Below are 244,349 nucleotides of genomic sequence, written 5' to 3'. Positions count from 1 at the left end.
CTCTTCTGTTCACCTCTTAAAGCCCAAAAACACACCGCTGACTGATTTACTGATTATCAGTATTTTATTTTTTACTGGTTTACGGTAATAAATACATTTAAAAATGGTGCTACTTTGGCTCTGAACCTTTATCTACCTGTGGTCGCTCTGTCTTCTGGAGTGATTTGATTGGTTATACGTCACAAATAAAACTCCTTTAACATCTGTAAACAAAACAAAAACGTATCAACAAAGTTTTCTGTTAGGGTTTGTGTTCTTGTAAGTTTAACTCCAAGATTTTAAATACTTTCATTTCCTGCAAATGAATATCTACTCCAAATGTCTCACTAATAATCATTATCAGCCTTAAAAACCCACAAAACACCCCTCTATACTCAACCACACTTAGTACAGTCCGGTTCCCCCTTCTATAAATCTGCTTGGAATCTTCCACTTCCTGTTTGTCAAAGTGGACTTCTACCTGGACAGGTTTTGTTGGAGCTCATGCAGCAAACATTTTGGGTAACTGCACTTTAATATGGATGGATGATACTGAATTGGAGTCTGTTTTAATGAGACTGAGTTAAGATGTGTAGCTCTGTCATTAAATAGGAAATTATTTCTCAGAATTCACAGAGAAAAGTCTGAAATGTTTGCTAGGTTTAGCGTCCCACATGTTCTTTGGCTCAGCTAAAGCTAACTCTCTCCAACTTCTGGATCTCTTGAGTTGCTTGTTAAAATATCTTGCTAGAGGTGCTGAAGCTCAGAAAGTCTGAGATGTTTGTTCAGAATAAGCTCATTCTCAAGTCTTATCTGAACTCTTTGTTTGAACTTTCCCTAAACTTAGGAGTTAATGACAGAGCAGCACATCCAGACTCAGTCTCATTTATGAAGCGATTAAACTTCAGTGTCATTCATTGATGTTAAAGTGCAGTTTTTCCAAATGTTTGTTGCACATGCTCCCGACCAAACCAGTCCAGGTGTAAGACGATGTGAAGAGAAAGCTCCAGAGGATGAATATCACACATTTACGTTGGAAATAAATGTCCTTTAATTAGACATTGTCATGCAAAAGTTGGATTTGCCTTTAATGATGTTCAAATCTTTGTTGAGTGTTTTGTTGATGTTGGTTTCTAAATGTTTTCTGACACTCGGCCCCAAAGATTAAAACCTTCTACGGCTCACAAGCTGCAACAATTCACACATGATCAACTATCTTTCTGACTAAACTAAGATAAAAAGTGAAAAACTGCCTGATTCCTGCATCATGAATGTAAATCTTTTTGGTTTTTATGACAGTAAACTGAATATATTTGGGTTTGACGTTTTATAAACCAAAACAAGAAATGAATTAGTGGAGAAAACATTCAACAGATTAATGGACAAAGAAAATGTGTTTTCCAACATATATGGCTGAATTACTCCAACATTACAAGAAAAATACAATTTGAATTCAATTTTATTCATATAATGCCAATTACAGGTCAAATTGTCTCAAGACACTTTATTTTTATAATTTTTTTTGTCATATTTAAAATATGACAAAGTAAGAAATTTAAAGCTCTTGACTGATCCGATTTATTATTTGGTTTTTAAGAGAATAATCAACAATTAAAATAACTTTCTCCACTAAAACTAATAAACATGAGGTCAAACAGAAGGAACAGTTTTAAATACTGCAGTCCCACGACGACAAGAACAAAGTTTGTCAACAAAAACTAAATCTGCTGGTGGATTCCATTAAAGTTCTAATAAATGATAATAAAGTGTGATACTAAAGGTTTGTGGTGCTAAAAATGTCAAAGATATGAAGTTGAACATCTGGATGAAGGTTGATAAAAGTTGACCTCCCTTCATTTCTGTGGAGCGAATCCATGGATTTTATGGATGGTGGTTAAAGACCTGCTCTTCTAGTGGTCTTCCTTCTAGTCGCTGTAAAAAGTCAGTCCATCCTGGCCGACTTCAACACCTCTTCATGACAACTTGTTCTGCCTCCGACCTGGTGGAAACTCCAGAAACTCGGGAAAACCTGTCGAGACTCGAAGAACTCGTGGAGACTCGAAGAACTCGTCGGGCGGGGGAAGGTGTGGTGGGTGGTGGGGGGAGGTGGGGGAGTAGAGGGGGAGGCCACCACCCACCTCCCCACCTACTCTCCGCCCAGACTCCACCCAGACTCCACCCAGGCTCCGCCCATGTGGTCACTTGAGGAACTACGATGTCAAAGGGACGACGAATTTATTTCTTTTTATCTGATCTGTAGCTCAGTGAGTTAAGGATTTGCCTATGGAGCTGCAGGTCGCCGGTTCAAGACCAGACCCTTCTTAAGTTTTCTCAAAATCTTGACAAAGACAAAGAAAGAAAAAGGCCGGTGGCGGGTCTTGAACCTGCGACCTTCCAGTCCGCAGTCTCTCCTCTTATCCCCCTGAGCTACTCGCTCAGATACTAATTCTCCTTTTTTTTGCGCATTTATCATCTATTTTTTGTTGTTTTCGAGTTTTTTTTTAACTCGAGTCTCGACTCGACCGTTTTTCTCAGGAGGTTGGACTTCAGCCTTTGTGCTGGAGGGTGGAACCCTCAGTTCCAAGACTTTCCAAAGCCTCCACACCTCCCGAGTCCTCAGGACCTGAGCTTTCACACAGTCTGAGGGCTGAAATTTTCTAAGTCCCACAGTAGATCTCTGTTAGTTTGAACCTTCAGACAGTCTGAGGGCTGAAATTTTCTAACCTCCTGAGTAGTTCTCCGTTAGTTTGAACCTTCAGACAGTCTGAGGACTGAAATTTTCTAAGCTCCTGAGTAGTTCTCTGTTAGTTTGAACCTTTCGACAGTCTGAGGGCTGAAGTTTTAAAAGTTTCTCAGTACTTCTCTGTTCGTTTGAACCTTTAGACAGTCTGAAGACTGAAATTTTAAAAGTTCTTGAGTAGTTCTCTGTTAGTTTGAACTTTCTGGTTAACAGAAGCCTTAAAACTTGTGACCATGAGTCTTGATTTCACATTTAGACCATCCATCTGAGTTCTTCTCAGACTTTCACCTGTGGGTTTTTTAGAAATCCTCAACAAACTTTGATTCTCTTCACTGAACAGTAAAGTTTGTGGAGATCAGAAGGTAACATTAGTTTGATAAATGCCTTCAACTAATAGTAGACTTTATCTGGAAAGCAGTTTTCTGAAATGAGTTCTTAGTAAATCTGTCCACAATCAAACCAAGAACATAGAAAGAGGAAATGTTTGAAGAAACAACTTGATGTTTTCATTTCAGACTAGAAAACGCTTTAATACCGTTATCTGTTTTTGCTCTTTGATCGTTTTATTGTCTCTTCTGTTTAATCTGATCTGCTAAAGTTTAACTGGTGTCTATTCAAATGTTTTGTCTTTAGTTTGATTCTTCTTAAATGTTTAGTTTTGCTCTTTTCTCACCTTTTATTCTTTTCTAATGTCTGATTTGATTTCAAAATTTTTTGTCATTTTAATGTTTAATTGTTGTTTTTTCAAATGTTTTATTGGCTTGTTTGAAAAATTTCCTTTTCTTTCCCAATGTTTAATTTTTCGATTAAATCTTTAAGGTTTTTCTTTTTAAATGTTTCACCACCTTTTAATGTTTAATTTTCTTTTTAAATGCTTCATTGTATTTTCTGTTTAATTCCTATTTAAAGTTTTATTGTCTTTAAGATTTAGTTTTCTAATTAAAGATTACATTTTTTTAATTAAATGTTTTGTCTTTTTAAAGGTTTAATAATTAAATGTTTCGTATTTTTTAAATGTTTAATATTCTTCTTGTTTAATTGTATTTTTTAAATGTTTAATTATCTAAAATATTTTCTTTAATGTTTAATATTTTGTTGAAAAAAATGTAATTTCATAATTACATTTTGTATCTTCTGTTCAATTATCTCATTAAATATTTTGTCTGTTTAATATAATTTAATTGTATTTAATGTTTAATTTTCTTTTTAAAGTTTTATTGTATTAAATGTTTTTCTCCTTTGATTTAATTGCTTTTTTTAAAATGTAATTTATTTCTTTTATCTTTTCTTCAGTCAAGATTTTAACCCCAACCTTAAAAATGAAACAAACCCTTAAATCACAACGAAAATACTTCTGTTGTCACAATCATGAGTTAGTCAATTATTCAGTTTATCAATTCAACTTTATTTATTTAGCACCTTTCACACAGATGACAAAACTAAACAAGCAAAGAGAAAAAAACTACGACAAAACTAGGATTAAAACTCAATAACATATTAAAAAAAAAAAAAAAAAAAAAGATTTAACATGGTAATAAAATGTGTTGTTTCCAGGGGATGGAGGGAGTTTATTGAAGTCTTCTTGGGCTCACATGGGAAATCATTTAAAAAATAAACTTGATATTCAGTCTAAGGAAACTGCAGAGCGACAGAAGAACCAACAATATCTCCTGTTTTCTCCTTTAATGACTCGACTCTTCTTGTGCTTTCAGACCAAAGAACTACAGACTCTTCACAACCTGCTCAAACTCTTGGCTCTCCAGAACTTCCTAAAAACTCTCAAAGTCTCTTCTGCTGCAGGTTGCTTTGTAGAACTGTTCCAGAAAACCTCACTAAACCACATGGAGGGGCCTCAAGATAGTCGTCTAAATGAAACCATACAAAAACCAAACTAGCACAACCCAAACGCTAAAGTCTCCTGCAGCCTACCAGAGAACCTCTGAGAACAGAGAATCAGGACAGGAACTCTTACCTTCTGGACAACCAACGCTGGTTCACAAACAAGAATACAGAATGTGTCTGACCAAAAACCTCTGAAGACTCACTACAGCCAAGATAAAGACACAACTCAGCTGTACCAAATCCACTAATCAATGCACACATTAGCACCATGTGCTAACTGTGGCTAAAGAACCACATTTACCAAGACAACTATCCAGTACAAAGCCCTAAAACACACCAAGAAACACATTAAAGATGATTTTACTGCTGGAAGCTGCAAGCCAACGCCTAAAGAACAAACTAAATCAATGGAGCCAAACCCGGTTCACTGGTGAAGAGAAACAGAGGAAATGTTTGTCTGCAGCTAAATAAAGCAGGAAGACACTGAGCTGCTCAGGTGTTCCTGATGACACCAAGCAGCCACCTGGACAGCCAATAGGAACACAGCTTCCTGGAAGTCCAGAGGGCTGGTTTAGTGAAGGAAATTTAGTTTAAAGTCGAAGCAGAAAGTTAATAAAGAAAGTTGAAAACCACCTTCTGATACCTGAAATCTCTGAGTTTTCACACAAAGAACACCTGAACATGTCAAACTGGTTCCATAGTAGAACCGTCATTGTAAAAACGTCGTAGTATGGTGTGTTGCTCAAAAAACATTAGGACCCTGGCTGTCTAGGGTCGCAGAGGAGCAACACAAAAACAGGACAAACGCTGGTTTCCAGGGGGTTAGGAGGATATTTATTTGAAAGAGGAAGTTTACAACAACACATGTGAGCAGAAAAATCACAAAGTCTGTCTTTAGTTCAGCTGAAAATATTGGTTTTTGTCTTTTTCACTGACCAAACTTTTCAGGAAGTAGATGAAGAATAATTAAAGCTCTCATGTAGAAGTCCAACTTATTTTGGATCCTTGTGGAGAGTTTAATCTTAGAGTTTGTAAAGCTGTTGAGTTTTTACAGTCACATGGATTGTTTTGACATTTAATAACCGAGTCCTGAAATAAAATTACAGTTGTGGATTTCTGTCATTTAGTCTGGACTAAACGAATAACAGCAGCATAAATCTCAAGAGGAGTCTGGATTGAGGTTTCTCACTTGATAATGATCAAAACATGAAATTTAGGTTGGTTTAAAGGAATATTCCACCTTAAATCTTTGAACGTTGACCTAAAAGGTTGGTTTCAGGAAGTATTCCACCTACAAGGTCCTCACACATCCACCTTAAAGGAACATTCCACCAAAAATCCTTGGACATGCACCTAAAATGTTGCTTTAACTGAGTATTCCATCCAAAATCCTCAGAGACCTGAGGGGCTGGTTAAAATGAATATTCCAACTAAAACCTCAAATATAGACCAAAAAGGGTGGTTTAGAAAAAATCCTTCAATGTAGACCAAAAAAGTTAGTATGGAGGAATATTCCACCTGAAATGTAGACCTGAGAAGTTGGTTTGGAAGAATCTACCATCCTAAACATCCTTAAATGTAGACTAAAAGACGGTTTGGAAGAAAATTCCACCTAAAATCCTCCAATGTAGACCTAAAAGGTGAGTTTAATGGTATATTTCACGTAAAATTCACTACTGTAGACCTTGGAGGTTGTTCTGATGGTATATTCCACCCAACATCCTTGAACATAAACTTAAAAAGTTTGTTCAAAGGAATATTCCACCTAAAATCCTTCAATGTAGACCAAAAAAATCTTGGTGCAAAGGAGTATTCCACCTTAAATGTAGACCTAAAGGATGGTTTGGAGTAATATTCTACTCTAAAATCTTCCAGTGTAGACCTAAAAGGTTGATCTGATGGTATATTCTACCCAACATCCTGGAACATTTACTTAAAAGGTTGGTTTAATAGTATATTCCCAGAACCCTTGAACATCAGGCTTAATGGTATATTCCACCCAAAATACTTGTACATATACCAAGAAGTCAGTGTAAAGGAAATGTAGACCTAAAAGGATTGTTTAAAGGAATATTTAAAGGATTATTTTCATTATGTAATAATCTGTTATCAGTCAGAACCCTGGTAAACTTATTTTCATCAGTTTTTTTTAGTGGAAGTCACAAATAAAGGAGCTCTTGGTTTTTCCCGGCGTTACTGAGTCCAAAGCTGCTGTTTCAACACAGAACGTTCACATGCATCCACAAACCTCTCAGCACTCAAACACCCACAGACAGGAGGCCGGCTGGACCGAGGCTCGGCGGCGTCCTCAGACCCACGAGTCGGGGAGTCACTAAACTTGTTGGTCTGGTTTGAAGGCCTCCGTGTGGTCCAGTAGAAGTCCACGTAGTCGGTGTTGGCTTTGAACCGCAGCGACTGGCCGCCATCAGGTGGACCGGCTCGTCCTCGTAGGACTCCTCCTGTAGCCTTGAGGGGACCACAGGAACATTCAGTAGCTGTTGGAGTTCTTCCTGTCAGGCTCCTGGTAGAACGGCTCTGAAGAATCTTGTACTTGTCTTATCTGGAACAATCTAACAGCCTAAACTGTTAACAGCCGTGTAAAGAAGCAAACACAGGCATAGATTAGGACTCAAACTAGATTTATTTTAGAAAACAAATCAGCTTAGAGGCATTTGTTCACACGTGTGGCTGAATAGGAGGCCGTCCAATCAGATTGGAGGTCTTCACTCTGTAGGTTGTTTGTTGGGTGAGACTCTTGGACCTCCATCAGCTGACGTGGTGTTTGATGGTCTTCCTCTCTAGTGCCAGATGATTCATCCATGAATTCAGCAGCTACAGACTGAAATGAAGCTCATGCTGCCGTTATTGAATTCCTGTTCCAGATCAAATGTTCAGAGCTCACCTTGAATGTAGCCGTCTGCTGTCTGATAGTTTTTCTCATTGTAGTCTTCAATAAAGTCTTTTTCCTCATGTCAGGATGTGGTGAGACTCTTTCTCAGTCTCTGCAGACGTCCCTCATTGTGCATCTCCAGAGAGAGAAACAGAAAAACTGATCACTGCTTCAGCATCACAAACGCTCTCCAGCATTGAGAGTGTTTTAGGAATTCATTCATTGTGTTGTGAACTTTGAAGGAGCAGAAACTTTACAGCTGCCAAAGATATGAGCTCCAATTCTGGATGTTTTAGGAAATGAAGTTCATCAAATGAACACTTGATTTTTGCTGATAACGCTCATTAAATTAGTGAAGAAATCTAACATAAAAACCTGTAAACTCTCAGGCAGCTTTTGTTAAAGTTTGTCTATAATTCTATCATCATGTTCTGGAACCAGGACTCTGCAGAAGTTCCTTCAATCAGATACTTGTGTGTTTCTATTTAAGGCCTCAGGTTTGAACATACAGCAGAGGATTAGAAAGAAGTGATTTTAATATTTAAATCAGTCCAGTAAATGTTTGGAGCAAAAATGATTCAAATTTTGATTTAGATGGATTTGTGTCAAATAATATTGTAGAGTCTCACTTAAATATATCCAAATGAGTTCAGTGTATTTACATTTTATAGAATATTCGATTTCTTAATCTCAATACTGTAGGGTCTCAACCTAAATATTCTAATAATGATGTAAATTTAAATAATAAATAATATTGTAGTGCAGAGTCATAAACTTTAATCAGCTAAACTTACAGAATAAATATCACTGCACAATCTTAACCTGAACATTCATATTATTGAGGTAAATTTACATAAATCATGATATTCTAGAGTCTTGAATATGTCTCTGGAATATGTCTAACATGAATCTTTTTGTATTGTGCTGATGAACAACAATAACCCGACTTTCAGATAATATTTATTGTCTGTGATTGTGAGACTAAATTCCTCCACATTCTGGAACTTTCCACACAGCAGCTGTAGGAATAAATAAAAATAAAATCTGTTCATTTCCACATTATGCACATTTATTTATTCTTAATATCTCAGACTGAATGGTAGCTGGCAGTAAAAACAAACTCATCTGCTGGACTGAATTTCCCAAAATGGAAAGATGGACAGAATTTAACACTCATGTATCCATGGCAACGCTAAAGTTTCTGCTTCTTACCAAAGTTCACAACACAAGTAAAGATTTTAATGTAAAACTTCAGGGATGACTGCTAACCATAAGTATTCTGATCAATACTTCATGATCAATATCAGGACAGATGTTACAATTCCAGCTGTTCCATTAGACTGCAGTTATTCACAGAGAAATTAAAACATCACATTCCTCATAAAAACTAGATGGGACTTTTATTAAATAAAGAGTTGGTGAATAAACAGTGTAAAAAGTGCAAAGCAGCTCCATTAAATCAGGAGATGTGAGACTTCCACAGCATGGATCACCATCTGCTGTGTTGATTCATAGCTGAATGTCAGAATGAACTGAGATAGAAAAGCTGCTTTGAGCTGCAACATTACGGTCTGACAATCCAACACCATCACAGTTTTCATCTGGTTGTTTTGCTCCAACATGCTGTGAAGTTCAGTTTTTACCTGAATCAATACAGAGATTCTATATCCAACCAAGACTGGAATAAAAATTTGAATGTTATGAGGTTATTAATGCATCCAATAAAGTAAATCTCTTCTGCACTGCACACATACTACACTTTTGTATAACTCTGGATGTCAGAGTAAAGGCAGACAGATCCACTGATCAGCCACAACATTCTGACCACTGACAGCTGAAGAGAACAACATCCATCATTTTGTTCTAATGCAACGTTCTGCTAGGAAACCTTGACATTCATGTGGATGTTTGACATGTACCACCACCTAAACACTGCAGGACAAACAACCCCCTAGTCTCCATGGCAACAGCAGTCCTTGATGCCAGCTGCCTCTCTCAGCAGGACAAACTAAAACTACTCAGGAGTGGTCTGAGGAACACGACAGAGCTAAGCTGTTCACCTGGGTTCCACACTCCCCACATCCGATTGTAAATTGGCGAAAGATGATGTCACAGATCTGCGAGTAGAGAAGCCATCTCTGAACGGGGGGGGTGGGGGTCTGCGACATCATCTTTCGCAGATTTACAATCAGGTCCTTTCAAAACTCCCCGAAAGAACTACTCAGCAGAATGACTAATGTGAAGTGGCTCATGCTAACGACCACCATTAGCATACGAGGGCTCGGTGAAACTCACATTTCAACGACCCCCTTTGTCACTCCCTGGCTCCCAACGACCATCGTTGAGGAGCCAGGTGGGCCTTGGCAATGGTCATCGGAATGTGAATAACACTGACCACACCTCACAGGGGTTATAAGCTGAGGCAACATCAACCACCACCAGAACTGAAGAAGCCTCTTGGATGAGAGGTGAAACGTCTTCAAGGAACCTTCTTAAAGTCCAGTTTGATTTAAACAACTTTGGATAACCATGACCTGGATGAATGAGACAGCAGTTTGTTTCAAAGCAGAACACCAGCCGGTTTTCACTAAAGAAGCTTTCAGAGCAACAATTAAATGACAGTTTTGTTCTCATTAAGTTCACAGAGTCAGAGTCAGCCAAAATAATGTCGACACACATCAGGAAAAGAAAAACTTTTATAAATATTTCATTTGTATCAGTACTTCTATACATATAGATTCCTCTAAGTTTGATCAAATCATGATAACTCTGTGTCCTGTTGTACGATGTTTTCCCAACAGATGGCGCTACCCTCATGAATGGAGCATCAACAAGTGACGTCTACAACACAACAGAAATGTCTGGAAGCCAGTGGCCTCCACTTTGAGCACCTCTTGTAATTGTAGAGGCCAAAGATAACTTTTATTAATTCAATTCAATTCAATTTTATTTATATAGCGCCAATTACAGTCAAATTGTCTCGAGACGCTTTACAGAACCCATATGCCTGACCCCCAGAGCAAGCCAAAAGGCGACAGTGGCAAGGAAAACACCCTTTTAACAGGGAAAAAAACCTCGAGCAGAACCCGGCTCTAATGTGGGGGAACCATCTGCTGCTGGCCGGGCGGGTTGAGAGGGACAGAAGAAGTAGAGAGGTAGAGATAGAGGGGTAGAGATAGAGGGATACAGATAGAGGGGTAGAGATAGAGAGGTGGGGGGGTGGGACACAAGGACCATAAAACACAGCCACACATCTGAAGCATCCAGCATCCAGCTCTGGGACCAGGGACACTCGGAGAAAGGACACAGAAAGAAACAAAGTGAATGTAATGCAATAATGGTATATATAGTAAATACATAGGTAGTTAGAGAAGGGCTCAGTGCATCCAGAGAGGTTCCCCAGCAGCCAAGGCCTATAGCAGCATAACTAGGGGCAAACTAAAGGGACGTCAAGAGGGGAAGTCAGTTGTGCAAATGAAAACACCAGCTCACCCCGTCAGGGTCACCCAGTCAGCCCTAACTATAAGCTTTGTCGAAAAGGAAGGTTTTATTATCGTATTAATCTGGTGATGTCTGAATAAATTTGGTATTGAAATATTTATGCTAGTTTTTCTTTTCCTGATGTGTGTAAACATTATTTTGGCTGACTCTGTATAATAAGTTTCTGACAGGTCACCAGGCAACATCTCTTTATAATAATGACAAACATACCTGCATTCTACAGGAGTGATTTTCCTCATGTGCAGGTAAAGATGTGTGAGGAACTTAGAGATGACAGGAGCAGGAGTCATCCTCACTAATTCAACTTCCACCTAGAAACAGAAAGACCACAAACAAACACACTGATAGACTCTCAAACGTTCAACCTCACAGCCTCAAAATATCTGTTTAGGAAGTGTTGTGTTTCTAAATTCTGCTGAAAGCATTGACAGACATTCTCTTCCAAGGTTGTGTAAAAAGCAGCCTGTCCTCTGAGCTACTGAGAAATCTTCCTGAACAAAGTTTCTACGTGTAAATAAAGCCTCAGTCAGAGATAACAGGTATCGCAAATTATAAACTTTCTTTGTAACTCAGACTTTCTGCTTCAATCTCACATAAAAAGGGGAGTTTAACTCGTCAGGTGACTGAAAATGAACGACGTGCAGTTCTAGATCCAAAAGTAGGATGTTTCAACTCATGTTTTACTACAAATACATGCAATAATAAATAAATACAATGGCTGGTTGTTAGTTTATTCACTATTAATGTCACTTTATATACTGGATTGAACTTGAGCAGGGGAAGAGAGAAGGAACTTAATGAAATTATGGAGATTCAGAGAGGTAATGTTGCGCAATGTTAAGTTAAGCACGGTTTAATTCAAACCAGCTGAATGTTAAACTTCAGTGCAGCTGAACGGGTTTCAGTTAACCTTAAAGTAAAATAACTTTTTTAAAAGCTAAAATACACAGCAGAGAAATACAGGTTGAGAATTTCCTTCTAATAATGAGGACAGCTGCAGCAGCAACTAACACAGGTGTTCAGCGGTAAGTTAGCCACCTGTGCTAATTAGCCCGCTAGCTAACTTAGCCGCTTAGCTAGCTAACGCGTCCGGACCAACTGCTCAAACACGACAAAACACAACTCTTCACAAGTCGCTGGCTTAACGTACAACAAAACAACGCTACTGGTTAGAAGTATTTATCTTCTTACCGTGTTTTACTCCAAAAACCAGATCAACAGCAGCCAGAGATGCTACCAGACGTGCCGACCATAGATATAGAGCAGACTAGATCCGCTAGCGCTGTCTTCTATATTATCTATGGTCTGACCAATCACTGCTCTCTGGATCTCAGTCAGTCTGACCAATCACTGCTCTCTGGCTCCGCCCTCTGAGAATCTTCTTGTCGTTTGGCTCCACACTTACTGATGACCACTTCCGGTCTCAGAAAATGAAAAAACTGACCTTTTTTTTCGTTTCTGTCTCTTATTGATTTTACTTTTTGTTATTCGAAATATAAAATGAAAATCAAAGCATTGTTAAAATTTCGTATATCCCTTTTTGATCATGAAAAGGAAAAACGCCTTGTATTTCAATTTTATTTTTTGTATTTTAAAACGAAAATCAAATAGCCACTCGTTTTTTGTTTTTCAATACCCGTTTCAGAACGGAAAATCCAATTGCCAAAATATACAAGGACTGTGCCGACATCTCTACCTTCTCCTCCACTATTTAGGACAGGACACCCAAATTCTCTTTTAACTCCACTCTTTTTTTTTTTTTTTTTGTCCAGATATTTTTAGCAGGTTCTGTTTCTGTGACACCGTGTTACAGAATTCTTTTATATTCAATAAAATTCTGAAACCTTTAAACATTTCAAAAGCTGTATATTTTTTATTTGCTCACATGGCACAATATTCTTTTTTTTTGTCCTTACCTCCCTGAAAAGGACCATTTAGATTATAAATACCTTCATTAATGTAACTGTTTTTGTACTTTTTGATCACTGACACATCTACATTCTCTCCTTTATCATGTTCCTTCAGCCTACTTCCATCTCTACAACCACTTTCCTTGAGCAAACGCCTGCCGGTGAATCTATATATTTCTACAGTGGAGTGTGAGATCGATGTCTGATTCTGTTCCTGCTGCGATATTAAATCTCGTTCCACTTCCATTATTTTAAGCACACTAGATTTTCAATCTCTGAGAACTCTTCCATCACTATTCCACCGTCATCATCACACTCACTAAAATCACCAAACCGTGGCACTTTTCCTCCTCAATGTACAGCGAGTTCATCCATTACGATTAGGAAAGCGAGCATTTTTTATATTTCCTACTTTTTGACAAATTTTACTCTCTCTGCATAAATCAGCTCTGTTCTTATTCCTTCCTTTACAAACTGTAGGAGCCATAAATGAATTGCTATTTTATTTGTAAGGTTAAGGGCATATTAATTGTTGTTTGTGTTTGTTTAGTTATAGTATTATTTTGTGATTTATGTTAAATAGGTTGATTGCGGGTCACCTGCGTAAGAGCGGGGATAATCCAGCAATTTTTCTTTGTTTGAGAGGGGGTGAGCTGGGTCGCCGTATTTTTTGTTGACCGCTACATTCGCTATTATTATCCCTATTTTCGCTATTTTTGTTATTTTTCTTTGACTTTGATTATAACTTTGTGCACGTTATTATGAATTGATTATCTTTTTTCTTTAATAAAAGGTTAAATTTATCATTTGGAAATCCCAGTGGATTCTTTCAATTAGCACATCGGACAAACAGGCCCAGTATCAGTCTCTCAGTGACTCTTGTTGGTTTAAGTCGCTACACAAACATTAAAACTCTCCTCCAATCTATCTCTGCAGATACTATCATAACCTTTAATAACAGGTGAACATATATGACTTATGGTTTCTAAGATTTTTTAATGATTCCTATAAATTCTTGACCGTTTGCTATTAAACTTCTTGCATCCCACTGTAGAATAATTACTTCCTCGTATCCCCTGCTTCTCCCAGCTGTTTTTGCCTCCAGTCCTTCATTGATTTGCTCCAAAGACACATTTTACCCCAAAAGTTCTCCGCTGCCTGACAATCATTTTAATTTTCTTTGTTTCACATTTAACTTGATCCTCACATTTATTTACAAAGACAATGAACTAAATCAGTCATTGTATCGTAATTATTTCCTCTTTTTGACTGATGTCTGATTTGACAGGTGTTTTTGTACCTTCTTCATTACTTCTCTATAGCTTATGTTGACTGCTTTGTTGCCCACCATTTCTACTTTCCTTTGCAAACTGCTCAAATGTGTCCAAATCTCTAAAAGGCATATTGGGCCTAACTGTGAATAACCTCTTCCATTAGATTTTCATCTTTTTTGGGAGTACAAATTCCTGAAACTTGGGAATAACAGTCTGACTATTAATGCGTCTCCATTGTTTGCTTTCAGAAATCTCTTTATTCTCTTTAACTCGCCTCCATTAAGTTTTTCCAAGTTTCCGTCTACTAGAATACCTGTTATCACTCCCTGCACAACTTTACTTTCACCCACAATCCTTCTGTCACTCACTGTTTTCTTTCAAATATTTTCAAAATGCAAAGTTTTATTTTTCTCTTCCGCTTTCTTTCCCAATTTCCGAGAATATGCTGTCAGACTAAGACTGACATGTTCACCTTCGTCTCAGAATTCAAGGTTTATTTTAAATTCTTCTCTCACAATTGCTTTGCTAACAGTTCTGTTGCCTGTTTTCAAATTTCCTACTTCAACTTCTTCCACTAGAAATTGAAGTCCAGTCATCAAAATCTATATTAATATCGTCGTCATTTACCACCTGCACAAACCAGTCACAAACCAGTTTGAGGCAAACCATCAACTACATCAAAAACCAAGAAATCTATTTGAATCTACCACAAACTACTCTGTCTCCACTTTCCAACGTTTGTAGTTTGTCTGTTTTGTTTTGTGATGTTCAGACATTCTGAAAACTCACATTAGCACATTAAATCAAATGGAATCACTCCTGCTGGAAAAGCTATGATTTGACACTTCAGCTTCGACAACTTGATCTTTTTTTGAGACTCTAGAAGAAGATGAATTTGTTCATCTTTGCAGAACAAGGTTGTCACCAACATGATGAATCTAGTCTCCTTGGATAATCCAGAAAGGTGTGAGGAACTTACCAGGGCTGTGATGGGCTCCATCTTCACCGTGGAAGAGACGCTGATGTGCTCTGTCACAGGAAATAAGGGAGATTGTCAGGGAGAAACAACAGAAAATCAAAGTGAACCTGGTGAACGTTAAACATGCCGGGATATTATTCAGGTTGGACAAAATGCTGTTGTTGTTGACACAGAAAAAATGTTGCTCTTTTTTACAGCTTTCATTACGATCACCAGTTCAGATGAGATTATAAATGACTATTCATAAAATTCTGCACTCTTGAATCAGCCGTTGACACCTGCTGGATGCTTTATGAATTATTTTGGCCTCAGAATGTGACTCCAAGTGTGTTTGGTGAGTACTGAAGTAAATTTATTATCATCTCATTTCTTACAGACCATGTCAAAAGTTCACAGAGGCATTGGAGACACTGAGATCAAGGCCTGCAGGGCACAAAAAGTAAAAGACACCAGGAGAAGAGCAGAAAGGGAAACATGGTAAACTATTTATACTGTATATGCCAAGATACTGACAACTGCGTAAGTCACAGATTCCAGCTTTGGATGGTTTCCAGAGGGCCTGCACATGTTTTTATATCTGACAACTATGAACACAAAGACCAGTCATCACTTGAAAATAACAGAGTCAGTCATGAAATCCAAATACAAAAGAGATGATGCTTTACTGAGACAGAATAGAAATGGTGGTTGTGCTTCTCTAATCTTTGATTTTTTCCTTCAGACACACACTCAAATATACAGCAAGTTGGTGTAAATCCTCAAAGAATTGAATTTTTTCCCCCAGAAGACATCTTGTGCCCTGTTCCATCATCTTTAGGGGCATTATGAGCCTTTAAATCAGTTTTGTTTATACATTTTCATTGCATATTTGGAAATCAACACTCAGTTTGTATCACTTGTTTGTTAGAACTTCTTCAGGGGATTTTTTCTCACTATGCACAGTTTGGTTCATATGTTTGCATTGCATCTTTCCAAATAAACGCTTATTTTGTGTAAATTATATTTGTTCTTAACTGTGGGAATCGTGGCATATGATAAATAAATGTCAGGCTGCTCAGGTGAAGCTGTTTACTGGAGTCTATGATTGGCTGATGGACATGATCTCCATTGCTATGTTTGGAAGAAGTCTGCAAATTCCCAAAACTACTTTGAAAACGGTGTGAATTCTGTCTGATCAAATCATGCACCATGCTGGTTGTTCAGCCACAGCATGATGTCTCCCTTTTCCAAACTATCAATGGAAACCAATTTCATGACTTGCACTTGGTGTCAAATGTTGTGTGTTTGAGTTCTGTGGATTCTGAGTTAATGTGTTTCACTTGTAACTCTTTTCGTGGGTTTCACGCATACAGAGCATGAAAATGTTCCTAAATCACATATTTCCTGTTTGAAAACTGTCACTAGTTTTTAACACATTAAATTTCATATGTGCAAAATCCCATGTAGATGTGGTCCCGTGGTTGTTGCACGTGTGTTTCATGTGTTTCTTCTGTATGTAAAGCATGAATCTCCCAGGAGAACCTCCATGTGCAAGTGACTGTTAAAAGTCGAGCTCATGCTGCCTCCATTGATGTCTTAAGCGTATTACTGCCTGATGTGAAGATGTTTTGGACTGTCTTTCTCTATGTGATGACTGTGAAGTTCCAAACAGGCACATTTTGAATGGGAAACACTGTTAATTACCATTTATAACAAGGGTTTGGGCTTGTTGGGAGAGATCACCTGACGTTTTGGCATTTTGGTCTCTTCGGCTCAGAGTATGTCAGTAAAACTGGAATTTGGATTCACAAAAACCCTTCACTGATCCACACCTGAGAACCTGAAGATTCAGGACCCTGCTGCCACTATGAGCATGCAAACATATTTAGGGTTCAGACTCATAAACTATAAGAATCCACCACTTTTCCGTAGCTTTCTTTGGCCTTTAGAATATCGGCAACGTGCATTTTCCAGTGGGGCCATCAGCTTCCTCTTGATTCATCTTCATACTGTAGATAAAACTTAGATCACAGTCGGCCTCATTTTCTTTGCTTTATGAATAACAAATCAAGAAAACTCCATGTAGGAACCTGCACCTTCAACCCTCTTTCACAGTGCTCCAAGGGGATTTGATTTTCATTTCTGTGTTGTTTTTTTTAGGTGTAGCATTGAAGATAAAGACCACAATCCTTTGGGTCCAGGACCATCTGTAACTTTTCTACCGACACACCAAACAAGCAGAGCACAGGGAGAAAATAGTTTGCAAATCGGCATGTCCACACTGTTACGGTCCGTTTGCATTTAGTTCATCATTTCAGAAAAGTACCCAGGCTCGGACAAGTTTCCCTCCAGCCTATGAGTTTCCTTTTCTTCTGCTGGACATAAATGGCTTTTCTTATCCTCTGATTTCACACGATATCACAGTTCCTCATTGCCAGCTTTCTGCGGCAGTAATTTTGCAGCCAGGTTTAAATGGCATAAATAAAAAGTAATTTGCTTCAGCAAATTGACTCAAAAGTAGAAAACAAACTCTCTGACAGGAGTTTTTAGGAGTCTGGGTTAGCTGGACTTGCCGCCGTCTCCTCTCCCACAATTCTTTCCAGCGTTTGCGTCTCCGGCTCCCAGTCCTCCAGGTCGGCATAGTTCAGTTCAGGCAGAGCTTCAGTGAGGCCCAGAGAGCTGACAGACCCGGCTAAAGATCCACGGCCTTCATAGGCGTACGTCTGAAGGGAGTCATACGGTGGACCTCGAGTGTCCGAGTCTGCTTGGACCACCTTCTGCTGGATGATCTGCTGAATGATGTCGTGACCATCGAGCAGAAGCGACGGCGCCGACTGGCTGATCTCTCGAGGAACGCAGTCAATGATGAACCAGGCGGGTTTAGGCTCTGGGCTGTAGTAGCCGTAATCCACCTCCCTGGTTTTTCTCCTCCTTACCACCACGATCCCTTCCTCCTCGTCCTCCTCGATCTCATCCTCCTCCCCGTACGGACTCGGTCCATGGCCGAGATAGAACTTTCTGCGAGGCTCCGAGGCCTTCGGGTTCCGGAGCGCGGCGATGTCAAAGGCCTCGGTGTCCTCCTCGCCGCCGCCCTCGTCGTCGTAGGTCACCACATTCTCCCTGATGTCCTCCTCAGACAGAATCAAAGGGTCTTTGCTCGCTTTCTTGTTTCGCAGCTGAGTGAAAAGCATCACTATGGCTGAAGGGAAAAGAGGAAAGTCAGTGAAAGAGAAGAGAGAAAAGACAAAAGCTGAACAAACCAAGAACATTTACAATACTTTTTAATCTGTGAAGAAAATGATTGGATATTTGCAGATTGGATTCTTCTGATTATATTATCTGAAAACATAAAGAAACTACAAGAGTGTTATGCACGTTTAATAAAACAGACAGCTAATTCATGGCAAGATTTTAGGACATAATTAATTAGCTTCCATGTTTAGTGACTACAAATAAATGCTGTACTTTTATTGAGAATTATGTGAGATAAAAAAACTTTCCTACTTCTAACACAAATACCTCAAATCGAACAACGAGTAAGAAGAAAAGAAGGAAAAATAAATGCCTTCGGGCCCCCAAACAGAAGACAAAACAGGGTAGCAGACTGAAAATGTATCTACACAAGACAGGTGGTACTACTCAGGGTGATTAAAAAAGTAGGGAAACAGACAAAGGAAGTAAAACAACAAGAAACACATCTTTACAAAATAAAACAGGAAATAAACTTAACAAAACCCAGACACATGACTCAGAAATTATTTGCCCAATATTGATTGTGAATCAATGGCATGATAAGAAATAACAGAAAATTACAATTTTTTGTCTTCAATAGTATTTAAAATATTGCCCTTGCAATGTAGCCTCAAATTTAAGTATGCACATAAAAAGACAACAGAAAATTATTTTGGAGAGTATTTGATATATCATGTTAAATATTTGATTTGATTATGATAAAGCAAATCAAGATGAGATGTTTGAGCAGAAGAATCTTGATGATTTGTGAACAACCCCTCAGTGACGTGACGACCAGTGAATCCAGAGGCGGTACTTTAGTTTGTCACCTCCTGTCATTCATCCTCCACTGGAATAAATGATCTACGGTCATATTTAATCAGACAGGGTGTGAAATGCTGCACTTCCACTGCCAGAAGACGTACGTACCTAATAATATGACGATACACAGCAGAATGGCCACGAAGGCGCCGGTGCTGAGGCCTGCTGAGGACAGGAAGGCCTGAGCCTGGCAGAGGTTGTTGCTGCGCCCCCTGGTGTTCCTCTGACAGACGCACACCCTGAGGGACAGGGTGACGGTGCTGCTGAGGGGAGGCTCGCCGCCGTCAGACACCACCACCACCAGGCTGAACACGTCCTGGTCTCTGTCCACGCTGAAGCCGTCACGCCGCCGAGACACGATGCTGGCCGTGTTGTCTGGAGGAGGAGGAAGATAAAGAACAGGGGGTTGGTTAGATGAAGAAGGAAAGGTAAAAGAATGGAAGAAGAGGTGAAACGATTCAGAAAGCACTTTAAGCAAGTCGAGTGTTGATTGAATCATGAGCTCAGTCTAAATAGGTGTTCCTAATGAAGGAACTGAACATGACATGAAATATCATCATACACTACTGTTCAAAAGCTTAATGTCACTTAGAAATGTCCTTATTTTTGAAAGAAAAGCAGTTTTTTTCCAATGAAGATAGCATCAAATGAATGATAAATCCAGTGTAGACATTGTTAATGTGGTAAATGACTATTCTAGCTGGAAACAGCTGATTTTTAATGGAATATCTCCATAGGGGTACAGAGGAACATTTCCAGCAACCATCACTCCTGTGTTCTAATGCTACATTGTGTTAGCTAATGGTGTTGAAAGGTTAATTGATGATTAGAAAACCCTTGTGCAGTTATGTTAGCACATGGAGAAAAATGTGAGATTTCATGGAAAACATGGAATTATCTGGGTGACACCAAACTTTTCAATGGTAGTGTAGATCATGTCATAGCTGTACATATTCATATGTAAATCTGTCCCTCCAGGAATATGTGATGTTGGATCACAACAATTAATGCAAGTTCAACCAATCTCCATCAACTTTGTCCAATCACCGCAACTTTTCCGCAATTTTTTCCCGCCTCCCGTGAGTTCCACCAATAATAGTAGGCAAACGTAATGCACATACATCACCAAATTCACTTCCTTGTTTCTGGTTTGAAGATGCAGACATGTCCCATTCTAATGTCTCTCATTTACCAACAGAAATTACTGCTAAAGATTATGAAAAACAATTCCGATGTTCTTCACCAAAGCTGAGCTAAACTGTTTTATAACCCGTGGAATACAAACGAAAATCATTGACTGACAAACACTTTTCTAGGAGAACGTCTGAAAATAGCAGACCACAGACCAGACAGATAACTGTGATGGAAGCTGCTGCATCCAGATCTGTTGGAGCTCTGAAAGAATGAAGGGAAGTTAGATTCATTAATGGATGTGACGAGCCGTGAGCGTGTGTGTATGAACACATGTGCCAGGATGTGAAATTAACTTTTTAAGCCACCAACAGATATGTCCACATATGATTCATTCAATAGTAAATGATCATTTAGTGCCTTAAATCTACCAACCACTTCCTGTTAAACCAGTATCTGGCTGCTGCTAGTTTCCCACCGTGGTGCGCCAGCTGGTGGAAATGGGTTGGAGCGTGTTAAAGAATTAGTTTAGGAAGAAATATTGTCTATTAAAATGTTGAAACATGTTCTAAAAGCTGAAAAAAGAGAAACTTTTTAGCAACGGTCACTGTCTCCTGCAATTTCATCACAACAAATAAAACATTACAACTTACATCGCAATTTTTTAGAAAAAATCTACCGTGAATTCAGACATTTTAGGACACAACAATCTGGAAAAATGTCCATGAAATCCTGGAGAGACTGATAAATTCATCATCTGTACATGTGAAAGGTGAACATTATCTTCACTGCATCTTTTTTTTGTCTCATCCTGCTTCTCCCACCTATAGCTGCTGCCATGTGAATTTCCCCAAACAATAAAGTTTATTTTATCAATTTTCTAATAATTAAATTAATTTTAGTTATTTAACTTAATTTATAATCAATATGAATAAGCATTATGAATAAGCAAACATAATAAATGAATCTAAATGAATGGTCTAATCTTCTTATCTTATTCTAAATATGGCATTTCAGAGATGAGCTGTGTGTCTCAAAGAATATAACAATTTTAAAGGTTTTTAAAATATATCTACAGTTGTAGCACCTGAAGTAGTTTAAAGCTCATTTTATTGGTGTAATTATGCCATTAAAATTGTATTTGAAGACAATCAGCCACGCTTTAAAAACAAAAAAAAAAACATTCTCTGTAAAATCCATGGGGGAAGAAAAAGTGAAAATCTGATTTTTGATGGAGATGTTATGTAAAGCTTTGTGTTCTTTTTTTTACAGTATACATTGCTTTTATCATCTCTAATTTAACAAAACAGGGAAAATCTGTTAAAAAACTTTAAATTGATCTTTTTGTAACTCTTAATATCCATTTTTTCCTCTCAAAAATGGCACGTGTCAAAAATAACAATGTTTCTGCTGATTTAAATCCAATAAAAATGTAATTTCACCATCCGCACTTCACTGTCACATTCAAGAAATTGATTCTGGTTCTTATGATGATGATAGTTTGCAAAAAAAAATAAAATATGGAGGTTGTGGCTTAAAGCAGGTGAATATATAGTGTACGAGGAGTGTGTTTTTATAAAGCATTTGACCTCCAAAGTGCCCGAGGAGCCCAGAGTCATGATAAAACACATCAGCACAGACGTGGTCTATATGGATTTATGTATGTAGATTCTCTGATGTATTGCAGCTTCGCCTGTGGGACTCTGAACACAAGGACATCTTTATTTACACAGTGGTTCATGTTGACTTGCATACAGCCTCTGGGTATCCACACACACACACAAACACACACACAAACACACAAACACACACACACACACACACACACACACACACACACACACACACACACACACACACACACACACACACACACACACACACACACACACACACACACACACACACACACACACACACACGATCACAGAAACACAAATAAGAAGTCACGACTATCTCCACCTGCAGAGGGAGGTCAATGAATGAAACATAAAACACAACAGCTCACTGTTATTGCAGTTTTTTAAAACCTTGTCACCAAGTTCTTTGATTTCTTCTGCACTTGATTTCATTATTTTTTAATTTAGTCTGAAGTTTTTTTTAACACTCAGGCAGGTTTTTCACTGTCAAGGCTGGAAAAAAAGTCAACTTTGCTATAAATAAGTCTTGTTTAAAAGGAGCGAAATCAGTCTGAAAAGCAGCTTTAAAGTCTTTTTACAGAACAATTCCTTAACATATTGTTGCTGTTTTGCATATTGCTTCATTTTTTTGTCATTTTAGTAAAGTATGTCTTGCTATACAGAGCTAAATAGTATGTGCATATTAAAAAAAAGTTTTTAACGTGCAAAACTCTATTTTAAGTTCTACATTCCTTTCTTCAGCAGCATTACTTGGGTTTTCTTTCACCTACTGTACGCATTTTATTTTACAAATAGTGGTTGATTGTGTTTTGTTTAAGAGAAAATAAAGGAAAAATAACTGCTATTTGGTGTAAATGTTCAACTCTATTAATGTTATGTGCAAAAATGTGAGAACAGTCAAGCTGCCATCTCAAACAAGCCCTATTACTGTCAGAGTATTTCTGTCTCCATTCTCTATTCCTACTGTGATGCTTCACAAAGCCGCCCAGTTCCAGACCGTTCTATCAGCTGCGTGGGAGGCCGAACCAGACTTCCCCATAGAAAAGCTCAGGGAGGTGGTTATCTGCTGGGACAAAGGTGGAGCGTTTAACCAACCAGTTAGTCTTTTACTCCTGTAAAACAGACAGCTACTGTTTGATTGAACCAAACCTCAACCTTCTGTCCTCCTTCTGTCCAAGTTTGGCTCATTTTTGACCCTAACAGGGTTCAGTAGAGGGCTTTTATTTGCCCTCCAGCCTCAGGGGGAGCAGAGTAGTCCGTCAATGCACTAAAATGTGGTGAAGGAGATGCTGTTCTGACAAACTTTGGGAAGTGATGCTGATATTTTTATATTAGCAGAGGTGTTTTCAAGCAGTACTTTAGAGTTTCACAGGAGAAAAAATGAGGACACGGTGAAGTTGATGCTAATTGTGCTACCATCCTACACAGGATCACACACATATGCTCTGAAATGATGTTAAACATAGACACACACTGGGAAAGGAAACTCAAACTCCTGCTTCACACACTGTTTTGTGTCTGACATAGACATGAGAAAATGTGAATAAATTAATGACTACATCCAAAATCTAAATATTAGTAGCTGTGTTAAAGGATTTTCTGGATGGTGGAGGTTGGCAGCACTCTTTCTTAGAGCAAATTCATGATTTTTGCATCCATGCAGTCGTGGCGATGGTTGAAAAAACACTGCAGGCTAACATCATCATAAGGGAACTCAGCTACTTTGGTCATGCTGCCAGACATCACTGCCTGGAAAAAAGCAATCATTGAAGGGATGGTTAATGGAAAGAGAATGAGAGGTAGACCTGTAGCAACATCAAAGAGATCACAGGAAGTGGAACTGGGGAGGCTACTAGAGCTGCTGCTGACCGTAGATGATGGAGCTCCCTCATTGGAACCACACCAGCATTTACTAATGCTACATGACTTTAGAAGAAGAAGCCTAATGTTGTGTTGGTCCTGCTTATGCCGTCAAAAAAGCTTTGAACCATTGGGCCTGGACCAGAGGACCTGTCAGGGTGTCCTATGGGGTCTGGAACCAGTGCTCTGAGTCGTGCAGTGGGACATCTGGGAATCAAACTTGTTCCACTGCATCCTGTTGAAGCCTGATCAGAATGGGGTCTAGGAAGGTTGGAGGTCAAATCAACATCTTGGACGATTGTCTTGTTTCTCAAGATGTTCCTGATTGATGTTTTTGTGATGTGGTGGGGTGTATTTTCCTGCAGTGACATTTAGGATTTCCATTTGCATGAAGGAGTGTGCTTGTTCTGAGATAACGTTGATTTGGGTGGCTAAGTCTCATCACCATGTTTCCATCAGAACACCACATAGAACCAATACGATTAATGCTATAAGCTTCACCTGCCAGTGGTCAAAATGTTGTGACTGATCGGATACAGAGGAGTCATTTGGAGCCTTGGCGACCTCCAAAATATAAGAGGATGACAAACTTTACATTAAATGTTCACTTTTGGATGTGGAAAGCATGAACTAACCTTCAAACAGACACACACATGATCCCTTTAGTTCTTTAATTCTCTCTCTGGATTATGAATTGGTTCAGATGATGTTGTTCATGATCATATTCAAGAAATCGATTGTGGTTATCGCAACGATGTTAGCTTTTACAAAGGAATAGAGACTAAACTGACAGAAACACAGCAGGTGAATAATTACTGCACGAAGAGTGTATTTTTATAAAGCATTCGACCTCGAAAGTGCCCGAGGAGCCCCGACATGATAAAACACATCAGCTAGCAGCATGGGGTATATATGTGCACGATTCCTGAAACATGTGTGGATTTATCTACAGTATGTAGATTCTCTGATGTACTGCAGAAAAGCTCATGGGACTCCGGCAAGGACATCTTTATTTGCATTTTGTGTAAGTACATTGCATCTACAATGTTCTTACACAAAACCGTTGTGTCTTCTAGTTTAAGAACACCTCTGGAGGTTACAGTAGAATGTGATGAACTCTGACAATGAGAAGATAGTAGCTGGTTTACACAGACAACACTAATGGTAGAGCTTACATTCACTTAAATGAGATAAATCCTAGTTGTAAGGCAAAGCGAGGACCTCACGTGTATTTTCCTTTGAAGTCATGTGGATGCACCAATACACCGAAGGCATTTCATTAGTGCATGGGGGAATAAGGATAATTTTACCGTCACTGATCATAACACCTAATGTTTAAGTAGACGATAGTGAAATAAATGATCTTAGGTGCCTCTAGTAGCAGTTGTATTTCTGTTTTGTTTTTTTGCCTAAAGGAGTAATCGGTACTGAGAGCCTCTGAAGACAGCTGTTGTAAAGCTTTATGCACCTCTGCATGTGTTTACTTTGATATGCTAAATATACCCAGCACTGAAACGACACCACAGCAAAAACCGAAAACATCAGGAAAAGTAATGTGATAATATATGACAGAACATGTAAACAGTGAAAACTGTGCTGTAAATATCTAAAATAATTATGAATGATAATATTTTGCCAATTGGAATATGGTGAAGACAGTGTAATTTTATAGTCAAACACTGACCTGATGTAATTGTGTTGTCTATTACAACCTGTCGCTGTTTGAATCATTTGAACTGATCTTTATCTCTGTCAGTGAGATGTTTGCCACATTGGATGTGTCTAAGTTTAACCTTCATGTCGTACTGCGGTTCAAAATTGACCCGTTCTAAAGTTTGAAAATGTGGAAAAAAAAAATTTCACAGTCAAACTTCTGATGTCCACATTTTCAACATCTTTGGGAAATCTTTGAACATTATTTGGTGGAAAAAAAAGAAATGTTAATGTGAATGCTCTTAAAGAAAATATAAGTTTTACTGATATATATGGAATCATTTTAGATATTTTTAGGATTTTTTGGAACACTTTTACTATTTTTTTGAAAATATTTACAAGAATTTTCTTGCCAAATTTGGGGTATTTTTTCAAAATAAAACTTTTAGGGGAAACTTTTAAGGAATTATTGGAATTTTCTTCCTGAAGGTTTTGCAAATTTTCAGAAATTTGGGGATTTTTTTGCTGATTTTTTGGATTTTTTTCAGACAAGGAAACAATATTTTTTGGTGTCCATAAATGAGGACGACAGGAGGGTTAAAACATCTGGTACAGGAGGACCTCGTAGTGGGCTCTACTCTTACAGTCGGCTCTATGGGAATTAATTCCATATTTTACTTGGTGCATTTACTTTATGGGCAACCGGTGGACGGCCTACAAGAGCACTTCATCTGCAGCATTGCCTCACGTCATCATGAAAGCTGCTGCAGTGTGTATGAGAGAAGAATAAGGTGTTGGTTCGCTCACCGTTCCTGCAGAAGGTGGAAGCTTAGTGCTGCACACAAACGCCCTGTCATCGAGGCAAATTGTAAGAAATATGGCTTCAATCAAAACATTCCTCCAGCACAGATACTAATAAAATGGTGTGTAGTACCATTTTTAACAGCTGGGTATTGTGATAGTATCAGTATACTGTGCAACACTACCTCTACCTATTCCAATCTGTCTCTGTTCTGACCAAGCAGAAGGTCCAGGTTATAAGACCGTCTCCTATAACTGATGTTTCTGCAACCTCAGCTGCTAAAATTATTAAGGAGGTCAAGGGGCTGAAGCCAAACTCCAGAGACGAGGCTCCAAGAGAAAGACTGACCCCAGCCCGAAACAAAGAACAGTTCAAATGGTCGGAAAAAAGGAACCAGTAAAAACTTCAAAACGCATACAAGCTGACCTCTATGATGAAGGTACAACAGCGTTTGGTCACACTTCGCTTTCTGGGTCAAAGTGGCTCCGTGGAAGAAGACCCAGGACGACCCCACTTTCAAAGGAGAACGGAAAAAAGCAAAAGTGCTAAAATACATGTGCTTCTGGGAAAACAGACTTTTTGACAGATGAAACAATATTGGAGCTTTTTGGTGAGAATAAAATGAAGCTTAAAAAACACTGATACTGAAGGAGGTTAATTTTTGATGAGTGGAAGCTTTTCTGCATCTAACAGAGATGCAAATCAGTGCAGGTCACAATGAAACCAGAAGATTATAACACATATCGTCACTGTGGTCTGAGAGTTTAGTCTCCATTTACACAGTAGATTATTTTGTCAGTTTAATTTTATATCAGAGAAAACTGTGGTTCTAAACTATAAAAAAAACCCTTCCTTAATCCTTAATATGCATTTTTTTTCAATTCCAAATATCTGCAAATATCTGTAAAACATTTAGAACTGGTAATTTTTTGCTGATTTAAATGCAGGAAAAAATGTGTAATTTTACCATAAAATGTAGTAAAAGAACAAATGACCGTTTACCAGAACATTAGCAGAACAGTACCAGAACATTAGCAGAATGATAACAGAACATTAGCAGAACAGTACCAGTGCTGGTGTTCCAATTTTATATGTTTTTCTAGGTTAATCATCCATTTGTTCATTCCATCTTCGTGTGGTTTTGTTTCTCGGTAACTATTTCCTGTTCCTGCAGTGACTTTAACCAGCTCAGCAGGTTTGCTGGCAGGTTGCATAAGAAAAGGGGTCAAAGGAAAAAGGCTTGAGGTCCAACTAATGAGATACGTTTTCATCTCTGGAGGGATTTTTGTCTCTGGAACGTTGGACTCAGCATTTCATATATGGCACAGAAACTCAGAAAACTATGTATACTGACCATTGAAAAGGAATTCATGAGTTTCTGTTTGTGTCTCTTCTTTGAGAATCTTGACCAACTGTTGTTCTCCATCTTTTACACAACATTAAATTCACCTACCAACCAGCAAAGTGTTTCTTTTTCTATTTAAGGTGAAAAAAGTCAGTATTTCCATCACAAGGATTGGACAGGAAGCAACATTTTATTACCATGTCTCTATTCCCAGTTACAACTCTGGTTGCTGCCACCTTTACATACAGGTATGTGGTCGAAGAAAACAACACTGAGACTCGAGCAGTAACTGAAGTTCAAACTGAAATGAGTATATCCTGACCCACACTGCACATCAAAGGGTAAAAACCATAGCCTGTACAAGAAAAACCTTTCACTTTGTTTGACCCTCAATCCACCCCAACAGTCTCCATTTACTGGCTGTGTTTCTCTATAACAGATGATGACTGAAATCTAACTGTGACTCATAAAAAGCTGCTGTACAAATAAACTATTGGGTTTTTAATCAATGGAGAGTCTCTTACATAATCAACTTACCCGATATGTGGAAATATTTGTATTTATATATAATAAAATTGTCGTGTTAAAACCATAGCCTGTTCAAGAAAATTAGCACATTGTCGACCCTTCCATCCACCCCAACAGTCTCCATTCACTGGCTTTACTTTGCCATAACAGCTGCAAACTAAAACCTCAGTGTGGGTCAAAAAAAGCTGCTCTACATATAAACTGTTTGGTGCTTCCATCACTAGAGACCTCTCACATAGTCTACTTACCCTATATATAGAAATATTTATATTTGTTTATAACAGAATCGCCGTAAAGGCGAACTTTGAAGACAGTGGTGGTAATTGTTAAACGGCAGTGCTACCTGCAGTCTAACCACCCAGTCAGGCTCTGTGTTCTGATGAAGCACAAATAAACAACAACAACAACAACAGAAAGTGCCTGCAGTGTTTGGCTGGCGGGCTGCCGTCCAGCCTCCCTGTCTCAAACTTGTCACCGCGTCTCATTACCGAGATTGATGTCAACTCTCCTCAGTCCTCAATCTGTCTCAGGTCAACCACAGAAAGCAACTGCAGTGACACCAGGAGAGACGGAGGAGACACTCCAAGATGGAAAAGCAAATGGAATTTGACAGAGTAAAAGCGAGACGGAGATAACACGACACGAAAAGACATGAGACCAAAAGCTGGGAGAAACATCACCCCCTCCCCGACACACACCTAAAAAAACAAAAACCTTCCTGCCGCCCATTTATTCAGGACAGATAGAATCAAAAAGCTAAATGAGGAGAGGATACATACAGAAAACTCCAGCTGCTGGGTAACCAAGGCAACAGCTCTACAGGTTTTCTCATGGACATTAAAGCAGATCTCAGAGGGGAGAAGTGGGCAGGCTGGTACCTGGTCCAGACCAGAGTCTAACTGACTGGTAGAAACTGCAGATTTACTGAACGTTTTAATGTCTGGTAGTCAAACTGGATGTATACAAGATAAGATAAAACTTTATGAATCCTGAAGGAAATTCTTGTGCCAGATATTGCTCAGAAAAAAACGAATAATATAAGAAAAGCAGTGCCTACACTGGAAAAAATGCCCCTCTCAAAACAAGAAAAAAAAGACTTATTTGAAGGAACTTTTACCTTGAAATAAGTGAAAAAATCTGCCAATAGAACAAGTGAAAATGTCTTGGTAAGATTTCTTGAAATAAGATATGATATTTAGAATATTGAGATCTTAAAATTAGCTGGGAAAACTTCTTTGAAGCTCTATTTTACCAGGATTGTCAAGTTTAGGTGTCTTAAAATAAGCCAGTTATGCTAAAAAAAAAGAAGAAGCAGTTTTTCACTCAAAAATAGATTTTTGCTTTCATGTAACCTCCTAATTTGAGATGTATTAAACTTAATTTGAGTTTTCTTGTCAAATACAACTCAAAACAAGATAATTTCAAGATTGTTTGATTTAATTCGCTGGATTTTGGTTGATTTTTATGTGAATGTTCTTAAAGAAAATATCAGAAGTTTTACTGATATACATGGAATAATTTTAGATATTTTTAGGATTTTTTTGGGAAGATTTTACTCATTTTTTGAAAATATTTACAAGAATTTTCTTGCCAAATTTGGGGATTTAAAAAAAAAAAACTTTCAAGGGAAACTTTTAAGGAATTGTTGGAATTTTCTTCCTGAAGGTTTTGCAAATTTTCAGAAATTTGGGGAATTTTTTTGCTGAATTTTTGGATTTTTTCAGACAAGAAAACAATATTTTTTGGTGCCTGTAAATGAAGACAACAGGAGGGTTAAATGAATTTATCTTAAATCAAGTGTGATGAGACATTTTGACTAAAAATAAGACAAATAGACTTGGTAAGATTTTGAGTTTTTGCAGTGTAAAAGTAGACAGCAACAAGACACAAGGGCGGACATAGCACAGGATATCTGCTCTTATTTGTTTTGCTAGACACAGCTAATGTTTCTTGGAACCTGCAGCAGAAACTCACTTCTTTAGACTTTTCTCAGACTTCCCACAGCTCCCTCTGGAAACACTAAAGACCGTTTTAGCACAAATATATTTTCTCACCTAAAAACACTCTCATCCAGTGCTGTAAAACAACAGGCAGGTAAACCCTCTCTGACCTCAGATAAAGCACTGTGGCCTCAAGATGACAGGAAGACAGACTTTTTCTACCCAGAAATCAATCTGGAGTTAAAAACAATCTAAGTGGTCTTTATTATGGATCAGTGATTGGAATCTGACTGGTGTGTAATGAACCAGTTTAAACGTCATTTTGTGCCTTTTTATTGTGGTTTTATGTTACTTTGTGGTTCTTTTGTGCTGATTTTTGTACTTTATTTTGTCTTCTTGCACCCATTTGGTCACCTTTTGGTTGTTTTATGTCAATCTGTGGTTATTTGCTCTCTTTAAGTAGTTGTTTTGTGTGTCTGGAGCTATTTTGCATCCTTTTGTGGTGGTTTTGCAGCCCTGTGTGCTGATTGTGCGTCATTTTCTATTTTTTTTGGTCACTTTTTCATTTTTTTATGGCAATTATCTGTCGGAAATTATACAACAACTGAGCAGCCTTGGAGGAGTACTGCGCTCTCTGAGTGCATTTCTTGTTATCAAAAGCAAGTCATAAAATTAGGGCTATTTGTAACAGCGACAGCACACAAGCATGTGAGTTCAGTGAGGTGACCATTAAAGCACCTGTGGAGGTAGAGGGAGCCTCAGTCTGATTCAATGGATGTAGACTGTAGTATAAACTTGTCACTAGTTGTGCATTTTGTGTGACTTTCTCCTCCTCTTCTACTAACTACAGGTTTTCAAAAACCCCCTTAATTATGGACAACAACAACCTCCAGGCAGTGTCGCACACACGCACGCACGCACGCACGCACGCACGCACGCACGCACACACACACAATTTCATATTTGGCGAAGATTTGAATCATGCAATAGAGCAACCCCGCAAGCTGTTTTGTTTCATTGGCCCATTTTAATGGCAGTGCTCACCTTCCTGCATGCAAATATTCCACCAAAACAATTCCCCATCACTGTTTTCAGAGAACACTGCCAGGGCATCATGTTCTTAGCAACACCAAAGATGATTGTGATTGGTTTAATGAAATACAAACACATCACAGCTTATTCTGGCTGTACAGCATGAGGACAAAGAGGTGCAACAAGACCATTCTACACAACACTGTCAGCATTAGAGAATGGTCTGACTATTCGAGACTACTGCAGCCTAATCAAGAATGTTTGACTCATGCCTGGGTCAATATATAATTGTGGGACTTTTTGTATCATAGTTGACATTTTTGCCGTTTTCAGGCCTAAAATCAACATGACCGCCTATAACCAAACACCACATGGCATTTTAAAGAAAGATTCGTCTAAATATTAGATTATAATTATAATATTATAGTAAACCTGTTGACTGCTTTATATTAAATAAGTCAGAAAGCCTTGGAGTCTGGCCAGTCTTTTCTTCAGGAGGAAATGACATCATGTGGAGCAGGTCATGTGATCTAGAATTAACACACTTCCTGGAGAGGTGTTTTTGTAATGGGGAACTTAGTGGAAAGTGATTTAATCTGTTATTTTCCATATAAAATTTGATATATTGCCAAAAAAGAAATATCTGTCATGATTATCTCAACTGAATAAAAAGAACATAATCCAAACTTTTTCTGAATCAGCTCATTTTATTATTGTTTAGCTCATTAGAAGGTGGTTGATATTAAATTCAGACGCCTATTTAGTTGACATTTTAGTGATATCCAGTAATTTTTATCAATAAGTGACTGTTTCCATAATAAATAATTATGGAATCTGTAAAGACATGATCATAATGAACATAAAAAACATTAGTTTTTTTTTTATTTTAATGAAAACGTATGCAGAATATATCCTATGGACTTCAACTATAAATTGACCCGGACAATTTTTGAGTCATTTTGGACCATTTTCTTGTCATTTTCAACAAGTTTTATGTCAGCTTGGATCGTTTCTCGTAATTTTGGATCATTTTTGTGTCTTTGGGAAAATTTTTGAGTCGTTTCATGTCATTCTGGACTCATTTTCCATAATTATGGATCATTTTCATGTCATTCCGGACGGGTCAATATATAATTGCGGGACTTTTTGTATCATAGTTGACATTTTAGTGATATCCAGTCATTTTTTATTAATAAGCGATTGTTTCCATGATAAATAATCATGGAATTTGTAAAGAAATGATCATAATAAACATAAAAACATTATTTTTTTTTTTATTTTTAATAAAAATGTGTGCAGATACATCCCATGGACTTCAAAAGTCCCTCAAATACAGATCGACCCACCTGCACTTTTGCAAAGAGGATCCATATTATGATTGTTAAACGCATCTTTAGACCAACTAAATCCTGAATCTTACTGCATTGAAAGCCAGCGAACGTAGACGACCACAGAGACGGGAGCAGACGGGTCCAACAGGCTGACACTACTGAGTCTACAGACGCTGCCGGCAACCTGTGTTTATGCTGATTTTATCAGACAACGTCCTGACTATAAACCGTGATTGAGTCTGCAGGGCTGTCCGTCTCGCTCCTCAGCAGATGTTGGCTATGACAGCTTTAGTTGTTTGCAGAGTGAAAAGAGGACAAAGAAGAGGAGATTTTCATGTTCAGGTGTTTCACTGCGGATTGAACAATAACAACCTGAAAACTCTTTTCACACGGAAACGGCATCTTACCATCCAGACCATGAACACCACATTCCTAAACCCATGCTTGTCGCCAAACAGCTTCCGTTTAGAGTCGTGTTTGTCTAATATTCACTCTCCTTGTTGTTGTGTTTCACTTTGATCAGCAGCAGGCAGGCCTCTCTCCTGGAAATTACATGTAATGTACTGCTGCACAGACTCTATTTCTACATAATTAAACATAATGAGAAAATTGATTCATTCTTCATTAATTGGTGCATCTGGTAAGTCGGCCATGTGTTTGTTGTTTTCCAGCTTGAGCATCAATTTCACATAAAGCAATTAACGCATTAATACAAGTTTTAATTGTTCTTTAAAGACAACAACATCAGCGGAGAGTGGTTTAATTGTAACTGAAGGCACATTAGGGTAGATCATATACTGTAGCTGTGCAAAATGTCAGTCTCGTGAATGATCACAACCAAATATGTGATTTATAATTTGTTTTTGAGTGACGCTCAGTGTGAGTTTGACATACAATTTCCAACTAACCACCAACATAGGCGTTTAAAAGCGTTACAGCATGAACACTGGTACTTAGGTGGTGACACAGTGCTTGAATTCCTGAATCTCACTGTGAAAATCATAATGAAAGAAGAAAAAAAATCATAAAAACCATTAATGATTAGGTCATTTAGATGCATCAGGACAGAATAAAAGCCAAAATGCAGCTAAATGGCATTTAAACGCCACCGAGACACGTCCAAGTCCTGTGTTCTTCCACCTGAAGCCATCAGGGGACTTCAGCTCAACCAGAAATATTTGTGAATTTTTCAGACTGATATATCAAATACTTTCTGTGATGATGATCTCTGCAGTACTGCACAAGTAGATAAAATAATTTGGATGATGGATGAGTTGGAAGTAAGACAAAACAAAACACAGATACTTGGTCTCAAAAAAGTTATTTTTGTTCAACTTCCATAACTAATTGAGCAGGTTTGACCAGCTGGTAGATACTTTAATCCAAGTAGAACAGAGCCTTTTAGTTTCAAAATGATTTTACAAATATAGCTAAGAAAATATTTTCTTAAAATGGGGCCATATTTTTTATTATTGGAGATATTTTTGTTCAAACTTAGCCTCAAGTTTCAATGCATGAAAAAAATGTGCCAAAAGTGGGTCAAAGGGGAATTTCTAAGAAAAAAAATGAAAATCTCAGGAAGTATTTGATATATCAGGTTAAAATTTCTCAAAATATCTTACATACAGTATACACTCCAATTGAAAGTTTGCAGTCACTTAGAAATATTTTTGAAAGAAAAGCAGTTTTTTTTAAAATGAAGATAGCATCAAATGAATGATAAATCCAGTGTAGTCACTGTTAATGTGGTAAATGACGATTGTAGCTGGAAACAGCTGATTTTTAATGGAATATCTCCATAGAGGTACAGAGGAACATTTCCAGCAACCATCACTCCTGTGTTCTAATGCTACATTGTGTTAGCTAATGGTGTTGAAAGGCTCATTGATGATTAGAAAACCCTTATGCAGTTATGTTAGCACATGAATTAAAGTGGGAGTTTTCATGGAGATCACAGAATTGCCTGTGTGACACCAAACTTTTGAACAGTAGTGCAACTTTCAACATCTCCATCAATCTCACTTTTTTGGCAGCAGCAGGATGTGTTTGCAGCAAAGACTGTAACCTAGTTAGCACCAAATAGCATCTGGACACAGAAGTCAGCAACTAGCTGGTGAACACAGAAGAATATTTAACAGCTGAAGAGTGACCTCAAACTTTTGAAAAGTAGTATAGGTCAACTTTGACTCATTTACAGCAACTTTTGCTAATATAGAGCAATTTTAACAAATTTTTTTTTGCAACTTTTGCTAATATAGAGCAATTTTAACTATTTTTTTTAGCAACTTTCGCGAATATAGAGCAATTTTAACAAATTTTTTTGAGCAACTTTAACTAATATAGAGCAACTTCAGCTAAAATAGAGCAACTTTATTTAATATAGAGCAACTTTAACTCATTTAGTAGTGGTGGGATTTGATTAAATTTTTAAAATCTAATTAATTAATCGTGATTAATCAAATTGTTTTGTAAAATAGCAATACCTGACACAATAAGCAAAGTTTTTCAGTTCAAATACATTTTGGTTGACGACTGAATTGATGAATAGACGTGTTAATAATTTTAAATTTATAAAATTTTGAAATGGGACATAGAGAAAAGTGATTTTGATGAATTTAAACCTGAGTTTAGTTTGGTTTTTCCATTGTATGGCAATGGATGGCAAAGAGGGAACTGAGAAAGGTGCGATTAAATGTTATTTTTTTAAACGTGTTATTTTTCTGTAATTAATTAATTGAAATTAACGCATTAAAGTTCCAGCCCTATCATTTAGAGCAACTTTAACTTATTTTTGAGCAACTTTACCAAAATAGAGGAACTTTAACTTATTTTTGAGCAACTTTAACTAATATGGTGCAACTTTGACTAATGGAGAGCAACTTTAATTCATATATGCAACCGTTCAAAAGTTTGGGGTCACTTAGAATGTGGAGTTCACATTTGTCTTGTTTTTTTTTTTTTTTTTTACCTACCTACCTTTCGGTTAATCTCTATTTGCACTTTAATAATACACTGAACTGCGTCTACTTGCATGGTTGAGTCTGTTTGAAGTCTTACCTCTGTTGTCCTTCACAGTAAAATTAGTTTTAACTTGATGTTCAGGAGGCACGAAGAAGGAGAACTTTCCATTTGCAAAGTTGTCCAGGTCTGCTGCTCGGATGGTCTGAATCACCTGGTGGTCAGAAAGATAAAGACGTGTGTGAGAATAAAGAAAGGTGACTAGAAAACAAAAAAATGCATGTAAGAGAAGAAGAAAGGCAGCAATTACTAGGGAAATAAAAATAAAGTAAGAAGCTGTGAATAAAGCAGTCCGAGATGAAATTAATCCAGAGACCTCGATCCAACTCTTACAATCTATTCCACTAAACACCCTGTTTACACACCACACGGCTTAATGTGCATTATTTTTTATGAAAACACACTCAGTATTCACAGCGTACATATGTTGTGATTTATCTGTAAACTGAGGCTCTGCCCACATGTTTGTGTCGCCTTTCGTTGTGCCCATTCACTGCTGCTCGTCTGATGACTGCAGGCCAAACAAGTGAGTCAGTGCTGTTGCTCAGTGCACCTGACAGAGCCGTGATGTGCACATTATTTAAGGTAAAAGGAGAAACATTTCTCTCATGCCCACGCACAAACACACGTAAACCAAGTAAATCACCCCCACACATCATTCCATGTCATATTTCTTTGCGGTTTTATGTCGAGCTGGTAAACAACTACAGCAGAAATGCGGATTTACACAACAAGCAGATGTCATGAAAGAAAACTAATAATTAGGCGTGCTCTCAAATTAACAACATAATACACTTCCGTCTGCATTGAGTAAATTAATGGTCTTGAATTACTCAAATTTGGAATGCAAATTAACTGATACATATTCACATTTGCCAATCAACACATTTCCATTTCCATTTTCATAATTTTAATTTAATATAATGTGATTTCAGCAAGATCCAACAATAAACATTTCTGCTCTTCAAATCATATGGTCTTGAATAAACGTTTACATTATAAAGATAACGTATATCATAGGGGTTATGAGTTTCCAGTGACTCCTACAACTCTTCATTTTCTATGATGTAATAATTGAAACAAATGCATCTTTGTCTTGGCTGATGATGACATGAACAGAGGAGGAAAATTCTGTGGTCAGATGAAACAAAAACTGAGCTATTTGGATACAATGACCAGAAATATGTTTGGAGAAGAGAAGGTGAGGCCTTCAAGCTTGAGAGTACTAAACCTACTGTCAAGCATGGTGGCGGCAGTATTATGCTCTGGTTCTGATTTGCTGTCAGCAGATTTGGTGCTTTATGTAAAGTGAATGGAATTATATATATACATATATATGTATATATATACACACACACACACACACACACACACTTTTTTCAAAAACTGGCAGATTCATCTATTTCCTGGTAATTTAAATATAGTAAAAAAAAATTCTGTAATTTAATGGTCAAATGTTGTACTTTTTTTTTTTGATTTTGGTATTTTTTCCCACTTAACATTTAACCAGTGGGTGTGAGGCTTCAAAACTGACAAAACAACCTCAAAATCCAGTTACCTGGTTGATCTGGAGCTGCAGAAGCTGTCAGTCCAGTCGGTAATGATTGAAAGTTTCTTTACAGTCGATCCCTCACTGAATAATCGTAAATGAAGAAATAACATTACATTAACAAGTGAAGGCAGCACCCACGCCAACAACACCATCAATACAGACTGCAGTGAGAAGAGTCTGTCTGATGCCTCGTGGGTGACAGCTGAGAAAGAAGACTCCATATGTACACATCTGATTAAAAAACAGAAATTAATGTGGCCTATTGTACCTTCCATCTGCTTAATTAACTCTGTTAGTGGAAAACTTTCTGCTTCCACGGCGACAACCAACAATAACATCATCACAACTATCAGTGAGTTTCCATTAGTCAAAAAAAAATCATCTGATAAACGTCCACATTCATCGCTCAAAATCCAGCTGTTCTTATTAAAAACCATTTGCAATGTTTATTCGGCAATAAGAACAAAAGGCTGCGGCGGCGACAACAAATGGAAAGAGGCTTCTGCAGAAAATTATATTAGCCAGCGAATGATGCACGACGGGAGCTGCAGCCGGAGGCAGATGGTGGGGTTTTATTTAACTTGTAGGACCGCGATGTTTATGGAACGCAGCCCTCCAGAATGTTTTCAGCTTCATGTCCACCATATCTCAACTCATAAACGGTCACATCGTATTGTAAAATGTGACACAGCAGCATTTTGCACCATTATGAGAGCCTGAAAATGACAAGAAAAGCTGGAAAACAGGATTGATGAGACAGAATACTGAGTCAGAGGGGCACTTTGTCGCAATCAGGAGCCACATTTGATCTAATGAAGACAAACAGCGTCAACATTTGGACATAAAGTCACTGTACTCTAAAGCAGGGGTGTCCAATATGAGGCCCGCGGGCCAAAAGCGGTCCTCCAGAGGGTCCAATCCGGCCCTCAAAGTGAAAAAATTACAGAGAAGACATTAACTGCAGATTGTAAATTAGTAAAACTATAAATTTAAAATAATTTCTAGACCATGACAAGTTGCTGAGTGTCTCATTTTTGTAATATTTCGTCTTCTTTTTTGTCTGACTTTTGTCGCTTTGTTTCTTGTTTTTGTCGTTTTATGTTTCCTTTTTACCTCACTTGTGCTTTTTGTCTTACTTTTGTTATTTTGTGTTTTGCTTTATTTGTCGTTTTGTGTTTTTTTGTCTCGCTTGTGTTGTTTGTCTACTTTTTTGTTCTTTTTCTCTTGCTTTGTCAGTTTTTTTCAAATTTTTCTCATTTGTCAACTTTTTTGGTGCTTTCTAAAATTTTTGTTAATTTTTTGTTTTTTTTGTTTTATTTTGTGTTGCTTGTGTCATTTTTTGTCGTTTTGTTTTTTGCTTTTGTCTTTTTGTGTCTATTTTTAAAACATATTTTGTCTTGTTTTTGTTGATTTTTGTCTTTTTTTTTTTTGGTCCGACTTGTTGTTTTGATCCTCCAGTAAATCCTTTCTGGTTCAGCTCCAGGTGACTAAATGTTGTGTTCCTTTGTAGACACTCTGTGATCTAGAAGTTGTAATGTGGAAATGATGAACTGAGGTATAATATTGTTGAAATTGAATTTATTTTTCTTCAGAAATTTCAGGTCGTTCATAATGTTTTGAAAAAGATAATTCCTTAATAAGTCTCATTTAAACACATCCACTGTCTAAGAATTAATGAATTTAACTGGTCTGCCAACAATTAGCTCTGAATTTTTCACTATTAAAGATAAAATATTGGACTTTTCCATAAAAATCTGTCACACTCAAGTGACCAACAAACACAATGCAATCTGTGCCAGATGAGTCTCTTTGTATTGGTACACTGGAGTTTTAAATCCACTTTCTGTGGCAGCATTCCCACTCTGGCACAGTAGTTGAAATGCGCTTTATGTTAACCAGCCAATGTCTGGTTTCCCAGAACTATAAAAGAGGGAAACAGAGTTGAAGACAACAAGGAGGAGTGGAGCCTGGGATGGAAAAATCTTGGAAGAACCCAATAAAAGTTTCTGCTTCTCCAGATAATAAAAGAAATTTTAGAAAAATCTATAAAAATAAGTAATAATCAGGTAGCAAGTATGCAAAAAAAACCCATTTAAAAACAGTGGAACAGCATAACATTGAAAAACTGCAAAAAAAATGTGAAAATGACAGCAAATATCAATAAAATAATGGTATTTTCCGTTGATTTAAATACAGTAAATCATCCATCCATCCATTATCGATACACTGCTTAATCCTCATTAGGGTCCAGTAACCCTTTGGTCTGATGAAAACAAAACTGAACCATTTAGCCACAGATTAGATGTGGTACTTTAAGAGTGTAAATGACCACAGATTGACATAAAATAACCAAAAGTTGACCAAAATGAGTGCAAAAAGATTAAAAATCTACCAAAATTGACACAAAAGAACCACAAAGTAACATAAAACTATAACAAAAAGGCATAAAATCACTAGAAATTGATGTAAAATAACCAAAAAGTGACAAGACATGACTACAAAAAGATACAAAACCACCACAAAAAGATGCAAAATAATCTCAGACCTGCAAAATGACTATATAAAGAGAGCAAATGACCACAGATTGACATAAAAAAACAAAAAGTAACCAAAATGGGTGGGGAGACAAAATCAGCTACCAAAATTGAAACAAAAGAACCACAAAGTAACATAAAACTACAATAAAAAGGCACAAAATGACTACAAATTGATGTAAAATGATCAAAAAGTGACAAAAAACGACTACAAAAACATACAAAACCACCACAAAAGGATGCAAAATGACCTCAGACCTGCAAAACGACTACATAAAGACAGGAAATGACCAAAATGGGTGCAAAACATCCACACAGTAAGACAGAAAAGCCCTCAAAGAGTGCAATACTCCTCCAAGGCTACTCACATGTATGATTTCTGACGGATAAGTGCCGATACGTCCTCAGCAGTGGATTTGTAGTAATAATCAGATTATGGACTTTCCAACGGTTCTTAAACTACACATTTGTGTATGTTACTGTAAGCCCTGAGTACAAAAAAATCTTTCTGATGTTTACTAAAAGTATACCAACAGGTTTGGCAAATTGAAATCTATTCCAGTTTAAATATTACTCTCACCCTCTGCAGGCATCACTGTTGATTTCTGAAGACTAAATAAGTGAAATCTTGATTGTTTCTCTGACTGATTTATTCCCCCTCAGGCTCATATGTGCCTCTGTTCTCTGTTCTCTTAACACAGCAAACAGAAAATGAGTATTCAATGTAACTGTGTGCCCCACAACCTAAACACTCATCATTCTGCAATCAATTATGCAAATGCTGTGCACAGCTGAGTGTAACAGAAGAGAATCGAGACGTGCCGCGCGTGGAAATTTTTTGGCGTGAAAAAACCCCAAAACAACCCATACACCATTAGCGTGTGTTGTCTGTTGTTGAAGCCAAGCTGAATGAATATATTCTCTCTGCTGCACACAACACTTCTGGAGTCTGAATTAGCATAAAGAGCAGAGCGGCTGGTGGAGAGTTAATGAGAGGAAGCAGCACATAGGATGAAGCAGGGGGAGTGTGTGTGTTGTGTCATCTGAGTGTGTGAAGCTGCATATCTGTGCTATTGTGCTTTTCTGGAAAACTAAATAAAAGGTGTTTAATCATCCCTGATTTGGAGCAGAGAGGCTGGCCTGTGTTTGGCTTTAAAATGATCATCTCTGCTGCTATCTGGACCGGCAGCAGAAGCTCCGCGGTCTGAATAATTTATGGATTCGAGAAGCTGCAAAGTCTGCAGCTCAGCTGATAAATCCCCCAGTGACGGTGTCAGACGCACAACAAGAAAAAGGCTACAGATCATGAATGCATGCGTGTTCAAGCATGAGTGTTTGAGTGAATAAAAGGGAGGAAGGTACAGGAAGTGAAAATGAGTCTTTATGCACACGTTTGAACTTGTGGTTGTACGTTCTTGCATTTGAAAGAATGTGAGGTTATATTCACAGGTTCAGTTTGTACTGTGTGATTTATATTACTTGATGCAGGTTTTTCCCCAACATATCTGTCAAAGAATGGCACAACAAAGCAAAGAAAACTTCATCTTTAAATCTAATGAGGTGGTCCTTCTGTCATTTCTGACGTCCCCTGAAAATTTCATCCAAATCCATTTGTTTGTTTTTGAGTAATGCTGCAAACAGACAGAAAAATTCATGTACGCCGATCGTCACATAACTCTGCCGAGTAACAAAAAAAAAAAAAATTGGCTCAGAATAAAAACATATACATAAAAACGTGCATTACGGGTGAAAAGAAAAAAAAAGAGGTAAAAAGAATAGAGAAATATATATAAAATAAAGTTGCCAAAATGTGAAGGTACATGTGGATGGACATGTGCGCATATGGGTGGGTGCGCACCTGAAGATCCACATGTATTTCTATACATGTCTGCAAATATATATAATTAGAAAAGGGTGAAGATGGGTATGTATATGTCGGTACGCCTATGTATGTGTTTGTGTGAGTATATATATGTATATGTGTGTGTGCGTAGAAGGGCGCAGGGGTTGAGATGCATGTGAATATATAAATATGTCAATACATGTAAGAACTGTAACTGTATATTGCTTATATAGATATGTAAATGTACGGCACTTGAGAATATATGTCTGTAGGTGTACGGAAATATACATGGTTAATAAGATGTGTTTAAAAAAAGGGAAGAAGAAAAAAAGAGAAAAGAAAAGGAAATGGCAACATAATGAAAATCAACAATAAATATATATAAACCAAAAAAAACGTGCATTATATTTGCTAACTGTTTAGATTTTAACTGCATGGTAGCGTAGCATCATCATCCTCTCACAAACCAAACAGCCACGATGGTATTTTTTCTTTTTTCAGGTGACCCACCTGTCCATTTTTGGTGCTCTCACACACTGTGACAGTGTTGCCCCCGGAGATGGATGGGATGTTGTCGTTGACATCCAGGACCTGGATTGTGACGGGAACATGACTCACCATACGTGGGTTATCTGGAACGAACACAAACAACAGGTTTTAGTTGCTGCAGCGCATTTTGATTTCCAGAGAAAAGTAACACTGTTTGTCAGCAAGACAAAAACAATCACATTTTCAGATTTCCACTGACAGTAAGAAAGTTATTGTATTGTTTATTTTTAAAATAATTCTGTTGAATCACGGTTCAAAAGCAATGTCTGATTTTCATTGGTTAATTTTCATAGAATTTTTATTCATTATTACTTTTGTCAGATTCCAATTATTTCTGTGACCATTGTGGGTTTTTCTTTCATTAACCGAGGGGTACCAACTATTTTGTCCACGTGTGTATATGTATTAAAAAACGACAAAAAAGTAGACAAACAACACAAGCGAGACAAAAAAAACACAAAACGACAAATAAAGCAAAACAAAATGACAAAAATAAGACAAAAAACACAAGCGAGAGGAAGGAAACACAAAACGACAAAACCAGAAAGAAAATGACAATCACTTTAGATATTTTTAGGATTTTTTGGGAAGATTTTTACTCATTTTTTGAAAATATTTACTAGAATTTTCTTACCAAATTTGGAGGATTTAAAAAAAAAAAGTTTGAAGGGAAACTTTTAAGGAATTTTTGGAATTCTCTTCCTGAAGGTTTTGCAAATTTTCAGAAATTTGTGGAATTTTTTGCTGAATTTTTAGATTTTTTTCAGAAAAGGAAACAATATTTTTTGGTGCTCGTAAATGAGGACAACAGGAGGGTTAATACTGCAGCAACCAGAGGAGTTGGTCACTTGTACAATTTGCAAATATGTGTTGGTAAGCAGAGAGTTTTATGGGGGTTTAGCTAGCAATGGAGCGAAATTTGCTGGATTTTGGTAGATTTTTATGTGAATGTTCTTAAGAAACATTTTTAATATTTCTTTTTTTCCACCAAAAAATGTTCAAAGATTTCCCAAAAATGTTGAAAATGTGGGCATCAGAAGTTTCACTGTGAAAATAAATATTTTTTCCCACATTTTCAAACTTTAAAACGAGTCAATTTTGACCTGCAGGACGACACGAGGGTTAAAGTTATTTTGAGTTTTCTTGTAAAATTCAACTCAAAACAAGATAAATTCCAGATTGTTTGACTTAACAAGATATTTAAGATGCATTGTCTTAAAACAAGTCCCTCCATCTGCTGAAATGTCTCTTGTTAAGTGAATTTATCTTAAATCAAGTAGGATGAGACATTTTGACTAAAAAGACAGACTTGGTAAGATTTGGAGTTTTTGCAGTGTGGAAAGTCTGCCAAACAGCATTAGTTTCTTCTGTAAGTGAAAATCCATGGGAGCTCAGCTGATATGTTGATGCTCAAGGCTGATTTCTGCTGCGTCCCTGGTCAATCAATCGACACTAGACAATAGACAGTGGATTGTGTGATTGTGCGTGTTTGTGTGTGTGTGTGTGTGTATGTGTGTGTGTGTGGGTGGGGGTTACAGGTTTTTAATGTTGTCTGTGCTGTTTTCATTTGTGTTGCTGGTCCTTCAACTACTTTTACTTAAAAGCCCAACCAGGGACGGGAGCTGAAAATTAGCTCAATGCTACACACTCTATATGTAATGCATCAGTTCTATGTGTTCTATGATAATTGCATGGTCCCTGATCAAATAAATGAATAAAATAAATAAATAAACACTGCTCCTATAAGAAGCGTAAATCATTGAGCAGCCATGTGTGCTGAGTAATCCACCAGCGTGGTGCTCAGTAAGACATCGTTCACCACACCGTTGAGCTCCTGTTGCAGTGGATCGGCTCTACATGCTACTACAGATAGATTGTAATGCACATTGTATTGACAGCAATGTTTTTTTTAAAGATCCAGCTTTCACGCGCTCTTGACAAATATGGCCTCGGCGTGCCCTCAGGGGAGCTGAAGTTGTGAAATGATAAAGAAATAACTGTAGTTGTGTCTGTGTTAAAATGACAAAATGCTGAAGTCTTTCCAGCAAATACAGCAGCAGATAATGTATTATAGAACATGTTGCTGCAGCCAGTCAGTCGGAGGGTAGGGGGAGGAAAGGGCAGGGTTGGGTTTGCAGGGGTGTGCAGTTTATGTAGGTGGCTTTACTGTGATGTTGTGTTACTTTATTAACATTTTCTACAAGCAAATGGCTGCACAGGTTCACAGTTTTGTGCTGTGAAATCAGCAAAACAGTTGTGCTCAAGATGAGTTTTTATTTTCATTGTTAGTTTTTTTCTTGGTGAATCAGTAGATTATTACAATTAGCTTGCAGTTTTGATTTGTGGTGTTGGTAAAATGACGAGTTTCTTCTCTGTGGACCATTCAGGCGATCCAGTTTCGTGAGGTTTTTGTTGGGATTTTCTGCAGTAAAATAATTTTGAAAACAGGAACATGGAGAAGAAATGTGCCGCAGAAATGACAAACTTATACCCCCCTACATCCAGCAAGTCAGACTAATAGTGGACTTATATTCGTTAGATGGACGCAAGAGCAAACTTCAAACACAGGGGGTCCTCGGTTTACGACGTCCTCGACCTACGGCGTTTCATCATTACGTGGAACTAGCTGACAAGCAGAGCGGATGAATACGTCGTCATGCATCGCTATCAGACAGCTTTGTTTCCATTCTCTGGTTGTACTCCACCTTGGATTGTGCTACATTCACTAACTTTTTGTCCTTCATTATGGCTCCCAGCGTAAGTCAGACTCTTCTGATGCTTGGAAGAAAAGGAAATTCGTCTCCATGGAAGTGAAATTAGACAGAATAAAATGCTGGGAACAGGAAGAAACACCGACCAACATGGGTCAAGTTGTAAAAACAGGTCAACATATTGTAGTGACCCTCTGTGATGAATGAGTGAGACTTTATCTGGTTCTCTGCTGGTTTATTGAACCTTCACACAGACTACTGTGGACCGTAGCCAACGCCAGAAGAACTAGAAAAACCCCATAACTTAGCTCCAGAATTAGCCACCGTTCCCAGCTCTCTCTACTGCTGACTCTCAGCCAATCAGAGGTGAGCTAACTAAACATGGCACGTTCACTGACATTAGGGAAATCTGGAACTGAACAATAAACATTGAAACCTCATCAACAACAATATCAGTCCATTACAATATTCTGTTATTTTCTGGTAAAATGATTCATACATGCATGGAAGTCATTGGTACTCATGAATTTTGTGAAGATCTGATCGATATCATGATGCACGGAACGGCTTTGGTTACATTTTCGCCAGAGTTCAGACTTATGGTGAAAATCAACTTACATCAATCTGTAGGAACGGAACTCTGACGTAAGTCGAGGACCTCCTGCAAATGCTAATGTTTCTACTGGATGTGTAAATTTGCAATGATTTGCTAATGAATTATGACATAACAACAGTATAAGGCCAAAATGTCTATTCAGTGGCCTAAAAAATACAAAAATAAACATCAAGATAGATGATTGTAGGTTTAATGTCTATAAATCACAAAAACGGTCACTGACTCTAAAGGAATGAATGCAGTTTGTAGACTAATACGCTGTAGAAGCAATGGGAGAACATTCTGTACAATGTTTTTAAAAGAGGGCAGATTTTTTTTCTGGCTGCTTTGTTCCATATCTACTCATCCCATAGTTTCTCCAGTCCATGTACAGTCTAATTGCTGCGTGAAGTCTCAGCTGTTAACTTCTCATCACACATCATAATCTGGATTAACCTGCTTTCGGCTCAGATTAGCCGTAAAGTTCAGCAAAAGTCCACAAACCCAGAACTAATCTGAGAGTAAACTTGCAGTGCACTCGTCTCTGTCTATGTGAGACCTTTATGAGAACATGTGAACATCCAGCAGGTGTCAGGATGAAGGCGGTCAGACAGACAACAGATATCAGGAAGGCAGATGACACATCTAAATATGCTAAAACCTCATGATTAATTAAATTAAAACAATAACTGTCATTTCCCACCACTGCATTGACCTCGGCATGGAGATCCTATCCATTAGCTCTCTGGCTCTCTTGCATATCTAATCATAGCTGGAAGCGAACGGAGGCCGTAACTTCCATTTGTTTGTTTATTCGTCTGTCACATTCAGATGGAGATGACACTCGGCTGAGTAATACGTTTGACCGCAACTCTGCCACGGGCCTTTAATATCAAATGATTCGATACTTGGAAACTCTTTACCTTAGGATAATTGAATTCTGCAAGCACAAATTTAATTCCATTCTAACCTCTGGAGGCTGTAGGCATGCCTGTTGAATTTCTAAATAGAGACGGACTTGGATTGCAGCCTGGCAAGCCCAAAGCCCAATAAAGAACTGATGTAGACATTAGATAATTGATCAGTCTAATTAATTGATAATCCTGTTTTTGGAGCCTCTGGGCAGAAATTTGGTAGTTGTTGCTTCCCGTGTAGTTCTTGGTGAAGACCAGTGATATAACGAAGCCTTGTGTCTGTGGGTTTGCAGGATGCAGAACAGTATGAGGAGGATTTACATTAGCATCTAAGTTACAACACCAGGAAGGACCAAGACAGGATGGAGATCATAGAAATGGTACGAACAATAATGAGGAAGATAATTATGAGGAGGAAGAAGAGGAGGTAGAGGAGGATACAGTTGGTGAAGACAAAAGGAACCAATCGGAGGTCAGAAATGTACAACTGGCGTGAACATTAACCAGTTGCTGTGCCTTTTTTGGTGCCTGAAGAGCCAGTCAGGTCTTTCTTTCTCTTAATTTCCAAAGGAATTCCAAATTCCAGTTAGGAAAATCAGGATCTCATGCCTGGAAGATGGGGATGCTATTCAAAACACCGTGGAGTTGGAACGGATCAGCTTCCACTGTGGAAAAAGACTCAACTTGTATGATCCAAAGTTGTTTCCATTCATTATGGATGCAACGTGTGTCACAGCAGACTTAAACAAAGGCTAGGTTCTTGTCGATTCTTCAAGAACTTGCATTTTTCTGTCCATCTCTAATTTTAGAAAGTTCCAGATATCTTAAATGAACCACTGAGTCACAAACAATCATGAATGACAAATAGACATACATCAGCTCAGACATTTCATTACCATGTGAGCATGAGTGTAACTGTAACTGTGGAGAGTTCAGGAGAAGCTGTATGTGATGCAAACACGGTTAAACATACAGTTGTTCTTGTGCAGCAAACTTGGCTGCGGACCTGACGTCTTGGTTCATAACTCCGTCCTTATCTCACTCATCTCTTCCCTCCCTGTCATCTCGCCTCATCCAAATCCTCTCTCCACCTCTGCGCTTTTCTCTGCTGGGCTCCTCTCAGCTCATCCCATTAAAGAGGGCTTATAGAGTGTACCTGGGGAGCAGCCCTGCACTGCAAGAGAGGCACTTTCTGATCAGACCTGAGGTAATCGGCAGGGGTGAAGGTCAGATACCACATCTGAAAAACATCTCTCTCGCCTCCCTGCTTAATTCAACAGAGAGAAGAACTTTTTTCATCCCTTCTCGACTGCAGGCAGAATAAAAATGACCTTTGCTCCTGGCTTCTCTGCTACAAACTGCTGCAAAGCAGATATGTAACTGTGTGTTGACTTTAATAATGAGAGAGCAGGTGGATGCAGAGACATGAACTGTTTTCAACTTTACATCCAGGTCTGTAGTTTCACTGTGGAAAAACTAAACTAAAATAAGAAAAAATAATCATTACATTTACTAAATGATATTTTGATGTTGATTCTATGATTCATCACAAACTGCAGTCATGTCTGCCGACTAAAGCTGAAGTTGTTACATTTCCAGATTCCCTCTAATGAACCTGAATTTAATGAACATTTGGCTACTTTCTAATTTACTTTGGCAGACCATCAGAGGAAGCTGCTGCTCACTTCTGAATGCTATCAGGATCCCAATTAAAATGTTGACCTCAAACTCAAATTACTCAATATTTTCATGAGATCCAACTCCTTTTTGATACTATTTCTGTTGCTGACATTTTTCTGCAATGTGTATTCTGTACGGGCTCCAGTGTGTGTCACATTTTAATGCAAACCTGGTAATTACCAGAAAGTTTAAGGATTTAAAAACACAACAAGTTCCATACACTACCAATCAAACGTTTGGACAAACCTCCACATTTAATGGCTTTTCTTTATTTTCATGACTATTTACATTGTAGATCTTGTAGTAGCAAACACATCTCTACATCAACTGTCCAGAGGAGACTGACTAATCAGGTCTTTATGGTCAAATAGCTGCAAAGAAACCACTACTAAGGAAAAGCAACAAGCAGAAGACATTAGTTTGAGTCTTTTTTTGGCAATTTTTAATTCATTTGGACAAATTCAATCATTTTGAACACATTTTGAGCTTTTTTTGGACTTGTTCAGGGTTATTTGTTTTTTTTTTGGGTCATTTACAACAAGATTTTACAAATATGGACATACTTTGAGTCATTTTGTCACATTTCTAACACATTTTGGGAAATTTTGAGTAGATTTGAACAAGTTTTGAGTCATTTTGGACAAATTCCAACTTGTTTTACAAGTTATTTTGGGCAGATATTGAGTCATTTTTAGCAATTTTTAATTAAAATTGAATTATTTGAAGAATCTAAAAACTGTTTTTGACCTCTGAGAATCTACAATGAAAATAAAGAAAAAACATTAAATGAGAAGATGAGAAGGTGCGTCCAAACCTTTGACTGGTAATGTATGTAAAGAAATATTTCAGAATCTTCAGTATTTGGAGGTCAGCAATCAACTTTATTTAAATTAGAGGCATTGATTGTGTTAAATCATCTGTGCAAAAGGTTAGATTTCCTTGAGTTGTATCCTTCCACTGAAGCAGCGTTAAATCAAGTTCCTGCAGAACATTTCGTACCAAGTTGCACTGTGACAGTAGGAATCAGCACCAAGTAAAAAGGTCACAAGTCAGCCTTCATTAGTGTGAAACCGTGGCTGGACTGAAGGTTTCTCAGGATGGCAGGATAAACTGACCACTGAGAGACAGACAGCCAGAGAACTTGCTCAATAAACAAAAAGACAATTCCTGACAAAAGAAGGCTGTCTAGTGGAGTCTCAGAGGATAAGTGGTGTCTCTAAACCACTTCTCAGGAGGGGAAAGAGGTCGAGCAGGTCTTAGGGTGGGCTAAGACAAAGAAGCATTTCACAGTGGATGATGGAAAAAGTTGTATATACTGATGAATCCCAGTTAGGGATTAGTGTCAGGAGGCTGTATGTGAGCAGACCAACAGGAGATGATGATAGCACAGTGAAACATGAGGTTTGCTTTCACTCCATCCTTCAGAGACATGCTTCACTCTCTGGTTTGCATCTTTGCGGAAAAAGGATTCATTCTGCAGCAGGATAATGAGCCTGAATACATGTCAAAGCTTTGCAACAGCTACTTGAAGACGAAAAAAGCAGCGCTGCCTTCCTCAACAGTGACCTGACCTCGACCCCCGCTGAACATTTATAGGGCCCTTGAAGACCTGAGAACATCAAGGAGTCCTGATATGATGAGCAGCTCCCTGGAACACCAGAACACTGCTGGATAGTTGTCAAGTCTGAACAAGCTTCAGGAGGCAATGTAGCTCGAGAATAAACAAGATACCCTAAAATTTACTGATATTCATTGACTTTTTACTAATATTGTCAAGATGATAGCGTCATTTGTAATGAAATTAGTGGTGGGACGCGATATAAAAAATTAATCTAATTAATTTGAGGCTTTGTAATTTATTATTTGCAATCAATCGCATTGTAGTCAAATAGCAATACTGGTTACAATAAGCAAAGTGTTTCAGTTCAAATAAATTCTGTTTGACGACTGAATGGATGAACAGACATAGACAGGAACTTACACAACAAAAATGTTTGTTTCATTTCCACTTATCTGCATTTTTAATCTGTCTGCTACATTTACAGATTACTGCAAACTCAAAGTGACATTATAGCCATTATATTCAACATTTTAGGATGTTTTATAAACTCAAGCACTTTAAGTGTCTTGACAAGTGGTCTATTATGGGATGGCTACACTGTTAGCCGGTATCAGGACTGTCGTAGTTAATGTTTGGTGCATCACATTTATATACAGTCTATGGTGCCTCACCCTTGAGCTCATTTGCATAAAGTAGTTTCATATTTACAAATTCGGTGCTGGCAGCAGAGGTCTGATACATCGCGAAACTTTTGTTAAATGTCTAAACTGGCCATCTTTGAACTAAAACGAGAAGAGATTCAGCAGCTTATTTCTCGCCTTAAATGCTTTCAGAAATACTTTTTGCTGAACAGTTTTTGGAATAAAAGAGAAAGTATGTGGTCAAACTGCTATGCTGGCCTGATGTTTCAGCGCTGACAGCACTCCTGTGCATCTTCTTCAAGGCTGCAAACAGACTTTAGGTTCATTAGCGCCACCTACTGGGCTGCAGTGTGCATCAGTGTTGCCAGTGTGACAGAAATTTGCGAACTGAGAAAGGTGCGATTAAATGCTTTATTTTTTAAATGCGTTACTTTTTCTGTAATTAATTAATTGTAATTAACGCGTTAAAGTCCCAGCCCTAATTAAATATTTAAAATTAAACAGGAAACAATTGCAAAATAGAAGGATCTTTACTATAGTGACCTCAAAATTCTGAACTCCACTGTATATTCTGTGATCATCTTACTGTATGATAGTTTTTATTTTTAGTAGCGGTCAACTCCAACAAACCTCCACACACAAACATGAGAATCACGGGAGATGAAACATCATGTAATCCAGGGTAATGAAGTTACTGCTAATGGTAATTGGAAATATTTTGCTGCTGATTCACAGTAAAAGCCTTTAACTACCGAAACATGACTTTTATTGTGAAGTAGCTTCAGAAAATGGGAAGAATTTGCCACCACAGTTCAGCCTCAACAGCATTTAGATGAATGCCTCCTTGTTGTACTTACAAACAATACTTACAAATATCTAGCTGTGCACCTTGGCCTGTTGGAGGAGCCAAAAGGTCAGTAGAGAAAAGTAAAAAGCTGATGTCAGTTTGTGGGCCAGATACACAGATAGGAAATCCAAGTCTTTGCTGGGGGATGAACTTTTATCTCACCTCCAACAGTACAAATAAATGTGCACATCTGCAGTGTTTTGGCTCATCTGTTTACTGATTTTTGTCTATTTAATAAAGGGGAGATACTATGTTTTTTCTTATTTTCTGTCACATATGATGCTAGGATGCTAGATGTTCATGTTAAATAGGGCCAAAAGTTCAATAATATAAGTAAAGGCAACTTCTGTGAGAAAAAAATCCAGCTTCATAGGTTTTTTATCTGTACTTTAATGTCAGCTACTAATACATTTCTCTATATGGCCACATGCTTCATGTAAAGCCAAACTACAGTCGACTTGGAAAATGCATTCCTCCCAAAAACATCCACTTGAATAGCATTTTAGGCATTTAAATTACTCCAGCATACAAATAATTAAGAGTGCAAGGTCTTTTTCATTTTATTCCAAATGGCAGCATATTTTCCGCATGTCCATCTATTAACAGAGGCAGAGTTTTATTATGTATGGCTGGTGATTGAAAGACTAAATCCAATGTTTTGTCACATAAAAGCAGGTAATGAGCACAATATTTATCAGATGGAGACTACCTGCTGTCATCTTTGTTGTTGTGGATGTTCCTGCTATCTGATTTGTTCTGATATTGTCAGTTTCAGGCTCAACTGAGAGGTAGCATGAGACAGAAAAGAACATTTTTTTGAAGAATGAATCATTTAAAACTTCTCTAGTGGAGTCGCACAAATAAACTGAGCATAATATGTCCCCTTTAGGGCAGCACCTCCTCCAATGCAACAGAAGTACACATTAGAAGTGTAACAAGTCTGAGGACGAAGTGCTGCCTCAAGGAAAAACTGGGAGAACAACTGTCTCCTCACCTGTTGTTCCATAACTCTTAGGCTTTATAGCTCACACAAGTATGAAAAAGAAGCAAACAAAGCGGTGCACTTTTAAACTGTGTCAACAAGAGAAACCGTCTGCTAACACTGACAAAAGCAACGAAAGATGTAACAGACATAATAACAGATAACAATCTAGAACCTCCAGACATGGGGGTGTATGCTGTACAGCGGCGGAGGACGTATTCAGACTCAGAAAGCAGCAGCACTGCAATGCAAATACTCCGCTGCCAGCGAAAGTTGTCATTGAAACTGTGAGGAGAATGTTCTTTCAATATCTCTTAAAGGCCCAATCTGGCCACCTTTCAAGACAGCCTCAGTTATCCTGCTAGAGAGTCAATTAGCTTTCTAAACAGCTTCCAAGCCAGAGAACACAGCAGAAGTGAATATATCTCTGAGCAGCAGCATCGAAGGATTCAAAACTGTGTCTGGTCTCAAGCTGAAAATATTTTAGAAACACCACACTAAAATTACAGAGCCTCAAAGCAGAAACTCAATGCAACAAAAATGAACACAACTGTGATCACTGGCACACAAGCAGAGTTCATCACAGATGAACTCAGTTTCATTCATCATCTGTGATTTACAGTGCAGTAATATAGAGCAACTTTAACTTATTAAGAGCAACTTTAACTCTTTAAGAGCAACTTTATTGAATATGAAGCAACTTTAACTACTATAGAGCAACTTTAATATGGAGCAACTTTAACTCATTTAGAGCAACTTTAATAGAGAGTAACTTTAACTAATATTAACTTTAGCTCATATAGAGCAACTTTAATACATTTATGCTACTGTTCAAAAGGTTGGGGTCACTTAGAAATGTCCTCATTTTTGAAAGAAAAGCAGTTTTTATCCAATGAAGATAGCATCAAATGAATGATAAATCCAGTGTAGACATTGTTAATGTGGTAAATGATTATTCTAGCTGGAAAGAGCTGATGTTTAATGGAATATCTCCATAGAGGTACAGAGGAACATTTCCAGCAACCATCACTCCTGTGTTCTAATGCTACATTGTGTTAGCTAATGGTGTTGAAAGGCTCATTGATGGTTAGAAAACCCTTGTGCAGTTATGTTAGCACATGGATAAAAGTGGGAGTTTTCATGGAAAACATGGAATTGTCTGGATGACCCTAAACTTTTGAATGGTGGTGTAACCTTCTCAGTTTTGTAAATATGGGCTGTGTATGTCTGCTTGTCTGCATCATGGCTCTACATGGGAAACCATTGCCAGAGGAACTTAAACATCTAATTTTATGCCTTCACAAAGACAGAAGAATGTTGCTGACTCACTAATAATCCCAAAGTTGCAGCAGTAATCAGGAGGTATTGGACGGCTCGTAGTGCCACTGATCAGAGTGGTCTAAAATGATGCTACAGACACTCGACTACTCACACGATGCAGCTGTAAAAACAGACGAGCAGCTGCTTCAGACGGGATTATCGATGGAAATCTGAATGTCTGTGACAGCTCAGACAGTGCAAAAGACATTGCATTATGTCCACCTCTGTGGATGACATTTACGAAAGAAAAAAAAAATCATTGCTTGCTTTTTTGCAGAAAATAACAAGACGAAAGATGAAAGTCACCCTGATGAATGCTGGGAGCCCATTCTTTGGTCAGACGATTCCGAGATAAACTTCTTCAGCTCTAATAAGGTCCAGCATGTTACTGTGAACCTGGCTGTGATGACGATACAGACGGGATTCTGCTGATATGAAGCTGCATGATTGTTGGGGAGAGGATTTTTATTGATGTCTGTGGAAAAACCAAAACACTGGCTCACAAGGCGGCCCTCAGTCTGCAGAAACTTGGCAAAAAAGAAATATTCTAGCAACACAGTGATCCAAAACTCACTGTCAAAATGAGCAATGCTAGTATCCTCCATACTGAGAATGACTGAATCTGTCAATAACAATAAAGGCAGACATCCAAAGTACTGAAAGGATGATAGATTTGAATGTCACTAACAAGGCGGATAAACGTTTGTTGCATTACGTTCCCACTGGATTATTAACCCTGGTGTCATCCTGTGGGTCAAATTGACCCGTTTTAAAGTTTGGAAATGTGGAAAAAAATATATTTTCACAGTGAAACTTCTGATGTCCACATTTTCAACATTTTTAGGAAATCTTTGAATATTTTTTGGTGGAAAAAAAGAAATGTTAAAAATGTTTCTTTAAGAACATTCACAAAAAAATCAACCAAAATCCAGCGAATTTCACTGGATTTTGGTTGATGTTTATGTGAATGTTCTTAAAGAAAATATTAGATGTTTTACTGATATATATGGAATCACTTTAGATATTTTTAGGATTTTTTTGGAAGATTTTTACTCATTTTTTGAAAATATTTACAAGAATTTTCTTGCCAAATTAGGGGAATTTTTTAAAATAAAACTTTGAAGGTGAACTTTTAACGAATTATTGGAATTTTCTTCCCGAAGGTTTTGCAAATTTTCAGAAATTTGGGGAATTTTTGGATTTCTTTCAGACAAAGAAATAATATTTTTTTGGGTGCCCACAAGTGAAGACAACAGGAGGGTTAAAGAGAGACAGTCAATCAAACAAACACTAATATTACAGTTGGCTGCTAAATGTGATTTATAGATCAATTTACTGACTTGATGAGTTTATTATAACCAGGAGATTCTGAGAGTGAATTAACTTTCAGACAGGCTAGCTAAGTTATAAAATATAACAGACACAAATCTTTAGTTTGATGCAAAGACACCAGCTCCAGATGATGTCAGATTTAATTTATTTTATAAACTGGCCTCAATTCTGTCTTTGCAGGATATTTTTTTGAAAGGGTCACAATCACAATGATGTTTTCTGGATCATTCCTTTAGTTCAATAGACGGCAGCCATCAGATTATCCTGTGGACCAGGGGTGTCCAACATGAGGCCCAGGGGCCAAAAGTGGTCCTCCAGAGGGTCCAATCCGTCCCTCAAAGTGTAAAAATTCCAGAGAAGACATTAACTGCAGATTGTAAATTAGTAAAACTATAAATTTAAAATAATTTCTAGACCATGACAAGTAGTTTGGATCATAAATTACTAGATTGTTCATTGTTCTTTTGTCGTTTTTGTAATATTTTGTCTTATTTTTGTCTTTTTTTGTCATTTTGTGTTTCCTTTTTGTCTCGCTTGCCTTTTTTTGTCTATTTATTTGTCATTTTGTTCCTTTTTTGCAATTTTTTGTCTCGTTTGTGTCCATTTTTTGTCACTTTGTAACTTTTTTGTCAAATTTCTTGTCTCTTTTTTGTTTTGTGTCATTTGGCTCATGTTTGTAATATTTTGTCTTGTTTTTGTATTACTTTTGTCTGACTTCTGTCTCATGTTTTTGTCATTTTGTTTCTCATTTTTGTTGTTTTGTGTTTCCTTTTTGTCTCACTTGTGTTTTTTGTCTTATTTTTGTCATTTTGTGTTTTGCTTTATATGTTGCTTTATGGAATGTTTTTTGTTGTTCTGTGTTTTTCATCTCGTTTGTCCATTTGTATGTTGCTTCGTAACTTTTTTGTCACATTTTTTGGCTCTTTTTTGTTTTGTTTTGTGTTGTTAGTCTACGTTTTGTTGTTTTGTTTCTTGCTTTTGTCTTTTTTTGTCTCATTTTTGCCGTTTATACATTTTTTGTTGCTTTGTAACTTTTTGGTCAAATTTTTTGTCTTGTTTTTGTCATTTTGTGTCTCATTTTTGTAACATTTTGTCTTGTTTTTGTTGTTTTTTGTCTTTTCTTGTCTGACTTTTGTCATTTTGATCCTCCAGTAAATCCTCTATGGTTCAGGTCCAGATGACTAAATGTTGTGTTCCTTTGTAGACACTCTGTGATCTGGAAGTTGTAATGTAGAAATGATGAACTGAGGCTGAATGTTGCTGAAATTTAATGCATTTTTCATAAGAAATTTCAGGTTGTTTCGTGATGTTTCATAAAAAGATAATTCCTTAAATGCGAACACTTTCAGAATGGACTTTTTTGCACTAAAACAAAGGAAAGATTTGGAGTTGTGGTTATTTTTAGGTTATTATGCTGTGATTTTACTGGTCCGGATCACTGGAGGTTAAATTGGTCTGAATGTGGAACCTGGACTAAGATGAGTTTGACACCGCTGCTCTAGAAGGTAAGATGTCTTCCTCATGCTGTCTCCATCTGAACCAGAACCTCATTAGAGAGTCTATCTGGCATCGGCATGTCATCAGAGAAGAATACTGACTGAACAGAAGAGCTGAATGGCTTTTAATTTCCCCACAATTAACCTGTTCTCCCATCAAGACCAGCTTGGAAATGAAGACTAATCTCCAACTGGCTCACATGAGAAGAGACATGCTGGAGTAACGCCTTTAATTCTTCAGTTGCGTGGTAGATGTCCCTCATGTGCAGGAGGTCAGATTAATCCCCATAGACTCAACATCACAGTGACTGAACCGCCTGACATTTATGAATGCCCTGGCTCAGTCCATTACTCACATTATTGTGCAGAACAGGGTAGCAGAAAGGGTAATTGGCAAGAGAAGTATTGGCTGGAGAGAAATGAAAGGGGTGGATCATGGAGAAAAAAGCCATTCCTCAGATGCTTTGAGCTCAGACACAAACGCTGTAATGTTCCACTGTGGTCCCGTCACATCAGCCAACATGTCTCAGAAGGAGCTCTGCAGAAATTCACAGAATTAAGCAGCCTTCCAAAAGTGGTCTTTAATCTTTTATGCAATTCGTCTTTAAGGTCAAGCAAAGCTTCAAAGACACATGCAAATGTAGCACATAGCGTGATTCATCGGCTCTGACTGGGGTGCTTGACGTAAACTTACAAGACTTTAGTAATTCTGCTGTCCGGGATTAGTTCATTTCAAACACCTTGTCAATGCATAATTCTTCAGAACTACGTAAAAGCAACTGTCAGCAAGCTAAACTTGCAGTTAGGACACTTTTTCGTGAAATAAAATACACATTACTTGCGTAAAACTCTTCACTTTCCCATTTATTTTAAATGGTTTGTACCTACAGGTGTCAAGAGATTAGAGCTGCAGTGATAAAGCGATTAAATTATGAAATAATCAAGCGGTTGAAAGGAAATGATTCAGCAACAATCTGAAAGTCGCTCAGTGGTTCCAGCTTTTTGTACGAGAGGATGTTTTCCTTTGTCAAATAGCTAAATAAGCTTCATGTCTTTTCGTTTTTGGCTCATATTACCAAATGAAACATCTTAAGATGTCTCTTTGTTTCACCATTTTCACACACAAAGCAAATAATCAACTAATTCACAGTGAGATTAGAAGAATTGTTCATAAAATCAAAGCAAAGCACTGTCACAAAACTGAAACTTTTGTTCTCAAAAGGGAAAAAAATTAAACAAAAATAGAGTGACACAGTTCCGTCTCTCAAGTCTGAAATGTAAATAAGCACAAATATAACTTATATAAAATGTACAGAGCTGAGATAGTAGGTTGTCACATACAGAAATAATCATAAAACCAACGTATCCTGGATGTAAATGTACGTGGACAAATCTTCAAGTCTTTGTAATTCCAAAATTCCTAATAGGAATGAAAGGAAGCTCAAAATTCTTCAAAAGTTACTCCACTGTTTTCCATCTCTAAAGATTTTTTTTTCCCTTACGTTAAAAAAAACTGCACAATCTGATCGGCAATAACGTGAATGTTGGAGGAAAATTCTCCTTTGATGAGAAGACAAAAGTACAGATTCATGTTTAAACTCGACATCTAACACGGATTATGGGAATTACTGTTCAAAAACAACTTCATTTTGAAAGCCTAAATATCTGGGGTGCTGACTTCCTCTGGGGACTAAACCAAAATCAGACAGAGTTAACATATGTTGGACTTATGATTTTGTAATTGGATAGCATGTTTGCACAAAGAAGAAGCCTATTTATCGAGCAAAGAGCAGCAGCATTATACTGTCTCTATGGCCAAATGTTGAACTGAACTCTGGTTTTAGCTGTTTGCTCTTTTCAATATCTTTAGCTGTAGAAAAAAGCCACTTTTTTCCATTGTTAATATTGTGAAAAAAATAATTATAGTCACTTTAGTTCTCAGTTTACTTGTTAAATTTGGGTTTTTACGCATTGATTTCTCTGGTTTGATTCTTGAAGACCATGTATATGTCACCAAATGATTACCAATGAAGCAGCAATAAAATGTAATTAAAGATAAATAAAGCTATGTAACTTGAAGAAAAAATAACAAATTGGCAGCTCCATTACATTTCCTGACAAGGTCGAATTGTTTTTCCGTCGGTGGAATCCCACTTTTGTCACTGATGACATGAATACGTTCTGAAAGCTGCTTCAACACAACTTTGCAGATTAAATGCTGAAATTGATATTCAGTTATTCAGGCAGTGTTTGCTTTAGTTTGCATTTATTTGGAAGATGCTTTTGCAGCGTTGAATTTAAAGTAAGTGCATTTGACCCTTACTGGCACCAGAGACAGATTTTGTGAGAAAACTGAAGCGGTCGCGGTCAGTGGGATGTTTCCTTGGACCACCTTAAAAATGAAAATACCATCTTAAGTAGCAGCCTGCTGTTGCTGAACTTACCAACCTCTGCAGCCATCACAGTGATGTTGTGCCACGCCGTCTCCTCCCGGTCCAGACCCTGAGTCGTCCTGATGATGCCGCTGTTCACCCCGATGGTGAAATACAACGGCCTCTCCTCTTCATTCTCGATGAAGTACCTGTGAGGCAGAATGACACCAACTTTAAAGAGGAGAGTCAGCCGTTCAAACATTTTCATAACACTGCTCAGAGGCTGATACACTAAGAGAGGCAGTGACACATGATGATACTTGTGCACTTACTGAGAGCAAAGACATGTGCAGCTAGTAGTCACCACCATTATATTATATTCTATTATATTAATAATGTTGGTATGAATCACATCTTTTCAATGTTAGGAGCCGATGTGCAGTCCTGGTCATCATTATTGGCACCTATGAAATTTAAATACATAATGTAGAATATCTCCTGAAAAAAGTGAATCTAGCCAATAAATGATGACTTTAATGTTTCTTTCTGGTTGTGGAGGCTGGTGAGGTCTTCCAAGCAACATAAACTCCTGTGAAAAGGTAAGTTACGTTTTTTTTTTGACATCATAGGACAAGCAAACATTTGATCGTCTCTGATTCTCTTTGAAGCAGGGACTATTAATAAAGGTGATTTATACCTGCTGGGACTTCTGTAAATCCATACACACAGCAAAGCCATGCATCTATCTGCTTACAGGCTCATCTAAAGAGCTACTCCAGCAGTCACTTCTTGTTTCCTGGGATTTGAGGCTCACCTGGTTACTCCTGTATCACTCTCTCTTGTAAGGTTTCAGCACAGACCTGCTTAAACTTAAGAGTTTCAACTTGTTCATTATGACTATAAGGAATTTTCCCACATTGGCAGCATACATGATATCAGGTACCATTCAATACACTTTTACTGAATTCCTCCAAAGCTGGTTATGACACGCAAACACTCTGAGGCCTTTTCATTTTGTGTGTCATCAGTATTGAACCTTTTGATGCACAGCGTGGGTCAGGAGATATCCATTTTCCATTGGATTTGGGTCACTTTTGACCCGTGCTGTGCATCAAAGGGTTAACAGCAGCCAATAGTACAACAGAAATACAGGTTTAATGCAGAGGAAACCCACAGCTCTTCTCTGCATTAAACCTGGGTTTTTGGCTAAGTCCGTCTGAATGCATCAACAACTTTCTTTCCTGCAGTCTGCTCTCTGTTACCCAGGAAACATGAGCAATAACCCACATTTTAAAACCAAACCACTCATAACTTCTCAAGACTTCTTCATGTCCTATAAAGGTGGGCTGTCTCCTTGTTTAGTTTCCCAGTCTGGACCAACTTTAAGTCACTTTAAATCAAGAGGTGATTCCTATTTAGGTCCTTTTTACGCTGGATTTTAGATTTTTCCTTTATGCTACTTTTATTGTTTTTGGTTGTTTTGTTTATGTCTCTCATTTTAAAAAATTGTGTTTTTTTGCTTTGAACTAATTTATAGAGTCTAGAAGGGGGAAGGTGGTTGTTTTCTGGCCTCCATGCCTGTTCTGCAAGGGTGAGTGGACATTCAAACTCAAGATGACAGGCTGAGGTAATGAGGGCTCCAGTCCCTAATCTACCAACACAATCTCTTGGAGCTCATGGTCCTGATCTCAGCTTTGTAATTGGGCTCTGCTTGGTAAGGGTGACTCGCTCCAGGATACATGTGGCAGAACAGTTCGCTCAGCTTAGATAAGCACATCTGCTAATGAAAATCGTAGCGTCCCAGCGCCACTGGTTGTTTTTCCTTAGAGAATGAAGGTTTTACCCAACATGACCTTCCTAAAGTCACTGATATTCTGCAGCCTTTATGCACAGAAAATGGGTCATCAAGTGTCTATTTCTAGTATTAAACAGGACTTCCACTTTGATTCCTCAGCTGGCCTATCTTGTGCCAGTGGTACCTTACCTAGCCTACTTCCTTCTGTACATGTTTACGTACCCATATTCAGTGAAAAACTTTAACAGTACTGAGATGGGTCCAAAAACTCAAGATACAACTGTCCCAAAATAAAACGTTGCTGAGGAAAAGCCAGGAACAAGATCAATTGTGTGGTGCCACCTTCAGTAACACCTTTCTAACTTCCCTTGGAGATTTTGCTGCTGCTATAGTGATCCTGATAAAATAGGCTTTTCTGCAGGTCAGGGCAGTGTTTAGGGGACACTGTCCCACAGGAACTTTCCCTTGGAGTTCATTAAAGACTTGGTGATTAGGCTGAGGGACATCTCTTTTTGCTGTCACAGCACCTGGGATGAGGAGATGTCTGGATCCTGAGGAGCAAATCCCATCATTTCAGACACTTTGTACCATTCCCACCTAGCAGGTCTACAGGGATTAAAGGCAGAGAATGATCCCTCTATTACTGCCACTAACTCAGAGAACTGATTAGTTGTCAGACTTCCTTTAAAGTCAAGGCCATTCTTAATGTTTACTGCAGCCTGTAAAGTTCAGCCAGTACACCTTCCCCTCAGGAGGCATAAAAGCCGGTATATACCTTCACATTTTTGTGGGGTGAGCACTTCCTGATCGCTGTTCCAAATCATTTACATATTCAGTTTTTCTCCTCGCTTTCCTCAGAGGGAATGATGCTGATAAACAAAGTTGAGGCCCATATTAACCCTGTAAAAACCCACTGCTGCAAAAATACACCAGTTTTATCTTTTTATCTATCATCCATCCATCCATCCATCCATCCATCCATCTTTGCTTTGTTTGTTTTATTCTATTTTTCTTTTTTTTGATCATTTTTTTTCTATTTGGGTCTTGCAGGGTTTATCTAACACTTTCTCCAGAACAGCACTTGAGAGGATGCTGCTTCTCTGGACGTCCTCTTTTCGACTTCTCGTAGTTTTAAATTGAGCCCGTCTGGATAGGTCTCAGTCAGCCATGCACATCTGGACACTATCATTTTACCCCATTCTTCTTGGTGAAACTGCTGAACTTTGGTCAGGTTACTCAGGGACTGCAAGTAAACAGCACTGTCCAAGTTCAGCCAACCTTCTCCACTGATGGGAGGTCTGGGTTTTAACCCTGCCACTCCACTATATTCCCTTTTGTTGTCTTTAAACCACTTCTGAGCACCTTTAAACCTTTACAAAGTTGCTAGGGTTGTTCTTTAGTCTTCATGGTGTAGCTATATCCAGATTTTCCCCAGTGACTGGACCTTCCAGATACACAAGTCTTTATGCTACAATCACTGGAGACACATTCAGAGCACTCAGATTATTGCCTTTTACTACCTATGTGACTTCAAGCACAGTTTGGCTTCATCTGTGTTGGATTTTACACTAAATCACTTTAGAGGGGGTGAATACTTGTGCAGCCATCGACATTGGTTTGCAGAAATCTCTTTTCACTTTGACATGAAAGAGATTCTTTAAAATAAATCCTTGTCAAAAAAGGAGAATTAAATTTGCCGAGATTCAACGTTGAAAAGCACTGAAAGGGGAAAACTTCCAAGAGGGTAAATATGCTTCATATATATGTGGACCAAGGTTTCTTTTCAGATTTCTCTTTTATTTTTCTGTTTTTGTTCTGTTTATTCATCTTATTTACCTTGTAGTAATTTGTTGAAACCTGCTCTTTACAATGTCCTGAGTGGAAGCTGTTCAACATAATTTTCTACAAAATCAGTAAACATCAAAAATAGATGCCATCTGCTGGTTTTATCACTGTCACTCCTTTTCAGGTAGAGATTATTTTCTGTTGTATCATACATGATTTAGTTAAATATTGCATTTTAATCCCACAATGATCTTTTTCAAACGCTAGTCAAGCAGTTTTGGTGCCCAAGTTTAACCAAACAGCAAGTGAAAATGAGACTAAATGCACAAAATAAAATGAATCTAAGTGGAAAAATAACATCTCTCAAAGTGGAAAACTTCTTCTCTGTCTATCTGTTGAATATTTCTTCAGTGGCATCGATGCTAAAGGACCTTCCTCGTGCCTCTCTGGTGACAAACCAGCGGGTGTTTTGGAATAATGTGCTGTGGACGGGCAATTCAAAGACAGAGATGTTTTCCCACAGCAACAATAAAAACGCACATCAAAGACGGCTTTTCATTGGAAGAACCTCATAGAAACGGTGAAGAACATCGGTGGAAACGGGACCGCTTCGCCGCCTCGGGGTCTCGGCAGGTTGCAGTCGTCAATTCAACTATAAATTCTGCATCATATCACAGAGCGCTTGAAGATAATGCGAGGCCATCTGTCTGAAAGCTGAAGTTGAACCAGAAGTGGATGTTTCAACAGGATAATGATCCTAAACGCAGCAGCAATTCACCTGGGAACAGCTCAAAAATAGCAAATGGAGGCTTATGGAATGGCCCTGTCAGGAAAAAAAAGCTCAAATCGGAATCCTATTGAAATGGGAGGATTAGAAAGGAGCCTCAAACACTTTGTAGCTGACAGAATCCTGCACAGAAGAGTGGTCAAAAATGTCAGCAAACTAATGTATAAGACTGGTGGATATGAATCAATGATTTCTTTCTGGTTGTTGTGCTCGGGTTTGTCACCTTATCTGTGCAGTCGATGCATCACAGAAGAGAAACGTCCAACGATTTCCTCGACTTTTAATAAACCTCTGGGCAGAAACGCTGCTTTTAGTACAAACGCAGAGAAAATTGTGTTTTAAAAATGTGCTACACCATATTAAATGGCTCATAACTGGAGCTGCAGAAAACCACTTATGAGATAATGCAGCTGCAAACATGACTCCAGGCAGCTGATCTCCAATATCATGAAATGTTGCAGTGCTTATTGTTGGTTCGCCATTCTTTATTTGTCATTAGAATATATATTAGTTTAGCTAAATTTAAAGCAAAGTTAGGTACAGTGGTATGTAAAAGTTTGGGCACCCCTGATAATTTTCAAGATTTTCCTTCATAAATCGCTGGTTGTTCACATCAGCAATTTCAGTTAAATATATCATATAGCAGACGAACACAGTGATATTTGAGAAGTGAAATGAAGTTTATAGGATTTACAGAAAGTGTGCAATAATTATTTAAACAAAAGTAGGCAGGTGCATAAATTTGGGCACCCTTGTTGTTTTATTGATTTGAATACCTTTAGCACTAATTATTGGAACACAAAATGTGTTTGGTAAGCTCATTGACCCTTGACCTACATACACAGGTGAAGCCAATCATGAGAAAGGGGATTTAAGGTGGCCAGTTACAAGTTGTTCTCCTCTTTGCATCTTCTCTGAAGAGTGGCAACATGGGAGCCTCAAAACAACTGTCAAATGACCTGAAAGCAAAGATTGTTCAACATCATGGTTTAGGGGAAGGATATAAAAAGCTAGCTCAGAGATTTCAGCTGTCAGTTTCCACTGTGAGGAACATAGTGAGGAAATGGAAGACCACAGGCACAGTTCTAGTTAAGGCCCGGAGTGACAGGCCAAGAAAAATCTCAGATAAGCAGAGGTGAAGGATGGTGAGAACAGTCAAACTCAACCCACAGACCAGCTCCAAAGACCTACAACATGATCTTGCTGCAGATGGTGTCACTGTGCATCGTTTAACTATTCAGTGCACTTTGCACAAGGGGATGCTGTATGGGAGAGTAATGCGGAAGAAGCCTTTTCTGCGCACATGCCACAAACAGAGTCGCTTGAGGTATGCTAAAGCACATTTGGACAAGCCAGCTTCATTTTGGAATAAGGTGCTGTGGACTGATGACACTAAAATTGAGCTATTTGGACATAACAAGGGGTGGTATGCATGGAGGATGAAGAACACAGCATTCCAAGACAAACACTTGCTACCCACAGTAAAATTTGGTGGTGGTTCCATCATGCTGTGGGGCTGTGTGGCCAGTGCAGGTACTGGTAATCTTGTTAAAGTTGAAGGTCGCATGGATTCCAGTCAGTATCAGCAGATTCTTGCGAACGATGTTCAAGAATCAGTGACAAAGTTGAAGTTGCGCCGGGGCTGGACACTTCAACAAGACAATGACCCTAAACACTGCTCAAATTCTACTAAGGCATTCATGCAGAGGAACAAGTACAACGTTGTGGAATGGCCATCTCAGTCCCCAGACCTGAATATTATTGAAAATCTGTGGTGTGATTTAAAGCGGGCTGTCCATGTTCGGAAACCATCAAACCTGACTGAACTGGAGATGTTTTGTAAAGAACAATGGTCAAAAATACCTTCAACCAGAATCCAGACCCTCATTGGAAGCTATAGGAAGCATTTAGAGGCTGTTATTTCTGCAAAAGGAGGATCTACTAAATATTGATGTAATTTTTCTGTTGGGGTGCCCAAATTTATGCACCTGCCTACTTTTGTTTAAATAATTATTGCACACTTTCTGTAAATCCTATAAACTTCATTTCACTTCTCAAATATCACTGTGTTCGTCTGCTATATGATATATTTAACTGAAATTGCTGATCCAAACAACCAGTGATTTATAAAGGAAAATCTTGAAAATTATCAGGGGTGCCCAAACTTTCACATACCACTGTAAATACACAGAAATCCCCTTTAGGAATATCTGATGATTCCACTGAAGAGGAGAAAACACACATTAACTCCTAAAGGTAGCTTTGCAGAATGGAATAGCTGTCATTTAATTTCTGAGTTCTGTTGGTTAAATTGCTTTCAAATCACAAACATAAACACATAAACCAGGGGTGTCCAACATGTGGCCCATTTTGCAAAATGTAAAAATTCCAGAGAAGACATCATCTGCAAATTGTAAATTAGATAAACTATAAGTTTTAAATAATTTTTACACCATGATTCATGATTGTTCATTGCTCTTTTGTGTCTCATTTTTGTGATTTTTTGTCTCGTTTTTCTTGATTTTTTGTCTTGTTTTGTCTGACTTTTGTCATTTGACTAATGTTTTTGTCATTTTGTTTCTCATTTTTATCATTTTATTTGTTTTGTGTATCGTTTTTATCGTTTTGTGTTTTTTTGTGTCGCTTGTGTTTGTATATTTTTTTGGTCGTTTTGTTTCTCGGTTTTGTCATTTTGTGTCTCATTTTTGTAATATTTTGTCTTGTTTTCTTTTCTTTTTTGTCTGACTTTTGTCATTTTGATCATAAAGTAAATCCTCTCTGGTTCAGTTCCAGATGACTAAATGTTGTGTTCCTTTGTAGACACTCTGTGATCTGGAAGTTGTAATGTGGAAATGATAAACTGAGGCTGAATGTTGATGAAATTTCACTTATTTTTCTGAAGAAATTTCAGGTTGTTCATAATGTTTTGTAAAAAGATAATTCCTTAAATGTGAACATTTTCAGAATGGACTTTTTGCACCAAAACAAAGGGAAATATTAGGAGTTGTGGTTATTTATTGGTTATTATGCTGTGATTTTACTGGTCACTGGAGATCAAACTGGGCTGAATGTGGAACCTGAACTAAGATGAGTTTGACTCCTCTGACATAAACTGTAAATTAATGTGTGATTTTAATGTAAATTCAAATAGTCAGACAGATTGAAGCTGGATCATTAGATTTTTAGGTGGAATGGGGATTTTTATTTCGATAGAATCTGAACATCGTAGCTATGTATCAACCATGGCAAGGGGTAAAAAAAGATATGAAAATCATAAAATAAAAACATTAAAGCCTCTAAATGTGATTATAGTTGTCATTCATCCTGAAACTATACAGTTTAAATTGTTGTTTTTTTTACTGTAGTTTTACAGTGTTATTATAATAATTGACCTAAACAGTTAATTCCTGTATAATTGATTCCAGTAATCAGTAGAATATGAGAATTACTGTTCAACACTGTAGCTAGACTTTCCAATAATATTCTGTATATATATACACACACTGTAATCAGCGTTATCTGCAACTGTAAATTACAACGTATTCATTTTTTAAAATATATAAATTTGAAATAGAGATGTATCCCATAATTAACAAAGTGTGTTTCATCTTTATGATCCAGAAGGAAGTCTGTTTAATATTTATTTACAGCAGAAATGTGTGATAAATTGGACTCTATTAAATATATTTTAGAAACCAAGGAAAAAGCATTTGACTTACTGAAAGAAAAAAGTAAAAATGGCCTGTAGCAGGGTATCAGGGTAAAGTTAGCAATAATATTCTCATCTGCTTAAATCAAGTCACTTCTCAAAAGAACATTTTTCCAGTAGCCAGCTGTTAACCCTCTATAACCATCTGTACCATATTTGATCCATGACTTTCTCAGACCTCTATCTCATCAACAAGATAAATAGTTTCCTTAACCCTCGTGTCGTCCTGCGGGTCAAAATTGACCCGTTTTAAAGTTTGAAAAAAAAAAAAAATTTCCCAGTGAAACTTCTCATGTCCACATTTTCAACATTTTTGGGAAATTTTTGAACATTTTTTGGTGGAAAAAAAGAAATGTTAAAAATGTTTCTTAAAGAAAATATTAGAAGTTTTACTGATATATATGTAATGACTTCTGATATTTTAGGATTTTTTTGGAAGATTTTTAATCATTTTTTGAAAATATTTTGAAAAAAAAAAACAGTACTGTTTAAATTTGGCATTAATTTGATATAGTGTAGCCTAAAAATGTGAAACCCCTTTTTATAACCTAGACCACCACTGTTGGACCTTGTATCTTATAAAAACAATGAGAAAGAAGCACGTTAAAAGGTGAAAATATAAAGGCTATAAAGCAGGTAGGTCTCAGCTACACTGCAGGTTGTAATGAAAACACGAGCGACAGCAGGTTGTGTCTCTGCATATCATTTTCTAAATGGCTAGTTTCCCATTTCCAAAAGCAAACAAGCCGACAGATCCAGTATCTCTAATAGTAAAATGATTGAGTGACTATTTCCATAATAAATGATGTGCAGCCCAGTGGCAGAAAATTACCATAATTTGCATGATGATGGTGGTGACTGATGAACATTAGTGCAATTACATGGCCAATTTCTGTACTTTCTGGCTTTCAACCAGTAGTAAACAGACTCAGTTTCAGAGGAAGACACTGTCAAAATAGGTCAATAAAACCATCAAATGAGCAAATGACTCCTTGGTAATCCTCAGCTTCTAATGGCTAAAAAACACAGTGATACTGCCATGTTTGCTGAAATGTATTTAATCATAGTATAGCTGGAGACAGATGTGTGTTGAAGGAAGTTAAAATGCTCATCAGTCCAACCTTCTAAATGACTTGGAGGTCTGTATCTGGTCCAGTTCTCAGTAACCTTTAGACCGGTCTCAGTGTTGGGTCCATCCGGTCCATTTAAATGCAGTAGTGACTGCGTGAGCAGCTGCTGGGCTCCGGATAAAAAGCTCTTGTTTGCCTCTTTGGCCTTTGCCATTGATCTGCTCCAGAAGTGCAGACTGACCAGTGTAAGGTCAGAATAAAAAGGCTTTTTTTAATGTTTCAGTGTCACAGCCGTCACTGAGCCGTTTCCAAACACACCCTTTCTCCACTAAACCATGAATCTGACAGCATGTTATTCAGCGAGCCGTCCTCCAAACAGCCTGAGGAGGAAACACTGGATGTTCAGGGCATATTAAACATCTGTGACATCAGTATTGGTGTCCCTGATTCCTCCTAACTTCCAGTTAATCTATAAACGGACAAAGAGATGGAGACATGGACTGGACTATGACACTACGGACACTTTTCTTGAAGCCTTATTACAATTTAAATGGCTGAAAATAAAAAAAATCACCACCTTGAACAGTTGTCATGAACCCAGAAATAAGCTGTAGATAGCAAAACCGTTTTTTTTACGTACGTACGTTTGTTTGGATTTGGATGAAATTTTCAGGGAAGGTCAGAAATGACACAAAGACCAAGTGATTAGATTTTGGCAGTGATGCAGCTTATAGTCTGGATCCACAGATTTGTTAAAGATTTCTGCATCATTGCCAGATAGCAGCACTGTAACCATGAAAACAAGTGAACACTACGTCAGCTGATTGTGATCCTACTACAAATCCACCACTGAGGACTTATCAGGACTTATCCATCAGAAATGATCCAAGGAACAACTGATTAAATTGTGGGGGTGTTTCTGAGTCTCATCAATTCCTGCCACCTGCTACATATTTAGGTCACATGATTCAGTATCTGTACATAACGTACACATGCAGAACACACGCCTGTGCTCAGCGCAAGGTCTTTTTTTTTTTTTTTTTAAAGATTTCATCCGTCAGAGATGATATGACTGAGCAGCCTTGGTGGTGCTTTTCTTGTTTATTCCTGATGTGAAGTCGAACATTTTCTCATCGAGGTCGGCAGGGATTGACTCACTATTGGGACCAGAGTTCAAGGTTTTCTTTTGCACTGGATTTGACCTTGTTTCCTCTGTTGGAGTCTCACTTAAATTCACTGTACAAAGTGTATTTGAGCTGTAGTTTAAGTCAAATACTGTTTGGCATAAATCTCTTGAATCTTCCTCTGAACATTAAATTAGACTTTTGTCCATTTAAAATGATTTTCTAATTCCAGTGAAAGTTCAAACATTGCACTTACTAATCTTTTAGCATTGTGTTTCTTACATCTTTACATCCACATTTCTTTCATTTCTTCTGCTGCAACTCAAATAGGATTACAAAACACAGAAAAGGAAATAAAGGTAAGTTTAATGGCAAAATTAAATTGTAAGTCTGGGTAAAGCAAATAATTAAGTTGAAAAAACTTGAATCTTCAAGCTGACATTCTTTAAAATGAAGTTGCAGCAGCACCCACTCGAGAGAAATCAAGTGATTTCATTAAATTTAACTTAAACTAGTGGCATTAATGGAACTTTTTAAACTCTACTTGGATAAACTTAATTCAGTTGTGTGTTACCTGATGAAGTTTTTCAGTTAAGTTGGTCCAACAATTATTTTTTTCAGTTTCAATGTAATTAGCCACCCTTCTACAGTAAGTTTATTACTTTTGTGTATACGTACTATACATACTCATCTTGTTTAGCTTGAATTCTTGAGCCTAAAGACCCAGTTCTTTTTTTTTCTTTGCATAGGCTGTTAGGTTGCACTATATCCAGTTCAGTTCAGACATCTACAGCTCAAGGTTCAGTCCTGAGTTCTTCTACATCCCACTGTTAGAATCTATGAAACAGATAAACAGATCAGACTCTGCACACTCATCTGCAACCTCGATCCAGAATTAGCAGACTGTCAAGTGCTTCCATGTGTGACGTATTTCTGGTAATTGCTGTGGCGCTCAAGAGCCCATGAAGAGTCCTTTAGGTTAATAAGGGCGTCTTGTACCTTTCACAGGATACAAATATTGCACAAGTCAAAAGCTTTGAAGATTGGAAGAGGATCAAGCATTACAGCTCGCAGGTGAAAGAAACACTGGATGGCTGGAATTAGTAAAACAATGAAGTCAATTTCCAGTAATAGCAAAAACATAGAAGTGCTTCTGTACATAAAGACACATTTTAAATTGTTTCTTTCAGACAAAATTTTGATGTATTGGGTTAATAGCATTTCCCAAAGGCTATAAACACCAAAGGCCTTCACACAGGCTACTGTGGGCCGTAGCCAACGCCAGAATAACTAGAAAAACCCCATAACTTAGCTCCAGAATTAGCCACCGTTCCCAGCTCTCTCTACTGCTGACTCTCAGCCAATCAGAGGTGAGCTAACTAAACATGGCACGTTCACTGACATTAGGGAAATCTGGAACTGAACAATAAACATTGAAACCTCAACATCAACAACAATATCAGTCCGTTACAATATTCTTTTATCTTCTGGTAAAATGATTCATACATGCATGAAAGTTGTTGGTACTCATGACTTTTATGAAGAACTGATTGATATCGTGATGCACGGAACGGATTTGGTTACACTTTCACCAGAGTTCCGACTTACGGTGAAAATCAACTTAGGTTGATCCATGGGAGCAGAACTCCGGTGTAAGTCGAGGACCTCCTGTATATGCATCTAAGGGTTAAACTCACGATACATCACTTCTGACAATTTCGTTCCTTCCTGTTGTTCTTCTTTGAGAAAATCATTAACATTGACATTTTTATGTCATCCTGGACTTTTAAAGCAGAAGAGGATGCTTCAGATCAACTGTACTATTGTACACTTCTGCTTTCCAAAGCCAGAAACCAGCCAAGCCTGCCTTAGCACACTGTAAAATACAATCATTCAACAGTTCCATCCTGTTACTACATGCGGAATGCAGCGTATATAACTGTTCTATATGTGTCAGCAGTATGTAGTTGGCTGTCTTTATGCCTGGTGCTGCTGGTCATGACAGCTCCCCAAACCCCAGACAACAAAAGGCAGAATGCACAAGAGCATCAGCTTGGCAGGAAAGAGGCCACCAGGATTCTAGCTGGGCCTCGGTCACTGCTCACCAGTGAGTTCGCACACAGGCTGATCCCCAGCGATGATCACAACACATTTCATTTTAGCTGCCAGGGAAGGTAGGAGAGAGGAGTCGACCTGCTGCTGCACAGCTACCAGAGGAGACACGAGCAGCTAATAGACGAAAGGCAGGATTCTCAGGAAAGTGAGGCTTTTGCAAAGTGGTGAAATTCTTCATTGAATTTGCACTCTGTGGTGGATCTCTGACACGACTGCACAGCCTCTTTTCTTGAAGTCAAAATGCTGCTTGACACACAGGGGTTGAATGAAGCATCACTTCACATGTGCAGAATCGTCACATCGCAGAACTTATGACGCCCAGTGAGGCAAATTACCTCAAACGCATCATGCTACAGCTTCTTTTGCTGCTTCATACAAAAAAAAAACCCCATGCAAGTGTAGCAGAGTTAATGATTCCACTTGCCATCTCATATTACATATTTGGTTCCCACGGTGACCGCCGGATATGGCGTGGACGCACATGTCCGGGCCCCTGCAGACTTGGGGTGTGTGCCCCCACATTGCGGTCTCAGTCTGCGGTGTCCGGGTGCCGTGGTAAGATGACCAGTATAAGCTCTGCTAGAAAAATGCTAATTAAGTTTAACCTCCGTGCTGAATAAATTGATGATCGGGAGGTTACCACGTGTGCGACTGTGAGAGTAATATCAGTGTGTTTTACCAGCTCCTGCAAATAAATGGCGGATTTGATGCCAAAAGGGAAGATGCTTTGTGCCTGATTATCTACACAACGCAAGAGAGAGTACACAACCGCTACACATGGTTCTTATTTTTTGTAGCGAATCTACAAGAGAAGTCTTATAGAACATAATTTACTTTGATTTACAGGTTCTTGAATAGAGTTTTTGGAGTTTTGTGCACAACAAAATGATGGAGAAACACAGAAATAGAAAGCTTTGTTACCAAAAGAAACACAAAATCAGTTGCATGGGAATATTTCAGCTACAGAAAGGATGATGTTGAACAAAAACAGGTATTTTGTCTGCAGTTTCTTGCAGTTGTTGCAGACTGATCATCACTACATCCAAAGCAAAGAAGCATTTCAGATGCCTCTGCTTTGAAAAGTAATACATTCACACACCCATTTTCCTGAAGTGTCTATCAAAGAACTGTGTGAAAAAGTTGAAACAGAGTTGTCACAAGTGGAATATTATGCAGCTGCAGCAGACTTTTGGTCCAGCCAGACAACAAAATCCTACAAAGGTTTGACTGTCCACCGTATTAATGAGAAATTCCACCTGAAAAGTCGCTGTTTGCATTTTTCCCAGATGATCATTCAATTGAGAACTTTGTAGCAGGGATGAGAGAGATATTTGTTGTTTGGGGCCTCAATGAGAGATGCCAACTTTGTATAACACCAGACAAATCAGTGAAAATGTTGAAGTCTCAACGCTTTGACCCCAGACTGCATCTCGCACTCAGAAAGTTATACCCCATGTTACATTTACTAAGCTGTTCTTCATATCGCAACATACACTACCGTTCAAAAGTTTGGGCTTTTGTATGAAAACTCCCACATTTATCCATGTGCTAACATAACTGCACAAGGGTTTTCTAATCATCAATGAGCCTTTCAACACCATTAATTAACACAATGTAGCATTAGAACACAGGAGTGATGGTTGCTGGAAATGTTCCTCTGTACCCCTATGGAGATATTCCATTAAAAATCAGCTGTTTCCAGCTAGAATAGTCATTTACCACATTAACAATGTCTACACTGGATTTATCATTCATTCGATGCTATCTTCATTGAAAAAAAAGCTTTTCTTTCTAAAATAAGGACATTTCTAAGTGAGTGGTAGTGTATATCACAAAAAAAACTAAAGATCTCCAATTATGTCACCTTGTAAGATATACATGCAAAAACGCCTGCACACACTTATGGTATAACCGTCTATTTCCTTTACCTGATGCCGCTGTTTGTGCTGTCAGGGTCCACAGCGGTCACGGTTCCAACCTGGGTGCCTGCAGGTGAGTTTTCGTACACGTCCAGGATGTAGTAGTCCATGGAGAAGACGGGCGGCTCGTCCACGTCGCCCACGATGACTCGCAGCGATGTGGAATCCTTAAACGGCCCCAAGTGGGAGAAGCGGGAGTCTGGGTGAGTGTTGGAGCCTTCGATGTTCAGCGTGTGAACTTTTCTCTTCTCGTAGTTCAGCGGCTGTAGAGGAAACAGAAAGCACTTCCTGTTAGGGATGAATTTCAAACTAGCCCTCACAGGTCAGGACATTTGTATTAGAAGCTATGTCTTGTTAATAATCGCCTCTTTAGTTTACCTGCATCCCTGTTGTCACAGTTCAAAGGCTGCAGAGTCAAATCAGGCCCATTCGACTATCTCAAAGGACTCGGCTGGAGCCGGCAGCACCAGCCATGCATGTTGGATTTGATCCAATTTAATTTCCTGTACAGTTCACTTCAGTATTTTTGAAAGAGGAAGAACATTCTTCAAGCTGTGACCTTGCTCTTGATAAATGTGCTGCTGGTGACAGCTGGTTGGCTGATTGAGCAAAACATTTTCTGCTTTTTGCTGTAACTGATCGGAATGTCTGCAAAATAGGCTAGGATATGAAATTACACTTTATTAGCTCATGTTTATTTGAATATATATGTATGTTCTTCAGATATATCACATAAAACTGCACGATACGAGACACCAATCTCCGCTGTAGCTTTCAGAATCTGATTACTGCCGCAAATGGAAATGTACAGATGTCTTGTACCACCCGTGAGCAGATTGATTGTGTGCAGTGTAGAGTGAAGCGCCATCATTCCATTATATTGCAAACAATATAATATACATAACAGCATGGTAATTCACAGTGAAATTCAGGATAAAAATCGACTCAACCTAACAGCAGTGCTAGAAAACAAATAGTACCCTCTAGTACTGTGCCAAAGTGAAATATGAAGGTATTTATGTGGTGTTATAACATTCTTAACTTTGTCATTCTCCTTAATTAGTGCTTTTACTTTGAAAATCTAAACTTGGACGAGCTTAGATAGATATTTACCACGCAGGAGCAGTTTGATTGTAAGAGTAAAGTGTGTTGCAGCATCATTCCATATATTGCATACAAATAATGTACAAAATCTGATTAAACTAACAGCAGAGCTAGAAAAACACACAGGACAGTATAAGCACAATTCTACAGTACAGTTTTCAGGCATTATTGCTGTAATTAAATACTCATATTTTGGCCCTTCTGCTTAATTAGTGCGTTTACTTTGAAATTCTAAACTTAAATTATACAACTAAGGTGCTTAAATAGATATCTGAACGCAGAAATTGTTTGTAATGTTTTTGGTATTGCTACTATTTAAAAGTGACATATATATATATATATATATATATATATATATATATATATATATATATATATATATATATATATATATATATATATATATATATATATATATATATAGTATTACAACAGTGTTTTCATTAGGAAACATCAAAGAGTCCAGAGGGCAAAATAACTTGCAAGCTCATTCTGTTGTTAGAAAACATATACTTTAAACATAAAAGCTGATTTATTCCTTTAGATGAGATGAACTACAGACCATTAAAGGATATTTGGTTCCCAATTAACTGAATGAAAGTCAATTAAGAGCAGAATTCTGTGAAATGAGCCCCTTCAGGTGTCCTAATAGGAATAGACTAATTCTCAGATAGTGTTCAAGTTCTACTGAAACATGAATTCTTAATTCACATGTGAGGATAATGTGCAGTCAACAACATTGGCTAACATGCTATGAGTGACTTTGACACGGACTTCCCTGTATTCTTTATTTACGAATGTATTTTAACCCTCCTGTTGTCCTCATTCATGGGCACCAAAAAATACTGTTTCCTTGTCTGAAAAAAACCCCAAAAATTCAGAAAAAAAATTCCCCAAATTTCTGAAAATTTGCAAAACCTTCAGGAAGAAAATTCCAATAATTCCTTAAAAGTTTCCCCCAAAAGTTTTATTTTTAAAAAAATTCCCCAAATTCGGCAAGAAAATTCTTGTAAATATTTTCAAAAAGTGAGTAAAAATCTTCCAAAAAAATCCTAAAATATCAGAAGTGATTACATATATATCAGTAAAACTTCTAATATTTTCTTTAAGAAACATTTTTCACATTGCTCTTTTTCCACCAAAAAAATGTTCAAAATTTTCCCCAAAATGTTGAAAATGTGGACATCAGAAGTTTCACTGTGAAAATATATTTTTTTCCCCATATTTTCAGAATTTAAAATGGGTCAGTTTTGACCCGCACGGTGACATGAGGGTTAAAGAATCACATTTCTAGGCTTTTATTCTGAAAACCAACTCCAAGTTCTAGAAGTTTTCTGTCCAAATTTTTTCTTAACCATATGTCCAGTTTAGCAATCGCTTCATTAAGCTGTGTGCACAATCTTTCCATTCTTCTGGCTTTGCTGCTGCACAGATTTTGATGCATATATTCTTGATACCCTCTGACCCCTGACTGGCTTCACACATTTATGAAAAAGATGAGCCTCTGCAGCAGCAATCCTTCACTTTACACCGCGTGCCTGAGCTAGAAGAGGCTCCAAATAGACCGTTTTTCACTGCAGAGAGTTTTTTCTTTGCCACAGCAGGGAAAGCACAGGTTGAATAATTGGCTAGAATGGCTCAGTCACCGTAAGCTGCGACAGAAAGCCGGTGAGAACAATAGCAGCACCGTGGAACAGGGCTACCTAAATGGAATTAATTTGTTTTTAATGATATCAGTTACACCTTTGTTCGGCGATGAGCCGAATTATCTGCGGTGAAAAGGCTCTGTGAGCACTTTTTGTGCCGCGGATTAAATCCCATTCTGACACCGAACACTGGCACCGAGGGACTCGGCAGATAATACTTCACCTACCTGTCAGGCTTCAGATTGTTCTCACTGTAAGTTTTAAGTGAAGGATACCAGTGGCTGTGTGTGTGGCTCAAGTTCCTGTAAAATGCCTCCTTTAATAGTGTGTGTGCAGCAGTTATTAAATATGAAAAGATAACCTGCTCTATGGTGCGGCTGCGAGGATGACAGGTCCAGGTGATGCATAGAAAATGAAGTGCATTTTTTCCCATCTTCTTTACTGATTCCAGCTACAAAAACATGTACTGTTTTGCATTATTGTACTGTTTTATGAACAGCATTTCAATCACAAATGTCAAAGTCTGAGTCAATCTAAGCTGCCACCACACAAAGACTAAATAAAAGCAGAAGGCAGAGAAGAGAAGCTGCGTCCTGTTTCTTTTCCCACCACTCTGCCCTTCACGGCTGCACTTCAAAGTGCAGTTCACACTCAGAAAACAGGATGTTCTTACATAAGCGTCGGTGTTGTGATCTGTGATTCATACCTGCTTGAGGGAGATGATTCCCTCCCTGCGGTCAGCATCGGTGCTGATGGTGAAGATGGCAGCGGCGTCTGCGTTAGTGATGCTGTAGGTCATCTCGGCGTTCTGCCCTTCGTCCTCGTCGTTGGCTCTGATCCGACCCACCGCCTTACCTACCGGAGCCAGTTCTGGGACGTACAGCTGGTAGCTCTCTGCAACACAAACACAACATACAGAGCGATATTTAGTGCTTTTCATGTGCAGCTTAAAGTCCATCTATCCATTATCTATACACCACTTAATCCTCATTAGGTGTAGCGACAGGCTGGAGTCTATCCCAGCTGACTAAGGGTGAAGGCAGGGGACACCTGGACAGGTAACAGTCTATCACAGGGCTACATGTACAGGAGGTCTTCGGTTTACGATGTTCTCGACTTGCGTCGTTTTGTTGTTTCGCTGTTAAGTCGTTACATCGGAACTAACTACAGGCTGGTCCTCGGTTTCCGACGCATGGCGTTTTGTCGTTACATTGGAACTGGTTCAGTGGAACTAGCTGGTGAGCAGAGCGGATGAACTAGCTGCATTTCTACAAAAATATTCTGCATTTCTGAGAATGCCATACGGGGGAATGAACAGCCTTGGCGGAGTACTGCGCTCTCTGAGTGCTTTTTTAGTCTACATTTGCCACCACATTGGACTATGCTACATTCATTAACTTCATTATGGCTCCCAAGCATAAATCAGACTCTTCTGATGCTTTGAAGAAAAGGACAGCCATCTCCATGGAAGTGAAACTGATGTAGTAAAACACTGGGAACAGGAAGAAACACAGACAGACATCAGCCGGGTGCTTGGACTAAGTTGCACAACTTTCTCGAGGATCATCAGTGATAAAAAAGTGGATACTTGAACATGTGAAAGGATCTGCACCTATGAAATCATCTGTCTCATTATTGAGATGGAAAGATTATTACTGCTTTGGCTGGAAGACCAACAGCAACAGCGTATCCTGGTGAGCCTTTTACACTATATTCTCCTACTGAGTTGTTTTTCAGTGTGAGCTAATGACTGTTTTTGTTACCGTAGTTGTACGAAAATGTAAACTGGTCGATATCGTGATGCACGCAACGGCTTTGATTACATTTTCACTGGAGTTCCGACTTACAGCTAAAATCGACTTACGTCACACAAACACTTTTAGAAACTTGCATTTTGTACTTCATATTCTTTCTTATTTCTATTTTACTATTAACCTCTGTGTAATTGTGTAAATTCCACGAACCTTTGTTTATTGTTTGCTGCACTCTGGCAAAATAATTTTCTCCAGGATGAATAAAGTAGATCTTATTTTATGTTATCTTAGGAACAGAACTCTGACGTAAGCCGAGGACCGCCTGTATAGACAAACAATCACACTCACATTCACACCTATGGACAGTTCAGAGATACCAGTTAACCTCAGCTTGTTATTGGACTGTGGGAGGAAGCTCGAGAACTTGGAAAAAAACCCACACATGCACATTATGAACATGCTAACTCCATGTAGAAAGATCTCGTGAAGGCCAGGATGTGAACCAGGGATCGGCTTAAAGTCTTCTCTCAATATTTACTCCAGATGTTTGCTGTGATGATGACCAACATGGAAGCTGATATTCAACAGAAATGTATTTTTTATGCAAAAATTATTCATATTTGAAACTCACGTATCAAAATAAAGCTTACAGGGATGATAGTATTCAAAGAGGGAAGGCTTTTAATGTGAAATTTTCGCACATACGGTTTTATATTTCAGACACAACTTAAAAGCAAGTGAAAAAAGCCAGAATAAAAGCAAATGAAATTCATTAGCACACTAAAACAGAGGGAAATTTAAAGCATTTAAAGCAATTTAAAGCATTAAAGGCCTGACTATTTCAAATAAGGGCCTTTTCTGCAGCTGAGGTAATTAAAGGCCACCGTTGGAGAATTTATACTGTGCTGTATTTCAAGTTCAAGGCACAGGGCACAATTTCAAACACATTCAATGTGAAGTGCAGTAAGCATAACAAACATAAAAGGACATACGGGGTAATTCAGCAACAGGAGCTGAGTTACTGTCTGCTGTTTTTCAAACTCAAAAATAATGCAAATAACACCCTAAAAGAATGTACGTGCAAATGATTGTGAGTTAACTCATCCAGTCAGTCACCATGAAAGGTCAAGGCTTGTTCCAGGATGATCTCAACCAAAGGGTTTTTATATGTAGCACATTTCATATCAAAAAGTAATGTGCTTTACATGGAGGTGCATATAGCAACACATAAGATGACAAAGAATGATAAACACTGGAAGCCACCCACACAACCTAGAGATGATAAAAATTCACGTGTACGCACAGATAAACACATTTTCAGCCACTGATCATCAGCCTGAGAAAAGAGCAACAAATAAACTGCTTCTGACTCAAGCAGTCTGTGTTGTAGAGCTGAAAATTAAAGTTCCCTGACCAGATCTGGGGTCTCATTTGTCAAATGCATGCATAGAACAAGTTCTTAATATGTGTGTAAAGCCCTATTCGTACGGGATTAGTATTACCTCAGGACCAATGGTGATGTGTAATAATTGTGGAGGACGTCTATCATCTTAATCCCATGTGAATGCTCCATGTCTGTAATTTGTAAAGTAAAAATTCCACCACAAATTACCTACCATATCTGGCCAAACATCGACGTCCTGTGATAATACTAGTTTCGTACAAATCTGCATCTCAGTGATTGGGGGGTATTTTAGTTCAAGATTCAAGACCTTTATTTATCACAAACACAATTATAGAGTATAATGCACAGTGAAATGCATTGTGCACCTGTTCCAGACCGAAACAATAATAATAAGAATAAAGAATAAAAACACACAATAAATAAATAAATATATATATGAATATATACATATATAGAGGGAGATAGATAGAAATAAGCAAAATAAATATAAATAAAAGTGTCAAAAAGTGGAAAATAACATATATATACAAGGTGAAGTGTAAACAGTATAAACAGTATATAGTTGTTTTTGTTATTGTTTTCTCCCTCTTTCCTGGTTGGATTCTGGAGGCCGTGGTGGAAATTATTGAGAGTATTTTGGGTGCAAATGCAGGAGTAGGCTGATACACAACAGGCCTATGGAGCGTTCACAGAAACGACAAAATCAGACCAACAAGAAGAGGGAAATCTGGGAGGAATGTCAGTAAATTCTAGGAAAATACAGACTTGGCTTATCCCGTATGAATGCACTGCAACAAACACAGACGTGGGAGTAATTCAGAAACTACCAGAGATCGCCAGGTAATAATAGTCCCATGCGAATAGTACATAAGACTGAATGTCTGAGCAGGAGGTTTGGTGTTCATCAAAGTTGCACATCTACAATGATAAGTCTAATTTGTTCTGAATTTGTCGATTCAGGCTGACACAGGTCCATTTGCAAACAGAAAAAAAATGTCAGATACAGTCAATACATTCCTTTGATTGTCTTAGAAGTCTTAATCTAGAGTTGAAGTTGAAATGGAGAGATTTTAGGATGAAAAATATGGTTTTATAGCATTAAAAACAGAGATCCTGAAGCATCCTGCTGTTCTGATGATGCTTTCCACTGTGGCTACTGCCACTTAAATACACTTAGACATTTCCTTGTCTTGTAAGCAGCCACAAAGTGCAACTCTCTCAGCGATGTGCGGTAATTACAAGCACTTTGGTTTCAGCTGCGACTCACAGTAGACTAGCAGCTGACAGAGAACCAGTGCACCAGCTGCTCTCAGTTTAGATTTATTAGGATGCTCCAGAATATGGTGGAAATTACCAGGACCAATTGAAATGAATTCAATCTGTATTTTCTCAAGGATCTGCAACAATTTCAAAGGGTAGGAAGAAATTTAGGCAAGGCATTTACAGCAGAAATATCTTTTTACCATTTTTTGTCATGTATGTCATTTCCACCCAGAGGAAAGCTACTGGGCAAATAAAACCGACTATAAATCAAAATTTGGAGTGGAAATTTACCGATTTTGGCCTCAAATGTAGCTTGCAAACTGCTTGACAGTGCCTGGGCATGGGATCATGTGAAAACTGCGATGAAAGTTTCTTCCATGTCTCAGCCAGTAAAGCTTTCAGTCCCCAGAAGTGCTTTATGAGATTTAGGTCAGCCATCTGGGAGGGTCATTCTAAGGTTCTGACTTTCTCCACAGTTTTCCAGCGGTTTGCTTCGATTCATCCAGAAGTTCAGGAGTCTAATAATAGTTCAGAGTTCACCATTAGAGGGAAAAGACACCCAAACTTCCTCTTCCTGGCTTTCTTGATGCAAATGTTCCATCATTAGATCCATGTAGATTCATCTGAAAATAGCGTGCCTATGAAAGCTGGTGCTTTTTATTTTTGCTAATTTAATCCTGGCTGTCTCCTCCTTTGAGTTTATGAATAGTTTCTGCAGAATCATCCTCCTGCTGTAGCCAGACTCCTGTTTCTACCCTCCTTTGAACTGTGTTGTATCTTATGATTCTTGTTTATCTCGGAAAAGATCTTTGCTGTTGTTGCTTGTCTGCCTGTGGTTCCGTCTGCTGCAGCTTTTTCTGGGGCTGAACTTTTTCACAAAGTACCCGGCTATGGAGAATGAAGATTGAGTTTGAGCTCATTTGAGAAAAGCAGTGGCTTTCTTTATGCAAACAAACGATGGCTGCTTTTTTCAGATTTCACTTCATTTGTTGTCGTGGTTTTAACAGACCAGCTGTCCAACAACAAGTGTTGGAAGCGCTGATGCAGGAACAGTGAAAACAAACTCCACACAGAAACCAGCAGGCTTGAAACCAAAACCTTCATGCTGTGAGGCAACAGTGCACAACAGTGAACCACTGTGCCACCCAGTTCCAAGATAATTTATTGGGAGTATATAAAATCACAGTAATTGCATTTGGACTTAATCACATTAGAGCTGCAGTATGGAAAAAAGGAAGAAAAAAAGCACATCAGAATCTGGACATACAGCCTTCCCGTCCCACCAGACGAGCGCAGATGATTTCAAAAAAACATGCAGACAGTCGAGTCAAAAGTTAGCCACAACATCCTTCAAATTCCCTGGATCTGGGTGAAAAGCCCTGTGATTGGTCCAAGTTTCCCATCCTAGGCTAGACGAGATTTTCTGAAAACAGGTGCAGAAGTCTAGTTTCCTTCAGATCTAAAGAACTGCAATGTGATGAAACGCTATCATGGAGTTTTGCCTAAAAACAATAACTTTAATGATGGACATTTTAAATGCTATGTTTGTTAAAACGGTCAAGTTGGCAATCAGAGAAGAGATCCGCTGTTGTGATGGCGTTTTAAGGGGAAAGGCCAAATTGATTTCTCTATTCCTTTATAAAATACTCTTCCTACAAAGTTGTGCTGTGTGTGTTTTTGTGTAGATTTAATGCCAGTTTATCTTATATTTCAACAAGATGAAACTACATGGAAGCTTGTTGAGAGTTTGATTGTCCAAAAACTCTCTAGGGCTACTGAAAATCCTCTCATTTTTTATGTCTTTCATGTCATAAACAGATGCTATAGTTCTGTTGCTGAGCTGCCTCATCAGTAACACGTCCAGACAAGTCAAATTCTGTGGTTAATTAAAAAAGTATAAATAAAAAGAAGTGTTTTTCCCCCCTCATAATGCAGTAATCTTGTTTTTTGGGGTTTTTTTGCTTGAATTTCCCTCAGGATTAATAGAGTCAGTCTGTCCGTCAGTCCGTCCGTCCACCCACCCACTAACCCACCCACCAACCCATCCATCCATCCATCCATCCATCCATCTATCCATCTATCATAAAAAGTGCTCTTTTTTTGTATGATGAAACACAAAACTGACTTTGTTGAACAAACTCCTACTGTTATTTCTTTGCCACCCAGGGAGAAGCTCCTTAAACTTCCTTCAAACACAGTGCAGTGATTTCCTATGAAATGCTGTCTGCAACAGATTCTTAACTATGCATGCCTTCTTTGGCAGTTGGAACTAAAAGTAATTCATTATTTATGTTGAAATACAACATTTATTCTCATTTAACTGCCATTGCCTGACATTCACCTCCAAGTCAAACACCCGCAGTGAAGTGCACTGGACTGTAGGACTGCCATTGTACAGTAACTTAATGTTGTTTTTGTTGGCTCTTTCTGACTCCCAGATGCCACCTGGTGGAAGACAAAATATCTCCTGGGTGTCGGAATTCAATTAAAAAGAACTAAAGTGATGCCACTGCTGGTTCTGTAGAATTGCTGCACAGTGCTGTTCCTGTTTCTGGGGCAGAATAGCAATAGAAGACGGCGTTAAAGTCCACTCGGTGCAAATGTGGCACCATCTCATGACTCTTTTTATCATGTTGGATCCTTGTTCTCTTTCAAAACTTATTCCCAAACCTCAACCAACAAATTATTATTTTGGTGACAAATGAATGTTGAAATCATGCAATGGTTTATTCTCTGAACAATCCTCTGACCATGAGCTTTGTATATTTGCATGACTTTGTCCACCCAGGGAAACTGTAACACGAAAGTCTGCTTTCTATGCATTCTTTGTCCTTTTTATCTGTTTTATGAATTTGATTCAGTGAGGAAAAATCTGGTGGGTGGATTACTGATGTTCTTGAGTGAATGTTTTTCATAGTTTTTTTTTTGCTCATGGAACAAAAAGATTCCCTGTGTTGCTGCTGTTTGGGTGGGTTTTCTTGTCCTTTAATTGTGTGCATGTTAAATAAATGGGCTGAGTTGCTATGCCATTTCCTGACATGTTTACTACTCTCATTAGCATAATACTATATTCATACTGGCCCGAAGCTGTAATTGTGAAACATGATGTGTCTGTGTGTGAGCTAATGTGTGTTTAGGTTATTAATCATCGTGTGTGGGCTCACACACTATTCATCAGAGGGACCAGAGTGTCGCAAACAGTCAGAACAACTCTGACGAGACTGTAAACATACAGACGGGTGGCAAAATTAAAGGAAAAACATGAATCCATGACCTCTAATAAGGTGACCCAGTGGCTCTGTTATACTGTGGGGAATATTTTACTGCCATGTTTTGGATCCACTTGTCTGCTCTGGCTGAGCTACAAGAGTTTAAAAATCCTAATGGAGTATGAAACCGGGTTGCTTGACATTCAAAGAGAAACGCCACGGATATTTTTCTCTCTAATCTCAGATGTGCACTCATTAGAAGATTTGAAATTAATGGTGCATCCCACATTACTTATTATCATTTAGATTATTGTGCCAAAGGGAAAAATCCAGGAGCAGAACACCTCCTCACGGGAAAACAAATGTAAATAAAATGGAGACTGTTGAGGTGTAACAACTGGTTGGAATGCTAAAAATATGAACACAAAATGAGTCTGCATGACAAAATGGTTTGGCAGGTGCATTCAACATGGGTAGTTTATTCTTTTGTGATAAATGCAGGTGAGATTTTTACTTTGTTTATTTACACTACTGTTCAAAAGTTGGTGTCACTGAGAAAGGTCCTTATTTTAGAAAGAAAAGCAGTTTTTTATCAATGAAAATCACATTAAATGAATAATAAATCCAGTGTAGACATTGTTAATGTGGTAAATGACTATTGTAGCTGGAAACAGCTGATTTTTAATGGAATATCTCCATAGGGGTACAGAGGAACATTTCCAGCAACCATCACTCCTGTGTTCTAATGCTACATTGTGTTAGCTAATGGTGTTGAAAGGCTCATTGATGATTAGAAAACTCTTGTGCAGTTATGTTAGCACATGGAGAAAAGTGGGAGCTTTCATGGAAAACATGAAATCGTCTGTGTGACCCCAGACCTTTGAATGGCAATATACCTCTAGCTAACATTAGCCTCAATGGCTACAATGTTTCGTGTTACTAAATATGAGAAGTTTGGGAGGTTTCAGGATCTGGAAATAGTTAAGATTATCAAATATTTTGGTAAAAAACATCAGTTTGGACCAAGATTCCGGAGCAGATTCTCCTCAGTTTGTCTGGAGGGGTGAAACAACATAAAATGATCAGAAACTACTGCAGCATGAGCCTGACCTTAGAGGAAAGAGTCACTGCAAATCAATGCAAAGTTGTTCTGTTTGGCACCTTTATTCTATGACAAAACATTCCTGTCCTGATGAGAGTAGTCTCTTCCAGGATGACTGAGCTACCATCGATAGGGCGCTGAACGGTTTAATGAAAATGATGTGAATCATATGTTATGGCCTTTACAGTCAGCAGAACTCAACCCAAATGAACTCAGATGGGAGATTGTAGACCGATGTGTCAGACAGTGCTCTCCACCACCACCATCAAAACACAGAATGACGGAATATCTTTTCTAAGAAAGGTGTTAATCCCACCAGTAGAGTTCCACAGAGTTGGAGAATCAATGCATTAAAAGTGTATCTGGAAGTATATGCTGGTCCATGGTTCACCTGACTTTCTCTCCTCACTGTCCACAAGAGACAGAAGTACTGGAACAGTGAACTGACTAAACAGTTTATAATGTTTCAGATTTGAGACCTCATGCTGAGTTGCACTGAACCTGTTCTAGTGGCACCACTAACACCTTACTAAGACACGTTATGTTGGTTTTTCCTTTAATTTCTTATCCGTCTAAAAGTGTATGAGAGAGAAATTACTTATTATGACTAACATTATACCTCTCTTTATTTTTAAGTATTAATTTTCAAAGGACAGTCCTCCAAGTACTTAAAGGATGTTACCAAGATTACTTGTAATATGCTGGACTGTCAAAATAAAAGCCGAAAGATATTAAAATGAACTTACTAGGATCTGTAAATTAATCAGAATTTTCAAAATAAAACATCTATGTAAATGATATATTTCTGTTATCTTTTAGCAATACATAGCAAATATCAGTAGCTACATTGGTACACTCAAATGTATTATTATTATTGTCAATAAAACAGCCAGTTTGGCTGTTCTTGAATGCAACATAATGTACACAGTTGTTCCTGGTCTCTCTATATGAATAAAACTGAACTGAGTTGAACTGAATGGATGCTCCTGCTCTGGAGACAATCAGCGCCAACCTAACCGATGTGCTGTACTGTGGTTTGCCCGATTTTAGCAAGGACAACTTAAAATGGAAAATTAGCTTCACAATTTATTGAAATCACAGTTATTACAAACCGTACATTCAGAAAAACTAGCTTTTCTTGTCTGTAACGTCAATGAAAACTGATTTCAATGTGACAGAAACTGAAGCGTAGTTTAATCAATGTAGAACAGCATTTACATGTTGTCCTAGTTTGGTTTTTGTACAACAATTTTAAAATGTTTTCATTTACAGCTGGTGTATCCTGTCTTTCATTACTTCCTTTGAGTGTCTGATCACACAGGAGAAAAGTTACAATAATTTAGCTCAAAAACTGTATTCTCGGGTAGTTTCAGCACCAGTAGATGTGCTCTCTATGAGACCGTCTGTCTACATCTCTACAAATGATTATGTTCTGTTGAAAGCAGAAATTGGTCGCGAAGCTTTGATCTTTTCTAAAGTAGAAGGCCCATTTTCCGAGATTAATGGAAAAAGCCGCCAGAGAGTCCAGACACATGCCCCTATTTCTCTGAGGGATTTTAACAGAAATAAAGCCTGAGCTCACCTGCAGAATAAAAGTGAAGGAAGAGCTGAAGAATAAAGATGAGGCAATAGTTGTTGACCTGCTGCTGTCAGTCTGGAGGGGATCACTTACTCTGTGGAAACTTGGGAGGGTTGTCGTTGACATCGGTGAGGGTGATGTTGACGGTAGTGGATCCTGACAGTCCTCCGACGGAGCCGGCCATGTCTTTGGCCTGGATCACCACAGCGTAGTGGTCCCTGGTCTCACGGTCCATGTCGGACATGGCTGTGCGGATGATGCCTGAATTAGAGATGAGGAGAGAAAAATATGTCAGTGTTGGAGAAAACCGCCCACAGCCGCATGTGAAAAACACTCGGTACAGTCAGTGAATGTATTACAGATGAACAGAGAACTATGGAAGCCTATTTCTTCTAGTAGAAAAAAAGAAACAATAAACAGGGATGTATGATGTTGTCTTTTTTTGCCAATAACCGATATGTCGATATTGCGATATTGTCCAACTCTCAATTTCCGATTCTGATATCAACCGATACTGATATCTGTGGGCTGAACCCTCGTGTCGTCCTGCGGGTCAAAATTGACCCGTTTTAAAGTTTGAAAATGTGGAAAAAATGTATATTTTCACAGTGAAAGTAAGAGTAATTTTCTTCCTGAAGGTTTTGCAAATTTTCAGAAATATGGGGATTTTTTTTTTGCTGAACTTTTGGATTTTTTTCAGACAAGGAAACAATATTTTTGGTGCCAAAATGACTCAAAAATTGTTCAGAATGACTCGAAAGTGATCCATAATTATGGAGAACTAGTTCAGAATGACATGAAATTTGTCCTAAATGATTTGAAAATTATCCCAAAGACACAAAAATGAGTGTGTGAGTCAAGTGTCAACAGGTTTACTACAATATCTTTAGAAATAGCTTTCACTTTCAATTTTACTCAATTGTATATATAATATTTAGAAGAATCTTTCTGTAAAAATGCCATGTGGTGTTTGGTTATAGGCAGCCATGCTGATTTTAGGCCTGAAAACAGCAAAAATGTCAACTACGATCCCTGTTAAATATGTTACAAAAATTCTTGCAATTACATGTTGACCCTCCGACATAAACTTCAATTGTTACAGTACTAGCATGGTTTAAAACTACAAGAAAGTGCAGTTTGTTTCTGATCAGATAAGTTTCATGGTGGTGAGTACATTAACACCAGGACAGTGTGTGTGGACTGACGGTGGCACAAACCACTGGGCTGCATGTTGTTGTTGTTGTAGGTGTTTTATGGATGATCTGCTTAATTCATTCAGCTCTGACAGTTGCAGCTGTACCTGTAACTGACAGCTGGCAGACAGATGTCGTCCCTGAGACTAAATATAGCATTCTACTCAGAAATATATCATTCAGTCAGTGTGCTGCAGGAGGAGCCCCAACATGATATACAGTATGTCTAGATTACAAAATGATATCGTAATTAAAAAAGGAGGTGATGACAATGAACAGAAATATCAGCCGCATTTTATATTGATATTAACCCTCCAGCTGTCCTCATTTACGGCCACCAAAATATATTGTTCCTTTCTCTGAAAAAAATCCAAAAATTCAGCAAGAAAATTTCCCAAATTTATAAAAATTTGCAAAATCTTCAGGAAGTAAATTCCTTAAAAGTTTCCCTTAATTTTTTTTTTAAATCCCCAAATTTGGCAAGAAAAAAAAAAGATAAAAAAATTGTAAATATTTTCAAAAAATGAATAAAAATCTTCCAAAAAAATCCTAAAAATATCTAAAGTGATTCCATATTTATCAGTAAACCTTCTAATATTTTCTTTAAGAACATTCAGAAAAAAAAAATCAACCAAAATCAATCGATTCTTGTTGGATTTTGGTTGATTTATTTTCAGAATGTTCTTAAAGAAACATTTTTTAACATCTTTTTTTCCACCAAAAACTTTCCCAAAAATGTTGAAGATGTGGAAGTTTTCAATGTGAAAATATATATATTTTCCCACATTTTTAAACTTTAAAATGGCCAGACTCCAAAGCTTTCTGACTTATTTAATATAAAGCAGTCAACAGGTTTACTACAATATCTTTAGAAATAACTTTACATTTCAATTTTACTCAATTGGATATCTAATATTTAGAAGAATCTTTTTGTAAAATGCCATGTGGTGCTTGGTTATAGGCGGTCGTGTTGATTTTAGGCCTGAAAACAGCAGAAATGTCAACTATGATCTCTGTCAACTCTGTTACTATAAGACTCTTTACTCTGTGCACCTGCAACCTGGAGTAACATGCAGAACAATCTGAAGTTTCACTCTTTTTTTTATTTGTTTGGTCTTTGGGGGCAACTCAGGTTTTTAGTTTCATCTTATTTTACTTCTGGAGCTGAGAGGAGCAGCATTGACACACTCTCTGGTGAATTGTGTTGTTTGATCTGAATTTTATTGTGGAAGATACTTTATTACTAAATCATTAGATAATGATTAGCTATTGATCACACTCCTCACTTTTTTTCCTTCGTGATTAACTCTGATCCAAACTTGGACAGCACCCAGTTATTCATTATTGATTCGTCTAACATTACTCTTTTTACGTCCCCTCCAGCGGCGCCCCATTTTTTTTATTACCGCCTCACCTTTACTTAACCTATTACCTGTGCAAATACATTTAGCCTTGTTATTTTTATTAATGTGAACAGAGAAAACACTCAGCTGGCATATTTTCTCAGCTAAGTTGAAAGTAAAAGCTGCAGCACATCGAACCTGCTGCCACCAGCATAAAACACTGTAAATGAGGTCAACGTGTGGCTGGATGGTGACTTTACAAATCCATTTAAATTATCCAACATGTCAATACTCATTCCAGTCATTTACCCACATGCACTGACACGCTAATATACCAGACTGTGCTTCTTATCATTTGTTGGGTGCTTAAAACGTCATAGTTCTTCTGCCACAAAATGAAGTATTACACACAAATTCTGGGATATTTAAATGAGAATCAGCCACCAAAGCAGTGATCCAAAAGACAACGGAGGTTTTATCCCGAAGAAATAATCCTGCATCGACTGCTGCTGAAAATCCCAAAGGAAAAATGAAGAGGTGGAGTTCCTCAGTCAGCATTCTGGCTGAAGCATGAAGGGTGAAGCGTGTTTTACACATGTAGCAAGAAAAAAAATGATAATATGATTTGGCCACAGGGAATTGTAGCTCATTTTTATAGCTTCGATTCTACACCAGATGGTAAAATACTCTCTCTCACACACACACACACACACACACACACACACACACACACACACACACACACTTCTCCATATAACACATGCACACACACCGGCTAACACACTGAATGAAATAACCAATCATGTTGTGCAGATTGCCTGTTTGGGAGCAAGCTGCTGAAACTCTCACAAAATGAAAATCAAATTGATTTAATGTATTTCTATATTTTTTCATATAAATACAGTATTATAGTGCACAAGCTCTCGGGTTCATGAAACAGGTTTTCCTGAAGGACATCAGCCTCCAATTACAACAACTGGAGAAAGTTCCTGTTGGTTCATTCCTTCCTTCCTCCCTCCATATTACAATGCATTCATATTTCCACATTTAAATTGTCACATAAATATGTTATTCTGCCACAGGAAGCCAAAACACAGGAACTACATCCATCCGTTTGTTAGCTGAATCATGAAGGACTGGAGTGCATCCTAGCTGACACTGGGTTAGAGTAAACCCTGGACAGGTCCCTAGTCCATCCCAAGGTTAACACAAACAGACACATTCATGCTCAAACGCACACCTGCACTAAAAAAAAGGAACATTTTAACTGTAATTAAAGATAAATAACTGTAATTTTACAGATTTTCCTGCTTTTAGAAAGTTTTAGTAAAATCACCAAAAAAATATTAATTTACACATGAAAACAACAACAAACAAAACAAAAAAAATGTAAATAATGTCTATGTTAAAAATCTTCACCATATTAACAATGTATACACTGGATTTCTTATTAATGTAATGTTATCTTCATTTAAAAAATGCTTTTCTTTCAAAAATAAAGACATTTCTAGATTTATATATATATATAAACACATATACACATATAAATTAATTATATATATATTAATTATGAATATATTATTATTTCTTGTTTTTGTCAGATTTTTTTCTATATTTATTTATATTTATCTATTCTATATTTCTATTTTTCACTACATTTTGTCAAAAGATTCTCAGTTCACACATGTGAATATGATATATAAATATATATTTTATTTTATTTATTTTACATTTGACCTTAAAATAATGCTATTTACCATATTTAAATCTGCAAAATATATAATTACTTTAGAGGTATTTGCCATTATGTCAAAAAAAGTACAATAAGGATTGAAAAATGGTTAATAGTTGATTTTACAAATGCGTTCCTGTTTTTAAATTACAAATACTGTATACTAAAATCACAGAAACAAAGTAATAATTTACATGTTTAAGGTTAAAAGAAGAGGCCAAAACCGTCCACATCAAGAATCTGTGTTTTTAAAAATAGTAATTCATACTTTAACAATGTGTGACTGCAGTGTATTTAAATCAGCTACAAATATTATTATTTAACAGATATTTGCTGTTAATTTCACCATTTTTACAGTTTTTTAGTTACATTAACCCATCGTTTTTTGAACATACTTTTTCCAGGTAACCTTGCTGCCAGATTGTTGCATTTTTATAACCAACCTGCGTCTCTTTAGGCTGTGAAAACCCACACAGACACAGGAAGAACATGCAAAGTCCACACAGAAAGCCTCAGCTGACCAACAAGTTCCAACAGAACCTTGAAGTGACGACATTAACCACTGCTCCACCGTGCCGCCCTCAGTCACTACATATTGGATCCATACAGAAAATAATCCATAAACATTAGCATACCAATAAATATGTCTGGTTTTCATGAAGGAAATTCATAGAATGAAAAACTGCATCAACTGCACTCCTGAAGCGAATTTTCCCACCTTAAGGCAAGAGCTAAATATTTGATAATATAGTTATGCTAAACATTTAACAAACCTCGTCCTTTAAACCCCTACTCCGACCTTTAATCCTTCACTAAATGTCTTTATTCAAATATTAATCTTCTTTACAAGGCCATCAGTTACTGCTCCTTGTCTTTATAAGCCAGTGTATACAGTCTCACTGTTATTTCTAAACATTCATGCATATTGATTTTTCATAAATACTCAACAATAGTGTTTCAATGTGAACCCATCGGGCTGCAGAAAACTACAAAAGGTAAAAATGTTTTCTTAAGATTATCAGTTCACAGTCCACAGTAAAGCTGGAGCAACAGCAAGACCTGAGAGTTTTACAGAGAAAACCAATTATTGCCCTGTTTACATGCTGCTGGTTCTGAGACCTGCAGCGATACAGGATCCGTCAGGATGAACTGCTACTACTAACATGCACTTTATTGTTTTTTGCCATTGTTTACAGGCCATTTAAAGGCGCCATTTTAGAGTTTTGGTTGTGCAACATGTCTGCTGTCAGCTGGACAAACAGACGCCGATGGACACGTCTGTCCAATGCAAAAGGAAGAACGTTTCAGTTTGAATTATTTCAACCAGCTTTGGACGCATTCATTTCAAAGCCCAGGTGCAGCTTCTGTGGCTATACCGTGCACTGTTTTGCTCGGTTTGTATTTCTCCCTGCAGTCTGCAAAGTGGGTAATAGCATATTACATTTAGTCCATTACATGTACTTAAGTAAGTGGAGTAGCTTCAATAAAGCATCACTTTTATTTTTACATGAGTGGAGCTTCAGTTAATGAAAACTGTGATCTCAGTGACTCTGACCGTGGCTGACAGGCTGGTTTAAGTATTTCTGTTGCTGCTGCTCTCTGTGCTGCTTGTTGATGAGAGCAGAGGATGACCTGACTGGTTGAACCTGACAGGAGGACTACAGTAACTCAGGTAACACTCTTGTCAGCCAAAAACAGAAGTCTGGGGCAGCAGCGGGCAAAGAACCACCAAACTGGACGGTGGAAAAGCAGAAAAACATCACCTCGTTTGATGAATCTGGGTTTCTGTTCAGGCTGCAGATGGTGGGATAGAAATTTGGCATGAACAGCATGAATACATGGACAAATGGATCATAGGTTCATGGACTTGTTCAAGCAGCTGGCGTCATGGTGAGAGGAACGTTTTCTTGGCGTTGAAATACCAACAATCCTGATTTGAACTCCGCAGTCTGTCTCAGAATTGTTACTGGCCTCCCAAGTCTCCAGAACACACTTGGGATGTGGTAGAATAACAGACTGGCAGTATGAAGGTGGCACATTCATGCTTTTCAAATCACAATATCATATAACATGAAATAGAGGACCAGACTTTATGTTTTTGGTAATTTGGGATAGCAGGGAGGCCCAGAGACACTGTAATTTAACAGATCCCACCAGTTAATTGTTGAGAATGTATTAAAAACTGTTCTAATCTGCTTTTCCCTCTCCGTCGCTTGGATTCTTGCCAGTCGGAGGCCTGCACAGAGTGTGCTGAGCTTTGCCCCACATTCACTCAGTTGTTTGTGAAGCCTCAGGTATTGCCCTGTGGACCTCGGCTTGATCCAGAGGGTCTGGTGTGCAGCTGGTGCGTATCCAAGCAGATCCACCATTTGTCACTGATGCCCTTGTTGACATCCACTGGAGTTTTGTGGCTAATCTTACTGTTCTTCCTTCCAAGGTAAGGCACATAAAGGATGATTCCTCTTTATTTCTGTAGGGTATCGTAGATTTTGCTACAGTTTCTGCCAGTAATAAAGACACTGTACACTATTTGTTAATTGGGAACGTGGCCAGACAGCTAAAAGAGTATCATGTCATGTTAGATTATCTGGATAAACAGCTGTCTTGTTTACAACAGGCTTAATTGCTCTTGGTTCACTGTGTTTCTAGATCTAAGCAGCTGACAGAAATAATGGCAGAGTGTCGATAACAGTTTCAAGTTACAATAAACAGAATTAGTTCTCTGCTCTTCCTTCTGACTTCATGCTGTACGTTTCTTCCCAACCACCTCCACACACCACTCTGGATGACATTTACGATACAAAACCAGATTTTACTCCAGCTTATTTATCATACTCAACAACCCACGATGCATCAGAGCTGATGTAATAATAAAGCTGATATACATTCAGGTGCTTGAATATGCAATAAAAGCCCACGAAGCTCACACTACTCCCTCAGTAGTGGTTCTCTTCACAGCAGTTCCACTAAGAATCTTTGATTCGCACAGTCTTCATCCAGTACTTAAAGTTGAGATGTGTCTGCTGGAAGAACTGCAAAGAACAACTGATGGAGGCTCTAATCTGTTCAGTGTTGATTTCTGAGGCAGCAGAAGGAATGTCAGGTCTTCCTCTGCTGATGTGCACCTCATCTGAGCCAGTTTCATCACAGTGTTTGATGTTTTAACTTTAGCTGAGTTCTACAATGTCCTTCTCCAGAGCTACCATGCAAGGTGCTCACCTGCCAATAGGTGCAACTTGGGGGTCAGTCTTGTCCAAGAACCCTCAGGCAAGAGGAGGAGCTCGTTGTCAGACTGGTGCTCATCTGCCATCAGGACACTTTGAATTGCCAACATAGCTGTTTTTGGACAATCCTCTCTACTACCAACAGTTTGACTGCACATGAAAGTTTCTGGACAGTTTTCGAATTGACTGAGTTTGATGTCAAACTAACAATTAACTGTTGCTTCTCTCTACTTTCCTGCCTGGCTCTTGCTATGAAGATGATCTACAGTAATATGTATGAATACTATGTAGTAATATGAATTACTACAGTTGTTGAATAGGGCTGTGTGCAACACAACACAACTCAGGATGAAGAAATGCCACCATGTAAGATTTAACAAGGCTCACTCATTACCTGCAAACCAGGTGAAATGTATCTACACTACTGTTCAAAATCTTGGGGTCACTTACAAATGTCCTTGTATTTTAAAGAAAAGCATTTTTTTTCAATGAAGGTAACATGAAATGAATGATAAAGCCAGTATAGACATTGTTAATGTGGTAAATGACTATTGTAGCTGGAAATGGCTGATTTTAATGGAATATCTCCATAGAATACAGAGGAACATTTCCAGCAACCATCACTCCTGTGTTCTAATGCTACATTGTGTTAGCTAATGGTGTTGAAAGGCTCATTGATGATTAGAAAACCCTTGTGCAGTTATGTTAGCACATGGAGAAACGTGGGAGTTTAATGGAAACAGGAAATTGTCTGGGTGACCGCAAACTTTTGAACGTTAGAGTATATATTGCACCAATTCTCAACATGTCAACTCACGGTGCTTCATACAGTAAGCTGAAGAACCTGCAAAGGTCACACTGACAACAAGGTTTCTGTTGGAGTCTTTCTGAGCAAGCATTTGGCAACAGTCGGAATGAAAAAAGTCCTCTTCACCAGGAAGGACAAAAAAATACTGTTTCCTAATCAGACCAGGTTTTGCCCAGTTAGTTTTTCAGTATTCTGTGTAGCCCACATTGTTTTCTGGACATCATCTCAACAAGCCAGTGGCTGAATGATGACATGAGGTCGTACATGTCATCGCTGGTCAGATATGACAGGTGTCCAGAGAAAACTACACAGTCCTGAGAGTTACACAATGGCTTCATTTTGGTGGCTTCAAAATGCCTCAGTCGGGTGTTACCACCGATGTGAATAACAATCTCACTATATTTACGTTTCTCCTTAGCCAGCAGTTTCAGATGAGATTCAGTTTCGCCCACTGTAGCCCTGAGAATGCAATTAACTGTGGTTTCTCTGAAATGCCATGTGGTGTTTGGTTATAGGTGGCCATGTTGATTTTAGGCCTGAAAACAGCAAAAATGTCAACTATGATACAAAAAGTCCCACAATTATACATTGACCCAGCACATGGTGAGATGGAGACAGGAAACAGGAAGTGATGTGATATACCTTACAGGAAGTAGTGGATCATAAAAATGTGTTCAGCCTTTCTCCTCGGAGATCCCAAAACTCAGTCTGTTCTTTACCTGCTTATTTCACTTGTAAATAAAATAAATCAAAAACTTCATCTGAGCTGGAGAAACTGTGAGCCGTGCAGATGTGTGCACCAGCGACTGATCTCCTTATTCAAGTGTGCTGAAAAGTTCACATACGTCTGATGGCAATTACTGGAATACAGAAAGCAAACACAAACTCATTTATATAGCAGTAAGTATACAACAACATATATAAGGATGTTCTGTTTTTGCCTGTTGGTGCCAGTTCACAGTGAAACGTGTTACTTTTTCACGTCATGTATACAACAGTAAAGCCAATAGTAGAAGCCTGAAGGAGTGCAGACCAGTCAGAATGACCTCACTTTGCAAAATGTCAACACTTAGAAGGTTTAAACCTAAACTGGCTCTAACAAGGACAGAATTACCACAACACAGACACACACGCACATACGCACAATGCACACGCACAGATGTACACACACTTCTCCCACATGAGAAGCAGACAGTGTTTAGCCTGGAGGCTCTGCTCCACTGCATTACTCGCTTCACAGGCTTACAAAGCACAGAGCCATCTGCCCTTATCAGCCCCTTTAGACTGAGAGGAGAGACACGGCGCAGGCTGGACAGGACAGGCAACACACATTATGCACCTGTATCACACAGAGTGACCAGGACAGAGACATTTATAGACTGGCAAAAAGAAACGCAGAGAGAGAGGGTTGTTTGTGAGAGCGAGCCAGAGAACAAAGGGATGCACAAAGTGTTTTAAAATAAGTGGAAGGCAGTGGCGTAAGAGGCAAAAAAGCTAGAGAGAGTGGAGGAATTCTGCGTCTGTGTTACAGGGACGGAGGCAGTGATTAACTTTCCTCAGCCAGGGCTGAAAAATTGGCACAATTTCAGACTGCTGGAAATAGTTTTTTTCTTTCTTTTTTTTTTTTTTAAAGACCAAATCCAACATTTTTGCACCAATTTTTCCTTTGATTGGATGGGTTCTTTGGGATGTGCCATCCCAGACTGCAGTATAATCCCATCTCCAGCCATTTAGACAGGAAAACCGGCCTGCACCAGCACAGATCCAGAAATGAGAGCAGCCCAAATAATAGGAGGGTTGTAGGCAGGAAAACACATTCGATGGTGAATATTGACATTATGAATGCAGCTTTCTTCTGCATGTCCTCGTCTCATTTTTCACTGTAATCCCTCACACATAGGCACAGGAGAGTGAGGACGAGAAGGCGGATAAGAGGAGGATATTTTTCTCTGCTTCAGCCTTAGAGACAGACAGAGATCAGAAAGCAAGAGGAGGAAAGCCAAGCTAAGCATACATATTAGGGCTCAACAGATGTGTTTGCATTCACAATCCCAGTGGATCGTATATGCCAGTATTTGGCTTCCTGAAATTTGACCAAAGCAACCTTTCAGCCCTTTTCACCTGAATAAAAGTTCAACAGGAAATTGCTGTGACTACTGCTGCGAATATTTAAAAAAAAAAAATAAGTAGCACATATTGAGCTACAGTGGTCCCTCACTATATCGTGTTTCACTTCTCGCAGTCTCACTATATTGCAGATTTTTGGATTGGGTTTGGTTCCGTGGACGTTTCGTTATATCGCGGAATTTTTCAGTACAGATACTTTTTCTGTAGTTCTAACTGTGGCAAGTTGCATTGGAAGGTAACACCAGACAACATGTGCAAACTCTTTAGGAACATTAGAATTGCTGAGAGCTTTTATTGTGACACAGACTACAGTATAAATATGGCAGGAAGTCATCAAACACACTACACTTCACACTCACGGTCCTGACAACATGACACTGAAGCAAACTAACAAGGTTGACTAAACCACAAAAACACAATAAAACATAAATACTAATGACACTGGAACACTAAGATAAAACACAATAATGACATTTAAACCCCCAACACCCCAAACTCCCATGGTGCATTGCAGCACCACAGTTCAGTCATAGTGACCAGCGTACAGCGCTGGGCTCTGATTGGCTCAGAGACCGTAGTCAGTCTCCTCCATCTCTCCTGAGTATAGTGCATATTATATTATATTATATTATATTATATTATATTATATTATATTATATTATATTATATTATATTATATTATATTATATTATATTATATTATATTATATTATATTATATTATATATGGTATAGCAGCATTCAGTATCTGGTCTGTCCGTCTCACACAGATGTCTGATCGCTGCATAGTGTTGCTCTGTGGTGATGTGAGGTGTGTGGGGAGGATTTATAAAGCCTTAACATATATATCAACAAGAAAAACACTCAGAGAGCGCAATACTCCACCAAGACTGTTCATTCTCTGACCTGGTGCTGAACACAGGCGTGTGTTCTGCATGTGTGTGTGAATCGTCTGACCTAAATATGTAGTGGGACACATGTGATGGGACTCAGAAACACCCCCACAATTTAATCAATTAATCAATTGCTCCTTGTATCAACTCCGGTAAGTCAGCAATGGCAGATTTGTAGTAGGATCACATGATCGTCAGCAGGGAGCTGAGGCAGCGTTCACTTGTTGTCATGGTTACAGTGACACCGTGCCGGCCGCTATATCTCGCAATGGGAAATCTTTAACTAATCCGTGGATCCAGACTATAAGCTGCATCACTGCTAAAATCAAATCACTTGGTCCGTGTGTCATTTCTGACCTTCCCTGAAAATTTCATCCAAATCCATCAGTCTGTTTTAGAGGAATGTTGCACAGGACAGACAGATTCACAGAGAAACTAGCTGATCTTCACATAACTCCGTCGTGTTCCTTGGCGGAGTTATAATAAAATAAATATTCCAGTATCGGATTTGTGTATGATTGTGTTCATTTGCATTTGCTTTATTTTGTTTATTATTTTTGTGTTTATTTATGTTGTGCCGGTAAGAGCGGTGCTGAGCGGTGAATAAAACCTGCAGAAAACTGTCCTGTCCTGCTGGGGATGTTTAGCATGGAAGACAGCAAAAGACATGAGCATAAAAATGCAAAATAATTGTAACTGGCCTGACCTACAGCCCTGGAGATGGGTGAGTCGACCAATATTTAAGGGCTACAATATGGTCCCTATATCGCGGATTTTCGTCTATCGCGGGAGAGTCTGGAACATAACCTCCGCGATATACGAGGGACCACTGTAAATCTGTGTTTTGTAAGCAATTAGAGAACAAATATTAGAAGTAATAATTATCATTGAAGGAGAAAAGTGACAGGAGTCCTGCTGGTGTCCCTCAAACCACCAGAGCTCAGTGAAGAGAATAATGATAAAGGAGGGCAGAAAAATTAGACCCAAAAACTACTTCAGGGTATGGAGACAAAAAGTAGTTTTGTTGTTGCACACAGAAGAAAGTGCAATCAGACATCGCACACTGGCACGAAAATGGATGCACATGGTCAAACTCTGGCTTTCAAACCACAATTGCTGGTGTTTAAGGAGACCAAACAGACACAATCACACCAACAGCAGCAGCAGCCCTGACTGTCAACACAAAGCAAGTTTTGTCATTTCATGCTGTTGACGCCAAATTTTGACAGATACCATCTGCAGCCTCAGCAGAAATGGAAATTCATTAGCTCTGACTACATTTTTTTTCCAATTTTAACTGTCCAGGTTTGGTGCCCACTGCAGCCTCCAGAGAAATGTGGAAAATTGTTTCCAATTTAGTGCCTTTCCCCAAAGAAGCTGAAAAAATTATATCAATCTTGAGACTCAGTGTGAGACAGTTATATAATTATATTGCCTTTTTGGGGCTTCTCTCATAAAACTGCAGTTTAAAACACTGGGACAAAGGTTTCCTGTCTGGCTGGGATTTTCTATTATTACATTATGAATGTGCAATTTTCCAATAACGGGCTGTTTTTATTTCAGTTTCCAAGACTTTACCTACTTTTTTTTTTTTTTTTTTTTTGCAAAGGATGATAATTACAGCGATTTGAAGAAATTTGTGCTTTTGCAAATAATAAATGACTGCCCGGGCCGTCTACTCATTGCGGCCCCTTTGTGAATCCAGCCTACAAAACTCTGATTGTCTGCATACGTTTAACAGTAGGGCTACTTGAAAAAAAAAAATACTGGCGCTGGGAGGCTGGCAAAGCCCAACATTTTTATAATCAATTCAGGTTGAGAGTCTGCCTCATAAAAACAGCATGAAACTATAACCTGTCATGTAATAATATGTCAACCAACAGCACTCCCATCACGTCTTACTGGAAGTGGGTCATTTATATCCTACAAATGCTGCGGTCTGCCTACACAATCTGAACCGTGGGAGTGATGAGAGGCTGGAGAGGGAGACAGCAGTGGTCAATTACATGAGAATGAGCAGTTTGATCCTCTATACTGTACTGTACGTGATGCACCTGAGCCCAGGAACCATATGCCACACAAGCGTCAGGACTGATTTGTAAACGCGGACTTTGTGTACATGATCAAGTGTCACATATGGCCATGAATATGCTGCAGTTGCATGTAATTGACTGGATATGTAACATGTATATACAGTCATGGAAAAAATGATCAGTCCACCCTTGTTTTCTCTAATTTCTTGTTCATTTTAATGCCTGGTACAACTGAAGGTCCATTTGTTTGGGGAAATATAATGATAACAAAAATAGCTCAAAAGACTTTAATTTCAGAGCAGATATCAGACATTTTCCATGATTTTCTTGATATTAACCAAAATCACTTCAGTTCTTCCATCAATATCTATGGCATTGTTCTGCCACAAACAGCTTTTAGGATTCCATGTTTTCTTTTCTGTCTGTTTTAGTCCCATGATCCAAACAGGAGTTAGTACTGATTCATAACCATTGTTTCTGATGACTGCAGTCATGCGTCTTGGCATGATCTCCACCAGCTTCTGACATTGTTCTGCTGTCACAGCAGCCCATTCCTGTTGCACTCATTCTAACTAATCTGCTTTGTTTTTGGGCTTGTGTTTCTCCATTTTGTGTTTGATGATTTTCCACAGGTTTTCAGTTGGATTTAGATCTGGTGATTGAGCAGCCAAGGCATGGTTCCAATGTTCTGTTTATCCATCCAGGCTTTAACTGACCTTGTCTTGTTGGAAAATCCAGTCATTGGAGGCAGGAAAGAGTTTTCCAGCTGATGGAAGAAGACTGTTTTCAAGAGTAGCCCCAAACATGACTGGGTTCATTCACCCTGTTCCACCCAGACTGAAACTACCCCAGATGGTCACTGATCCACCTCCATGTTTTACTGTAGGGGCAGACAGTCTGGTTTGTAGCTTCTCCAGGCTTCCTCCTAACCAGTAAGTTGGCTGGAGTGGACATCAACTGAAAACTGGACTCATCCGTGAAGAGAACCTTAGTCCAATCATCAACAGTCCAATCCTTGTGATCCCAGCAAAAAGTAACCGGCTTTCCTCTGCCTTTCCTTGATGAAGAGCTTCTTCCTGCCCTGTGTGACTTCAGACCAGCTTCAACAAGTCGCTTTCCAACTGTCCTTGCTCAACAAGTCCTATTTCTCCACAGTGTCCACTCATTTTAAGGTCCCTGGAGATCTGAGGACGATTCCTGACACAGGAACGGATGAGTGACGGTCATCTGGTGGGTAGAAAGACGTTTCCTGACCAGCTAGCAGTTTGGTAGAACCATGTTGGGCTTGTTTTTTCTTGGTGTAATGAACGGCTGTCTTGGAGATCTTCAGTTTTTTCACTACCTGTCTCTCAGTCATGATGGCTGCCTTTGTGGCTTCACATAATTATTTTTAGGCGTTATCTGAGAGCTGAGAACTTCTGAGTTGTGCTACGGCTTGAATGTCAGCAGGAAACCACTCTAGGTCTTTGCATGTGCTGCTGATGACATGAAATGTCCTCTTATAGACCCTGGGATACAATGAAGCTGAAGCATACTTCATGTCAAATAGGACAAAGTATTATGGAGTCAGCTGCATTTAAAGTCGTGTTCATTATATTCTTCAGGTAATAAACCTTTATTTATACCAGGCATTGAAATGAACAACAAATTGAAGAAAACAAGGGAGGTCTAATAGTTTTTTCCATGACTGTATATTTGAAAAACACCCAAAATATAATTAAAGAGGTTAAATCGTGATTCACAGTCATTCGGCAAACTTCACGTCAAGTCTGTTGGCCAGAAAGCTCAATTTTAAACGAATAAGACCAAAGAATCTTCTTCTAGTTGACTTCAGTGTCTCTCACATGTCTTCTGGTGAACCCCAGTCTAGATTTAATAGAAGCTTTTTCTCAGCAGTGGCTTACTTTTAGCCATTCTCCCGTAAAGTTGCGAAGACCAGGCAACGGTTGCTGTATTTTCAGTCTCCTATCTGAGCTTTTGAAGTGAACTCTTTCAGAGGAGTCATAGCTGTCATGGTGGCCTTCCTCACTTGTGTCTTTCTGGAACAATCCCACAGTTTTTGTCCTAGGCAGGTTTACACATGTGTTATATTCCTTCCATTTCTTAATGATGGATCTAACTATACTATAAGGGATATTTAGTGACTTTGAAATATGCACGTGTACCTTTGTCTTCATGCTGTAGTTCTATCCAGGAGAACTGATTTTCCAGTGACTGGACCTTCCAGATACAGGAGTCTTTATGCTACAATCACTTGAGAAACATTCACTGCACTCATATGAGCTCCACTGCAACTGCTAGCATCAGTTAGCTGCACCTGTGTTGAATAAGATGAGTCACTTTAAATGGTGACTGAATACTTATGCAATCAACTATTTTACGTTTAAGATTTTTAATTAATTGATATTGCTTAGCAGAAATATGTTTTCACATTTCATGCAAGAGTCTTTTTATGCGAATTCTTGAAATAAAAACCAAATTATTATGACCGTGATTCAGTGATGAAAAGCAGTAAAAGGAGAAAACTTCATTTTCTATACACTACATGTAAAGTGTGGCATTTTTCCTTTTTTTCCACTGTAATCTAAAGAAAAAAATCACTACTCAAGCTGTGTTTGATAAACGAATAGCCTCAAGAATGGCTTTTTCTTTGCAGGTAATTAAACACCTGTAGTTACGACACAAACAGGCAGGAATTATTTGCGTGTTGTGAGCTACAGCCTCTAATGTAAGAAGGAGGCCATGTGTGATTTGGAACCGCAGGATCTGGATCTAAAGATAAATACTGTTTAGTGTTTTTCAAAAGTTTTAAATTCCAGTTTCACAGACATTTGTATTAAAAGCAAAGATCCAAATTCAGTCAACATATATGTAATGGGTCCAAAAGACTGGGACCACAGTGATGATACTTTTATTTTGAAATCATTTTGGTTTTAATGCAAACTGTTTCATTACAGATGATAATGTCAGCTCCTTGCCTTTGTAAACATTCTAAACATGGCTTTTCTTTCTTGATTTCCTCTTCACATGGATTCAAACCACAAGGTGGAGCGAGTCTCTGAAGGATGCATTGCTACTTCATCTTGGCCAGGGTCAGGTGTCCAACTCCCATATTCCCACCACCATGTTTCACTGTGAGCTCCTCTCCCCTGTTTGTCTCCTTACACTCCCCCTTCTGTTATACTGTCACTAACCTCAAACTGGGATTTATCAGTAAGCAGCCACCCTGAGCGTTTGTCCTTGTTTCCCCTCCTAAGAAGTGGTTTAGAGATGCTACTCGTCCTCTGAGACGCTACCAGACAGACGTCTTCTGACAGGACTTTTGCTGATTGGAGTCTTGTGTTCTTTATTTAGTATATTCTGCATCTGTGATGCTGCTGCTTTTCTATCTGCCAGTGAAAAAAACCTGATGTATTGATCTTCTGATGGTGCACTCACTTCAGGTCTGACAGATTGTGTTTTCGATGCAACTCATCCAGTTTTCATAAAGTGTTTAGAGGTCCATGCACTGCCCTGTTAGCAGCCTTCAGAAAGACCTTCTTTGCTGAAAATAACAATGTGACTTCTGACACTTTCACTTAGCACTGATGTCATGTTTTCCACTTTCAAAATGCCTTGTAGTGAGCAATGTTCTGCAGGAAACTCGAGGCACAGACATACTGAACAATATTTACCTGGAAGAGATAAAGCTGAAAGAAATGTGACCTCTTGTACAAAGAACTTACCGTAATCTGTGCCATAAATTTGCTTTAATTTGATTGCTGCTGTTGAAAGTGTATATTCTGAAATGTTTTTTTTTAAATGTATCCACATCTTGTCTTTTCAAATGTCTCTTTATCCTCAAACTTTGATTGTATTTAAGTTTACATGAAGATATGACAGATTTCCAATGGGGACCAAATGTAAAACAGTTGTTGTGTCAAGATGGTTCTTACTTTTCTTACCTCTTGCATTCATTTTTCTAAATATGCACACTTGTGGTGTCTGTACATGGATGTACACTCAGCACAACATGATCCATCTAATATCCTACAGACAAATAAGACATGTTTGTGAAAACATTTTAAGACAAGATAAAACAGCATGTCACACTGTCATGTCTTGATAATATAGTTTCTGTTTTCGTTATACTAAAGAAAATGTTGTGTTTAGTTCCATTCTGCTTGCTTAAATCTCAAGTTCTGAATCTACAGCTGGAAATATAACATGGAGAAATAAAGTAGTGTTTCAAAAAATACATGTTTGGTCAGCCTTTTTGTATAATATTCAGTAGTAACAGTATAGAGCCTGACTCTGCCCATGAGAACTCTGCATTGGCTGGGATTGGCCAGGAGGCATTTTGTAGGCAGTCAGACCAAAATTCAGAAAAGTTTCTTATTTGAGTCGATACGAAGGGAAATCCTCCAACATGTGAGAAGCTCTTCTGCACCACACCCAATCCAACTCCAGGATTCTGATTCTCCAGTACCTCATTAGGATTTATCCCTGTGACTTAACACAACTCTGAACAATTTAACACAACTCTGCAACAACAACAAAAAAAACCCAGGGTGCATGCAAGCCTTCCAACAAACCTCCACTTAACTTGGCTTTCCTTTTGTCCTATTATGTACTTTTAGTGTTTGCATCTATAGTTGGTGTATCTGAATGTGTCCTGGGTGTGTCAGGAGAACAGAGAGGAGAACCCAACAACAGACTGAACCAGGCTGGAACACTTTAACTTCCAAACTCTTCTCAGCTGAATTGCTCACAAATTATTCATTGCAGGCAGGTGGAGCACGTATGAAATGAAAGAGCACGACGTGACCTTTCAAACAACGCTAGCTGTTTGTCTGAGCAACAAAGAGATGACGAGTGTAATAATTTTGAATTTACATTCAGATTTAATCATAGTTCTGCAAACAGCTCAGCATCCATCTCCACACCCATTAGATTGTTTGAATTACTCATGAACTCATCAGTGCACAGATACAGAACTCATATCACGAGGCCAGGCGGAACCAAAGCTTTATTGATGCTTGTCATGTGCTTATCCTATACAATAATAACTATGCTATGAAGACCAATCACACTCCTGCAAAGTAATATCTTTAGTAATTCTTTCACCTATTTTCACTCTCCTCCTTATTAGATGAGTAATCAATGAAGCCCCGATCACTTCACAATGTACTGCATACCAAAATAAACAGCACCCTCTCCATTGACACTGTTTCTTTCTCTGTAGGACAAATCGTTGCTAAGTACAGAAAATGTCTGCATTCTCTCCAACATAGGGCTGACACTAAATCCCACTTTGCATGAAAATGAAAAACCAAATAATGTATTTGCGTTTCATTGCAATGATTCTCAAGTTATTGTCGAAACAGGAGTGCAGCACCTGCACGCAAGAAGGCTATGAATATGATGAAAAAGATATCTCTAGTGCCAGCATTTTATGTTAAGTTACATGTAAAATGACAGCAATTTTATGACTTTTCATCTATTATTGGATAATATGAAAAAAATCTGCAAGTATTATCATACCAAATGACTGAAGAACAAAAAAAAAGTTAAAGGTTGTGAAATTACCTTGAAAGTGAAATGTCCTTGCAAAATAGTGACAATTTGCATGCAAGGAGGTGATCACTGTCATTAAAATGACTAATTCACCAAAAAGATCAAACAGGCCTGGCTTATTGCAAGACACAAATCCTCAGCAAAACGTTCCATTTTCAGCATGTAGGCTGCTGCTTCCTGTGAGGAGGGTTTTGAAAACAGGAACACACAGACAAATGAGGAGAATCCCACCTGGAATATGCATTGCAAATGGCAGTCTTTTACCTGCTACATCCAGTCAGTCAGACTTTTGTAAAAACCACTGCTCAGGGCCTGCCTGACAGCTTGTATTTTAGCTAACTTACCTATAAGAGCACTCGATTGGTGAAATATCAAGTATGTGACTTTCTCATTACAACAAACAGCTCGTAGATGGTGGGTACTGAGGGGTGGAGTTAGGAAACCCTTGTGTTTATAACAAAACGGCCAACATAAAAAGAAAGAGGGCAGGTTAAAAGTAGGAGAAGGAGTGAAAAGGTTTTAAAATTAAGATTTTTGGCCATTAGGCTAGATGTCATGTTTGCCAAATACTGCACATCACCACAAACACACCCTCGTCACTGTGAAGCATGGTGGTGGCGGCATCATCATGTGGAGACGCTTCTTAACAGCAGGCCATGGAAGGCTTGTGAAGGTAGAAGGTGAAATGGAAGCAGTAAATACAGGAGGTCCTCAGTTTACGACGTCCTCGAATTACGGCCTTTTATCGTTAAGTCAGAACTGGTTACGTGGAACTAGTTGATGACTGGAGTGGATGAATACGTCATCATGCATCGCTATCAGACAGCTTTGTTTCCATTCTCTGGTTGTACTCCACCTTGGATTACATTCACTAACTTTTTGTCCTTCATTATGGCTCCCAGCGTAAGTCAGACTCTTCTGATGCTTGGAAGAAAAGGAAATTCGTCTCCATGGAAGTGAAATTAGACAGAATAAAATGCTGGGAACAGGAAGAAACACCAACCAACATGGGTCACGTTGTAAAAACAGGTCAACATATTGTAGCGACCCTCTGTGATGAATGAGTGAGACTTTATCTGGTTCTCTGCTGGTTTATTGAACCTTCATACAGACTACTGTGGACCGTAGCCAACGCCAGAATAACTACAAAAACCCCATAACTTAGCTCCAGAATTAGCCGCCGTTCCCAGCTCTCTCTACTGCTGACTCTCAGCCAATCAGAGGTGAGCTAACTAAACATGGCACGTTCACTGACATTAGGGAAATCTGGAACTGAACAATAAACACTGAAACCTCAACATCAACAACAATATCAGTCCATTACAATATTCTGTTATCTTCTGGTGAAATGATTCATACATGCATGAAAGTCGTTGGTATTCATGACTTTTATGAAGAACTGATTGATATAGAGATTTACATAACGGCTTTGTTTACATTTTTGCCAGAGTTTCAACTTAGGGCAAAAACCGACTTACGTAGATCAGTAGGAACAGAACTCTGACGTAAGTCGAGGACCTCCTGTATAGAGAAATCCTTGAGGACGACCTGAAACCTGCTTCTTGGTAGATTTCTTTTTGAATAGAGCCAAAGCTACACAGAAATGGTTTAAAGACAACAAGGTGAAAGTTCTGGAGTCTCCAAGTCTGAGCCCAGACCTAAATCTAATTGAGAATTGTGCAAAGTGCAATATTCTACTTCAGTTGTATAAAACTTCCACTGAAGCAGTAACAGGAAGCTGAGATGTTTATGTTACCATGGTAACCCACGGAGGAGGAGATGCTCATGTTAGTGACATACATGGAGTAATTTTATCAAGTGAAGTTTCTTTCAGTGACATTTTATTAACAGAAAGGCGTGAGAACTATTTCTGTACACAGTGAGACAGAACACTGCACTGGAAAAAAGCGACAGTAATCAGCCTTAATGCCACTGGAGAAATAAGTCATACTTGGCATACAGAATTGTTTAAATTTATTGGACTATTAAACATTTTTTTAAATATGCAGAGAAGGAAAAGAACTGTAAGTGTCTTCACTAAATGTTTGTACAGTCAAACAATCCTACAGCTTAATTCTGCCTTTGATAGCATGCTTTGGATAATGGATATGAATAATTCTTATGTTGTATCTTTTATATTTTGGAACTTCTGCCACCTTATAGAGATGAACCTTTTCACTCTCTCACGGACCTCAGCCTATCTCCCTCCATTTCACACATTGCTGCTCTTAAAGGGGAGGAGAAGAGCTCGTGTGATTGGTCACTACTGAACCTCACCCCGACTACAACTGCTGATTCTGGATTCCTCCCATCAATAATTCATCCTGCCTGTCTTCCACGTCTGCAGCTGCTTTGTGCCAGAACCTGTTGTCAGTAAACCTGCACAAACATTTGCTGCACGTCCGTTTAAGAACCGGAGATTTGGCTTTTCTTCTGCATCTGTGCCCTGCCAACCATTTCTCCTAGAAACTGCATTTAGCTTAATTGCAACAATAGCATAATGGGGAAACTTTGTTTATTAACATATTTGTCAAGTTCAAAATGAACTGACATGGAATAAATAGTGACTACAGCATTGTTAAGATTCTCCATGTGTAAACACACACAGATCCACAGTGACTTGAGAAACAGCATGTTTATTGACTGTTACCTGAAGCCACAGACTCTGACCAACCTTAACCAAAGTGGTTTTGTTGCCTAAAACATAGGTGAGACCCTGGATGTGGACTTTGGTTTCTGCTATGCTTCATTCCTTTAAACAAAAAAAAAGTTGCCTGTAAACATATTCCAGCCAGCGGTGATGTTATTTTATTAACGTTGATGTGTTAAAATATTGATTATGCTAATCTTATCCTTTCTGCTATGAGCAACAGAAATATTCAAAGACTCATGGAGTCTTTCCAAACTAAATTATGCTCAAAAACTGTTATTTAACAGGATTAAATCACATTTTCACAACATTCTAGAAAAACGCTTATGGAGGCAACCTTTCCATCAGTGTTGGATTACGAAGACGTTTTATCCATAACTCAGCTGAGACTCTTTATCCCCTGGATGCTGTTTATCGCTCTACATTGAGATTTATTGCCGGTTATTAATACTCATTACTGGGAGCTGTACACTGAGGGTGGGCTGAACTTCACTTTCTGTAAGGTGTGATGCTCACTGGGTTTTACTCAATTATAAGGCTTTTACTGTTTGTTTTTTTTACACCTTTAAATTACTTCCCTGCTGTCTTTCAGTGTCATACACACCTGAATGACTTGGTAAGTCTGCTGGTTTTACTGCAACCTGGAAGAACCGGCAGAACAATCCAATGACTGATTTATTTTCAACCTTAAGCCAGTTCAGGTTTCTAATTTCATCTTTTTGTACCTTGCCGTCTAATATTTTCAGTGTCAAAGTTTCTCATTTGTGTGTCTCCATCTTTCATTTTCTTATTCAGCTGTATTGAAATGAGTTCTGTATGTAAATGTACTCTGTGTCTAAATAACAGCTGAATGAATGAACATTTGACTTAATGGAAGTCTAGCAGTGTGAAACAGGTGACTGACTCACATTCAACACACTTTCCTCTCTGGATTTTCCCTTACAGTAAAATCTGGGGAACACCGAGGACTGAAAGAACTTGTTCACACTGTAAAACATTATAGTGGCAGTACAGACTCACCACCACTCTGAATAAACCAGTATATCTCCATTACTTCCATCAGCAGTTGCCACACACAAACTGTGTTATTTATAAAGACTATAAACTTACTCCTCTGCATCATTGTGGTGTTTTGACAGTAAAAATGAAAAGTTTAGATTTTCTTTTTCTCACAAAAACAACTTTCTGAATACTAAATAGATCATAACATCTTGATATCATGTTAAATTACTGCAAATTTTATTTAAATCAAATGTATAAATTATACCTAATGACCTGTATCAGTTTGGAAGTGTTTGCACTGAAAGTTTGAATGTTTTCAACTACTGAATGTAAATAAGTTAAGTGTTAACTGGCAGGATATTTGACCCAATGGAGGTGTAGAGAAAACAAAGAGAAAGAAAACGTAATTTAACACATATAGCTTTCTTCTTATGTCTGTTATTTACACATTTGATGACTGTGGAGCAAATATGTTTATGATGAAAGAGCAGATGTAAATACTGAACATGGAATAAATGACTTTTACTTGGTATGGGTGTTGGATATCAGTGAAATGGAAATTATTACCAAGTATGATAGTCAGTGTGACAGCAGTGATAAAAAAAAACAAAACAAAAACATACCACTTTCAATTCCTCTAGCGGGTTATACTGTTGCACTAATGCTCCTTCATTAACGGAAACATAGACTGTAGTTAATTTCAACCCAATCTCACCACTAGACACAGAGTTTAGAGCCAGCAAGCTCAATAAATTATGATTACTGTAAATATTTGAAACAAGCAAATCAATAAGGTTTTACTTTTTCAACATTTTATCTCATTTACTTGTAGCTTTCAGTGAACTTAGACTTGAATTGAACTTTAAATGTCATTCTACCCATTTACTGACAGCATGCAAAAAATACCTATAAATAAATACATAAATGTCTCTTAATAATTACGCATGCAGTTTGCTAATCTAGGGATGGGAAGGACATTTCAGACCCAGTGGGCTGCTGAAGTAGGCATGTTAATTAGGCTGCAGGACTTCTAAAATCCTAATGGAGTTTGAAATTTGGTTGCACGACACTCATGAGGAGAAACTTTCCTCATGTTCTTCTCACTAATCTCAGACATGCACACGTCACAAGATTGGAAAATAATGATGCTTCACACACGACGGGATGTTATTAAAATGATGGTGCCAGAGGGAGCAGTTAGAGAGCAGAGCGCCACCTCATGTGATCTCATGAGGGAGCAGATAAAGTGGAGAGTGTGGTGCAACAACATGCTGTAAAACGAAAATACTTAGCAGTGAGAAGAAAACTGAAAAGGGGAAGGAAAAGAGCATGGATAAGAAAATGGTTGCAAGAACTGCAAGAAGAACTTCAGCTTTAACCCCCGTGTCGTCCTGCGGGTCAAAATTGACCCATTTTAAAGTTTGAAAATGTGGGAAAATAAAAATGTTCACAGTGAAATTTCTCATGTCCACATTTTCAACATTTTTGGGAAATCTTTGAAAATTTTTTGGTGGAAAAAAGAAATGTTAAAAATGCTCCTTAAGAACATTCACAAAAAAAAAATCATTTTTATGTGAATGTTCTTAAAGAAAATATTAGAAGTTTTAATGATAAATATGGAATCACTAGATATTTTTAGGATTTTTTTTTTGGAAGATTATTATTAATTTTTTGAAAATATTTACAATTTTTATTTTTTTAATTTTTTTAATTTTTATTTCTTGCCAAATTTGGGGATTTTTTTTTTAAAAAAATAAAATTTTTAAGGGAAACTTTTAAGGTATTTCGGAATTTTCTTCCTGAAGATTTTGCAAATTTTTATAAATTTGGGGAATTTTTTTTGCTCAATTTTTGGAATTTTTTCAGAGAAAGGAACAATATTTTTCCTGCCCGTAAATGAGGACAACAGGAGGGTTAATATCTGTAGCTAACATTAGCATCAAGAGCTAAAATATTTAGTGTTGCTTCCATGACAATCACATCCATCCCAGTTTTAACAGGCAAATATCAAAATCATCTGATAATATTGAGGTGATTCCAGTAAGTCCGCAAGGAGTTCCGAAGGTTTCCGACTGGATCTGTAAACTCCTCACAATGCCAGATAATCTAAGACCAACATCGTTTCAGATCAAGAACCCAGACTCCATCCTTCAGCTGCCAGGAGGAGTGAAATGGGAGTAAATCAGTCTGAAATTCTGGTAGTAAGAGCCCAGCTTTACTTGGCTCACCGATGAATAGTCAAACTCGATGACTGGGTGACTCATCTTGCTGAGTGATGGGGAAGAGTTCCCACCAGCCTGACAGTCAATCAGTCAGTAGTTTCCAAACATGGGCCCCTCCAGCCTCTCACTGCTTTCAGTTTTGGCAAACCCCTGAGGTTTTTACTGACAGTGGCTGCCTGCTGCCGCTACAAATAATGTGGATGAGTGAGAGTCGATCAAACCAAGAATGCTGCAGGCTATACAACACCATGAATTTCTAAGTCATTTTTTTTGCCCCTGATCTGATCTAGTACCATTTTCCTACATAATACACACTTTAAATATTATAGAGTAGCTGTAGTACCTCTGCATTTACTGTTCTCACTGTTTAATACTGTAGCAACCAGAGGAGGCATGCTGGTCTGTATTGACAAGCAGAGAGCATTATAGCTGATTAGCTAGTAAAGAGGCACCATGACAAAGACTTCGGTGACACTTAACGACTTCCGGCCTTTACACATATATTGAATCTACACATGATCAATTACGATTCCATATCCTAAAATCTGCACAGGACAAAATGCCTAGTTTGTTAAAGTTATAAAAAAATAATGAATTACTCCGCCAAGAAACACGGCAGACTTATGTGACAATCGGGGTACTTTTGTCCATCTGTTTGTCTGTCTGTTAGCAACATTACTCAAAAACAGACTAATGGATTTGGATGAAATTTCCAGGGAAGGTCAGAAATGACACAATGACCAAGTGATTAGATTTTGGCAGGGATGCAGCTTATAGTCTGGATCTACGGATTAGTTAAAGATTTCTGTATGATTTCCAGATAGCAGCACGGCGTCACTGTAACCATGACAACAAATCAACACTACGTCAGTTGCCTGCTGATGATCACATGATTGTGATCCTACTACAAATCCACCACTGAGGATTTATCAGGACTTATCCATCAGAAATGATCCAAGGAACAACTGATTAAATTGTGGGGGTGTTTCTGAGTCCCATCAATTCCCGCTGCCTGCTACATATTTAGGTCACGTGATTTGGTATCTGTACATAACGTACACATGCAGAACACACACCTGTGCTCAGCACAAGGTCATTTAGTTTGTGGGTACATCTACATTAAATGGACACATTCTATGTTGCCGTGATTTCTGATCATCAATAACTAAAAAACAAATGCTGTTTTTCTGACAATGCCATATGGGGGAATGAGCAGCCTTGGAGGAGGACTGCTTTCTGAGTGCTTTTCTTGTCAGTGATTGTTGTGGCTGCATTTATTAAATTTAGAACTCTGACAAGACAGCAGAAGTTGATCTTGATCAGGCTCAATCCTGAGCCTCAGAGTGTAACACCCCTAATAAGAACAGTCTGTGGATTTCTTACTGCACTTTACATGTAACACAGATAATTTATTAATGTATACATTTAACTAATGTGTAGTTAAAAATTTGAAATTATTTTACATAGTGTTGGGTGGTTTAATCCAAAGCGATGTTGTATTTAGTTTAAGTTTTTGTTTTCAAATCTACTTAAGAATTTTTTTTTGTATTGGAAGAAAAAGTTCAGTATTAGTCAATAAAGTGGAATGCATGCAGGCGTTCTGGCAGCTCAACTGGTTGAGTGGACAACCCGGAAACAGGGCGATAGTCCCCAATGGAGTGGTCATGGGTTCGAATCTAGCCCATGGCTCTTTGCTGCAGGTCCTCCCCACATTCTTCTCTTCACTGTCCTATATGATAAAGGACAAAAAAAAGGAATGCATGCGTACCCCATTTTTTTTCTTTAAGTGGATCACTTAAGCAATTTGTTTCATCTCATCTTTGATGTCTCCTGTGTTGCATCTACTGAGGAGGAGGACGGACCAGGATGTATCACAAAAGATGTTTCCTCCAGGAAGAGAGAAGAAAAGAAGGATTTTAGATTGAAAGGACCCCCTACACACACACGCACACGCGCACGCACGCACGCACGCACGCACGCACGCACGCACGCACGCACGCACGCACGCACGCACGCACGCACGCACGCACGCACGCACACACACACACACACACACACACACACACACACACACACACACACACACACACTTTGTCAGTTTGGCTTTCATCCTGTGATTCTCTCCACTTCAGAGAGTCCAAGGTTAGCCATCCTTTACTCTCCTGATAATTCATGTGCTCATGCAAGCATGAAGGCTTGGAGCTGGCACCTCCTCTCCAAGGCCACCAGAGAGCCGCACAGAGAGGAAATTACTGTATAATATCAGCACGGCACAGATAAGACCGAGAAAGAATAGCTGTTTGGTGTAGCTTATGACAACAATATTCATGCGGTGTTTTTAATTTGTTTATACACAGAGAGAAACGCTGAGGCTATTCAGCCACTAGCAGGACCTTGTTAAATAACCTCTAAAATAGCTTTCATGCACCACAGCTCAGAAAAGTGTGTTTGGCCACATAATCCTAGCTTTGTTGTCCTCGTCATAATCAAATACAGGACAAACATGCTGATAGATATTAATCCTTGGAAAATCTGTAAGTGGGCACAGCATCTTCAAAAGAAGAAGAAGAAAGAAATGACCAAAAATAATATAATGTATCAGAACCAGAGGCTGTAAAAACACAAAGAATCAGCAGATTTTCAGCTTTCTGACGGTTCTAAAATAAATTAAATCCAAGCTCAAAATCACATTATTTTATCAACATTACTTTCTACAGGTCTCTGAATTATTTAGTTGTTTACACAGGCTCAGATTTTTAATGAATTAAAAACAATGACCTTTTCCATCTGTACTGAAGCAACCTGAAGCAACAGTAAAATTAATAAACCCACACAATGAACTTTAATTTGTTATTTGGCAAGTCTTACTTATTATTATTATTATTTCAAAGTTGAAAATGAACAACTTGCCTGCTTCAAGAAATGACTCATGAATCGATCATGAATCTTCACTGTAGCTGACACTGTTCCAGTCAGGGCTAAAAATGACCCCAGCAGGTTCTAGGTGATACTGGGATGTTGGTGGTTTCAGTTTTGAGAAACAAACAATACAACATTATAACCAAACAGGGAATAAGTACAAAGAAGCTACAACAGGCAGATCTTCAGAGTCAGCATCGAGCATCAATGCAAAATGATCAAAACGAGCTCAGACCATCACAGTTCATCAAAATGTTCCACTTGCTGTTAAATCTGCTGCCTGCCTTCCTCCTGCCTCCACTCCTCTAAGCATGGATCATAACTATTAGAATTTGAAATCATCCATTAATCCTTTATTAACACCTCCTGTTGTCCTCATTTACAGGCACCAAAAAATATTGTTTCCTTGTCTGAAAAAATCCAAAAAATCAGCAAAAAAATTCCCCAAATTTCTGAAAATTTGCAAAATCTTCAGGAAGAAAATTCCAATAATTACTTAAAAATTTCCCTTAAAAGTTTTATTTTAAAAAAATCCCCCAAATTTGGCAAGAAAATTCTTGTAAATATTTTCAAAAAATGAGTAAAAATCTTCCAAAAAATCCTAAAAATATCTAAAGTGATTCCATATATATATCAGTAAAACTTCTAATATTTTCTTCAAGAATGTTCTTAAGAAACACTTTTAACATTTCTTTTTTCCACCAAAAATGTTCAAAAATTTCCCCAAAAATGTCGAAAATGTGGACATCAGACGTTTCACTGTGGAAATACTTTTTTTCCCCACATTTTCAAACTTTAAAACGGGTCAATTTTGACCCGCAGGACGACACGAGGGCTGAGCTTATTTTAGAATATTAGGTATGAGTTTGTTCTGCCCTGCAGCAGAATTTCGTGTGCACAAAACATGTTTTTGGCCATAACTCAAGACAAACTTTTAAACAAATGTCCAATATGATAAAATGGTGAAGTGACCGCATCAATATCCACAAGGTCAAACATCAACTTCACCATTATTTAAAGTCATAACTCAGGAACAGAGGAACCAATGGAGCCAACTTGACTGGTTAGTGTACGCATACAATGGGAAGGTGGTAATTCTAGTTTTGTCTTTACATTGTAGTCTGGACACAGGATGTGCTACCAGTTTTAAGCGATTAATGGAAATCTGGTTGATGCCAGAATATAGGGAGTTACAGTATTAAAGTGTGAAAGAAATGACAGCCTAAGTTACTTTTTATTAATCTTTAGACGATAAGAAAGCCTGATCTTGGATATAGTTGCGGCTACTGTGTTTACCTGCCACTAAACTTCAGTGTGTATTGTATTTTGCATCAGGCTTGATATAACTGGAGAACTGTTTAAGGGTCTGCAGCAGTGTACAGGAGTTTGAGGAAATAATCTCTATTTTGTGTGTATGCATGCGTTAATTTTGCATGTTTGTAGGTATGTACAGATTTCAGTGTTGACATAAATCCATGAACTGTTGGTTTGAGATATCTTCTGCTGAATTCTGCTTATTCGACAGCACTTTGACGCAAACCTGATTTGTTTTTAAAAGCACTCTAAGAAACAATCTGTCATCTCATGCATCGATAATAGCTTGAAAACATTTTCTGACTGTTGCATTGAGAATATTCCCATTTTAATTGTTCATGTAACACTGTGCAAATGTTTTACAAAGGAACATTCTACAATCTGTTCCAATCCTCATATTGTTACAGGCAAAATGTTCCACCTTTGTCAACACGTAACAATACAAGAATGATGTACACACATGAAAACCTCTGAGGCCTTGAAAACATTGGATGTTTGTTTGAGACTGTTCTTCCTTTGTTAGTACGCAGAGATCTATGGCCTTCACAACATCCTCCAAACGTCTTCCGATTGTTGCACCGTTAAAGTTGTGACTTCCCAACTTATAACCCTGTAAGATTTTTACAAAAATGATTCGAGATGATTTTCTTTTCTTTCTGATACATACTTTGAATAGATTAGAGTCTTCTTTAACCCTTTGATGCACAACATGAGCCAAAAATGATCCATATTCAATGGAACATGGCTATAGGTGGGTTTCCACAACAAGTATGAAGTAGCACAAATGTTTGCAGGAACAGCTTCATAGACTGCCCTTTCTAACTGGAATGTCAACTCCAAGTGTTTAGCTAAAGCAACAACAAATGCTAATTATTGCACCTAACTTAAGTTCATGTATGTAGGAAATACAACAATGGAGGTTTGTTTTGTTTGACTATATAGTGAATTTTACAACGCTAATTGCAATGTTTGAGAGTAGAAAACTGGACTTGGACAGAGACAGAGCAGAAAAATTGTGCTTGTTGTCGTCTGAGAATCCAACCAATCAGCATCAAGACACCAATTGCAGTGTTTCCAGGACGTGCAGGAGTCGCTATTCCTGAAGTAGTGACTTTTTTCTACCCAGAAAAAAACCTTTTAAAGTGGTTGAACAGAGGTGATTTATGTGTTGGGGTCAGCTCACAGTTTCAGGTCGTACAGACGTGGCTCACAGGTTCCTACAGTGGACGACAGCCTAATGGTAGCTAGGACTGTTGGAACATTTCCTACTAGCTTGGCAATAAAGTTAACACTTTTGAATATTAGATTTCTCCCTGACCAGATGTTTTGTATTAATTATTTTATTTCTGAACATCATCCAAGCTTTGATTGGGTTTCTACAAATCCTGACCTTCTTCATATCAAGTACCTTCTTCTCCTGTCTTTGTGATGACATGAAGAAACACAAACACATGATTGGACGAAAAGACTGATCCACCAATTTAACATTGAAATAAAGGCCTCAGGGATATTAAACAACTATTTCATGTGCACCTTTAATAGTTTTAGTGTAGAAAAAAGATTATTTAGGGGTAATTTTGTGCTGTGTGTGAATGGTAACGATCTCAACCACAATTAATGTTCACATTTATGCAAAATCATCCTTCTGTTGAGCCTCTTTAGCTATATTTAAACACTGGCCTGCATTTATATCCTTAGTGGAAATTTAAGATTTACCATAATCGGGGTTACTCCAACATGAGCAGGACAGCAAAACCTGTTTGGGAAATTGTGAACATTATCATGTTTTTGTCATTGTTAGTAACACTCGTATTGATACTGCTCATGTGAATGTGGCATTTATGTTGTACAGTGAGGTTTTCATGTGTAGTTTGGGACACAAGTCGCTGTACTAAGAGACTGACAGATTTCTCTCACGATTTAAAAATGTGAAATTAATTCAAACAAATGTGTACTTCAGGTCAATGAGGCCTACAGGCCATAAATAGGAAAAAGAAGTTCAGCTAAGCTTCCCTTTTCACCAAGATTTGAAATGATCAAAAGATTTACACATTAGGCGATGGCATTTGCAAAGTTTGCATACAGTGGAAATGTGTTATAAACAAAACACCTATTTCTTTCTATCCTGGTTCTTCTCCTCTATCGCATGTTCCTGTTTGTATTTGTGTTGTCGACTTTTTCTTCACTTCTTCCGCTCTCTTTGTATTTTCCTTCCTCCCTCGTCTCCGCTCCTCTCCAGCCGATGTCAGGTGGATTCCAGTCAACATGTTGTGTTTGGCTCCCACCTGCCTGCACTACTAAGTTCATCTGTCAACCGACTGAGATGCTCCAACACATCTTAAACAAGCCTTTAGCATTCATCTGCTAGCCTCCGAGACACACCGACTGCAGAGTGCATCGCCAAAGCCTGGAATTCATTTCCTATGTGGAGGATAAAGGGGAGGCCGTCATGCTAATCGGACCCGGTCTCATTCCCAACTTGTCACATACAGCGACTTTGTCAGGTCCCCTTGACATCACATTTGAACAGAATGGGTCCTTTTTTCGTAACTGAGGCAGTCTGATTACCTGTAACATTCCCTGGATGTCAGAAATAGACCCCTTTTAGACTGCAACCTAGTTTCCAGGCCCTGAGAAGTTTGCCTTAATGTTTAAAAGGGTGTCTTTCAACCCAAACAATGACATTTCCCAAAAATTAACCAAAAAGTTGTGGCGCCTAAACCTAAATAAACAATGAAGGAGTACAAAACTTAAATTACAAAATACAACACAAGATGAACCTTAATCTCTTCGGTGAAACTCCTATAACATCCTATGAACTACACCACCATCATCCCTCCAACCTCCTTATGTCACTTTTAAAAACTGAACACACACCTATAAGTCTGTAGGCATCAAAAATTGATGTGGGTCACATTGACATCAAAGGACACTGTGTGCGTATCGTTGAGATGACAGTGGGTTGAGGAAACACCCTGGGGCTGAGAATGGGATGTTTAATCATACTGATCAAGACGAAAAGCTGGTAGATTTTAAAAATGCCGTGGAAAGGTTTTTTAATATGAAAACAACACCTGACGTGCAAAAAAAAAAAAAAAAATGTTGGTGAAGCAGAGAGGAGCATCTTATCTAATGATATTCAAAAGTACATGAATTGTGGAGTATTTGTTCTCATGTAAAGCTAAAACCTAACAACTTAGCTTCACTAGATGAATGAAACAGGGCCTACAGCAGGAAGTCAGTGCAACAAAAGTCAGTAGTAATATTAAAATCTTACTTTAACTTCAGCCCACATAGGATTCTGCTGCTCTACGTTACACAATGGCAAATTGTAATATTGTGTATTGTAATATTGTAATATATATGCATGTTCAGGCTTGGTTATTCTCATGCGAAACACTGAGACGTATGTGGTATAGCTGTGCAGAGGATTGGGGGTCAGAATGGCCAGGAAAGCTGCAAATGATGCTGTAGCACCGTGTTAATGTGAAGATTCAGGACTGCTGAACACAGTGACCAATCATAGCACACAGGATATATGGAGATATTAAGACTTCCTGCTGTGTTTGGGCTGCATCACTGGAAAGCATTTACAAATCAGGCTTCTCCAAAGTCTGGCAGAGACTAGTATGATTCCAACTGTTTTAATGATGAATTCTTCAGGTGTGAATGATGAAGAATCATCTCACACAGACTCTCCTCAGATCAAACATTTGCTTTAAACACCGTTTGTTTTCCTGGCTCACGTGCAGTCGGCTGGCAATGCAGACAGTCAATTTAGTTGAGTGGTTGATGAAATTTACATCACTGGATGCAGATGTGTAGACAGAAAGCATCAACTGGCATACAGCCAGCTTTGTGGGGCTTCATCACAGTGGTGCTTTGAGCTAATGTCTGCATGTTAACATGCTAATTTACAATAAACACAATGTACAGCTGAGACAGTTGGGAAGGGGATAACTTTTACAAGTTTCAGGTTTTTAGTTGTCTGGGCTTTATAATGTACTAACTTAAACATTGACCTGATGATGGTATCAGGAAAGAAAGTTACAGGATTTATCACTGTGCACACACAAGTCATACAAAGTCAAAGGAAAAACACCTTTAAATGTAAATCAGCTAGTCAAAAAAGTAAGTAAGTAAAAGTAAGTCAAAGATGAAAGCCAATCTCAGTACTGTTGTGTGAACGCCCCTTTCAAGGCTTTGACCTTAACTGTACAGGTAATGCATACAGTAGATGGCGGTGCAGATACCCGCACATTCATTTGTTCGCTGCTTGTGTTCAGAAACTGTGTGAAGTCAGTTGTCCAGACATTAAAGTTCTCTGCTGACATTTGATTAATCCAAGCACCTGCCTCACTCTGCTGCCAGTCGGAACCATCTGCACCGTGTTAAACAGCCTGTTAGCATTCAGCAACTAGCTGCCAGAGTGCACAAAACAAACACACACAAGAACATGGAAACGTTGGTTTAGAAATTACAAGCAAATGTTTCTACTGATTGTAGTCCAACAGGAAGAGATTAGTGGAAGTAAAGGTGCAGCCCAGCGAATAAAACCTCCGCTCACCAGTGAGAGAGCATGTGAGGGAGGTTATCTGGCTTCCTGAACGCTTGTGAGCATGTGCTGACCTCGCTTGGTGGGAGTCTCTGTAAACCACCTAGATGAGGACATTAACGGTGCCTGACTTCGCTCTAGACTCTTAATGGATCTTCTCTATAAATCACACGTTGCTTTTTTTTTTCTTCTCTAAAATAGCACCACTTCTTCAAAAGCGAGCAAATCACAAAATCCCTCTAGGTGGGACGCACTCCTCTGCGGGCAAGGAGACAGGAGAGCAAAGAGAATAATTTGAGGATGAGCAGTGGGAGACTGGAGAAGTGATGTATAGAGGGAAAAAAGGCAGAGGAGGCAAAGCATGTTTGTGGTGAGCGAGGGGGAGGACAGCTGGTGCTGGACCCATTCAGTCTGAGGTTTTTATTATCTAACTTCATACCAGGGGAAATATCCAGCCAAAAATAGCTTAACACTTACAATAAAAACACAAAAAACCCACGCGAACCGTGTGTTTATGGGTGCACCGTGGTGTCTGGTGTTGTATTTTTCTTATTTCTGCGGATGAAATATAGATGAGCCATTTCCAGCATAGCAGCGATTGTGAATTCTGAACATGTTCCAGGTCTCTGAAACATCAGCAAACCAAAACATAAAGCTTCAGGGTTTGCAGTTCTTGTTTACACAGGTTTTAACCTCCATCAGGGGTATTGTTAAGATGTTATCAATACCAACATAGTGCTGCTTTTTTGGTAAATAAGAGGGATATCAGCTAGAAAGCAGATACAACTAATTTGAAACCTCCGGCAAAAATTACAACGATAAATAAAAATAAATGAAGATCCACTTTGTAGATAACTGTAGGTGAGGAGGTGCTTCCTAGGCAACATATTGCAGATATTTATTTGCATGTTGTCATAATTTATAGACACAAACACAGAGATTAACCCGTTTAATCCCAAATTTTTCCTTCCTTCCTTCCTTTCCTATAAGTGCATGTATTTTACTCCTTAGACCTCCCTAACACATAATATGTATACATTTTTTCATTTCATGTTGGTTTTGTTTGTGAAAACGTAGGTTTTATACTCCGCAACAGCTGGTGCCGGTGGGAAACCGCATAGTCCAAATTTACACAAATTCTTCAGTTTGACCTATTCACACATTTTTAAAAAAGTAATAATAACACTAATAAGTGTAATATATTACAACTACGCATGGTTATAAATGTGTTCACAAGTTTATAAGATACATAAAGATGCCATGGCAATGCATACTGAAGAGAACTAAAATTGACAACATTGCAATTATTGCATTTCACAGTCTCATAAAACAGTTGAATAACGACAGAGCTAAGAGTGTTTGATCTTACAAAATAAGAACTGACCATACTTTACAAAAAATAAAATAAATTCACATGTGGCAGTAGCTCAGATTGACTATTTACTGACCACTACTGTACTGTACTGTACATAATGCTTTCATGCAGCTGATAGCTGTTTTGTGTATGGCTTCATCTTGTGAGCACCCTTAGATTTAGAGGACACATCAGCAGGAACAAGTCAACAGGGTCTGCTTTAGTTTGTTTCATGCAGTCTGCTGCAGTTCCTCCATAGGTCACAAAATCTGGTTTATTGGCTGGACTATGTATTGACTATGTATGTATGTATTGGACTATGTATTATGCTAGCTGCTTACATTTACTCTTCTTATGATCAAAAGATGTATGCAGGCATAAAATTCTCATTATATGTCAGTAGAAGACCCTTCAAAAAAGTTATGTATAAAATATCCCAGTTTTATCTGTTAATTGAGGTATTTAAATAAATTCTTCTTGTACAGGTTTGAGGCAGACATCTCCTTCCATCGGCACAGGCAGGAAGTAAAGAGGCCTAGTCATGTGACCATTCACACTAGTCACATGACACTGATGCAATTTAGAGGAGACAACCTATTCTTTGATTTTAAAACTTGCACTAGCTGCCCAAAGCCAAAACAACACTTTTAGAGAGTAAAAATTAAAAGAAAAATGAGCGGCAACAATTGTTGCCAGCGGGACTAAACGGGTTAAAGTAGGATTCAGTGCACTACACAACACTAACAATGGCCCAGCATCCACACTGACACCAAAACACAAATCTGGAATTCAACGAGTGTTTATAGTGTGCAGAGGTTTTAGACTCTTTCTCATTCTTATCCATCACACAGAACCAACAGGGAAACATCCCACATTCACTCTGCAGTATGACAACAAACCCAAACATCCAGCCAGAGTCAGAACCATCCTCAGGCTCACAAGAAAAAAAAGGAGTTCTTCCACAGATGGCGTCGTCCCACAGACTCCTGATCTCAGCATCATGAAGTCAGACTGGAATTACATGAAGAGGCAGTCAGGCAGCCGCAATCCACACAAGAACTGTGCAGAGTTCTCCAAGATGCTGGAATACCCAGCCTGACATGGAGCTTAAAAAACTGAGAGAAATGCTGGTGCTTTTTGAGGACAAGGGGTGTTAGGAGCAAATACTGATTTAGGTTGTTTCTCTTTACTGCACTTTTTATGAAGGTACTTGATCGATACAAACCTTTGTGTAGTACTTCTTTCTTATTTCGACTGATAAATTGGAGTCTAGTGACCTGACCCCAGATTGCTGAGGTGACAAATATCGAATACGGGGGGTTCTCAGTTTACGACATCATCAGCCTACAGTGTTTCGTTGTTATGTTGGAACTGGTTACGTTGAACGAGTTGATGAGCGGATGAATATGTCGTCACGCGGCATGAAAAGACGGCTTTGTTTCCATTCTCTGGTTGTACTCCACCTTGGATTGTGCTACATTCACTAACTTTTTGTCCTTCATTATGGCTCCCAGCGTAAGTCAGACTCTTCTGATGCTTGGAAGAAAAGGAAATTCGTCTCCATGGAAGTGAAATTAGATAGAATAAAACGCTGGGAACAGGAGAAACACCGACCAACATGGGTCAAGTTGTAAAAACAGGTCAACATATTGTAGCGACCCTCTGTGATGAATGAGTGAGACTTTATCTGGTTCTCTGCTGGTTTATTGAACCTTCATACAGGCTACTGTGGACCGTAGCCAACACCAGAATAACTAGAAAAACCCCATAACTTAGCTCCAGAATTAGCCGCCGTTCCCAGCTCTCTCTACTGCTGACTCTCAGCCAATCAGAGGTGAACTAACTAAACATGGCACGTTCACTGACATTAGGTAAATCTGGAACTGAACAATAAACATTGAAACCTCAACAACAACATCAGTCAGTTACAATATTATGTTATCTTCTTGTAAAATGATTCATACATGCATGAAAGTCGTGGGTACTCGTGACTTTATGAAGAACTGATCTATATCGTGATGCACGGAACGGCTTTGGTTACGTTTTCACCAGAGTTCTGACTTACGGTGAAAATCGGCTTACATCAATTCACAGGGACGGAACTCTGATGTAAGTCGAGGACTTCCTGTAACTTGTTGCACAGGTGGAGCAAGTGCTCATTTGACCACATTTTGAGCTTGCGAGCCTTCGTTTGCTGTTTGACTGCCATCTGGAAGTCTTGGGCTTTCTTCAAATAGCAATTGTGAAGGCTTCAGTCTTGTATCTGTTTCTATTTGTGTGTAAAATCTCTTTAGTACTGGAGTTGCCATCACACAGGGGAACTGTGCTACAGGAAAGTCAGTTGGAAGTCTGACATTGAACATTACTGATGGTTTTGTGCCATTTAAAATTGTTCAAAAGCAGATAGTTCCCTTGATCTTTCCCCAACCGTCCAATGATTCCTGGTTGATGTTGTGAGCGGTTTTGGTTCCGTTTCTACTCCCCACAGTGACTACATGTGATGTCGTCCTCCATTCTAGTCTCCCTCTCAGCGGGGGATCCTGCCTTTAGGACGCACCAGCTGAGATCTTAAGGTGTAGAATGGTTTGTACTCTTTTTAAGACTCAGGTTAGATGTTCTGACAGACCATCCATGCTAAATTTGTAGTTACATGACAAGATTTAGAAAGCATTGTTCAATTAAACGACCCCTTCTTAATAAATACAAGAAGCTCTCACAAAATCCCCATAAGCATACACACTAGTGCTTGTTTCTATTACTTGAATTTATCTCTTCCTTGTCATTACTACACATAATTAACAGATTACATTTAATATACTGGAGTCAACATCAAGATCCTCCTAAGTAAAATATGTAAATACAAGTACCATCAAACTTATGTAGAGTCAGTGAATACATACCATGATAAATGGACACAATCAACAGGTCAGATAATTTATTTAGATGCATCACTTGGGCAAGCCTGTTCCTCTATCCACTTGTAGTTTCTTTTCTCATTCTTTCTCTCTGTAGTCATTTATTTTTTTTTACTTTCCTCTGTTTTTCATGCAGTTTACAGTCTACACAGAATTCTATCTGCCACCCCATAAAAGCCATTTTAGGACACTGTAAACCAAGTTATTTTTATTCTGTTTAAATTTGTATTTTCTGTTTAGACCAGCAGCTTGATTTAAGCAGCTAAGACTATTTTGCTAACTCTCCAATGACACCCTTAAATGGGCCATTTCTGCATTTTTTGGCATTAAGTTAAATCATTTTTCCTTGGTTTCTATCTTCAGCTGTAGAGTTCTATAGCTAATTATCAATCAAACAGTAATGAGCTGTTTAGATAACTTCCAAGTATGAAGTAACACTGTGACACAGTAAAAATACTGACTGCTGACAGCATTTTATTGTGATTTTACAGGATAATTTGGCAAACATGTTTGTCAGAAATGCACTACACTACACCGTAAAAAGTTAATTTGTTTAGGATTTTAATGATTTAAGTAATCTATCCTAAGCCAGTGGGATTAAGACTAGCTGTACCTTTATTTAGATAAACTGAATTTAATTGTGTTACTAATTGGAAAATTTAATGTATGTTGTTTTAACAATTGTCTGTATGGAATAACCCTAATTATTTAAGTGTATAGCACTTTTGTGTCCACAGAGACATATATGCATAAGTTCATTGGAAATACATTAGCTGTATAGGGATGAGATTAAGGACTACTTTTCATGATATTACTGCATACAATTGCCACAGATTCTTGACTTGATTTCTTCTTGTAGTTAACATTCGCTTGAATCAAGTGATGTTTACTCCCTCACTTACACACCTCTTATAATATATACGTGTGAGGACTTTCATTGCGTTAAATTTAAACAACAGTGTTATCATGTATCACTGATATATAACACTGTCAATACATAATTAACACAAATAAGAAAATAGTTTGACAGAATGTTTGATGGTTTCATGGAAATACAAACCTGGCTCCATGAACAAACCCATCTCAATAATGACACCACTATGCTGCTTTGTAATCACAGATGACTTCATAGGTGCAGATCCGTTCACATGTTCAAGTATCCACTTTTTATCACTGATGATCCTCAAGACAGTCGTGCGACTTAATCCGAGCAACCGGCCGATGTCTGTCTGTTTCTTCCTGTTCCCAGTGTTTTATTACATCAGTTTCACTTCCATGGAGATGGCTGTCCTTTTCTTCAAGGCATCAGAAAAGTCTGACTTATGTTTGGGAGCCATACTGAAGTTAGCTGGCAATGCAGACGGTCATTCATGGAATGAATCCAATGTGGTGGCAAATGTAAACAAAGCCATCTTATAGCGCAGCGTGACGACTGTACGTACAGTATTCATCCACTCCATTCACCAGCTAGCTCCACTGAATCAGTTCCGACGTAACAATGAAACGGTGGACGTTAAACCGAGGACCGGCCCGTAATCAGTTCCGACATAACATTGAAACGACATAAGTCAAGGATGTCATAAACCGAGGACCCCCTGTATATGAATTCCTTTCTACGTGGTTTTCATTACTGCCTTCGCATTACATTTATTTCCCTTGTACCTTGACAAATATGGGCTAAATTGGTTAAATTCAAAGTAACGTGGTTAAATTCAAATTAAAACCCTTTTTCTGTTGGTCCATTAAATTACTATTAATTATCAATATTAACTAAAATGAAGCATTTCACCATGACTAATTTTGCAGTTGTATCGCCCAGCTCTCTGACAACCACAGTAAAGAAAACTACTGTGCTGAGCTGAGTGTGTGTAATTTGAGGGCGAACGTGCCACATTATTCATCATGTTCTACTTTGCCAGAAGCAGTAAACAGATATATCATCTTTTCTACTCAACTGGGAATGCAGTAAGTGCTGCATGAATATCAGTGAAATAATGCAAAGCTCAAAATAACTGGATTTACTCTGAGGCTGTCTCACTGTGAAGCCTGATTTGTATGGAGAACCACACACACAGCAGACAGAGCGGTTTGTGTACCGAAACCTCCATTTCTGACTTCCATTCCTATTGAGGAGAATATGCTTTGAAAAGAACTCTCACTGAAGACACATTGATATTCTCTGTATGTCGTCTCTACAAGGCCTTCTTCCTCCCTTTAGTGGACGGAGCAACATGACAGGGAAAGTTTTGGGAGGAAAAACACAAAGAAGTGGAGGCGATGGGGGCACGGGGACAAAAGAGCCTTTTTTTTCATCCCTGGCCTCTTTTCTGAATCCTGTCCGCTCTGACACATCGTCAACAGCAGCAGCCATTTGATTTACAATGCACTTAGTTCACTGCTGTGTTACAACATTATTGATAAGAGCATGAAAAGATAAAAATTTCATCTTTTATCAAGACATCTGCAACACTTCCCTCCCCTCGCACATCCCACTGTGTGAATTAAAAAGCGCAGTGTCCTGTGAGGCTGTGCAGCACATTATTAGATTTGAACTGAACTGAAGAAGTGGAACCTGAAGTCCCCCGATGAGACAGAGCTGGAAGAGTGACACAGCACATCCAGGTTCTTTTAAAGTAAAAAAGTTGGGGAGGAAATAGAATAAAGGAGTTTCATTCATGGCAACTTTATACTGTTTGGGAAAAGGGCCAGAACACCTGATGTGACTGTTCTGGAAACAGATATACTGAATATATTGAGACAACAGGTACATCCCAGAATTCTCCATAGGCAGATTCAATTTTGAATTTGAATGAATGATGTTTTTTTTTTTTTTTTTTTTGACAAATAGATTTCTTCTGGCCAGAGATCATATAAACAAGTGATAAAAGAAGGTAAGACATTATGTTAAAGATGTTAACAATTTACGTGACATTCACACCTTTGTCATGAATGAATGTAACTTTATTCGCTACTACATCATACAGTCCACCATGTTCTCCTCATTGCTAACAAGTTTGCTTCATGTCTCCACTGGGATTTTGTTCCACTCCCCTTTTGTGATGATCTCCAGGTCTTTGAAGTTGGAAGGTTTCTTTGTCATCAATCTGGTCTTCAGTTTACCTCCACACATTCTGGATGAGATTCTGGTCTGGACTCTGAAAGGTTCATATCATTTTCTGTTAACCATCGTTGTCTTGTTGGAAGATCCAGTGCTATCTGAGGCCAAGTTTTTCTGCAGACTATCCGATGTTTCCCTCCAGAATCCTAATGTCGACCTTGTTTCCAGTGATGCTGTTTACTTTGACAGAGCTGCTGGGTCCATCGGCCAATAAACATCTCCAAAGCTCCACATTCCCACCAACACCTGACCGTGAGGATTGTATCCTTGGGGTGGAATGTATCTCCTTTGTTTCACCAACAGAGTCATGTCCTTGTTGCCAAGCAACTTCATTTTCATCTCGTCTGGCTTTAAAAATGATGACCAAAAGCTCTCTTCTTTGTCCAGTTGAGCCTTTGTGCATCTGTCTTGGGGAAGTGGAGTCCTTCTTGGTCAGCATCCATGGAGACCAGCATTATTTAGGAGCTGCTGGAGTGACTTCTTGATATTCTGTTACCAGAACTGCTAACTTTCATCAGGATACTCTTGGTGGTGATCCTTGGATTCATCTTGGCCTCTAACATTTGTGCCAGTGCATGGGGTCACTTTTGGCTTCCTACCATGCACTCTGAGAGTTTTCACATTGTAGAGCTCCCTGTACTTTTCTATGATGCTTTGCACTGTGGCCACTGGCACTCGACAATACTTGGATTTGGCTTTATATCTTTTCCGAGCCTTGTCAGCAGCCACAGTGTGCAACTCTCATGCAATTTTAGGAAGTAAAAATGTGAAAAAAACAGAACAAAAAACCCCCAAACAAAACAGAAATAGCTAAAATTTATCACTGATATTTCTGACATTTTATCTTCCTGTTTTTTGTCAGTTGTTTATGTCTTTTCCAGCTAAAAGAAACCCATTGGCCAAATAAAAATTCGCTGTAAGTTAAAACTTGCCATGGGTAAGATTCATTTGGGGCTCACCGCTTTATACGAGGAGGATGTTTTGAGCTTGCATTAACTCCTGAACAGGGGATAAAAGAAATAAAGGCCTGTCCCACACAAAAGCCTCTTTTTCTTTGCCACTGATGCAAATAAAGGCCTCGGCCACTCTGAGAATTTACAGTAGATATCATCGACCTACCCTGAGGCTGCACTGAGCACTCTGCTGCTGTACAGCACTTCAGTCTGTAAGCAAGCAAGCAGTATTACACCATCTTTTATTCAACATACTGTACTGAGTCGAGATTTTTCTCAATTTAAAAAAAAAAATGTATAACTGAAATAATAGATTCTCAGTCAAATTTCCACTGAAAAATGCACTGCTGATTCTTGAAATGTGCACAGGTTGTTGATTTTTAAAATGTAATTCTTATCCACAAGCAAACCTGGGAATCCAGATTGCTCTTGTAACTGTGTGCATGGTTTAGATCATCTGTCAAAAGCATAAACAACTTGTTTGGATGGATAATTGAGCACTAAGATACTGAGAGAAAAGTCCACAGACTCACAGGTGGACACTAATGCAACACTCTCTGCTGCCAAATCCCCACATCACATGTGAGAAAGACAAAATGGAAATGACTGAAATTAGCAAAGGCAGAATTCAGGCATATTTGCCCAAATGTTGACAGAGAAAGAAAAGAAAAAAAGAGAGGATTTCCAACAAAAGGAGACCAATATCTGCAGTGGCACCATATCACTGCTGCACGTGTCTATTCATTTATATTTGAGACTATACAAACATTTTATTACATGTCAAGTGTTTGGCAACTCAAATTACAACTGTGTTATGATCTATGTTATACTTAACTTTGCCAAAAAAGCAAAAATCTGATAACAAGTAAATAGAGCAACCAACTACGGAAAGTGATGAAAATGCGAAAGTACAGCTAATCTGTTGATCACCTGCAAACAAAAAAGTATCCTGACAAAAAGATAGGAGTCTTGCACAAATGCCTGCAAGGGTTCCTGAATATCTCTGAGCTGTATGAAGTAAACAACCTGGAGTGCAGCTGCTCTTTCACTAAAATATAATGGAGCAGGTGGAGGATTTCATTTGAACTGCCTCCCTCCACCTGTGACACCCATCCTCTGAAAGATCTGCAGAGAAACAGTTCACAGGGACTCACCACCTGCATCGTTACCACAATCTGGAATCCTCCTGTAATTAATAGTTTTCCTAAACATTCAATAGACTCAGACAACAAAAGAAAAGCCACATGCTTTCCTTGGCTCTCTGCATCATTCGCTTGTTTACGGCACTGCTTGTGCCGGGCGATCCCTGGTTACCTTTCTGTTGGAGCGGCAGTAAAAAGCCTTTAAACTGAACACAGAGGCAGCCTTACCTGTCTTGGGGTCAACAGAGAAGTAGGGCTGCCCTTCCAGGATGCTGTATACTATCTTGGCGCTGTTGCCGTAAGTTGGATCATCTGCATCTGAGGCCATCACCTGGACCACTGATGTTCCTGCACAGAGAAGAGAAGATATAATAAGTGATCAGCTGGCGATTAGACAAAACCATTTACCACCGACACAAAACGTGTTGTTGAAAACCGGCAGAGTTTAAATGGTTACATCTTATAATTCATTGGGTCAGCATGGCTCAACACAACAAATCTGTTTAATCTGTCCTAAAAGCCCCAAATTTGGTGTATGTGTTGGCAGATACATTGGAAACATAAGTGGATATTGGGCCATCACAGACTTTCATCCTGGTGGCTATGGCAGCCATTCATTTGTCAGATGGTGGATGCTGTTAATGTCTCATTGACAGTGGAACTAATATCAGTAGTAGTCATAGTCTTATTAGTTGTACTACGATTACAGAGCATTAACACTAGTACATGCACAGTGTTAAGAAATTTACTTTCAAAATCTTCTGCACTACCGATTACAGAATACATACACTTAAAAAAAAGTTATAATGTAATCTGTAAGAGTCCAGTTTCCAAAATGTTAGGACACTGTGTAAAATCTAATACAGAATGCAGTGGTTTGCGAGTCATTTGAGCTCCATATTTAACCAAAAATGGTACAAATATGAAATGTTGAAACACAGAATATTTATTGTTTTAAGTTCAAGTTGGGACAAGGGCAACAACAAACTGGAAAAATTGTGTAATGCTGAAAAGAACACACAATTGACCATGTCACAACTAATTAGGTTAATTGGCAACAGGCCAGTAACATGAATGGTACAAAACAAGCATCCCAACGGGGCTTTCAGACAGAACAGATGACGAGGGGCTTATCACTCTGTGGTACACAAAGAGTTAGACAACTAAAGAATAATATTTCATAACATGAATTTGCAAAGAAATTGGAGATTTCATTGTCTACAGTTCATAATATAATAAAAGGTTCTCAGAACTGAGAGAAATCTCTGTGGGCAAAAGACAAAGAACAAAACTACCACTGAAAAGTCGTGATCTTTAGCACTGCAGTAACAAAAGAGAAATGATTCTGGAATGGAAGTCACTGCAGGGACTCAGAAACATTTCTGAAAACCATCGACTGGAACATAGGTTGTCTCTGCACCCACAACTGCAAGTTAAAACTCCATCATGCAAAGAAGACAGCACAGATGAACAAGACCTTGAAATTCCACCACCTTTTTCTGCACCTGAGCTCATTTAAGATGGACTGAGATGAGGTGGAAAACTTTCCTGTGGTCGGATCAGTCAAAACTTGGGAAATCATAAATGTGTCCTCTGGGATAAAGCGGACAGGGACCATACAGCTTGGTTATTTTGGGTTTTAGTTGAGTTATTTTCTTGCCTTTCGGTCGATGTTGCCTCCTTTCTTAGTCTTATTTCCCACCTCTGAGATTCCCTGATTGTCTCCACCTGTTCCTAATTACTCGGCCTCCCTGGTGTACTTAGCCTTGTGTTTCTCCCTCTGTCTTTGTCAGTTCATCTGTTCACCTCCTCAGTGGTTTCTTACACCCTCCTCATGGTTTATTTTGGATACATTCTTGTTACTTGAATTTCTTTTGGATGCAACTTTTGATTCTCCTGGATCCACCAGCCGTCTGTTTGTCTGTCTGCTAGTCTTAGTTCAAATTCCACCCACCTGTTTCTCTGTGTGTTTGTTCTGTACTCGGGATCCTCCTTTCTGAAGTATATATAACACATTGATGATATGAGGGTACATTAGTGCACACAGCAGGGGGTATCCTGCACATCTGTGAAGACGCTATTAATGCTGAATGATATTTACAGGTTGTAGAGGAATATATGCAGCCATCCAGACAATATCTTGAAGTAATATGCAGCTAAACCACATTACTCTTACAGCATAGCTCTGTGGCCACTAAACTGGCCTTTCTGCAGTCCAAACCTGTCGCCCACTGAAAACATTTTTAACAAAAACACCACAAAGGAAGCCCTGAACTTTTCCAGCATTGCTGCAAACCCTAAAACTTTTGATTTTCAGAACAACAGCAGTTGCTCTCCTCAGTTCCCAAAATGCTGCCAGAGTGTTGGTCAAAGAGGAGTTGATGCAACATAGTGGTCAGAACATCTCAACTTTTTCTAAATCTGTTGCAGGCACTGAATTCTGAATGAGCAAATGTATTTCAGAAACCAAATTTCTCAGTTTCACTATTTGATATTTTGTTTTTGTACTATTTTCAAACACTTAGAGGCTTTAGAAGATTTGGAAAACCATTGCATCATGTTTCATGTTGGTTTATTCACCATTTAGCAGCCTGCACTGTGTTTAATGTAGTTAAATGAATGAAGTACTTCAGCTTTACATGACTTTTCATAGCATGTGACACTAGGAATGGACATGGTATTCACACAGTGCTACTACCTAGTTTACGTTGAAGCCTTTTCGGTTTCTCCTTGACCTTTTATTTTCCACAGCAGCAAGTTAGAAAGATAACCAGTAAACAGGATGAAAATAAAAAAATCTGTGAACTTACACTTTCATAGAACATTTTATTGACACTCTGCTGCCTTGCAACTAATCCCCTTAAAATAAAACAGCACCAGAAAAGGTAGTTTTTACCTTCTTTGAGTTCCCACAGCACGAAAAGGTTGGAAAAAGATATGAATAACAATAATGTGAATCCACAATGCTGCACAGAGCTGAGAAACAGCTCACACACCAGAGGCTGTAGTTCTCCAACAATTGTTAAAAAGTTTCTGGACAATTTTTATACTTTTGGAAATAAATGAGTGGCCAAAAATGAAGCATACATGATGCATCCAGAACTGGCAGGGGGTGGGTGAAGACAGAAGGGATGAATGAGCTGCATGACTTGCTACGAGCTAATATGTTGTGGTTGTAGAAAACGCTGCTGGTGCAGAAAGGCAACACTTCAGTGCACAGAACTCTGCCAGCTGACTCTGAAATCTCTCATTTACTCAGACATTAAAGTGCCACAGCTGGTTGTTTTAATCCATCCATCACTATCTATAATCCAGATTTACAGGGTATTATTTGGGTGCGCATGATCACACATTTGTCAGAACTTTGCGCCACATAATTACAATATGAATAGTCTTCCAATTTTCATGTTGTGCCCAGGTGTTTAACTTCTGTGAAAATGTAGTTTTAGTTTTACAGAGCTGTGTTTTATCATATGTATTCTAAGTAAATAAAAAACAGAAAATATTGGCCAAAGTTGTATTAGTTCATCAAAGGAGAAATGTAAGGCTGAGCTCACAGGTGGTTAGTTAATTGTGAGAAAATAGTAAATAAATTTTAAAAAAGCAAAATACAAACTTATTCTAGATGCATTTCTGTGACCACAAAAAATAGGAACTAATGAATCTTTATATTGGAAAAGCTAGTAAAAGTACTAAAAAAATCATCAAACCCAGCTACTGTTACAGACATTTTGGTTGTAGTTATTAATTATTTATTCCAAATTTATAGTCCAGAATATTTTATGAGACTGATATCCTGATTTAGTCCATTTTCCTTCAGTTGAACTTGGTACCCTGGTCTTATAATAAGACTGATTTGTGGGAGCAGATTTAATTACACATTTGCACCTACATGTTTGAAATTAATAATCATTTTTAATCACAGTGTGATATGTGAGGACTCATTTCCATGACAATGAAGCAAACATCATCTGCTGATCCAGATCATGATTTATGAAAAAAAGAGCCAGAAACAGCTCGTCAGCCGACCTTGAGTTTTTTATGATTCAGTTTGAAAGGAGAACCCAAATGCAGACATATGCAGCAAACAGGCAGCTGAAAAACACAAAAGTAACTTCAAGAAAAAGTATAGGCGGTGAAACAAAGGCTGGCAGGGCAACAAACAAAAAGCTTCAGGAGATCCCGTTATAAAAGGAGAGGCCAAACAAAAGTACAACAAAATTAATCCAAAGTACAAATGAGAAAAGGATTCAAAGACTAAAAGCAGGGTTGAGGAACATCCTGGGAACTGCAGAGGAAAAGAATTCAGATGTGATGAGATGAACTGACAAAGACAGAGGAAGGCAGGAATGAAAAAGGTGAGAAAACACACAAAGGGATCAAAACACCAAAGACACATTAGGTAAATCAATTCCAAATACCTGGAGAGGGACATCAAATGCACACACAGGAGACACAGGGAACTCATGGAGCAAACATAAAATGTATTTTTTTCTTGCATACCTATGTCTGTGTTGTCACTCTTGGGCATAATATGATATCTTTCATTCAGCCGACTGCAGTTTTGGTACTAATGTTTAATTTCTAGCTCAGAAAATGATCCCCCCCAAACACATTAGATCACAGGCGAGCGTGAAAACTAAACATAATGTTACTGTCACTGCTCGTGCACATGCCTCTGATTAGAATCTGAAATGAAAACCAGCCACAATCTATTTTCCTTATCAGCATTAAACTCTCTTGTCTGTACGTAAATGCGATGCTAAACTTCCCTCTGAATGCCTTCTATGAGCTGTACTTAAGCGCAGTGTGTGCTGTCAGCAGTGCTCTTACAAAGAGCCACAGCCCATTAGCCTGAACATGTAGCAGCAGGTAGGAGAAGCCAAAGCTTTTATCCTCATTCATCATGGCAGACCTGCAACACATTTGTTCTCATGGCAAAGCTAGTGTGAAATGTGAAGATCATGTTAAATTCAGGTTCCTGGAGACGTTGTATGCCTTTTCTCACTGATTTTGAGTTCTTTTTTTAGAAGTTACCAATAACTTTCTGACTGTTGGGATTTTAATTTTAGGTCAGGTATTGGAGAAAAGGTCGGACGACCGATTTGCACCTCAGGGTCGCTACGGGCCTCCATCAAAGTTTCCTCTGGCTTCGCCCTCTATGTTTGAAAAGAGAATGAGGGGCCAGAGGAAGGACCCCAGCACTCAGTTGTAGCGTACTGTTTTTCAAATGTGATTAAATACTGTAAAAATGGAACAGCATAATCTTTGTGACTATGAGCTATGACTTCCTCTTTGGGACACTTTTTCATGCAACTATGCAAAATAATCATTCTGTCTCTGTGTTCCTGAACCACAACCTTCTCCTGATGTTGCACGTTGATCCTGCAGCTACTTCCAAAGAAAATCTCATTTGCTTTCTGCAAAATGGGTAAATTGGAAAATTACAATTGGCTTCTGAATTTCAAAGTCTATCACTGCTTTACCAACTGCTTCCAGTGACGATCGCAGTTAATTATTGAGTTTAGTAACCTGCACTTAGTCATTCACTGTCTGCTGTGTTGTTGCTGTGTTAATAATTATTCGTAGCAATAGTTAATAAATGCTTGGCGTGTTGCTTTGTTTGGAAACCTGACATCAGTGGAATCAGAATGAATGACTTGTGACTAATTCTGTTTAATATAATTTGATTTAATACATTTTCTGAATATTTAATCTGAAATATTCCAGATAAAACTTTCTCAGATGAGCTAAAAATGTTAAAAAAAATAATAAAAAATGCAAGTGGTGTCCTGACGAATGAGTGCAAGTTTAATCTTAAAGTGCACTTAGATTACGTAGATTTATTCGGGGCTGAAACTGATGATTTTGGAGAAATGGCTGCTGTAACACTGTTGCATTCCTCTTAACTTTTAGACTATCAGTAGCTGTGTTTATTTGCCTACAGATTACCATTTCTTGGCAGGTGTTGGTGTTGTAACTACTCTACAAGGCCATGATACCTTCTCACAAAACCTCCTTTACTCTTTTCCATCAATAGCCAACCAATCTTCAGAAATCTTGGGATGCTACTGCAGAATATTTACGACTAATTCTCTCTGCTCACACCACAAGAAAATCCTCCTGAGCACATGAAGATTTTATAAGGCATCAAATGCATTTATAGAATCTAAAATATCAACAACCCGTATATGTAATAATACCAGCACCATAATATCACACACTGAGATCCACTCCTCTGCATTATTAATACTTTCACTTTAAGCACACTTGGTTAATAATATTTACTCCAGGAGGACTCTGAACGTACTCCAGTTCTCCGTTATTCCCTTCAGCTGTTAATCCTCTTGCTGTGACACACAGCTTGATGCAAAGCCTATAATTTCAAAGGTCCAGACTGAGAAATAGCTGGTTCTCTTAATTAAAAAGCCATCGCAGTCTGATAAAGAACACTCCACCGCTGCAAACGCCCGTCTGTTTGCATAACGCATATATTCCTACACCGTCTAACGCTGACCTCAACCTACACTTCTATTGGCAACTGGGGAGTTACTAGTGAGAAAAAAAACACATCAGAGAGAGTAAATAGTGAAAGAACTGAGTGTCAGGAGGACAATGAATGAATGAAAGAGCGAGAGATAAGAAGTGAGGACACAGTAGATGATCTGCCAACCTTAAGATTAGTGGACCTCCTGCTTGACTGATCCGTCGGGGGGTTTAGAAAGGAAATATGGGAGGTTCAGGGGATGAAGAGCAGAGTTGGTGGGATAAAGAGCAAATAAAAAGAGACAGAGTCTTTAGGAGAGATGAAATAGAGGCAGCAGCTCAGAAGCAACAAGTAAAGACAGAGAGAAATGCTGCAGCTGCTCTTTATGCTCTGTTGGCTGGTTTTACAGTCAACTTCTTGATTGATGACGGCGATCAGTGCAGTGTAGCCTACTGACCTCTACGGTCGGAAAAACACAGATTTTTAAATAAACACTCAAGATTAGCACAGTGCACCTAAACCACGAGACACGTGGATGACCAAATGTGTAAAACATTAGGAGAGATGTTAATTTAAACAATAAATATTGTTCCCAGTTCCTTTCCTAGACTGCTTTTGTTCCCAGTCTATCCCAGTTCCAACACACCCAACCCTCCCAGTTAACACCATGGATATTCCTTATAAAAAATGAATGCAAAAACTTCTATCAGGTTGAAGGAACCTTGAAAAATCTTAAAGCATCACTCCAAATACTAGTTTAGTCATGACTTTTGAAGTTCTGAATATCATCATTTTTGTAGTTTTCAAAATTCTCACCAATCGCCTATTTTTCCCTGGTCTGTGTTAAAATTTGTGCTCAGCATCCACTAAACCCTAAAGATTATTTACTACTAAACAGTTGTTGCTGAATATTTAAATTCCAAGTTAAATTTACTATTTAATTTTATTTATGTAGCACTAATTCATGACATATATGACACTGGAAAAGCACGGCTTGTTAAATTTTAAAAACATGATCATGTATGCTAATGTACATTTGGTTTTCAACGTTTCAACGTTGTTCATGGTTATGCACCCTAATGTTCTTCTGTACATGGTCTCTGTCAAATAAACTATATAACATATCTATATTGAACTAGAGAACCCAACAACCCAAAGTTTCCTTTGGATTCCCTGTAAGTAAGCAGTCAGTGATAGTGGGAAAGACCAAAAAAACAACAACAACAAAAAAAAAAAACATCCAAAAGAAACCCCTTGAACAGAGATGGAGGGAAGGCGGCCATCTGCCTCGACTGGTTGGGGTGAGAGCTGTGATGAGGAGGATGGAGGATAGCAGGAGAGCATACTTTAGCAAATAAAGAATCTTTTCACAAATTAATACCTCTGTTAGTGTTCCCTTTTTTTGCAACCAAATGTTTGATTCTGTCTCGTATTAATGTAGCCGTATCATACCAAAAATTTATTCAACAGTGCATGAAACACTGACTGTCACAGATCTTCCTAAATATAGCTTTAGAGCTGAAAAATCCACTTTCTGTTTTGTCTCCTTATTTAACCAAGAAAGATTATATGAACTCATTGAAAGTTTATTTTTAATGGCAAAGTGTCAATGTTCATTCCTTATACACACTTCAAACTGCAAGATGTTACATTAATCCATTGTGTAATATTTCTCTGAACATATCTAATTTCCCATACTTCTCACTGGCTGTAACATTACATTCAGCTGACTTCAAGGTTTTCCATGTCTTTGAGACACCTACACTCACTGGTCACTTTATTTCATAAAGCTGTGAACTCTAACGCTGTTCAATACAACAGCTCCACCAGAAATTCTTCTTTTATGAAGCTTCTGTTTTTGTTGACGTTGTCAAAAAGGAGATGATTCAGTCTGATGTTCATGACTGAGGTTTTAGTAGACGGTGGTTAAATTTCATTGCAGATATATAAAAATGAAATATGTTTTTATGGCTCCCTGCGGCCTTCTGTGGGATAAACCGGGAAGTGTTGATGGATGGGATGGATGTTAAATTAGTCCATTATTTAGCAATTTTCTACGCTGACAATGTCAACAAAAACTGAAAATGGAGAGGCTGAGTAAGAGGAGGATTTATGGCAGGTGTATCTAATAAAGTGGCCGCTGAGTTTAGGTATCACTCAGAGATAGAAAACCTTGAAGTCAACACAGTATAAATACCTGAAATAAAACCACTGAATGTGATTCTACAGCTGGTGAAAGCATAAAAACATAGCAATTCTCACAAATTTATTGAAATTCAATGACAAAAAGTAATATTTTTTTGTTTTTTTGTGCTCTATTGTGTATCTCTAATTTTATTTGTCTTGCTCTGGATGTACAGCACTTTGGTTCAATCTGTGGTTGTTTAAAGTGCTATATAAATAAAGCTGGATTGGATTGGACTGGATATAACATCAACCAACATGTCTTTATATATCTGCAATTAAAATTCACACAAACATTCAAGGAAAATAATATAGTAAAAATACCTCAAAAAGATTTTTTTTCCAGCTCCAAATGTCATTTTTTCCGTTTTTTATGCAGGTTTAAAGAACTTATTGATATCATAGAGCTATATCATGCTGTACAGAATCAAAAAATGGTTGCACAAATTTTAAAACTAGTGAAAATAGAAACTTTTGACTATATAGTTCAGATATAAAATTATTTATTGCTATTAATCTAATTACTGAGAAACCATCAGCATCAGCTGTTTAGTTGCAAATTGTCCTCAAGGTTTCATGGATGTTTAGGGCAAATTATGATCCAATCAAGTGACAAATCAGCGACTGAAAGTGTTTAGAGGGAATCTGATGGCAAAAGCTTTCAAAATTAAGAACAAACATATTCAGAGCAAAGCTTTATGATTTTGTAAGGTCCCATGAACTTCATAGACTTTTTAATATGATTTATTCCTCAGAAAATCCCTGACATGAACTGGAAAGGTTCAGTGAGTTGGCATGAAATGACCTTTCTGTTTTCATGTAATTTGTGTGTATATGTGGTTATTTGCATCCATCTGGTTGGAAAATACATGACATACATAATATTCTGTGCGTTTCTGTGTGTTTTTGATTTTGCAGATGTGTTATTCTGAAGTGCCACAGAGCGCTGTTGTGTATCTGAAGGGTTCATTTGCAAAAACAGTTGTCTGTATTTTGATTTATTTTTCTAAACCATGTTTTTCAATTATGCACTCCAGGGAAGAGGAATAAAACTGCTGTTAGGTTGTTTCAATACAATCACTCTCCCTCTCTTTTCTGAAACTTTTCCCAAATATGTGCAGTTTTTTTTTTAATGTGCACAGGAATAGCAACCAATTTGATGTTGGTTTCTGCATCTCAAGAATGACTTTTATCATTTTTTTACTAATGAACTCGACCAGTGAAAGAGATGCATGTGCAAACATCTTCTGCATAATCTAAAATCGTGCTGTTCCCAGATGGGAGATGTGCATCCTTGCATGTCAGTGCTGTGAAGCCGACAGAATTAGCAGATATTTAATGAGCATCTCAGCAACACACTGCTCTTTTTCTTAAATTTCTGTCTGGTATAAATACGTGTTTCAAAAAAAGCTCAGGATTTCAAAATAAATATTTTCATTAAAAAATTGTTTTCATCATAATTTCACCATCTGTAGCAGAGATATCTTATTTCTGTGTAAATAAAGGTTGTTTTTTGTTTAGTTCTAATTAACACAGGTAGTCTAAATGGATGTGAACCATCATAGTAGGTGGTAAAATGTTAAAAAACCTTTATTCCAACAACAAAGGTGACACAAAAAGAGGTCCCAGGAAGCTGCTATTAAATGAGCTGGAAGCCCGATGGGAGCAGAAGCTGCTCAACTAAATAATGATTGTTTTGATGTTCAATAACTAACTCATATTTATGCAGCGAGTACAGCTGTGGGGACAGACGAGCTAAAATGTAAAGTTAATTCAAAGGTAAATGAACAAATGGTGCGTGTTCACAACTGTTCTGTCACAGTGTGAGTCACCAGCATCAGGACAAGTGAATAATTTGTCTTTGAATTAAATTATTTACATAAGATTCACTAAGGTTTTCACTGCTGGGAGACAGAGGATAAAGAGAAAGGATAACAGACAATAAACTGAATGCTGTTGTTAATTTTATCTAGGGAGACTAGAATAAAAAATATTCCTTGATGACCTATTTTTCACGGCAGAAACAATCCTAAACAAAAAACTCATGTTTTCAGATGGAAACTGTGTGCTTCATCAACAAATAAAAACAAAACAATGGTGTTCAACATAGCTGAATGGACAAAAGAACTCATTACCTTTTTATTCCAAAGTGTTTTTCAATAAGCTGCAGCATCTGTGGATTTACACGCTGCAGCTCCTGATCAGAACTTCTCTTGTTCAGTAGACTTGTCAGTTGTATTTCTGGTAATTAAGAAGCTCCTTACGTTCAGTCATGTCTGAGGCACTAAAGTTATCTGGATGTTCCTGAAGGTAAACAGATTTCTAAAGTAAACTCATTTACCAATTACAAAGAGAAGCAGCAACAAAACAGCTGAGACAAACTATGAACATGCAGACATCATTTTCTTAGATGTGGGACTAAGAAAATGCCCGTAAATTGAACTCTGCTAATGTAACACAGCTGATGTGGATGTAATGTTAATGTCATTTTCAGTGTGGTATCTTTTGACTGTCAGAAAGAGTGAGTCAGTTCCAGGATTAATGATGCCGCTTTCTCTCCGTATTAATGTTTTCCAACCATCTTCTCAGGCTAAACCCAGACAATAACCATGGTTTTAGTGAACAAGTGAGTGAATCACCTACTGAATGAGCAGCTGCTCTTCACTGAACAGACCACGTAGTTTCAGAGAAGCTCACACTAATACTAGGTTAGCCAGATGGACGGAGAGAGAGCGAGAGAGAGCAGCTCCGAGTCTGGAATTGGTAACTGGATTTACTGAGGAGAGTCCGTCTGCTGCATCAAAGCAGAGTCTTTTTCACTAACCTTAACACAGACCGGAATAACATAGGTATCCATGGTAACCGATGGTGTTCATGGTTCTTCCTTCCTAAGAACTTCCTTCAAAGGCAGGACATTTACAACTTACAATTTCATTTATCAGATGCTTTTATTCAAAGCAACGTACATCTCTGAGAGTAGATACAACAGATTGGCCTAACCCTAACCCTTGCCTAAGGGTCCTCGCTGGACAATTCACTGGGATTTGAACCTCCAATGTCCCGTGCCAAAGTCAGGTGTGCTAGTCACGGAGCTATCCAGCAACATTTTATTGCCGTCCAAGCAATGTCCAATGACAACAGAATGCTAATAAAGTTGAATTTAATCTAAATTCCAAATCATGAGGCCTTCACTGCTCAAATCTCGCAACACTGATTGGTCCAGTACCTTCCAGTCTTTGAAAATCCCTCATTTTGAGTATAGACAGAAAAGCACTCACAGATTAAGCAAACAACATTGATTATTCCATCATCCCATCCTAGCATGTCAAGGTTTGTATAGATGTTGACGTGTCACAGCATGAAAAGCACAAGATGCAGCTAATATCACTAAACTGAAAGTATTCTGTATAGGTGAACCAACATGGCTTACTAGGACACCTAACCAAGTCATTACTAATGTTACTGGTTAACAAACCAATCAGACAAAGCTGTCTAAGCCTTCTGTCTTACCAATGTCGGACATCTCAGGCACCGTGGCTGAGGACGGTCCGGTGGGGAACGTTGGAGCGTTGTCGTTGACGTCCTGGACCTTGATGATGAACTCTGACTCTGCCTCCAGCGAGCGGTTGGTCCAGCGGTCGATGGCCCTCGCATGTAGGACATAATGAGATTTGCTCTCGCGGTCCAGGCTCTTGGCGGCGTGGATGTCACCCGTCGTCTCGTCAATGATGAAGATAGACCCGGCCCCCTCGCCAGACAGGATGTAGCGCACGGAGCCGTCGCCCTTGTCGGAGTTGGAGTGGAGCTATGGAGAAAAAAGGAGGAAAACCAGTGAGGGAGGGAGCGCTAAAGTGGCTGACAAGTATGTAATGTAGAGTAATGGCCGCGTGTCAAGATGAGCGGTCAGTTAATGGTGAGGAGTGGGCAATGAGAGGCGCAGCTATCCAATCAGCAGAGGAGAGGCAGGACGAGGCTACTGGAGGATTTGGAGTGTGACAGGTTGTATAAAAGGTTCAGTATCTGAAACAAGTTGCTGTCACAGTAAATGGGGGGAAAGGCGAGTGTGACAGAACACGTTGTACGACACAGAGTCTACCCTGAGCTGGAGGCGTCACCGAGGAAATTAAGGACCAGGACAGAAAGACAGATAAGTAGCAGGGGAAGTCAAAATGAGACACCCTGATAAATAGTATTCCTGTATGACTGGAAAGTATCTGAGACAGTCTGTTGTGTCGCAGTGAACTTGTGTTGACTTCAAAAGAGTTTGAAGTTTGAAGGCTCTGAGTAATGTGCTGTAAAAGGCACACATGTTGTATATCTTTAACCTTCCATAAAACATAATATAACTTTTAGATAAAGGACTCCACTTGGAGCATGTAAAGGACGCATACTCTATGAAAACATGTTCTTGTTTTTTCAGTTTTCTTAATCAGAAACACTTTAAAACATGTCATTTAGAGGCAGCTTGATCATATAAAATAATGTGAAATCCATTAAAGTCAGACTAAATTTTGCTAGTTAGCTATCAGCTAGTTTGCTAGTTATGAGAAGGACTAGTTTTGTTGCCTTTCTTTTTGTGTTATAATTTAAAATCTATATTTGTCTCAATTTCCTGATCCAGCATTCTTAGTTATTTAGATATCAGAGCATGAAAATGTATTTTTTAATTTAATCCTGTGAAACCTCCAAACCTGCCAGTGTTAGTTTTATCTGTCTGCACCAAAATTACACTATTTATCCGACCCAGAAACTGTAAAACTGAAAAAGAACATCAAGGTTTTCACATTTCTGACGGTGCTTGAACTATCCACAATTCATTCAGGAAAAATAACCAAATCCAACTTAAAACCGTGACGCATCACCAGATCTATTTAATTGATTTATTCAAGATTTACCAAAAATAGGCTGTGTGCATCAGATCCTACAAAAAAAATTAAAAAATATGCACTTGACTTCAGTTGTGAGAAACGTCCACAACAAAGACTTTTCAGGTGAACTACAGGCTGACATCAAGAGAGTTTGGAAGAATAAAAAAAAAAAAAAAAAAAAAAAAAAAAAATATATATATATATATATATATATATATATATAAAAATAAAAAAAAACTTTATTATCCCTCATATGAGACATCTACTATTAGCCATGGTTGTGTTGTTTCCATGGCAGTGTCAGACTTTATATTGTCATGAAAACTCTATGTAAGAATGAGATAGGTGACTGAAAGGCCCAGTTGGAGTTCAGAGAGTTCATGAAAATGGACAAACAAGTCACCTGGGTTTAGTTAAATCTCTCTCACCAAGCAACTGGCACTCAGCCACTGCAGTTTGTTTTACCTCTGCTTTGTAGTTAATGTATTTTTTAGTTGGTCCTTAATTGTCACCTCCTCTGTTATTAGTTTTATGGTCAACAATGTGGTCTTTGAATAATCCTGAGCACTATCATGTGGACAAATACAGTTAGATTTTCCTCCTGCCTGCAGTCTTGCGGTGTTAACTACCAATTAAGGCCTCAGCCAGTCAGATAAGAACATCACTAACTGCAGCTGTCCGACTGCATCCTCTGCTGCAGTTGGTGTGTGTCCCTGACAGCTCAGAACATCACAAGTGGATCCTTGTGCTTCACTTGCTGTATATCTTTTGTCTTTTTTCTTCCCGCAACAAATTCCTGATGGATTTCTCTCCTCCAGAGACTCTCATGGACTGAGAGATCCTTTGTGCCCCTGAGACAATGAGCTTCACTTCAGAAGTCTGAGAAATGCTGCTGCTGCTGTTGATGCCTTTGTTACCTGATCTAAAATGCAAAATACTTTATTCACAGTATGTGAATTTACACCAATTACAACTAAGGACCTTAGCCCTCTAATTTCACTTTAATAAAGTTCTGATGCTGATATCATCTGTTCAGTGTGATTGCTTTGCTATTCAACAAATGTGTGATGTAGCCTGAGTTTAGAATTTGTTATTCTTATCCTTTAGTTAATCTGAGTAGCCACATCAACATAAACAGTAAGTGTATTCTAATAAATAAAGCTTAATCTGAGGACATCTTTTCTACCTGAGGTGAATGAAAATTCATTTAAGTAACTACGCCTGTGGATTCTTTATTACACAAAAGTTTTAAGGCTGAACTCCTGTAACCAACTTCATTTCTGTTCCAATAAAGAAAGGCATCTAAATGTCAGATTCTGGTCTTGCAGCAGTCTTTATGTGTCGTTCCTGTGCTTTCACCTTTGCAGCACAGTGCAGCTCTTTGTGTGCTTTGGGCTTCATGAAATAAAACCTGCCCAGGTTAAAGGCAGAAATGCTTAATCTTATCTCAAATTATCTGTGATAATAACTCACCTTACGTTATCTTTCTGATTCCGTACAGTCAGACACTGCTGCTGCTGTTTAACACGCTGCAGATGATGGGATCTATAATCACCCCCCTCCTATCTAGTCGCTATCCAATAATGGCAAATAGGACGTGAATGACACAATGACAGGCAGAGCAGAGAAAACCAAACACAACCTTGTCATTCCATAGGAGGCTGGACTGACTGGGGAATTCATGAGAATCTACAAACACCATCTGTTCTTTTTCTAACTCAGAAGCACAGAAAGAAAAGCTTGTTCACCCACATATCCCGTTTAAAGCTGGATGATAAGATCTGGTCCACGGGAACTATGGATTTACACCTTATACTAGAATGTATGCCTCAGGTGATCTGATTGGCTTCCGATCCCAATGTGTTGCCTTCATTTTCACCCTTTACTAAAAAGCATGCTTACTTATCCAGAAAAGCAGCTTTGTGCTAGGTGTAAATGGGGTGTGAAAGTTATACATTACTGAAGATTTAAATAGCTACAGTCTCACAGTAAGTCTGACACTGACAAAACCTCTGAACTTGTACTGGTTAGATGGCTTTAGTTATACAATACACCATTCAGCCCAACGTTAAAGCCACCAACAGGTGAAATAAATAATATTGATCATATAGGTTTCAATGCAATGCACTGCTGGCAAACCTTGGGTCCTGGTGTTCATGTGGATGCTACTCTAACCTGTACCACCTAAACCTCATTGTCAGAAACAGCTTGAGGAACGAAGAGTCCAAAGTCCCCAGATCTCAATCCAACCTAACATCTGTGGGATGCATCAGAACGAACCTGATCCACAGACACCCCAACCTGCAACCTACATGACCCAAAAGATTCAACACGACCATCCAGACCACATGACACACAGTGTTTTGATTTTGACAGCACAAGGGGGACCTACACAATAGTCAATGGTGGTTTTATCGGTGTATATACTGAAAAGACAAACTACAAGTCTTGTCAACAATCCAAACTGAAGCCTCACAGCCTTAGATATTGCGACACCATAACTTGGCACCATTAAAACTGACAAAAATGTGCTTTAGTTAAGGTGGGGGGTGACTCATTGAGATGTTTTTCACTTGGGGGTCTACTTTAGTTCTATATGTACACATCTGAGACTGTTCGCTACTACAAAAACACCAATAGCGCCACCAAACAATGGCAAGGAGAGGCCATAGCACCACTGAAATGTCATTGGCCAACCCAGATCTGATTGGTATACGTCAAGTTCGTTCACTGAAACTGTAATCGCCAAGTTTCAGTGAATGTATCGTCTTGTACAAGTGAAAGCAGCATTAAATCATGAGCAGCATGTAACAGCAGTCAGTTGGTTCTGCTGCCTGTGCTCAGTAAACTGTAAGCTGACCTGCCAGTCAGCCTTACTGCCCATTTTCCCAGAGGATGCTCATGATTTTGCAATGAAAGAAATCACTGCACATTTTCCCCATAGACCACCATTATAAACCAACACATCTGTAAAACTGTTGACAGCACAGCTCGGCTTGTTTTTACTCTTCCTATTATGTATTTTGAATCCATGGAGGTTTCATATTTGTACAAGTTCCCCAGTGCCTCGAACAGTAAGTTTTATTTCTGTAACATCATCATGTTGTAAAATCGATGAGCCAAATGGGAACAGGCCCAGTGGGGGAAAAACTCTAATGAGCATTTGCAGTGGCAACAAACCCAGAAGCTTTTTTTTTTTTGGCTTATGTGTGACTCATTCAAGTGAGTTTTTGCCATGTTTGAGTCCAGTATCCAGTTCTAATTAATACAGTGATACTCGCTGCCCTGGACATGCTGAGCTGGTGTTCATATTTCAAAAAAGAGAAAAAAGACCTGATGCATAAAGTAAAACAAGTTATCAGCTTTACTTACAGGAGAATTTAGCATTTTACAAGATTCACAAAATATAAATTACTTTCCTTAAATACCCCAAAATCTTAGCAATTACACATAGAGGTGTGAACTCAATAGGCAACATTATACCCAAGCTTCAACTACTGTTTATATTAGTCTTTGCAGTATTATTATATGCTACATGTTTCATCATTTACTCATGTTAACTCCTTAGTTCAACATCTACCAGTGTACGACCTCAGCTGCTTGGACATGTGTGAATGTTCTGCCAGTGTCTCGATGATGTACATGAACAAGCAATGTCCTTGTTTGACAGATGTGTGTATTGACCCCTCGCCTGTTCTGCACAGACATGAATGTGTTCACATAAGTTAATTTACAGACACACCGTCATAAGACCTCGTGTCAGCAGAAGAAGAGATTATTTATTGGGCAGCAAACACGGCATAAACTGACCTTTTAGCTGCAAGATAACCAGTGTACGACGCAAGTGAATGCACCAGAGAAGGGCAAATAATGCATAAAGCTGGTATTCTTCAGAGGATCAGAAGGACAGACGAGGAGCAAAATAGCGAACTTAGTTATGTAATTATTTCTTGTAAACTTGTATTAAGATGTTTGTGGCTGAATGAGTGTGACTCGGTGAATGACTGGATCCACTTGTGCAAGTGCATCCAATAAAAGTCAAAGGACTCTCCTCTGTTTGTGATTATTAATTCCACACAATGACACAATGATTGTAATGTTAACATATTAATATGTTTAGATATTAACATAGTACTGCGTGAGGGGATGAATACAGGTCCTAACTATGATTACATTTGATGTAAATTCAAGATCTTTTTACCACTGTGAAAGTAAAATCCATCATGAAGTTATCATTTGTTATGTTTGTTTATTTTATGCACATGTATTTTGATTGTTGGGGAACTATTTCATGTTAGCACAGCAGCTTTCATGTAGCTCTGCTTAATTTTTGGAAGAGCGGTCAAAAGGCTGAGATAGATATGTTTATACCCCTAAAAGGCTTTTAGGGGTGTTTGGAAAGATGGATTCAGCATTTCTAACATGTTATGGAAAACTATACCATAGGGTTTAAACTTACAACGTGTTTACAATGAGCCAACAGGAAAAGAGGCTGTGTTCACTATTAAAGCTATTACATTTGTGCTTCCTCTTTTGGGGTGAAGAGCAGTGAAATCTTTCAACCATGTTGAGTAAGGAAATCCCCTTATTGTTAACAAAATTAAAATTATGGACAACCCAGCAGTGTGCTTGTTTTCTTATTCAAGGGTAAAACTCGGGTGTGTAAAATATCCCCGACACCACCAACACACAAAGACAAGCAGCTTGCCTTGTTGGAAAGGTCATGTGGTTTAATTTGATATGTGCTACACCTGACTGCAATAAATACTTTATTAGAAGAGAAATTCAATTCAGAAGAAGATATTTGATTTGGATGCAAAGTGTGTCCATTGGGCTTTGAGGATCAATGCCTCGTTTCTACACGTCTTTGTTTGGTGTCTGCAATTCGGTATAATATACAGGTTTTGTCGTCTGGTGTTCAACACATGCATGCATTTTTTAGAGATAGTAGCAGACAAAGACACATTAATTTTATCATTCTTTTTACATCCATGTAGGGTGCTGGAGAAACAGGCAGGTGAAAAGACATGAAACTGACATAAGACCAAATAGTTACAGCTAGACAACAGGGTCAGAGCAGCTCGGTGCAGTCTGTGGAGTCGGTGTAATGTCATGTTTTTTGAGTACGATGTGCTAAAAGTTAAAGATGCTGTAACTATAGCAAATGCTGTTAAATTGAAGAACAGAGTCAGGAGGAGTGTATGAACTACAGAATGATGAAGGTTCTAGTAATGACTGATGTTTTGATGGTATGGTGTGTGTCTGTGGAGGACTCACACACACACACACACACACACACACACACACACACACACACACACACACAACACACACACACACACACACACACACACACACACACACACACACACACGCACACACACACGCAGCTGGGAGATCACAAAGTATCACCTGTAGCTTTGGTGTGAAGATACATGCTTTGCAGAAAATGAGACGTGGAGTACTCAAAACATACAACAATAGTGTTAACAATATAACTTTTAAAAGAGGTGTATCAGAAACTTAACAATACATAAAGGTATAATACGCATAAAATCTGCTTCAAAATAATAGGGCAAAGTTTGAAGTTGTCTGGGCATGTTCTCTGTAAAACACGACCTATTGATAACCTAATGTGCATGTCCTCCAACAGATTTAGAAAAGTACAGTGTTGTGAAAACTGTCCCTCCCATCATACGCCCTGTAGGCGTGGAAAAGTGACCGACTCTCACAGCATAAGAGACAAAACACAGCTTAGTATCTCAGGTTTTTCTTTGGTTGTGAATCGAAGAGCTACTACTGGGTTATTTTGTCAACAATAAGTCCTGCTGCCCTTGAATGCTGACTTCTCCTGGTGATTTTTTTGAACATCTTTAATATTTGAACATAGTCAAGTCTTAGACTATAGCCCATGATCTGTGACTTAGATTACGCTTCATCGGCTGCAGATGTTTTGATGGAAGGTCCAGCAATCAAAGCAGTTAACTGAACTTTAGCTTAGGTTTCTTCAATTCCAACTTCTGAGGGTCTCTTATACCCCAATAATATTTAGCATTTCAAGAAAGAATAAACCTTCAAAGGAGAAAAACTCCACAGTCTGCAAGCATTGATTTGATTTGCAAAAGGTGGAAATATTATTCAAGCCAAGAGGAACATGTTGCATACATAAACACCCTGCCTTCCTGCTCATGCCGTGTTCTCCAAAATATTGTTGGAGTGAACAAAGAGCGAAAAGGAGGCAAATTTTGGCACAGCCAGCGCCATAAAACAAAAAACAGAGACTTGCGACGTGATGCAAAGAACCGGAGAGAGAAAAAAGAACAGAAATACACCGCCACTATAAGCTCACACAACGCTGCAGCATAACGACAAAGAAAATCCATCTCCCTGGCACCAAATAAAACATTTAAAACAGATGAAATAAAGGGGCGACAGCAGAAGACAAAGACGAGAGGGGAGCAGGATAAAAATACAGCAGCATGGAAACAACAGTGTTTCTAAGCAGTAGCTGGTGAGGAAGCAGCAGCGACTGACATTTTGAGGTTGAAGTATTTCCCCTTGTGCACGTCTCTCCAGCTTCAAGAACAAAGGCTTGTGAGGGTGTGAAATATGAATCAAAAAGTGCGTGGGCGGGCAGGAAGTGATGGTTATTAATTTAAACAGGTTAATTCCCTTCTGGTGGGATTTACAGGACATGCTACACTAAGCTCTATCACTAACCATGAGCGCAGATATGATAACGAGGTTTCACTTGGAATTCATGTGCCTCCTTCTCTTTATATAGCATCGGTGCGTAATTCTGTTGACAACAAATGAACCCGTGCGTCGAGGCGTCTGAGTGTGGAGTTTTTAGGCTGTGTGGGGTTTCTTCTGTCTTCGCCCTTGAGCAGTGCGGACCTCAGAACTGGACTTGGTCCCTCAGGCTTTGAGCTGTGGCAGCACACAAATCTTGAAACATTGTGGGGGTTCAACTGTAGAGGAAGAACGCGGAAAATGGAAATAGATTAGTGCAGCGGGATGTTGTGTCTCGGTGTTGTAGGGAAATTATTTGATTTGAAATAGGTGAAAGTCCATGGAAGTCTGCTTCTGTACGATCTGTGAACATGGCTGTGCATTAAAGAACAAGTTGCTCTTTGAACATGGAGGATAACTCACTGATTTTCTTCCTAAAGCTGGAAGAAAATCAGTGAAAGAATTTGGTGCTGAAGACCCCTTTAGGAGACTTTTGTTTTCTCCCCAAGGACTACTTTCTGAGCAGTCTCTTACCTTGAGAGGAGTCACTATTGTTCCTCAGTCAACATGCTGTTTGTGGCTGTGTTCAGTCTTGAGTTTGCAAAATTCCTGAAAAAATCCATCCATGGATGTACTGCAACTTGTCTGGGGTTAAGTCAGAGTCGCAGAAGGCTAAGCAGGGCATTTCAGATCTTTCCAATGTTTTCCATTTCCTCCTGGGGATTCCAGAGGCATTCCCAGGCCAGATGAGATATGTAATCCCTCCAGTGAGTTCTAGGTTTATCCTAGTTAGACATATCTGGAAAACCTCCAAAGAAAGGTGCACAAGGAGCAGCAACTCTACTCTGAGACCCCGCTGGATGTCCACACTCCTCACCCTATCACTAAGCCTAAGTCCAACCACCCTACGGAGGAAATTATCAGCCACTTGTATCCATGACCTCATTCTTTCAGTCACTACCCACAGTAGAGGGTTAGAATGTAGATTGACAGCTTCCTCTTTACCATGAAGCTCCAGTACAATGTCTGAATTACTGCTGATGCTGCATCAATCTGTCTGTCAGTCTTACGCTCCATTACGATCCTGATATAATTCAAGTCTTTTGCTTGGTCGAGCAACTCCCCCCTAAATCTGAGGGTGAAACATACCCATTTCCAGCACAGAACCATGTTGAACATAATGTTTTTTGTAATTCACAACCCAAAAAACAACGAATAAATATTTCTATAATTTTTTTTTTTTTTGCAGGTGTTTTGTCTCTTGAAGCATTTATCTTTTGTGTGTTTCTGTTTCGTAGTCCGTTTCTGTTTGCAGTCTGTTTCTCTTGTGAAGCGCGTTCCTGTTTGCAATCCGTTTCTGTTGTGAAGTGGGTTTCATTTTGGTAGGTGTTATGTCTCCTGCAGCATTTCTCTTTTGTAGGTGTTTTCTATCTTGTAGCATTTATTTTTTGTGGGTGTTTTTGTCTCTTGCAGGGCGTTCCGTTTTTGTGCTGCGTTTGCACCCCTCAGCCACCGTAGATGCTGCATGCAATGGTACAGACTCTGGAAGGACAGCTGGAGTGCGTTCTGGAAGGAAAAGTACATAAAGAAAAGCAGGATGTTTGTTTCCTTGCTCCTGTCAGCTGTCATTTCAATGTTAGACTAGATGCAACCCTCCTCCACCTCCAGGACCAGTCAGGGTTCACGCTGATCCAGCATTAGTCTTCACCCCTGCTTCACCAAACACAGCTCAACTATCAATCAATCAATCAATCAATCAATCAATCAATCAAAAAAAATATTTGCAGAGCACTTTACAACAACATTAAGAAGACTAAAGTGCTTTCCAACAGCATGATAAAACAAAACAATACAATTTGGATTACTATAAAACCACAGAACCCATAAAAAACATAAAACTACAAAAACCATAAAACCATAAAAACCATAAAACCAAAATGCAGCACAGATGAATCGGTACCATTTCAATGAGGCATTTTGGGATGACATGAAAATAAAAACAGTCCTAGGATTTGAAGGCATGTCTAAATTATGTAGTCTAAATAGTTTACAGAGGAAGTTCTGAAAAGTTTTCCAGCCAGAATTACATCGTCTTGTGCATTTCTTGTTATTAATTACGTTGCTTTGTCTTGCATGGCATGAGAAATATGAACTCGCTGAGGTATTTCCAGTGCAGTTGGATTTGTCATTGGACCAGTTCAGTTTGGAGAGAAATAAAAAAATAACCATCAGAACAACAGACATGATTTTCTCTTTTATATTTGATCATTTCCATGGAACGGCTGTTATTCTTCACCCCTGACCTGCCTATAGGTCTGACGATAAGAAACTAAAATCAGTTTTTATTGGCACAAAGAATAAACAAAGGCAAAACTGCATAAATCCTTCTTTTTCTGCACAACCTGCGAACTGATGATTGTGCCACCAGTGATAAGATACAAATAAGCAAGTGAAAATGTCAGCCTACTATAAAAAAGCGTTTTTCATGCTCTCATCATGGACATGCATCAGTGAGCGTCGCTCCTGTCTTCTCATCTTATCAATGCTGCGAGATCTGCAACATACTGCTGTTGTATTTCTGAGAGACGGAGAGAGTCGGGTTCGAAATGTAGAGTATGAATTTGTGTGAATTCAAGGAGCTAAATGAATCATACGTCAAACGGATATCAGCTTTCAGCAGCTTGTCAGATACAGAGCGTCAGGCTGATGGTGCCGTGTTTGGCTGCGGCGCCTCGTTCACCAAGAAACCTGAGAGCACACACACACGCACGCACGCACGCACACACACACACACACACACACACACACACACACACACACACACACACACACTGACATACATCTGGCAAGACATCAAGCATACACAGACAGAAGCACACTCACACATGCTCGCAGCAGCTCTCCTTAATTGTTGGCAGTAAATGTATTCCCTGAACAGGGTGCGATTAGTTAACTGATCTACACACAGACACACACACATAGAGATTCTCATACACACAGTAAGTCCATGCACACAGATTAGACTGCACACCAACCGAAAGACAGGCAATTATTCCCCTCTGACAGAATGGATCACACTTGGAGCTGAAGAAGCCACACCGACATTTAATCACCTTTATGCTGTTTAAACAGTATTTAGATGAACTCCTCACTGAAATATGTTTAAAACTTTGTAGATTTTCATGTACCTGTGCATTTTTAATTCTATGGATGGATGTATGTGTGGATGGATGTATGGATGGATGGATGGATGGATGGATGAATGGATGGACAATGTATTCATCCTCTTGGGGAAATCTAGGGTATCCAGTAGCTCACACATGTAAACCAATGTGCAAAACAATGTCTGATTTTCCATGCAAATTGTGCTGGTTTAAGAAATAAGGTGCAAAAAATTGCAAGTATTTACACTGAAGGTGCAAAAAAGAATACTAAAAAGTCTCAGTATAGTATAAAAATAGAAATAATCATAAGCATACTAAAAAGAAAGCATGACCTCAACATCAACTGAAGCTTCTGCTTCGGTGGAAACATTCAACTCTATATGAAAAGATTAGAAAATCTGTAACCTCCCTCAAAGCAATGTGTGAAACAAACAGAACTGGCAGATTTCCAGCATCTTCTTCTACATTTTCTTTAATTGGGTGAAGTTCATCAGTCCTTTTCAGTAATACCATCAAGTTGTCCAGTTCTCTCTCCTCTTTTTCAAGCCACCGAGCAGCTGTTTGTTGATTTTCTAAACATTTTCTTCAATTTTGCACAACATTGAAAGGACAGAAAATCATCCTGGTAACTGTTTATCACACAAATAATACAAGGAGTCTGTTGTTTGCATGTTTCAACAATTCCTCCATTCTGTTGGTTTAGTTTGCTCAATTCTCTGCTTCTTGGTGTCACCAGTGCTTTAAATTTTAGAAGAACTTATTTTTTTCAAGGACCCTACCAGTATTTTTTGTATGTGCTCATATAATTTGCATCAGAGCTAATTAGGCAAACCATATCATTAGATAGGTTCAGTTGAAAGCTTTTGTTTGAGCTGAAACTTTCTGCTCTGCATTAGAAACCCATATGTGTTTACTTACCTGTTATGTTAAGAAAAGCAACCAGCAGAATCTTTAAATGCGAGTTTCGTGCTCACTTATTGAAGATCAAATTGCCATTATTTCCTTTTTTCATGGCCACTTGTGGGCAGCAAAACAAGCTCAGCCCTCACGTTATCGCTGTATGAGCTGACAAACATGCGGCTGCCTACTCACGCAGCTACATTAGCATTCATCTGAGTCATCTTAGGAAATAAGACCTGAGCTGTATTAATCCTTTAGTGACAGAACGCAGTACGAATTGCAGGTGGCTAAACGTCTGTCACAGCAGAAAATACAGCCAGTTCTCTTCAACTGTTAGTAGTGGCTCCTGCAAATACAAGTCCTCTATAGCCTCCCCACAACCAAGGGAAAAAAATCATCTTTCAATGTAACGTTTTTTTGTGATTTAATGCCTTTTTGGAGCTAAAACAACAATTCACAATTTAGAATTTACAACATGCCCAACAGAACGATTTTCGTGACTCTTTGAAATCAAGAAAACAAGAACGTCACTTTAAAAAACTAAATTAATTAACAACTGTGTAAAATCCAAGAGGTTGCATGAAACATAGCTTTTTACAACTATTTATTGACCATACTAATTACTTTACATTGAAAATACAATCAACGTGTTTATTACCCCACAAAGAAATGTGTTTTGGGGCAGAAATTTGAAAGTAAACAAAGAAGTAGCATGCTAATTAACTATTAGCTCTCATGTCTACTACAGCTGACATTCATAAAGGGGAGATTATTTTTCCTGACAAAAAGTTTCACTGAACTCTGACCCGATTTATAAATCCTGATATGTTCATAAACAAGAAAAATCCGATTGCCATCTGTAAAACAACAATATCTTAAATATAACTGATTTAACTTTTTTCTTTTCCTGACAGGCACATTTTGCTGCAGTCTCCATTTTATCTCTGTGAAAACAAAGTTCCGCTCATCCCAGTACAGAGGCTCAAATGAGTCAAAAAATAGAGGTCAAAAACAAAAGTCCAGTATAGAGGATATAAATGAATGGGCTGAGGAGGACAGGAACTGGACAAACTGATGTGTGGGTACTAGAATAGAGAAAACCTCCACAACAAGCTGCAGACCGACACAGATTTCAATCACATCTAATATTTCCAGTGTAAATGATCATTCATTCAAAATTTTGTTTGTGTCCACTTAATGATTGTACAGTTTTTTCACTCTCTTTTAGCTCTGTTCTGGTCTCAGACTCCTGAAAAACACCTTTATCTTCAGCTGCTAGATGAAACACTGCACACAAAATGGTTGCCTGCTTCTGTTGAAAACAAAACTGAAGGTAAAAGATGCTGAAATGCTCTGCAGAGCTGCGGTATCGTATATATCTAATTCTCTGGGAGCTCATTTGATCGATTTGTAACAGAGTGTGTCCTATTGTATTGAAGACAAACAGACTGCAAATATTGACAAAGCTGACTTGACAAATAATTTTGCATTTCAATGATATTTCAATGCAATAATAATGTAAAACTTGCAGAATGAATGGAAACCATTGGCAACCAGTTGTGTTCTCCTTTGATCAAAGGGGAAATCCCAGTATGAACTTAAATACATATTTTTAATTAGATACCATCTCTTTAGCCAGTAGATTTCTGCATAAATCCGTGTTGTTTCTTCTACATGAGCTACTTATCACCTGCACTAAAGGCATGAAAAAGAGATGGAAAGCACCTCCATCTCTCGGCTTTGCCTTGCTTCAGTGATGATCAGATAGTAATGAATGTTCTTTGTGTTTCGCTGTTTTGCAATAATAAATTACTTGGCACTTCTCATCCTGAAGGTGATACGGAGGCTCAGTCGGCCGTGCTATTTAGCTCTTTATGGATTCTTTCAGAATGTGCCCACACTACATGTCGACAGTGGCTCGCTTGGCTACTTCCTAATACACAAACATATGCGGCATTTTACACTCATCTCTCATCTGCTCTGCTCACTCAATACACTGAATTATGCTTTCAAATAATTTCAGTCACAGTAGTTTGGCACAGATTGACTCAGACATAATGGTGATAATTTGCATTGTTTTGTAGAGTTAATATATTGGATTTAGCATTTGTTTACACTGTGTCATGTCTAATCTCTGGGTTCTTTATGTGCCTTCAGAATCTAAACCATATGAGAGAACAGCGTAGAATAGTGTAAAAAGAGGCATATGTAAGAATCGGGCACATGGCAAAGACCTAGAAACATTCTGAAAGCACAACAACAGATCTGCTGTTGAAACCATCATTATGTGGGTCAATATGTAATAGCAGGACTTTCTGTATCATAGTTGACAGGGATCATAGTTGAAATTTTTGCTGTTTTCAGGCCTAAACTCAACATGACCGCCTATAACCAAACACCACATGGCATTTTAGAGAAAGATTCTTCTAAATATTATATATACAATTGAGTAAAATTGAACCTGAAACTTATTCCTAAAGATATTGTAGTAAACCTGTTGAATACTTTCTATTAAATAAGTCAGAAAGCCTTGGAGTCTGGCCAGTCTTTTCTTCAGGAGGAAATGACATCATGTGGAGCAGGTCATGTGATCTGGAATTAACACACTTCCTTCAGAGGTGTTTTTGTAACTTTCAGTCTGGGGAGTTAAACAAAGTGATGGACGGTTCTGCCCAGAAAAACAAAAAAACATGGTCAGACAGCTCCTTCTGTTCCAGTCTTTATGGCAGCATTAATGTCAACTGCAACACTTTGTTAGGTCCCATCCTCAATGCTCAGCTGCCTGATAGCTAAAAGTCAGAGTTTCAGTATATCAGGGCAGTGAGAGCTACCAGTTTCTTGTAATTCAGCTTAAAAAACTGAAGTGGAAGAATGGATTGTCCAGAGAAAATGTATTCCACTGTGGTGACATAGACATAGACAAGGGATTGCTGACAGTCAGACAGTATATGACCGGCAGCTGTCCTATCCTGAAGGTGTCACTCACTGTCTGGTCCAGACACTACAAGTCAAACACAGAAACTCCTCTATTCATTTCATGCCTTTGACATTTAGGGGCCACTTTTCAACAAAACGCCTGTCCTGGTTCGGCATAGCACTCAGGTTCCTTTCGTTGACCTATAATCCTCAGTCAAAGAATAGCTGTTATTTCATAAACTGTATAAATCTTATCCACTAACAACAGTAGCAGCTTCATGAGGTAGTATGGTCAAATGGTAACTGGTGGAATTTCTTGCATTGTTGCTGATTTTAAGAGCATCATTAATGTTGTGTTGTTACTGCTGTTATACAGCAAATGACCCTAATCAGCTAGTACTGGTCCATATTATGTCAAAAGGTTGGTTGTTATTTCAAAATATGATAGTATTTCTTTGCAAGTTTCTTCAAGTGTGTGCTCAAAAACCAAAGACTTTTTTGAAGGCCACCCCAGAAACGAAAACCAAGAGATCTCTTTGCAGCAGAGAAGTTCATTAGAGTTCCTAGCGATGGGTGAAATGACCCAACGGGTCTCACTGGTCCCAGCTAATGAGGCAACCAGCTTTTAAGTCACATGTCTGACGTTACAGGCAGAACAATGGGAAGAACTAGTCCTCGTAAGAGAGTGAACTTGAGTTCCAGTAAGTGGCTGCAAATGAAACCACTAAGAGTTACCAGCCTTGGAAATTACCAATTAACCCCATGAGTCCTAGGCTCTCTTCAGGATAATTTCACAACCTTTACTTTTAAGTTCTTATCTTGGTCATTATAAGGGCCAGCCATATGTGCCATATCAGGTTTTTTTCAGAACAGTTTAGCCTATCTTGAGCTTTCATAATTAGATTTACTTTTACTTGCACACGTTTAATATTTGCCTTTCCATCAAGGAAAACAATATGTGCTTAGTGCCTAATGAAAATAAATGTCAAGAGCCCGCTTGCTGAGAAACTGAGGGAGACTAATAATAAGAAGAGAACTGCTTGGAGCAAGAAGCAGGGTGAATGGACATCAGAGTAGTAGAAATCTGGACTTTGGGCTGATGATATGAGATTTTTGGGTTGCAGAGAAGGTGAAAGGATGCTATCTGCATGCCGGTAAGCATAGAGTAGGAGCTGTATTGGTGGGTGGTCGGAAGGGCTGTATTCAGAATTTAAGGCAACACTTAACTAGCATGGTCACCACAACATCCTGGAGCGAACACCATCTAATCTGGTTTGAGTTTACTTGAACCATCATTTATTTCTTAGTAGGAAAGAGCCAAAACACCTCCAGGCTCTGCAAAGGCTGTTTGACCAAGAAGCAGGGTGATGGAGAGCTGCATTAGATGACCTGTGCTCCACAATCGCCAACCAAAACCCAGCCAGGATGATTTGCGATGGGAATATCCCATGTCTGTATTCAGATCCAGAACATATTTTTGAAAAACTTTAACATTTTTATTATTAACAGAAGAGTGGTTAAGAGTTTTATGTGTGTGTAAAGAATGAATCATGCATCTTTAATGTCACCGGCACATCAATAGTGGTCCAATTCCTTTCTGCTCAAAAAAAACAGATCAGATGTCAGTCAGCTACGCAACCAAATAAAGGTAGCAACAAGGACAGAGTTAAAAAAACAGCATTCAGACACATGAATGGGCGTCATCATTAGCTGACACTCAGGGTACTGCAAAGAACCAAAGAAAGAGATGTGATGCATGGAGTGCTGGATATGGCTCTTTTGATTCTTTGACAGCGTAATGGCCAAGGATAGCTTTGACTGATGTTTGCCACAGGGCAACACACACACACACACACACACACACACACACACACACACACACACACACACACACACACACACACACACACACACACACACACACACACACACACACACACACACACACACACACACACACACACACACACACACCCATTATTACCCAACATAAGGGAGAGCAGGACAAGGAAGCAAGAGAACGATGGTGTATTTGCTCAAGGGACTGAGCTGTGTGAGGAGATAAATGACTGATGGTTGCAGAAGGACAGCCAGATGATAGAAGGATAATTAGAGATGAAGATGGATTACAAAAACAACTACAACTCTGAGTGAAATAACAGTGAATGATGCATGGATGGGGGTCAGAATCACCAGTCAAACCTGCATTGTTATCCATTCATAAACAATGCAAGTCCAGCCTGGACCGGCTGCACTGTTCATACAGAACTTCTACAGCATCAGAATGAATCTGGTGTCAATAAAAATGGACATTGTTGTAGTGCAATGAGCAGCTGCTTCAGACAATCAAACACAATGCCCTCCAAATGTATGTTCACAGCAGATTGAAATGGATCCTGACATAGCTGGGTCTATCTCCACAGAACTCTGAGAGCTCTGTAGACCGGACCGGCTGCACCTCATTATCATCCTGTAATAGAAGGAAAAAGCTTTTTTAATTGTTTGTATTTCTTTAAACCAATCACACTAATCTGAGGTGGATCTAAGCCCAGCATGCAAAATAGTGAAATTAGAAATGTTTTGGTCGAGCATTTGCATGCAGGGAGATGAGCACTGTCAATAGAATGTCTCTTTCACCAAAACAACCAAGCGGGGCTGCCTTATTGTATGATCCAAACAGTTAGCAAGTAAGACAAAGAATAGAAATGACAGTTCATGGGGCTGCAAGCAACTGGATTTCCTTTTTCTTTTCTTTGTTTTTTTAAAGACTGGAATACCTGAGACTATCTGGGGTACTGATGTTTTAATTCATTTAAATGTGACACATGCATCACTAAATGAGTCAGTTGTGGTAGAAATCAGCAAATGACTTGAGGTCCATTAGCAAAAGTTTAGTCCATTACAAGGGATTTAAGTCAATGAATGTATTGGTAAGTCCAGTCAAAGTAATGTCTTATCAGCATCCAAATTTTGATAGTTGATTCTACATTTTGCTTCCTAATGTAGTCTGCTGGGGGTGAAGCAGTTGGAGAGAGATTTAAGCTGGCAGAAGATTCAAGCATATACCAAGACGGTGCATCTGCTCGTGGATCCTCATGGAGCCGGTGTACGTTGGAATATTAGATCAAACTGTCTGGAGCAGCCATCACTTCTGAATTTTAAACGGATACTGCAGTGTGAATAACTGAATTGACGCCTACATATACCAACAGGATATATACACAAGCTGCATCACTGACTGGTAATAATTCATTTTTCTATAATTACACTCCACAGTCTGAATGTTGTTCATATCTATTCAGAGACACATGGGAAAGCAGCAAAGAGAAAGAGTGATTTAATATATAGAAAAGTTTATCATCAGCATATAACAGCAGTCGCTATAAAAGCACTTCACTCACAGAATCTCAGTTGTCCAACTTTCTTTGAATGCCGCTAGGGTGTCCAAGTGAAAGCAGAATTACATTTTAAAACGGCATGACAACAGCCAGAAAGAGAGCTAAAGATGAAGTTTATGAGTTTATTCGGAACATGTTTCATATACTGTTGCTTCTTTCATTTTGCTCTACATTTTCACGTCTCTTACAAACTGAAATGTCCACAGAAATGAAACTTTACAGTCATGAAAACAGATTAATGAGCCTTACCACTAACACATGTAATTCAGGTTGTGAAAACTTTAACAGCAGCTATAGTTTACTGTTGACTTTGAAAACCTTACATAAATCCTACTTATATTATGGATCTACTAACCCCATACGAGCCTTCTGGTGATTCGTCGAGCCTGACTGGTGACTAATCGTGTTGTTGTGCTTTTACAGTCAAGGCCTCCAAACTGCAGTGACTCGTGCTGAGATGGCATTTGGTAATTCTATCATTGTTTTCAAAAACAGTCTTTGTTAGAAAAGCTTTCATGTCTGTGAGATTTTTCATTTCTTTTTCATTTCATGTCATTTTCCATTATTGTTGTTTTAGTTTTATTGACATTTTTAATCATTTCCTGAAGCGCTTTGTAATGTTGTTAAGAAACTTGCTGTATAAATAGAGCTTCTTCTTATTATTATTATTATTGATAACTGCAAATAAAAGAGGCGAAAGCAGACAACCCTGCCTCGTCCCTCTAACTCTTTTAAATGGTTTAAAATAGATATTTTGGTGCAAACTGAAGAGACTGGAGCTGTCTATAATAATTTAATACAACAAATGAAGGTGCTGCCAAACCGAAGTCTCTCCAGGCTATCAAATAAATATTTCCATTCAACTCTATAAAAAGCCTTCTCTGCATCTAGACAAACCAATACCTCTGGGACAGAAATCTGAGGGCTGATAGACAATACTGAACAGCTATCTCACAATGAAAAAATAGTCTATTTTTTACTAAAGCCTGTCTCGTCTGGAGATATACCAGGCAGCAAAATTTTTAAGGAAGAGGTGACATTACCTAAAATTCCTACACTTCTACAGTTTCATTTAGCTTTTATCTAAAACAACTTACATCTCAGAGTAAAACACAATTTAACCTGAATGTTTTATCAGTGAAACCATTCTTACGATTTCCCTTACCATTTTTCCCACTCTGCATTCTAGCAGTTCCTTTATTAATTTCTTTTTTTATGTCAGTGGACTGTCCACTGCCTCCACTTTCCCAAATATTAAGGATTTGAAGATTGTTGTAAAAACAGTCACAGACTTCTACAATACTAAGAGTTTCTTCAGAGCAATAAAGTGATTTGTGAAATGGTTTGAACACATCATGCATTTCTGTGGGGTCACAAACGAGTCCATTAATCTCTGAAATTAGCTGATGAGCCAAAAGTCGACTGGGTTTGTCACTGAACTCATAACAGACACGTCTAGACTTCAAAAGCACGTGCTCGGATTTAACAGTGGAGTCACTATCAAATTCTGTTTGAACGAACAAACTGTCTTTCTGCATATTGTCTGTAGAAATGTGACGTATGAATAAGAACATTTGTTAAAACTGCTGAATGCTTTGATAAGATGCATAAGAAATGCATTGCCATCTTCGATATACCTTCAAAATATTTCAGAAAAAGTATTTCAAGTATAGTGTTTGGGCAAAAAAAGAGGTCATCAGTGATTAACTATAAACTCAAGGAAAATGGAATCAGATAACAGTCGTGTTTGATCTCCAAGGTCGGTTTTGAATTGACTAAATTAAGTTATTATGCACCAGGATGGAACAGTGTGATGGACTGATGAGAAAAACGAGTATTCAAAAGTGTGTTTGTGAAATATCTGAGACACCACAGTCAGGGAGGAAGATATTAATTATTAAGGAAGACCAAGAGAAACGGAAATGTTTGGATGATGATCTATCTAACTTCTGACATTCTAAAAGGCATATTTAACCACCGGCTTACAGCTTCACTGTCATAATTAACAAGATCTATTCAGGGAGATATTGCCTGACAAAAACAAACCATCAAGAAACCACAAACCTGGTATATATCTGTAATGGATGTGCCCCTATAGGGCCGTCAAAGGCTATTTATGTAAACGCAGCAATTAGCACACTTGCAAGGTAGGGAGAAGGAAAAACAACACAGCAGAAAACTCATTTAACTCGCTGACTGTTACTCAGTCTTAGATATAAAACTGCTCCCATACAGTCACAGAGCTTAAATTAAATGACAATCCATGTATTCATCCATATTTACTTTGATTTTAAATTATATAAAGCACAAGTAGTGTGGAAATATGCAGCTATTTGAATATTACAGTTAACCAAGTGAGAAAGAACCCATTTAAAGCAACATAACGGGATAAGTAGTAAGCTAATGGACAGAGAAATCTGGCACATAACAAAGGCAAATTCTTTAGTCACACCAATTATGGTTCACTAAAAATTCAAGTAGCAGAAACAAGGACACATTTAAGCATCATTGAGTTAATTTACTAACAGCTTAGCATCCAGAGAGTCATTCTGAGGCTAATCTTCACCACGGAGCCGTCACCTGTCGCTGTCTGGACATTAACTGGACATCTGGAGCTGCAGTCGACTTTGATTTACACAATCTGATAGTATGAGTTTCTAACCAAACACAGTCAGAAAACAGTCAAGACTGTTTTAGATACAAATACTGTTTAATCCAACCTGTCACATCTTTACTGTGTGAGAGTCTCATTTCCTGTTTCCACAGTGAAGAGTGGAGCTAAGTGAGAAAGTGGCATCCGAACTGAAGACCTGCCTCGATGAAAGGATCCGCATGTTGCATTTTCATTTTTTATTGTGGCATCAAAAGAGAGTGGTGACATTTAAATATAAAAACAGCACACAGAGTTTATTGTAACTGAACATTGTCCAACGTAGAGCAGGTCTGTTTGCATTTCCATTTTGGCCTAAATATTGCTTGCAAAAATGGGATAATTGCCCATACGCTGTCAGTTTATAACTGCTTTTCAATCGTCATTGTATTGTGGTCATACAATAGTCACAAAAGTATGTGAAAATGAAGATGGAAGTTGAATTATTGCAATCTAATTTCACCGTTGGTGCAAATACCACATGTGAAAAATTTGTTTATATTTTCATTTTTATATAGTTGCCTCGAGGATTCCAAATAAGTAGTTTACCTTTCATCTGGTAATCATTTACTTATTAAATATCTGATTATCGCAAATAATTTTTATTAAATTATTATTATTTATTGGTAATGTATTGTTTGATGCATTTTTTGACTGCCTAAATTAATTATATATTTAAAACACAGTAAATTGTACGATACATTGTATGTTGATGCAGTTTGCAACTAACCAGCTTAATCCCAGAAACTCATGTTTTCTTACTTTTCTCAGGTTACTTTTCTAAGGTTTAAAATTTCCAAGCTTTAATGCATATGTTTTTCTGATACTTTGTTCTCAAATGAGTAGAATAGAATAAACTGGAATGCCATTCAAGGTGCGCACAGCATTAAAATATGTTCTGGGGATTGACAGAACACAGTTTCAAGTCAGTTCAAATCAATATTTCTTACAGCTCTTTAGGACAAAACTCTTATGGATAAGCAGCTCTTGAGGCGTCAGCTCTTGACCCATGTTAGGTTTTTCACTTTAAGTGCAGCTTTTCCTAGCCTTAGCCATGAAACTAAAGCTGTTGTCTTTGGCTGTCTCTGCTCAGCTCATAGCAACATGTTTTATAGGAAATGTGGCATGAGCTGAAGAGAATGCTTCAAAAAAGGCCATTCCCCAAATCGATCCCTCTCAGTAACACTTCAGTCTGCATGAGTGTCTCACTGCATGAAGCCACAGTCATAGCTCTGGAGGGCACTCGGTAGTAAGGCAGAGAGTATAGATAAACTGTGGGACAAAGGCTGCACAATGAGCACAACACTGTAGCCACCGTGGACACAGATAGATAATCTCAGCTCGGCGGCTGAGTTGTGCGATGTGCTGAAATCAACTTTCACACAAACAATGCTTTAGTATCCATCTGCAGCTTTAGTATCCATCTGCAGCTTGGAAGACGACAGGGCTTTCTCGTTTATGTCTGTAGATTCTCAGTCATCCAGGTCATGGTATTCCCAGGAGCTTCAGTATAAAGCAACTAGACTTCTTCTAGGCTGTTGGTGATGTTTCAACTTTCATCCAAGAGGCTTTCTCGGGTTCAGTTCAGAACAAGTCACATCTTCTTCAATATGCTGCACATTCATGTTGGTTAAGCTTAGGATTAGGGTTCGGCTTCTGGCTGTGCATGCAAGACTCCCCTACAAGTTACACTCATTAATGTTCTTCTGTCTTGAATGCCACAAAAACAGACTCTCAGATGGTGGACCTCTACTTCCTTTAAGGTATAGCTTAACTTGACTGTAAATTTTTGCTTTCTAAACCTCTGTTGCATTCTGGCAGCCCTCAAATTCAGCTGTATTTAAAATGTTCTTGTCATTTTGCCCAGTTAGTGTCAAATCCTGCAGCAGCCCAAACAATCTCAACAAGACCTTTTGAAAGTATTGTCTCGATCTGGTTTGACACCTGGGATTCCATCCTCTAGAGACCACCAAACGGTGAGGGGTGTGGCCGGTCTGACAGATTCTGACAGACCTGTCAGACCGATTACCTGATAAAAACGACACGTCATCAACTCATCAGATGATGCTCTTCGGAAAACTGCAGACGTGGTTGAAACATGTCAGCAAGGTAAAAACCATTGTTTTCCTACTTAGCTGTAACGTACTCTGTACCACTTAGTTCCATGATTCATTATCGGCTTACCTACTGCTCAAACTGAACATCTGAGCTTGTTTTAAAGAATAAGCTCAGATTACTCTCCAGATCTTCAGTTGTGCTGGGTTTAGGGCAGAGATGTTCACTAATAAGAGAGTTGGGTGATTTTACATCGATGATAACGCATCTGTTCATTGGTTGGTGTCTCCATTGAAAGATCCTGGCTCTGAAGTGATAAGATTACGTCAATAATACACTGCAACTCTGGGCCTCAACTTCCTTTGTCCTTGCTACATCTATTTTTATACTGTTGATAGTTGGTGGAGTACTACAGACAGATAAACTTTATACTAGGGATGAGGTACAAAGCTATTATCTGTATCTGCACCTTTTCATTAAAAAGAAGCCAATTAAATTGACACCAGAGGGGTTTAGGGAAGTCAGTACAACTGTCTCCATACTCCTAATTTATAGTAAACAAACAAAACTGAGTATAATATTACTAAATGTTAAATGATTCTATAAGAGTTTTAAGCTTAAGTGTTGGTGTTAGTGCTGCTTGGTTTACTGACAGTAGAAGAGCTTGACCAGAACCGTCTGCTAAAAATTATAGTTTTCACGGTTTTCGTGGTATCTATAGCTTAAAAATAGCAATATTTTCATAGAAACCATATTCTGTGTGGATTTCCTTGATGTTTGACAGTGTGTTAACGTGTGTAGCACTCTCCGCAGTCATAATGGGCGTTCAACAGCTTTCTTCATCTCTTATTAGCACACGACAGCTTCCATGGTGACAAAATGAACGGCTGCAAATATAAGTGTTCTTTTTTGACCATGGTTGCTTACTCTGACAGACAAGATAAGCCTACAGACGCTACAAAGTTCATCTAGAAAAAATGCTTTTCTCACAAGGTTAAGCATTTTGCCATCAGATATGCTGATCTATTCAAAGGTTTCATAATGCAACAGGTTAGTGAATGGGATAGATGAGATACTGAGATCATATCCTTAAATGTAAGTCAAACAAGTGTGATTCATTTTCCCCTCTTTTCCACCTTTTAATGGCGATGATAACTGTTAAACTTCGCTATATCTTTTTAGGTAACATACAATTGCGACAAACACTGCCATATGCAAATGCAGCGTTCACACTGGTGACGTTAAGTTAAACATTTCACAGTGTGTAAATCAGCAACACTAGCTAGAAATGATTAACTGAATCCCTGCAGCAAGAGTGAAAATGGATAATTAAAATGTGCCCTACACTACAGTTCCCATTCATGTTTGCAAGGATTGAACCTTTTATCAGCAGCAGTGTGACATGCAAATGTGAAAAGAGTTTATCTTAATAAAGAGTTCCTCCAGTTTTGGTTGGATATGAACATGTATGAAAACACCAGGGTACAATAACTTCCATCCTGTTGTTTTATGGCTTGTTTTCACACATTGCTCTGCCCTGTGTTGGTGTATTTATTAAAATTTTGGATGTTCTGCTGTATATTATGCCATTACTTTTTTCCAGTGTTTTAAGTTTTTGCGGTGGTATCACTTCATTGTCATTTTTAATATACATGTAGGCAGGCATTGTATCAAAGTCATAAGGTTGGTATCTTGACAACAATGTCAAGCGTTTGATTTCATGTCTACAAACAAACCGGATAGTTAGGCTGCACGGAAAAAAAAATCTGAATGCAACAACCTGTGACGACTGCAACAAACATTTTCCAAGTGAAGATACTGCATGAACAAGATAAACAATACTGCTAACAGTAGAGCTACTTTTCAACTCACTTTTGGTGCTGGTTCTGTCTACCACAACATGGTTCTACACCGCAAGAAACTGCCTGAACAACTAAAAGACGCAAACTGTGAATAAAGATGCTCAAAGGTACAAACCCATCAGCAGCTACTGAACCTGAACTGAAACAAAGCTGGAGCAGAAGTTAAGAGGAACAGGAAGAGCCATGCTATTGATTACAGAAGGCGTAATAGCTTTTAAAAGACGACAGCACCTTGCAGTTGCATAACCTTGCATTGTAAGAAAGATGTTAGGGGTTTCTGTCTTGACTCGGATTTCTGACAAGTCAAATACAGCCAGTGTGTGTGCCAATGATTTCATTATTTCTCCTGTATTTTTGTCCACTTTTTTCTCTCAAGATGCAGTGTGTTTGGATTTTGGTGGTCTTAGTCAAAGAAAGAGAATAAGTAAAACCATGAGACTGTATATATGACAACACAATGTGACTTTTTTTTTTGAATACACAGACTATTGTGTTGAATTGGTAGACAGCAATTTGTACATCTCCCTTAGAAAGTATGCTGTGATTTCACATCAGATTACAGCAGCAGTGATAAAGAAAAATAAACTTCCTAAACATAGTCATCCAATAGCAGAGTTATGGGAGTTCATTAAGAGAGTTTCGACAGCTACTGGGCAGAAAGAAAAACAAAGTGACAGCAAGAAGATTTAACAAACTATATTAGCTTCTGGCTAACACTTTCCTGGTGTTAATTAGATTTAGCAGAAAAAAGAGCAACACGTTCCTTCCAATGTAGTCTTCCTTCTCAATTCTGGAATGTTTAATATTAACTGGCATTTCAGCGCTGGTTTGATCTGCCATCTTCTACGCTGGAAATCTTGCTTTCATCAAGCCATGATAGACGTTTGCCACTGCTCTGCTATGAACTACTGAAGGAGCCTTGAAAATAAAAGCAGACCGGATTGAAGCTGTGAAGTCCATATATAATAAACAGTGCTTATTTTGAAGGTGAGAAGAGAGGTTTTTTTTTTTTTTTTGCTCCCATACTGGCTGTAAGCTTCCATCAGGTTTATATTTCACAAAGGTATGCCAATGGATTTATCTTTTTTATTCTTAATCAGATAAGTTTTGGGCCATATTTGGGAATTTCTATATTTATATATTAACAGTTTGCCTTAAAAGAACACATCTGTGGAAGCTCCATGTTAAATTTATGGTGTTTTGACATGAATAAATAATATTCATGTTATGTATTTCATCACTGACTTTGCTAGCGCAGGCTACCACATGTAGCTGGATTTATGTGGAGGCTGTGGTGAAGTGTGGAAATCACTTTTTGCAACCTACTACACATTTTTGTCCTTTAAACCCCGGAGGTCCCTGTATTGGAACCAGGCTGCATCTGTTATTAAAAATTCAACCTGCTGACACTTTAAGAAGCTTGTTGCATGTGGTGCATTCACTGAGGAGGCTGCTTGAACTACTGTGACTAAAATAGATGCGGCATGGTTGAGCTTCATTTCTGCTGCATCGAACTTGGGGGGTTGCACTTAAGGAAAAATTCTCCTTGTCACTGGCTCATTTTTATGAGGATGGTGTTTAACCCATATCTTACAATTGTAATAAGAAATGCAATGATATTTTGTTAACATCTCACTTAAATTGTAAATTGTCTGCACTTACATGTCACTATTCTGCCCTAGCAGTACTCAGAGTGCTCCTCACTATATCTATTCACACATAGTAATGGTGACAGAGCTGCCAGGTGGTTGCGTGCCATTGGGAATGACTTGGGGTTGGACACACTGACTTAGACGACCTGCTCTTCCACTTGACCCCACAAAACAACCTTTGTTGTTCTGTTTGGCCTTAAAGTTACAGAGCTTCACTTGCTCAGTTTGTGACTGACCCAATCCCAATCTTCACCCGAAAGCCGAAGCTCTACTCCAGGGGTATTCAACTAAAATTCAAAGAGGTCCAGTCAGAGAAGATTTATTAAAGTAAAGGTCCGGAACATCATAATGTCAAACTTGAATTAGTGTGATATATGTTGATGTAGCCTAGTAGTTTTACTAGCATCTGCATGTAATCAATGACTGACCTTCAAATCAAATAAATTCAGTAAAGACATTTAGACAACATTTATTCATAAATAACGTTGGATATAACTGTACATCTTAAAATGAAGTGCAGAACTTGAAAAATAACTGACTGAACAACCTGAACCACCTATGTACATTGTTAATAATACCTAAATCTCAAAAAAATTCAACAATTGAACATTTTTACATTTTTTCCTGTCTTATCTCACTCCCCTTATATCCCTGCAGCTTAATGGGAGAACTGAGCTACAGCTTGTCCTGACAATATTTTTAATCATGGTCTGAAGGGTGTCAGGGTCATTCTTAAACACATCTGAAGCTCAGTGGTAAGTCTGGAACCATATTTAGTTTAGATTATGTTCATAGCTGAGGAAGCTTCTCCCTCTCGGTGTCGTCTTATTAATTTTTCTATTTTGTCTGTCCTCTCGTCTCTCCCTCGTCTCTCTACTGTTTTCTGAACACAGAGCTTCGATGTTTAGCGGCTGCAATGCAGAGACTTCATTGGCTGAATAGCGTCACGTGGGATGTCTAAACTGATAGCTAATTGGTCTGTGTGTTTCCTGAGCTGATAAACTAATGCCGTAAACACTGGAAAAGCTGCACCGGTAAAATAGAAGCAACCCGTCAAATTTGAAATCCTGTTACAATTTACTGATTACAGGTCCGGGTCCGTAAGAGACGGCGTCTGGGTTCGGATCAGTTAGTGACCCCTGCACTGCACCCTCACAGACCTGACTACAGCTGTAGTTCTGAGTGTGGCAGTTTGTCTGGGCTTCAAATGGTATAAAATGAGGAAAGAGACACAGTGTTATGGTAGCACATGCTGCTTGGAAAAAAAAAAAACTTTAAAGAAGGAATTTTCAACCCCATTTCATTTCCATTCACAGTTTGATCAGCTGCTTCGTATTCGTGAAAGTTTGGTGTTTCTACATTTTAGCAAAATATCTGGAAAATCATGAATGTCTATAGATCCTTCATGGGGGTTTGACAGAAAATACTTCCAACTCTACAACTAATCTCATCATCTCACAAACAACATTCCAAGCCAGTCCATTCCTTCATCATCCATGCTGGATTTGTGTAGATATGAAGATTCATAGACAAGATGCATAAAATCACAAAAAAGTCTGAATCAGAGCCATGATGCATTTGGAAATTTCACATTGGATGATCAAGGCCACAAATGTTACTTTAAACAACACTGTGTAAGGTCTGTTCCTCAGTTCTATCCTGTAGTGTTTATGGCACTAAGCCACAGGTTCACAGATTCCCAATGAAGATGTTAAGCTTTAAAAAACACCTCCAAAAATGTTTCATAAACAAAAAGGCAAATCCCTAAAGCAATTGGCTACTTTAGTGAACCCTATTCAAACAGGAGGAGACTGTGTTGGGGACTATTTTCAGTAGTGATCAATCTACACTGGAGCTCTAGAGGATATATCGGTGGCAGCAGGATGGTGTTTGAGTCAAAACAAACTGCAGCATGTGTGTCAAGGTAATGACAGAACATGTCATCTGGCACTACAGTGGGACTCTGAGTAGCTGTTGAGACATAATAGAGCTCTGTGGCACAGAGGAATAACATATATCAGGCTTTGATGCCAACTCTGTGCTTGTCAGTCATGTGCATTCATTGTTGGTTTGGCTGTGCACATAGGATTCATTAGAAAAAGGAAAAATATAGAATACTGTCCGTTTTAAGTTTCAGTGTGCTCATCTATTGTCTACAGTACCTAATAAGATGTAGATCTTCCCTTGTTTCACTGAGTCATTTCCATAATAACCCCATCTAATGGGATGTCATATAATACCCACAATTTAAAAAAGAATTCATGTTATCACTTTTTCCTCATACATATCTATAATAGTATAAACTGGAGTTGGTCCCTATAGTCAGGGCTCACAGCAGAGTGGAGAAAAATCTCTAAGAAAACAGCTTTTAGAGCGACAATGAATGCATCCTACCAGCATTCTGCATGTTCCCAAAGCATCATATGTCTTATTCCTCCGTGGATTTGTTCGTTTGTTGCTAAAAAACTGTGAAAACACAGAAACAGAGCCACACTGTTGCATTTGGAGACATATTCCGTTATAATAATAAACACTGCAGTTGATTCCTCTCAGCAGATGGGTAAACATGGCGCTGCCAGACACAGAGCCGGGAAATACAGACCTTATTTCAGAATGAATTATTCGCAGGTTTTTACTGACTGAACTTGTTAATGAAAAATACAAACAATGGCACAGATGATTTAAAATATGAGCTGTAGTGTTCCACCAGCTTTCCAGTAAGTCCTCATTTAAATTACTCATGGGAGGTTGTAACAGTTAAGGAAAGAGGACCTCAATGGAGAACACAGCACATGCAAGCAAGTTGGATAAAGACAAGGTTAACTCCAATAAACTTAGAGGGGCACTGCACAAGAAGAATACAAGGAAGATTATCTGATAAATAAAGCAGAAAACTGACAAATAAAACAAGGGACAATGACTGTAACTTAGTGCCAGAGCACAGCATTTTAGTTAGTAAAGTAGTTGGAAATTTGCATTTGTTTGGTGTAAGAACAGTGCTGGTAAATCTTTACACACATTCCAGTTGACACCTTGGTTTTTATCTGTAAATTAACAACAAATTATGTCACATTGTTAATAGCAGCGCAAATGAATTCCACATGGTGCCTCATCAGTGGGGGGGGGATAGTTGTGGTTGATTTAAAGCCTCAAGGCAGCAAATCACCACATAATGTATGACGTTGCGGTTAAGTCCACCATACCAATGTGTTGTGTTACAAATGATGCTTTTTTGGGAACTGTTTATTTCTTCTTAAACTTTCTTATTTGAAAGTCTAAAAAAGGTCATCTGTTTCTTTAAATTCAGTCCTGACTGCAGGAAGTAAAAGAACTTCAGGTTGATATAAACTTCTGCTTTGAATCTACAGGTACATCGTAGGCATGGCATAAGCACGGCAGAGCTGTATACCCCATGATGCCAAAGATAATGTTTAAGTAAAGGGAAATATAATATGTAATAGACTGCAAATGTGTCTGGCTTATCATTGTCCTTGCATTGAGCCCTCATGGTGGGGTGAGTGTTCAGTTTTCTTGCAATGTCATTTGTTGGATCCAAGAATCGCCTGGTTTCAACAAGAACAACATACACCCACTAACAACCTGTGGATGCCAATTTATCACACAACACAAAGGCTCAGCTATTTGCATATAAATAACAGCTGGATCTTAGAGCATGCCGAACCTGAAAGCGTCTGTCAACGGAGCGTCGGGAGCAGTCTTTACCAGCAGAAACATAGAGTCAAACATCAGTAGTCGATGGCAAACTAATGCCCAAGGTCTGGTTAATCTTTCACACTGCAGAACTAGAACTGAGTTGGTTCCACAAAGTCAAGCACAAGTGTTAGCAGTCGTTACTGTGGGCCGTTTCTAGGTTTCGAGGCTTTAAACACATCGTTAATGGGCGTATCCACAGTTCAGACAATACAAACACCCACTCACAACTGGCTTGGCTGTAAACTGTCAGATTTACACAAAAAGTTCAAAGTTATCTGTTCTCACTCCCTTTGCTTTGATTAATAATCCCTTCCGAACAGAACATTGCTCTACCCTTTATACTTCACCCATACTGTTTGGTAAATAATGCACATCATAAAAGCCCAGTATGAAATACAGCACAAAAAAAGGGCAAACGTGAAACACTGCTAAACGCTGAAAGACACATTTCACACTGGTGGGCAATTAAAACAGCCTGTTATAATTTAGACTATTTTAGGCTCGAAGCATGTATGCTAATCAAGACCAATGAGATCCACTGATTTGGTCACATGTTGGCTGGAAGGTGCCAACCATGAGCTGGTTTCTGGTGTCTACCTTCAGAGAACATTGCAGAAATTGGTGTTTGTGAATTGTTACTTCTTACTACACATAAATAGCATGATTTAAAATGTGTTCCAGGCAACTATGGGTGATAAAATTAGACTAAAAACTTGTCTAAGAAAAAGGTTGAAACAGAACAAATACAGGAAAGTTCCCTAAATAGTTTCCAGATCATGAAAAAGATCTGAGTGTTAAGCTGCAGCCTCACAGTCACAACATCTCAACTCCAACAAGCTTATACGAGTGTTTTTTGGGCGATGCATGAGACAGCACTTTCCACTACCATCATCTTCAAAACACCAAATGAGGAAAATATCTTTCAAAAGAACGCCGTTCGCACATCTAGTAGAGATTCACACACGGAGAATCTTTGACACGCAACAACGAAGGTGTTTTGAAGGCTTGTGATGAAACAACGCCTTAATGACACAACGCAAGATAACAAATGACTATTTTCATTTGTCCCAATGTGTAGATCTAACATTGCGTCTTCACTGGGTCCTTTGGGTGAGCAGTGTATGAACCTGTCTTACATCTGGTGTAGAGATCTGAAAGTAAGTATCTGAAAATCTGAGGACAAGTTCTAAATTTCGACTTTCACATTGATGAACTCAAAGACACCCACATTGCCCTGAGGATCATTCAACATGAACCATTTCTTCTTTCATTAAAATATTTTCTAATGTATATGTAAGTCTGTTCACAGCCTCCAGTAGTTTTTAATTATGACAGTGAAGCCTATTAAAATACTACAAAGGTGATCTGTTACCTCTGTTCTTGGTTTAATCAGCATTTTACATGAATGCTCAGGTAATTTGGTATCAGATCAGTTTACCACTGTACATCAATCAGGTGACTAAACCTGTCCAGCAAACCTTTTTCTTCTTGTAGTTTGCCTCATCCAGTTTTATTTTTGTCAAATGCCATGTCTGCTAGTTAATAAATGCCCCAAAAACATCTGGTTCAGTGTTGCTTTCCTTCCTGTAACAAGCTGGGTCACATCATTAACGTGTATGTCAGGTACTTGATGTCATTTTTCTGGGAAAACAGTCTAAAAATTTGGCACCTCAGTATGCAAATTCAAGTAATAAATACAAATTGCATGAATCTGCGCCGCACAATTTACATCCAGTGCCAACATTTATCATGAGCGAGCGTACGTGACAGGGTGGCGGATGGCTGAGTAACACGAGACAGGAGGCCATAGTTCACATCCTGTCAAATATCTGCAATTAATGTATTAGTCACCGTAATATAACTACAGCTTTGCCACCATTTATTTTCTGTGGTAACAGTCTTTCCAAAATCTTATCTTACCGCCCAATAGTTGCATGGCAAAGGATGTAATTAGGAGTGCTTGCACCATTCTTCTCCAGTTAGAGGGGGTACATTTTTCTCGACAGCTTCTATTAAAAAATTGCTAATAGATGTGCTTGTAAACAGCACCTAATTACGTTCCACCTCCTCCACAACCAGCGACTGCAAACACTGTGAACTGCAGACCCTGATTAGAGTGAACTCCCCATGTTTCTTTGACTGTACTAACCCCAAATTACAGCGTGCTGCTTGATGGAAAGGTCAATTTTACAGCAGCGCTGCAGCCATCTGACAAGATCACTCCCAGTTAGTCAGCCAGAGGATGGATTTGTAAGAGCGTGTGTGTGTGTGTGTGCGTGTGTGTGTGTGTATAACTGAAGCTACTTATGCCATTATTTATTTATTAATATGGTAGTGATGCTTGGATTGGCTGTGTTCCCTCGCATGGACTAACCCTGACTGTGATGCACATTTAAAGTATTTTTCATATTAATTAGTTCACGTGAACCTCTGAAATGTAATTGACTCGCTCCGTTATCATGAATAAACCAGTTAATAGAACATTTTTGCCTCTTCACTGAGCAATTACAGCTGGCTTTTAATACAGAGGGCAGAAATTATGATCCAATCGTGAATATTGCCGCAGCATTTAGAGTTTAACGAGACGGTTATCCAAAGTGAAAGCAGGAAGGAATTTTCCTGCCAAAGTTATCCTCGTTTATTGGAGTGAGCCTAAAATCTTAACCGAGAATCTCATAAAATGTGGATGAGCTTAAACATGTTTTTCTGTTCCATTTATGATGTTTACATGTGTCAGCCCAAAATTGGATTACTGACTAACCATGTTCTTGCCACAAAAAGCTAATCTTCCTCCAGGCCAAGTGGAGTTAGGAGGGCTTCAACATGTACCTGCATTTCCCTAAATGAAGAGGATGACATTCTGGAGTAAAATCGCAAGTATACTGACATATTCACTGTTAAATTCTGTCTTTTTGTGTTGAAATCTATCTTTTGATCAGTTGAAGTTTAGCACCTAGTATTTTACTCATCCTTTTATTGTTGTATAGTAACTTTAGATATTTGTTACAAGCCAGTAGAAAGCAGGTGTATTGTCAAACTATTCGCATAATGTGTGTTTTCTCCTATATTTAGTGGTGTTTTTGGACTGAATAGGGATAGTTATAGTGGGACATGCCTGGTTCAGATATAGGCATCCTCTATATGCCTGTTGTCAGTCTTCTGAATGCTGCCAGAACTGTTCAGTCACACTAAAGTATAGACTCTAAGACCTCAGCTATCAGCCAGGAAAGGTCTTGACATATCTCTTATTCCTGGAATATGCAAGTTGGAAAGATCCAACTTTTCCAGCACATCTCCCAACAAACGGTCACCTTTTTCTGGGTTGTTCCTCTCCTCTCTGGATTCCTATTGGTAGGTTCTCAAGACTTGCCTTCTTGGAGATGCTCTGACCCACTTGATTTGACCCTCATATTTCCTCGGTGTTTTGCACCTGCTCATTTTTCCCACAAACGACACGTCAGCTACAAGAACTTACCTCGACTATAACTCAGATCTCGACATACACACGAGGTAATAAACAGTATTCACTTCATCTGTTATTGCTCTCAATGGCAGATGTTACTTATAACCTTCAAATATTTATATGCAACTTAATATGCCTGTTTGTGAAGGCTGGATGATGCAATCCAAACAGAAGCATTTGCAAGTGCTTGTGTTGATGTGATAATGTCTGCAGTGTTATTAGACGTTGTTTATTAGTTTTAAATCACTTTCTGCAAGTACAGATTTGCTCGCTGCTGCTTCTGCCAGTGGTGATGTGGTAGGGACCATTATAAAGGTATTTTATAGTAGCACTGCAACCATTATTGGACAGTCACATTTGGAAATGAAGGATTAGTGCTCCTGTAAGCTTGCATGACAGAAACAACCAAGTGCTATAAACAATATATAAGAAAACAATAAATGGAAAAATAAACTCTGCACCATTTTAAGTTGTCATCTGATGTGGTAGTGTCAGGTCACATGATCTCTTTAAAATGACTGGCCTGGCTGGGAACATAAGTCCACATTTACAGATAGCCCTTAGACCCTCAACCTGATTGCTATGCCAGCCAAATGGTTTAACCAAGGGTTTTAAATACCATCACTAAGATTTAAGGTATTAATACTGCTAAGCATGTTTGCCAAGGAAGTTTATGTTGATTTTGTAAGAGCTTTTTCAGTGCCAGTAGAAATTTTTAATGAGAACAGTGATTTTGGGGACAAACTGATACAAAAATTGTTAATGCATCTACATCAAACCAGGCTTCAGTCTCGGCCATTGCCAGTAATAATGTCATTAAAACAGAAAGATTGGTTAAATCACTCCCATATTTAATTGTTTCCATCTTTCAGGCTCTTTCAGGATGTTATGTTTTCATGTATATCACACTGATAATGACAGAGCCATTAAGTCTGTTGCTCAGATAAGCCAGGTTTGCAATTACACTCCGATTGCACATTTGTCTCCAAATTAAATGTTTTGTTCAAATATTATTAATTATGATAAAAACTGTGATTGGTTGTCTGTCTCTCTGTGTTGGCCCTGTGACGGACTAGCGACCTGTCCAGAGGGAACCTGCCTTCGCCTTAAGTCGGCTGGGATAGGCTCCAGCTCTCCTGTAACCCTACAGAGGAGAAAGCAGTGTGTAGAATATGGATGGATGGATAGCTAATATCTACTCTTGGGAGATGAGCAGCTGAAATTTAGTGAGGAACATCTGTGTCATATTTTAGGGCTAAATCATATCTGTCGAGGATGTTGACAGCGCTGTGAGCAGAGGGACAGTGACCATGTCAGTGCTCACTGTGGCAAAGGTGTGTGATCAATCATTTACATAAAGAAACAGAGACGAGGAATTGCTTGCAATTGACATCTGGGAACCTAAATCCAGGAGTAGACCATGATTTCTAAAACCTAAGGAACATTCTCAGAAAAGATTAAAGTTGTCTCTGCAATGAAAGTATGAGTGAAGTCATGTGTGCAAGCTGAAAAGCCTGGAAACCAGACAATCCCGTGGCTTAAAGTAGGAGCTGGAGTGGAGATAAAGAAACTTTTCACAGGATGGCCTGGAAGAAAAAACAGCCACAAGTTCACTTAGAAAGCGTTTTAAGCCTTTTAATCTTCTCTTACAAGTAGTCATGTTTGTAATTTACATGTAGTGCTGTTGACAGGTAGGCCAAAATAAAAAGTCAAAAAATCCAAAAGTAGGAAAGAGAAAGTATCTGTGCCTAAGAAGTAAAATTCACAAGTAAAACTCCTTAAAATCCCCAGTAATAGCAACTGGGTTGTCAAGCCAACAAACCTAACTAAACCAGAGAATTTCAGTCTAAAGGTCAGCCTTTATCAGTTTAAATCTGATGCGTTGGCTTCCTGCCTCTGGCATCCCCCGTCTGTCGGAGTGGATACTGAATCACAGAGAATCTGTAACCTCTGTCTTATTGCCTGTTATTATACCTCAAAGGCTGAAAGAAATGATAGCAGTCTCCTGCAAAGGCAATGAAATCAAGACAGCTCAGTGAATGAAGAGAAAAATATGGTGTCAGTGGTGTTTTCAGGGAGACCTGCCTGGATGTAAGAATGTCAAAGAAATCTAAGCAGCGAGTGGCACTCTGAAGACTTTCCCAATAAATCTCTTCAGGTGGGCAGCCAGACTCAATCAAGTGTGAGGTCAAACATGAAATTTGATTGACAGAACAAGGAGGTTAGAGAGGGAATAACAAGATGGGATAAGTTCACAGATACCTGGGAAATTTCACTTTATATGCTTTGCTTCATCGCTTGGCCACTGACATGTTGCCACTTCTGAGTTTGGTGTAAGAGGGGAAAGGAGTGAAAGATAAAATAATCCCCTTCCAGACATGCACTCCATTCTGTTAACCTGACTGGGTCGGAACATGTTTCATGTCTCAATGAGCACCTCGGTCACTTCTCCATGAAAGTCGTGCTGCCAGTCTTACTGGGTCAGACCTGGCGACATTTCCATCACTGTGGTGGGTTTGTCTAAATGAAGCCGTTAGGAGCATTAATGTACAAGTGACGTATGTCTAAATAACAAGATGCTGTCACTTTGACAGACTGATGAAGCCAGCAATGTGACATGTCTCATGTCCGAAAGGGCCATAGAGAGAAGGACTGAGTGATTAGGCATACTTCAGAAAGGTGTGAAGCTCAGCACAGTGTCAGGACTCAGAAGCAAAGTGTCTCACATTTACTGCCCTAAAGGAATCTTTAGACACAACTTTCCTTCAAGTCTTATTTTTTTCATTTTCATCTCTACTCTCCCGCTCCCCTTCCACTTCTTGCCTCACTGTAACACCTTTCCTTTCATCATCACTTCTCCACCCTCTTCTCTTTACCTCACATCACCTTGACTCTCTTCTCTTTTTTGTGCTTTGACTTTCATCTTCCCTCTATTGCTTTCATCCCCTCAACCAGCCTCTCGTCATCTTCCCAACACACCTCTTCTCAACTTGTCGTCACTTCTTCTTTCCTTACAATTTTTCCTCTTTCTTTCATTTGCTTGACCTCTTGGAGTACACCCACAAAAGGTGATGTTCACGCTAAAAACAGCACTGTGAAGAGGGCGGTGATGGTGGGGAATAAGGCTAAGCTAATGAGGCTCATCAGCTAAAAAGTACAAATAGTTCTTACACTAGCACACCGTACTGACAGTTAGGATTCAAGGCATGACTGTGAGAAAATCACAGAATCTTGCACATTGTTGATCACTTGCACTCACTTTGTTCATGATGTTTCAGTCATTAAATCCTCAGAGTGACTAAAATTCCTCCATGCTAGAGGTAGGTTGACCAAAACCTTAGTAAGTAAATACAATGAAGAATCTATCTATCTATCTATCTATCTATCTATCTATCTATCTATCTATCTATCTATCTATCTATCTATCTATCTATCTATCTATCTATCTATCTATCTATCTATCTATCTATCTATCTATCTATCTATCTATCTATCTACCTATCTATCCATTTATTTATTGTGGGTATAAGTCTGCCATTGGCCGATCATTTCAGTCGGTATCCTCTACCCCTTCCACTATCTGTGTGTTTCCATTTTCTTAGCAATTGAAAACAACAACAGTTTCCAATCAGCAAACTATCACACTGAAAATTTCCAATTTTGCCAAGGATTTGGATGCACTTAGGCAGCCTTGCTATTTTTTCCAGTTAATTATTAATATAAGTCACAACGTTAATCTCCCTGTATGCAGATGTCATACCCATCACTATTTTGAAGGTGCATCCTTTGTGTGTCTTTAAACCAGTCACACAAAGAAACCAGAATGTGGATTCTTTAGTTTCTCTGAAGGCTTCTTAGGCAGTACCCCAAACAGGATGCCATAGCTCTTTAAAATGATCACAGCGAGAATCATCTCATATTCCATTACAACAAATAAAATTCTGAATTACACCACGTACCTCACAGTAATCTATCAGGAATGTGCTAATGCATCTGCTTCATTGACCAACTCAGTGCTGGGGCAGTTTACTCTACTCTCAGTTGAGTCAGACGGGAACATTAGTTTGTCAATGATCCTGCATTTCTTTCATCAGAGCCACCAGCATTAGCACCCCTGCTACACAAACACTTTGGTTTCATTGAGATGAATGAGGAAGTTTTTGTCTGTAGCCATAAGGGGATGAAGAAGACAGCCGACGCCTTTCCTGTTGTTGAAAAAAAGGGCTGGAAAGACCACGTGTGAACATTCATATTTCACCTTAGTGTGGATGTAATTTCATCCTCTTCCCTCCAACTGGCTCCCACACTTGCTGCGGTTCTCATTTGTACTTCCTATTTTAGCCTCAGCTTTCCTTTTTGCTCCGCTATCTCCTTCTATACTGCTTTTTACTCGCCTTACTTCACCTGTGCCTTTCTACTGCCTCCTCCCCTTGAGCAGAATGGCTCTCTCCATCAGTCAACGTCAGTGCACACTATATGAGTTTCTGGGTGCCTGTGTGTGTGTGTGTGTGTGTGTGTGTGTGTGTGTGTGTGTGTGTGTGTGTGTGTGTGTGTGTGTGTGTGTGTGTGTGTGTGTGTGTGTGTGTGTGTGTGTGTGTCTCCACATATTTTCAAAGTGGGTGCCAGGCCTGCGCTTCAAACCTCCCTGTTGTTATGCTCAGAGCAATCAATACAAAGCGAGGCGTCATCTGAGTGAGAAAAACCGTAGCTCAGCTGTCACGGCATCCTACAAAACAATGACTCAGTGCACCTGTGTAGCTCAGAGTATATGTACGTCCCAGTCTGTCTTCGTGTGTGCTTTATTTTTTGCACTTTAAGCAAATCTATTTCCACCTTTAGCGGGCCAGCCATATAACATAACTCTCTCTCATACACACACAAATGCAGAGACACACAAACAGACTTAAACTCCCCCGGGGGCGTCACACCCAGCTCAAGTCCTCACCTTCATCAAGAGCACAGTGTCAATGTCACGCAATGTCACTGTCAGGGCAGATTAGCTCAGCCTCACTGCATCCAAGCATCCCAACTGGCCACTGTACAGGCCAACCAATGGCCACTCGCTGTCTCACCACACCAGTGATCATCAACTGGCGGCCCATGGGCCGAATCCGGCCCGCCGAACCATCCAATCCGGCCCGCGACTGGATTCCAAAATTGTGAGGATCAAAGAGAAAATATCATGTGGTCCACACTATTAAGGCAACTGAAAACAACAATAACTGAGACTCTTAACTATCAGTAATCCCCACCATTTATGACTCTATTTAGGCTACATGCCCAAATGAGGACAGACTCGCTGCACTGTTTAACATTTATTGTTTCACACAGTTCTTTTTTTTAACATAACTTTTCCTCATGCCCTTACTTAACATTTGGTTTTTATTTCAAAGTCTCAACAACAAGCTTCAAACTAGTAGACTTCTCAGGACAAAAAAAGGAGGAAAAACCAACTGGCATAACTTAAAATAGAATGGTAAATAAATACTAACCTGGTACCAGAACAAAACAGGTCACAAATAATAAATAAACGTTAAGTGGGCTATAGCGATTTCAGATCACAAGGCTGAAATGGGCTCCTCACACTGCTTAATGGCTGAAGTTACATTTCCCCTCTGACACCAACTTTTTCACATCAGGCTTGGCCGCTGTCAGACTTATGCGCAAACAGTCCTCCAAAGACTGGTTTGACAGTCGGTTCCTCTCGTGTGTTTTTATCGAGTTCATCTTGGAGAACGCAGCCTCGCAGGTGTAGGTTGAACCCAACATGGTGAGCACATACATAGCCAGCGTCTTCAATGTGCCATAGTCCTCGGGACAAGACACCCAGAATGCGCTCAGGCTTTCAGCACCACGGAGAGCAGCCTTCATGTCGCCTGCTGCCTGGAGAATTTTATGGCAGCTTGTCTTTGGTCACCATAACAACGACCGTCCTTGAATCTGTCTCTCAGTGTGACGTAGGACCACCGATTTAGAGCCAAGAACAAAGATATCTCCACGATTCTCTCACAATAGTTATCTTTTGTCTGGGATGGCCAAAAATCTCACAGTGTGGTGTGGTAAAAGGCAGTGAGGCTGACCTGACACCAAATTTGTGCCATCTGCTTTCATTACCAAAGACTCAGGGCATTGCTGTTTCTTCCCCATCAGAGCTCTTGACATTGTGAACATAGATCACTTCCTACATATCAGCTTCTACTGCCAGGAGTGATTTTGACTCCATTTTAATTTCTAAGTTAACTAAACCCACACTGTCTGCTGCCAGAACTGGTACTGGTACCCTAAATGAAAGACCTGTCCCTTACATCATATGCACATTTATACTCCATATGCTGCGATGAAGTGCTAGTTAGCAAACAAGTCACTACCATTCCAAGTAGCAGTAGCATGACTGCCTCCTTTTGGAGGTGATCAACTGAAAAAAATACTATTATGTCCTGTAGAAAAACATGTTTTTAACCCTTTGATGCACAATATGGGTCAAAGTGACCCATATTCAATGGTAAATGGCTATCTCTTGACTCATATTGTGCATCAAAGGGTTAAGAATATCCAAATAGCTGAGTGTTGACGTACTTTAAATAAACTTTTTTTTGAAATACAGAGAATCCTATAGGGCTACAGGGCTGACTGGAATCACCTGGAGTGAATAGGTAAGCAAATAATGAGCAAAAAGATTAATAGTGAGAATAACATTTGTTACTGAACTGGACAGGTATTGGTTTTATTTATACTTTCTCTCATGAGTTTGTACAATAGTTTAATTGGTTTTAATACTATGCTTTATAAATGCATGCTCTTGGTCATATAGAGTCCCATATGTTAAAGCTGTAGGCCACTGGAAAAATGTTTTTACCTGTTGATTCCTCTTTTTCTTCCTCAAAAACAAGCAAAAACAAAACTACAAATTCCTTTAATTAATTATTATATCTTTCATCTTTTCTACTTGTGATTTATGGCATTATAACTGTGTCATACTGCACAGTAGACATTTTTGAGTTCTCTCTACCTCTAGCTACCGTTGTGCCATTTCCATAGAAGAGCAGGATTTTACATTGCAGTAAAAACTGAGCCCACAGTGAGCCCCGTAATCCTATTCAGAGTTAAACAGACGATAAACTAGGACATCTTTTATGGCAGGGCTACGACCACCTTGTGTAGCGAGCAAAATGGGAATGGCCAAATTCCAAACTGGAGGCACCAAAACAATTGTCCAAAAAAAAAAAAAAAAAAAGTGAAATAAGGATTGTTACATCCATCTTTTATATACAGTTTATGGGTAAAACACAGAGAAAGGCAGAGTTCAGAGCTCTACCCACTCATGTGAGTGTTAAGACTATCAGTACCTTGCCAGAAAACGGGTAATTGCCACGGAACAAATTACTGCTGGTTTTTCTTTTCAGTCAGCAGATTACCAGTGCAGTCGGTGGCGTATGACAGACAGCAACCTGGAGAGCATTAGCAGACCTGCGCTTTGGAACAAAGCCAGTGCCCAGTAAATAGACATGGTCAATCCCCACTTCTTAAACTGAGGGCAGGCTTTTACCGTTTAATCTAGAAAGCTTTACTACAGATACATTTTAGGACTCGGTTTAAAAGGTTTGTTCTGTCCCTTGTGTTACTCCCCATCTGATTCACAAGATAAATAAATTTTAAAAAATAATAAAATTTTCCCTCTTTCCTTTGTATTAGCACTGACGTTCTTTTAGTAGTGAGAAGGTTTTTGGTAATAGTTGCCATGTTTTTAAGTAGACTGCACTGATACATTCTGTTTCATTCAGTTTGGTTGTTATTAGGCTGATCAGGACAGTTGTGCTATTAAAGAGCTCCCATATTATTCTCTAAATACACACATTCTGTAAAAGATTTTAAAACTGTCATATTAAATGGCACTTCTGTTTGCATGTTTTCCAAAGCTTCCACCGTGCTGGATTAGGTTTAAGAGAGGCGGAGACGCTGTCATCGCAGTTCGTGCTTCCATAATCACATACTTTCACAGCTTGTGTGCATCCAGCTTCTGAGAGACTTGTCCTGGAAATGATCCAGTGTTGTTTTTCTTGGATATTTTAGGACAAAAGATGTCTGGATGCTGAAGTAAAAACCGGATGAAATCAGTCCAAAGAGTAAATACTGTTATTTGTTTTTTAAACCCTAAGGGCCTTTTAATCAGAGTCTAAATAGTGTTTAGATCAGTAGTTTTATTAGCACTGATATATGTTCCTAGACATCTTTTTTAAAAAAAGTTTTTTTTAACCCAATTAAATGCAGTTTTAACACACACTGATCAACCATGACATTAAAACCACCTGCCATGTTGAAGTTGGTATCAGGTACCAAGATGTTAGCTTCAGATCCTGGAAGTTGCAAACTGGGGTCTCCGTAGATTACATTTGTTTGTCCAGCACATCCCAGAAAGGCTTGATCAGACTGAGATATCTGAAACTTGAAGGCCAAGTCAACACCTTAAACGTTTGTCGAGTTCCTCAAACAATTGCTGAACAGTGTTAGGGAGCATTCTCCTGCTGAAAAAGGCCTCTGCCATCAGAGAATATTGTTACCCTAATGGGGTACACATGGTCTGCAAAAATGTTTCAGTGGGTGGTATTGTCAAGGTCCACATCCACATGAATGCAAGGACCCAAGGTTTGCCAGTAGAACATTCCCATGAGGATCATAATGCCTCAGCTGGCTTGTCTTCTTCCCACTTCCTGCTGCTATCCCTACCTCCAGGTCCACATGATGTAGAAGAAAACGCACTTCATGAGACCAGCCACCTTCTTTTGTTGCTCCATGGTCCAGTTCTGATGTTCATGTGCTCATTGTAGCCGTTAGCATTAAGGTTTACAAGAATCTGTGCTACAGCAGTTGTTCAGTAAGATCCAGTTCTTCTTTGTTGAACCACTTTTGGTGGGTACTAACCTTGGCATGCTGCGAGCACTCTACAAGGCCTGGCATTTTAGAAACACTGTCATCCAGTTATCTAGCCATCACAATTTGAGTCTTGTCAGTGTCCGTCAGGTCTTTATGTTGCCCATTTTTCCAATCATAAGAACGGACTGTTCACTCGCCTCTAAAATACCTCATCCCTCGACATTTGTCATTGTAACCACATAATCCATATTATTATTATTATTCTCTTCATGTTTCAATGATGTTAATGTCGTGGCTATCCGTGTAGACGTCTAGCTGTTTGGTTTGCAAATCACAAAATCAGCAGTAATAGGCAAGGCAATATGAAAGATAGTAATGTTTTTATATGCAGTCTTGACTGGCAGGAAGGGGCTGACAGTTTTATGTTGCAGAGCCACTTGCCCAGTCATCTGTAAACACTGTACTTACTCTAACTACTTCCCTGCTCTAATCCCATTCCCAATATGCATCTCTGTGTGCATGTGTTCAGCTATTATGCATGCTTTTAGTTTTTCCAAGACAAAAATTAACAGTGGCATGGCAGGCTGCCAACTGCATTACACCTACTCCAAACATACAGCGTGCACTGGAGTGAACTATTCAACAGCATGCAGTAAACAGACAGCAGCCAGCAGGAACAAATGAGGATATTCTAACTGACAGCCAGTGTGCTTTACATCCGCTTAGGGTGCTAAGTAGGTAATCAGAGAACATATTTCTGAGGATGTGCCTGTAGACATCTGTTTACAGTAAATCCTGTATACATTCAGCATTTTAGTAATCTGATTTCACCCTAAACGACTACATTTTAGAACCATAGCTTCTTGTATTAACTGTTTTTACAGAAGACCTTTGGTGAGTTTGTGTGTGCACTCCAGTAAACTGAGGTTCGAGCACAGCCAGACAAACAGCAACAATCTTCCAACTAACTTTATTAAACTGAATTTAACAAACACAAACATCCTGTGGTCAAAGCAGACTACTTTGGGGTAGTTTCGGTTTTAGTGGAAATTTGGATGCAACAAGTTTCAATACAAAAACACAGAACTCCATGTTATCATTTCCTTTCCATCCATTTGCTCTGCTCTTACGTATCCAGCCTATGATATATCACATACTAGTAAAATGTGAATTTGAAAGGCAGTAATAAGAAATTAACATTAACCAGAAGACAGACACATGGGTTTGTTCTACTCCCTGAATTTTCCGATTTACCTGACACTAGAGAAATCAGCTTACCTGAGAAAGCCGGCTGTTAATTCAGTGCATGTAAATGTGCTATGTGCTGCTGTTGGTTTAAACAGCTGTTTTATATTCCGCTTTCAACCACACTAGGTATAAATAGAGAAAAATAGGACTGTTGGCGGGCAGAAACTCTGAACAATTCAGTGCACAGCTATGCAAGATGTCATTGACATTGGAACGACAATGAGGTGCAGACAACCCATGATTAAAATACTCTTAAACCATCTCATGAAACCTTTTAACTTAAAGGAAACATAGTTATTGATTGTAGATCAATGGGCAAAACCTGGTGGACATGTTCACCCATTGAAAGTTAAATCAATGTCTCAACAGAGTGCAGAAAGTTAACTTTTCAATACCTGCCCCAATAAGGCTTGTACACACTCATGGCATTTATAAGTTTTTCATTATGTTTGCTTGGTGCAGTGTGGATGCAGCAAGAAATAAAACTTTAGGTGACTTCAGCTAGAACAGCTCTGAAGAATGAATGGGAGTCAATAGAAACTCTGCCTAAGTTCTCTCCACAACAAGTGAAACTCTTTTCATGCTCTTACTGACATTCTTGGGAAGCCAAAACAAATAAAGTTTCTGTAAAAGTTCTGTACGAATGGAAGACTGTAAGTAGGCCACGTACTCATGTTCTGAAGAAACGTGGAAGAAAAGGTACAAAAGCTCTTCCTCTGACTGTGACATCAGAAAATGTATATCAGGACAGTTTGTTCACTTGTTCTGCTCCATGTTAGGAACAGGAGCTGAATGGAAATGTTCTTGCTGGAGTTCATTTTATTCAATTCCCTCCACTGGAGAGGATTTGTCAGACTGTATGTGACCGTCAAGAAACTCATATCTTCAGCAGAACTGAGCTCAATTAATGCTGTTGGAGGTATTCAGAGAGCAGTCTGTTGATAGTGATGGCGCTCAATACAAAACTGTACAGACAAAGGACCAGTTTTTGTAGCCATAAAGGAGTGTTAACAGTTTGTCCTTTGTAACAGTATTTTTTTTAATGCCACTCCATTATCACACTTGGAATGCACTTGAGCTGTCATATTTATTTTTTAAATGAGCCAACACCAAAGAAACTCAGAGGTGTCCAGCTGTGTCTTATTGTGTCACTTCAGTCTGGTTTTATGTAGTACCATATGATTAACACACTCAGTACGATTAGGAGTTGCAACACATTTTGCTTTTTACATGTTTTTTTTTACTTCATTTGGTCTGGATGAATGACATCTTCCCCCTGCCCTTAACCCTAATGGTAACCATTTACCATCTTAACTGAAAAGGTTATAATGCACAGACATGACATGCAAAGTGTACCTGGATGGGTATTCTATCCATATGCAATTCCATGATATCTAGCCAGTCTTTTTATCTTTTTTTTTTGATGCAGTCACAGACTACAAATAGGATGGTTTTATACAGTGTGGAAAGAATTAAGATTTTCCACATTCAGAAGAAAAACAATATTTAGTTTGTTTTGTAAAACTTGCATCGAATGAATGAGATATGTACCTGAAGATAAACATTTTTGGATGACGTTTTGTTAAATTACTGCATTTTCTCTTGAACAACCCAAGTTATATAATCTCTGGGTTGATAAGGGTACTGGACTGGCAGGAGAATCTTGCTCCATACTTTTACTGCGGTATTTCACCACGATAGTTACAAAACGGACGTTGTTCAAATCCTCCCCATTCTAGGACTGTTTGGAATAGAATCCATAATTTGTTCCAATTGTTGCATTTAAAACAAGCATTAACTTTTCTTCTGGTATAACTAAGGCATTAAAAATAGACAAAAGGATGACGATGTGAGGCCATCGTTCCAAAAGTTTAAGCTGACCCAGAAGTGGATTTCTCATTAGGATAGAGCCTAAACACACTAGCAAACGCAAAAAGGAGTGGTTCAAAAAACAGAATAGTAGGTTATGGATTAGCCTAATCAAGAAAAAAGGGATTACATAAACACCACTTGACGAACAACCAGCTTTCAGTGCAGCATGTGTACATACATACTCTGCACTGAAAGAACTGTTTGTACATACAGTATGTATTCACCTTCAGTGTATAGAAAGTGGTACATCTCTCAGTCTATCAACACACTGAACGGTTCTTGGTGCACAACGAACAAGCTGCATCTGACTGATAGTGAATCTATTCAACCAAAATCCAAGATGTGTTTTATCATCAAAAGGGTTGGAATTTAAAGTCTATAGTGCAAAATGATCCCACTGCAGAACATTTCTTTGAATCAAAGAAACACTCAAGCATTGCCAGAAATTTTTAAGCATATGGAGACAAATGTTAGTGTTTCTCCAGTAAAATGCTTTCAGCTACATGATGACAAATGGATTGCACAGTATGAAGCTATTCCCACTAACTGGATTACCACCCCTTTCAGGGCCTTCCACCACTCAAGAACATATAGCCATTATATCTGGAAATGAATGTACAAAATGTGTGCAGTCTAAAAGCTAGCATTCTGGTAATGTAATGACACTTGCTGCAGTCGAGGTTTGTGTCTTGCCAGAGAATGCAGTGGCTGTTAAAACACTGACAATTGCAAGGATAAGCCATTCTATCTGAGTACCACACACACTTGTGTTTTTTTACATTCATTACATTAATCCTTCCCTCAGATCTACACAGAGAGAGACTTCCCCTGGTCGGTTGTACTGGATAATAGGCTTAGGCATTTTTTTTCTTGATTGTCCCTCTGAGGTTGCTCTCTAACAGTTTTCCTCCGAAAGGATATTCAATGTTTTCCACTTCAAACTGCGGCTCTGCATTTATTTGCATTCTCCACAGAAAATGTGTTTTGACCTTTTTTTTTTTCTTTTTTCTTTTTTTTTTTTTTTTTAACAAAAAAAAAGTAGTCAGAAATAACAGCAATTACAGCGCTGGAAGCCAGCGGTTACTGTGAAGCACTGATCTGTGTGAAGAAACGCCAAAAAGTGTGGGACTTTGTTTCAGTATACTGCTATATCTAATGAATAATACATGCAGGATACACAGATAATATTACTGCAAAAATAATAATGGTTACAGCTGAGATGCACAGTACTTTTTAAATCTGTTGAATGTTCTGTTCAAATGTGATGTGGACCATGCACAAAATAAGCAAATATGTTAATGTTTGTTTGAAAATCATACTTCTACTGAAACTACTGGTTTGAAGTTAGGTCTTAACTCTAAAGGGATTTTCTTATAATCTGACAAAACCAAAGTTCTTACTTTTGCCCCAACTAGCAGTGTCCTGAAGGTGATGGAAAGCCTTGGTTCTTTATCTTCCTCTGTTAAACCTTCCCAACCCTAATCTAGGTGTCTGTATGAGCCAAGTTTTGAGTCCTGACCAGCATGTAAATGATTTATTTCCCTGCTGTTTCTCTCTGCTTAAGAGCACTGCTAAACTCTCATCCACTCAGAGAAAAACGTTCCTGCTCACAATCGTCTTTACTTTTTCTTCATCAAAAATAAATCATCTTCTTATATAGGGATTGCTTAACTCCCCGTCCCTTTGGAGAAATAATGAGCAAAAGAATAAATCAATCTAAGGCAAATTATCCCGTCTAAGCTGAGAATAACACAAGAAAAAAAAGGCATCGGCTTTTGAGAGCTTATTTTCTCCTTATGGTGCAGTAAACAGACAAATAATAGCAAAATCAAAGCTGACAAGAGGTGAGGTGAGGTCCATTCTGGTCATCAGGGTCAGCAGTCTGTCACAGAGCTAATACAGAGAGGAAGACAACCTCTCATGCTCACACCTACAGGCAATTTAGAAGCATCAGTTAATCTAATATGCATGCTGCTCAGGAAGAACATGCAAACTGCACTCAGAAAGGCCCCAGCAGACCAGGAGGTTTAAACCAGAACCGTCTCACTGTGAGGCAACAGTGCTAACCACCGCAGCACTGTCCAGAATCTTTCTTTTTCAGACATTTTAAATAAATATGTAGAAAAATTCAGACCTCCACTAGAAAGGAAAGTATGTGCTGAGCATACTAGCAGGCTTTCCACTATATTTACCATTTTCTTATTCAATTCACCACGATCTGCCTGCACCTGCCCCCAATCCCCCAGCCTCACTCATTTGCTAGATTATCCCAGCGCTAATCTCTACCTATTTGTTTTGTTTGACTGCCTGCTCCAGTTTTCCTGTTTTCCTGTTGTTTGCCTTCTCTGGCTGTCTTCAGGTTTCCAACCTCGTTTTTGAACAAAGATCAAGTAAACTGTCTTCTCGCTTTAACAGCTGCTCTCAGAACAATTACCAAATTTGATACAGACACACACAGCAACGCAGCACAACAGCAATTAAACAAATGTTTCACCAGAAACAACAAAATGTGCAGATTCTACAGTATTTTGCCAGCAAGCCTGATTTTAACAGGTTTGTATGTGAATGATGGAATGTGAATTTCTGATTCTGAAAATGTGCAATGACAGCAGGCATTGCATGTGGTTTCCCTTTCAAAGACACTTTTGCAATTAAAGTAATTCAAAAAAGGTTGTGTTCTGAGAAGAAATCTACACATGAGCATTAAAATGCACATCATCTTAACTGAAGGGTTCTAAATACTGATTTAAAGGATGTTGAAGCATCTTCAGCACTTACAGAGAAAATGACAGCAGCACAAGGAACAATATTCTGCATTTTTTCTCTCAAACTTATGAAGTAATATAAATTAAAATTGCATTAAATATTCTGTGCTCAACACATGTTCAGGAAGTAGATATCTTAGCACTATTAACTGAATGGGAAGGAAAACAATCTTTCGTTCTTACCTTTCCAATGTACTGAGGTTCAGGTCCAATGTGTTCCTCCAGAACAAAGAACTGGTTCCAGATCCAGCTTCTCTTAGGCCAATGGTGGGAATCCTTGTCTGTGTCCAGCAGCTTGGTCTGGTTCCTCTGTGTTGTAATTGGTGGTCTGGAGTTCGGGTTGTAGATCTTCGAGTTAGATTTGGCATTTGTGTTTGTTTGTGGAGAAGACTGGGTTTTGGATGGGGATTTAGGACTGGATAGTGAAGCTGGGCTGTTGTGGGTCCTGGGGTTCATAGTACCAGTTGAGTTAGACCTTTGATTATTACTGGATGGTGAAGATAATTTAGGTTTGGGAGCAGAATCAGTGTCACCCTCAGGTCCGATCACAGCCTTGGACTTTGGCTGCTGCAGTGACCCAGGCCTTGGCTTTGGGTTGCTTTTTGCAGATTGCTTTGGACTGTTCATGTTATTTGTTGCCACCTGATAAGAATTTGCTTTGAATGCCAACCCTTGCCTTGGATTAGAACTCTGTTTGGGTGCATGCTGTGGCTTGAGTCTAGTGTTTGAGCTTGATGCGGGCTGGGAGATAGCCGATGAAGAATTCTTGTTGGGCCCATGGTTGTCTGGAACGTTGTCAAGCCCAGGTTTGACCTGAGACTTGGTCTGGAGGAGCTGGCTTGGCTTCAGTGCAGACATGAGTTTGTCAGGACTGGTGCTTGGGAGCGGGGTCGGTTCGGACGGTGACTTGAGCCTCGGGTCTGGGTGCAGGCTGGGGGCGGGGTTAGTGTGAGGGCTCAGATTGACCTGGGTCCCATAACAACTCTGGGAGACGACACATAGGAGGACTACCAGAGGACAAAGACAGGAAACTGCAGCCACGCCGGCTGGAACTCTCATTGTAAAGAAAGAATGGTCTGGAAAGGTCTTGTCCTCTCACCTCCGCTGTGTCATACCACCACTGGTATACACACCCACAAACACAGTCAAACCCTTACAGTCCTGTTCACAGCGCTGGGGAGCCTGGAGTGTCCACACGGTGTGGTCCAAACAATCATTCTGTATAGTTTCCCAAGAAAAGTTACAAAGAACTCCATAATCTGGTTGACTGCTTTAACTTTGTGTGGATGGTAGATTTTCCTTACTATGTGGTAGTTTTCTTCCTCCCAACATTGTCCCAACAGCTGAGGACCAAATCAACATGCAAGTAGCTACAACCACTCCACATATTCCTGGTACTGAAGTCCGAAGCAAATGTTTTCTTCAATGCCATCTGTGGAAAGACTGAAGTCCTCGTTCTTCATGTTGAAAGCAGAAAGTCAGCAGCTGATAGGTGGGTCAGAAGCTCATCAAAGGTCTGCACTTCCTGAAAGAGAGAAGATGGAATCAGAAGTGGTTTCTCTTTTTAAACCTTGTAAAGTACAAAAAAGTGAGAAGAACATACAAAAACAAGCCCTGGACATGCTAATTTACAGGGGCTCCATTTTTGGCAACCTTTAAAAAATTTTATTATTCATAGAGGGCTAATTTCAAGACACTAATTGTAGCAAGTCAGCAATGTTGCTTTAAATAAACAACCAACAAAAAGAATTGCCTTTCAGAGTGGAGTTTCCTGACCGTTTGTCAAATCAGACTAAGCTCTGATTAAAGACAATGTTGTCAATTTATCTTTAGCCCATTAATTTTTTGCACAATGCTAATTGCCAATTTGCACAGGATGAAAGATCTCTGTAATTGCTTTCCAAATTTAACAGATGGCAGTGTGTACTCCATTTATGTGTTGTTTTTGTACCAAGTGTATTCCATTTTTGCAACCGACTAACAAAAACAAGTATATATGGGGGGAAAACAGGCTTTGAAGCGCAGTTTTAGCAGATGGTCGACAGTGGCTTTGCTCAGTGACATCGTGATCAGGAATTCACCACAAGTGATTAGAATGCTGAACAGAATCTATGGCGTACTGTCGAATTTCTCATGCCTTTTTAATGACATGGATAATAATACATTTCTTTGTATTTTTACCATTTAAAGATGGGATTTTAGAAGATATGTTTCAGCAAAAATTTTTTAGATCAGACACTGATTCAGTCATATAATAAATTCCAGCAGATGTCAACTTGGCAGCCAGTGTCAACATGTTCTCTGTGTCTGCTTCAAAACAGAAGAGAAAAGTACATAAAATAATCCGTCTCACTGTCTGTCCTAATCTCTCTCTCCCAAATGTCAAGATTTCTGCCTCAGTATTGTTTACTTTGCCCATTCGGCCTGTTTCTGGTTTTCATCTCCTCATTTCCCTGCATTTCTTTGATCTTTTCCACTTTGTACCATATATTCTTTGACCATTAGCTTCCCAGACAACCTGCCTCATCAAATCCTCATTTTGCCGTGTTGTCTTTGTCGTGGAGTTGTGTTCTCGCCATGCTGCCTGTAATCTATAACTCATGAGGTAACCTGATAGTGGCTTCTGTGGTTGCTGAAAGAAGAGAATGAGTTATATGTGCTCAGAGCCCATGCTGCTAGCGTTGCTAAAGATTTTCTCTCGAATCAAGATGTTCACTTTAATAACATCATGTAGGTTCTACTGTGGCTTGAACCCACAATTCCAATGCACTGATTGTTTCATAGTTTTAAGCACTTTTTAAAGCATATTATTTTCATTTTACAATTCCCAGTTTTCTATCCATCTTTACAATAGGAGGGCATGTAATACTGAATATCTTATTGTGTTTTGCCTGGGTTATAATTTAGCCTTTCTTGTGGAAACAACAGCAGCATCTCCTCAAACGGTTTAACTCTGACCCATCTCAAATCATCAAACTTTTAGAATAATTTCTGCTCCACCATCTCAGGTTTGCCTGAAATTCCTGAAGCATAAACATGAATTTTTAGTGAGATATTTGATTTTAATTTATTGTATCAAATATTTTCATGATAATAAAAAACTGAGAATTTTTTTGATGTTTGAATGACAATATCTTAGAAGCTATTGAAGATAAAAGCCTAACATTTTAATTGTTGTTTTTCAATGCACTGATTCAGAAACTGCAATATTTGATTAGTAGATTGAATAATCTCTGATGATAGGTGAAGTCAACTCGTGATATTTTCTGAACCATGCCACCATAATATTAAACACATAGAATGCTGTATGAAATTTCTGGTCACATAAAAAGATAAAAAACGCATTTCCATCTAACTCTAATAACAGATTGAGTAGGCATCAGAGTGTTCCATGAAAACAAAAATACAGCCAGAATCCAGTTAGAGCACAGTTCTTGAGCTGCAAAGCAGTTCTCCAAATACAGCTTATATATACATGTGGCAACGTAAACAAATGACTCGACTGCAGATTTTCCTTGTACAACCTATTTATTGAATGGCCAGTTGAAAATGGCTTTTTAAAGGCTGAATGTTAAAATTAAAAATAAAAATACTTGAACAAGCTCATCTGAAAACGCAGTCAGCTGTTCTTCATGCATGGTGTGTAGATATTAGCTTAATGCTATCAGTAGTTTACTCACCTTAGCGACACTGAGTTGGCACCGGGTCCAATGAACTGAAGCTACCGATATGCTACGTAGCGTTAGCTGGACATCAATATTTAGAGAATGTCTGTTTAACTTGTAGACTCTGAGTTATCTTAAGCTAATAACTTTTCTCCGGTAAGCCGCTGCCCTACTTTCCAAGACGTCACTCCTCTGACTCTCTGACCTGCTGCCTGGATGCTGGATGTGACGTCACTTTCAAGGCTGCTTCGCGACCCCCCCGACGGCTGGGATTCAGCAGCCGCGGAATGAATGTAGAGGAAACAGTGAGATATATATATACTTCTAATATAGGCATACTTGTTAATTTCAGACCCCACTTTGTAGACAGAAACTCTAGTTTGGAGCAGTAGTTTGGTGTTATTTCATTGGTAATTATCTCTTTGCATTAAGTCATTAGAATGACACCAGCATAACATAAAAAAATGCATAGATCTGCTGGGATAGTAGTAAAATTTCATGCCTTGACATTTATTTAATCTGATGTACTTATGTAAGCAAGACTTTGGTGCTAAATTTACTCTCAAAAACTGCATGATATCAAAACAGATTCCGTTGCTTTGTGTTCAGTTGGGAATAAACTTGGACTGCAAGACCAAAGTCACAAGCTGGACTCTGTGCAGGAAGTTAAAGTGTGAGAACATGTATATTTATAGTAGAACTGCTTAAGAGGTTACCTTCAAGCATCTCTTCTAATGAGTAGTAGGGCAATGCAGTTAGTTGAATGCATGATGTCCAAAGTGACTGAAAACAACGTTGTTTTTCTTAGTTATATTCAGGAAACCACTCTGAAATTCAAGAACTCTGTTCAACTTGGATTAGCCTCGAAAAATCTGGAAAATGCTCTGGTACAATTTGTCATACCCACTGAATCAGACATGAAACTTTTCCAATTTTGTTACCATGTATTCCATAATAAACGGTATTTTATATGTTTTTTTTTTAATATTAATTATTGGGACATGAAACTCCATATGGTTGAGAAAAAAATCACTGACATCTGCATTATCAATTTCTTTTCTAATGTGTGTTTAAGGATAGAAATTTTCAATGTTTTATTTCATATTTCACCTCACCCATTATCAGAGAGTTTTTGATCTACTTGTGTGGATCAACGTCATGATGAGAAACAACAGGGAGCGTTTCAGGCTTTTATCTTTATTAGTTCCTGAGATTGTCATTCAAATATAGCCTCATAGCCTGTATGTAAAAATACATGGTGAAATTTAAAAGAAAATAAAAGAATAATGCTTCATATATCAATCTGAAATCTCACAGACGTCATTTTAAATATCAATAGTTTGAAGGAAAAAAAAACTCAGCTAAATAAGAAAAGGTTAAACAGAAGGCCGCTGGTTATTTGAGGCTGAATAAACTGGATGGATTTAACTGACTCATCAGAGGTTTGATCATGTAAATCAACCTGCAGCAATCCTTCCACTGTTAGAAATAAGCCTCAAGTTTCCAGCAGAACTTTGCTTCCTAAGTAACACTGTGATAGTAGGAAATGCAGCATCAGAGCTAACTGAAAGTTTCAGAAGTCAAAATGTTCTTCTAATCAAGGTGGGGCTTCGGTGTCAAATCATGGTGAAAGTGAAGGTTTCTAAGGTGCAATGAATGCAGCTCTGAAACACTTTCTGGGAAATGGATCAGTTGTATCCAAAGCAGGATCAGGCAAACCAAAACTGAACACACCATCAGAAGATTATGACATCAATGTTTGTTCACTGAGAGATCGAAAATAGCTGCACCATTAATGTAAAATTGTGTGGTTGTGTACTTATTTTGTTTAAGTTGAACTTGAAAACTTTAAGTCTTATTAATACAAAATGTTTGAGTCAATATAACTGAGAACTTAAAGTCATATTAAATGAGAACATTTGAGTTGACTTAATGAACACTTTAACTGTAATCAAATGGTAAAAGCAACTGTAATCCAAACTTTTAAGTTCTGAGAACTTTCAACTTTTAATTAAAAAAATTGATGCAATCGATTGCCTCAATTTTTTTGAGTTCCTGTAACTTATTTGGGTTTACAGTGTTCATTCAGAGATTGCTTTCATGTTGACAAAAGCCAAAAAGCACACAGAGGTGTTGGCTTCATATTAGTATTTCTGGGACCTCTGAAACTTGTGGGTTATGGAAAGTTTGCTCTTAAGGTAGCATTTCTCTCCAGTTTTACTGCAGTTTTATCAGGATGCTCATCATGCCTGGAGGGAGGAACTTAACTTTTGCCCCAAAGGCTGAAATCAGGGATCCAAATCTTTGGAGTGAACAGCTCGACTTACACAAAAGACTGTAACATGACAGACTGTAGACTCACTGAGCAAGCTGTGGACTGATACCTATCTTTGCCTGTCAGTAGGTAAGTGTAGAGTAAATTTCTCTGCAAAACAAGTCCATAAATTAATTTTATTTCAGGGTAGGGTATTCTAAACAGTCCTCAGCCCAGCAGTGTTTCCAGCTCCTCCTGGAGGAATTCCAAGGCATTCCCAGGTCAGATGAGATATGTAACCCCTTCACAAGTTCTGGGTCTACCTCGGAGCCCCCTAACATCTGCAGCTCCAAAGGAACGCGCCCTGGAGGCATCCTTGTCAGATGCCTAAACCACCTCAGCTGACTCCTTTCTATGTAAAATAGCAATGACTTTACTCCAATCTCTGTTGGATGTCTGAGTTCCTCACCCTGTCTCCAAGGTTGAGCCCCACCGCCCTATGGAGGAAACTCATCTAGGTTTCTTTGTGCATTCTTTCAATCCTTCCCCAGAGCTCATGACTATAAATAAGGGTTGGAAGGTAGGTTCACTGGTCAATTGAAAGTCCAAGTTTACTAGTATATACACACAGCATCTCTGCATAACCACTGACTGGTAAATAATTATTATTTATAGAAACTTGATTTATTCTAGTTTTCAATTCGATTCAATTCAGTTTTATTCATATAGCACCAATTCACAATTTATATCCACCCATAGAACTTAACATAGTGAAGTGAAGACAGAGAACCCAACAATCCAAAGTTCCCTTTGGTTTCCCAATGAGGAAGCAGTTGGTGACTGTGAAGGAACAAAAACACCCTCCGTTAATGGGTAGGAGAAAACCAAACCTCTGATAGAACCAGGCTCCAGGAAGGTGGTCATCTGCCTCGACTGGTCGGGGTGAGAGTGAGGATGAAGGGGGATAGCAGGAGTTGTTGGGGTGGGGAGCAATGCAGCATGATTTGTTTTTTAAGGTAATCTACTAAATGTCCTTTAGCTGTTTCCTAAAAGTTAGGCTATGCTGCAAATGACAGGAAGCATTGTACATTCAAACAGAACTCTACATTCTGCCACCAAAACAGTATTATAGCATATAAAAAGGCGTTCAATCATTAGGTTTGTTTCTGAAATACATTCCTGCACCAATTTACTGAATCCTCACTCTTGTGCATTCAACTAAATGTAGTGTTTCAGATTTGTTGTTGTAGATATTAGCATATTTCAAGGAGAAAAGACGACTTGACAACAACGGCAGCCAACAAAAGCTTCAAATCTCAAAGAAGCTGGATGACTGCAGGCTGCTGCAAACGTACCACATGGCAGGCCTGTTGTTTGTCTTCTTCTGTGTTTTCCATCCGTGTTGACTGGATCTACTGCAGGATTTCTTTGCTTTACCTTCAGTGCAGATTACCTCACCTGCCAGCTGCTCCTGCCTCATCTCTAAGCAGGCAAAGCATAAACAGCATGCACGCCATAAATGTTTCATCAGCGACGGCTCGGGAAGCCTTTCTTTTACTTCATCCTGCTCTCCCTTTTATCAGAGAGATTGATGTAGAATAAAATTATTATAAAAACAGAGTGTGAATACATTAATTTAAGCTGGGGAGCTAATTTAAACCAAGTTAATGTAGATGTGTAATATACGAGATAAATCTCCTCGTGCTGAAGGAAATTAATTTTGAAACGATCAGGTTGTTTACTTCCCTCTCTGTGTTAACGCACAAAATTAGATTCACAATTTGATACCAGAATGGATGATAATTTGCTCATTCTTGGAGCCATTATGCTGTATATTCTATTAATTCTACCTCAAGGCTCAGAAAACCAATGTCTGTGGTATAAATTATACATCGCCTTCAATTAAAATACTTGATTTTCTCTTGTAATGATACAAAAACAGCTAATAGAGCTACAGCTATGACATAAACGTCCTCATAGTATGTAATAGTTTCAATCGGAACGTATAAATTAATTACAACTACATGAAATATTAAGACATAGCTTCCTGTCTGTGGAACTGTTCACATTAATTACCAAAGACAATACAACTTTGAACAGGTTTTTCTATTTTTTTGCCTTTAATGGCAGCTCTTCTGTCTGAGCTTATTATGCATGTGCTCATAGTGAATGCACAGAAGTGCTGTAGTCCTGCAGTTACAGGAATGAATTTGACAGTCCAGAGCCTGCCTTAAATGTACATATAATCTCATTTGAAGGTTGAAGGATATAATGAGCTCTAATAAGAGAAGAAGCCATGTGTGCTTAATTTCCATGGATTATTCATTTAACAGGAGAAAGGACAACATTAAAAATCAGTGAGGTTACATTTTGGAACTCCAGACCACGAGGATCGGTTTAGCCTTGTTGTTTCAGGTTTCTGTGGCAGTTCAGCTCAATGATCTGCTCATTTTGGACAATTCTCACAGCTGTGACAGGACGCACTGTGCCCCAACAACCCTTTACCATGGTTTGATTGCCATAACCACAGTCTGTCATTAACCTTAAGGCGGCCTTTTGAGTTTTCTCATGAACTAATAGTGTTTCTTTTCATTCTACATTTGTCTACCAAACATTTCCTTTCTTTAACCAGAGCATAAGATTCGGCCTCATGTACATCATCATCATGATTACTGGCCAGCGGGCTCATTCTGCATTTTTGTTTTTACAGGTGAACTGCTACATGTACTGCCTCATTACCACCTGTGGATTGGTGGCACAGCATGAAACCATCGGCATAAATGTGCATCATGTCAAAAACGTGTCGCCATGCTTGTAAGTGCATGAAAACAAGTCATAAATAAGGAATAGGTTTGGAGCTTCACCACTTTCCAAAGCAAAATGTAATGTTTCGGTTTTAAATATTTAATAAGTTTATGTTTGCAGCAAGTCCTTGGACACGCTGAACCCTTTCCACCAGGACCAGACCATATCTCTTGTTAAAATGCCATTTTATCATTTTAGCTAAGCACGGCACATTCATTAACAAGGACATCTAGTACTACTCTGATAAAAAGAAAGATATAGCATTGTTCTGCTTCATTCCTTTTCAATCAAATTTGGTAGAGTTGCATGTGAAAATTTCAAGAGCATGTTCAGTTACATCAGTGTTAGTGACTCATTGGTATGATGCTTTTCCAAACTTGCTAATCTCCAGTTTGGATTAAGCAGAAGCTAACTGTTTTTCACACCTTGCTCTGGCCTGATATTGGAGACAAGAAAACTTATTGTATTTCTATACTGTTCCAAGCATCTCTCATCCATAGAACCTGTTGTGTATCAGTTATGGAGCTGTTACTGACTGAATTCTGGGATGTTTTTCAGGTGGAAATCATATAAAAGGGTCTAACTATCTTTGAAGTCAAAGCGCCTGAGACTTTCATATCGGTCTATTCCAGTTATAACATCCTTTGTTCCAAGATATGAACCAAGGAAGAAACAATCTCACTTTGCTGTCAAGGAGGTTCGGAGGATTCAACCGTTTCCAATGCCACAAACTGTATCACCTTCTGCTGAAAAAGACTTTTCCCCAGCCTTCAGGGGCACACATAATTGTCACAGTCAAAAAGCCTGGATGTAACATGACCTGCAGCACCACTGCGAGACAGGGGGAAAGCCTTGCAGTGGAAATCTTTGTGTGGATTCCTGCTGTGAGTGGGAGAACAGAGGATTTTCACAGTTACAAAGGAAAGTTCTGTCGTGCAGAGAAAATAGAATTGCTCCAAATGAAGAAAAAAACCAGCAGTACATATGTTGATTTCAGCAGCTTTCTGTGCTTTCCACAAAGCTCTGTGTTCTTAAGCTGAAAGGGTTCAAATGGAATAAGATAAAGAAATGTTTAATCAACTGTGACCTTTGGGAGTTTACTGTAAATTTAAAGTGTGGACTGTATTTGAAAGGATTTGTTGCAACGATAAACAGCCAGTAAGAAAACAGGATAACTAACTGCCCTTCTGCTGCAGTCCAAGGGCAGAGGCTGCACTACCATTTCTTTTGGTTTCTAGAGATCTATCAAAACCAATTAGACATGGATTAGCATCCAATGTTGCTAATTATGATGCTAATTGGAGGGGAATACACTGTGGACATGTGAAGGAAGGCTGAGGCTGTGACTTGAATACTGACAAGCTTTCTGACTTCCATCTCTGTCTTTAAATGATGGTGCATCTATCTATCTATCTATCTATCTATCTGTCTGTCTGTCTGTCTGTCTGTCTGTCTGTCTGTCTGTCTGTCTGTCTGTCTGTCTGTCTATCTATCTATCTATCTGTCTGTCTGTCTGTCTATCTATCTATCTATCTATCTATCTATCTATCTATCCATCTGTCTTCCAGATTTTGGAGTATGTATGCAACATCGATAATGAGCACAGTATTGCCAACGATTGCATCTGTGTGAAATCAACTCAAAGCAATAAAAAATGAAGATATTATTATGGACTTTTTTGTTTTTTACTTCTAGACTGTGACGTTAAATATCAAACAAACTGAAATATCATCATTATTTTTTAAAAATCTCACCATACCAGACACATAGTTTGACCAGACCAAGTCAATATGTCTTAATCTGATCAACAAATAGGATTTCTGTGCATGTTTATGTAAAGTAAAATTACTAAAAAGTCACTGTACGATACCAATACTGTGTTATTTGCCACCTTGCCATTTGGTTTTGCATTGAGTTGCAGTAAAGTTACGTGTCCCTTTGCTCTCAAACAGCCTCAGTTCTTGATGAAAAGTTAGAAACTGTCTTTTGAGATTATGTTTGATTGAATCAAATCATTTCTGCAGATTGATCAGCAGCACAGTCATGCTGAAAATCTTCCATTCTGCTACATCCCAAAGGTGTTCAACAGGTTTTACATCTACTAAATGGAAAGGCCAAATCATGAATCATGAAATCAGTCATGTCTATGTCATGTTATTTCATCTGTGGCCTCAACACAGACGGAGATTCATCTGTTTTTCTATCATCAACTGTCTGTCCAGTTTTGGTGAGCCGGTGCCCACTTTGGCCTCATATTTCTGCTGTTGGCTGACAGAAGTGCCTGATATGGTTTTCTGTTGCTGCAGCCCTCAAGACGGAACACAATGTGAGTCTGAGTTGCTTTCCCACTCAGCACCGCTGTATTTATGTCCACAGAAATGGAGGATTTGTTTTTCTTACATCCTGAGTAAACTCTAGTGACGTACTTTTTTGGCTCAAACCAACCCGATAGCTGCTACAGGCCTAGGCTGCTGGGGAACCTCTCTGGATGCACTGAGCCCTTCTCTAACTACCTATGTATTTACTATATATACCATTATTGCATTACATTCACTCTGTTTCTTTCTGTGTCCTTTCTCCGAGTGTCCCTGGTCCCAGAGCTGGATGCTGGATGCTTCAGATGTGTGGCTGTGTTTTATGGTCCTTGTGTCCCACCCCCCCACCTCTCTATCTCTACCCCTCTATCTGTATCCCTCTATCTCTACCTCTACCCCTCTATCTCTACCTCTCTACCTCTTCTGTCCCTCTCAACCCGCCCGGCCAGCAGCAGATGGGTCCCCCCACATTAGAGCCGGGTTCTGCTCGAGGTTTTTTTCCCTGTTAAAAGGGTGTTTTCCTTGCCACTGTCGCCTTTTGGCTTGCTCTGGGGGTCAGGCATATGGGTTCTGTAAAGCGTCTCGAGACAATTTGACTGTAATTGGCGCTATATAAATAAAATTGAATTGAATTGAATTGAACCCGTCTGGCAACAAAAATCCTGTCAAGGTCGAGGTCACTGAGATCAGATTTCTATTCCCCATTTGCATGCTGGATTTCATGCAGAATTTCGAGCTTGTCGGATAAATGTCTGAATAATCAGGTACACAGGTGTTGCTAATGAAGTGTTCAGTGAGTGTACATGCACTGTGGGATTCTAAAGCACTTCTAGCACAGTCAAAAACGGCTGCTCAGTTCACCATGTATTTTTTCTAAAGAATAATGAAATATTACTTTTTGGGACACAGCTTGTATCTATTAATATGATTGGGATTCAAAGCTGACAATAAAACAATACTTCACCTCTATTCATACATGAATTAACTGTCTGCAAGGAACTGAGAGACCCAAGTTTCATGCAAGATAATTCCCCTTTTGCTGGTCTCTAATGGCATCCCTTTTTTATTTACATCTGCTTTTCCATTGAGCAGATAACCTGTCAATACCGCTTTGTGTTTATCTGCCCATCTGAAGTCCTTTGAGCCAGTCGTGGGTGTCTTAGCCCTCTGCTGATGTATTTTAAAGATACAACACTGAGCTTGGAAGTTTCAGTCCTCGTACTTTTTCCTTTATCTCCTTGTCTGTGTCTGAGTGATAAGCTGCCGTCCCCTGTGCCGTGGCAGAGTTTCACCTTCGCTGCACATATTGTGCTGCACAGCAGGCTTACTGCTGTCCCACCATCAGCACAGTTCAGGTACCTTACGATTCCCGGGCTCTGTATTGTAATTTCACATTGTAAGACAGTGAATTATTCAGTCACAGGGTGGGAGGCTAAAGCCAGCTAAAAGAGGAAACCATTGGGATGAGAACCACGTCTGCTGGTGCTATTTGTTGAAAGATGTATGTAGAGTTTTGTAAAAAGAAAAGTAATGACTCAAGTGCTCTGTTCATGCCTTGTCTGACACAAAACAGGGTTCAGAAGTCTGTTTTTTCAGGCAAATAGGTCAGAATTTGTGTCGATAAATGTCTGTTTCCCTTCTTGATAAACAACATTACCAATCAAAGCTTTGTAGGCACAATCATTATGAATAGAAATGTCATGCATCTGAAACAAACAGAGATGGATGAAATCAGTGCACCTCTGCAGCTTCTCGTAAATCAGATTACAATAACCACAGCAGCTCTTTACTGGACTGGATTCTTCTGTCAGCATGAGAAGCATAACTGCTCCGAACAACCACCACTGCAGTCTTTGTGTTGGCTGAAAGTGAACAGGACGTGAACAATGTTAAACTGAAGAATGATGTACATAAAAGCCATTTCTTTTAGTTTATCTGGGCAAAAAGATTTTAAGATGTTGAGGAAAATCCTTGTCCTGAATCCTCTGAAGTTCTTCAGCAAAGCTTCCTCTTCACAGCGATTCTTTCTTGCTTAATCTAAGGACAGTGTCCACATATGCAGTGGTGCTTTTTAAAAAAAAAAAAAAAACAAACAAACAAAAAAACCCCTTAGCTTTTCTGTGCATTTTGGCCTTTTGTCCACATGCAGTTTTAAGTGACTGGAAACTGATAATTTTCAACAAAGCTGCTGATATCCCCAGCCAATGTGCTAAAACCTGTCCTACTGTACATTTTCACGCCTCCTCTGTCAAGTCTTCAGGGTACATTTGACTGCAGCAATGACAAGTTTTCATCTGTTTTGAGGACTTTATTTCATTTTACTGGGGATTGTAGAGAACTGTTGTGCTCTATCAGCACACAAGGCAAACCTCAAGGATGACTGATTGATGGAAAGATACAATGCTGGGATGTTGGGTGGATGAATGATAGTGAATCGAAGGACGTGGGCTCTGTTGACATTTAAATGTGAATATTCTTGTAGTATTTTTCCTCTCACTCAAAAAAACCCTCCTTCTATGGTAGTTCTACCCGCCTAGCAGAGAAAAATAACCGATGGTGAGTTTGACAGGACATATACTAGGTCATGGAAACAGATTTGAAATTCTGATGCTGCCCGCTCCAGCAAAACAACCACTGGAGCGCTGTAAACACCGAGCAGCACTAATTTACTCAACAGGATCAAACATGTGAAAGGAATAAGCCGATGAAAGCATTCATTACTGCCAGCGCCGGGGGTAAATCTTTGCAGCCGCAGTCAGGAGTTAAATGCCTTGCTCAAGGGAACATCGCTGCCAGTTGTTAAAGTTGGAGGACACACGCTGCCAGTGGGTCTTGCTCACTCACTTAAGCGAGTTTTCAGTCATGACCTCACTGATTTAAGCAAAAAGCTGCTGCAGTCTACACTTCAGAGACTCAAACCTACAGAGGCCACTAATGCACTTCCTCCACTGTTAGAGGAACAATTCCACCGTCTCTGTTGGCGGTTAAGAAGTCCCTCGATATTAGATATGAATTTTAGCACAAGTCAAACACTTTTCTGTTCATCTAAACTACCTCCACTCACAACACTAACACAGGCTTCACACTGCATCATCCACATGAAAGTATACTATTAGCAGAATGTTTTCTGCAACATGGTGAGAACTGATGCCACAACAAAAGACCAGAGCGTGAACCCCACTTGGGCTGACGGGGGATATCTGTGGATAGTTTCTATGTTGTTGTCCTGTTTCTGTGGGTTTCCAAAGTCGTGCAGGACTCTAAATTGCCTGCAGGACTGAATGCGAGTGTGAATAGGTTTGTCTGCTGTGTCCAGAGTGGTGTGCACTGGCTATCATCTAATGCATGCTGGATGTGACTCAGACAGACCTAATGTGGCTAAAGATCATCTAATAAGTAGTGACTCATACTAATTGGAATATGAACATCCTTTTAAATATATTAATGTAATGTTCTGTTTTTTGTTGTCTGTGACTTTCCACAGCTCCCACAAAACTGAGATTCCACTGACGTTTTAGTACTAAACAAATAAGCCCATTTCAGACATGCACTTGTTTCTGTTAATCTGATGCCAACTGAATCTGTGGGCTTCATGTCTAAATGTGCACTCCGGTCACTTTTCTGTCAAAGTTGAACCATATTGAAACCAGTAGCATTTCTGTTAGCACCCAGTCACATTAGCTGAGAGACATACACAAGCAATGGTGACTAAGAAAAGGCTTTTTCCATGTTTCAGCACCAGTGCTCATGCAAAAACATCACAGGGATTCTGTTTAGTTTATTAAATACCCGCAGCATCAGACAGCAGCAGAGTCCACATCAGGGTCTCCAAAACAGGGGAGCTGCCGCATTTGCGCATCTGAAAAAAAAGTCCAAGTAACTAACTTAACGTATAACTTGTAATTATAAATCATCCACAGCATGGAGATGAGATCAGTCCAGGCCAGAATCCAACAGAACGTTACACTGTGGGCTGTTCTTCTCATCAGACAGGTGAGCTGTCACACACAGTCAAAGTGTAGTTTGTTGCTTCCAGCAATGGTGATTAAGGGAAGGCTTTTTTTCAGATTTCAGCACCAATATTCAGCCAAAAAACATCACAGAGAGTCTTTGCTCTGAGTTTATTAAATAACTGCAGCCTCAGCCAGCAGTAGGATCCATATGAGCGTCTCCAAAACTAGAAGGTTGCACATATTTACACGGAGCAACGGTAGTAATTAGTCAATATTATAAATTATTCCTGACATGGAGACAGGATTGACCATGATCGAACAGCAAGTGACACTGATCTTTTACTCTTGGTAAAGTAGGAGTAAGATTCTCATCACAAATAGACAGAGATTTCAGTGTTAACCCTTTGATCCACAACATGGGTCAAGAGTTACCTATTTTTCATTGAATATGAGTCACTTGTGACCCATGTTGTACATCAGAGTTAATAAAATCATAAATAATCTGCGCTGTTAGTTATTTACATTGTGATAAACTGCTATTAGTTTAGTTTTTGTCGTATGTTTGTTATTGCATTATTATGCATTATACATCAGTTGGTGTTCGGTCGAATCTCGGGTGAAAAACAAACATCATGTGCATACTGTGCCTGTCTCTGTGTACTTTGAGGGATATGTCAATGAAGCTGTGAGGAACATTAACAAATAAATGACCCAAGGCTGAATAACTGAATACTGTCACTTTAACAGATTGATGAAGCCAGCAATGTTAAATATTCCATGCTTATAAAAGGCTTTAGTAGAGGCCAGAGGATATTTTCCTTAACTGCAGGGAGTACCACAATTTGATATCTGTGTCAGAAACAAGCTTTTACATGTGATTTCCTCAGTTCATGTTATAAAAATGATTCTTTTTCATTAAGAGGCCTCCTTTCTTTATTTTGCTGTTGATGCTGTTTGCTAGAACTGCAATCTCAAGAGCAACAACAGTCATGCCATACTCAACACACTGGTGCTCTTTTTTTATCGTTTTAACTGAACATATTGTTATTCAGAATGTTACTTCTATCATGAAGTAACATTATGGAAGTAAAATAATGTCTTCCTCAAGCTCAGGTCTTCTGTTAGAGGTTTGAGGGTTTTGTGTAGTTGCTGTTGCTAGGATTGCAGACACTTTGGATGTTTCTGGAATTTTGTTGAGAACAACTGAAGTTTTTGAAAACACTTTCAGTAGTGTGTCCCATTGGGACTTGGTTTCTTCTACCCCATACTCGGCACAGATGTTCCTGTACACTATCCAGCCACTTGGTTCTGTCTCTCAGCATATGCCATCCCAGCTTGTATCCTCCACTCTGCTGCTAAGTGCTGGACTGTCATCTCAGGAGCATCTTTGCACAGATTGCACCTTAGGCCTTATCTGCTGTGGTAGATTTCAGCCTCTATGGTGTTTTTGTGCTGCCATGATCAGAACCTGTGACCAGACCAGCGCTTTCTAGCCACTTGTTGGATGCCAGCCACCTCGTTTTTCTGCTCATGGTTCATCACATGAGGCGGGGGGTTGGTCTTCAACGATATTTTCTCTCCCTCCTCATCACATTCTGTCTTCTGCAGCCTGATTTCCTCTCTGGGCAGGTCATCCTGAGGGGAAATCTTCCTAATTTATTCATGGATGCTCCTTCGCCACTCCTGTCTTTGTTTTTCACTGGGTCTCTGAGCTGGACTTTGGGTGGAGATTTCATGTCTTCACAATAGTGGCATCCATCTGTCTGGTTTTATTATTCCCGCTGGGTATCTGATGACTGGTAGGATACACATGGCTTAATGGCTTGAATCTCATTCTTCCTATTGACCTGGTTTGTCAAGACCTGCTTTACCATGTGTTTTGTATGTCTGCGATTCTTAGACATGAACTGGTGAGCCGGCGTTTCATTCACTCCTGGCATACAGCTTGATTTTATCCATGTAGAGGAGGTAGTTGACACTCACTATACAGTTGTGGTCAAAAGTTTACATACACTTGTAAAGAACATAATGTCATGGCTCTCTTGAGTTTCCAGTTATTTCTACAACTCAGGTTTTTCTCTGATAGAGCGATTGGAACAGATACTTCTTTGTCACAAAAAACATTCATGAAGTTCGGTTCTTTTATGACTTTATTATGGGTTAACAGAAAAAGTGTATGTAAACTTTTGATCACAACTGTACTTCTGAATCTGAATCTACTTTTAGAGATGATCTGGCTGAGGGGATTCAGGCCCATGCAGAACAAGGACGGTGCATCACCTTGTTAATGCCGTGCTTGATAATGACTTGTGTGGACTTGGCCTCTCATGTTGTTTTCTGCAGTCAATTGAGTTCTTGATGAAGGTTACCATTGCTCTGGTACTCATGTATAATGCAGAGCACTCTACTATCCATATGTGGGGCATTGAGTTGCAGGCTTTCTTGTAGTCAATCCAGGTTTTACTCAGATTGAGTCTTGGGTGATTGCAATACCTGACACTTTGACTTTCTTGTGCTGTTTCCAATGCGCTTCTAAAGGCTGGTCATGTGCTGACTTATATTCCTTTTTGTTGGGGTGGGGCAGATTATCTGTCTGTTTGTGTTGCTAAAAAGGAATAAAAGCAAAAGAAAACTCCTACACAGAGCATCCTATCACCAGACCCCAATGCGGTTCAACAAGTCTCTGAAAAAACGTAGAAACTTTCTACGTGTTTGCTAATTATCAATTACAAAGTTCAGTTAGTGTAACCGAGGCCAGCTGCCCATTACAATCAGTGGTATATATGTAATAATGGTGAATTCCTGGTTGCCTTATCCACAACAATCTGTGTCTATAGTCGCCACTCGCATGTAGCCCAAAAATAGATACTGTGCAACACTTTCACATAACAAGCTCTCTGACTGCACATATAGATGAAAAGGAAACTGGATGTTCTTTTTGAGCACTGTATGTAGGTCATACAGCACACAAAAAGAGTGGCAGTGCAGTGATGTATGTAATGCTTTTCATATCCTTGATCCTGTTTTGCTTAGAAGTTTGCACACCCTGTTTGTTGGACTTTTTCATGTTGTTCAGCCAAACATAATAAACCAAAGAGCTATTTCTGCTGTTAGGGGGCAGGTCATCATCATATGGCAGTCTGCATCTATCCCGGAGTATAACAGGTAGGTAGGAAATTACTTCCAGTTATAATCCTTGTGATGGCTGGGGATCAAATATTCAATTTGGCACCTACAAACCAATGGAGGGTCGGTGCCAGATTAGACCATGACACAAACATTGACAGTAACAATGCCTCTGCTTGCTCATTAGCCCACTTATGAAGTGGAGTCACAACAAATTGAAAGACATGATTTGAATTTTGGCTTCAAATGTGTGCTTAGTTAAGGTTTCGAATAAAGTTGCTCGTGGCAGTTAGAGTCACACAAAAATCATAATTGTGGTTAAAAACATTGACATTGGTTAGAAACTGGAAACATCCGACATGTGGTTGAACCATCCAGCCATTTAAAACATCAAACTGCTTCCTCCTGTGGTCCTGTTTGACAGCAGCAATAATTACTCCAGAGGGCTTCATCACTTCAACATAAACATGTTGTTTGGGAAGATTTCTTCAGTCTGATTCTGTCAGTTTACCATTTTTGTCATTATCACTCTGTCATTCTGATTCTGTCGTTTATTTTCAACAGATAGTCCCAGAAATTCAAAGGGCTGCAAACTCATCTCACACTGTCAACCCTAATAAAGAGAACTGTAGTTACACAACTGCTTGACACTCTTCATTTAAATGAACACACCTCCTGTGTATGTAGGTGGTGAAGCCAAATACTGCACTGATTTTCTTTTTTTCTCCATTATATTTCACAGTCTACAGTGCAACTGGAGAAGTATTTATTGTTGTGACATCATTATGCATAGCCTTGACACAGGTCACTGACTCATCGCTGAACTCATTTTCAGTCAGTAATCTTGTCAGTGGAGGAAAATTCTGAGCAGTTTGTGATGCACATTACTTGTTGTCTTGATTTCCTGATTTTATTTGTTTACATTCCCTTTACTATCATGAAATATTTTGTCGAAAATGGTACGAACAGTGAATCTAGCGAAGGGAAAGGAGATAGACACAGTGTAGGGAGAAACATATTTAGAGTAATGAGGTGTCAACGTATCAAACAATGAAAGGAATGAAAATAGAATGTGTGTATTTGAGTCTTGGTGAGTATCTTCTGGGACTTTTGAACAATACTGAAGCAGTAGACTCTGGTGAGCTACTTAATTTTCTATTATAGTTATGTACATTTAACATTTTTATGCAGTAGCTGTTTTGGAAGAACACACTTGTACCATTACATATATATAGTTAGTATAGTATTATTTGTTTCAATAATTTATCAGCATGTATTTAAGCGAAAAATGTTTTTTCTTTCCCACCTAGAAGGCATAGTTGTAAATGGTTCTTCAGTGCTCAAAGCAGTCCTACAATTAGAAGTTGAAATGTGCATTCATTCATTTCAAAACATCTTGACCATTTAGAAATTTCCACTTTCACATATTTGTAGTATTTAAGTTGCGATAAACTTTGAGACGTGATTTCGCCTTTATTTTTTCTAACGAGTAACTTCTTAGATAGGAAAAAAATGTAGACACCAGGGGGCACTGCAGGGCCAGGTTAGTATGTGTATACATTTTAATGTATATTTTTGGTCTGAGGTGGAATTTCTGAACACACTGGGTAAAATCTGTTTCTCTTTGTGTGGAAAAATGAGAATTCTGTTAGTTTGCTGTGAAGCTACTGTCAGTTAAAGTCAACACTTCCTGAAAATGTTATGGCCACCAGTATATGGTGGCTGTGTTGGGTATAAACCTAAAAAGATGCTTTGAGACAATACTGGGCAATTTCTTTAACTTCACAACTCATATGCCACTCCATTTGAGCATTTATTCCAATTATATCCACAGTTCCGATGGTGGGTGCTGATGTTGCTGATTGGCAGCTCACATAACTTCAGTATGACTTGAAAATCATCTTGGGTTATGATGTGTGCTCTGGAGAGCTACAACTACCAGATATAACCAATTACTATGTAAAATAAAGAAATCTCATGCATACATGAGCCATTACGACCCTTTGAGACGTGACTTTATGCATCACGGCTGACATGTTCATTCAGTGCTGCTGTGTCCACAGGGCTCCAAGTCTGAGCCGAATAGGAGCCACATGACAGCTTTTGTCGTTGTATTCTTTCTTACATTTGTAAGTCAGCTGATGGAAACAGACAAGCCTGTCTGCAAAATCTTGGTCTGATCTTAGAAATTTGCAGTTTCATGCTTTCTCCTCTCTTTTATTATTGAAAAAAGTAGCAGCAGCTGTGGATTGCTTGTCTTCTCTTTACCTTGAAAGAATCTCTGAACAAAGACCTGAGTCATAATCTGTTTAAATGCGGGAACACCTGTAAGTTTTTCACTTTGGGAATGGCTTGATGTTTCATTTGTTTCTTTTTTTCCCTAGTAGATCTTTTATTCCAAATCCAGGCTGCATGGCTCCAGCTACTACAGTGGCGGCTTTTGGCTGGTCCAACACTTCATGCATCAGCCATCAGCACAGGTGGTGAACTGACATGTGTCACTGTGGGTTAACATGAGTCGCCACATCTCCATATGCCATTGGCTGGTTCAGATTGCAATATCTCAACAGATATTGAATGGACAGCCTTCACGGCCCGAGAGGATGAATTTTAAGGACCAGGTTATTCTTGAAGAGAACTCAACTTATTCTGAAAACATTGGAACTACTCATCTGAGAAGTTTGTAAAACTTGTATTCAAAGTCAGTAGGGAAATGTTATGTTGAAATATGGTGATGCTGCTGTTTAGGTTAGAGAAAAATTCACAATTTTGATGTCAGTATGAATGAAAAATGACAATGAGGTGAAGTTTGAGTTTTTGAAAAATTGAAAATGGAGTTTCAGAACATTGTGGGATTATTTTGACACAAAAAATGGACAGGTCTGCCTTAGCTTTATAAGCATCCAATATGCAGTTCTGATGAAGCACACTGATTCCTTAATGGCTTTGCTGATTACTTTTCTTTAACCCTATCAGTACATCTCCCTTATCCAGCCAGACATCTACCAGGTACCTCTGCACACAATCTGTCACAGAAATTCAAATTCCCAGATGTGTTACCCCTGGCTTGGGCAGTAAAATGATAGCGACATTTACCAGCCACAGACAGCTGCCCTCTGTTACTCTCATTGTGGCTTCCCTACCTGCTCATACCAGCTGACCTCCCCTGGTGGAGTGCTGCTGAGAGTGGGGACCGGTGGTTGCCCTTACAGGACAAGCTTCGCAATCAAAAACATCCGTTTATGTGACACACTTCTGGTGGCCTGCTCCAAGGGCTGATGGACTTAATGTTGGACACAGGCCAGCATGGGGTCCCTGCTCAAAGATACCCTGCCCTGGCTTGCCATTTGGAACCTTAAAATCAGCCTCCCGGTGGCCCTCCTGTGCCTTTGGGTTTGACTCGGTTTCTGTACTTAACCTTCGTGTCGTCCTGGAGGTCAAATTGACCCGTTTTAAAGTTTGAAAATGTGGAAAAAAATATATTTTCACAGTGAAACTTCTAAAGTCAACATTTTTGGGACATTTTTGAACATTTTTTTGATGGAAAAAAAAAGAAATGTTCAAAATGTTTCTTTAAGAACATTCACAAAAAAATCAACCAAAATCCAGTGAATTTCACTGGATTTTGGTTGATTTTTTTGTGAATGTTCTTAAAGAAAATATTAGAAGTTTTGCTGATATATATGGAATCACTTTAGATATTTTTAGGATTTTTTTGGAAGATTTTTACTCATTTTTGAAAATATTTATTTATTACATTTTCTTACCACATTTGGGGGATTTTTTTAAAAATAAAACTTGTAAGGGAAACTTTGAAGAAATTATTGGAATTTTCTTCCTGAAAGTTTTGCAAATTTTCAGAAATTTGGGGAATTTTTTTGCTGAATTTTTGGATTTTTTTCAGACAATGAAACAATATTTTTTGGTGTCTGTAAATGAGGACAACAGGAGGGTTAATGTGCATCAAGGAGAGATCATTCCTCTATTCTTATATATTTATAATTATGTATGTCAGCTTATTTATTTGCACGTGCGTGTGTTGGGTTACTATTAAAACAATCACTTATGTGCTGTGACAAATAGGGTAAAGTGGGTAATTTCAAAGTAAGGTGGTTACATTCAAATTAACCCTTTTTCTCCTGGTCTTTTATAATAGAAATGACCTATTAAAATTATCAGTAAATATCTGTATCAAGTGAAATGAAACATTCATCGTGCTCAATTTTTTTCAGCCTGATTTACTCTAATAACTTTGATGGTCCTCTAAGGTTACATTTAGTGTCACTATAAGGCCAAAATGTACAGTCAGTACCTACCAAACGAACTGATAACCAAGCCGATTACTGGCATCAAAACATACTAAGTTTAGATGACCAAACCTGCTACACATTTGCATTTTAGCATTGCCCTTGTGAACTTATTCTTAACCGTTGATGTTAGAAGTTAGCTTAAATTGCTGCTGGATGTAAGAACAGCTTCAGAGATTCTGGACTGAGGCAGCTGCAAAAAATCCACACCCACTGTTTTCAAAGTAAACCTGCACACCAGGGGTAATTGGTGGCTGATGCGAGTCGCCACATCTTGATATGCCATTGTTCTCTTTTCCCTGCATCAACTGGAAAACATCCAAGCTACTAATTCTCTCTCAGCCAAGATGTCTTCTTCTGTAGTTCTGTTGCAGTTACAATCACAGCAGGTGAAGGGAAACTCATTGATAAAACAGAAAATACCTGCAGATGATTGACCCGCAGTTCTGGTATGTAAAGAGAATATTAAAGCCTTTGACTGGTGAACCATTGCTAGATGCTGTGTCTGTTCCTTGCAGTAAGTGATTCGGCAAAATGACACGCACAGTCCAGCGTAGAACATAATTTGACGTCCCATTAACGAAACTCAGCGACGTGTGACTCCCAGAGTAACCACAGCATTAAAACCACTGACAGGTCAAGTGAATATCATTGATTATTTCATTATAATGCAACGGTCTGCTGGGAAATCTGTGGTCCTGACATTCATGTGAATGTTACTTTGACATGTTATACCTACCTAAACATTGTTCCAGAACAGGCTCCACCTCCCCAGCGGCCTCCTAACTGGAGTCACTCATAGACCATTTAATATGTATGAGTGACTGAAATGTAATCATCAAAAACCCAAACTGGGCTGGAGGGGATTTTAATCCTGCTCTGGTGTGTGAATGTCAAGAAAATATCTCTTTCAAACAGATCGATGCAATGCTAGAGAATAAATACATGCCCACTTAAATCAGAACAACAGGTCAACCTGATTCAGTAGGCAGAGCAGGGAAAGAACACCGGTGCAGAGCCCGTCACATTTAATGAAAAGTACCAGTTAAAAACCACCAATGTTGCAGTTTTAACTCCCATAAACTGTGTGTGTCAACATATTTTCAATACATTTATCTATACTGTGCCTGAAGTATTCAGATTCTTAATTTAAACCACCTTCTCGACAACATGATGACTTGTTTTTCGCTCATCTCCATATGCTTCTTCATCTGATAACACCTGGTTCTTTAATTTCTCTGGGATAAATCAGTGTGTTCTTCTTTAAAAATCTGTTTAATGTTTCTGTCAGTGCTACTGCTCGTCAACATGTAAGCCTGATGTATTGATTTTTGCATTTATGGTTTGGATGGATAAGTAGGACTTGGAATGTATGAGCTGATAGGCTTCAGACTGATGTAAACATGACGTAAGTCCCCAGTAAACAGCCCTGAGCTGTCAGATCTACTTTGTGTATTAGTCCTGAACATTGCAAACACAATTTAATGAAAACTAAGGGGGTCGTCATGTTCCAGATATTTCTGAGTGGGACAAGAACATTTGAAGCAAACAGCTATTGGCAATCCATCCAGCCGTTGTTGAAACACTTCATGCTATACCACAAACTGGATCCCTACATTTATTTGCAATATTTCTTTATCATAAATAACATTATAATTACTTTTCAGCATTTCTTGATTAAGTTCATGTGCAGTATTCCATTATCATGTGGGTTACTTTACTACCTTCTTATCATTGCCAGTATAAGTTATTCATTTTTTCTGTTCTAGTCTTACTTTAAGTTTTCCTGTTTTTATTTAGAGTAATTTATCACATTTACTGCTTGTAGTCAGCGCTGTTTTTTCTTATGTCTTTTTTCAGAGCAGTATCTTACCTTAAATGAAATTCCAATATGGGATTTTCAAAATTAAATATGAAAATAGTTACATATGTTGAGACATAAATTCCATTTTACTACAACACACATTTTCATAGAACCTTCACAATGCCTAAAGCAAAGTATCAATTTATTGTAATTTGTTTAGAATATATTTAAATTTAGATATATACTATCCACAAAAGTAACTAGAAAGTATCTTGTAATCTGATCACACCTGCTGCAGCGATGTTGACATCCTGAATCAAGTATTCAGTGAGTACTCAGACCAGACGCGTCTTCCATCAGTTTGATTTCAACTACACACCTGTAAAGTTTCATGACTATATTTTGTGCAGTTGTGTCACAGTTTCACCTTGGAGAATGGTCTGACTGCACCTCTATCATTTGGCTACAGGGGAAAAGCTGTAGCTTGTTTGTGCTTCTTTAAAGCAATTACAATCATTTTGGGAATCGCTAAGCCCAAGAGGCAGAGACACCGTAAAGTAGCGATACTGGAATTGTTTTGGTGGAACATTTGTGCACAGAAAGAAAAAGATTTCTCATTAAAATGTCTAATTCAATGGAGGAAACAAACACAATCGAGGCTGCCTCATTGTTGATCCAAATTTTTAGCAAAATTTTCAACATTCTCCACATGTAGGTTGCTGCTCAGAGGCTGTTGTTGCTGTTGATTGCCATTGTAAAGGGGTTTAAGATACAGATAGCTGAAGGGCAGTAGAAAGACGTGCCAATTTCAGGCTTGTACCTGAAGTCTACATCCAGTGAGTCAGACTACAGACATCCAGACAAACAAAAACCTGCTTAAAATTACCTTTTTGGCATTTCATGCTACAGCAGGTGTCTTTGAGGACCACATTTTACCAAGATTAGACACACAAAAACAGAAGCAGAGTCACAAGGTAAATAAAATAGCAGCTACACTGTTGAATAACTACGATTCATCCTCTGGGAACCATGAATGTATCTATTAGATAAGTGAAAACTGCTTGATGTCGGCCTGCTCCAGGGTAAATGAAGGCAACTAAAAGAGAATTTACTGTGAGATTAAATGGAAGGATTCAGTGCATGATTGACAGACAGCAGAATTCACAGAAGAAAAACTGAGTCAACATCACAATCAGAGATGCACTTCATGGCTGAGGAAACAAAAAGAACAGTGCCACCTAGAGACGCTCAAACTCCCTCAACTGCCAAATCCAAGAAACCACATGAAGACTGCACATTTTGAGAAATCCATGATCTATGAGAAATTGAGAAAAACATGACTGGCATGGCCAGAGATGGAGGCGAATGAACCACCGATGGAGATCAATGCGTTAAACCAGGCATCACCGATCAGCTCTGGAAAACTTTTAACTCGGTCTAAATTGAGTGGATTTACATGTTTTACATCACAGAGAAAAGAAAGTGCCATCTCTGGGATAAAAACTAGCAAAAGCTCTCCAGAAAAAGAAAAAATCCCCACAAAAAAAAGGTGGATGTTTTAAGAATCTGCATCCAGCTGACTGGTTTGTATGCAAGACTGCAGAGAATTGATCACAGTCCACTGTGCAAATGATTTCCTTTAAGCTCTGCTCTGCCTGGAGTCAAACACTACCAATACACTGGCTGATAGGCTACAGGAGGGTGTGTGTGTGTGTGTGTGTGTGTGTGTGTGTGACAGTGTACGTGTGTGTGTTAACAGCCAGCATATGTGACAATGTTCTCTCCAGCCAAAAGCAGCAGCTTCACATACGTAATGTTAATATTTATCCACCTAAACACATGCTCTCAGATGACACACACCCATCCAGGACGTGTTATTTCCTTCTCACGCACACACACACAATTAGTCAGCACACTGTACCAAATGCAGACACTTTTTTCCCTCACACACACACCAAACACAAACAGCTGCAGCAGCTAGACAGCATCTCTTGAGCGGTGAAGGAGGAAAGAAAAAAGAGAGGATGAGGAGAAAACAGAGGAAGAGTGTTGGAGATGGATGGAGTGGTGGTCTTTACCTCATGCAGACGGATGTGTTCGGACTCCCCGTCTTCACGCTGTGTTACTCTCATCTGTTTCTCTCTCTCCTGATCCCGCCGGCTTGCTCTGTATCTGCCTGACCCGCCACTATGGACAAGCAAGTGCAGATCTCTTTATTCCTCTCTCTCTGTGGCTGTAGCACTGAGGAGAATGAAAAAGACTGCCTCTGTTCAGTCCGTCCCCACCTCTCTCTCTCTCTCTTCACTCTCTCTCCTCTAATGCTGTATTCATCAGTGTCTCTCTCTCTCTCTCTCTTTCACTTCCATTCAGCTCCTTGGTTAAATCTCTCCTGTTTGCATCTCTGTCTCTGGAGAGAAAAAATTAAAAATTCTCTCTCTCTAAACGTCTCTCTCTCACTATATGTATTTGCACACAGATTCACCACTGAAGAAATGCTGTCTGGCTGCTGCAGCTGTTTTTCTTCTGTCAACAGTATATACATAAATATATACATATAAATATATATATATATATATATATATATATATATATATATATATATATATATATATATATATATATATATATATATATATATATATATATATGGTCTCTTCCCACTCTCTCTCAGCTTCCAGTCTCTGCATGTGTAAACCTGTAAAGCGAGGCCATAACTAGCTGCAGCGTTCCCATGACTTCTGGTGACATTACATTCACTTACACACTGCATCATAACTACTACATGGCTAACCCTGACCTCAACCCGACTCCAACCTTCTAACCTTAAACATGTCTTCGCCTTAACATTCAATGAGCACTTACTTTTTGCTGCTGTAAGGGAAGAAATGTGATGAATGGTCGGATTTATATCCCCACAACATGAGTCAAACAAATACACAGTCAAATACACACACATTTTACGTTTTTTTGGCCCAACCTTGACATGTTGTAATATGATCCATTCATCTAGGCTAAACTATTAACAACAACAACAAGTTTTGTTCAAGTGGTAACCACATCTGTGTTACAAATACAGTTAATTTACTTTAAAAATATACTTAACAAACCACAAATGTTTTGTATGAAAACATTAAAAGAAATGAAATAAAAATTATCTCAGTGAATTCTACTGTAGCTGAAGCTGTGTGGCCGTTCCATACATAATGAACTATCAAGCTGTTGTTTTTTTTTGTCACATTAACCAGCATGTGATGAGAGTATTGGCACATATCAGTCTACAGAATATCACCCTTTGTTGGAGTGATTGTTAGTGACTTTTGTTTCTTGCAAGTGAAAGAACAAAAGACATTATAAAATATTCATTGTAACAGAAACACTATGTGGTTTAAGCATTTATTGTATTACCTTGATTTGTGTGTTTTGGGAGGATGTTAGCCAGTGGATGCCTGGTAAGTGTTTCTGTTTTTCTCTGCTTTGTACACAAGTGACGTCTTTTTGAGACCTATATGCAGACAGGGGGCAGAAAATAGGATTCCAGAGAACTTCTGGCAAGAATATGACAGGGATTTGTGCTGTAAACTGTACAAACTGCAAAAGATGTGTTAAATATTCAATACTCTGAGAGCTTCCAACACAGAGAATATAATTAGATGCATTCAGTTATTTATAAGCATACAGGGTCTCTTTAGGATAAACACTGCATACCTCTGCTGGAGAAATGTACAGCACTGATTCAGAATTCTGTCACTTCACAGTAAATGCGTTACTGCGACGTTGAACAGTACGATACTTGCTCTTATGCAAAATTAAAAACCAGCAGTTCAAATGTGCTATATTAAAGACGCAGGCCCCACAGTAACAACTCAAAGACAAAGAGACAAATAAAATGTACACCCTTCATTACTGACATTCAATTAGTTTGTTTTCTCAGCACTTTGTCCCTAACAAATGAAAGGTGGACATGGAAGAAACCACATTTCTAAAGGTTTCCATCCTTCAGGGACAAATCTTTTCAGCTGCTCCTTGCTGGAAGGATTGTATTATTCTGTCTTTCTCTTTAAAATCCCCCAAAGGTGTTCTTTTGGATTCAAGTCTGACAGCATTCTTGGCCAGGCCATAATTTTACTTCTTTCTTCTTTAAAAACTCTTGTGTGATTTTGGCAGAGTGGTGTGGATTGTTATAATTTTGGGATTTTTCTCTTCTGCAGACGGTTCGTCACCTTATCAGTCAGTATTTTGGTATATCCACAGATATTCGTGGCACCATCTACATATATCATCTCTCCACCTTTTGCATATAATCGCACCTCTACCTCTGTGCTTCACTGTCAGGACTATTCATTCACTGTGGTTGTCCTGACCAGGTTCATGCCAAACATGCTGAAACCCTTTTGAGCCCAACAAATCTGTCTTGCTCCCATTACTCATCACCTCTATTTTCATGCCTTTAAACACAGTTCAATCTTACAGTCTTGAACAGAATTACAAGGAAGGGTGTTTTCTTTGGAGCTGTTCATAGAAGTTGTCATTATGCAGTGCCCTTCTACCAACTGTCTGAGCTGTCAGAAACTCAGATTTTCACTGATAACCCCTGTGCCAGGTCTGAAGTGCCTGCCCATCTGTTTTTAACTGCTGAATTGAACAAATGGTACCATTTTAGAATGACAGCCACTGTGTCACATGCTACTATGATTCCTTCCGTACCTCTGGATTGTTGTTGTAGCTGCTTTGACTGATGTTTAGTTGGTCACAAATCTTCCTGTATCCTTTTTAATATTTGTTTTGTCTCCTAATTAGATTTTTCAATTCTTCAGACAATTCCTATGTGGAACCATGGTGCAGATATGCAGATGGACACAGTTTACAGGTCAAAGTTGAGAAAGCTCTATTGCCATTTTATATTGATATTTTTTAAGGATGTTCATCCAAATGGACAAATTAGAAATGGCAGGTGGTTTCAACTCAGTTTCAATTATCATTTGTTGGTCAAATATAACAAACTTGCTAGAAATCCTCCAACTGTGAAGTTTTTTTTTGAGAATTTTTAGTGAGATGCCGAATCAAATTTGTGGTCATTTTAAGTGACGTAGTTTGTGCCTTGCATTAAACAGAGAGGGGTTTCTGTTGTTGAACCTGTCTCACTCATCAATGGTGCAGACAGAATAATAGAAATGTTTATCAGCGCAGTACAGCTCAACTGCAACACAATCTATATCATGCTGCAAGGTTTTACCAAGATGTTCCAAGACTGCCTGCCTGATTCAAACTTGGCTGCTTATTCCTTTCAAAGCATCACTCCTTGTGCAGGTCTACTCCTCTCCCACTGCTCCTGCTACACTCCTTTTCAGTGCTCCCTTTAAGCCGTATTTGCAGTATGTGTTGGATCTCCTCCACTGTGCTAAAACAGCAACAGTCCAACTAAAATTTTCTTTTGGCAAATATGAATCCTCTTGTATATAATCTTCTACATGATATTTATATAAAAAAAAAATCATCTGTATATAATGTTTTTTTCTGCATTTTTGCACTGTGTTTTTTTCTTATCTATTCCTGCACTGCCTTTATACTTTTTCTTGGAGCTGCTGTAACGGTGAACTTTCCCCACTGCGGGATCAATAAAGTTTATCCTTATCCTTATGAAGAAGCTGAGTATGGCTGGTGGAAAGTGATAATTGTGTTTCAACACAATTATTATTATGAGCATGCGCTGGAATGGTGAAATGTGCCACAGTTTGGGTCATTTGTGCCAAATGTTCTTCCTCAGATGAATCAGAAAGTTACAGTCAAGCTCATCAAAGACAGTCTGACTCTGGGAGACAGATTTATGTTGCACAACTTAGTGGATGTCAAAACGACAAGCATAATCTTGGTCTTGCTGCTGACCTGATGCAGCTTTGTAAGTCTTGAAGACTGCAGGCTCTTCACTGCCGTAGAACCAAATCTAATCACTAGTGACGATCCTCGACATAAAGATGGGGTCAGTTTGACAAAGAATGAGATGTTTGGAAGTTTGGTCATTTGCAGGTCTGCATTTACAATTTCACCATGGATTTCAAAGTGGAGCAGAGAGCAGCTTTTATTGCTCTGCCAAGAAACGCGGTGGAGTTATGTGACAATCGGCATACATTTGTCCGTCCGTCTGTCTGTCTGTCTGTCAGCAACATTACTCAAAAACAAACTAACAGATTTAGATGAAATTTTCAGGGAAGGTCAGAAATGACACAAGGACCAAGTGATTAGATTTTAGCAGTGATGCAGCTTATAGTCTGGATCCATGGATTTGTTAAAGATTTCTGTATCATTGACAGATAGTGGCATGGCGTCACTGTAACCATGACAACAAATCAACACTATGTCAGCTGCCTGCTGACGATCACATGATTGTGACCCTTCTAAAAGTCGACTGCTGAGGACTTATCAGGACTTATCTGTTGCAAAAGATACAAGGAACAACTGATTAATTTGTGGGGGTGTTTCTGAGTTCTATCAATTCCTGCCACCTGCTGCATATTTAGGTCACACGATTTGGTATCCGCACATAATGCACACATGCAGAACACACACTTGTGCTCAGAACAAGGTCATCTTTTATTAAAGATCTCATATGTGGGAGATAATACAACAACTGAGCAGCCTTGGTGAAGTATTGAGCTCTCTGAGTGCTTTCTTTGTTCCAGATGTGGTAGGAGCAGTGGGAATTGTGTATTGCTGCACACAACAACAACTTCAAAGGGGATAGTGGCCAAATACAACAGGTAGGGTCTTTGCTTTTTGTAGGTGCAGTTCCAAAACTTCTTTATCGCAGCTCATAAATCATTCAACAAGGTTGGACTGGTGAAGGGAGCTGTGGCAGCAAACACTGCTGGTGTGAATGTAATCAACAGAGTAACAGTAAGAAGTGTCAAGTTATAATATCTGTTCCATGCACCTGCAAGAATATGATTGGATGTTACTTGCCACACAGTTGTTGATAAATCAGTCATTGTCAGATATATTGCCAACAGCTGATACCAGTCAGCCCACTCAAGCGCAACCCCGGCGCTCCGTCTGAACTGATGTTATGCTTCATTTAGGCAGATACCTGAGAAAAAAAAGAAAAATGAATTGGGAAAACTATCTTTCTCCTGTTTCCAAAGAACTGAATAAAGCAGTATATGATTTATTTCTGATCGGCTGATCTCAGATGATCTGTTACAGTTCTGCTTACTGTCCTCTGAGTCAAATTTAAACATGAAGAAACAACATTTGATTTTTATGCTTCGTCTGTCTGGAACAAACTCCTTGAAAGCTTTCCATCTGCTCCAACTCAGTGTTTTTTCTTTTAAATCAGAGCTTAAGACTTTTCAGTTTGCTGCTGTTTTTAGTCAACTTAAATGTGGAACAGTTTATTCATATCCTCATTCCACAGTTTGACCAATTTCAGCTTAATTATGTTGTATTTTTCTGCTTTTAAAACCTATATATGTATCTTTTTATATTGTCTTATGTTTACTTTATATACTGACTTAATGCAGTAGAAGTCCCATGAAAATCACTTGTCTTCTTTGCGCTTGTATTCCTGTTTGGGGTTATTTCAGTTCCTTAGGAGCTATAGTTAGTTTGGACCAACCACTGGACTGATCATTCCTTTATTCTTCCTCTTTAATTGAGGTATTTTACAAAGGCAGTTGAGAATATGGCAGCGCCAAGCAGCACAATGTGCATGTTTACAACATGCACTCAATAGGCCATTTTACAGGAGCGACCAAAATGGAAACCAGAAAGTGACGATGCAGCAAAATGTGCTCATTTGAGTTCATTTGTGTCCATTTAATTGTTTCCCCCTGGGAGTAAAAACAAATTGGTCCTCACAAGGATATAAGTGCAAGAAACACACACATAACTCAAGGGTGAGGGTAATTTATCTCAATCTAAACACACTGGAGCTATTTTTTACAATCACGTCTGCTGGAAATAGCATGTTTCTTCACACAAGTGTGAGTGTGTGTGCAGCCACTTGTCAGAGTGTTTAAGATTCTGTTAGGCAACGATGCAAATTTAAGACGTCACCTGTTGAATTGTACCAACTACACAGAACACCTTTTTTTTTACTGCTGCCACAGCTTCCTCCATTCTTTTTTTATTACAACGATTGCAATAATAGGATCACACACAGCTGTTCAAAAAAGAAACTGGGTTCATACAAAATACACAAACATTAGAAAAGAAATCTGTGCTGAACAGCTATGTGTAAGTGTGAATGATTTTCTTACATTTCTTTGAAAGTAGTTCCCTGCTTTGTCAATCTTTTTCCATAATAAAGGCATCCTAAGAAGTGAATTAGAATCCAGTCAGAAAGGACACAGCAATGGCAGCTGATCTGAGTTCATCTGAACCACAAAAAATACCACATATATTCATAATACAAAACTAAATACCTCTATATAGCATATTGTGTGTAGTTAAATCATGAAAAGTTGTATACCAGCCCGTATATACCCCCTTTGCTGAGCAAAATGTCCATGTGTGCACAAGTAGACTGCTAAAATTAGAGCTCAATTCAGTGAAGAGCTAATGTTCTCCAGTGCTCTTGGTTGTATTTCATAACACTGTAAAAACACAGTTGCTGCGTTCACAATCAAACACTTTCTTTTTTTTAAGTGTGTTCTACAGCTGTCCTTACAAAGTACTGTTTAAGGCAGTATGCACGCAATTGATATATCCTATTTTGTCATAATATTGAGCCTTAAACATCACGTCACAGTCCCTAGTGGGGAGTGGACTGCCATCTGCCAGCTTGTTTCCAATTTCAAAAGACACAGTGACATATGTGACATTACTACACTGAGGATTGTGGGTCAGTATGACCAGAAAAGCTTGCTGGCTTGCAGAGGGTCCAGAAGATGTAGAAGGACATCTGGGTATTTTGGGAATACTACATTTGGCCTACATATGGAGCAACAACATGCCAGCTCGGAGCTTTCCTCTTCTTGCAAAGAAGTGATGACAAACATCTGAGTTTTTGTGGAGGCAATATAAGGCTTCATGATACAGTTATGCCCCAAAATGGACATGACACCTGTGTTTTCAGGTGAGGCCAAGAACCTTTTCCCATCGTACTCATTGGGACACAACAAATCTTACTGTGGCATACTATCGAGTATAGTTTTACGGATACTATAATGCACTCTGTATTTCAAAAATCCCAAATAATGGAATTTAAACGCATAAACGGTCACAAACTTAAAACTACTCCAAGCTCTTTGGATGCATTGTTGAAATATGTCCGATGTTTTCCGTATGCACAGTAGAGCTAGAAGGTGGGATGTCCAAGGTCCTCGTAAGGAAAATTGTGTGCTTATGATCCAGGGTCTACGAGGGACAAAGAAAGGAAGAAAGCCATTGTATTTTATCAGCTATATAATACAATAGCATAGTATGAGGTGGTATGTCAGTAGTGAAAAAGGCTCCAGGCCTGCAATTAATTTCCCATAACTGCTGATTCTATTTCAGGGTCCTTGGAGAAGGTAAAGAGTCTATTCCAGCATGTATTAAGCAAGCAATGGAAACAGCCTTCCTTTCATTTCTCCTTGTATTGATATCTTTGTATAATTTGACTTAATCCGAATGTCAACCCTCCTTGTGGGCTTTTGTCATGTGTACCATACTATGACATGATCTCTGTCATTCTGTCAACTCTGTGAAGGCAAACAGCGACGGGAATGAAATGTGCTTTGAGATTCAACTTAAGGCCTTGTACCAGAGGAAAGCCTAAAGGCTCCTGGGAAACAGTGGCCTTTATTTTAGGTATGCAAACACAAAGAGAAATGTGAGCTTAATATTGAGTGAACCAAGGTTTAAACTGCAAATCGTCTTGGTACAATGTAAAAGTGCAACAACTAAGCTCTTAATACTTAGAAACGTATCTACGCTAGCGTTCTGTCACTCCATTTAGTGACTCCCTTGGGAATGATAATTCTTTAATCCTTGGAGGTAGGATTGCATTGATGTACTGACAAAAGTTCCAATTTGTATTTTAGTTTTAGATGACAGAAGACTGGTTTTCAATTAATTCTTTGTTTAAACAAATAGTCCCATTGAGATCAAATAGAACTGTATACATGAGAAGATATAAACCAAGCAGCCACAACAATTGTCTCATTGCAGTGGCATCAACAGTGTGGATGTCCTAAATTTTAGTTGCTATTAGTACCATACAAACCTCAGTGATTATGTTAATATACGATTAGCGCTGAACAAAGTAGAGTAAAAACCGTTGGAAACCTAGAGTGCAGAGGGGTCTGGGCTTTTTTTCCTCACAGGTTTTACTTTCTGTACAAGCCCCCAACTAGCAGGAAGCACAATGGACCCTTTTAACTGTGCCAGTCCCAGGTATGTTATCTCACATGAATCCCTTTCAGAAGCAGCAGATATGACTGACAGGTTCACAGGTTCTAAGCTTTTCACATATTCACTGACACCCAGGAATTTTTAATAATTGCCACAAGAGTCCTTTTTATGAAATCTAAGCTGAACTACTATTCCTCACACAGTGACACTCATTAAAGTTAAACCTCCTCTGAATAAGTTTTAAGAATTAATTTTTTTTAATTTTTAGAATGTCCACATGGTGTTTTTATGTGCTAAAAGGAGCATCGTGAGTCAAGACCACAACTAAACACAAATTTTTTGACAGTAAAAGCTTCTAAATGTGTCATATTGATACATAAAGTTCTAGTGCTATGGATAAGGTATGAGATAAGATGGATAAGGAAGGGTTTGGAATTTGGATGAAGAGACCTGAAAGGTATAAATCCATGTAACTAAGTGGCGGTGAAATTGGGTCAGTGCTAATTTTAGGCACAGGTGAGCTCCACTGCTACCACTGAAAAGGGGCTTCAAAGACATATCAGATGCCCTTATTTTGAAAGTGTATCTCTGCTGGCTAATCTGCATATTAGATTGGTAAAATAATCTCCTCACAGCTCACTCTGCTTGCTCTGTCCAGCCAGTATCAGTGCAGACTCTCTGTCGTATCATTAACCTGCTGGACGTGTCCTGCCAGTAGGGACAACAGATGAAATGATTTTGGAGGTTGATGAGAATAATGTATTTAAATGTTAATTAGCAGACTTAGTTTAGTAGATTGAGATTGACGGATGATCGCAACAAAATGAACTGGATGTTCAGAAGCTGGTTCATTGTGTTGCTCACAGAGGGAATATGTTGTTCTTTGCTGATCGTGACAGCTACTCATTAAATCAAACATTCCACTGACAGCACAGAATGAAGGCGCAGCACAGCTTCTTCTGGTGGAAAAAACACAAACAAAACCATCTGAATATTTTAACTACATGGCAACTCTGAAGGATTCATCAAACACCATTGCCTTTTCCTGCTGAGTTGTGGGCTCTCGAGGTCTAAAAAGACCACATCCACTTGCTCCTGACTTCGTTTGAGGTAACGTTTCCTCCCATGGACATATCTCTTGCTCTCTGTCACTCCTTCCTTTAATCTTTTTCTTATCTAAAGCTTTTCTCAGTCCCTGTCATCCCTCGCTGGGCTTTAATGTGTGCACATGTCAGTTACATTACCAACTGAGGCCCAGCTTCTTACGCTAACTTGACGTCCCTTCTCCACATTTCATTTTCATTCCCATTATTCTTCTGCCGTTCGACTATAATGTCATTTTACTGAAACTCTAAAATGATTCAGACGCCACCCTAAAAACAGTTTGATCAGGAATGCTACTGATAAACTGTGACAATGACAGCCAGAGTAGGAGGGAGCAAGACAGTGAATAACAGAACGTTTTTTTAAAATGCAGTAGGACAGAACATTTAGATAAAAATCAGTTGAAACCAAAAACAGTTGTCAATGAGGGGGCGCCCTACCGATTTATATACAGAGATCATTTGATTTGTCACATGGCTGCTCCTCAGCTCAAGAAAACAACTGTCTTCAAACTCAAAATAAAAGAAAACTTCATTAATTGATGACTTGAAGATTTTTGGAGGGCTCAGTTGGGTTCTAGAACAGAAGAATCTGATGTGAAAATATGAACCAAAATGAGGCGGTTCCAGGTTCTAATGAGGTGGTGGCCAGTCATCCAGAACCAGGCCCAGGTCAACAGGGTTCTCGTGGCTCTGATCCAGCTGCCAGAGCTTCACTTTTTTCACTTGTAAGTCTTAAAAATGAAGCCCTATGAACTCTCTATAGAGCTTGTTTTTGCCTTTGTCATTCACCAAACAAAGAGCCTCTCTACTTAAATGTTTTCGACTACAGCTGATAAGATGTTTTTAGAAGCCCAAATAGGTAAAACGGTCAGTATTTCGCAATAAAAGCAAAAATAATTTAAAGAAAAGTGTGAAACAACAGAGATTATTTTATTTGTGTAATAGAAATTTGGAATTTTGTCTTTGTAAAGGAGTTTATATTACAAGAGCAATGCCCTTGTGTTATTAATAACAGCTGTTTTATTTGAATTATTTTCATTTTATGGTGATGTTTCCGAACCTTTTTGGCTTTAAAGTCTTACAGATGAGGCCACATTGCCTCCTAAACTCTTGTCACAGGTTACATGTATTGGAGACAACAGCTTTTTAACAGAGTGAGTACAATGCAAGCTGATGGAGTCGTGTTAAAAACATATTACTAGCTAGGGATGGTCTAATGAAATAAATATATTAAATTCACGATTAACCCCCAAAAATCCTAAATAATGAACACAGCAAATGAGCTGCAGTCTTCCATAGTAAATAACCTGTAATGTTCCTAATCTCTAAACATCAGAACGATTCCCATCACTGATGTACACGACTTGTTCACGGTCATTGACATTAGTCCAGCTGCTGGAAACAGCTGCTCAGCCGGAACAGGTGTCCATAAATAGAGTTGTGGCAACTTCATCAATGCGGGAAATCTGTAGGTATTTGCATTCTAGATGGCATCTTCACCCAGAAGTATCTTTACACTAGCAACTAGTCTGAAAAAAATGGATGTCCTAATTACTGTAGCCTCCATTCATAGATCTGTGAAGCTACCCAGTGACCTCACCTACGCTCGAGCTGGAGGTTGGGGGTCAGACTTTTTAAAACTTCTAATTCTCATCTACATTCATCTCTCCTGTTTACTCTGTAGTAGTGGTAACTGGCACAGATGACATTCGTTACAGAAACTCAACCAAACTGCAGTTTGACCTTGAATATCTAGCTACTTTTATTGAATGCTTTGGGAAGAAATGCATTTTTCTGGTCTCATTACCTCCCTGTCTCACAGCTTAGAATGCTCTTTTTGATGTTTCTGCCTTCACACATGGTTGAGAAGTCTTAGTGCTGCTACTAAACATGGTTTCATCAGTAAGTTTAACACCCTTTGGTTCAGGCGTGATCTTTATACATTTGATTTATTTATATTAATGTTTTTGTATGGATGGATTTTTACAAACAACTACTGCACTAGATACAACTGACAAGCTTGTGCATCAGAGCTCTTACTGCTTCCTACTTCCAGGCCGTCTGCTCTGAGGGTCGACACACTGGACGTCGGACTTTCAGTCTCCAATCATCGACACCCTGTTCTGGTCAGGTATTTGGAATGTTAACCTCAGCCTGATCCAACAGGTTTTACTTGCTTTCTTTATTTAATGTCAATCATGCAGTAATTTAAACTTATTTTTATTCATATTTATGTGTACATTTCATATTATCTGTGTGATTTTCATTGTTGTGTCAACATGAAAGTTATCACCTGTGTGACGTGATATGTGATATGTATATATAGACTAGATTATTTTAAATCATATTAGACCTTTTTTCTGCTCATCATTGTTAAAAGTAGATTAAAAATTATGAATAACTGCAGCTCTACACTTCAGTCTTTAATTGTAGTGGTTTTACTTTATTCGGATGTGACATTTTGCAGTGTTTTGAATGAAACATAAATCTCTTTTCCATGTGGAGGTGAAAATGTTTCCCCTTTTTCAGTCATTTTCTGGTAATTCCTCGCAAGATAACCCTAAATTTCATTGAGCGGTTTCATGTCTTGCTGTTAATATTATAATGTCTAAACACTGGATCCTGAGTTTAAGAAGGCTGGTTTCCTGACCTGGTCATTGTTAATTCTGACACTAAGAGAGGCGAAGTGCTTATTTGCAAATCTAAGGAGTCTGCAGGGATTAAATTATGTGAAAAGAAATACAAAAAACATCATTTTCTCCTAGTAGGATTAAACATAAGGGGGTCCTTCCTGCAATCACTTTAAATGTAAATACTCAGTAACATGACAACTGAAGAAAAACAGAAAAAAACACCAACAGCTGTCTTTCAAATTCATTTATGCAGTAATGTCAATTGCACAGAAGATATATTTTTATTTTATTTCATTTTGTATTTCATTATTCAGTCTATCATTATAAAACTTTCAGCTGATTCTTTCTGTCCAAAACTCTTCTGGCTCTCAAAAATCCATTTGAGGCAGAGTCTGTCTGTTATTGAGACATCACATCTGACTGCTGCTGACAGCCGACGACCAGACGTTTATAAAGTGGTGGAAAGAGACACTAACTGTCAGCGTACATCAGCATCAACATTTATCCTCCACATTGTTGTTGACTGGGTTCGCAGGGGGACAGCAGCATCCGAACCGAATAATGGAACGTAAAATCACAAGTTAAAGCATCAGATATAACAGTTTTGCATTTGAAGAAGTTAACAATGTTGGATATCAGTTGAACTAGGAGACCGTTTATTTATTAACATTTATTTAACCAGGTTAGTCCCACTGAGATCAGAGATCTCTTTACAAGGGAGACCTGGCCAAGAGGGCAGCAGAATCGTCCCATTAAAAACAGAAAACAACACATAAAATTACCAGCATTAAAACTTGTAAACAGACCAGGTAGACTGTAATGATTTCACCAGAACTTTAAACTCATTCAGTGAAAAAAAGCGCTTGAAGTTTAGATTGTAATTTATTCCAAGCATTATGTGCAGAAAACCTAAATGCTTTCTCGCCCAGTTCAGATCTTACTTTTGTGGACGGCAAATTGCAGAGTATCCATAGACGGAGATTATAACTTCCATGTTTCCTTGTTAAAAGACAAGACAAATAGGAAGGAAGAGTACCCAGAATGATTCTGTAAATAAACACCACTGACTGAGACGTCGGGCACTTAAAGATGTCCAGTTAACTTAAGAAAAGAACACACAATGGTGAGTAGAGGGACCATTGTGATAAATGTGATAATGAATCTCAGCATCCCATAGCAAACACTATTCAACATGCTAAGACAATTAGCAGAAGCCTTCAGATACAACACATCTCCATAGTCAACAACAGGCAAAAAGTTTGTTTCCACCAATTTCTGTTTCACACTAAAAGGAAAGCAAGACTTGTTTCTGTCGTAAAATCCCAATTACAGTTTCTTTTTTTTTTTTTTTTTTTTTACCATATACTGAATGTGCTCCTTAAAAGACAAATGGTCATTGATTAAAAATCATGGATATTTAAAAGTAGACGTTTTTGTTCATGAAATGCTGTGATGTTTCCCTGTGATCGCCTATAGCTTAATTCATATAAACACTTTTAATGCACAGCGAACGAAGCTGTTCTGCTCAGAATCACAGTGAAATCAGTGAGTACGAAGCAGTCAGGATCGGGGTCTAAATATCACTTTCTCTGGAGAACAATATTGTTTTCTGGGGTATAAAGTGGATTTTGGAGATTGTTTTCAGTTTTGCTTGAGATAATATTTACAGAAGCAGCGTTATTGCAAGAATGGAGCTTATTTTATTACCAAACCTAATAAAAAATGAGGCAACAGTCCACCTAATAATAAAAACACATTTTATTACAGTCTAAGTGTTTAAAAGCTGCATCAGAAACTATCGTGTGGTCTGTGCAAAGTCTGTTTTGAAGTGTTTTTCCTGAATTATTAATTAAATGCAGATAAAAAAATACTATTTAAAAAGTGCTCTGCCCATGTAGTGTTTGAAGGAACAGGCCTGTGTTTTGGGGATGCAGTTTTCATTGTCATTTGAGACTTTACAGATGTTCACAAAAGTGACTTTTCCCCCCTTTAAAATAATTTAAAATGTTGCCATACCCAAATTACCAGAAAGGTATCCTACATGTTAAGAAAAGTAGAATTTAAACCATTTCACAATTTCATCAGGCAAGTTGAATTTGTAAAATTTATAAACGAGAATCAAGGACATGATTAGATGGAATTCTAGATACTTCACTAACTCCTTATTGGTCTATATTTCTCAGTGGATGAAAGCATTGGTATGATAAGACAGTCAAAATTAACCTGATTTTTTTCTCTTTTCCTGAGGATGTCAATAAAATATCATAAAATTGACAAATTTTTTTCTCTGCATTGTGCAAAATAAAGTCCTATACTTTAGAACAGGTGGTGTAATCTTTGCTCTTTGGACATAATGTCACTGCTGGACATGAAGTGTCCCCTGGAAAGTGTTTGAAACAGCCTGAGCCTTGACCGTTTTTGAGTTTAAAGTGATGATTAACACCATGTAGAAATGATTTCAGGATCCAGGCAGCTTTAGTTACAGCTGAACATCTTCTCCCACATGTGTGGAGCAAGATCAGTTCCAGAAGGATGTGATGAACCACTAGTATTTCAAAGTGTAAAAATAATAACACAGCAGCTGATGCAGTAATGAAGATGTGTGTAGAGGACAGCAGCGGGTCTGGGATCCTGTGGGATCTGTGCAACCCAACGTAAATCTTGTAGTCAGAAATCAACTGCAGGTTTTAGTGCAACTAGAATGATGGAGGCAACAAATGAAGCTGAAAAGAAGATTAAAGTGGGGGTTTTACAAATGTATGAAAGCAAAAGCAAGTGAAGTCTTATAGTTGGAGAGATTTCCCAGTGGTTAGGAACAAATGTGCAACACCCACTCCATTCTGAATGTAGCAGAGATGCATAAAATGTGTATTTATTACCCAAGAATAGCAAATTTCTTACAAATGCAATTGTAATTTTGCTACTACATTACAGACAGGTATGCATCTTTTGAATAATAGAGCACAATGTTTTCCCTGTGGAGCTCTGTATACTGTACAGGCACAGATGTCTGCAGACATGAGTTGATCTGGACACGCAAACTGTGGGAATGAGTCAGAAATCCAGCGTGAGCAGGACGGAGAAAACAGTCGCATGCTAGGATCTAGAAAGATGCAGCCTTTGCAGGGTTCAGTGAGGTGAAGACGATCGTTGAAATGTTTATGTTGTTGTTAAGCTCATCCGCTGACGAGTACAATAGGATTTCCATGTCACAGCAAATCCTAATCCCAGAAGAACCGGATGTCCTGAGCATCATAAGCAAAGTACAAGCTAGCATCTCCAAAAGATGTTGCTCTGGAACTTTACTTTGTTGTGATGAGATGATAATCTACTTTTAATGCTTTATCTCTGTAGGAGAAAAGCAGTTTCACTTTTTTTCTTTGGCTTTCTTGAAACTTAAAAACCCTCATCTACTTAGACTAAGAAATACTTGAAGCATGAGGAGGTTCCTAAGTGCAGGATTAACAATCCTGGGACCCAGAACAGAAGACCCAGAATTACCTTGATATCTAAAGTGATTTTGTATTTATATCTTGCAAAATTGTGACAAATAGCAGTCTACTCCAACACTACAGCAGAAAAAGTGACAATACTGTAACATGCAATACTGTAAATCAACATTAACAGCACTGTAAAAAAATATTTGTACATTTTACTTCGAAAAACTGTCAAACCATGATGGTAAAAATCTGTAAACTCTAAAACAGTTTGATGAGGTTTATATAACACAGAATCATCCTAAATAGGTTAATCAGGAGAAAAGTGTGTTTTTTAGATTTTTTTCTCTTGAAAAAGGTACATTTCTTGACTCCTGCACAATTTGTGATGGAAAAAATGCCTTAATATGTAAAACAATACTGAATTTTTTGCATTTATTCTTGAAAAGAATACAGTTTTTCCCAGTTAAATTAACATATTGTTGTACTGGTCATGGAAATATGCTCCAATATTTATAACAAGTAACATGACAATTTCTGTATTTATTACATGTAAAAAAAAAAAAATACAATTTGTTACGGTCAAATTGATGTATTTTTGTGTTAATAACGGACATATGCTTTAATATTTATGACAGCTTTAACCACAATTTTTTACTAAAAATACATATATTTAATGTTAAATACACTAACTGTTTTGCTGATAATGGAAAATTGCTGTAAAATTTATAATAAGTTACACAAACTTGATTTTATATGGTGTTTTCCTGAAAATTTTCAAATTTTTAAAGGTTAGAACTTTTTTATAGTAAAATATGGAATGAAGCACATTTTTTTAATCCATAAAATCAACAATATCAGTACATTTATTTACCATAGAAAGTGTTTTACCGTAATTTTACAGTAGCGTTCTGGCAGTGAGTTAAGCAACTCCGAACGCGATTTCAATATGTTCAATTCTTCTAAATGCAACTACAGACATCCGTAAAACTGTCCAGTAAAGCAGCAAATGCAGGACTGATACAGAGTTTAGCTGCTTCTCTGAGCATTTATAGGGTGAAAGTTCTGCACAGGAAGTCAAAGCTAAACATAGAAACAATACTCTTTCAGATATTTGATTGGAATTTCTCATTTTCCTTGAGTCTTGTTTCTTAGCTGCCAGGTGGAAAGAAGCTGTTCTCGTTTCTGGTTATTTTTCCACCCATTGCTCTCTAAAACATCTCAGAGAGGAGAAGATGAGGTCAGTAATGTCCAGAGTGTTAAGAGCCTGCTGGTAAAAGACTGAACATTGCACTATTTCAATCCAGTGCCAACATTCTGTTATTGCAGTAAATGTGTAAAGAATGGAGGATGGGTGTGTGAGGATGTGCTGCCTCGTGCTGACATTGAAAAATAAATTAGTTGAATGGATGCACCCACGGAACCTGGGGTTTTGTAAGAACTGTCTTTCATTAACATTCTTCTTGGCAATGGTTTGATATAATTGGTGTCCCGGAGCCTTAAGTAGGCTGTTTTCATCGGTTCTCCAATTTCTAGAAGTGTCCTTGGCAGCAGACTTTTCTCATCCTAGAGAAGACACAATCCAACTCAAATACAATTAAATGCCTCTTTTCTAATCGGTGAGGAGTACTGAACACCATTTCAAATCCAAACCGCTGTTGCCCGTCCTCCAAAATCGCTGCTAATGTTATGCCAGACACCATTTTTCTTGCCGTTTGTTGCTGAAGCAGCAGCGGTTGGCTCTGTAGAGGCACTTCTCTCACGGATTCAGATTTTATGCTGAGTGTACTGTCATAGTAATTGGCTGAGAGACTCCCGAGACGGAAAGAAAGACTTCTAAATGAATAAATGCCAAGAGCCGTACCCGAGACATGCTGAAAGGGCACGCTCTGCGCTGCTACGGGACACAAACAATACAGTCTCGTATCATTACTTCACTTAAACACACTCTGAGATGCAGATTGCATTTAAACACAAACTGTGTAAATGTTGCATTTGTTCTCAGTATGGTTTACAACAACAAAGTGACACGCCGTTTTTCATTGTTTTGTAGTGAGGCTGTGTTTTTGGCACTAAATATGTTGTTACACACCATACATCCACAACAGCCACAATATACTGATAGAAAGTGAGCTGTTGGACTCTTTCGAATTAAGCTGCACTTAGAGTGAGACTTGAAGGCAAAAACCTGAGAACACTTGGCGATCCTAAAATACTGAAATGCTAAATATAGTTTTGCCTTCTGGAGTTCTGCCAAACTGTCGCGAATAATTAACGACACAACCAGAATGTTTCATCTCCAGAACCTGATGCACACTTTTAGTTGCAGGTGCTGCTAACTTCTCTCATCTAATTTCTAAGTGTACACACACAAACCAGTAGTTCAAGAGTTACTTTTTCCCTCTTCATATTAAAATACGGCTTCATACAGCCTGATTTAACCAATTAGAGATGTGTTCAGATCACTAGTTAGAGAAACACAATGTTCCAGACAGAAACTCAGCTGTGCCTTCGTTTTAAATGTTCTCATTTAACTATTTGACACAGACGGATGCTCTGATTGCACTTACTGCTGGATTCAAATGCCATGTTTTAAAAAAAAAAAAAAAAAAAAAAAAAAAAAATTAAATAAATAAATATATATCTATATCTATCCATCTATCTATCTATCTATCTATCTATCTATCTATCTATCTATCTATCTATCTATCTATCTATCTATCTATCTATCTATCTATCTATATATATATATATATATATATATATATATATATATATATATATATATATATATATATAAAGTGTTTAATTGTGGCCATTGTGTTCTGTGAGGCTTGACTTAGACATTGGTCTAGCTGTCATTTAATGCATGGTTTCGGATCTAGTTGTTCTCAAACATTTGGAAATAGAGATATTGTAGGAGTCAGTAAACCATTTTATCAACAACCAGCCATGCAGGAACTAAACGGGCCAAGCTGTATATCATTTTTGTAAAAGAAATGTCAAGAAAAAGGAATGCAGCTGTTTTATTTCTTCAGCTTTACAAGAGTTATGGCTGTGCAAATAGTTTAAAGCTACTCAAATTGCCAGAGCTGAGATGCCAAATTTACAGTTACAGGTTGAATCTGAGAATATGTCAACTTTCATTTCATTCTTTTTTATTGCCAAATAAAAAGTTTTCCCTTGTCGATTTGCTTTGGCAGCATCACCTGCTTCTTTCCTGTTAAAATTCAGTTAACTTTAACTCTGACTCTTAACCAACTCGTAACCTGACTCGTAACCAAATTTATTGTGAAAGGTCCCATGCTGTGGGCCTTTTCAGCAAATCAATGAAAGTGTCACATGTCAGAATGTGTCTTTCAGTTTTTCAGCTCAAAATCCTGAAAAAAATGTCAAGTTTTACCATGACTGTATCACCCCTGGCTTTACCGGGTTGTAAAGGGGCTGTTGTAGTGTATGAAGCTCTAAATGCAGCTGTAAGTGCCTCCTTCAGGAAGAAGACTCTCTCTGCGTCTACTACATTCAGTGAGTGACCGAGCAGTGCAAAAGCAGCCGACCACTCAGCAGCTGACATGTGTGTCTGAGACTATAACGGTACTGTATGTGAGCACAGAGAGTAGGAGAGAAGTGGACATAAAGGGCTGACACTCACTGAAATAACGTTGCACTAAAGCACAACACAGGCTACATGAAAATACGGTGACCCTCATTGTGAATTGATTTCATGGATTTCTTTTAAAATTTCCATCATTTCTCATTGTCCCTCAGCTTTGCAGTTTGACCAAAACTAGTGTTACTGCTTATACAGCAGAATATTTGGCTTACATGGCAGAGACATTTTCAAGTTAGCAGAAGCGGCATATATCTCACTTTTTATTTTACACAAAAAATGTTGCACTACACAGGACTTCGGAAGAAAAGTTTTATGCCTCAGTTTATCATTTACACATTACAAGTTACAGATCACAGAGTGTCTACAAAGACACAAAATATTTAGTTACAGGCATCTGGAACTGAATGGTATAGTATTTTATTTTGTGATTAAAAAAATACAAAAAAACCCAACAAAAAACAACACAAAATATTAGAAAAATTAGAAAATGACCAAAACGAGACACAAAGTGACAAAAAAATGGACAAACGACACAAACGAGATAAAAAAACACAAAACGACAAAAATGAGACAAAAAACAGCAAATAAAACGAAACACAAAATGAAAAAAATAAAGTCAAAAAACACAAGTGAGACAAAAAGTAAACTCAAATCTACAAAAACGAGAACCAAAGTCAGACAAAAAACAACAAAAACAAGTCAAAATATTACAAAAACAAGGCACCAAACAACAAAACAACAATGAACAATCTAATATTTTACTTCATGATCAAAAAAACTTGTCATGGTCTAGAAATTATTTAAATTTATAGTTTTTCACATTTACAATTTGCAGTTAATGTCTTCTCTGTGCTTTTCACACTTTACAAAGTGGGCTTAATCGGACCCTGTGTTGGGCCGGATTTAGCCCCCGGGCCGCATGTTTGACACCCCTGCCTTAGAGCAACCACAATCCCCTGAAAATATGTGCATCTTGAGATATCTCTTAAAAATGTCAGTGGAGGAGGAACATTGACAGAAAGAAGAAAACTGTCCTAAAGTAAACATACATTTTATAATACCCAGCTCCAACTTGACCACAGTTAAACTAAAGAAGAATCCTGCATCCTAGATTGTTGGTTACTACTCACTCTGTATTTACAGGCCACTTTACGACCTGTGTCTGCTGGGCTCATCACTTAGTGTTGGCTGTTAGTGGTGCTGTACATGTTCTGGGACACCTGAGTTTTATTGATTAATTGATTGAGTGATTTATGTTTTGGTCTTTCAGGTCACAGCAGGCCAGCATTTGTATGCATTGTCTGTCCCTGTGTGTCAACTCTACGATTAACTGGTGACCTGTTTAAAGTGTACCTTGCCTTTGACCCAGTTATCTGCTGGGAATTGGCTCCAGACGCCCACAGCTTTCAAGGATAAGACCATATACTGTAGCTGATGGATGGATGGATGGATGGATGGATGGATGGATGAATATCAGTGTTGCAGTGATGTCAGAAACATGGTAGTTCTGTGAGAAAAAAAAACTTTAAAAAATGAAAGAAAGAAAATCTGCACTGATGTTGTCCCTTCTATCCTTTATCTTTTTTTAAGCATGTTTACTTTCTCATGCTTTAAACAACACAAACAAGAAATGAAATGCTGTCAGTGAGCTCAGGCCTTGAGAAGAAGCTAAGAGATGATCCAGGCAATGGAGACTGAACAGGGGAGCTGAAGGTTTGGTGAAAAGTGTAGCTGGTGGATGAACAGGGTTTCAGACGAGAAGGCAGAAAGTGTGGCTAAAGGTGAGTGTGGCACGCAGGCAGATGGCTGTCAAGCTGAGCTGAAAGGTGAGGGGGGAATGGGAAGCACAGCGAACACCACAAGCAGCAAAGCCTCGAGCTAAAGTTTGGCCTGAGAGTGTTCCAGCTACCACTGAGGGTGACAGAACGATCTGGCAGCAGCTGGAAGAAAAGCTGAGGTTGATATACTGCTGATGCTGAGGAGATGACATGCAGGTGTGTGGGAAGGAGAGGCCACACCCATAAATACACAAACACAGAGAGACACACATAGAAACCAAAGGAAACAAGAAAGTTGAGTAAAAAACAGAGAAGTACAGGAAGAAATGTAGTCGTGGCAAAGACTTCAACATGTATGTTGGCATTGTGTTTGCATATGTATGTGATAAATTAAAGGAAAAACATGAAAAAGGGAATATCTATCATTCTCTGCATATATAAAAATGATAAACAGACCCAGATGATTCTGGTTTTGTATCAATATGTTAGGAATAGATCTAAATGACTTTCAAACAGTTGTTGGGGCACAGATGGCAGGATCTTCAGTCGACTCATCGGGTAGTGTTTGAATAGGAACAGTGACTAAAGTGAAATTTGCATTTAGATCTATGGGGATAACACTGGTAAATATGGCTGAACCTTTGGTCAACAGTGCACATATGTTGACTGTGATGCTTGTGCATTATTAGGGATGGATAACCCTCACAGATGCATCCTAGTTTAATTGAAAGGACCCCATACATGGCAATGTATGGGGTCCTTTCAATTAAACGTTCCTTCCCAACGTCTTTCTGCATTGAGTTTCAGTGTTCTCCCTGTGCATGCAAGGATTTTCTCCAGGTTCTCTGGCTTCCTCCGACAGTCCAAAAACATGCTGAGGTTAACTGGTAACTCTAAATTTTCCGTAGGTGTGAGTGTGATTGTTTGTTTCAGCGTGTAGCCCTGTGATAGACTGTTACCTGTCCAGGTGTCCCCTGCCTTCATCCTCAGTCAGCTGGGATAGACTCCAGCTCCCCATGACCCTAATGAGGATTAAGTGGTGTATAGATAATGGATGGATTTTTTCTCTTTTGTGAATTCTACTTCATCTATAATTCATTTTGCCATTCCCAATCCAGAAGAGAGTTCTTGCTTTCTGAAGCTGTTGTGAGAACAATTTTCTCTCATACATGCTGCAACACTCAGACACAGAATCTATTTATAGTGACAATAAAGTCCCCTTATTAAATCCCTGTATAGTGAGGTTGAAACAACAAAACCACACAGACCAAACACCCTAATACTGCTTTTGAGGCCTTGCAGATTGCCACCATCTTTACTAAGTTGCACATCCCAAACATCACTTCATCAGGATCAATGGAAATGGAGAATGATGTTCACCACAATTCCCTGGGACACTCTATCTTTTGTTGTCTTTTGGACTCACTAACATACCTGCAGCATGCCCAGCTCTTGTTAAATACACACTCTGCGATTTTCTCAGCTGGTTTCTGTTTGTGTATCTTGACGATATCCTGATCTTTCCAAGAAACAACCAAATCACCCCCACCATGTCTCATTTCTTGAAAAGCAGTCTCTCTTTTTGAAGCTGAGAAGTGTGAGTTGCATTAAACTTTTGTATGTTTCTTAGACCACAATATTGAGGAAAGATGATGAAAGTTGACCCAGAAAAAATCAAAACAGTGACTGAGTGTCCCAGATCGTCCACCCCCCAAACAACTTAATCACTCCTTAGGGTTTACAGATTTCTACTGCCAGAGAAGAAACAGTAGAGCAGCTCCTCCTCAGGTGACTGACAGTGTTAATGCAAGACGTTGTCAGACTGTCAGCAAGAATAGTCCATCGCTTATTACATAGACAAGGATATTATAGTGAGTTTCAGTCCATAAACTCCTCATTACAAGGATAAATGGACATTTGAGATTTCAGGTACAAAACCACAGGTGCTGTTCAGAAGAGATGTGGGAAAAAAAGTGTAATGATCACATGAGTCATCCTTCACAGTGAGTAAGTGCATGTGTGGCATACACCAAGAGAACGGGTTTGAATATGAAAAATGATGTGAATTAGAGCCTAGCACAGGACTGTTTTCAGAAGCCCACTCCTGCCGGCTCCTGCTGGGTTTCTGACCATTACTGTGTGCTCCTGCAATGTGTGTCTTGCAGTGACACCCGCATCTGCAATTTTCAAGTTCACTCCCACCCAACTCTGCAAACATTCACACCTGCACGACATACAGTTCCAGTGATTTAGTTTCTTATCCTCCTGCAGCGAAAACATGTTATTTTCTTTGGTAGTATTCATAAAAGATGCATACCTTGTGCGAAGGACATAGCAAAATCACAAATACATTCATAGGAATTTGTTATTCTAGAGCAATGAGTACACATGCTGTACATTTTTCTATAGAATCTTGTTTATTATGTGCAGGAAGAAGTGATTTATCTTCCATGGGAGGACGGAACGAGCGTCACCACAACCCAGAGGTGGCAGAGTTGGACCTTTTGTATATTAAGGATTTGTCACAACAAAGTCCAGTTTCTTTCTGTCTCTGTCAGCATCAACCTATTTTTAATTTTTTTTGCTTTGCTTTTGCATTGTAAAAAACAGCTTCTCTCCAACTAGTTGACTCCATAATCCTGGTTGGAAAAAACCAAAGACCTGCAATTGATTTTTTGACCAGCAGCTCCAGTGAGAGTTGCATTGGGTCCCAAGAGATCACAATCCCAGTATTGTCTTCTAATGGGAATCTTAAGCTTTGACAGGCATCAGATCTCAACCCAACAGACCTCCATTGGGAGATTTTGGGCTGACATGTCTCCACCACCATCAAAACACCAAATAGGGGGAACATCTTTTGAAAGAATGATGTTCCATCTCTCCAGTAGAGTTTGAGACACTTGGAGAACAAATGCCAACATGAATTGAAGCTGTTGTTGGTGGCATGCAGTAACTCAATGCCTTTCAAAGACATGTTCTGTTGTTTTTTTCTTTGCCACCCGCCTGTATGTTATGTGCTTTAGATCCCTGTGTGTGTCTGTGAAACTCTTCCTCTCCCTCTAATGAACCTGGTAAGGGTTTGCTTTTCTGATGTCTCATATATGTCATAGTTTGTTCTTGGGTGGCGGTGCTTTTTTAAATTTTCATCATTTCAGCTTCCTCCAGAACAACTAACCAGCTGAAGCATGCTGTGGTCCAGCAGTTCTCAAAATACTGTAAATAGTATCATGCTGTAACAGATCTAGAAGTGCAGTGTGGCTACATGGGTTTAATTGGGTTGGAGCTCATCTGAGCTGAGCTCCCCGACATCCAAAAGCCTCCCTGCTGGAACTCAGCTCAGTTGCCTTCAGAATCCCAGCTTTAACAACTCTCACACTACTGAAATTTGCTTTCAGATGCACGCTGGCCACACAAATGCAGGCTGTCGACTCCTTTTCTTTGGCTTTGTTTAACGGCTTTCTCCTCACACAGCAGCACGATTGATTCACGTGTTTCCAAATTGAGAGACAGACTGCATAATGTACACATGTGGTACAGGAGTGATAGCTTCATGAATTATTTAAGCTTCTGATGTGGCTTTCTGATCTTGAAAGAATCCTCATTCTGTGACATTCACAGTTTCTACGGTGAAATAACTGGGGCCAAAGTGTCATACTCAGGATGAATCCAGCAGCACCAGAGCTGTACATTTTTATATTCAGCAGAAATCCAAATATTAGTTCTGCTGAAATATAGCATGAGTTTTTCCCCCTGCTGTTACGGTGGGCGTTGGAGAACCCAGGCGCAGGCACAGACATGGCAGACAGGTGGTGAATAGGAACAGGTTTTATTTGAACAAAACAGGTGGGTGGGTGGGGGAACAGAACTAATGGGGCAAGGTAGGCAGACAGAAAGCTGAAGACAAAGGGGACCGACAGTTGTCCAGGTGGGGCTATGGCAGGCTGGAGACTGAAGCAGGGCAGGTGAGAATCCAGAAGGAAAACTGAGTCCATGTGGGAGAAATCCAGGAGGGGGGGAAACAGAACCCATGTGAAGATGAGAGTCTGTGATCCAAGAGGGAGTAAATGACAGAACTGACTTAAATACTGAGAGGTGGAATTGCAAACAGGTGACTGGAGTGAGCTAATTATGACAGCTGATTCACATTGCTGCAATCAGACTGCAGGCACACTGCAGGAGAGACACAGGAGAGAGGGAGACATGCAGACAGACAGACAGAGACATGCAGACAGACAGACAGAGGGAGCCAGAGATACAAGACAAGGAGAGAGAGACAGAGTAAGAATAGTTAGAGACAGATGACAGGAAAAAGGAGGGCGACAGAAGGGAGAAGGAAGAACAGAGGAAGAAGGAGAAAGAAGGGCAGGGGTTAGAGCAGGAATCATGACACCTGCCCTGTCAAGTGGATTATTATGAGATTTTTTTGGTCTTGCTGCTTACATGCGATTATATTTGTGTGTATTTGAAATGATCTTATATTGTGTAAGCACTGAAATGATCACAATCTATTGTCCTCAGCCTAAAAGCTACTGTAGATACTGTTGTTGTCTGTTTCAGACATGACAAGTATTTCAGCTTCACACAAAGCAGTCCAGAGTGTGCATTTGGACACAGGTTTGTATATTTGGAGCCTTTTATAAAGTTATAATGCCAAAATGCCAAAATAAATCAAATAAATCCGCACACAACTAAAACATTTTCTGACTTCTTAATAACGACGCCTTTCCCTTAAGATACTTCACTTCAAACTGAAAACTTCTCAGCAGCATGTCTTTCCTGAAAGAGTATCATTGTTACCCTGGAAACACATATATCTCTGCAGTTTAATTGGAGTAAATGTATATTTTTGGTGTCTTTTTGCTGTTTGAGTTAGTGACAGAGCGTTTTTCTTTGATTTAGAGTCCTACTACCTTGTAGAACACCCAAAAGACAACAAAATTTAAAAAAATGTGGGCGACTGAAGAATGTCATTTTAAAGTTTTGCCAACGGGAAAGATTGAAAAGACTAAGCCAGTCTTCAAACTCAGGCAAACATTTTAGATATAGATATATATTGTCTTGTTTGCCTGGGTTGTGACTCTGAAACTAGGGTTAACGATGCTTTGATAATATGTATGTGAAGAACTTTAATTGTGAAGAAATGTTTAATTTCAACATTTCTCTTTACTCAGAACATCCATGAAACCATCATTCTTCATCTCTGTTTTTTTTTCCTGTGGCTTTAACAGCTTTCCATTTAAACTGCAGTGAGCAGAAATCTGGAAAAGGAGAGGAGAAAGGAGAAAGACAAAAAGCACAATTTTAAAAATTCACTGCTCTCCTGTCTAAGATCTAATCCCTTTCCACCACATGGGTATGCACTTCAAATAAACGCAGACAATCCAGGATTCAAATTCCAACCTTCCCGCTGAAAGTCCTTCCAGCAATCCCATGTTGCAACCACTCATTGCTTCCACCAAGGACTTATTGATATTTATATTGTGTTACCACCCCCCCAAAAAAGCCCTACGATTTACTAAAATCTTCTGACATGGGCTAGAGTTTCTAAATCCTGAAAACAGAGCCAGGAGGAAGAACAGAAGTGAAATTTCCAATACTTACAATATTCTGAAAGGTTAGTGTGGAATTTTTGTTGGTAATGCCAATAAATGTGGCCTACTTCCATTTTAAGCAGTATTAGTTTGGGAGTGCAGAAAGAAACATTAGCTTTTGGAAACTTGCAGTGGGAAACTATCAGCAATGGCATCAGATATTCTGTAGTTCTTACTGGATTGACTCTGACCTTGACCTTTACTGTATGTTAGCAACTGCATCAACGTTCTGTAAGGTTTGATCCCAGTTGAGAAACAGTGGAGAGGCTCCAGCTTCGGCTTCAAATCCTTTTACACCTGAGTACAGCTGGTCAGAATAACCCAGATACTGAGAGGATCAAATCAAAAGAGCAGCTTTAAACATTCACAGCTTCTTCAGATTCTGAGGGAAAAAAAATTGACAGGAAGAAGAAGCGAGAGGTGGATAAAAGATGGAGAGGAAAGCAGAATGAGAAGCAGGAGTCTAATGAAGAAAAAAGAAGAGAGAGAAAAGGAAGTACCCCACTGAGAGAGAGAGCAGAGTGGCTGGCAAATGAGTAAGAGAAATGGAAGTTATGAGTGATGAGGAGAAGAGTGCAAGAGATGAAGAGCAAATGGAGAAAGATCAAGGCAGAGGAGGAGAGAGAAATGAAAAAAGAAGGGAGATAAAAAAAGGAGGGGAGATGGACGATGAGAAACAGGAAGTCCCCAGGCTGCTCCATATTAAAACCTTCCGTTTAGATGACATGTGCAGCCTTTTGCTTTACTGCTATATTGAAACTTCTCTTTATGCTAAGCTGACACAGATTGTTAGTGATGTTTCCAGGGTTCATGAGGTGTTTTGGCAGTTTCAGGTCTTTTTTTCAGGTCTTTCTCACATTTCCTCTTTGAGACCTTCTAGATGTGCACCTCCAACGGCAACATGAGTTCCAACATGGCAATGTGTTTTGTTGTCTCTGATACCAGCACTGAGGGTGGGCTAAGAGACATGTTTGGGTGGCCATGGTTCAGGTGGTAGAGCAAGTTGTCCACCAATGGTAAGGTTGCAGTCCAACCTCTGGGCCTTCCAAGTGTTCCTGGGTAATATGCTGAACCCCAAGTTGCTCCCAATGGTAAGTGAGCAACAGGTGAGTGTATGTGTGACTGAGAAACATTGCAAAGTGCTATGTAGAACCCAGCTCATGTTAAAAAGGTGTGGACCATTTACCATGCTATGGCAACTTCAGTTGTCTTCCAAAGTCAACCATTAGCTGCCAATTCTGTGCTGAACAGGGGAGCCCTGATGCTGCTTTGGGTCTTCTTCACCTCTGTTGCTTTAATGAAGAAGATGGAAAGCCTAATCAAGGAAAGTTGCTGCTTCTTCACAAAGGAACCAGTTGAGGTGGTTCAGGCATCTATTTTGGATGCCACTTGCGAGACTTCCTTTGGAAATTTTTAGCCAGTTCCAACTGGGATGAGACCCAGTGATCCCTCCCCAGCTTACAGTGAAGGCAGCATACATTTTGACAATGCTTACACACTTTGTAGGTTGTTCCACTCTGACATAGTGCTGAGTTGGACATAGCTTTCTTCATCATGTCCTGTGTTTCCTTTAGGACTGGCTCCTTTGGGTCGCATTGTTCAGCTGGTGGTCCTCACACTTGTTCTGTTTTACTTCCTTGGGGCTATACTTCCTGATTTTAATTCGTAGCATTCTTTGGATCCATTTTCACAGAAGGGGAAGTTGGTGCTACAACTCACTTCACTGTGTGTAAGCTGTTTTTCTGTGCTCATCAACTCTCTTTCCAGTTGTCACTAACTTGTTTTTAGTGGTCAACCATTCTGTTCCTGTTTGCCACTGGTTTCTTCACTACTTGTTGTGAAACACCTTTTGATGCTAAGCTGTGGTTAAACAGATCTTAGCTTCTACCCTCTCAATCCACTGACACCCCGAGGCTCTCTCTGCAGCCTCCTTGTTATTCCAGATGGCTCTCCTTCTCTTCTCCTCTCACCACTCATTTAGACAATTATTAATAATTGCCCAAATGAGTGGTGAGTTGAATGCCAACTGAAAATTTTGCATATTTCATGCTCTAGTAGC

At 38.7% G+C, this 244,349-nt stretch overlaps 1 protein-coding gene across 3 annotated transcripts; it reads right to left on the bottom strand.

The window, feature by feature from the left end:
* Nucleotides 1–7,179: 7,179 nt before the first annotated feature.
* LOC111582448 (cadherin-18-like) lies at nucleotides 7,180–216,079 on the bottom strand. 3 transcript variants are annotated; one of them, XR_008603032.1, is made up of 13 exons: nucleotides 215,882–216,079; nucleotides 189,758–191,099; nucleotides 140,955–141,249; nucleotides 129,002–129,121; nucleotides 85,816–85,983; nucleotides 76,117–76,304; nucleotides 72,670–72,923; nucleotides 58,429–58,565; nucleotides 41,867–41,988; nucleotides 35,467–35,581; nucleotides 19,256–19,522; nucleotides 7,464–18,293; nucleotides 7,180–7,400 (listed from the first exon to the last, which is right to left on the bottom strand). XR_008603032.1 is itself a non-coding variant. In XM_023291120.3 (12 exons), exons 2-12 carry the CDS (start codon nucleotides 190,631–190,633, stop codon nucleotides 17,641–17,643), a joined length of 3,195 nt encoding a protein of 1,064 aa, XP_023146888.1. In that variant the 5' UTR covers nucleotides 190,634–191,099; nucleotides 215,882–216,079; the 3' UTR covers nucleotides 7,180–17,640. The 3 variants fall into 3 exon arrangements, 1 of the variants encoding a protein (XP_023146888.1); XR_008603033.1 differs by having other exon boundaries at nucleotides 7,180–7,359; XM_023291120.3 differs by having other exon boundaries at nucleotides 7,180–18,293.
* Nucleotides 216,080–244,349: the final 28,270 nt, after the last annotated feature.

The sequence above is a fragment of the Amphiprion ocellaris genome, chromosome 10 (assembly GCF_022539595.1).
Source record: "Amphiprion ocellaris isolate individual 3 ecotype Okinawa chromosome 10, ASM2253959v1, whole genome shotgun sequence".
In the NCBI taxonomy this organism is placed as follows: Eukaryota; Metazoa; Chordata; class Actinopteri; family Pomacentridae; genus Amphiprion; species Amphiprion ocellaris.
The sequence above is the reverse complement of the archived record's forward strand: the minus strand, read 5'-3'. Positions and strand labels throughout refer to the sequence as shown.

What these genes read in the sequence shown, in the direction of transcription:
- LOC111582448 (XM_023291120.3), bottom strand. Translation starts at nt 190,633, where the DNA reads ATGAGAGTTCCAGCCGGCGTGGCTGCAGTTTCCTGTCTTTGTCCTCTG. An exon ending in GCCTGAGATGTCCGACATTG is followed by an intron (nt 129,122 to 140,954) that starts GTAAGACAGAAG and finishes TTCTCTGTGCAG; the next exon opens with GAACATCAGTGGTCCAGGTG. An exon ending in GAATCATCTCCCTCAAGCAG is followed by an intron (nt 72,924 to 76,116) that starts GTATGAATCACA and finishes TTTCCTCTACAG; the next exon opens with CCGCTGAACTACGAGAAGAG.